The following is a 288358-nucleotide window of genomic DNA, read 5'->3' as shown; positions in this document are numbered from 1 at the left end:
ATAATCCTCAGAAAACTTCACAGCCGCAATGAATGATAAGTGTTTATCATTCTTCAACTACCATATAAAATGCCTCAGATTTATTCAGGCCTCACTAACCTGGACACCAAACGCTGAAATTTCAATCCATTTTGGGATGCGAAATAATCGCTCGTCGATAAAAATAGTTGCAACGCGTAAAGCGAATTCAATGAGGGGGATCTTTAACTTGTTAAGCTCTTCACAAAGGCTTCGACTTGTGATCAGGGCACTAACGGCGTGAGGAAGAGGAGTCTTGCCCAATTTACCCACCCAATCCCGAAAATCTCCCTAACCACCGAACCCTGACCCTACCACTCTCGCAGACTGTAGCAGACCTCTCGACGTGACAATGGACCAGAGAAGGCGGCCCCCCATTGTGACTGAAGTGGTGTAGTGGGTTAAGGGTGTGCTGGTTTTCAGTGAAAAGAGGGGGGTCAGAGAGTGGGGGTTTGGAAGATCCTAACCGTTAAGGGTGATCACCACATTGGTGAAAGAGCTTCGTTGCAGACAATCACTCGTTTCCTATTTATTCACTTAACCTCAAACTATTTAAACTTTAAATTTTCAGTTATTTAGGAGATAAGAATGAGTATATACAATTATTTTAGACACATTTCTCATTTTAGCATTGCCTTGGAGGAATTATAGAATTAAAACTAACGCTCTCCCCCAGTTTTACAGCATACATTAATGCAGTTTCGACAAAAAACATGTTTACATCGCGCAACACCCACAAATATTGGCCCTTTTCCGTCGATATATCAATCTAATTATAAACAGTTCGTATTGTTTCGAAGCTGCATTGTTTAAATTACTTGGGGATATTTCGAGTTTTCGATTTTTCAAGGCCGTTTGACAAAAACTCAAAATATTCGTCCGTAAATTCTATTACAAACACTTATTTGTTTATATCACTACCTACAGCGCTGCAGAGTTTGGAGGAAGGGCAAAAAATGGAGGATCAATCGCTGATATTTATTTTTTAGGGTTACACTTTCCGCCGTGCACCCTTAAGGGTGGGCTGATTGCCATAGGGAGAAGGTCGGTCTAGGAGTGGGGGGTAGGGAGAGTAGCTCTTAATTCCTCGCACCACGCGCCCACTTCCACACGTGGCTTATCTCACCCCATTGAGCCATACAGTCAGGAGGATGGCGGGGATCGACGAACCGTGAACTTCCGAATGTTTTGTCGCCGGCCGCGGCAGGAGTCAAGCCGGGCGATCAACTGCCGGGCATGACCGCCTTCCCTTCCGGGGCAAACACAGAGCAGAGACCGAATGATGTCGGTGAGGAGGGGGGACATATACGGGCAGACATGTATGGTGGATGGCGATCAATCTCATATCCGAGTACCATTCACTGAAGTCGTCCGAGCCATGTCCGATTCAATAAAGAGATTTCCTCCCGATTCGTCGCTGCTTCTTTTTTCATACACCCTATCCTCCTCCCTCCACGGTAACCCATGGGGTTACGACCGCCGCAATCCTCTCGAGTGTGGAACTGTTGACGTTTAGCAAGTGCACTCACAAAACACGCCTCTTGTCCCGTTTGTTGTTTTTTTCTTACTGTCTCTTCATCTCGGATCTCATACTTGAATGAGGTCTCTGCGCTTGCTACACGGCTCAGCGGAGCCTAAACACATCTGATGCAAGCACATGTTGGATGTTGGACCATTTGAGAAAAATAAAGAATAATAAAAACTCTCGTAACGAGAATGAAGTTGGGCAGGAGGATTAGCAAAAGAAGTGTAAGCAATGGATAAGAATAGACTTTCGAATGATTAAACACTGTTCAAACTGATACGCTCTTCCCAATCATAATAGCACCAGAAAAAAGGAAAATTTCTACCGTGGATAATGGAAAAGTTACATCGGCCAACCCTGTATTTTTATAGTTCAGAAGAGTTGATATGTAATTTAACTACAGCGCAGATCAACATAATAAAAAAATTCTGCTGGAACGAGCTGAGAGAGGAATTTCAATAACTCTTTTTAGTGGTTCAAAAGCTGTTTCTATCTAGTTCGCCAATAAGATTACATAATGAAACTCCTCCATGTCCTTGCAAAAAGCAAGAAACTGGCTTCATCATGAATAGATAAGAATCACCGTAGTATGCCCAGGTATTGATTTATAATGAGAGACAGACATATTTACATAAATAACGACGCCTATTTATGAGACTAGTTACCTTATCAAGCGTTTAAAAAGGCATGTGACGATAAATAAATGTTGAAACGAGTCAATTCAGGTTCACTACTTGTAGAATTTAAATTCTAAACTGTTTTGCATTCACACAAACGCAGGTAACACTGTGTGTTCAACAAAGACATCGAATTGTAATACCTAAAACAAGGTTAACCTAAAAAGAAACAATTCGTGATAGCTTCCAGCTTGCGATAGATATTTGAAGCTCTTCCAATATTAAGAAGATAAAAGTCATGGTTAGAAAAAAAAAGATTTTATGGCTATGAAAATAAAAGTTGTAACAGGTTTCATTATATAGGTAGTGGATCGCACAGCAGAGCATTATGCTTTCTCTGTCGTACCCAGGGGTTTTTTACGGGGAGAAAAGCAGTATTCCGTTCAATTTTCTGATCAGCAGGTAAAACTTCAATATCTCATTGATATTACACAGATAACTTGTAAAACCTAATGGGTAATTGGTCTATTTGATTTAAGAGCGCCAAAAAGATACACATTTCACGAAACTCAGATTGACAATTGCACATCTACAAGAAACGTAACAAATATGTAAATTGTCCTCAAATGTATATGGATCTTTCCACCTCAACTCATCAAGCGTTTGTCCCGAAGGGTCTTTTATTTCGATGGAAGTTTCTGAAGGGGTAAATAATCACATCAAAATAATTCTCCGAGGCAGTTTTGCAGAAAAATTGTGCGCAACATTATTATTTTTATTTTTTTTTTCGCATTTTTGCCTAAACGAAGACGTGTCTTGAACCATGTAAATTATTTACCTTCATTGCCCCGAAAACAGCTCATTTTACACCTTTTACATCGTGGGAAATAACTTGTAACTACAACTATCGCATATAACCATGCCCTGTGTAGGGGCAACCCACCCAGGCGGGACTCGAACCCGCGACCTTCGGTTTGGCAGGCGAGTTTACTTTACCCCACATTTATTTAACCACCAAATATTCGTAGAGTCATTGATTATGACTTATTTGAAGTCTACGAATTTGACAAAGACACTGAATTTATCATAGCTCATATTTTTATCAGTATAGTTATATTAAAATGTATAAACAATTGTTCATTTGCTTTTCTCAAATAATTCATCCCAGAATGGGCGCACCTTGTACATCATAATCTAAACACCTCTACCTTACTATTGAAAAAAGAAAATTTAGTGGCGACTCATGCATGGGTATTAAGAAAATATTTACATTTTCTCCAGTCCAGCGTTCCGGCTTCGATAATTTGCTGGTGAAATAGAAGGTATTACAAGACTCAAGACACGCTCTTTTGGTAAAAATGGGGAAAAAATACGTATAAAACGCACAATTATTTTTCGCAAAACTGCCTAGGGGTATTTGGCTTGAGGAGGGTAATGAACCATACAAAAATTTTCATCGACATCTGAGGCCAAGCGGAACAACTGTTCGTTGAATCGAGGTGTAATAAATCGCAAAGCATAGCTAACACTTTTATCCATCTTTATTTGCAAGCAGTTCGTGCATAATTCATAATCATTATGTTTCTATACGATTTCCGTTGTGTGGTTGCCTTTTGATCCCAAACAAATCGAATGATATCCCGCAGGCGCCTTTTGGGACATCCATAAAAATTGGGTGAATTGAAACTAACATTATATACTCAGGATTGCATTTAAAAACACAAACCTTATTCAGGCACAAGCGTATAATCCTCATTGAGCTTTATGACAGGATAGAGACATTGGATCGGAGTTGATACCGAGGACAAAATGCCCCTGATAACGGGAAAAGAATATCAAACTGGGAATTGCGTGGGATACACTTCAGGGAGCTGAGCGTCACGAGAGCCGGGAAAAACCGAAGGATACAACTAACCCCCTTAAGGAGATTGAATACGCCCCAGAGTATGAATAACATTGGATATAAAAGCTCCAAGGTGGCCATCGAATATCGAGGACCATGCCAGAGTCATAGTGTTTCGAAAAATAATTGTGACCCTGGTAAATAGCCTGCTGTTTACTGCGAGGGGAATAGAGTGTAGGGGCTTGTCGTTTCATTCAAATCTTCACTACGCCCATTCGACATTTTTGTCCCACCTCCTCTAAATCCGATTTCCCATAGCCACTAGCCCCTAGAGATCCAAGAATCATTCTTTTGCCTGAAAGAGCGGTGGGGGAACACAAGGTAGAACGGAGGCAGGGTCAGAATGAGGTTCGGGTTTTTTGCGTCTAGGAGGTGCTGTCAACTATCAGAGAGAATTGAAAATAGATTAACCAGTTTTTGCTCATATTCTGCGGCGATGTTGGTATATTTAATTTCGTGTCAACACGTAAAATGTGAGTTGAGTGAATTTTAGCTGTTGTTTTCCAACTTCGGATGATTTTGTATGCATAGTAAGTCATGAACAAGTCTTTAAATTACAGTTATTCTTAGTATGTGTTTGAAGTACGTCTAATTATCGTTATTTTCGAATAATTGAGCGTCCGACTAAACGTTATTTTCGGGAGTCAGCTCCTAGGTAAGCGTAAACGTGTTCTTGAGGCAGAAAAATATTGGGATGAAGAGACAACTATATGTTTCTAGAGCGGCGATTTTCATTCCAAATCAGTTGAAGGCTGGGTTGCTTTTCCATTCGTAAGAAATGGGCGCAGAACTTGTGTGCAGATGTACATAGCGAAGCACATTATTATATACTCGTGTGTGAATGTTGTAATTAAGCTTCAAAAAAAGGCTAAGTACAAGTGTACTGCACCGAAAAATTCATTCAAATCAAAATACATGAACATACATGTCGAGTTTTACTTTTGTTTCCTGTATTTAATTTTTTTGTAATTCATTTACACTACCCCATTCCGCCCCATACCTGGGGCAAATGCAGTAACGGATACAGATAAAACTCAAGGGGGTGGGTCGCAAAAGTTATTTTGAGCTAACTATTTTTTTATAAATGCAAAGTTTAAGATAGTTTTATTTAAACTGATTATACGCATATACGAGACAATGCTATCTTATGATATAAAAGAGATACAATTGTGGTTCTGCAATGTTCGGCAATGCGGTCAGCCCCATAAGAGGGGTGGGCCTTCGCCCACTATATGTATCCACCACTGGGCAAATGACACATTTTTTTATTTTTGGGAGAAAATATAAAATTAAGATTTTTTCCAATACATGATTGTATTTTTCCCTTCAATGCATTTCATAAGGTCTATTAAAAATGTGAGGTGATTTTATTTAACCGTTGTGTGGTTGTTTTTTAATGTTTTGAACTTGATACTCCATTCTGCCCCGGGTTCCTCTATACATGATAGGTCACGAATTAAGAATACTCGATACTTTCACTCTATGAAGTAGTAAGCTTTCAGTTGTTTTTAATACGGTGTAGCATTAAATTTCTGTGGCTTTGTAATTTGGAGTCACTCAACAGCCAACGGATTCGAACTCCTCACCAACCTTAATCCCATGAACAAACTCTAACTTCTTCCATTAATAGTTCCATTAAACCGTCAAATTTCTCATGAGCATTCATTTAGCAATTTAGAAGTTTAATACGGAAGGTTTAAGATGAATAGTGTTATGCCTAGAGAGCACTGAATAAAGCTAAAATAACCAAAATTTAAAATATACAACATATCTTAAACCATGAATGAGAGAAAAATATCTATAGAATGCCTTAATTACGGGCTGATTACAACCGGAAGTAAGAGTATAACTCTTGAAAATGTAGAAACAACGCCGAAACGCGCTTTACCCTTCACTTAGTTCTTAAGGCAAACCTGCAAAGGATGTTTCATTTTCTGATTCTAGATTATAGGTACTACGAGCTGATATGGGATGATCATTACTTAAAACTTTAATTACTAAAAAGCATTAATAATAATAGTGATCGCATAAATGAATAATATCCTTGAACAGCAACTTTAAATGTGAAACGCTTGGCAGAGGATCACAAAAGCAAACGTTCAATTATAAGTCATATCTCAACAATCATTGTTCTGTACTGAAATTAGATTACAAATATACTTATACATGTGCAATAAATACTTAATCATGGCTTAGCCACTGACACACACTAAATTACATGTCTACTACGGAGCCTGTTTGGGACACCCATGATAGATGTTATAATGGTGAGCGATAGATTATCCATTAGGACTATACGTTTCGTTTCGTTTGCTGGTTCGATTGTAATATCAATATGAAATCAAGTGAACTGCTTCTGCATCTACATAGTACCCCGCAAGCAACCTGAAAGGCGTGTGGCAGGGGGTGTTAGGACACCAGCCGTTTAAACATTAAAAGGAAATGCGAAATTATGATTAGCATTTATTGAAGTCCTTTATGGTTCGGGTGATTACCGAATTCCCATATCCATCCATTCAGCTAAATATCTCTCTTGATGTATCGCTTCTGTTGGACCTGGAAATATAGTGGAGCTCTAATATTATGTTATCCGTATCGCTCATAAAGATAACTATCCTCAATTGTTCAATCAATCTAAGCCTAGCGCTCAGCCTCCGAATCTCTAGCGGCTCCCAGCCTAATTCAATGGTGTATGCCAAAGATATGCTTCTTTCAAACAGAAAATCGTAAAAACCAGTGTTTGCCATGTAAGAAAGATAATGAACTTATATAACAGAGAGAGAGACTTGGTTATTCTCCAATCGATGCGATTTTTTTGGCATCGCTAAAGCCATAAAATCAATTTACATTCAGTCAGGAATATTTATTGCAAACACTTAAGTTAGTATTGATCATCCAAAAGTATATTACCATTATCGCTATCCTATCGGCTAGCCTTTTCTCATTTACGTATTTATTCTCTCTTACATATTCAATAACATGTTCAATTTTGTTCGTTTGTGGAGAGCAACTATTTTCTCACACTCTTCTTAGGACTACCTCATGACTTACTATGCCGATCCACATTAAATCCATCATTCATCGGCAGCACCGCACTTCGAATGCTAAGTAAATTACGCAAGCAGCGAATGCGCCGATTCCGTGCCCTATCGGCATTGACTCCTGCGCGTCGGGCCAGCCCTAATGAAAATATATTCACATAGAGAGTCATCAGCTATCCTTGGAGAGATATATGCATTGGGGAAGGGTAAAGGAGTAGATTGAATGAGACAGTGGGGTTTTGCGCCCCTCTGCCGATTGGGCGGCAGTAACATTTCAATTCCTCAGCCGCGCTATGGAGCAATGAGGGGAAGAGTCTGTTTTGGTCGAAAGGGAAGAAGAAAGCTGGTAGTATCTTGGGGAGGGGTTCGGGATGGTTAGGGCGAGAAATAAGGGTCTGGAGCAAGGGCCCTCATGTGAGGAAGTCCCCGCGGACCCCTGTAGGGGATAGGGGGATATGAGATGGTTGCGGCAAGGGGAAAGAGAGAAATAACTATCTGGAGTGGGGGGATGGGGAAGTCAAGTCGAACGATTGAGTCACCGCTTTATCAACAGACCCGCTTTCATTTCAATTGGTCTAACCATGAGTGACGGGTATGTTACATAATACAATGGGGCACTTTTTTTCATGATTTGTTTCTACTTTGATTGTTACCTTCGAAATTTAGGCTTAAGAAGGTGGAGACGAGATCACCGATTGGCGGCTCATCGAAACATTTTAGGGCTAATTTTTTCCCTGCAAGTTTTTTTTGCTAAGTTATAATTCATGTATTGAAGACATATATTTTGAAAAATAAATGAAAAAAACATTTTCAGGCCTTGCAGGTAAATACTTTTAAGGATTTCTTCGGGGTAGAGGTATAGGTTAAACATTTACTTAATGGTTAGATCAAATTATCAAGGGAAAGTTAAACTTGAAGATTCAAATCCCAATGAAAACGCCAACATACTGTTTGTATCCTTCATTTAAGACTGATTAATTTGTTGAATTTGTCTCTGCTATTTATTAAGAATAATTTAGAAATTAATTATTGGCAGCAATGCGTAACAATTGAATGCGATACGCCATGTTGATTTATAGTACCATTCCGTTCTCTGCAGTTCTCGATTACTTTTCGTGTTAATTACAATCAAGAATACCCCTCCATTCCTTTGAAAATTCTATTATTTTGATTTATAAGAGTCCACGATTTAACAATGAAAATCTGAATTGGCTAAATTTATCCACAAGAGCACTGTTTTCAACATCTTTCTTGGATCGGCTCAACGGCTCTCTTTTTTCATGAGCGATAAGGGTTACCTTTACTCAAAGCACAGAGCTATCAGACAAATTGGTACCGTTGGTAATGTCATATATTGCGTCAAGTTTATACTGCTTTCTCAATGAAATAAAAGTGACCATTCTGTCGCAATTTATTCATTTTGGAAATGCTTTGAAAAGCACCGAAAATGACTGCTAAGTTAGCAGACGTACATCAACAAAATAAAACAAATTCACTAGGATACGATACCATTATAGCAACGATACGATTATATGAAAATCCATGAACCACGGAATGATGTCTCAAATTTACAATAAAAATTTTCCGCCAGCTTTTATGCAAAGCACTGTTAATTCATATTTACGGCCATTTCCACACATTGATTATCGTTAGGATTTCATGGGCAACGTAAATTCTAAAAAGTTAATAAAATAAAAACGAACATATCAGATAGATACTCTCGTAAAGGGAGTGGATGTGAAAAACTAGTTTGAAAAGTAAAATTCCTCAGGTGACTGAATTTACGCGCTACCGCAAGCGATGGAAAAATGAACTTTCCATTAACGGAAAACGGGCATTGCGCGAAGTGGGCGGAATCGAATAACTTAAAAGTTTTATCGTTCACTCACTGCCTTCGCACGTTCATGCTTCGTATATTCAGTTTGATTTTTATTTTTTCAAATGGACTTCCGGGAAATTTACAGCCGCAACAGCATCAGCGCAGGTTCCATTTCAGCGTGAATTATTTCGCCCTCGTAAAATGACCTGCCAATTTGCTCCCGGCTCGCTCCGCTCCTGGGATGGAGAATTCAGCGCAAAACTTCGAGTTACGAGACAATCTGTTAAAAAAATGCTGCCGTATATACGTGGTAAAGACGGAAATACAAATGTCGCGCAGTGTATCGCAATTTCATTGGCCAAGAATAAGCTCCTTTCAAACAAGTAGTACCTAAAAATCATAAAATTAGACATCAAAATCATAAAATTCGTACTTATAACATTTAAATGTCATCAGCACGCGTGAAAAATAACGCGAAAGGAATAAAAGGTGAATGAGTCAATTAGGTAATACACCCCGTGGTGACGACGTCGTTATTCAGGCCCAAAGTCACTTTACTCTTGAAGGAATTGCGGTGATAGATATCAAGGTTGTGACATGCTTTGCTAGAGAAAGTATAAATGCTACGATACCGAGTACAGAAATCGGAAGATAGACTCTTGTCTTGCTCTCATTTCATGTAATCAACGTAGAAAGTAGATCTTCCCACCAGTTTGAGTTGAATTATTCTCGGATAACCAGAAATCCATTGGCACCAAGATAAGCGCAGAGTTAGATAGTGAAATACACAAAAAATGAATGGAAACACTTCATATTAACAAGTAAATTGTCTGTTAAATTCCGAAGTTAACATTCTGAATGATAAGTTAGAAACCAAACATCCTTGGGGTCTACAGAATTTTAAATCGAAATTTAATATAACCTATAATTTGTAACAATATTATTCTAGAAAAAACTCGGAATACATTGAAAACACGATTCTACAATCAAATTATGATAAACGTGCCTGGCCTGTTTACACGATGCATTAACGCGTTCGAGTTAATATCTGTTTGCATGAATGATTTTTGTGGACCGGAACGGAACATGTACGAATGCATGAACCAGATTAGAACAGATTATATTCTCTGTGCATGCATTCGCACGAGCTGGGTGGTTACACGGTGCATTTTGGCGTTCATTCTCGCGTTCATGCATTGGGACATTAACCCGTACGTGTAAATGTACCGTGTAAACAGGCCTTAAAAAAGCTTTGCTTTAATTAATTTTTAATTTGATAAATAAAGTCTATTCTCCTTTTGAATACAATCAGGGTGATCTCAATAAATGTTTAAGGTTTGGTATATTCGATACAATTCTAAATTGAAACTGTATATGTAATAATTAATTAGTAGATAAAATACTCTATAAGAGTAAATTTTGGAACATAAAAGCTTATTATTGAGGTTATATGGTATGCTTAAATAAATAACGACAAAAATTAATAAATTTTCATTTAAGTCATGTTTATCTGCAACCATACCAACCATAGTATTAAATGATTTCAGTAACTAAGCATTTTAAATGAATTTATTGAAAGTGCTTTTCGAAAAGATAAATCCAATCGGAAATGAGTTTCCACAGTTACGAGAAAGAAAAAGAGAAAATGTTCCAAATTTTAAATAACACATAGTAACCAATTACGAGTCAGCTCAGTCATGTTTTTTTTTACCGATCTCAAGTCGGATTGTGCGCACCTGGATACTGCCTTAGCGCAGCTTCACGTCTGGTGAGTGATTCCTGAATGAGGAATGTGAAAATTGAGAATGGCGGAAATGAAATTTTTCCTAATACACTGTTTCCCCGTCATTACAGTCAATCCCACGCGGAAGGAACAGGAAAGGGCGTCAGTTGCGAAAAAATAAAACCTTTTTTTTTGCGCGAAGAGCAAAGCGCAGACTTCCTCTGGTCCAAATTAGAACCAAGAGAAAACATTCAACTTCACGCTCTAATCAAATCCACGCTCATTTGCGGCAGGGAGAGAGACTTCAATTTCATTTCATCGTCGAGAATTTCTGTAGGTTATTCTAAAAAAGCGATGCAAGGACCGTCAGTCGCTCCAACACAAGGTAAACTAGTCAAATAATCGTCTCGTTCACTCTCGGTTCAGGAATATTTACTCGATCAGTTGCTTGTACGTCGGTTAAGCCTAAAAATAGCATAAATCAAACACCACGCTTTATCCAATGGATATAAATAATCGGTGTTATAACATTTTTCAAATATAATCGAAACATCTATTTCAAGCTCGCTCAGGCGGTAATCCAGTTAAGGAAGGATGGATAAGGCAGCGTTAAAATGCTTCTCTGATTCTGATAAAGAGAAAATTTTATCTAGTATTATTACAAAAAGCGGTGGGCACTCCATTTCTTTGCAAATGTACTCTTTTGTATATACACAGTTTGAATTTGTTTGAAAACGTAAAATGAGTAATTCAAATGAGTATCTTGAAAATTGCCTGAAGATGCCGAAAAGGTATGAGTACCTCATATTTTTTTTAATATAACAAGGAACTTAAATTTTCATAATGCCATGACATGTAGTCACGAATAGATCTAGATAAGTCTCTCTAATCAGCTTTCAACGGAAAACTAAAAGAGAGGAATAGAAGTGAAACCAAAAAGTTTGTGACCGATAATAAGAGCAAATAGTTCTTGAAAATGACACTTTCCAGTTACTCTGTAGGTAATTTTAAAAACGATACAAGGGTGAAATTTTCTCGGGTTTCGCACCGGCTCAGGTCCTCCATTTCTCCTTCCTACGTTTCGATGGACAACTCGCCCATCGTCATCAGGGATTCAGGAATCCAATGACAATCCATCGAAACGTTGGAAGGAGAAATGGAGGACCTGACCCGGTGCAAAACCCGAGAAAACTTCACTGCAATTGTTCGCCGGGAAAAAACCAAAAATTATATTGCGATACAAGGGCCTTCATTCGCTCAAACAAAAGGCAAACAAGTCAAATAAGCGTCTCGTTCATTCTCAATTCAGGAATATATAATTAGTATTATTATTATTTTTCCTCTTCTATCGTTGACCTTGTTTAATACATTTTCAGTAATTCAGGAATATTTAGAATAAGTATTATTTCTTATTTTTTCTGTAAATTTTTATTCTTATTTTAAGACCGCTGTCATTTCATGGTCTGAGATCTCCTAAAGCCTGTGAAACACTATTTTTGCTCCATTTCTTTCAAAGGCACTTACATATATAAGGGGAGCAGGTGTCCCACTCTGAGGGCAATAAAAAAATTAAGAATCATAGCCTAAACCTTTCGGAGTGACTAGTTGTTAGTTGATACTCATTATTTAATATTATTGCTTGTGATGGAAAACCTTGGTGTTAAAGGCCGTATAGAGCTGTTTTCGGTGGTAAGGAAAAAATAAATGAATACATGCGGCTCTAATTCCCAAAACCTTTGAAGTTACACTTGATAACAGCAGAGTAAGTGCCGAAGCCGGGCGGGATAATGAGCGACAGTTGCGTGGAATATTAAAACTTTTTATTATTTCAATCATGAATAAATTCCACAAACTAAATCCAGAGAAACTGTTTAATCGTAGTGTGAATTAGATTAATGAATCATGCACAGGGGCTTGGGCGCAAAATGCAAAGATCCATCGAAACAGTGGAGTGACACCGCGATACTCCATCAAAATTATTATTACTCGTAGGCATTTATTTGAACACTAAATATCATAGGGTGTCCTTATTTAAAATGAATAGTTTTTACAAAGATCTTAGTCACTCCACTATTATGGATTCATTGTGTAAAGTTATTACTCAGCATTATTTTCCCATGTAGGCCCGAGAATTAGAGATAAGCAAACCCGAAGTACCAAAATCACTCATCTGAATATTTCGAAGACACTTGAAGGAAGCATTAGCCTCTCGTCACCGAGATTACAACCTGAATTGGAGCTAACCCAGTTTTTGGAGTTTCTTATGGTCGTCCCCTCGAGGAGACTACCATTAAAACCTCCAAACCCGAAATGAATATTTGTACAGGCCACTGTTCATATCCTATATGAACCACCCCGTATCAACAAAGCACGTAGGCAATATTTTTTTAAATCTTTCCAAATCTGAGGATATAAATTAATCAATTTTCAAATAAATATAACGAAATAAAAAATAAACTATTACTGTAAACTGTGGTGACTTTGGACCACACTGGTTTTGAATCATTCAGCCATCATTCTGTTCCAGAGCACAAATGTAGCGGTAAACGGCAGTTGCTTCAGCTTTCTGTAATTAAGTTTGAACATCATGGAAACATAGTCACGCCTGCTGGTATGTTCTACTCTTTGGAATGTGATATAATATATTTTGTTTGTTTACGTCCATGCATGAAATCGTGTCAAAAATTCTACTGGTGCTGCGCGTGTGTGCCTCAGATGACGTATATCGCATATTAAATTGAAAGCTGCATGCGTAAAGTTAAATATCCCGAGTTGTATGTTTATATTTTATTATTCATTAACTTTGTGATAGTTAGTTTTTGATAGTTATTCAGTTTCAAGTCTTTAGACCGCTTCATTTGAACACACAGACGACTGAAATTTCAGACCACAGCGAAATAAGTGAAACTGAGGTGACACACGATGATTCTTCCGATAGTAGCTGTCCGTCACTCCAACTTACTTCGGAAAATGATGAAGAGGACAGGGAGGTAGAAACTGCACTTCCTGCCTCTTGCCACCAACGACAACGGAGAACTAAAATCTAGGGTGGGAGATTATGTGGGTTAATTAGTAAGTAAGTTAATAGGGTTAATAGTTTCATATTATTTTTTTATTGCCAAAATGGAAAGATTATTACTCCTGGAGTATGTATTTCACGCTTTTAGATTTTTTAATGACGATATCTATTTTTCGCGATTAAATGAAAAGTGAAAATTTCAAGCGCGCGAAAACGCGACGGCTAAGTATGAATGCTGGGAAAACCCCGTGTGACGTCAGGTCTGAGCCTCATACATGCATTGGTAATCTCAGACGATGTAAAACTAGGTCCTTGTGACGTCAGGTGGAGTCGCATAGCATGAGCGCCAATCTGGCCTTTTTCAAATGCGGTTAAAATTGACCATCGCCATTTGTCTAAACTGACAATGAGATTTCTAAAACCGAATAATTTGTATATTATGAATACACTAATGGTGGGTAACGAATCGCAATCAATGCCATTCGTTTTCTTTGATGAAGGAAACTACCCTATTGTATGATCAAGAGTATATTATACGAGAGATGAAGAGCAGTACATCCAGGAAAAATCACTCTTTTAATGGGAAAGAATTCCTTGTGAGTGCTATGGAAAGGACTAGGAAACACTGGAGGTGGCATACTGTGCAAGATGAAATTTGGTATGTAAAATAATTTGTACCGGGGAAAATATGGGACCCCAAACTAATCTCCCGGAAAACCAACTTGTATACTGTCAATTTGAAACCATAATATGACACATGCTGCCAATTCATTGTACACTTCTAAATTTTCTCTCAAAGTCATGAGTAATTTTTTTCAGTCAATAAATGTCACTAAGTTTGTATTAAGGTGTGAGTTTCTAAGCCCAAATAATCCTAATCATGTTGTGAGAACATAAAAATGGGGTGACATTTTACCAAACTGTATAGCCGGTTCAAATTTAAATCAAACATATTGGTCCAAAGTCACCCCGAGCAATAGGGTGACATTAGACCACACTAAGGGCTTAACTGTCGGTTTCAATTTCAACCAATTTCAGAATTACTATTTATAATTAAGAGAGAAATACTGAAACTTTTCGTTGGTAAAAGTTCTCTAAAAGAAAAAAATATAAACGCAAGCTTTATTAGCGAAAACCTTGAAAAACTGGTCCGAAGTCACCTCATTTTATGGTACACATACGTTTTATGAGAGACAATACACTGAGTTTCAAGCCACGATACTATAGACTCAAACCTGAAGAAACGAATTATTTTTTAAACTAGAGAATAGTCAGTCACAAAAAAGTTACGTAGTGTTACAACTTACAATATAGAAATTTAAAGAAGGTGGCTTGATCTCTGTACTTAAGAAAGAAAGTACAACTAGGCAAGATAGCCTATCATAAAGGGAAGGCATTACCAAACCCCGAATGAGGGGCCCTGATGGCAGGGCCAGCGTACTGTGAACAAAACTTTTTCCCAACAAATGGAGTAGCGCCGCAGTCGGCTAATTTAAATTTAGCATTCTCTTAAGTGTAATATAATCCTGGGCATCATCGATAAGGTGAAACTTTAACATTCAAACTTCGTTTTCAAACATACCCGGCCGTTTTCAAACATTTACTGGCCTCGGTGGCGGCAGGTTAAAGTCCTCACCTGCTAAGGTGAAGGTCGCGGGTTCGAGTCCCGCCGGGGTAGATTACTCCTATCCAGGGCATGGATGTCAGTTATCTTTCTATGTCTATCGTCGTAATGTTCTATTCCACCGATATAAAGGCCAATTAGTACTGTTTTCAGGGTTATGGAAATAAATAAAATAAAATTAATAAAAAAAATAAAATATTCAGTCTGAACACCTCTTCACATCAGTATCACCACAGAGTAAGTATATATACTTACTCTATGGTATCACCCGCAAAGGAAACCGAATGATCATGGTCAAAGTGAAAAACGCAGTTTGAATACCTAATGTGTAATCAATTGGAAAGCGTGACAAGCTGCAACATCAATCTAATTTCGAGGCAAACCAATCAGAATGCATGGCACATGAACATATCTCTTACTACTCATGCATTACGACCACTGTACAATGACATTCGTCCATTGTAGAATAGGCAAAAGGCCTGCCAAAAACTGCGCGCGGAGAGCAGTTTTTAATGGGAGGGATCTGGCAAATTGCTCTCTTCCGTTCAGAGCCCCATGTGTTGCGTACGGGATGGTCTCTCCGACAGAGAACAGTTGAATGGCGAGATGTTTGAGAGTGGGAGTATACGCACAATTGTTTGGGAGGGAGATAAAGGCGAGGGGGTGAGGGTGAAGGAGGCATTGGAAACAGCCTTCGGAAGAGCAGGAAAGGCAAGGTCACGGCGAGATCTCGTGCTGTTTATTTTTTTACTCGAGAGTATTTTTTTCTGCCTCTCTCGAAGTCTCATCCTTTTGCCTTTTCGCAGAGGGAGCGGGAAGAATATCTTTCAAGGAAACCAGCGGGGATGATTGCGGTTCACTCGCACTACCTCCTCCTTCAGAGTCGAATAGCCAGTCCACGGATATTACAATATTCTCTAGTCGGTCAGTTAATGTAGTCACCCACCGTATATTTGAATGCGTTCTCTAAAATCGCTTATCTTTTCGCTGAGGGTACAGGGATCCGAAGCAATAAGCAAATTATTAGGGCTGAAAACCGATGTTTACATTCTTGATGATATTATCCGTATCAATCCGTATTCTTCAATGATATTCCTCTTCATTGCAAATAAAAGTATCGCCCTACATTCATCACAGCGTTGGGAACAAATTTGGAAACCGATTAAAAAGCACCTTTAGTGACCACACGAATCAAGCTCCTACGGCTAAGAATGGTACCTCCACCCTTTTGTACCCTTGCGCCAATATTTTTAGGCGATTGCTATTGTATCCATTTCAATGATAGATAATGACAAAATTAGCGAGAGTATAGTGGTACGCTTGATGAAGAAATACCTTTTCAGAACTCGGGCATTTGTATTAAAAATGATGCGCAATCACGCAATGATAAAAATTTGGCATTCGTATGCTTGTAAAACTAGCCAACATTATGAAAAGATCAGCGTTAATGGTGTGAGTGAATGCATTAAAAGATCGACTAATTTAGGAATGTAAAGAAAATTAAGTCCAGGTATTGAATTCCATCCGAAGCATGAGCTTAACAATTACTGAACGTTTGACTGCTGGCTCAAACCTTTTCCATATCCTACATGTAATTTCCTTAAAATGAAGCAGTGATTACAATGAAATAGAAAATATGTTCTTTTTTCGATGTACTCTTCTTCTGAGATTAGAAAATAGACCAATTCCAGCGAGAAACTGCAGCTTAAGTGGAGCATCTCATTTCGTTTCTATACTTCTGGACTTATTTCGCCACCCTTGCCATAGGTATACGGCAATTTCTGTTTGTGTGGCCCATGGAAAACCTGAAAAACCCGATACTATAACCAGAAATTCAACAATTTTGAGCGTATAATTAAAATAGTACCTATTTTGAAAATATTGGTTTCTCTTTAGGCCACCTATTTTTAACTTTTAGTGCCTAAATATCCTCAGCACATGTAACTTTAAAAAGGAGGACGAAAAAAGGCTGGAGGAGTTCGAGATGTGGGCGCGGATATGAATGGAGAAGATGAAGTGGAAGACGGAGGAACGACGAAGTGCTGGACATGGTGGATGAGGTAAGGCAGCTCCTAGATGAGATGCTGAGGAGACAGTAGGTTTAGATGGAGCAAGTACTGAGTGAGGAAGGGATGTTGAAAACAGAGTTTGAGGGAAGAATGTAGGGTAAACGAGGGAGAGGAAGGAAAAGAATAGGATTTCTAGATAGAATGAAAGGGATTAGGCCTTACTACGAATTGAAGAGGGAAGTCTATGAAGTGAGTAGACAATCCAAGCATACTCTGTTAATACTCCATGCAAATCTACCCCGATAGGTATGAAATACTTCATTAATAATAACGTGTTTAGTCTAGAATACCTACATGTTTTTACGCGTCTGAAGTCCAACGTCTGTTGAGAACCCTCGCAATCACCCAACAACCAGTTCAAAATGGTCAAAGCCTGCCTTCACCCAAAAATCATGGATTGTATCACATGGCTTGGATTTGAAAGTTAAGTCGCAGGCATTCAGAGCGAATGTGTTCATATGAAGATAAAAGTCAGGCGGATGACAAAAATTGACGCCAATCGCATCATATTGTCAACTGGAAATCTTCGGTATGGACCTACACTCACGCCTCATAAACAAGCATGGACCACGCCGTCAACAAAGTGCTATTACCGACGCACATCTATAAGTAAAACTTCTCACAGAACTATCGGATGACACAACTTTGCGGAAAGTTGTAGGTTTCCCAAAGAAATATGTATTTCCGCATCGGACATTTCTTACTCCAATTCCGTACGATGAGGAATGTTCTCTCAAGCAATTTTCACCTCAAAATCTGAGTTAAAAATGCTTTTGAAATGTGCGTTGCCACGTTCATGTGAATGGTTGAGGATGGCGCCACGATGAATCCTCCGGCAATCGCTCGGCAGATAGTGAGAGAAGAAGACTGTTGGCGTGCAAATGGAAGCACTACAGGTCTGTGAATTTCAGTTTTTTTCCGTCATTCCTTGGTGGCATCCGCGTCTCGATGGCCAGACAACAGGGCAAAGAAAAACGAAGACTTCTGTCCAGACTTGTGAGCTTCGTCGGTTTGGGTCGAGGGAAAGGCTGGGATAGGGTTGGAAAACACGGCCACCACTCTCGTCGTAGTAATTGACCGTTGGGCGCCAAGGTCCTTAGCAGGATCTACGACGTCTGGGAAGTGGTGTTCCGCCTTTTCGGCAACTTTCTTCGCAACCATCAACTCATTGATCGGGTGCCGTTAAGAGCATTCCTCCCGGTATCTAAGAAGCGGAAGATCAACTGCAAATAACCCATTTTGAAGTGGTCCATCCACCATTGCTATCTCCACAAAAATACTTGAAAACAATGAATTCACTCATGTAAGCCTCACAGTGAAAATAAATATTAAAGGGGTATCGTGTTTAGAATGAAATAAAAAATATTTAACAATTGCTTTACAGAAAAAAATATTTACTCATACTAACCTACAAAAGAGCAATGATTCTAAATGAACTTAATACATCATAGAATATCGAGTAAGAAAAGATTTGGCATTATAGGGAATACCCTCAGCTTAGGCACTATATAATCATGAATCGGTTTACTTACTTATGATTTGCCAAAAAAAATAATTAACAAGAGACAAAAGAAAACCTGCTCATTTGTGACATTGACTTCATCGTTAGCCGTTGAAGTAAAGGAAATAAATTGTGACAGGAACACTTATACAGTAAATGAAGAGAGCCGAGCGTTAGTGATATTCGGCATCGCGCATCAAAATTCAGCACTATGGGGGCAAAGAATGGTATAATATGGTATTGTTTAGAACAGAAGAATTTTACTATCCTCCGAATTTCAAGTTTAAAGCACCATACTGTTTCAATTTGGAGCAGATCATTCGCAATCGTTTCACACCTTAAATTCTATCAAGCTAGCACGTTAGAAGCACATTCTGCACCACAGCGTTTGCTACAAATGGCATTATCCCCAGTGGTTTGGACTGTACGCTGATGAGCGTTTGAATCATTAAGCCAGTCGGGACATAACGCTAAATGTAATAGATAAATGATATATATAACCAAGGTACAAAATTATGTATGAAAAGCAAGGAGTTCGTAATTCCACGTAATTTACTAAATCTACTATGGTACAGCTGCAGAGCGTATTCATCTGATACAAGCAAGGTAGCAAACGCAAAAAATGAGTACATACACAATTTTCGTTATAAAAACTAAATGGCTGATAGATAGACAAATGAATTTATACTTGGCAGCATAAAGAAATAAGGAGGCAATGTAACCGGCCCCGTCATGGGACTAAATGGCTTAATGAAAATAGTCGTCTGGGAGAACTGGAAAGCCCGTTTTACACGGGGCACGGAATTGCGCAGGTTAGAGCTGTATTAATTTCTAAAATGGCGAGGAATTGCGCGAATGCATGAACGAAATTAGAACAGGGGCTATTTTGCCGTCTCGTATCCACGCATTCTCGCATGTGTTCTAGCAATTCACCGCTTTACACGACGCAATTTTGATTGCGCCTTCGCACGTACGTTAGATTGCGCAATTCCGTGTACTGTGTAAAACGACCTGAAGGGACGAAAGGCAAAGGGGAGCCAAGGATGAGATCTGTGGAGCAGGTGATGAAGGATTTAAGGCAAGAGAATTATGAAAGTGCTAAAAGATTAACCAATCGGAGAATTGAGAGGAGAGCTGTAACAAACTAATCTTTAGCTTGATCACCCATGTTGATGATGAATGAAATATCCTTATGGCTAGACCTCCTCAAGAGACTGAAGTGAGAAGAGTCGGTTTCTCTTGAGAGCTATTGCATAATGGCATTGCTCCTTGAGAAATACGATCCTTGGCCCGGCAAGGCCGAATGAAAAGGGGAAGACAGAAGTAGGCATGGAGAGAGAAATTTGTCAAATTGACACCAATTTGGAGAGAGATGGATCCGACTTGAACCCGGATGAATGGGCGGGTGGGTGGTGATGGGGGGGAGGAGAGGAAGGGCCCTTGCAGGTAGCGGGAGAGGTGGCGAGAGGTCAGGGCGGGCGGCGGCAGGAAGAAGCAAGCAATGACAGCGGTTGCGTGTTCCGAAGAGGCGACTGCCAGTGGAGGAAGAGGAGGCCATAATTAGAGGACGAGGAACCGACGGACGACCTGGGAGAGCCAAGGTTTTCGGACTCATGCGTGATCTCAAATCCAAGGATGAGACATCGCGTTCGCCACGAATACAAGCGCGGTGAATAGGCTCTTCTGCAGGCAGATCTCATGCATTGATAAATCTGCGGCAGCGGTTAGGCGTGGGTGACAAGTATTGTTGTGGCACGATCGCAGGCTTGATACGGGAACAGTCGCCAAAATATTTCGAAAACTTGGATATGAATGAGGAATTAATCATCAGAGAGTTATGACAAGAAAAGGGTAGCCTAATACGGGGAAGAAGAGGTTAGAAATTGCGAAAAATCGAAGATGACATCGATAAGTGTAGTTAAAAGCTCCTTGCAGCACCGTTACATCCTTCATATCATACGGTTGATGAATCTGCTGCAGTGGTAAGGCGTGGGTGACATGCACCGGTATGGCTAACGGTGAAAAGTACCCTTAAATTTACCACCTGTAAAACATTCATTACTGGAACTTAAAAATGATCATAAAGTTTGCATCCAAATACACAGCAAATAGAATTCACAACTAAATAAAGACAACCCTGATGACTTTCTTCGATACTTAGATATAAAAAAGGAATCGTTGGCAACACAAGAAACACAACCCGATGCATTCTATCCTGACTTCTTTACGCTAAATAAAACTATAACTTGCGCATGTTTTCGATATGACGGTTTCTATAATTTTTACAATGTATGATGCAACATGGATGATATAAATGAATTGATCTATGAGAAAATAAAACATTTCATTTAAGTTTTCCACAAAAACTGTCAAGAGAGACGAGTTTTACCTATTGCTTCCAATTTCTTTAAAATAATGACGTGGATTAATAAAAATCTGAATGTCTCGTTACAGTAACTCGTAGCACCCTAATTATAAAAAAAACTTTTACCAACTATTTTGTTTATCGATTTATATACCAAGTAGTAACTCTGTCTATTATTATGAGTCTGTTACTCTGGCAACAGAAATTTTTCCTGAGGAAATTTATTTTCTCCTCACAGTATGAGAAAGATTTCAATATTTTCTTTCACATTGGACAAAGAAAAGACGCTTAAATGAGATAAGCGAGCAAAACAGACATTTCAAGAATATCTGTTGAGGGATTTTTCCAATTACTGCGTGCGATATCCAAGACAGAGACTTCAACGCCCGAATAAAAAAATACAATAAAAAAATCATGAGGATTAGGGTTCTTGTTGTGACTCTGACATAGAAATCAACTACTATTGACCATGCCTCTATCGCTATTATGGTAATTCAATATTTTTAGGAGTAATGCTTGTGGAACTCTATATATCACCATGTATGCATAAAACTATTTAAGTGTAAATGAAATATTTTAAACAGTCACTTGTGGATGAAACACATAAAGTAATACAAAATCATAAGAAAAAGGTCGTAAAAAGACTGTTACTCTCAAAAAGATATTTCTTAAATCAGTGTTATTACGGGGTGTCATGATGTCATGCTAAATACGATGTTATTACTGAGATGATGTGAAAATGACACCCTGAAACCTTTACGGGGAAGAAAGAGCCGACCTGGGCTCTCTCTATGAACTGCACGCTGGGGCTGCGATCTCATCCTTTCACATCCTGTTCCACTCGCGTGAGAAAGTTCCCCGCAGAGATGAGTCACACACACGGCAAGGCGGAAAGTGCACCGTCATTACGGATGCTGGGCTCCCATTCATGGAAATAGAAACGCGAGCGTATACTAGGCGCGCCGCCACACGGTCAATTCCCATTCCGGCATTAAATGGGAATTCATGTGTCTCCAGACTCGAGAGAGGTCCCTTTGGGAGAGCCCTGTAAACCCATCCTCATCCTTCCCGTCAATTGCGAGAAACTTCCAAAATGACAACGAGCGCTCTGTAATTGGCGAAAGGCGCCTGGGGTCGGCAATCGGAATTGGCGTTCGTGGGAGGCCCCGACCGGAAGTGTGGCGAGAGGCGGGCGATTACTCTTTTGCCAAAAAGCAAACACCGCCGATGCAGGGGCCTGAAGAAAAGGGCCCGGCCCACTCCACCACGAGGTGGAACAAACGTCCACGTCACCGCCCACTTCCCGCCCTCAACGCCTCGCGCTTATTTTTTGTTTTTTGTTTAAAGTTTTTTTTTTCAAGTTCAAAATTAACAAAAAAATGTTTTTTTTTCACTCGTGCCGAGAAGTTGAAAGAACGTTCGACAGTGAGAGAAACACCGCCTTTACCTCGGGAATTTGTTTTGACACAGGCCGGATCACGAAAAACCAAGCCACTCCGCGGCACCGCAGGTATAAAAAAAAAGGATGACGCGATGATTACCATGCAACTAGCTGTCTCATTTGCCAGGCGAAGGCGTGTTTTTCCATCTCTTCTTGGCACCGAAATTCACGAAAGGTATGAATGATTCTCTGGATTGAGTGTAGCTTTTGCCAGTATCACTTCCGCTGAAACGCATGAAAGGGGGCTGACAGGGAAAACCCTCCATGACCCAACTTTTACTCAGACCTCTAAAACAATAGAAATCATTGAAAGGCCGAATAATCAGGGGAGGGGAGAAATTAGATTGTTTCGAGGAGCGATTGGATGATGCTAAAGCCAATTTGATGACTGGCAAAAATGAAAACACAAAGATTTACTCACCTTCAAAATTCGTCATATGCCAACTTTTATTCAGACCTCTAAAATGATGGAAACCTGGGCTGGAAAACCAGAAGAATAAAGACATTAGATTTCTCAGAAGAGCAATTAGATGATTCCAAAGCCAATATAATGACTGGCAATGGATGAAAACACTAAGATTATCTCACCTGCAAAATTCATCACAGCACAAATAATCCAGTTAAGTGAAGGAACTCTGTATATTTTTGTAGGGGATGGATATTGAAATGTGATAATTTTTTGGTAATTCTAATTTATTTTTAATAGTTCCGTAGGCATGAATTTGTCTTTTAATTTATCTTCAAAGTCACGAAATTGTTCATCAACGTAGGAGTAAAAATGCCTTCCAGATTAATTAAATTATTCTTACAGTGGAAAAAGATAATGATAATGCAAAAGTAAACATCCTCTGACCGATATGGCGTTTAATCATTGTGACAAGACGTGCGATGCAGAATTTAGCGGAATTTATGCTGACGCAACTGCTGATATGATGAAAAGATTTGAGTTTTCATACGTTCGGAGAAATAAAATAACCATCTATGCCTTTTCGGAAAATTACTTTCCGTTATTGCTTACGAGCGTAGTAGAAACATCTACGGAGCAAATCCAGTTTCGAAGCATGGCTTGGCAGCACATCAAATAACCATCATCCTTTCATGCCATAAACACGACTGTAAACTCCCTATGCCGCAATTTAATGCACTTAGATCATGAGAAACACGAACGACAGCCAATGATTCCATCACCCTGAATCGGTAATGGCGAGGATCAAATATTCATCTAGATTAATTTCGTCCCATCGTAAGACGGAGAGAAAACTTCGGGATGCAGGTTTGATGCAGGAGAGTAATATGGGCGCGTTTTATCGCCCTCCTGCAACGGTAAACCTCTCGGAAAGGCGGGTTCATTTGCCATTCGAGTCTCTCGCACGTAGATACGTGCGCGGATACAAACGTATAGGCCGCGAAGCTAAGAGCGTCATTATGGGGGAGAGGAATAGGATATGACCCGGATCCCGCGGCAGTTCACGGCACCGACGACCGATTGCTTCCCATGATAATCCGATACGGTGGTTTCTCGGACGGACAATGATGAGGCAGAGAGGGTAACTCCCTTAACTCCTGCTCCAAATCCAATTGCTCCCCCCGGACCAACTACCCAGCGATACTCTCGCGTTCCGAGCTGTCTGCCCACGGCTGCTGTCTGCATTGATGGGTCCTCCCATTGGGACAAGCCAAGCCGGTTGGCGCACCGTGGGAAAGGAAGGGAAGACGGGCTATGCGGCGACTCGTCGGGGTGGGGTCGCTGTGTCGGCCTTATATGATCGCAAACGAGCGGAGCCATTTATATATATACGAGAAGTAAGCGAGAAGGGTTAATCAAACGCGTGAACGATGAAATATCTCGCCGTGGTGGCTGATTGGAAAAGTTCAGGGAAACCAGAGATGAACGAGGGGTTTTGCGCACTTCCTCAATCAAAGAAGGGAAAATTGAGCACTCGCAATTTCATTTCGAAAGGGTTTAAAGAGCAAGATTTTTTATTTTGACCTGCCTTCACACTAATGCACTCGCTGAGGCAAAGATAACAAAAAATCCGGAACAACCTTTCTTTTCCAAGTTTTTCACATTTTATGCACATAAAATACTTAGCAAAACACATTCAGTGCACAATTGCAAGTGCAACAAGCATTACACATCAGTGCACAAGTGCAAAAAACATTAAACCTAAATGTATTTGATATTACACGAAATACGAGTCGGCATTCCGGCAGCTTCTTTGCTAATTTTATCGTAAATTAGTCCGTTAAATTTGGGAAAAGTGTGCAGAATTTTTTAATTTAAGAAGTTGAAATAATGGAGACATTTTGTTCCAAAATAAATTTTATACAGAGCTTGTCGTCGAATGGCCTGATCGGATAAATTTCGGGTGAATAGATATGAACTCCTACTTTTATGGAATCAAATATAGTAATAATGAGTAGTGGCAATTTATTTTGCATGGGGTTTACAGGTATGAGTTTCATTATTGATCCCTCTGCGCACTTATCCACTCAGGTAAACAACGGGATCATTTCTGAGTTTTTATGAATAATCTCTCCAATGGATATTATTATATCAATCTACTTGCAATATTGAATGCGCTCCTTTATTATAATGTAAAAGTTTCACATACTCCTAAATTAGAACGTGTCAAAGAGAAATTGCGCTAATTGTAGATATTTTTTCTGTGAACATTTCTATTTGCCTAAATGGAATCACTTTACCATAATTAGCTAATGCCTCTCCTACTGATTATCGACTTTCTCGGCACTTTCTAACCACCCCTGGAAACGACGCGACGTAATGAAAGATTATAAAGTGATCAAAATAGTTTCATATAACTTAAAATTGAAAATAACATCAAATTATTAATTGATTTTGCTGTTATTTCGCTCTTTTACAACTTCGATATTATATACCGTATTTTGTGTTGTGGTAATTTAAAAATAGAAGACATTGCAATTGTTTGCTAATGGTTTCACTGATTACTAAGACGGAGAGGAGAGTTGCATAACAGAAGCCAAATTGAAAAACTAGATTGTAATAAATTACTTATCCAGAAATTTATGGACAAGGCACATGGATATAAAGCCACTCCATAGATGGTTTGTTTGTAAATAAGAGAAAATACGTGCCATATAAGCCCCCAGTCTCTTTTCTCATGTCATTGTGAAATTCCAAAACACAAGCCTTTCCTTTCCGCTCCCCTAAGGATCTAGTTGAGATCGTATGCCGATCTGTCATCTTTCGCCCAAATCCAAGTGGTGCAAAGTGAGAGGGAGTAATCCATCCTTTCATCTTTGGCTTCCAAGGCAACAGCGGAGCAAATGGGAAATTGCATTACCTCCAGGTCTCATATTCCCTCTTCGCCATTCGGAAAGCTATGAGGAACAACGCACGCCTCAATTTCTGTTTCATATATACCTACCTCAAACCTGTCTCTATGCTTAGTTCTGCTAATGTAAGATAAAGTAAATTATCGAGAAGACTTGTCTTAACTATTTAGGTGGCCAAGAGAAGCCGACGGTGAGCATGAAAATGTTTCTTAAAATATTTCCTTGAGAATGAATAGCTATATATTAGATTTAGCTAATGAGTAAAGGCAATCAACTTTAAGTTTTATCCTAAATCAGTTTTTATGTTTTGCTTGCGCCAGATAATCCTTTACCTCTAAAATATTTCATCTCTTTTAAATCCTAATATAATTGTTTCTTGCCTCCTAATTACGGAATTTTGTTAATTTATAAGCTGATTTTCCTTAATTTACTTCTAAAGTTTTTCTACGGTTGTTGTTATTATTGGAAATCTCTCTTCAAATACGTTTGAGGTCTGTCTCCATTCATCCAGGGTTCAAAGGAGAATTCTGCATTTTTCATGTATTCCCTGCACATATTCGTTGGCTAAAAATATATCATATTGACACATTTCTACTGCATCATATTAGGAAACCAACATCATCTATAAAATATCACTCCTATCGTTTTCCAATGTAGATACAATGTGATTCTCTTATGACGATGATTTTAAGATCGATGCATTACACGAAAAATATAAGGAACGTGACGGAGGGGATTCGTGGTGTCTAACGGTCGCGTGTTTGAGGGAAGAATATTAGGTAAGCAGGGAGGGGATAGGAAGAGAATTGAGTTTATAAATAGAAAATGAGAGGTAATACGTCTTAATAAGAAGTGGAGAGGGAAGTTAAATACGAGGAAGGGAGACATACAGGATTGTTTGGAAAAATAATCATTGTCAACTTACTTAACCTGTTGATTAATTAATTACTCTCGGGCTTCCGCTCGGGTTATTATATCGTCGCCATCATTTTGATGAGCGCATTGCTCATCTTCATCGGGGTCTTCTGATGCAGGGATCGAAAATCTAGGCCTACATAAGTATTACTGCCCAGAGGTCCAGCTAACGTGATTGGTGGATGCATATAATGATTGGTTTCCATGGTTGGCTGATATGGAAACCTTGGTGACAGTTTAAATGTTTTCTTTTAGTCAGCCTAATTTCAATCGCTTCTTTCACTACCCTATCCCAACAATTTCGGGCGTGGCAGAGCAGTTTCGTATCTTCCCATTTGATGGCATTGTCAATGGGGTCGGTACCCAGTACATAGGACGGCGTTGAAGGGTTAAAATTGACATTGAAGGATTTAACAACATTAATCATGACACAAGAGGAACAACCTGTTCAAGTCTGTACTACTAGCATGTAAATCTTGCCAGCAGAAGCAAAGTCTTTGCCGACGGAGGGGAAGGGGTAGAGGGGAAGTCTCTAGTAAGTGGTGCGGGCTGTACCTCAGCGGCTCCGCGGTGCAGGGTGGATTGCATTACGACTGACGATAACTTGTAAACGGTTAGAGATAGGTCAAAACAAACAGAAATTCATCCCTAAAGACCATTTCATTCACTTTCTACGCATGGAGAATTTTTTTTCTGCCCCAAAAAACTCAATTGAGGGTTCTCGGTACTTAGGACCCTTGGGGCAAGGGTTGCCATTATTTTAAAGAAACCAAATTTTAACACTTGAATATAAACCTCATTTGGATCATTTTGAGACTAGGAAGACATATCTTTTCTAAATTTTGAAAAATAAGGACCGGCCTAATAGTCATTGTTGATGACGTGCTCTGCGACCGCCGACTTCTCAGGTTGTGCCAGCCAGAGGTGCAGTTGATGCTCCTTCATCCTGGTTTCTATGGTCTTGGACGTATCCCCAATTTACCTACCCATCCCCGCACTCGCACGACACTTCATTACTCTCATACACCGGGATAGAGCCTCTTTATAAACCAGTAGAGCTAACTCAAGCTAAAATTTTGCTTTTCCTTTTCTTCAAATCATCCATCGATAAATAGCCTCGTTGCATTGGGGGTGTTATGTGAATGTCCTTCACTGTTGATTGTTAATTCTACATTGTAAAGGCCGTAAATGTGCTGTTTATGGGGTAATGGAAATAAATAAATAAAAATAAATAAATTGAGGCAAGATTGATGACAAATGATTTGTATTTTTGCGAATTATTTTAATTTTTAGGTAAGCGAGGGCGTAAAAATGACGACATGTCCACTTAGGTGCAGGATTAAGACGACAGGGGCGGGGCTTAGGGATGTGACAAGCGGAGGGTGATAAAAGAAAGACCTTAATTCAGAATGGAGGGGGCACTTGAGTGAAAGCAGCGAGGGGAGAAGTGGATTTGGGGGTGTTATGTGAGTGTGGGGACATCGGAGCTATAGTTAGCGGGGGAGGAACCAGAGAGCTTAGAGATTGGGGCGAGGAACGTGGTGGGGTGGGGCCAACAGGGAATAATAAGACTGCGAGGCTCCAGAGGGAGTTGGGGAGTAATGGGAGGGGAGGGGGCGGTAATCCGCATAAACAAAGCAGGGCGTGAGAGAGGTCACCAACTTCAAATACGGCGGAGTTGGAAGTAAGTGGACTTTGTGATCTTTCCGCCGCTTCCGAGTCTCATCCAAAGAGTAAGTTCTCATATTAAAAAAGGAAATCTCTAGCAAGTATTTTATTGACAAAAAGAACAAAAACTTATTAGCTATTTTTTAATCATCACCATCAACAGTCATCATGCGAAGATAGTTTTGACGCAGCTCTCCACTCGCTTCTCTTAATAGATAATCTTTAAACTTAGTTATAAGTTTACCTATTTACAAAAATGAAGCCATTCGAAAATCTTTATTGGTAACAGGATAAAAAAAGACTGCTATTTTTTAAGAGTTCCACCACCAGAATTAAGACGCTTGCCGTATCGTAGGATCAACTTTTATATTCCTGGAGGACAGTTTCCAGGGCCTGGAACCTACGTGTGACAGTCGACTTCAGTTCTGACGCGGGTGGTCACTGTGAATCATTCCAAAAACTCCTAATTGCCATTCAAAATAAGATGTTGGGAATTTTTTTATGCAGTTTTTGTCCGGCTCCATGACGATGCTCGCCCACATACGGCCTGGAGCACAGCAACGGTTACGCAGGAGTTGGGTTGGATCTGTTCCATAAACCATCACTCGCTCTGATCTTTCTCCTGATTTTCCCTGATTTTTATCTATCCGTGCAATTCAAAATATTTCTGTTCCTCGGTAACCGTTTTTAATACAACGGAGACTGGAAGCGACTCTCACACGCTGGTTCTAGTAACAGGCGGCTGACTTCTTCCACACAAAAATTCAAAAGTTGATCCCACGATACGGCAAGTTTCTCTATTCTAATTGTGACAATTTCAATAGCTGAAATTACAGCATCTGCTGACCATAATTTTTTTAATGAAATAATTCTCATTTTTAATTAGGGAAACGTTCATTCTGGATGCGACTCTTATATACAAGGGCGCTTGGAGGCTTAAGGGCATGGCCAATATTATTGGAGAAAAAAATTGAAATAACGTCATGATTTTATATGATCTGACTATAATCATAATTTATATTTTTACGTTATTAATTACTACAAGCAATTTCATTCCCAATACATTGAATGTTCACTAAAGGGGGTAATGTCAATAAAAGTAGAATTTCAATTAAATCTATTAAGAATTTACTTCATCAACTGTTTCCATTTCTCATAAAAATGCGCAAGTTGGGGTTCCAATGTTGACCTAAGCTTACGGGTCTCGGTTACAGCACAGCCATAATGAGTACTCTTACACACCTATATTTCCTCTTTCGGAGAGGACTGGAGAAAACCCTGCTCCAGTGTTTGCGCGTTGCCACTGAGATCACAAGGTTTCCATGGGGGAAGGGAGGAGGGAGGCCGGAGGACTGATTGGATAGGATGCTATCAGGGACACAGAAAAGCGGAATAAACGGTATTTCGCTGCCGTTTTTCCCTACTTTCATCGCGAGGTTCACCAAGCTTTTCACTTTCGGGCGAGAGGCATAAGGTCAAAAGAGAAGGCGATTCGACTAACTGCTGCGACAGCCGGAATCCTCGTAAATTTAACTTCCCCGAATGCCCGTAATCATAACGGAGAGGTGGGGCATTAGTAGTCTCCACTCTGCTTCGCACGGCTTATATCTCCCACACATATTCATTTATATATTTTCTTTTATAGAAGCGGACCGCGGTGGAGTGACATGTTTAATTTTGCCGACAAACCTTGAACGCCATCTCATCATTTATTTCAGCCCCTCTCCCAAAGACGGGGAAAAAAGGATTAGACGACACAAGCCCAAGAATATTTTTCAAGCGATGCGTTATCGCATTATCTCCATGTAAATGCGGTACATCACCTAATAATCTCCGTCCTCGCTGAACTGTAGTGGTCTTGTAGCCATGAGGGATAAAGGGAGAGAATATTTCAGTGGATAATTAGCACGAGAAAGTCTGCGAGAGGAGGATTTCACAAATTTCGAGCCGTCCGCAACGGCGGTGGCGAAGAACGACTCATTCTGTGGGATACGAGGATGAGAACCGCTGATAAGGAAAACCATATTTTACACTTGCGATTCCATAATCGCATTGGGTATCCAAGGGACGGGGTCTTTGGTTAAGTATTTTGAACACGGACTTCGCCAACGAGTGTCCCGTTTGTAATCTCCGCGTAATCTTCTTAATGTTTCCGCAACGTAAAGCAATAACTCTGAGTCAGACAAACTGCCAAAAAGGATAATGGCGAACGCGGAAGGTAAAATTTGAATCCTCCTCATGACTGCAAAATGCAAAATTAACAACGGTTATTTATGAGAAGAAGATGAAGTTATTTCGTGTGATTGTCACATTTGTGCTTAACGTTTCAGTTGGCGATTGCGTCCTTCAAACAGAGAACTAAAGTACACGTGAAATGCATTGAATAAATGATGAGACAATAATTACAGCAAGATATATTCGTGACAATCAAATATGCAATCGTTATTCGCGCTTTGAAATCGGAACATCAATCGTGATAACTTTTATGGAATGTGAAATCACCTGGGAGGTCTTGAAATGTTTCTAGAAAGACGTTTTGCTATTTAACAGGACGGAATTCACCTTACCCTAAACAATCCACAAGAGTAAAAATGTACTGAAAGTAAAATATTTTGCCCCATAGAAACTTTTTACTTACTCTTCGCTTACCTTAATGTGGCAAACATTTATAAGAGAATATAATAAAATATCATACATATAGGAAAATTTAAAAATAGATGTTAAGGTTGAAATGGCTATCTTCAATTTAATGAAATATTCACGTCTAATTTGTATGAAAAATAATTTAAGACCACTTCTGGTGCAAGGTGATAAATAGAAAGAGAGAGAATTCAGTTTTCAAGCGTTTAATTCTCCATATTCACAAGCGTACTTTCCTTCCAACATCACCGCCTCGAGATAGGTATTATCAGAGTGAAATTCTATTAAAGGTGAATGATAAATCCCTATTTATAATTAATGCTCAAGTCATTGCAAGGAGATTTAATGGAAAGCCTTCGGTACATCTAATATTAAACGCTGCATGCTGTAATCACCGCATTACGCCTATCCCGAGCAAAAATCGATTGGTGCAAAATGTCAAGAGGCTTATGATAGATTCGCTTTCCCCGAGAAGGTTTTCCGAAAATTACCATCAAAATTCACACGGAAAGCAGAAGCGCCACTTAGAAGAATTAATTTTCAACTCCATCACTCAATTAAAATTTTAGTGGATTGACTACTTTGCTTAGCATGCGCTCATGTCATCGGATTCGTCCCGTTTGGTCAACAGAGTCTGAAAATTATTCTGTGCCATTAAAGTATAGAATATAGATAGAAGGTTTGCCTCAGTAATATGGGAATATTTGTTCTCAATATCCTATTTCGGTTTCTTTGATACTAGTTAGACATTTTTATTCTAAGGATTTTCTATTCTTCATGTGGTCTAAGAACTCCTGTTACTTAGCTGGGCATTATTAGGCTCAACGGTCACGTTTCTACCAAATGAGGTAAGCTGTAGCTTATTACGGGAATAAATAAGTATTAATCTATCCAACAAGTCACGCAGTTTTCAAAGTAAAATCCAAAACGTTACCGTAATTTGATTATTTTGCAATAAGAAGGATGATAAAACTCAATTCTTGATGTCAGCATCGGGAAATTATTAGCACTCGCTTTGCAGGGACCACTACTCTTGTGGCTACTGTCTGAATGTAAAAATGAGATGCGGAGCTATCTTGCGATGCCCAACGAGAACGTCACGGTGGAGTCCAAACTCGAATAAGCTAAAGGTGAACCTGAAAAACTAGCGTTCAGGCGAGAGTAAAAGATCTATTAGGGACTGAAAAATAATTTAAAAAACAGTAAAAATACGTCATGAAAATGAAAGAATTTAAAAAAATCATTCATTCAAGAATTCAAAAATACAAATACGTCTCAAATTTGCTAATTGCGCCTTCCATTAATTGAAACACAATCAGAAAATAAAAAATACGTCATGAAAATGAAAGAATTTAAAAAAAACATTAATTCAAGAATTCAAAAATACAAATACGTCTCAAATTTGCTAACTGCGCCTTCCAATCATCGAAACACAATCAAAAAATAAAATATATTCACTAGCCAGCTCTATGCGAGCATATTTATGGGCCCAATCCATAATATGTGCTCAGGGGATACTAAAAAAGTTTCAATAAAGACAATTTTATTCCGGAATTTGATCAGGTAAACAGTAATTATAGCAAAAATATCGTTTAGTATCATCGGAGAAGATTATTTACTTGCTAGCTAATTTGGGAAAGAGAAAGGGTTACTGAGACGTACGCATAGAAAAGAAAATAAATATTTTTACTCATTGACAAATAAAAATGAACACAACAAATTAAGGAAATTGACTCAATAATAAACGGAGCAAACTTTTTTCCAGGAGCATAGTTATGGAAAAAACAAAATAAATCTCACGTAATCATTCAATGAATTATTTTCCGTCCTTTCGTAATGCGAGATAATATTTTTTCTCTCATACCTCATTGGGTGGCTTAGAAAATTGCTTAACAGATTCGGCAAGTCTGCACTTGAAATGACCGCAGGGGCCTTAAATCTTTGAGATGAGGTTGAAATATGAGTGGGAGAAGGTTAAATTTAGTCTGAAAAAAATGCTTCCAATTGAGAGTTCCGATATTAAAAAAAACAATTATTAAACAACATATGGCTATTTTCTTTGTGAGCGTGTGCCGCGCATATATGGTGTAATCTAATCACCCGAAAATATTGCCGCGAAAAAATACGCAGCACATGAGAACGGGCCCGCCATGCAACTAATTCATACCTCTCGGGGGAAAAAATTAAAAGAAATTTAAACGCGCGTTCACCCACTCGGAATCCGGCGTATAGCGATGGAAATGAAGTACGTGACGAATGTATCTTTTTCATCCTGCAAACTCGATAAAAAATTAAATATTGCGTCGTTATCCTGTTAGGGCGCGAATTCATTCGCAGGGAAAAAAAGTGGTCCGAGGGCATTTCAATTTTTTCCACCGGCTTTCCTCGCAGTCTTCGTTGGAAAACGTAAAAAAAGGGGAGAGGTAATTGGAGATATTTTGCGAGCTGAAAAAGTGACAAATCGATGACCGCGCATAACGTACTTAATCACGGTTCATTTGGAATGAAGAGAACGGAGCGTAACACCGAGTTGATTGCAGCGTGGCCATGGAGACGGAGGAGAGTGGAGGGGGAAAGAGGGAGGTGGGAGGATGAGAGTCTGAGGAACGGCTATTACGGAGGGTCGAGGCGAGGTTCACCTACCACCGCGATACTCATTCAGCGTTCTTTGATATCAAGTCGGGGCGATATTAGCAGCTAGTAGTGAGCGAGATGTACTCTAGTACATGCATTTGAGTACCCAGGAGGTGTTCGAATACCAAAGTATTCGCCTAAGTACTTGAGTATAATATCCCGTAAAATATACGAATAAGGTACTCACCAAGACTTTCGAGTAACATTCGTAGAAGTAGCGATATGATGAATAAAACCAAGTACTAAACATATTAAATAAAATTGGTGGACTTTGGAATTCAAGAATTTGTGAGGAGCATCTGAAAGTTTATTTAAATAACCATGAGCATCGAGTGAGTATATATACTTACTCGATGCCATTAGTGACCATTAGTTGAGAAATGTTGATCTCTCGATAGATATTTGGCAACTACAAGGAATGTATTATTGTCTATAGATAGTCCTTGAGCAATATATAGTCTTCTAAATCGATTTCATGGCTGGTTCGTAGTCTCAGATATTTGCCAAATGCAAGGTAGTCACTCTTTGCCTATCGATAGTCCTAAATAGATTTCATGATTTTCTCGTAGTCTAAACTCTGGTTGGTAGATTTTTAACACTTAATGGGCTGTATCATTATATGTCAAGTTTCGCCAAGTTAATTTTTCGTAAGCGAGGTTACATTGTGAGCCCGTGATAGACTTTAAGTGAAATTTAGGAAATAATGCTCAAATGCCAATTGAAATAGCTCTTTCATTTGCATACCAGGTATTCGATATTCAAGCATCCTTCAAAGGTCGAGAGATTTTTGTCCACTCGTATGGGATTCCCCAAGAAATAGATGGCCACTGCAGCACTTATCTGGGAACCCAAATCAAAATGGATACTCGAAAACCTGAACCCGAGTACATCTGTAAGACTCCAACTAACAGCATTGATTTTCTACGACAATATTTAATAACCTTCGACACAATATTTCATCGAAGTCACAATTTACTTCAACCTAATTACCAAGGAAAGCTTGTTGGAAATAGAAAGTTATCCATGACCGAATAAGAGCTTCAATATGGCTATCCTATGCAAGACATAAAACTCAAATCTTCACGTTTAAGTCTTGTAATGAGATAATGCGGAGATAAGGTGGCCAAAGTCCAGAGAATTATCCAGGATAAATATTTTTTTGATTAGTGGCTCATGAAGGTTGAGCAGGAATTGGATCCAATTTCGGCTCCTAAATCGTTTACTAAAAAAAGCCAGTATCTACCAAGAATACACTTTTTTATCTGTTCCAAATGTGATCAAATAACGCAAATAATTCAAAGCAAATGTTATATTATTATCAAACAAGAAGATTAAATCAAAAATTCAAACTCATGAGCTGGGCCTAATTAACAAATAAAAGGTCAACATCCATTTGCTTGAAATCTGAATGTCGTGAGGGTTGATATTTCTGGAAGATACCACCGAAAATAGTGATTTTCTTACAGTAAGAGTGTTTTTGCTTCGCTAAACGGGAATATGTGTGCTTGTGTTTTTGTTGGAAAGGTGGTTGGTTGGACAGAATTCCAGCTCTCTTGACTTAAAAGTCGCAAGGCGAATCATACATGCTAAATAAATAGTTTACTTCATCATGTTTTTTATATTTTCACCAAAAACTTTTCATCATTACTAACACAATTGCTTAAAACACGATGCACTGTTTTAACGATAATTTTCATTTAAATTATTATTTTGTCTCATAGTCACAATTCAATAAATTGTCTATATGCCTCCCTTTTGAAATTCAAAAACGACTGAGCCACTCTTGTCTCTTCAAATGTGGTTACTTTACTTTCGAGAGAAACACAGAAAAAGTAAAGTCCTAGCACATACAATACAAGGAATCATGGGAAAAGAGCCAAGAGTGGTCATTAATTTCGCGGCTTTTATCGTGAAAGGTATATTTTGGGCCTATTTAAAAATGCTTAAGAAGATACGTTGGATTTGGAATCACTGCCCTTTGAGGGATTGCATAAACGCTTGCTCGACAGCTATCTTCCATTGTGGAATGTTAGGAATGCTTGTAATTACTGCGCGAAAAAACGAACGGGAGATGTCATCTTAACAACAAATTTGAGTTGGCTACGGAGTTGGAAATTAAACAGGAGCATCTGATGGTTCAGAACAACACCAAATGGTGAAAAACGAATTTAAGTTGGTCATCTTTTAAAAAATAATTAAAAAGAAAGTAATTTCTCTTGCCCTAAACCAAAAGTGAAAAGGACGAGGTCATTTTCTTCTAACGAGGGAAGTAAAAAACTATGGTGAGTCCTTTGTCTCGATTTCAGGATTACCGCTTTCGAATTCGAATTGACCATGAATTGATTGGATTCACAATAATTCAAATTATGCAAAGTTAAGCTGATGTGAACAGGGCTTTCCATTGTATAAAAGAGGCCGGCAGAAAATCAGCGTATTTTATAGAGCGAAAACTTTGGAAGTAAGGAGTTAGCAGAGTGAATAATGCAAGAATACCCACTTACATATCTTTAAGCCCGTTTTACACGAGGCACGGAATTGCGCAGATTAGAGCTGCATTAATTTCTAAAGTGGCGTTGAATTGCGCGAATGCATGGACGAAATTAAAACAGGGGCTATTTTGCCATCTCGCGTCCACGCATTCTCGCATGTGTTCTAGCAATAGGGTAGTTTCCTTCATCAAAGAAAACGAAAGGCATTGATTGCGATTCGTTACCCACCATTAGTGTATACACAATATACAAATTATTTGGTTTTAGAAATCCCAGTTTAGACGAATGGCAATGGCCAATTTTAACCGCATTTAAAAAAGGCCAGATTGGCGCCCATGCGATGCCACTCCACGTGACGTCACAGGGACCTAGTTTCTATACGAGTAGATAGGAGTTTTACATCGTCTGAGATTACCAATGCATGCATGAGGCACAGAGCTCAGGGAAACATGTCTCAATAATCACCTATTAAAACTGCCTAAGGTCGGAAAGTTTTCTTCGTTTGATATTAATAATAATTCGGTATTAATAATACTTATTTAAGCCAAGCGCTACCTGCTAGCAGGGTACTCTGCTACTTGCTAGCAGCCTGCGCCGTGTCAGCGCTCAAAGCCTTGCCCCAAGGTCACCACACAGGGCGGAAGCGGGAACCAGAATGACGTCACACGCTCTTTTCCCATCATTCATACTTAGCCGTCGCGTTTTCGCGTGCTTGAAATTTTTCACTCTTCATTTTAAATCGCGAAAAATAGATATCGTCATTAAAAAATCTGAAAGCGTGAAATGTGTGCTCCAGGAGTAATAATCTTTCGATTAAGGCAATAAAAAAATAATAGGAAACCACCCTATTCACCGCTTTACACGCCGCAATTTTGACTACGCCTTCGTATACACGTCACATTTTGCAAGTATGTGCCCCGTATAAAACGGCCTTTTTAAAGCCTCAAGGAAATACGCATCGTGGTACTCGCCAACTGCGATCGGATGTAGAAAACGTAGAAGAGATGCGAGAAGGAAATTCGTCGGTACACTCGGTGATCAAAAAAAAGGACGGGACACCGGAGGGAGAACCAGAGGATAAACGGGGGAAGGGGATGTATGGTGTGAGGGAATGGGAGAAATGAAGAGTCGGTCCACGGGGCTATCAAAAACCCGGACTGCGAGACCCATAAGCTAATTAATTCTCAGAACGTCCATTTTTCATCCGAGCAATATCCGGACTCAAATTATTCGCTAATGCACTTAAGGCGAGGGGGGGGGGGGGGGGAGGTGAAGAGGAGGACACGGAGGAAAAAAAACTGGAGATCCGTGCGTTGTCGTGGGCCGATGGTGTTTTGTTGTAATGGGGTAAAAAGGGGGTATCTTGGGGAGGGGGAAGGAGAGAAAAAGCTCGTTTGGGGGGAATCTCTATGAAATGGAAGTGGGGTTTGAGAGTTGTCGCATTGAGGGTGGAGCGACGTTTTTGTCGCCCCGCGACCGCTCTTTGGAAACGTTGTAACGCGTGATGAAAAGTGTTTGGTCGCTGAGAGCGAGTATTGAGTTGACGGATTCAGGAGACTGAGAGTGACACGTCTGAGTGGAGGGAACGAGAGATTAATCCACATTCATCATGCCTTTCATCTCAGGATACTACATTGGCTATATACATTGTAACTTTCATTATTGATTTTATTGTCTGATATGTGATACGATGTGGTGGAAGTTCTTAATGATCATTAAATAAATACACGTTTAACATTGTGTGAAAAGTCGTAAAGAAAGTTAAATTACCTACCTTTTAATAAAAAAACTTTCTCACTTCTCCTCGTCAACTGCAAAAGTATATTTTTTAAATTTCGCTTTGAACATTTGTAAAAGTTTTTTTGCAAAAGAGGTATAAGAACAATTGTGGAAAGATACTACTGTTTTATACATTATAAAAGGATAGTAATGAATAAATGGGTTGTAAAAACCCATCTCCCAAGTCGACCTTGCCGAGCAAACGGGCTAAGATAGAAAAACACAGAAAGAACTGGAAAAAGTTTTTTCGGAGCTTTCCGCACGGTAAACAGGCAAAACCTGATAACTGGCCTTCTCCCATACCCTAACACCGGTGGCTGGCGCTCAGGGCGGAATATAACGCAAAAGTGAATCATGACGTAACCCTTGCGCCAAAAACCCAAATTAAAAAAGGGAAGTTTTTTCTTAATTTTAGAAAAAGCAAGGGGGAAATTATGTTTCCATAGCAAACATTTTTTTTAATAACTCGAAAAGATACTGTAGAGTAGGTGCATGAAAGGCGTATTTTCTGTGAATGCAAAGTACAGTTGAAGAGGAAATAATACATTAACTTCCATGTAACTGAGCTTCATGTGCGCAGCCTTTATATAACAAGGCTACAAAGGAGGAATTTACCTTATTTCCCTGAACAGCGCTTGTGACGCCAATCCATTTTTAAGAAAACTTTTTTGACCCACAGTACGTGCATAATACATTTCAGGATACTGGAGCAGGAGCACTGCTTCTAAAGCGATCTGTCACCACCGAAAGCAATGGTTTAGGCCCGTTTCACATGGATGCGGACGTTTCGCGCTACGCGCGCGGATAAGGTAATTGACGTAAATGGAAGCTTACACATGAGTGCGGACCGTCCGCCCCGCGGATCATCTGCGCCGCAGAGACAGGTTTGTGCTTGCACATGAACGCGGGCGGCTGATGCGGACCGAGCGGATTTGTCATTGGTAATAGAGCGAGCTTGGAGATAACAGTGCGAGTGCGCCTTTTCGCTATGGATAGTCCAATTGACAAGAAATGAGGGCTCAGGGGAGCCCTTCGAGGATACAACGCACCGGGGCCGGGACTCAGTAATTCAACTGATACGCCCGATCACCCGGGGAGGGGTTTGGATGGGAATGATCAAGGAAAGAGGCGCCGCCGCGATAGGAGCCCGTCGACGCCTCTGGGGGAGGGAAAGGGTTGGAAGGGATAGGACGGGGAAAAACACCTTAACGCTATAGAAGCTAGAAGGCCCCACTAGCTAGCGAAACCAGTCGAAGCCATTACTGCGCCGGCGATTTTATAGGTTTATCCTTTGAGGAAGAATAATCCAACGATCAAATCGCTAGATAAATAGTCTAATTGGCACTGTGACAATATTTGAAAAAATTACATTCATCAGCGCGTATTTCAGTAAATATGGTCACTAAAGCGGCTTTTAATCTTCTTCGTGCCACAACAGGGTGCACCCAAAACCTCCTTTGACGGCACTTTTTTCTTCCGTTTTTTTCTTACCTGGTATACAGCAATTGCTTGAATTGCACTTGGCAGTGCGACGTTCTTCTACCTTGGCAAGCTAAACACAGCTGACATTGTGCCGGATGCGGACGCATTTCGTCCGCGCCTGTGTGAACAACGGCGACCGCTCTCAGCGCCCCGCGCGCGTAGCGCGTACCGTCCGCGTCCATGTGAAACGGGCCTTAGAATACTCGGTGTCAGGGTCAGGGAGAAGGGAAGGAGCGTGCGCAGTTATCCTGGAGAACCCCTGCGGTGCGGCGAAAGCACATGTGGTGTGGTCCTATTCCCAGATGGTTGGGGGGGCTCCTGGCTGGTGTGACCGGGAGGGGTGAGCATAGGGAAGTGCCCTATAGCATCATAAAATGGGTATCTATGAGTGGGGTTGAATACACGGGGTGAAGGGTGGGGGGAAAGCGGAGCTATCGAATTAACTTCTCGTTGGCTGCGACAATGATTGAGGAGGCGGGAGCCTTTGAAATTAAATTGCGCGTGACAACAAAGCAAAGGCAGGAGGGGAGATGGCGCTAGTTGAGAGGATGGCACAAGATGGCGTCTTTGTCGCTCACGCTCGATAAAGTGGGGTAGGGGAAGTAATAATGTTAGCCCAGGAGTACTGACGGTATAGTGAGCGGTATAGCTCTATTTCCAGAAGTCAACGTAGTTGGTGAAGGTAAATTACGGATTTCATCCAGAAATATAGGGTCAGGGAAAATATATACTAAAAGTTAGCGGATTACTGGAGGTCCGGCTAGCGCTAATACCCGTGGCACTAATATAATTAAACACAAGGAATAATTGGGTCTTTTATTCATATTATTTTCGGTGATGAATACCGGTAGTCAGGCCCGGAACTAGGGCGGAGCAGAGTGAGCACGTTCCCCGGGCTGCAGAATTCACGGGGCGGCAAAATTTGAAAAGTTTATTTTTAAAAGTTATTTCATTTTTCTACCTATATTATTTGACGATAATTATTAATTTGTAAATTGTTAAACAAAAATATCAATAAAACTTCTTAATAGCAAACACACGATGCGTAGTTTCAACCACTGAATCTAAAAAAATAGCTTACGGATCTATTATATCTAAGTACTGGGGAGGGGAGGGAAGGAGAGAGAGGAACGGCAAACTGATCTTTGTCCCCCCCCCCGATAAAAATTCTAGTTCCGGCCCTGCCGGTAGTAACTTGAAATACCAATTAACAGTGTGATATCAGTCAAACATAAAACCCTAAAAACTTATTGATCCGGAATGAAATCTCCAGGGAAATGATGACCATTTAACTATTGTCCTAAGGACAAGTGTGACATCAGTTACACATTTCTGCTTAAAAAACAGTCGCGAAAATTTCGGTCCAATCAACTTTAAAATACATTCTGACATGATGGAAAACAACGTTCTTACACTAAATTTTAATTATAACAGCCGATATCGAACTTTCAGGCATAAACGCATTCACGGAGAGAAAATCAATTTTAGAAAGGATCATCAAGGGATATTCAGAAGAGGAAGTACTTCGAAACGTTGGGAGACATGGACGCAATTACCTAGGGAAAAACCCGAGAGTAATTTTTGCATTAGACACGCCCAGAAAAATCTAAGCTCTTACAAGATCAATTTTACATGAAAATTTTCACCGTTAAATATTTTGGTTATCCGTGGATACTTTTTCCTTCACAAATAACTTCGGACTACCGAGTTTCGGAAGTAGTATACACGGGTAGAGCTATGCAAAGAATATTCATCAGGGGAGGCATCAGTTTGCGGCCATTAGTCACTACTTAGACCACCAGGACCTCGATGCATGAGCGGTAGGTCAGAAATGAGTTATCACTCATTTCTGACATACATACGTGGAATCACTCGTAAGTAGACCTGAAACCTTCTTGAAAGTCGAAGAAATGATATATTTTTTCCCCGGCTGGCCGATACTGCATGCTCCCAGCCTGATGGATTTGTATATGCGGTCCATAGTAGCTGCAGGTTGATTTAATTCTTTTGCTTCTAATACAGCCATTTCACTGCTGATCAAACAAACTTGCTTGATTGCTTGTTTAATTGATCAAAAAAATAAAAATGATGTTAGCATAGAGCGAGGTTAGTGTGACTTCAGCTAATAGTTCGAGTGGGGCATTCATTCCGATAACATCATTGTCTGATGACCGAGTAGTGTACAACCAGTAATTAAAACTATATCGTTGAAGTGTAACATAAAAAACAAGGACGCAGACCTTTTTCACTACCACTCGTACAAATGGAATACTAAGGAAAGAGTGTCACCAGAGATATAAACAATTTTCAAGAAACACCAAGAAAACAGAAATATTTCTCGCTGAAATATACCTAGGAGCATCAATGTTACGTGCAAATCGTAACATTAGAATAAAATAAAAGTGTATAATAAACTTATGTCTAAAAATTCTCTTCTGAGGTTGTTTCACTTATCTCATTATTCCTTATTTGGCTTTCCATGTTGGTCCATATGTCCTTAGAATCAAAGGCGAAGCTGTCAACTGATTTTTTAGGGCCTAAGCAAAAGGAACTTTATATAAAACCATGCCACGAGTGGAGGAAAATGCAACCTATTCCCATTTAGGTGAAAGTCGAACCCACCAATCCACCACGACTTAAATCCGCCGCCAGCACTCTCAAAGCTAAGCAACTCGTACGGTAAAAATTTCACATTTCTTTTTTCGTCAACATTCCATCGCTATTTTATACTTTATTATCACTCGTATCTACTCTGTCATTTCTTTTTTATAATGTATTAAAACTCGTAATAATTGTATTATAATTTGTATTAATGAATTAGTAGTCATGCAATGGTGGAAATTTCAGTGATTTCATAAAATAACAAGTGGCACCTAGCAAGGCATCAATGCCTGTTTACACGGAAAATTAATTCGTACAAGTTTTTGTTTAAATGCACGAATGCGAGATTGAACGCCACAATGCACCGTGTAACCACCCAACTTGTGCGAGTCCTTTAATAGAACACTGGAACTGTTCTAATTTGATTTATACATTCGTACACGTTCCTTTCCAGTTCGTCGGAAGCGTTCTTGTAATCAGAAATTAACTCCTACGTGTTAATGAGTCATGTAAACAAGCCTTCAGAGTTGTAAGATCGTGGTATCATAGTTGCAGTATAACATTTAATGAATAATGCTCTAATACTCGCGGTTCGTCAAATTATGCGCTTCTCATTATCAATGGGTCCGATGAACTTAAAAGTGTAATTAAGTGTAATTAAGTCCACCAATTATAAGAATTGCAATGAAAGAAATGACTAAAAGTGACCATAAGAGCTCACTCTAATATCTATTATCTTACGCGAATGATTACAATTCAATCAATCAGACCGATCCATGGTTGCAGAGGAAAAAATAAACTGAACTCATTTTATAGGTTTGGGGAGAAATTGACTGCGTGAAAAAATTCTCACTAAAAATAAAATAGGTTTTCTCTGATGGTGACTACCGTAATCAGGCGATCACGAAAATATAAACGATATCTCACTAAGTTTTGCGGGCGAGAAAAAGCGCCGAATCATACGTAAGCCGCGTAGAGATGAATACATGGGGTTTAGGAAATGCCAATCTCATGTAATGTCGACCGGGCACCCTTAAATAATGAACGTAACTAAGGAGTAGGAAGCAGTATAAATAAGCTTTAAATTTGAATAAATGTAACAGTAATCTTAAATATGGTAAAGTAAAACAATACGTAAATAAGGTAACATTAGAGTCAATTCTTATTTTATAAGGAAGGTTACTCTACTCTTAACGCTAGCCAGCCCACTATTTTTCAAAGCGCTTTGAAGGTAAACGTAAGCGAACAGGTTAACATTCGATCTTCAATAAGCTTGAATTTCGATCACTTCGGGATCAAGATCAAAGGTTGGGTATTCCAGAAAAGGCTAAAATCTATTATATGAGTTAAAGTCAGTTCTAACAAGTCTTGTTCAATTATCGAAGTGAATAAATAGAAAGATAATACCATAGAGTATTGAATAAATACTCTCAAAATAAACTTTTCAATGTTTATCATCAATTTAAAAAATTTGAATTTTTAAAACTTTCGATACATTGCACCTTCTCATAGATACTTCACCATTTTCTAAGAATTCGAATCTTCGGCAGCTGCCGTCTAATTTTACTATTGGAGAACCTGCGAACACTTAGTAAGTAGTCGAGTCAAGAGTTCATGAGGCTTCTTTTGATAAAGTTTAAACCGAATTTTAGTTGCTGTTGAGCTTTCACCCTTAAATCAACTGAAACACATCGAACGACAAGCTTTTACAGCATAATTATATAAATATGATGAGAAACACGTTTTCTGTAGAAGATTCGCTAAGCAAGCTAGTTAACTTTAAGTCTGAACCATGCCATCTTATAAACCCAAGTCCCCGAAAAATGGAATGCTCGACTCATTATCCCCATAATTGATATCCCCGCTCCGAAAACTCGAGGATACACTCACGAAGCGGATAAAACCTCTCATCAAGGTTTAATTGAAGATCAGAGGCGAACGCATTTTGACAAAGATTTTACTTTGAAAGAGGATAATTAGTTGATGGAAACATCTCGCCAAAGCGACAAAAAACCGCAGCGAAGTCTTTTGAGTTCGCGGATGAGCAGAGAAACGGGAAAATTTCCAACAAATGCCGGCCGAAACGATTAGAAACGTATTTCGCGCTTTAAACTCATTAGATGGGGGGATAAAACCTTTTCATATTAATTAAACGGCTTACTCCGCGATAAATCCCCCTCCCATGGCATCTCTCTCTCTCTCTCTCTAGCTCCGCACAGGGTGGAGCAGAGGGAAAGGCAGCAAAACACGACAACGCGAACTCACGTAACCGCACACTATCCCGAGTGTTTGAATTCAAGTCGACGCCTCCGCTCCGTGGATCAAGATCAAAAGGCAAAAGCAAGCAAGCCCGATATACCTACACACTCAAAACTCCTCCTCCCTCCCTCCAAAGGTTCGTAAAACCGCGACGCAAGCAGGAGATAAGACGATGGTGAGTAGTTGAGTGGGTAGACGCGTTTATAAGCGCTCTCAATTTAATGGAGACGGCGAGTATTATGACTTCGGATCGAAAAGGGGAGAAGGGGGGAATAGAGGAAGGGGAAGTGCGTAAAGGAGATGGTGAGCGCTATTTAGGGTAGCTTAGATACATAAGACGGGAGGATATGCTCCGTTTCTTATTACACAGCACACTAGGGCGTTCGGAAAGTGATGGGTGAGTAATTGCGAGAGTTGATTCCGTAAGCCATAATTTTACAGCATGCTGGCATAAATTGTCACGGATTCATTGAACCAATAAATTAACTCTAACATACAACACAAAATGGATATGAGTGGGTTGGAAGCCAAGGGGTATAAGTGAATTATTTTTTCTAAACAGAGTTTGGTCCATAAATTAGGTATAAAGATCAATTAGATATTTAGAAGTGCATTTGATTTTCCACTCGATGTCAGCACAGAACTAACAATAAGACTCACTCGAATCCCTTGGCAACCAGTTTTTGAGTATTTCTTCTAACAATTAACTCTACCTCTCTTTGTTGAGAAAAAAGCACTTATGGGGGATGATAAAATCACACATGGGGCATCTCACCCCCTCATATCAGTTAGAGACAAAAGAGAGGATTTCTCATCCAGAAAATTATTGTTTTAACGGGAATGACCGTATTGGGTTATTAGTTATTAAACCAATAAATTTATAGTATTGATGCCGAAAAAGGGTAAGAAAGAACAAATAATTAGTGAGATTTCCGTGGAGTTGTAGACATAACAGGAAAGAAGCGAACTCCGGAGAGGACTCCGAGGTAGCTAAGGAATGACAAATCAATTTCAGCCAGTTTCCAGTTTGTTCTGCAAAATAATGAAAGATGACATCTATTCCACTCAACACTTTTATATAAACGACCGAAAGCCGCGTAGCTAATTTTTCTTCATTTGCCAACTTAACTTTATTGGACTATTTATTCTACCCGGCCTTCCGCTAAGCACTATTCGACTGAGTGCGCGCGAAAGATGCAGGGAAGTCCTGGCACTCCTAAATGAGGAAAATGAGGAACTGATGAAAACACCATTAAACACGCCACTGCTCAATACCATTGAGAGGTCAGAAGTCATGAAAGTTGGCGAAGTCTTCTCGGGTTTTCCTCCGGGTGAGTTGATTGAAGGCCGCCGTTCCTTTAGCTGCCTTTGCCATCGAAACGTCGGCATGCCCGGAAGACGATGCCCGGAAGGCGAAGAGAAATCCTCTCTTTTCTATTTTTTATTAATCGGTACCCATTTTTGTGGCGTGTGCCAGAGTTTATTTATAGGGTCAATAAAATCCATGACAATTCATGCTTGAATTGTGTAAAATATGGGATTCGGACAAGTCCTGACGACGATAGCAGAGGCAGTTATCGAAACTCCGGCATACAATCAACTCACCCGGTGGAAAACCGACCTCAACAGCATTATACGTCGAGAGATAACAAGATTATGCATGCATGCGTAATTGTTCATTTTGTATCGCCAGAACATATTTTAAAACTAAACTCAGATAGCAAATGCATGCTAAATATATGCAACCTCTTTCATTTGAGGTTGGACAAGTTAAAAAAAGTATACGGAGCGGTAAGAAATGCGTCCAACGACGTTAAATGGGGAAAGACTTATAGCACAAGGCCGAGAAAACCCTTCGTTGGAGGTATTACCAGGGATAGAGAGCATAGCCAGAGCGGGAGAGGACGCGGAGATGGGCCGAGGTAATGGAATGGCTTTTAATGGAAAGGCTGGGGAAAGAGGGTGTAGGGAGCGGGTAGGATACGATGTGTTTAGAGAGGAGGACTTAGAGGTAAAGGGTATGCAAAGGATATTTGGAGGGGTATTAAGAAGAGCGGGTGAGGATGCGATGAGGGTGGTTTTAAAGAGAAACTGCGGCAGTTAAAAATTGGGAGGATAAAGAGGACAGGGTCGTGGCGAGAGAATCGCTAAGTGATGTGAGACGGTGGCGAGGATAGGTGTGGGGGAAGGGGCCAGGCGATTATTGGGCGCTCTTAAGCGAAAAACCGTTTAATAGAACTGGTTCATGGGATGAGCGCGAGGCTCTTTATGCTCCGGGAGGAGGACATGGCTCCTGATAAATTCAAACTCCGTTACTCCACGCGATCGATGAATTTTCGGTTGGCATACGACACCAAGAATTTCAACTAAGAAACAATATTTTTTTTCACCACAGTGGATGAATACATGGGCAACATGATGATTTCTTGGTTGTATACCGGCGGCTATGTAATTATATTAATGAAGAAGGTTCAAATGAAACAAAATAATTCAAAGAGAATAAAAATGCAAAGAGAATTTCGCATCAACTGCAGCAGATGGGCGAGGTTTCAGTTGAGATTTTATAGACGCGTTTGTGAGAGCGCTAAATTTAATGAGAAATATCGGTAACTTTTACAGGCGAAATGTAAGAATAACTAAAGCGACCAGGGTTTCAGGACGAAGTGCCATAGTGAAAGTGTCAAAGAGAATTTGGCATTGTTTCGAACATGGAATTGAAATAATAGCAAATTCACAGTGTCTAATAACCCTCGCTTTGGTAATAGCTCAAAGAGCAATTGATGTCTAAAATATGGGGTAAATTCTGTACCAACTGCTCAGTGCAATGCGAGAGGTGTATAAAAGGGGTCCAGCTCTCCAGATAATCGAGGAAAATACAGAAAAAAACACTTAAGTACCGTTCGATAGAACCTTTCCGAATTCCCGCTGGTCATAGCTCAAATCATGCATAAAATTATTCAAAGAAAATAAAAATGCCTGGAGAAGTGGCGACGAGTAGGATACTGAAATGTCGGCAATATTCAAAACTCTTACCCGGTGACTAGCCTGATAGAATTAAATTCAGGGTAAAAATGTTAAAATATAAAAAATTCCCATTTTGAGCAATAGCCAGTTAAAATTAATTTCATAGTATGTGGCTCCAATTTATGCAGTAAGAACTTCGATGGAAAATGAAGTAATTTTACCAGAAAAGTTCCACAAACACGAAAATACACAGACTTAATAATTCGAAACATTTTATCTCTTGACCTAAGAACGTATCGTTACTTAAATAACAATACCAGTCGTACCTAAATCCTATAAATTTTATTTAGATATACAACGCGTTCATTTCAAAGTAATATACTTAGTTCAAATAGGAACATGCTGGCTAAATGGTGGATACCAAGGGATTTTAAATAAATAGGGTTCAATTACACAAGTAACCATTCACCCCTAGCGCGAAAAATACGAAGAATAATACCGATCATTGCCTGGAGGAACCTCTAAGGTAAACTGGATTTTGAATCAAAAATAATTCCCAGAGAAATATATAGGGCTGCCACCGGCCAAATGGGATTAAAGAAAGTCTGCGATTGCGGAGGCAGATAAATTTAACGACTGGTCATCATACCTTGGGAGAGGAAGAAAGGCTTTAACTCTGAAAGATATCCAAGTCTTAATCCATGATACATATAAGGAAAGAGGCATCCTTGACCGTCTCTTTTAACATCGAATCAGCTGCTTGCATGACATACAGTCAAGCTTCCAACATCACGCTGATCCCACGCTGTCTGATTCACTCTCGGAGTTAAGCAGAGACTTCAACTAATGTGGACCTGTGCAATAGCAGAAATTAAATTGTTTCATAACGATGGCACAATCCATATACTTCAATTAAATTAGATAAATACTTAAGGTAAATCACGTCATTGACGATGTCCACGTCAAAATCAAAAGCGCAGTGCCATAAAGGAAGCATTACCAGGGTTTCGCTTATAAAATTGATATTTCCAATTTTCACAAAGTTAAGCCTATTACGCTTGTACCAATTGTAATGGTACAAATAGCAATGAGGGTCCCAAAATCGGGAAATTTAGGACCAAAACACTCACCGAGGCATGTCTGCCAAACCGCAAGAGCCATGAAAGCCGGTGAGAAAAAGTTTCCTGCCCTTCTCTGCTGATGCTATCCACGTTCTGACGTAAGCTTACTCTTTAGCGAGGTGCAAAATTAAAGGAATGAGCAGGCACAAGAGCTAAGAGAGGGGAAACCGAATAGACCTCACCATTGAATCAAACGGATTTGCTTCAGCACGAAAAATTCTTCCTGAATGGAAAACTTCGGCCATGAACGTAGACATCATTGGACCATCAGACTGAGAGACCAAAGCTTACACAGCGAACCATTGGCAATCGGTACGCAGCCCTGCGGAACAAAGTGAAACCAATATGTAAACATCGTTTCAAATGGTGTTCTTACGGCCAAAACCAAGAAGGAGGCCTCAGTATGTACTGTAGAAGTTTGATCTACGTTGCCACTTAGGGAGCATTTTAATCGGTTTTCAAAAATTTCCGCAACCTGGCGACGAGTGTAGAGCCATCAATTTACTCTCAATATTTGCACACGCGAGGAATAGCATTGGAAAGTTATGATGTAAAGTATTCTCACTCTCTCGTCAGTTGTCAGCGTGGGAACCCAGAAAGTGGCAATAATATGAAAGTAAATGAGCATGAACCGGAGTTCATGGATCAGCCTAATAATAGAACAGTTGGAGAATATATGCCAAAATAGTTGACACGCAGGAAAGAGAAGAGCTGTACCAAAGGATACTTTACGCAAGAAAAAGGAAGAGCTTTACCGGCATGCTGCATATAATTGGACATAAATATTTTCAGGTATAAGATAACATCCATATCACCTAGTATAGATGGCGACACTTGGTAAAAGTGTTTGCTTTGCATCATAAGGGGTAATACATATCCAAATACTCCCGCACAGAACATAACGTAATCGACCCATCGACACATTTTCAACGCAACGTGTCACTATCAAGGTATTGACACATTTTGATACATATTACGCGCGGAAGAATAAAATAAATGCAAAGTTAGGTATTTTTTACGTTTTATATTTAATTTACAAGGTATTTTTATTCTTTGGTTTACATACACACCGGCAGCTGGCCCCTTGCCAGGTATAAAACCTGGGCCAAAGAGCCGATTGGATGAGATGGATTCTTTACTGATTGGACCTTCGGTTGAGCGATTGTGTTCGTACCGATTTCTTAAAACTTATATCTTTTATTATTGATATTAAATATTGTTTTTTACCCTTGTAAAAACATTTTTTTATAAAGCCTCTTCATGATTTCTTTAAAACCGAAAAAACTTATTTTTTTTAATCGGTGATTTGGAATATATTGTTAAAATGATATTTGTTTTCAGAGCAGATTTCTTTCTTGTAATTTCTTTTCTTTGCTTTAGCAGGTTATTATAAAGCATAATTGACACTCATTCATCATTTCGACTCGACACGACGAGTTTCGATGGTGAAAAAATTCACGGCCAAATGTTTAATTTGCGTTTCTTTTGCAGGAGAAGGTATCCTTTGAGAATTATGAAGGCTAACGAAGGAAGTATAGGTAGGAAGTGAGCCTGAACGAGAAGGGAACGGGGCAAACGTGCTAATGCCATGAAAGGAGGAGTAGGAGGGGGAGAGGAGAAGACCTTGAGATAATTGATACGTCATCCCGAAACCCTCAGCCATCCCTCCCTTTTGCCCTTTTTACTTAAAACACCCCTTTACTCTTCCCCACCCTTCACCATCAGCCGCTCACGTGGTGGCATCTGGCGGCGGGGAGCAGGAGTCGGCGGGACCTGGGTAATACAATCAAGGCAAATAGCTAGCTGATCGAGGGTTTTTCGGGTGTGGGGTGCGGTGGGTGGTTGGGGGGTGCAGGGATATTTTGGAGCGGGGAGACTTGAAGGGCGCTAAGTGCGGATTAGTTAAGGGGAGATAAGAGAGGAGAGCTGGATGAAATGTATTGGGTAAGAGGGAACTTTCCCAGGTTTTGCTACGGGGGGCAGTCTGCGTAGGAGGAGAGCGTTAAGCTCGACAAGTAATAGCAAGTGATTAGTCCTTTATCTTCGAGCACAAACAATATCAAATTACTAAATCTATAAATAATGATCTATATTTCTTATCTATGTATGATTTTGTTCTTTACCGGCGTATAATAAGGTTGAAATCTTCTCGGGTTTTCTACCGGGTGAGGCCATCCTCCTCACGGCGTCCTCATGCCCCGGGGACGGTGGAAGAGGTAGCTATCAAAACGTCGGCCTACAAGCAAGTCACCCGGTGGAAAACCCGAAAAGATTTCACCTATACTTCTTATCCATTATGATGCACATAAAATGCTTTCACCAAGTCTCGCCCTCAGTTGTCAGTGATATCAGCGTCATCTAATACTTGAGATTATCTGTGTCCAATTTTTTGTAGCTAAGATTTTCTGTAAACAATGAATTAAGATGGCATAAATTATATTAAATGCATTGGGTAAAAGGGAACTTAGGAAGGTTTTGCTATTGGGGCTCATTGCGCAAGCTCGAAAAGTATTAGCAAGAGATAAGTCCTTTATCTTTGGGTGAAAACAATATTAAATTACTGGCTCTATGAATAAGCTAGTAATAATGAAATAGCTAGGCTGAAATAAGGAATAATCTAGCATATTTTAAGAGATTTTTACGTACACCGAGGTCACACAATCGTAAAACATCTACATCTACATCATACCCTACGAGCCACCTCTAGGGTCTTTGGCAGGGCATCAATCACCAGTATTCGGCACGCAAGAGGACCCCCACGCGCACACTTCACGAACATAAATATATTACGCATTATAACGAAAATGCGTACAAATTCATGAAAAAACAAAACCTGCCAACGATTAATAATCCCTGTAGTATATCCCTGTAAGATTAGTACAATGGCAAAATAATCACGTGCAATTTGTCGTTCTTGTGAGTGACAACATTAATTTTATGAATCGAGACACCGTTGCCATCGGTGATAATACGAGGAAAGGAAGACATTTACAATCTCTCAGTATTGCAGTCTATTTCCTTTGCATTCCTCCCGTGTTCACGTATAGGGAGGGTTGCCTAAATCGCACCAATTTAGGAAAAAAACGAATTTACTCAAAAATTAGAGGTGCAACATAAGTCTTTGATGCTGCTAACGATGAGGAGGAATGTCTAATTCTCTCACAAATTTTGGGGGGACTAAAATCCAAGTTTAACACATGTAGGCTGCATTTTTCGGGTTTCAACGCGTCGTGGTGAAACCCGAAAGATGCAGCCTACATTATCAGCGCACCGCGGAAGCCTTCGCACCAAGTTTAACACATGTATAAAATTCAATTTCAAACTTCTGAAAAGGGTGCGATTTGGGCAACCGGTTTCCCAAATCGCACCACTGGAGGCCAAAATTAGGAAATGATGTTTCAACGACAATGAGAGGCAGATAGGCAAGTTATTCAAGGTTATTTTCAGATCCCTTGTCATAGAAAACATGGGCATCAAAACACCCGTAACATAAGGAACGAAAAAAGTTAAACAAGTCGTATCTTTGACATTAATAATAGATGTAGTTTTATTGCTTGATAAAAAATCCGCAACAATTGAAACAAAAATTTCCAGCCTTTTGTAGAAGTGTTTATGCTTTGGAATAGTCTTTTCACGGCAGCTTTTTTAAATATATCTTCCATTGTACAGGTATAGAGAGACGTTGTACGATTTGGGAGCGACCACCATTTTATATTAAATCATTTCCACTGCCTAAACACGTGATCATACCACGCTGTTAATAGTACTAAATGAAACAAAATAGCACGATATACTTAAAAAATATGATATATAGCTAAAAATACGCAAATAAAACATTTTTGTTTGCAATAATTGTGAAAAGACGAAAGAAATAGCAGAAGAGACGTTTCTTTTCTTAACACCTGCGCACCTGAGTTGTTACACTCAGGTGCGCTATTGAAGAGTGGTGTGCTTGGTGATGCAGGAAGTTCCAAATGCAGTCATTAGATCGCATATATATCTATCTATTATATTGGTTTCTAGGATGGTGGTGCGATTTAGGCAACTCTCCCCTATCATAGCACGACGGTAAGTACGCTTCATGTTGTCTGAGATAAAATCTCAGGATTTGCGAAGTAAATTTAACGTATGCTTTGATTAGTATATTTCATCTTCTATATATAAAAAAGAAAGTCGAAAATCGTGTTAGTTAGAACACTTATAACTCAAGAACGGCTGCACCGATTTTAGTGACATTAGGCTCTTTGGATTCGTCTGAGCTCCGGATAACACATAGGACATTAAAAAATAGGACAAAAACTGTTGTTTATCAGAAGGCGCTTGACGCAAGACATTAAACCCGAATGTGTAGGGCACACCGCATGCGGTGCGTCCAAGGACTTTAAATATTCAGATAGATAGTAGGTGACTTCGTATTCGTTTATTACAAAGTTAAAAGATTTGAATTCATGCAGAGTACACGGATTTTACTGATAATCAACAATTGCTTGGAGATTTGTTTACACACACGGTAGTTATGTGTTTGTTGACAAATCAATTCGAGCTAAGCTTACCTCTAATTCAATTATTTTAATACTATTTTAATATTACTTTAATATTTTTAACATGGCTGAACATTTAAATTTTTTTAATATTGTTAAAAAGATCAGTCAATACATTAGTAAAAACGAAAAAAAATCTTATTTTTTTGACCGTCTTAACAATCAACTCCTAAAAACATATCTCTAACAATAAGATAAATTTGAATTTTTTTGTGAACTTTTCCTATTTTTTAATGTCCTATGTTATTCGGAGCTCAGACGAATCCAAAGAGCCTAATGTCACTAAAATCGGTGCAGCCGTTCTTGAGTTATAAGTGTTCTAACTAACACGATTTTCGACTTTCTTTTATATACATAGATGGTGCAACTAAACTATAAGTTCATTGAATTTTAGGCGATACGAAGTTCGCCGGGTCAGCTAGTGTAGGATAAAAAAAAAACAATTTTCTATCCCTTCGGCGTACTATCAAACATTATCTCAGAAAACAAACTTGCTGCTTTAAGTCAACGGAGAACGTATAATTTTGATCAGCATTTCAAAAGATTATCACTGTTTCAAGCAGAAAGTAATTTAGTGCACACTGGCGTGTTAAAAACATGAAAACCTGTCCGTCTTGCGTCATTCAGGTTTAATAGCTATGTCGAAATTTTTTGTTGACAAGGTTTTTGGGCGAGATACTCTTATCTTTCATAAAATGACGTCTGAACTTCGTATAACAGGCTTGTAAGTGCGGTGAAAATATAACTAAGTTATATTTTTTCTGGTTTCCCAGAGAGTTTAACTATAAAAAAATGTGTCTTATCGATTGACGTTGAGCTGCGAGATCCCCGCGCTCCAAGCTGCTAGAAATTTTTCGAAAGACGTCGTGGGCAACAAATGTTAATTACGTGCTCTTAAAAATTTGTTTTTTTGAGGGCTATAATTAAATAAAAATTTCTTAATTCCAGTAGGCTTCCAGAAATACGTAAGTACGATAAAATCTAGTCAGAAGAAATAGGATCAGGGAAGAATTTTTTTCAATGACAATCACTACTGATACGCAAAATGTGTATGAGGAATTAAAATAACGATAATTTGCTCAGATTATGTACACGTGAAACAAAGTACGTATCAGCGTAATTAGTCACGCCAAGTGTCACTTTCGGCGTCGTTTTCTGGAAATGATGACGTAAATGCTATTGAAGATAGGAAAAATGGAACCAGGAACAAGGTTCGGGGTGTCATCGTTTTTCCTTTCAATTTCAGGACTGATAAATCTGGGTTTAAGGGTGACCCATTTGATAAAAAGCAAGTATAATTCGGTCATACACGTGCGCGGTCGGCGAGAAATACGCTGCTTCAAAAAATTAACTGAACTTTGTGTACAAGAAATGTGGATATCACATTTTCCACGAAATATCATCAAAATAAATGCAGCGGAACATTAGGTTATTAATTATTGACAACAACTTGTTACAAAATTTGCCTCAATTATTACGTATCAACGATTGAATTTTTAAATATTTTTCCGCAAAGACAACATTCATGCTAAAATTTTGTAATCGGAAGAGGCCTATAACATTCGATTAATGCGAAAATTCATTCGTCAAAATCTCAAAGATTTACACTTAAGGGATTTATATTCAGCTGATAAAACAGTAACATTCGGCGACAAACCTTTTCTAAGCTCCTTCTTGCCAACTGCGAGGACAATACAGAGATGCTGTAATTTAGCAGCCTAAAGAACTGAATGAACACAATAAAGTAATTGGCAAAGATATGGCTACTTTGTTAAAGTCGTAATCAGGGTATAATATTGGATACAGCTTTTGAAGCCAAGTATTTACTATAGAGAGTACGTGACAGCTGCATTCCGTGTCAGTAATTAAATTTTGTTGGTAATTTACAGAGCATTTTCTTAAAAGCTACTAATAAAACTCACTCTGCGTTAACAAGTAATGTGACAAGCAGGGATGGCAATCGAAACTAAACGGAAGTCAAAACCAGTAAAATGTCATAGTTTCGTACCCGGAGCGAAATGTGGAAACCAAACGAAAAAGAATTAAAACCGAGCCACTAAACTCAGGGTCGAAACGAAATCGGAGTAAAAACTTCTTCCGGTCGAAACTAACCCTCAATCAGTGACGTGCAATTCTTGTTACACTACCAAAGACATGCGGTCTGGGAGACCGCAGTAAAAGAAAAATGCATAAAATGTTGCAAAGTCATTTTTATTACTTAGTTTAATGTTTCTTTGACTTATCAACTATTATTAAACTTATATTTAATATTATGCATTCCCAATACGAACCAGTTTTTTCAGTAAAAATTGTTATTTGAAACAGGATCAAAAAACTCTTATAAAAACACTACAGTTGTTATTATTATCGTACTTTTTTAATTTAGTACTTAATTATTCATGTTATGCAGCTAAAAATGCTTCCTTACGAATTATCAATTATTATTGTTATTTTTGAAAAATCCTTAGAAATGTTTTTAACAACTTTTTGAATTATTTCTACCAGCATTACGTTTATTGGTTTTTCCAATTTAGTGACGTGAGGTCTCTCATAGACTTCTACTAAAATTCAGATGCAAATTTTCATAAATAAATAATTAGAACGTTAAATTTTAAGAGTGCTATGTCCTTATTATACAAAATTATGACGCTCAAGAGAATTATAGATATTTTGTAATGTCATTTTTGAAAATATTCATAATTTCAGAAACGCAGCGGTCTCTCAGACCGCACGTCACCGGTTAAGGGCTAAACTAAACCTAAGGGACGAAACGAAACACAGATTAACTTTAGCACCGGAGGTACCACATGCTTCACCTTCGAACGGTTTAATTTCGACCCACACACCGAGAGCGAAGTATGGTCCAATGAAGTAGATGTACGGCTTACCGCCACTAGATGCATGGGGCACTCATATTTTGACCACAAACAGGAGAACAGTGAACGCAAACTGGCTAATCGCATGTAAGGGTCATGGTACTACCAATACTAGCTAGAACCGGAGTTGCTTATCGTTTTGCGTTGGTTGTTGTAATTAGTTGTTTATTTAATCATAAGTAGAAACCCGCGTCTAGAAATCAGGCTTTTTTCATAAAAAGCCTGAAACGATTTTATAAGCGGTTTATGATGGTAACCAACCGGTATTAGCATTGAGAAATCACGTCGTAGTGTGGGTTCAGGTTTTCGGTGTGGTAATCATAAGTGCGCTGCCGTCGTCATTCCTGGATATCGTTGCTTAGTAGACGTGTAAATACGTGTCTGATTAGGTCGTAATAGTGCGACGAGAACGCAATCGAACAACTGTGGTTTTGAGTTGTTGCAGCGCAAACCTTGTGAGAGTAAATTGTATTTTATTTGCATAAAGTCTGATGTACACTCGTATTTTAAAGAACATAAAAGGCTATTGCTGAAGGAATGGCGATTTAAAAATATTTATGGTCCCAGAACACAAAATCGGAAAGTAAATCCTAAATATGATGATCCAATTAAATTAGTAATCATTATTACATTAAATTAAGCTTTGTAATTAACTTTTATTAGGTTTCATCATTAAATTAAGTAAATATGGTTTACTCAGGTACAAGGAATGGTCTTGTACAGCTTAAATCGTAAATTAGGGTCAAGAGAATAAATCTCACTTTTGATAATAAATATAAATAGTATAAGTCTAACAAAAAGTTAAATTTTTCACATATGAAGCCACTACTAATTTTTACGTCCACAAACCTCACCATGAAAAGATTAGCAAATAACATCACGACGATTCCCATATTCGCAGTAATCGCATTATTTTTCATTAAGATGTAATTAATGTTGCAATATCGGGATTTTTGATATGAGTAGCAATATGAGGTAACTAAGGGAAAATTTAATTTCTACATTTTTCTTATCTCGTGTCGATCTGCGGTTAAGATATATTTAATTTTATGTAAATTATGCAAGTTATGTCATTAAATGTTGACAAAAAATATCATCATCTACTACGCACACAACTTACGGTTGTATTCAAAGTAGGTTTCACTAGTAGTTTCTAATCTTCCATATTATTTCTACTGTATAGATACCTTTTTCTCAACTTATACGCAACCAAACTCTACAAATGAGGTACCAAAATGCACAGAATTTATCAGAGAACGTACGACGGCATATGTTACTTCCTAAATATTGCTTTTGTTTCCTAAAATTGGTTTTTAAATAATAAAAAAAAAACAAAATAAAAAAAACAAAAACCGGTAAATAATCCTGACATTAACGGCACACAAACTGATACATTTGTCCATTGGCAACAATATCTCGCATTCTTTAAATAACTTTTATCAAAATGCGGCTGATTCCACATTCAAGTCTCCTGTTGATACGTAAGTATGAGTCCTCATGTGCGTTTAACAGAGGATAGTGTAATTGCTTCCAGTTTTGTGTTTAATGAGGTCCTCTGACCTCAATTTGTTCATGAACATTCCAATTAAATTTGTACATGAGACCCTGCCTTTTTTTCTACATTTTAAAATTAGAAACGCGCCTATCCCTCTGTGGACCTGCATTGAAAAGAGCGGGGGAAGCCCGCTGGGAGCGGGCCCAGCACGCTCGTCTAAAACAATGTAGATTGAACAAAGCTTCTTCGTCGATTCTGTCAGAGGTGAAATTTATTCGAGGAAAATATAATTTACCGCTCTTTTTCCTCGTGCTAATAAACAACACTCCTTGGGTACCAAGCCGTTGATATGCTCCTGTCGATACAAAATGGTAAATGCAATACAACGACGTCACGACTGGATGCGCAACGCAGTATTCAGTCACAATACGACGAAAATCAGTCGATTTTTGAGTTCAATGCTATAACCTCTGTAGATTCTGTCATGAAATGGGTCGACACTATTCTCTCTTTTCCCCGTCAACTTAACCTCTGGAATCGAAACTTAACTATGAGCAGCGGAGTTTCGATTAATTTAACTTCGTTTCCGGGAGTAAACTTTCGTCCCCGGTCGAAACTAAACTCCGTGGTGATTTTAATTTCGTGCGGGAGCGAAAGAAAACCTAGACCTCTTCTTTTACATTTCCCTTCGAGTCGAAACGAAACATTTTCGTTTCACTTGCCATCTCTGGTGACACGTAAAAAATGTCATTTTACCTTCAAATCCCTTTCCAAAGAACGGAACCACTTCAATATTCATCGTGCCAAAGCCAAGTGCTTATATGAAAACACTAAAAATAACCACCACATTATTTTACTCGACCATAACCATCAGAAAACAACGACTGCATTTCAAGGAGTATTTGTATTGTTAAATTAAAGGCTTCAAGTGGATACACACTGAAAAGCAATCTGTACTGATAAATCTAGAGTGATAAGTTTAAATTCCTGGAACCAAGATATTGAAAAATCAACTTTCCACAATGTAAATGTTCGGCACTTATTTATTCTGGCATTTGAAACCCTGTGAATGACAATTACAGCAGAAACCATGATTAATCAGAAAATTAGGCGTGGTACGTAAACAAAGAAAAATTAATTTTGGAGTTTAATCCCGTTCACACCAACTTGACGAATGTTGACCCAGATCAATGAATGATATATATATACCCACAATTACAGCGCAAACAGCCCATCGATCGTGTAATCGACTGCGGAGGACCTACGATATTAAATATAACTTTGAACATGGGGACTTTGTCACTGATAAATACTTGTTATTGATCCTTGCTATTGATTAATTTCTAGATAAATTTTATTATCTCCATTCATTACCATACTAAGACAAGTCACACCGTTTTAAGTTGTTGTGGACAAGTGAAGATCTTTCCGGGTTTTCATCCACGTGCGCAATAACTTATCTTGGATTATAATGACTTAGCATCATCTTACTAGTGAACTATTCCACCAATCAAAGCTCAGGCCGCGTTGCAATCGATTTCAGAGCTCTTACAATAGTTTATATTGAAATAAATACTTGCAATTTTCCACGATTATAAAATTTATTTCGACCTAGATTTCAATGTTACCACGTTATTCTCAAGGTTCAAATGGTGCATAAAACATTCAATTTATGCATTACTTTAAATGGAGTGGGGGAAAGTAAGGGGAGAAAGGAGGGGGAGGGGATGGGAAAACCTGAATAAGAAAGTGAGGAGAATGGTTCCTATCCAGTTAAATACATGAAAAAATTGATTGCACTACACACCATTTGCACCTTGAATATGGTGTAGTAAGCATTGAAACCAAGGTCGTGATAAATTTTATATTCGTGAAAAATTGTAAATATTTATTTCTACACGAAAAATTCCACGCCATTTTGCATGATTCTTCGTATGCAATATTTATAAAATGGTACACATGGCTGTCGAGATGCAAGACTATTTTCCTCAATTCTGGCCACTTCCAAGAGAGAAATTTCATATTTTTTTCCAAATAATTATCATCCCAAGTCGATTTACGCCACTTAACAGATGTTGTGAGACAGGCGCCGCGGCGCGCCGTTCATATCAAGTGATCTACTCCATAGTCAATCCAAGTTCAGTCAAGTTAAGTTGCTGTGAACAATGATTTATCGGTAACTAAGTTATCCCCGATCTATAAAATTATTAGGAGACTGCAGCTGCCGTAGAGGACGTACTCGAACAAAAGAGAAGGCAGGGAATGACAGGAGTGGGCCTGGGGTGGGGAAGGTGCTTTGCCAAGATCTCGCTGCGTCTCTCTTCCCTTGGCGCTGGAGGCGATATTTTCACTTTCCAGGAATCACTTCATGAGAAATTTTACCGGCAGTCTCCATTATTGCGTCCGCTCCAATCTCCGTCTTTCTCCTTCCATCCACTTCACTAGCGCTCCCTGATCTATTCTATTTCAGAGCCATTGGATCGCGATAGTATTTTTATGGCTAGCATCTAGGACGAGAAGACTACTGACTAAGACGAATATACTTCGACGAACGTATGTACATTGGTAGCTTGGGATACAAAAATAAGTGCCGCAACATTATATATAAGTATTTTTCTACCTATCTTTGTCCATCACGTGGAAATATATTTCCACATTGGGGAGAGCATGAAATGAATCTGATTTTGAAAGTATCGATCTATTTTGATGCAAAATATAAAATTCCCACATTTTACTTAAGTACATTCCAAATTGTTGGTGCCAAACTCTCCTGGTATTATTTTGAAATATTTTTTCTTGTGCATTATACATTGAAATATAGCCACAGTACCAAAACTATCATAGAAAAATCATCTGTGTTGCACTTGGTTCAAGGCTTGTTCAAAATATCTTAGTTTAAATACGCTGTATGTTCCTGAGGTTTAATGAAACATTTGGACCTTGAAGAAAAAAAAAATAAGAAAATAAAACATTTACACTAACATTTAAAACAGCTTCTTTTGTATAAAAATTAGTATTGAAATCTCTAATAAACTCAATATTTATGAGTGGTAATGATGTACTCATTGAGAGCAGCGACGCGTATTACGATCAGAATCATTGAAATGCGATTTTTACTGAGAAAATTTCCTCTGTAATTTTTTCTCATTTAAATGAGAAAAAATTTAAATGTTATACCATCAACTTCATCATTGTTTTAAAATAAATTTGTTTTGTGGTTGAAAACACATTACAGTGCCAGTAGTAGTCAATAGGAAAAAAATGGTCAACACTTGGCCGTGTATTTTGAATTTAAAAGTACTAAGTGTCGTTGAATCTCGGTCAATAAAAGGCAAATGAGAGGAGACGCCAAACCTGTTTTTCATAAATTACATTTCCCACGGATATCTTTGAATCTGTCATTTAATTGGCCGATAAAATGAAACCAAGTTTTATTATTGAAAAGTTTTACGAGCACATGCATCTAAAAATTTCTTAACGGAATACTTGATACAGTAAGAGTAGCCATTCTTAGCCTTATTCAAGATAATGTGAAAGTCATAAAAATTAAAGAAATAATTCGCAAAGCAGGATATAAGGGAGAGTTTTCACCATATTATACTTAAGCATCATTTTTGGTAAGAGCACTCATTTCTATTTTTATTGATACCCCATTTACATTCCCATGAGATGCCATAGTAACGAACTCCTCAATAAGAAAAATGTTATTGAATATGGGTGAGATCTCTTTAAAAAGGTTTTACAATCTTTCCTAAACTTCTACCTCTGATCAGATAAGTACCCATATTGCCATTTTTTATCAAAGCTTTCATAGGAACGCTCCTGGCTCGTATAACGGATAAATGAAATATGTTCTTGTAGCAGAAAAGGTAGCAGCAGCAATAAAACAGGTGGTTTCATTACGATGCATTGAAAAACTATCATTTAATACGTGGTAGGTATGGTATTTGGAGGAGGCGACCGACAGCTGAGGTCATTTGCGCCATGAGGGAAGGGTGTGGAAGGAAGGGTGGAGAGAAAACCGGCGTCGCGACGCGTCGGCGTCAGCCTGCTCTTAACGAAAGGCGCCAAGGGGACCACGGCTTAACGTCCCATCCGACGGACGGAGTGTTGCGCTTGAAATGTCCTCCACACAACATTCAAGCAGGGATCGGGCAGTCTCTGAAAATTCTCTGCCACTGCCGGGATTTGAACCCGAGCCCGCCGGGTGGGAAGCCAACACTCTGGCCACCACACCAACCCGATCCCCCATTTAATACGTCAAGAGAGACAAAAACTATACACCCATACAGAATTCATAAAATGACCAGAGTATATTTTGAGATTATTTTTTAATAATTTGAAGGAGAAGGAATGTAATCTTGATAATTGATATCAGATAATTAATATCATAGCAAGGAGGAATAATACTGAACTGTAAATACTTAGTGCTATTATTGAGCTTCTGCGAATTCTTTAATAGTGAAGGCTAAAAAATATTTGCATTAGAGCCTGAAGATACTATCAGTATCTCTTTTCATGGCAAACAAATATACCTGGAAATTCTCAATTTTTTTTCTCAGAGCGATCTCCAATAAGCGATTATAAAGAAACATAAAGCCATGAAACAACTTTCAAACGTTGGCGACAAATTCCAACGTGCGAAAAAAAAATATTCCCAATAAGGGAATTTCACCTTTTCAGGGAGTAAGTAATATTTAATTACACAGTACACCCTGTCCTTTCAAAATCATTCGAAAGGAAATCGATACCTTGGTCGAAATATTCGTTTCCCTTTGAGTCGAAATGAAACACATTCGTTTGGTATCACTTGCCATACCTGGTTTCTACAACGATGATGTTATCTCATGGAAGATGGCCGGAATGAAATCGTCCGCGTTTAAGCTGGCTTCAGCCTCTCCCACCCACCCCCATAAATACTGGAACCCCTACCACCCACTCTTTCCCCACGACCCCTGTTCCCTGAATCGCTTACACCCCACCCTCTCTCTCTCCACTTGACCAATTTTTTGCGACGTAGGCAATAATGACACTGTCCGCACGGGCCGGACTCCGACGCCGCCGCTTTGCTTCCACTTCTCCTTTCTTTTTTCTCAATTTCTTTCTTCCCTTTTTGCAGTTTGCCTCAGCAGCGAGGATACAGACGGCTTGCCCTCATCTTCCACTTCCCTCTGCGTCCTCTTACGATGAGGTGGAAGCTGAGCGAACGCAGGCTCACTCACAAAGCGATTCAAACCGAGAGGTTTGGCTTGAGATAGTTGAGGGCAGAGCTCACCACAAATTAAAGCTGTGCCCCAACTCGTTAGGCAATAGAAAGCATGGATTTGGGCGGCTTAAGTTTGGGTAGCCAATCCGAAAGGGAGCATGAACTGGGACATCCTAACGCAGGTGTTCCCATATCCTGGGCACAAAACCAATGAAAAACAAGAGAAATTTGGAATGAATTGAAGAAAAGTTTAAAGAAAACCTTATTATTCCACATTGTAAAATTCCTCGTGAAATTATGTATTGACCGAAGTTATTTTGAGTTTTGGATCTCGGGGAAAATATATTCTCATCCTTTAAGTAAATGAGGCAACCTTTTTGTTTCATTATTGGATGAAGTAGAGGCATATTTTATTCGTAGCCTTAGTTCAATAATTAGTTTTCACGTTTATTTCATAGGTAGTATACACCATCGTATAGGTCATTTTATTGCAAAAGTTAAGCGTATATTCCTTTTTCTGTAGCTGATAGTATTTCCCATCAATACTTCGACAGCACAAAAGCTCAACAATCGCCCACCGAATCAAATCCGCTCATCAAATACTATTAGGGCTACTAGATGAGCGGATTTTATTCGGTGGGCCATTATTGAGAGTTTGTGCAGTGGAGGTGTCGCCATGATCCAAAGACGCTTCCAACGCTTTAAATCATGGGAAAAGGATGCACTGGTTGATGTCCAAATCTGGCGACCAAAAAAGGTTCCTAAATTTGCTCCCTTATGCCTCCTATCGAGTTAGGACCCCCTTCCAAAAAGTCATTCTGCCCAAATCCCGGTATTTAGTTGCCTAACTGGCGAATTCGGACACATATTAAGCCACCGGCGTGTGAATTGTACACATTCAGGGCACAGGAGGCCAGTTGCTCTTCCGAGGCCACCTCCCATTTTAGACGATTTCTACTGAGGGCGTCTGACAGATTCAGCCAGTGTACGAACCTGGGACCTTTGGAACTTTCTGGCACCAGCATTCAACCTCTAAACCTAAGCTACCACACTCTCCATAATTTAGGCAGTAGACATCTATTTACTCATGTCCATTAGGGCGGAAAGTTTCCAGTCCATTACATTATGTAACAACTCGATGCCAATTCAACGTTTTGATGGATCATGAGGTTATGCATGACGATGCCTTCGAACACCCATCATACAAGTAGTAGGAACTCCAGGCGTTCAGAGGGAAAAAACTGTAATACTTATCTTGAAAGTATTTAGTTAACACACTCAAGACTTAGTCTAAGGTAAGCTATATCCTCTTCCATCTGAACTAATCAATGAGTTAAATCACTGAGTGAGTAAATGCTGGTTGATGAAAACGCATTTTCCAACCATATTTATTGGGATTTGCCTAAACAGATATTTCATTTATTTTGACGTTCACGGCGAATCGTCGACTTTGTAAGAAGAGTTGGGTTTTACCAGCCAGTGAATCGCCGTCTTTGATAGCGAATGGGCTAGATCGATGCAAATTAATTCATATAACCGAATGATGAAACGATTAATGAAAACTGAAGTTAGACTTCGATGGACAGTTTACGTGCAGCAGTGAAACAGACAACCCATCAGAATGATTTGTCCACACAAAACATCAAATCGAGTCTGCTTGAACGTGAGAGTCTAATTGGAAGCATTCATAAATGTACGCATTGGCGGTCGAAGAAACTCGAATTAATTTATAGCAGTAGAGTCATTTCTTTAAAAGGTCTCAGAGCAAATTTTTACGAATCTCACAAAATATATTCAAATTTTTACAGAAATTCAAGTTCTAATTGAACGAATAATTTTCGGCGAGAACATACGAGGAGTGAATTTGAATGAATGAGCGCAGATAGCGTAAAGCTATATTGATGCATTACAATCATTTTGTGCTATTGAATAAAAAACAAACCTCAACTTGAAAGCCATGATATATATAAGAACAGTAAAAAGTAAGAGATACAAAGTTATTTATGGTTCGTTAACTCCACAAAAATAATTTGACCGTGATGAGATTTACTAATGGCGAATTTCATGCAGATCTGAGAGGACAATCCACCAACTGATGTGAAGAGCAGCCTATTTTAGTCCATTTAAGATCATCATAAAATTTATTATGACGGGGTTTGAGGATATTTTTTGTTAGAATTTCAAACAAGTATGCTTACATTGGAAAGTTTAAAAAAATCTCCGATATTACTAGCTCTATGCAATCTACAGCGCTGGAAATAGGTATGAGAATATTATGGCAGAAGAAAATGATGGTTTCACAGAAAAAAGTATGGAAAATATTATGCAGAAATAAAATTTATACTGCTGGCCGCTCACGCATGCCACATGAACCGAAGAAAAACGGAACGACATCCGGAGAAACGTGAAGCATGGTAGCTGATAGATTTGAAGCTGATAATCCGGATTAATTATGTGTTTAAAATTCTCATTTATCCTTATGCTTGAATGTGGAACATGAAATATTTATGGATATCAACATTATTTTACGGGTAGTAAAAGACAACAGGATATCAATAAAGGCGTTTTAATAGAAAATATGAAGGCTGCTTTTTTTCAGCCTGGAAGTAATATGAATGCAAATAATTCCTAACGCAGTTATATAATATGAAGCATCTCTGGAATAAGTGAACACCTATGTATGAAATAGACATTGTAGTGCGTAATAGGATTCAGAAATCAATGGCGAATTTCGCAGAATCCGCTACGTGTAAGAATCCGCGACGTAACATCCCATTAAAATAAGAGAAGCGCAAGAGCAACGAAATCTGCTCCATCCTCATTCAATTTGTCGGTAATGAGTAGATATATGTTGAATCAATTACAAACTAGCACAACAGCAATTTCAATTTTCCACAATCCTCTCCCCTATTCCCACCATGCTTATTTCCACCGTGATTTTTTGCCGTCATCAAATTTTCCAGTTTTAATTTTCCGAGAAAAGCAAACGGCTATGCGAGCTCCGTAATTGCATTGAGCAGAACCCTTCCAGTAATCTTCCCTTGTCTCTCGAAGAAACAGAAAATAAGCCAGGCGCCTTCACGGTTACCAGCATTACACGACCAATCTATTGTGATAATTATTTCACAATCTTCTACCTGTTTTGAAATGTGTGTATCAACATCCTGCTGAAAATTATAGCCACAACAACGCCATCACTAGTTTTTTTTAATTGAGCAAACTTACAGCTGCTATTGCCGTATCGTAACTAAATATCTACCGCTACTATACATGAATAACCGCACGAAGCATGAATATCAAATGGTTCTTCGTTGCGCATCACTAATTTAAAAGTGGATAACAATCTGTCTTCAAAAGTTTTCATCGAATTCGAATCTACCAGCGCTTAGACTCAGCTTTAAGAGCTATTACAATTGAAAACGAAACAAACTTAGGCTCCCAACAACCACATCAGATGGAGAAATGAAATACTAAATTATTTCATGCATTATATATGTGAATGGCGGCCCAGCAAATTGTTCCGACCAAGGGTTCTGGATAGAATTCTAGGCGAATTTATCGATTTGTCTAAATGTTACAAAATTAACTATAATATCTATACGGAAAATTTCGGGTGGTCGAAGGAGGGCGGTCCTAGCCTTAATTTGTCGATCGCGTTCGCTAAATTCTCGGCATTCAATTAATTCTCTTCCATGCCTGTACTATACACTGCCATAGAAATGGAAATATTATAAGTACCATTTAATAAATAATTAATTATTATTCTTTTGAAAGAATAACTCCTTAATCCATAATTAAGTTTTCATTATCATCATGTCGTTGATATTCCGTTCTGTAGAGGTCATTTTATACGAAGAATCTAAATGTACCTTGAATTCTCGAAGTTATTGGAGCACTCCACCACGTCTGAGAAAATTAGAACAGGAATTATTTTGCTGACTTTAATTTTTGCATATTGTCATTACCGGTCATAAGTTGTCACCATACACTATTCTAACTCTCGTCAGTACAGTACGGTTGTTTAAAATGCACAACAACCAAAAAGCACGTTTTTTTCTCTATGGAAAACTATTACTTCAAGTGTTCTTTACACATTATTATTGAAAGAAAAAGGTCATGGCTGAGCAAGAAGAAAAGAAAAAATTGTTCGGTTGTAGTGCAAATACTTAAATGCGATCCATAACGAGCAATATGATACCGCGGAGAGGTCATTCATTTGGCACAGCAACAGAGACAGTAACAAATTACTTCAGTGGATTGGTGCGATCCAGATCATTTCATCTCCTCAGTTTAACGGCAAAAGTAAGTTACTCTTGCACTCTTTCTCGAACGATCAAACTGACATGATTGCGGGCCAGCGTAAGTCCTTTCATTCTACATCTAGTTTTTCTCCTTTTATTTTCCGGGAAGGCACTTATAAAGCGACTGACTACCTTGCAGTCCATCGCCTGCCTCTGCCTCGGGCTAGTCTACTCTTCGTCCTTCCCTCTAACCAACTCACTCCTCCTTCTTCTCCACTTATTTTCTCCAGGCCCTAAGCACACGGCGGGGCCAGCAAAAATGCTAAATTACCCAGTCAAAGGGTCAGTTCCACTGCAGTTTCGAGCTGATGCACCAGTGCTTGTGGGTTAAATGACCAGTGCTTTTAGGGCACCGTGGTTGTCCAGACGGGCATTTGAGGGAAAAAATACTTACTAATTTCCATCGTTTTTCCCCTTCAAGGCTCTCTGCTCGCTAGGGCTTGGGAGACTGAAGGCCGTAAAAACATTCGTCCGAAGAAGGGTTGCTGATTAGCGTATTACAGATTATTTGGAGCCATATATTCTGCTGCAATTCGTACCTGCGCGCAGGGTTAACCTTTTCGCGTTTACAACTTATCAATTATAAGTGCACGTTCAGCTATTTTTATTCACCTTATAAAAAAGAAAAAGAGTGGTCATCGAGATTATGCAGCAATGGCATTTTTTTGAGAAAATTTAACCCGCAGAATGGACCGTTTCATTGATCAATGTTTGGAATCTCAGTAACTAAATTCGTTACCGTTATTTGTTATAGATAAACCCTGTATGAAGATGTGGAATTTAATTCAGTTGAGAAAGTTAGAAAGACCCAAATGACTTCAAGAGAAACGTAATTATTCCACTGTCTTGGGAAAAAGCCAGACAAAAGAAAATAAAAATCAAGTGGAAGTTGAACTACAAGTATTTCAATTAGAGGAGTTTTCCTTTGATCGCAAAGGAAAACAACAAAATATTTTGAATATATACTGATACAATCATGCCTATATCCATTTCGAAGTAGGTAAGGCCTTTCATGAGAATAATGAGGTTTTGTCAAAAAATAAATATATTAAAGCTATCAATCATATTTTTAGTTTCCCCAGTAGTTTTGCAACATTGACAGATCCATAAGTTTCAATGGCACTGTTAAATTTGTATTCCACAGTATTCATAAATTAAAATGAATAGGGCAATCTCTGTTTAAGAACAACTCTACTCATCAATCAAGTAGCACAATAAATTTATTCATGTACGAAATATATATCTGGATTCATTTTTTCTGATTTCAAGGAAAATATGCGACGTTCAAAGGAGTAAAGAAATAACACAATATTAAAACACGCATTTGCCTTAAAAGCAGATTAGTTTCTCTGAAAAAATGCTGCAGGGAATGCCATAAGCAGTGCGCGTATTTTTGTCCGACAGCTATGCAAGAAAAAAGGCAAGGTAATGACAAAGGCGTTCTTTTCAAAATCACACAAATCATATTGATATTTCGGTGAGTATATAAAGTGCAAGGCAAAGTTATAGACGCAGGATAGACCTTTTATACTACAAATGGTGGGAGGTGAGGAGCGATGATGAGTATATACAAGCATCTATGATAGCATCAGATAACTCGCGTTAGTCGAGTTGGGAAGGTAATAAAGAGAAAAGAAATCAAGGCAATATTTAAACACAAATATTTATATTTTGCTGCAGATAAACGGGAAAATCAACTGTACACTGTGCAGACACAAAAATTTCAAATCTACCATCTGTGTCACATTAGGACACCTGGCACTGAAAAGAACACCACTAGTCTTTGAGGGTGTCGCTTCCATTATCTTGATTTTCCGAAAGTAGCGACCGAAGAATTGTAAATATTGCACACCATTCCAGCTGCCTCGGTTTTTTTTAAAGGCCAGCCAGATTGCTACACAGGTTACTATGTACAACATACTCCAGCTTTTCCAATAGACTAGCGCGCATTCGCGCATCTGACGCAGTATGTACACACATTAAAAATTTACAAAGTGAAGATCATTCATTCCATCTTGAACTCAAATACAAGACCCAATCATTCATACACGCGCAAAAAAAATCTTCCGGAGAAAATGTCACCACATTCAGTGCTTGGGAACAAAACTTATCAAAACAAACAGCCAGTAGCCAATTCATCTAAAAGACAACTGCTACATCGCTAGTTTCAATTCACTCACTGGAACATATTTTTCCACTAACATTTCCTTTTCTCTCCATCATTTGAAAGTTCAACCTTTCATGTCCACGTAAAATATCCATATTCTTAGTCTTTTTAACTATATATCAATACACTGGTATATATTGCTTTGGTAAAATTATTACATGGGTCACACGTTAAAAGGACCTAAACCTCAAGATTTCATATTTATAAAAAGTTAAAAGGAACTTCATAACGTGCAAAAAGCACTTCAAGATTTCTCATAGATACTGGCGTGAATTGGGGTGCTTTATTTTGTCTTCAGGACCACTTAGTGCCCTCACTACCGACACACAAGAGTGTACTGACGTGAATTTACGATACACCTCTTTCTCACTATCAAACTAATTTCGGACATCTAACCTCCTCGAAGCACTTTCAAATGTTGCAATCTGAATGATTGCCTCATCAATTTCATTGTTTTCTCTCAAGTCCACATTCCATTCTTGTCCATTCCAGAATGGGGAAAAATCTTTGAGATCCACGAGTTGTGATTTTGGTTATAGGTACAGAAAAAAATGTTGAGAGGGCAAAGTATTGCTCGATTACTCAAGGAAATCTTCGAGTGAGTAAATGAACCTTTGGTAGTCCATTGGCAGGTTTTCTTCCTCCAGATATACTTTTGACACAACGAGATTAGTCCACTTGACGAGAACTTTCATGATTTCATCACTGTTATGAAGTCCCATGGAAGCCTGTTAGGGAGTAGCGCTGAGAATGGCCGTCAATACAACTATGCTACTCGTAATAGTAGTAGTTTTTTCTGCACATCCCCACACACATAGTACGCCCTTCCTCGCCGTGAAATACTGACTGACAGGTGCATACCTGCCATGCGTAGTTCTTTATTTATGCAGGAAGCACACCGTACTGAATTTCAAGTAGAGTGATCGTTGCTTTTTTTTGGAGTAATTCCATTGACTGAAGTCAAAGGTAAAACATCCTCTGATCCGGCTTCGGACTCTACCCTTCGTTGAAATCTTGGCGTTCCATGTCAACTTGGCGTCAAGGGCAAGAAGACATCCCAGATTCAAGATCGTTCTAGCCCCATTAACAGGCAACTTCCAGATTGGGATTCCACACTTGTATGCGGAGGCAGATTTAGGCATATAGTACATAAGGATGTCTCGACACACGATGGATTAGTTCCATCCCGTGGTCGAACAGACAACTGTGTGACTACAACAGCAGGCTAAATCGTTTGCTCAAACTGAAGACACACGCAATAACTTGTCACCGGTTAAACAATCCCGAAAACCTCGCCGTAGTGACAGCATTGTTACAGGGTTAAGTTATATACGTCCGAACATGGCCCTAGCATATCGGCGAGGCCATTGGAGGTTGGGGCGGGGGCCCGGCTGGGCTGGAGAGGTACGGTGGGGGCGGGTGATCATTGGGGGGCGGCTGGCCCCCGTCCGACTGTGGCCCGCCATGGTCCGGAGGCCCTCCCGCTGAGCCCGGTGGCATGCCGGCCCACGGCTGCAGGTTCTGCAGGGCGTTGAGGGAGGCGTTGGCGACGCAGAGGGCTGCGGCGGCAGCCGCCGCAGCCGCATCCCTGCCGTCGGAGCCCGGGGGCCCTCCTGGAGGTCCTCCCGGAGGTCCACCCATTGGTCCCCCCGGCCCGACGCCTGGTTGGTGCGGCCCGGGATACATGCCCTTTGAGAGAGCTTCGGCCTGCAACGACATCATAAGGCGGTTCGCGGCCTGACGTTCGGCCTCCCTCTCCTCTGCGGTCTGTCTTCTGTGAAAAAAGAAGGAATGTGCGTAAGAAAATGTCTCAAACTCATCCATGTGAAATTAACTCGCCATGCAGATTGAAAAAATGCACAGAAAAATATGGTAGGCTCAATACGAATGTTTAACATCATATCGGATTTTGAACCTGGTAATTTTTTATGAGAATACCTTTATGATATATCCGCGAAAGATGAGTATCTACTACGAAAATGGTGTTTCAAAAATACAAAGATAATCACATAATGCTTCACTGCAACACAAAATATCACGCTAAAAGAAATATCTATATATTTCAGTCAAACCATGGACCTACATCCTTACTCATGCACGTAGTATTAGTAAAGTTATTACACAATATTTTTAACATCCCACGGTAGCACAATAAATGGAATATATAAGACTAATAAAGTTAACGTTGAATGAATGTAGCGATAATTGAGCGGTGCTTTGAGGGCACAAACAATAAGTAATACGGAATCAGAAGCTTAACTGAGGTGGTACCGCAGCAAAAAAGTAGCAGGAAAAAAAACTAAACACCTTCGGAAATGTACTGCAACAGAGAAAAGAGTATTTGGGAAATTTAATGGAGAAATAGAACGTAATTAAATTCAGGAAGGGAGTATTACCTACTATGAGAAAGAAATAAGGGGATATGTTCGAAAGAGAGGCAAGGAAAATGAGGCCCTAGATATGCAACAATGCAATACGAGACTAGAGAGGGAAATTTCATCACTGTTATGAAGTCCCATGGAAGCCTGTTAGGGAGTAGCGCTGAGAATACACTCAAGTAGAATAGGATATGATACAATGACACTGAAGAAATGATGAAATAATAACACTTGTCCGCTGAAAGTAATATACATATAGCTGAGATCTGAAACTCTCAGCACAAGATTTTTATGCTTTAGTTTACTGCAGTAAAAGATTATATAAGCATTAAATTTACGACCATTACTTCAAAGGAAAACTTCTCTTACGGCGTAGAGCACACGGCACTAAAGTTAAAATCATGGTTCATGTAAGCATTACATAAATATTTGCTCCTCTCGGGGTCCACATCGGTATAGAAAATAGTCTAAAGAGGCAACTAATCAGGTTATTTAAATTTAGAATTCTAACTTAATATAAGAAAGGGTAATTTAATAATGCAATATACCATTGTAAAAACAGACGAAAATAAGGCTTTTGAGAAAATAAAATTTAGTAAATAAAGTTGCTATTAGTTATTAACTATGGTGACATACACTAATAAGATAATTTGATTCCAACGCTGGGCTTGGAGAAGTAATAATAAAAACAGCCTCGTAAAGTATAAAACCACCATACTATGAATAAAAGACATGTATATTGCATTGTCGTATAATTTCCACAGAAAATCCACGCGGAAGTACCGAGATACTATTTTTTTTAATTCGTTGCCATGGCTTGGTGATATTCATTAAAACAAAGCAATACGTTCGTGAATTTTATTTCATTTTGGATAGTTTTAAAAATTAACGGAAATTAACGGGAGGGGCGGGCATTATTTCGTGAGGCCAAGTGCCAAAAAAAGGAAACAATATCCCTTTAACGTGGTCGGAGAATGCAATTGGATGAAAAACGCGTGCAATAAAATATTCAATTTGAATTAATTGAATCATTTCTGTTTGCTGTATGTCATTCTCTCTCACACCTTCGTTCTCCGGAAAATTGAAACCGATAAAAGTTTGATTAAAAAAGATGTAAATAGTGACGACTGCAATGAAAAATATTACGGGATCGCAGAAAAATATTTCACTGGAAATTCTAAATCGATAGGGGGGTATTATAGTCTTTTCACAGCGTACCATTCATAGGAATATTTTCAGGGGCCATTAACTCGGAGTAATTAAAGACTTTTATGTTTCATTGATGTGATTTACTACTTCACCATTTAGCTTTCTGATAGCATTAATATTATTCGTTCTCTGCATACTGCTCTAAATATTAATTGCCCATAAAATGTTCCTGTTATAACAAACTCTTTGAGCTGGCTGTAAAATGCCCACAAACGATCGCTGACAGCTTAACAAAATTATGTGCATGGAAAATTTTAATTTCAAACCTAAATTAACCCCAAAATGCAATATCATTAGTGTAGATGGTAGAGTAATTATTGTCTGATGAACTAAATCGATTTTACATGAAAAACCTTTTATTATTCTCATCAAATTAATTGACTGGAATTTTTCTATTTTTCTTAGCTGAAAAAAATTTATATTCACTCTTATGGCCATGCAGGCCAATGGAAGCCGTCAAAGAAAACTAGAGTAATTAAAAACGTTTCTACATCGTATTTCAATCACAGCATGCCAAAGCGAACTTCCTACTGATAACAAATGGTTCGCACCTGAATATGAATTTCTAGCAAAATATCCTACTTACAGTTTTATCTGAAGAAAAACTCAATAAAAAGAACAGTATTACGCCACAAAGCAATTTTAGTCATCTGGAATGAGCAAGGTTCAAAGGAGAACCAGAAATTGTATCTTAAGTTGGAAATCAAAGGAAAGATCATCAGAGATACTGGCGTAGACATGAAACATTAGCATTTCCCCCCAGACTAGGGCAGTGTTTACCGATTGGACGGCTGGCAATCAAATTAAAATGAATGTCGGCGATAAGCAGAGACCGTTTATAGAACAAGATCCAATTCAGTTGAATGTTTATAGACGATTAATTGAAGACCACTATATAACTCCAAATACAAATGATTTTCGATACTTTTTGTTGAATAGGTTATTCGAGGAAGAAAATATTTGCTGCATTTTCCGCCAATGCCCATAAGAAATATGCCTTTTTCACTCTTCAGAACACAACATAAATGCCTTATTGTTTATCCCCTACTATTGAGGAGATACCAGCTAAATTCTTAGGCTTTGAAAGATTGCAGTTCCATCACTTCGTTGTCCTATGAAATTACAGATGAAAGTAAATTTGAATCAAGGAGGCTACATAGACGAGGCCTCATAAGGGCCCAAGCTTAATTTATGTCGCCACTTGGTTCGCATTTTAATCACTTTTCATAAATATCCTCAGCACGGTGACAGGTGCACCTCGTTCCATTTCTCCTCAGTATTTGCAATAGGGTATTCGCAGTCACCAAGGATAACGTTGACAAGTGGTGAAATCTCTGGTTAATATAATTATGAATTTATATTCCGGTTAACTGTCCTAATTACAGCGTCATAACCGTGAAATTCAGACCGATATCCCATGGGCGACACGAGTGGCGAATGATACAACTATTAGAGAAATAATCTTCATATTAACCTGCAAGCCACCTACAAGAGGGGTTTGGCATGGGAGTAACAATCACCAACGTACACCACAACATTAAAATTTACTTCCATTAACATGCACTACGCGTCATTTACCTACGCTGTATATGACACATAATCCATTTCCTACTTATGACAACACATTTAGCGGTCGACTGGAGAATCTTCTACTGTATCAAATAATGGTGGTTTGACTGATGAGAAAGTAACGTTAAAAAAAAAAACGCTCTCCTTTGGCACTGATCGCTCGTGAACGAGGCGACAGTGTTTCACAGCGGGTCCACGCGTGGAGCGCGCAGGCAACGAGAGAGCAGCAAACCGCGCGCGGCCGCGAGCATCACGCGCGGGCTTGAGCGAGCAAGCGGACGCACGCCCGTGCAACGCACGCTCACGCCGAGGCGTCCATTATTCAGGGAATTCAATTAGGCAGGGGTGCCCCGTGCGCGACGAGGTGGGGCGGGATACTGGGGGGGAGGGAGGTCACGTGACTCGATAACTGAGGCGGGTGTGATGGCACAGGAGGGAGACGGCTTCAGAGTAGGGAAGGGGGAGGATTGGATCATGCGAGTGGGGGAAGGGGATGATTACGATGACGTGGTGGGGGCGACGGGTGATTCTACACGATGGCGGTGTGCCTGAGTGATAATCGGGCTCCACATGCAGATACTGCGGAACATACAACAAGGAATAAATACCGCTACCCTACATACAGACAAGCAGGTTATGCCAACCTACAGCATCGTCCTCCCAAATGCGTTGCCAAATTCACACATGTATGATTATGAGACTCAAAGAAAAATTCGGTACTAGAACAAAAAAGTACGATACATACTGTGGAAGTTGCGATGAAAACTGGGTATTTCGACTCCCACAAATTAGTTTAAATTGTGTGCCAAGCTACGATATTTTACTCTCAAGAGCGATAGCAAAATTAATTCATGTACGCATATGATTAGCACACAAATAAAAATCAGTCTTTGAACGAAAAAGTACGAACACTAATCTAAAGAATTTAGTCTTAGCGTAGTACCAAAGTCCATGCATACATGCTTGCATGAGTTCACAACGAAATAGAAGCACGTTGAAACTGCTATAAATAAGCGTAATAATATGAAAGTATTTTTCTCTTGAGGATAACAAAATCCATTAACGCACTTTGTGATTTACCGCCAATGAATAAAGCCAAGTATAGAAACGGAGGAATTCCAAAAGAACGAGATATACCGAGTTGGAGTACCTTACTCTCAGTAACATTATCAAAATAGATTCATGCATAAATCAGCATGTATCTGTCCCTCCTGCCCAATTATAATTCTACCCTAACATAGACGAATTATCATCAGAGGGTTATGCACGACCTTAAATATGACTTTATTCGTTATGAGGACAGTGTGCGATTGCTAAGGAATACTGGGAATTTATCAACAAGTAGAAAGTTCCAGTCGCATTACTATTAAAAATATTCCGACCCTGAAGCAAAGACCTAAAGAGCTGGAGAATTATTTTTAATGCCTACAATGAAGAGTACAAGAATTAACATAATATTTGTCGGATTTATTGGTGGGCTACCGCGATAGGTCAATATGAATTCCGATATTTACGGCGCATATTGAGCATTCAATGACTTGTCGGTTTTGGCAGGGCATTTATATAGATGAATCGTTTCCGATTGTGAATAGGCCACGGTGAATCAGTAAGAGTGGGTTGTTGGAATAAATTTTAGGTAATAATATTTTCATAATTTTCTTCACGCTTAATTTGGATCAGTTATAAAAGAATATATATAGTTCCTAATGATCCAATCGATACCTACTTATCGCAGATGAGACAAAAGTAATAATGCTACCAAATCATTGCCTATTTCCAGGAATGAAAATCTTCTCACTTCTCTATAGTGTTTTTTAGCTCAGCGCAAAACCTGATGGTAAATTTTATCACCTTTAATTCACATAAATATATATATGCATATTTTTTTAAGATATCACAAATAAATTGCTTTGATAAGACGATTGAATCAACTCAAATTTGACTCTAGAAAGAAAACGAAAGTTTGAAAAGAATGTAGGGATTGACTTGAAGAACGGGAACACCATGGCTGAAAATATGTTTGATCTTTCTGCAAAATTGGAAATGGTGAACATATTTCACATAACTTCATTAATACTGACAATAAACTTATAAAAATTGATTCGCAAAGAACAATATTGCATTCAAAATTAAATATTTCTTGCATTTAAATTGTAAATAATAAAATCAATAATGAGCATTGGCTCCTCATATTCTGGACATTCATGGAAATAAAAGAAGAATTTATAAAAATAATTTTGATTGTTCCGCTTTTGGACTTAATCTCAGAGAGATAATTAATAATCATTTCTTCTGAAGTATTTTTATAGTGAGTACAACAGAGTTAGCGATTTTAGATGTCATTCGGTATACCAAGTATGAAATAAACATTCACAGCGCCTCGAGAAATTAAATCACGTACAATTTTTTCTAAATTATTAGCTAAAACATCGAAAACGAATATATAACTATCGACATGAAAACGCCGCTGAAGAGAAACATGATGTTGGTGCATAACTATAATGTAAAGACAATTACGCTGTGATAATGAAATAAAAACATGTGAAGTTGTAAATCGCTTCTCTCTTACAGCAGAGAAACCTTAACGAATATGGCAATGTTGCGAATATATCTGAAAATTTCTCATTAATACTCCCTACTGGAAGCAAAACTGATAAAATGAATTAAACACGCAGATTCAAAATACCCACTATGATGGGGAGCATCTGCCCATGAAAGGGTAATTGGAATAACGAGTGGCTATGTTTTATATGGTGTATGTTGTGTATCTGTGTACTCTGTACTCTGCTGTGTACTCTGTTGTGCTCACTATAAAAAATACTTCAGAAGAAAAGATTAATAATATCCACCAGATATCGCCGGACACTGTGAACGAGTGACTACTTGCGAATCCATAAAATTACTAAGTCATGCATGACTTGAACGCCAGATGAAAGTAAATCGCACTGTTTTCGTGTGGAAGTAATTTGCTCTTTTCGATCAATAAGAGCACACGCTTATAAACTCATACGCTTAGGAATTTGCAACCTTGACATCCTCGACTTTGTAAGCGGGGGGGGAGTATGGGTTTGGAGGTAAAATCAGCTTGCCACATGAAGCCACACCGTGCGCTCACTCACCCCAATACGGACCGAGCAACACACTCACACGCTTCCACACTGCCGTGGATATTGCTAATGCAAGCCGCCACCACAGCGAGCAGGAGTTCCGCCCTGGGGAAGATAGTGCGGTGATCCCCACTCCATCCTTTTGCCACTACCGTCCCCGAGAGTTAATTGGAGATTAAAGGAAATGGAATAGATTGGATTTCGACTCCCGACACCGCGCGGAACGAGTGAAGAGAGGGGTCTCCCAATATCAGTGGACCGCTGAGGACGAGATAACGCTTCGAATGAGATAAGCTCCAAACCGAACACACTCATCCTCCCTCCCCGCCGTCCTCTTCGCCAGCCATAACAGGTGATTCATTTGAGAGAATTTACGGTCGGGATTACGAGAAATTAGTCGGAAAGCAGGCGGGTCGGATATATTCCCCGAGCCCACGGATGCGACGACGGAATGCGCGCGCAAGAATTAATGGACTAACGATGGAACCGTCGGCTTAAGATCTTTGATGGCACAGCAAGGAATTCATCGTTAAGGATGGCATTAAGGGATTTGAAACACCGAGAGCTTATCACATTATTAAAAAAGGACATCACAAGGGATGAGCGCGGTTTTACATTTCTTGTATTTCTTTGGAACGCATGCTCGCAGTGAAATCCACAAACTTGTATCGTTATTTTAATGTGTTCTATGTTGCATGCAAAGATTCACGGCTTTTGAAATAAGATCTGAAAAGCAATTATACAAAGCGGAAAACATGCTATGTATCATGCATGACGAAGTGAAACTGATGTGCTAAATGCTCAAGTACACGAGGCGAGAAAACATTCCCTCATATCGACGGCATGATCTGTTTCCAGACTCCTGTGTAATGAATTAAAAATGTAATGTTATCGCCGAAGCAGCTACCTCAGTAGTGATTAAAGGCTTTAGCAACTCCTGTCAAGAGAGAATTAATTTCTCAGGCGCTTAATATACAGACGGAGTAATTGCGATGAAGAAATCTTACAAGCTCATTAATCGTAAGCACTGGGTTAGATACTAACTCTCGAGTTGAGCTTGAACAGAAATTGCAATTGCTTGAGTCCGGTTCTCATATCAGCAGAACAAAGATAGATAACAAATACCACAGAATGAGAGACAGTTTTTGGAAAAAAGAGAACCGAACAAAAAATATGAATAACAGTGTAATTATTTTCCCATCTTTTTAACAGTACAAAATTATACTGCTCGCAAAATTATCCTCCGTCAGAAGATGGAGATCGAAAAGCAGCTGATTATTTTATAGGCAACAACAATCTTGGGTTCGAAATAGCAGTAATTATTCACCGTGCGTTTTAGGACAGATGAATGGAAATGAAAATTTGTAAATATAGCCAAAAGTTACCTGGTCGAATTCGCCTCATTTCTCGACATGAACGTGTCTCTTCGATATAAGAATATATGAAAACCTGCGCTTCTCATAATACTATTGAGCTAATGATTTTGAAACTCCCCTATTTCATTTAAGACACGGTTTCCGGCATTACTTTGTGGAACTGCATCGTCATAAAATAAAATAAAAATACTTTGTTCTATTCCACACTTTATTTTAAATAGTACGACCCGGGTTTCTGCATATCATGCTATCATCATGGGGATAGCATGGCCTGATGATAGCATGATATGCAGAAACCCGGGTCGTACTATTTAAAATAAAGTGTGGAATAGAACAAAGTGTTTTTAATTTATTTTATGACTCCCCTATTTCTGTGCTTATGCGTCTCATTCATAGCTAAAACAACGAATTCTGAAAATATGATATCATTTACAAAATATCTCCTGAAATACGCATACAGTATTCTCCACCTTGTCAAGGAGCTAAGGAAAAGCAAATACAGCGATTACAAAAACCTACAAACATTTAAAACCGATAAAAAATGAAAGTTTAAGAATGAACAATATTCTAGAACTAGTTATTGTAAATTAATTTTATTCATAATGAATTATATTCAAAGATAGGCGAAAAGAGGACTATAAAATCAGCGATGAATTCCGGAATAAGTCCATCACCAGCCTCGATGGCGGCGGTGTAAAGTCCTTGCCTGCTTCACAAGAGGTCGCGGGTTCGAGCCCCACCTGGGTAGGTTGCCCCTATCCAGGGCATGGATGTTCGTGTACGTTTAGTTTTTAAGGTAAAAAATACGATCTAAAATGCCAATGGTGCTGTTTTCGGTGGTGCAGAAATAAATAAATTATGAAATAAAATATCATCACTCAGGTATTGATTGGACCCGAAACTTAAAATTGAAAATTAAATCTTTACACAAACAAAATGTATCCTCACTTTGAAATGTAACTTACAAATGCGTCATCTTGCAATCTATTTCAGGGACCAGGAGGGTAGGACATAAGGACCACCTCGGGGTGGCCAAGAGGGGGAGGGGGAAGAGGGCATTTAATTACGTCACAGATACGGCGTAATGGGTATATCATGTTTCTCTCGAGAGGGTCTTCCAAATCGCCGAGGAAGCAGGCTGAACCGGTAGTGGCGCATTCCTCGTTTAGGAAGAAATATTGCTTTCAAAGGGCAAACGAAAAGACCGACACTTGAAAGGATGCGTCTAAATGTAACACAAGGAATATTCAATCTGAATAAATGTTTTCCTCATCCTCTAAGCGAATTAAAGGTTATGTTGAACACCGAGATATTCTAAAGACGCCATTAGGCACGGTGGTACAAAAAATGAATCAAATTTTACGTTCTTAGGCCGTTTTTCTCCAAATAAGCTATTTTTAGGGACGAATTAAGAACGTTCAGAGAAATTTTGACTCAAGGTTGCGTCTGTGCTAGATATATAAATTGAGGCCAACGGACTTCGAAATATGTACAGACCAAAATTAAGACTTATCAGCCCAAAACTTCACAGTCTGTTGAATGCTCATTTTCTTGCTCTCAAGACTAGAGGTTTAAACAAACATGGAAACCAAGCATAAGAGATATGCCTTTTTTGCGGCATTACTGAGAGATACTTTATCGGTTTAACACTAATTCAAATGGTTACAAAATTTTTGGGATAACTACTGATATTAGTGAAAGCAGTTATTACACACTATAAGTGAAAGCAGCCATTACACACTAAGAAGAAAAGGAAGGCAAGGAATGCAACACAGCAAAGAGAGTTAAGTAGTTGCTAACATTAGCCATAAATGAAACTATGCCAAGCTTAATACGCCTCCCATAATAACAGCTGGTATAGTCAGCAAAGTCATTGATTTCATTTCCCTTAAGTGCTCTTTCAATTACTTTTACTCCTATTACTGGTTACACCTCATTCATAATTATAAAACCCAGATTTTACGGTGAATGTAAGCCATAATTAAAGGGTAGTAAGTAGAGAATCAAAGTTCACAAATAAATTTCCATTTATGCCCATTTTGATGGCTCATTAGATGCAAAAAACTTGGCTGAAACCTTATCCGTCTAAAGCATTAAAAGTTGCCTCTATCAAACGATTGCCGAGTTTATAAAAGCGAAAGTACTGCGTCGTAAACTAGTTGACCTCGAATGTTAAAACGCTCATGACGAAAGCATCTCGGCCCGTCTCCTTCATCGAGCATATTTCTTGCGTTTTTATGAGTCCGAACACTTTATTTGTAAACACTTCTCTAAAAACTTCCCTACTTAACCTGCCTCCTTTTACCATAAATCCGTTATCAAGCTGCCCGAGTCGCGATACTACAGCAAACGGCCCCTCGAGACCTTAAATAGACCCACGACATAGTCACTGAAGTGCCTGGACGCATGTCGAGAAGGAGTGGGAGAGGTTGACGGAGTAAGAGGGGGGGATATAAGGAACGTAGAATGGGCTTGTGGGGTGAGGGGTTCGATTCTGGGGGTGGGAGGGAATCAGGCACGTCGTCCGAGTGACTATGGCGCCCCCTAGGCCCGGCCGCTCACTCGCCGACGCGACGCCAGGAGATTTCTACGCTCGTCAGTTGAGAGACATCAACTCTCTTAAAGGCCTCGCGCAGATAAGCCAAGCCACACACATAAAGGTTTAAGATAGAGAGAGAGAGAGAGGGGAGAGAAATCGAAGCCTTCGGAAATAAAAGAAACGAAAAATAAAAGATGTCCACCGCATAGCTATCTAACGGCTTTAATAAACTTTTCGATTTCACTCAATGGCTAATCTCGTGGGTTCATTTGCATACAAATGACGGCGATACATGGTGACACTTGCCTTCGATAAACAAATAGAAGGAGATAGGACGGTGATTTTTTTTCCGTCTGCAAAGCGAGGGCCAAAGAGCTGGATGTTGGAGCTGGTTTGTAGCCTGGATACTCGAAAATAAGTATAAAAAAAGAAAGCGGAAAGCGGGAAAGTAAATGGAAGGCCTTTTTCATCGAATGGGCTTTCATGCGAGTGGAAAGAGCTGCCATTTTTGATAAGGAGCATCGAGACCAGTCCAGTCAAAGAGAGAGAAGTAAAACATTTACATGTCGAGTTATGCGTGGATATAAATTATACACACAGGCCAATGTAAGAACCTCTCGTGAGAGTAGTTTTAAAAGGCCGTGACATTAAAATAAAAAGGCACTTATATCGAAGCATAAGCGGTAGCAAATTTACGATTAGCTCAAGCATGAATGCTTTTATCTCATTCCATTTGAATGTTTCCCTTTTTAAAGAAAAAAAATAAAGAGTGAACCAGATTGCGTATTCTTGACTGTCTTTTCGTGAGCCTCGTTTCCCGGGCCGAATTAAGAGACGGAATCCAAGGATGCCAAATGTTTTGATTGACAGATATAACAGTTTCTTGCGTCAGAATGAATGCACACTGAAAGCGTAATTGTGCTATAATAAATGAGGTTCTTGATGTGCATTAGCTAATCTTTTAATGGCCATTTATCGGTAAAGACTACCCACGGCAGACTATTTATAACATGATTAATACTTACAAATTTCTATGCATGTTTAATGGCATATCATTGATTAATTATGATTTCACCAAAACAAACTATCAAAATAACTATTGCCTTTGTAAACATAATTGAGATATGTTCACTAAAAACTCCAATTTGGTGTGCACTACACAGAACACAACAAACATACTGAGCAGTAAGTCATAAAATAGCATCGAGTGATTGAGAAAACTACTTTACTAAGTAAATAAGTTAGTAAGTAAGACGCATCTGCGGCAGTCAGACTGCTTATTACTCGTGTTTAATGATTTTACTGCCGTGTTTTGTATTTAAAGAGGCTATGGATACGGGATAACTTAATTTTAAGTCACAAAACGGCTAGTTTGAAGTATTCTGAAGATAACATGAAGGATTATATTCACTTACTGAGACAACTAAGCAATGAATGATAACTGTGACAATGCGTAACTCATATCACTTTCAGGTAGGAAATTCCATTGCTTTGGACCACTGAGCACACACTCGAAGCTCGTATGAGAAAATCGTTTACAAGGAAATGTACATAAAAGGCAACATTGCTCACTTTTAAGTTCACGGAAACTCTTGACTTTGATTGCACCTCTCCGGCAGTTCTCTTACTGGCTTCGAAACGATAACCAACTCAAGAGCGACAAGGGAATAAATTAAATTGATAAAGGAAAAAAATGTGCGACGGATTATAGCTAACCGAGCGAAGTCTGAAAAAAAGTAAACGCTAAGGACCCAGAAACATCCCAATAAAACATAAATGCTTCGACTGTAGACAAAAAAAAGCATTCTTTTAACGGAGCCCGACAAATGGAAAGAGGAGATATGCACTCCAACATCTAAGTGCCTCGCAGGTAGAATGGAACAAGAGATAAGCCGTTGAGGTGACTTCGAACTGTGAGTTTCAAGGCAATAAAAGGGCGAGGATGGAGGATGGCGTTTCGGTGGGGAGATATCGGAGTCTTTAAAGGGCAGAGGGAAGGGTGCTCAGCGGGCTTTGGCCTGAGGTCAGGGAAGATGAAGATCCGACGAATTTCGTGCATGAAAAAGAGTGCCGTGAACGAAAAGTATAAAGAAATCACCGATGGACCACGTGAGAGGAAAAGGAACGCATTTTAAGTGACGGATATGTGTGAAAACATTCCCTGTCCGAGTTTATGTCATACCTCATGATGATATAGCAAGAATTACGTACAGTCGGTGGCATTAAAACAATTACATGGCTAACACAGCGTATGAATGCTCATGGAGGCGGATTGCTTAAACTTTGCATCAGAGAATACTTACTCTTAAAACTTTTAATTTCTATCACCTAATTTATAATATCACTCCTATTTATTAGTCTTCTTTATAATTACAATGCCGTAATTATAATAAAGAGCGCTATCGCGTTCGCTCTTGCATAAACTCAAGTCGAGAAAAGCACACATATTCATTTTCTAGGTGGTGGTAAAAACCATAGAGGCGGGATTCGAATCCGCGACCTTTCGGCTGTCAGACGAAAACTCTACAACGCATCACTGGGGCCAATGCGTTATGAAAACGTGGAGCGCTAAAAAAAGTTTACAATTAAAATTACGCTCAGATTTAAGGCCAAAATTCACACAGTTTACATTAAACTGTTTCTAACGCAGCCCTTGTCATCATCAACGAGTAAACTTGAGTGTCTTATGTTTAGAAATGCATTTCGGAAGAAGGGGGATTAATTTGTCGTAATAATGCTTGGAAACTCATTAAAACAAAAAAATACCCTACCATACCAAAAAATACCAAATTCTTCCTATATCTCCCCTATCGCCCATATGTCCAAGCCACACGTCTAAGAGATGCCTTTTCGTAGGAACTCCTTGAGTAATACTTCATAGTTTTTTACTAATTATTTTTTGATGTTATGCAAATAAGGTGGTTATAATCACCTCAAAATTGATACTTAAAACTCATGCGCTTTGATTTAATCAGATGCCTACCACCCTGAAGTCCTTTCGAAGTTGTCCCTCCAACCCGAACGGTAAACTCTCGAGACTCCCATTCCACCTGCTTCCTCGTGAGAGGAGAGAATAAGGATATCGATCCGGAGGAAAGCGTGAAACGCCAGTGCTCTTGTAAAACGCGAGGGACGCGAGTTAAAACGGATCGGCGGGAAGGAACGAAGAATGTGAATTGGCTAGAATTCGTTATACCTACTCCACAAATCACGTAGTATTCACCACACCTCCATTCCTCGTGGACTCCAAATTAAGACAGAGCAGGTGTGACAACCCGAATCCAAAATTATTTCCTTATTATAGCTCAGGGCTGAGACTGCATTGACTGATGGCCTATCCTTTAATTACAATAGAAATATATGCAGTTTGCTAATAGCGTGCAAGCAGACGACAGGATGTTGACTGCAGTGAATGTTTCATCCTTTTTCCGGTCCCACTGGTGCATTGATTTTTGATTTCTCAAGAATAATTACTCTTGGGTTCTAGCTACAGCCTCCGGAGGGAAAGGCCAGATATAGTCATTAACACTTGGAGGCGATCAGTGAAGACAGGATAACAAAAAATTGCCTCGATGGAATCAGGGAAAAGGTAAAACAGTTAGTAGGTGAAACACCAACAGTAAACACTAAGAAACTATTAATCAACAAAAAAACAGCCATTGTCTTCATTTCTGATGATGATAAATGGCTATAAAGTATAAGTGTTTTATTTGATTAGAAAAAACTATGCAATTGAATTCAATAATTCCACAATCCAGCTTTTATATGAAGCAGGTTATTAATACAATTCTCACAAAAAACGCAAAGAATCAACAGATAATGATGTATTAAAGTGGACATTCTCAAAGAAATATATCAACAACAGTTAAGATTGAAGCTAATACTCATTCAATACCAAACCAAAATACCCAATAAGGAATCATAATGTTGCGCAAAAATTATGTAAAAAAGTAGAAACTCTATTATAATTTTAATATTAGTTCTTATAGTTGCAAGATACAGCAGAATTGAAATGGAAGTTGGTCAAGGGTTAGAAGTGGCATCCGACAAAGAATCACACCGGAATACATTCATCACCAGAGCAGGGGGTCCATTGGGACCCATATTTCCTTCGGTACTCGAACCGAACTACTCCAGATGGTGAGTCACTCTACTTCAGCCTAGAGATCATCCCCTGCGCGTGCAAATTGAAGGGAGGGTGGGGAGATAGATGCCCAGGAGGAGAGAGGGGGGAGGAGGGAGGGGTGGGTTTCGGCTTTGAACGGCTGGCGAGTGTGCGTGAGGTTGCAGTTGGCTTGAAAGGGGAAATAGAGCGTTGGGGGGGGGGGGGGGGAGCAAATGTGTAGGTTGACCCTCTTTATGGTCTTAAGATTCGAGCGCAGCCATTACCGTAATTGTTCTTGTGGCGTCTGGCGGCGGCGTCGGCACCGCGGCTGCTTGCAACAAGGAGGCGGTGTGGGGGGGGGGAGGGATGCAGAGGGTTAAATGAAGGGAGTGTCTGCGTGGGGTAGGGCGAGACGCGCCTCGGACGGACCGAAGAGAGTTTGGCCTTTTCCACGGAAAGAAGGTTATCTCTCTCTTTCTCTCTTCTCGAGAAAGGTAGGTAGGTTGAAAGCGAACGTAAACGGACGCACGATATCGCCCTCATGATCGTGAGCGATGGAGTTCCTTTTTGTGGGCGATTGACAAACGCGAACACACTCAAGAACGACGCAATCTTTTTGATCACTCGCGATCGAAGTAGGTCGACGATCATTCGCCATCGAGATCTGTGGTCAGTCACTCGCGATCGAAGCCGTTTGTCGATCATTCGATATTTAATTCGGACGATGGTCACTCGCGACCAATGTCGTTCATGCCCTTAAAATCTATAACGCACGATTCAGCATCTAAGATCGAGAGGTTAGATGGAAGAACAGCTGTAGAACCTAAGATTGGATATGTGTGAAGAGCTTTCTGTGGATATACACAATTACTTATACCACTTATTTTTTATCAGAGCGCGACCCGGGTTTCAATGAATTGTCATCATCTTCAGGCGCTAATTATTGAAATTAGGCGCTAATGATTAATTTATAATAGGTTTCATTCATTGAAACCCGGGTCGTGCTCTGATAAAAAATAAGTGGTATAAGTAATTGTATATATCCAGGAAAAGCTTATAATGGAATACCAGAAAGTAAACCAAGATTTAGTGAATTTTGTGTGTAAAGAGCGTCGGTAGCAGCACGCTCTGAAATTTTTTTTTCCATTGAATTGGAATCCTGGCCCGTAGGATGGTCAGCCACGTCGTTCAAGCCACCTCCATAATTCGGTCTTCTAAGCTCAGTGGACATTAACCGACCATATGGAGAAGGAAAGGTGGCTGGAGGTGGAGATGAGAGAGGAGAGACATATGAGACACAGTTGGCTTGGATGGGAGGGTAAAAGGGGTCAGTCACTCACTTTGGGGCTCTTCGGGCCTTTTAATCGAGGTTCTGGCCAGCGAGACGGGGAAGAAGCGCAAGTGGCCATCCAGAAACGGGACTGCCCTAAATGAAAAGTCGACTGTACTTCATACAACGAGGCGGGAACAAGGAGATAAGAGCATTTAACAAGAGGTAAGGGCGGAGTGCGACATTTATCTTCCAGAGGTATAAAAACTCCACGTTCCGAAAGGGGAAAAACAGTCTACGCGACACTAACGCGCATCTACCCTTCCTTTGCCCGAAAGGAAGTCCTAAGTCCAAGAAAATGCCAACTCATGCCGCGCTCAGTGGTCAGTAAAAGTCCACGCCTGCCTAACCGAAGGGTCGCGGGTTCGAGTTCGGCCTGGATAGGATGCGGATACATGTCTTGAAATATCATTAAACTCTAACGGAATAGTGTCGGAACACAAATACTCCAGTGAAAGCAAGTGGGATTCCTGACTATTTGGAAGGAATTATATGAAATTTATAATATTCCAATTTCAACAGTAATAAATCATTAGAAACGTACACCAGGGCATGGATGCTCGGGTGCGTTTAATTGATCAATGTTAGAAAACTCCGATGTCTAGGCCTAATATCGTTGATTTCGGTGGTGTTGCAATATGTAAGTAAACACTACAAAATAAGAAAATTCTAAGTAAGTAGGTCGAATAAAAATGGGTAAAAGTCCTCTTGTGCCGGCAATGGATCCAAGGATATTTTCTCTTCCAAGTCATTGCGCAGACCACTATGTTTTGCAACTCACTTATTTCCCATTGCCATCTAATGAGGTTCATGACACTGAGTGTTAGACTTAGCGGTCCATCCGAGATGTGAACGCCAATGAAGTCAAAACCAGTTGAGAACCTCCGACCTGCGCTAAAGCCACGCACAAAAGCATTGCGATGATTTTAATTCTTCCGCGTGTACGGCGGGGAAATGCACATGAGGAGCCCAACCTCGTGGAATTCAGGTATGAGAAGTGAATGATTTGAACCACTGAAATAGGAATATTATTACGTTCACATAATTTCTTTCAGGTATTCAGGAATTCCACTTACTTTCACTAAATTTTGGGGTCTAAAACAGGTGTGTTATGGGAATTCAAGTCATATATATAGCTTCTGAGATCAATCGTCCTTTTGATATCGGCGCTAAAAACAAGATACATTTAACCTCTTGACAAAATTTTCTAAAAAAATAGCAGCATACTCAGATCGATAAAATGTTAATACTTTTCAAGGTTGAAATTGAAATTGAAAATATTTTTTCAGCCTTTAGAGCATCAAGGTTCAGGGATGAAATTCCAACCACACGCAGAACTGACAAAAATATCTGTACGCCTAAAATAAATACAGGATGAGGGAACGAACAAGCTGTCCGTCAACAATCAGTGGCTGCCCGGAACCAGGAATGGGGAAGAGTAAATTTGGAAAAAGAAATCTGGAATATTCTCCCCCGTATCCGCGACGGAGAGGAGAGAGGAGGAGGGGGAGGAGGGAAGTTTACTATAAACGATATTCCAGAACCAATTAAAAGTTTCCCCGGAAAAAGATTTGCAGCCGACCTCTCCAATTGAACCGCTTCATAAATTAAGTCTTCTCGCAAGAGGCAGGAGCGAAACTCACGGGGCATCTTGCGGGATCTTAATCACCTCCAACCCCTTATTCTCCCATCCCACGCGTAGCACCACTCCCCTCCCTAAACTTCCCCACTGCACCTCCAACGTCCATCGCCCTCGATAACCCAGTCGACCTCAGAAAAAAATACGACTCCGAAAAACATCCCCCACCTCCTCCTAACCCGGCCCATAGCATTAATGAGGCGTTAATTTGTTCGCGGAGGAAGGAAGAGGGGAAACAAATTTTCGCGAGATGAGAAAATTGCTAGTTTTCTTAATGGGCTTAAATTTTTCACGCCCCTCCACTCCTTCCAGGAGGAGGAGCTAGAGCGTTGCCTTCTCCCGCCTTATTTTTTCAAATTAAAACTGACGCTCGGCTCTTCCGGCGTAGATTAAACGCTCTTATCCGAGCGGCGGACCCTCCTTTCGGCCGGTTGGTGGAAAGGGTAAAACGAAACAGCGGTGGACTGAGGGGAAGACTGAATTTTTTTCTGCGCCGCCGTACCAGCGGAAAGGAGAGGAACGGTGCCGTGTCGGAATAAACTAGTCGGAAATTAGCGGAGGGTTTATGAGGGTTTGCTTTTATTTTTACGAGTACCGACAAAATGGGAATGGCAATGGTGGGTCCTGAGTACTTGTCGTCTTTTTGAACGGAGGCTGTTGTGCCAACGGATTGCAACATCGCCAATGAATTTGGTGCCTACTGAGCCGCAAAAGGAAGCCTGTTTCCAAAGACTGTTTTCATCAGTTATATTATCTACATTAGTGGGCTAATCAGGCAATAAAAAAGACAATATAGACCTAAGATTGAAGAAAATATTTTAATACAGTCTAGCAATGAGTTATAGTTATCAACCGCGATGAATTTTAATATTTCGCTATTTTCCCATATTTCGAAATGCTTCGCCAAGAAATTAATGAATGGTTTAGAAAAGCCTGACGTGAGTCAATTCTACAAATCCAATCAAATCCTTATCCTTCAACTTTTTTCTACGACATTACTATATCTATATACGAGAAATTTATTAACAACACAGAAAAAAAGACGAGAAACAAAAATTTACCAAACAAAATTTAACAAAAATACTGAATGATTTTATTTACATTAATAAAGCAATCACACTCCGGTTACGCCATTCAATCGAATATCTCACAATTAGTATATTCCAGCAGACAAGCATGGAGGAAATAAGCACCGTTTATCACGGATATCCACTGATATTATATTCAATAATGTGTTTTGAGCGCGGAAATGGGGATATTTAAGTTAATTATAGTCATTATAGAAATACATATTAAGGCATAAATGGCATTAATTTAGACTTCAAATTCGTTTATAAAACATATTCAGTCATAGCTCCGGCTTCCCATCCACAACGGAGTCATAAAATATGGAGGTATTTCTTATATATTAATACTTTTATGGTATTATCATAGGAATTATTTAATACTATTACAAATACAAGGGATTCATAACTTGGTTTAAGTATACGAAACAAAAACGGGGCCCACATCCGACGCCTCACTATGGCGAGACGAGAATAATATCTGTTTAAAAAACCTGGCAATTTCCTCATGAATTAGCACTGATTTCTTGCCTCAATATTGCGGATAAGGATCTCACGACTCCGCTAGGAAGAAATGAAAGAGCTTTTTGCGTCAAAACGTCAAGAGGGCGTTAAGATCTGTCCGTAGTATACACCTGATTACCTGAGAAATCTCGTTTGAGCTCTTTTTATATCACAAAGCCTTTGGAATTACTTCCTGAGCTCATTAGGGGGAAGAAAAGGGGTCTGAGAAAATGCGAGGGAGAAAAAGCAGCCCTCGTCTGCGAACTTCGGCTTTAAATCCAAAAGAATGAATAAAAAGACAATAATCCGTTTGGATTACCCGACTAAATTTTCTCAGAAAGAAGAAGACTTGAAAGGAGAGCAGGAAAAAAATCTCCCAAAGGAAAACAGCCATCTAGGCGGGGGATGGGGAATGTATATGATATTTAATTAATCGATCGCAGGAGTAATTCATACGCCGCTTTAAATGAATTCTTCCTGAATCATGCCAATTATAGTTTTCTCATTTGTATGTATACAGTATACACCCCAGCTCGAAGCCCCTTTCCACTGCCATAACCTACCGTTCTTCCAAAGGGAAAGAAAACCTGAACGCAGAAGGTCTGGAAAAATAAAATCCTCATCTACCATTCATTCTGCTCCCCACCTTATTGCATAAATAATCTCAGCCAAAAAATTGGACCGGCAGTCCTTGATTTAATGAATCTTTTCATACCGAGTATGATACTTGACAGGAACGGGTATTCATTAGCAAGCAAGGAGAAAAAAAGCGAGGCAGTATTTTCTTTAATTAAAAAGGGGTGAATTGTTGGTAAATCTCCCTTATATTTTACTTTGCGTGCAATAATAAGTGAAATTGTAAGATTTATATTGATGCAAAGTCTAACATGCTAGAAAAACAATATAAAAATTTCTATGATTTAGAGTAGAAATAGGAAATAAAAATTAAGTTTTTAATAGTGACATAATTCCTGTTATGGAATGAAAATCTCAGTGATTATAAAATAGTGCAAAGAAATAAAAAATGACAGCTTTCTGTTCAACTTCTTTCGATGATACAGGTGAAAGTCTCTAAATTATTACGCGTTTGAATAACCACAGTGCTGGCTAGAGCAGAATCGATATAGTAGGAGGGCAATAAGTTTGGTATTTACACGATGTTTAACACGGTACTCACGGTTATTGCCCCCATTTTTCAAGCTTCGCACAAACACTCGCCCACCTACATATGTTTACTCCCTGCGTAGCACATAAATCAACCGCATCCAGCGTCCTCTTCCATCTCTATTCGTCTCCTCCAAGCTTTTTTTTGCCTCAATTTTTTTCATCTCCTTTTCTTCCGAACGACGCATCATCCCTCACAGCCACCAACCTCCTCTCTCCCCCTCACCGTACCCCCTCCCACTTCCCTATGGTTGTGAGGGGAGGGTGAAACGGAGGCACGATACGATATTCGCGAGATATCGCACTTTCATTTCTAACTTTTACCAGAAGAAAATTTTAATTAAATTTTTAGATACAGGTAAATGTTGATAAAGGGACACTTTATAAACCCTAAAAATTTCACTGTGATTTAGTCAGTATAAAATTACAATTATTCGTCAAAAAGTTAATAGTAAATAACCAGTCACATCCATTTTTATACGACACGAAACGGCTCTTAATGTATGGTAAAAAGTGCAAGTAATATCAAAACTATCACTCACTCACCGGATGATACAACCCATGGGTAGGTAAGGGTAGACCTCACCCCGGACTAAACCTTAGGCGTGCAAATATCATACATAAATGGTAGGAAGATTAAGTTCCTTTCCGGGACCAAATTGGTCCAAAGGACATTAGTGGGAAAAAATATTTCTTATATTCCGATTAAGTGCAGCCACTTGAACAATTGACGCATATTTGTTCATACACACTCAAGTAAAAACATGCAAATTCAGAGGTTTTACCTTATAATAATCGCGATAAAATTGAAGTTATTCGAAACACAGTACCAATTAAAGTATACATCTCGGCTACATATCGCGTGCACTTCATTGGGTAGATATTGCAGTCAAATAATTCTCAGTCGTGAAGAAGTAAGCAAATAATGCCATACATTATGATGCGACAGATAAAGCTAAACTTTTCCAGTAATAATGTGGCATTAATGGTGAAATGAGTTTAGACAGGCATTTTTCTTAGAATGTTATTTTGACCCAACTGAACTGGAACTTATTATGTGTTTGATTTCAATGAAAACTTCAACGGGAACAATGAAGAAAACTCTAGATGAATTCACACTTATTAAGCTAGGTTTAGACAACTCATTTGTCAGAGCAACTTCATAGGTTCCACAATCTCAGGGTCGTCGACCGACGATGATGAAGAATTGTTTTATTCAAAATTCATCTCGCGATGCGATTCCGGAATATACAGCCAAGAGCCCATCCATTGAGGCACCTTCTTTTCTCTTTCAGCCAAGGTGCAGGCACCACCACCCCCTAGGGTCCCTCACACGCACACTTTGAGGTGTTGGCAGCCGTGGTTTTCGCACCCCACCTCACGCACCCGTCTTTCCTCACTTCTTTTCGTCACTTCGGCCTTCCTCCACTTTCATTTCAAGCGGGCACTTTTCATTATATATATGGAGGGAAGGAGATGGGGTGACTTTGGGGAGTGTTGGGTGGACGGAGTGATGAAGCGGAAGAGGGGGTATATGGTGGAGGAGGAGGAGGGAAGGAAAGGGGAGGGAGAAAGATGGAAGCGAAGGAGACAGCCTCCTCTTCCATATCCCTCCGCTCAGTTAATCAAAGGAGCTTTGAGGCGATGACGCGGAGAGATGCCTCGGCCAGCGGGTATTAGTTGAAGAGGGTCAAGAGTGATGAGGGGATTTTTGGCGTCGATCCCCGTTCATTCATTTATTTCTTTCCTGATGAAGACGAACGAATTTGATCATTTTTTCTCCCTCCCCATCCAAGTAAATTCCAATCTTCGTGATAACAACTTTCGAACGACTACCAGGCATGTATCAAATGCTACATTTTTCCAAACGCATTTATTTCCAAAACGGCAGGGGAAGGCTCGGTCTGACTGTACAAATCAACGTTAAACAAATGCATGAAAATTATTCAGCTGAGAGGAATACTGAACGGATAGCTACGTCCCAGGCATCTCAGGATTTATAGGAAATGGTCTCTATACTCACTTTACTCGAAAATACTAGTTTTTATTTCTCTAGTATTAAGTTACTTACCTTATTTTTAATAATATTTTATATATATAATTTTATTAAAGCTTATTTTTTTAAGAAATTAGATTATTGTACATGTAGTTCATACTAGAAAATTGAATGAACCCTCTTTTTTATTTGCTACATGCATTTTTTTGTGGTGAGGTAACACATCGTAGCCCTTCTTACCGCAAAATAACGTAACTGAGAATTTTGAATTCACTATGAGTAAATCTCTGGCTTAACCGGGATTCGGACAAAGACCTCCCAATTTCCGGTCAAGCGTGTTAGCAAATACACTATCAAGCGATCTTCCAGCAGCGAATTTCAGGATGGGATTTACCGAACAAGGTGTTGAATTAAGGGTTCAAATCCCGGTTAAGCTAAATGTTTTTAAATGGCGTACTGCGCGGTTTAAATAACTTTGCACCCGCGCGCGACTGCGTACATAATCAATTGTTTCATACGCGCTCTATCTATTAATACGTTCAGTGCAGTTCGTGAAATCCTTCGATGAGGAAATAGCCAAGGCGAAGGGTTAACTATTATAACGTATGATTACAAGCCCATATATATTGATGTGTTTGATGCATCTGCGGGGTTGCGTTTGGAGACATGCAACTTGTGTATGTTGTGCTTCCAAGGTTTTGTTCAGATTTGGTGGAGGGGATCGTTGAAAAACGAGATAGAAGGCTACTCTTCCGGAAAATAATTCCGCAGGCCTAGGCGAAAATAAATAAATTTAGTTGAATGAAGGTTACATGTGTTTAGAGCCAAACTCATTTCATATACTTTCAAGGAAATTAGGTAAAACATAGATGCATGCATTATTCAGATGAAACCAATTTTAAGATACCGGTAAATGTTGACAAGGGGCCACTTCATAAACCTTAAAAAATTTCACCGTCATTAAATAAGTTTTGAATTAAAATTGGTTCGTAAGAAAAAAAGGTCCATCGAGCGGGATTGATGCGATCTCCCATCGTAACTTCGACCTGGATTTAGTGTGACCCGACGCCGGAAAAGCATCAGATCATTCAACCCCTTATATAAATATATATCGGGGAGGGATTTCGATTCGGCTACCGGCGGAGTGGTGGGGAGGCCGAGTGTAAGAGGAATGGAGGTAGCGAAGAGAAGTTCCAATGAAGTCCTCTTAAACCTCCACCCCCGTTTTCCTCCCGCCCCCACCACCTACTTAGGGAGAGGGAGGAGAAGGCGTAGGAGGGGAGTGGGGGGAAGGGCGTGGAGGAGGGCTGGGATTCGGCGACCCAGTCGGAGTTATCGGCCGCGTTGTCATGGTAACGGATGCGCATCGCTGAGCTGACGATGCGTTAGCACTCGCAAGAGCAGGGCCGGCGCGACACAGCGAGGCGAGGAAGCTAAGGGAGCAGGGACCGACTCGCGAAAACAGCGCTCAGCGCGATGCTACGCCGTGGATTGAAGGAAGAAATGGACACGTACCGTAAAAATTGCTCGTAAATAATAGTGAAATGCATTTAACTTCAGACATGAAAAAATGGCGCCATAGATGAAATACAGTGATAAAAGAATATATTTCGAAGAGACTCAAACTGCTTCAGATTCAAACTGAAAACTAAAATTTAAATTACCATTTATACTGCACGGTAGTTTAGAATTTTGTCAAAAATGATAGTATACCCCAACAACGCCCTTACTCCAACAACAATTTGTAATTCATTGGACGAATTTCCAGGGAAGAATAGCATTTACATTGTCAAACATTCTCCAATGAGTGAATTTATTGGAAATATACAATCACTCACTCAGTGATACAATCTGAAGGTTTGTTTGAATAGGTCAGGGTAAGCCTCACCCCTACGCTAACAATAATCCAAAGGCGTTGGTATTTATCACACTCAGGGGCTCCTATCACGTCGACGATTTTTCTTTGGAGGCGTTCAAAGGTTTCACCCGCGAGCACTTAAACCATTGAGTCAGCATTCTCCACGGAATATAGAGCAGGAAAATATGTCAATTTATAAAAAATTGCATTCGTTAAGAAACTAGGCCTTGAAAGTACGAAAGATTTCAAAGTAAAAAATGTCTTTCAGACCAATGAAATGAAAATATGAAAATGTTTGAGTTCCAGACGAATTAGATGAACAAGAGCCATCAATATAAGTACAATAAAAGCAATATCGATGCGAGAAAAGGACAGCTAGACAATGTTCACATATATTGCGATGATTAACACTTAACTTGATCTGCTCCAGAACAGCATCATGAATTTATTTTGAGGGAAACAAAAGAGAAAAAATGATGAAAACAATCATTATTTCGAGTCGTCTGCGGAGGGAACGAGTGTTTAAGAAACAAATATTTCTTATAGCTGGAGGGTAATCCTTTTTAAGTATTCTTCGACAAAAAAAGGCCTACAATATTATTAATGCATTAAAAAAAAAACCTTTCAATTTTCATAAGAATGCACGTAGGTACTCCAATTCAATAGAATTGAAGCACTCTGTGTCAAGCCAATAACTTAGAGTGACACGCAGTTCACGTTGCCTCATTCACACTCGAGGCTATGGGGATAAAACTGAGGGGTTTTATTCATGAGGCGACCGCTATTCCCTATACTTAATTCATTCCAATTCAATCGGAGACATTGATTTATAGATGATTTTGAGCTATACCGCTAGCAGAGTTTTGACGTTAACCCAAAAGCCTGGAGACGCATGAAATGTGACAGTCTCCACCATCATTTCTCCTTCTCCAACTGCCCAATTTTTGACACAACAAGATAGATTTTGACGCCGAGAACACACTCTCCGCCCCTTTAAATCAATCGCATACCGAATTTATTGGCTCTGATTGAGCCCTGCCCTTGAGGAATTCTTTCAATCCAATCCATTGCTTCAGGCGATAGCAGAAAAGAAATCGGAACGTTATTCATTGGATAGACCAATAACTCGAAACTTAAACAAAGGACGGCCTTGCAGCGATATTGTGAAGAAATAGATAGACTTATGAGAAAATAGATACGTTTCTGCGAATTCCCTGGGAATGGAAATACACTGTAAGAAGATTTTATCTACTTTGCGTGTGTCGAAATAGGTATTTGGAGTAGCAAGAAACGGAAGAAACAAAAAGTCACGAAGAATTCACAACTTAACTTCCAAAATCTGTTAAAAATACCAGATTTTGAGTACATTTTAACTACATATTCTCGAATAAAAAACTATGCCACTGGCCAAGCATTATGATGATGAGAATTAATTGCGTTGAGCAATATACAGCGAGCATTTAAAAAACTATAAAATCTGAAAACTAATGGTAAGACAAAAAGTGTACTGAGTCGCTGATAACGACTACCCATTCCTCATTTGTTTGCCGCTCAACGAAATATAGTAAGAAAAATAATAAAACTTTGTAGAAGCAATGGTAATGTTATGGAAATCACAAAGGCATTTCTGTGTGAAATGATTTTCAATTACAAGGATTAAAAGAAATAAATTATAACAGGCTATCACAATTTATTGGCTGATTAAGTTCACCGGCTTATTACATGATTTTATTTATTTATTTATCTGAATTACCACCGAAAACAGCACAATGTGGCCTTTAAATCGGAAGTTCAAACAATCAGCAACAAAATATCACACGTACCCATGTCCTGGAAGGGGAAATCTATCTAGGCGGGACTCGAACTCACGACCTTCGGTATGGTAGGCGAGGACTTATCCCCGCCACCACAGAAGCGGACATTATGATGAAGATATCGGTAAAAAATACGAGCTGCTTTTCCAGTATTCCTTGAAAACGTAGGCACAATTTTATAGAAGTTATAATATCCCAAATTCAAGCTTTCTTTAATCAATGCGATTTAAAAGTTGGCCTTATGACTTAAAGGAGAAAATAATACATGACATCACTTATCTGTAGTTTAAGGCGATCCTCAGAAGGAGGACATAGCGGAGAGAATACGACGGAATGGAGACAAGTACTAAGAAGAGGAGGAATCGGTGCCCAGGCGGTGAAGAGGAGATATTAAAGTTAAAGGATTGAAGGGGGCGTTGGGGGCAGGGGGAGGGAGAAGAGGAAGTTGGCGGAAAAAGGCTCGCCAGAGATCGGGGACTCTCGTCACACGTCCCGAGGGATGAAAGGGGAGGGGGATGAGGAGGGAGAGGGGGGATGGAGGAGAGAGATCGGGGGTTGGACGTAACTTTGTAAAGGAGAGGGTCGCCAGTGGTCCATTAAGTCTGAAGCTAATGGAATTGTGGATCTCAAGAGACCCGGGGCGACGTAGCACTTCCATCGCGGGAGAACGGTGCGGTGGAAGGGGTAATCGGAGGAGGAGGTGGGGGGGAAGGGAGAGGGGGATTTACCCCTTGTGTGAGGGCGTGGGAAAAAAAGTTGCTTTCTGATAGGGGAGGGAGGAGTTGGAGGAGGAGGAGAGTAGGGAAGGGGGGGATAGGAGGGAATCTGGGTGAAGGAGAGAGAAGTTGGAACTGACGCCGGGACCAAGGGGTAGGTGGGTGGGTAAGGCGGGGAAACTGATAGTCCAAGGAGGGGCCAATGGAGGATAAAGGACGTACGATTTATGGTGAGATGCTGGTGGCTAGCGGCGCCAGGAGTCGGAACACCTTTGGGGTACGTGACTTGAATGCGGCGGTTTGGGACGATTCTGTGATTTAATATCGGCAAAAATTGTAACGCTTGAGAACAATGATACCAGAAGACGAGAGCGACAAGGAAAAACTCACGAGTATATAAACCGCAGGTGGAGTTATTAACCGTACCAAATCATTTAGGTTGGGATTAACGCACTGTAATGGTGAAGTATAGGGCGATTGCTGACCGATTTTCATGAATTTGCAGCTGCTGATGACAATTTCACTTAAAAATGACAAATTGTTAGATGCAAGAAGTAGTTAAGTTATTATTTGCTGCGCAGATTAATACACTGAATGTGAGAGTTTACATTTACCCCAGAAGCGCTTCCAACATGTTGAGGCGGACGAATTTGAAACGGGCATGGAAGTTTATTGATTACAGAAATTTATCGACAAAATCTTTTCATATATTCTTGATTGATAAATTAATGCAGTAAACGCCATTTACCACTTCACCAGGTAAAGCATTTCTTTTACAGAATTGTACCAATGTCTAAATCAAACACAGAATTTCAGGGAATGAGGTTATGGACAAATGAGAGAGACTTGTGTATATTATGCTTAGCTTCATATGTGTTGTACATTCTATGTGGTAATTCATTTTAAACTCACTACAGTTTTGAATAAAATTTTACGCACAAAATTCCTTTCGATTATTATCATTTGGTAATTAGAAATTTTGACCTATGTTTTTTTATTTCCGCATTTAATTCACCAAACTACAGGTTTATTGTCTTAGGCATAAGCAAGCTTATTGTCCTCAATGGATATAATTACCTGCGTAAACATATGTATGAAAGAATAAATACTATTACTATTACCGGTGAACTTAACATGTCTTGTTGCATTGTAAAAGCACGTGATTTCAACCTAAATATGACATAAAAAGAAGACAGAAGATGACCGGAATGAATCGTTCGAGCATGAAGAGGAAGTAATCGCGGAAAGAGGAAAGGCAGCCGGAATTTTGCAGGGAAGAGGAGGAGAATAATGCCATGGGAGATAAGGGGGAGAGGACCAGATATGCCGGATTAAGGTAGGAAAAAAAAGAGGAAGAGACCTTTCAATTGATTTCGAAGATGGAGTGGAGAAGATGATGCCTCCAGAGTCTGGGGGGGCGGAGCTTCGAAAGAAAGGGGAAGGGGTGGAGAGTTCCTGAGAGGGAGGAGGGGGGGTTATAGTGGCTGAGGGATGGAAGATGGGAAGGGAAAGGTGGGGGAGGGAGGAGGAGGCGAGGAAAGCGGAGATGGGGGCGGGAGGGGGCGGTTAGGAAAGTGTTATGAATAAGTAAGGCATCGAAGGATATCTCCCGCCAGAGGGGGCGCCAAGGAGGAAAGCGGGGGTGAGTGGAACTCCATTTCAGAATTAAAAAGCTTTAGCAAAGAGTTTCAGGAGTAGTGGAGGAAGAATAGGAAAGGAGGAGAAGAGCAAAAGAGTTTCTTTTTTATCTCTTCTCTATGGGGGGTGGGAAAAGGCGGTGGAGAGTTTTTAAAGGAGTCGCTGGGAGTTGGGAGGGAGTTAAATGCCTCGCTTTGTGGGAGGTGGTTTGGGTGTGGAGGGAGAAATAGGTCTGAGGGGATGGGGGTTGGAGTCAAGGGGGGTTGGAGATGGAAGCAGAGGGCCAGAGGAAGAATTAGAATGGAATTTAAGGATCCGGGAAAACTGTTGGTGGGGGACAGTTGGAGGGGGAAAGGAGGGGAAGGAGGTTTGGAATTCTGAGCCAAGTTATCACTCAGTTAAGTGGCCTTGTCACTCAAATAAATTAGGCATTTCAAGCGAGGATCTTCAAACTAAATTAAATGTGAGAGAGAGGAAGGATAGTGGAGAGAATGAAGTGGAGAGAAAGAGAGGAGAGAGGAGGCGGGGTGGGGGGGAGAGACAATTTGCGAATAAAAAAAAGAAAGGAAGAGGTTAGGGTTGGGTTTCATGAATTGAATTGGTTAGGGTTCTCTCTCTCTCTCCCCTCCCCCCTCTTCTCCCCTACCCCCACCCTCCCTCCCCTAACGATTTTCCCCTCAAAAATCTCCTCTCCTTTTGCAGATGCCTCCCAAACACTTTTAAGTGAAAGATATGACAAATCTGAAAAGGATATTTCGGAGAGTAGAACGAAAAGAGGGAAAGAAAAAATTCGCCGTATTATTTGGTTAAGGCCGGCTGATAAATTGAAACGAACTTAATCGTGTATGCTGAGTGGATTCAGTTTAATGGATTTATACCGAATGGAATTTTGATGAAGGTCAAAACAATCAAAGGTGAACGAAGATAAAAAGAGGAGGCAAGAAGGGCAAGTAAGCTATGGGAAAAGTGATGATTCAAAATGAATTAAAAATTTTTATAAAGCGTCAAAATCTATGCTATCAATTTTTGCAAATATTTTTTTTGAGGCATTTAAAACTTTCTAAGAATAAGAGAGATACATAGAATAGATAAATAGAAATCATAATACAGATGAGGTAATTGTTTATGGATCATCTATATTACAAATAATATGATTATATGATGTCGTGTATGGTTCCTTTGCATAGGTCTATTTTTTCGAAATAACAACTACTATCTTTGACATTCTGTAGAAAAAATTTGGGTCCATGTATTCAAATTACTCTCGTCGATTTATAGGCGGCGACAACATTGCAGTAAAAGTGTGAAAAAATTACATACATTACAGAAGAATTTGAAAAAATGTATAGCAAAAGCCATTATTCATATAAAATGGAGATTAACGTTTAGATAAAGTCTATTTCAACCATCAATAAAAATGAAGGTTACCTGTCTTAACTTTGAAGGAATTAACAAGTATATTCCTAGAATAATGCAACATTAGAAAGTAAATATTAGACGAACGAAAATAAGAACCTGCAATATGGCCTCTGAGATTTCTCTCTTGTCAGCATGTATGTACTTTTTCTTCAACCTATTTATTTTTATTATTGGCTATGACAAATACATCATGATATTTTGATGATGAGAGTGACATTCATCGTAGTCACTGAGAGTTTTCATGGGCTAGTGTATATTTTCTTGAGATAATACGAATCTTAACGCGTTTGGCAGTTCAATTTTTGACGCATTCTTGGTGATTGAAATTACGTGCTTATTAAATTCATTAATAGGAGGACAGAAGTTCCGCACCACCTTGAAGGACAGACGTGGGCCATTTTCGCCAGTACACTATATATGGCCTGATCCTCAGATATTTTCGGCATGCAGCATTAAGAAAGCTTTATCTACATATAATCAGCTATGTATAGGTGTATGTCATTACCTTGTATAGGTGTTAATGGAACGAGATGGATTTTCCATCAGAAGTCTGAGAAATGAATGGCAAATTCGTCGTAACAGGAGAACCTACGCTGTTTCAGGATACGAAATTAACATAAAAAGGATCCAAATGAAAAATAACTGAAGTCGTCGAGAGAACTCTTGACTTCTACGCAGGTGGAGTTCATAAATCAAAATGTACCATACCCGTCCTTTCAGGTCAAACGTCAACTAAAATAATTTGCACACAATTGCGTTTATCTGTTTCAATACTAATATAATTTCAGTAGAGATAAAAAATTCAAAGTTTTTAATGAATTGTTGGGAAGATAGTTAAAATGAAGTCTGATTGCTTTTCATGGATCAAAATGACCCATGAAGTGGACCAATTTTGACGGAAGGCAGTCAGAAATTTCATCAAACTCCGTATCCACAGGTATGCAGATTAATTTTACAAAATGTCGTCCTAAATACTTCGCATTCATTCTTCAAAATTGTGACAATTGTATTAATTTATAATGTTAGCTCCAAATGGTTGATTTTTCTATTTATGTTGCTACAAAATGCACATGTATGTTTTATCTTAAGTGCCATTGCCCCAGGACAATCAATAAATTTATTTCATTCATTCACAAGGATCATCAGAGGCCAGAATACGTAGGTCTTGCACCTACAACCCCCTTCGTCCCATTCCACCCCGCTCTCAAATAGCTTCCCGGACGCCCGCAACTGCTCCGCACCGCCTGAATAATGGAATCCCCGAGTCTCTTCCTCCGGCGAAAGATTTCTTTCCCGGGGAATTTGAAATGGCCTTCGACGAGGCAATTCAGCCGGGCGCATCCTCATTCCCGCACAGCCTCTCTCGTCTCTCGCGCACACTAATTCTCCACCCCGCTCCCCTCTCTTTCACCCCCGCGTCCGTCCCAATTCGCACCCCATTCGAAGGCGTCGCCGCCGATCCACTTCGCCCGTCCATCCCCAAACTCCCTCGTCGACCATCCCAGCATCGCAGGAGCAAACCGTCGATGGGACGTCCAACAGAAGACGCCCATCCTTACCTCACTGCCTCTAAATCGCCCTATTCTGAGAACGGTAGGTGCGTGCCCAGAGTTGCAAGGCTTGAGTTTATAGCGGAGGATTTATTTCCGGGGAATTGGTGATGGACAGGAGTTGCCATTCCGCACTTGAGTAGAGTTCCTTCAGGAGAACCCCGACCCAGCGATGGTGACGATTTATTGTCGACAAAAATCGAGGAGTGAAAGAATAACTACCTCCTTTGGTGACTATTTTTTACAAATACGCTAGATGGGTTGAAGTAGGTATGGCAGATTTTTTTGGGGAGACGGAATGATCAATATTTTGACTTTCCCCAAAGCAAATTCTATGAGGTAGGGGTGGCATTATACGATCATTTCCATGATATATTCTTCCCAATCATCCTATTCAGAGGATGATAGATACGTACCCAGAGTTCCAAGGCTTAAGTTTATAGCGGAGGGTTGATTTCTGGGGAATTGGTGACGTACCGTCAAAGTTGCGATTCCGCATGTCGGTGGAGCTGCTTCCCGACCACCTCGAAGATTATTACTTTCATTGGTGACTTTATTTTTTTCAAATTTGCCAGGGAGGTTTGGGGAGGGAGGGAATGATCAGTATTTGGACTTTCCCCGAAGCGACTACTATGAAGTATTTACGGCATTTTACGACCAGATTCATGACATGATCAACTCAACCATTCTATTCAGAGAACGTGCTCACAGTTGCTAAGCTTAAGTTTATAGCGGAGGATTGATTTCCGGGAATTGGTGATGGGCTGTAGCTGCAATTCCGTACTTCAATTGATTTCCTTCCCGAGAACCCCGAAGTATAGGTAGCGGCGATTGATTTCCGACAGAAATCTAGGAGTGAAAGAGTTGATGACCTCTTTTGGGACTTCAATTCTTTTTCAAATATGTTGGGGTGAGGAGGTAGGTCATTACTGGGTCGTTCACTCAGACTCGAAATTTTAATTCATTCCAGGAGTTCGAAGGATTAAAGGGAAGAAAGAGTTGCAAGGAAAAAACCCTTCCGGCATATCATACAAGTTTAAATCCAATAAAACGTGGAATGAACCGCCCTCTTTTTATAAGTTGTTGACACCGTTAGAGTTAACCGTGTTATTAACTCGTTCAGGAAGAACAGCTCACTGAATAGATGAATTGCTCACATGAGTGTAAGCGACGCGAGTGCGATGCGAGGCGGAGAAGAGCAGCTATGAAGCGATGACCCGCCTGGTAGAAGCGCGTGACGTCATCGAAATATCCGCGAAAGGGCTAAGATCGTCGGTATTTCTTCACGGACAGCTCGAATAGTGGGAGAAGAATGTAAAATCTGGAGTCTCTTCAATTTTAGAAGTCCATCACAATTGACAGTAAAAGAATATTTGTGAACCAGGGGTGGCAAGATGCACGGAAATGTTTCGTTTCGACCCGGAGGGAAACGAAAATACCTGGCCAACTATTTAGTTTCGTTCCCGCAAAAAATTTAAATCTCCAATAAGTTTCGACCCGGGACGAAACTTAATTCCCGGGAACGAAACTAAATTAATCGAAACTCCGCTGCTCATAGTTGAGTTTCGATCCCAGAAGTTGAGGGGAGGGGGTAAAGGGGGAATAGTTTCGACCCATTGCGTTTGACATACTCGTAGAGAGGTTGAAAAATTAAGCTTAAAAAAAATCGAATGGCCAGTTTGCGTTCACCGTTCTCCTGCTAATGGTAAAAATATGAGAGCCCCACGCATCTCATGGCGGTAGGCCGAACCTCTACTTCATTCAACCATACTTCTTACTCGGTGTCTGGGTCGAAACTAAACCATTCCAAGGTGAAGCACGTGGTCACTTCGGTGCGAAACATAATCTGTGTTTAGCTCCGTACCAGAGTTTTAGTTTAGTTTCGATCCGAAGTAGTTTTTACTCCGATTTCATTTCGACCCTGAGTTTAGCTCCCCTAGTTTAATTCTTTTTCGTTTCGTTTCGACATTCCGCCCCCTGGAACGAAACTATTGTAATTTTACCGGCTTGACTTTCGTTTAGTTTCGATTGCCTTTGTGAACATCCCCATTGTTTTGAGGGTGGTGATGAACATGAAACTTAAACAGAGATAACTTTGTTACAGTAAGTGTGACCTTTTATGAACAGTTCCGTGCTTTCTTCCTCTCAATCGTCCTATTCGGAGATCAGTCCTTTCTCAGAGGCAACTACGGTACTGTAAATGTAGCCTTTTATTACTTGCTGCATGTTACGTTCCACTCGATCGTCTTATTCAAAGAGCTCTGGATACGTGGCCAGAGTAGCAAGACTTAAGTTTACAGCGGATTCTTTGGTTTTCCCGGGAATTGGTGATGGACTTGAGTTCCAATGCCACATTTAAATTGAGTTTCTTCCCGAGCATCCCAAACCATCGCATCGGTGGTAACGATTTTATCGCAGACATAAATCTAACAGTGAAGGAGATAATTCATTTTATATTTGAATTTGAATCGTGGTTGTTGAGGGAGGAGAGAGAGAATCACTGGATGAGTTCGAGAGATGTGTGTGTGAAGGAGAATCAAGAAGGTGAAGTTGTCGGGGAGGAACGACGAAGTGCAAGATATGGTGGGTGAGGAAACTTTCAGATGAGATACGGAGTCGTCAGAGGGTTTGGGTAGAGCAAGTTCTAAGCGGAGAGGGGATTTTGAAAACCGTGTTAGATTGAAGGATGTTAGGCAAGTGGGGAAGAGGATGGGATTTAAGAAATGAATGAAATGAAGTAGGCCTTATTGTGAATTGGACACAAAAGTCGAATTTGTGAGGGAAGACAAGCCGGAGTAATTCGCAAAATGCTCCACGTAAGCCAACCTCAACCAGTGGTGTACTCCAATAGTAATGATGCTTTCCAAATATCTTGGGAGGGTGCAAGCTAAAATTATTTTGGGATGATGATTCACATATAAAGTTAGTACAAAAATAATAATATCTCGGAGACAAATGTAATGCAATAGGAGTGGCTTTTTCGGAACTCTTCCGTGTTGCTTCACTTTATCGTACAATTCAGACACCTTTATACACGTGTCCTGAGTTAAAAGAGATGGTTTACAGGGGGAAAGGACAGGAAAATCCTTGAAGTCTAAGGTGGCTTAGAGGAAGGAACCGGGATTTTGCATGTATGATATTCACACGCCAGTGGCTTAGTCTGGGTTGGAGAGTATTCTCTGCGCAAACCAACGTTGGATAACTGGGTGAGAAGAAAAGACTATTACAGACTTAACCTAATACGTAAATTCCAGGGCAGTAAATTTTCCGACGAAAATAGCCATATCTTAGGATCACCAACATAATGTGGTGGATCAGATCGTAAAAATAAAATAAGAGAGATAGGCTGCAGAACAGATAGATATAGAATGTCGTTTTTCCGCGATCGTTAATACGCTATAATTACAGCGTTAGGACATAAAAACAGTTGATTGGTGGTGTACCTTACAAACTTTTATGTTCCTAAATGACCTTACGTACCTTCATACGTAGGTTATAGATTAATACATTAGCTTATATGTCATATGTAACGCACATGTTGCATAGTGGTTGTTCGAGGAATTAAACTTTAATGCCCATGAATAGTGTTGTACATGGTGGATGTTGGTGATGGATGCATTTTGGTGATCGTTCACACCCTGCCAAACACCTCTCTAAGCGACTTAGTGGTAATATGAGCATGTAGATGAGAGAATACGAGAGCGATATGTATTGAGAGAAATTGATGTACGATTACGTAGCAACAATCCAATATTATCTCATTCCATAATGCCTACTCTCATCTTCATTGACGGCTTTCTCCTGTATCCATCTCCCGTGTGAAAAAAGCAGCCTAATGGACTAGTCCAACTCCTCACCGCTCCTCACACCACCCAACCGAATCGCGCCGACCGTTCCCCAACGTTCCGTAAGAGGTCTAAAATCCGCGACGACTGTTTAAATATTAGCGACTTCGCGCGGTTTCTGCCCCATTGACGAGGAGTCAATCGCTTGATTCGTGGTTTTTTAATGGGCCTTTGTATCATTTTACGGCCGCACGGCATCCTGATAGTCGCCTCTTTTTTTTATTATTCGGTCCTCCAATCGGCTTTGCCATAGCGGAAAGGGGGTGAGGGGGGAGGCGATCGTTGCCCTCCCCGAAGTTTGCCGATATGAATAAAAAGGAATATAAACGCCCCGCCCTCACCGATTAAAAGCCGGGACGCGCGCCCGTTTAAAAGCAGTGGAGGACCGCGCGGTCTCGCCAAGAATACCAAATGACGGTCTCTCTATTTTGCAGTCTGACGAGGAGAGCGTTTGATTTCCCGATCGAATCAATGACGCGGGAGTGTGAATGACTGCCGGGGCACGCGAGGTCGTACACCCAAACTCCCTCTCGGAAAATGGTCACTATTAAGCGCGCCGGGGAAAATCTGTGAGCGGACGTGGGGAAAATGATACGAACTCTTTCACAATATCAAGGGCGAAAATATAATGAGTTTCGTGAAAAGAAAAGAATGAGGCCAATTGACGCGACATGATCACATTCATCATATTTCCAAATAACGCCATCAAAATATGCTGGAGTTTGCTATCGCTAATATTTCGAGATGCTCTTCATCAGCAAATCAAACTAATGAAATCAATTGGTCACGTCGGTCCAGGAAAGAATGATGAAAAGCTTATGCATTTTCAAAGCGCGACCAATAGGATAATCTAGAGTAAATTACCTCATTCTATATCTCAATTTACATACGGTTATAAAAACATTAAAATATAATAATCATTTCGTTATGTATCGGCAACAATTTATTTTCGGACATGGTGGTAAAATTAACTCTATACGGCTATTCAAAGTATTACGTGTACAAAAGAGGCCTCGTATCCACACCTGATAAAACTACTCAATGACTTCGAAACTGAATAAACATTGCTGCAATCATGTGATAGATTTTAAAAGGGGCAGGAAAATGAAAGGCTGCTATTAGTCGATGCTAGAGTAGCAGAGCAGTTAAATTCAATTGACAGGCTTGAAGCTATGCGAACGCTGTGCCTACTTCTGCAACCCCACAAAAACGGTGAGTGTGCTTTCGGGGAAAATCATACGACCAGGTTAGCCCATTTGGTCCCATCCAAAGGAAATAAGAGATAAACTATCACTACTCATCTAAATGATTTGGATAACAATAGGGTGTTGGTGTTTGTACCGTAATCTGATTTCGTCCATTCGTTCTTAGAGGAAAACATTGCTTGAAAAAACTATGAGCCGGAAGATATATTTATCCCAAATGATCTCTATAATGCATCGCATGAAATAAAATAAGACTGCGTATCATTGATGAGTCTTAGAGCTCATTGGAGGCCTATAGAGTTCATTGAGTAAAACAGCTTCGGTAAAATAGCTAAATGAAAAAATGATACAGGAGGAACTATCAACAATACTTCATTATTGCATGCATAATTGAACAATATACGAGTCGATTAACGCTAGAATTCTTCAAGCGGGCGTTTAAAATGGAAAGAGGCATTGTGTCAAGAAGCGGTTCAAATAGAGGAAAAGACTGTTTGATAAGTCGTTTAAAGAGAAGGAATAGGCACAAAGCAAGCTCATTTCGCGGTTATAAATGCCTTAGATTGCAATAGCAACCGTTACGGAAATGAGGATAAACTCGCCGAAACATCTTTTTGAATGTTTTGTTTTTTTAATTTTTCTATCGGATAAAAATTGGCATGGATAAATATTTGTGTCACTATTTTCAAGTGAATTTCGAAATTACAAAGGTGATATATGTATAAATGTTATAGGGTTATATGTCAGAGGGATTCTTAACAATCGTCTTGACGACTCTGTTGTCAGCAGTATCCACACAAAGCCGCTTTCTGAGGGATTCTTGACTAGTACCTTGACGACTATATTGTCAGCATATATTTATCCACTAGCCCACTTGTACACGCCGAGTGCTCTTTCACGGCAAAACTCTCGGCCAAAAGCGGAAGAATATAAAGTCCCAAACTGCTCCCGTCTTCACGGTCAAAGCGCACGAATATCAAAGCAACTGTCACCTTTTTTTCATCGCTTCACGGTCTTGAACGGAGTTTGCCCGGCCCCCTCTTTAACTCCACCCACCACCCGATCCGACAATCCATCCCTTTTTGCCACCAACCCTGTGGAAACAGGGTACACGCACACTCACACTGTATCCTCCCTTCGACGAACCCTCTCGATCCCTCCCGTACCCACTTGCCTTCCTCACCCAACTGCCGACATTCCCCCCGCTTCGCGGCACAGAACGCCGCCGGGTTGAATATTTCAAGGCGTTAAACAGCGTAGTCGTGTACGAGCCTTCATTATTCACGAGCGTGCATAATTCAGGATGCCTTTTAAACTGTCGAGTTATCCGCGGTTGGACCCCTCCTCTCTCTCTCTCCCCCTACTTTAACCCTCACCAAACCCCCTCTCCACCCCCCCAGAGTTTTTGTAGATTCTTCCGACCAATTTTCCCTCCCATCACTACGAAAACCAACCCACCCCCTCTTTTCTCTCTCCCTCTAATACACAAGCACTCTTCGATTCAACCCCTCCCCCGAAAAAACCAACCCTCCCTTCAACCCTTAAAAAAAACACTTCCTTCTCATTCTGTTTCTTTAGACCGACTCTTTCGCGTGTACCTTCCTCCATCTAAAAAAACGCACTCTTTAACCTTTCCGAATCTTGTTTAAAAAAAGAAATTCCGACATAGGATACACAGGAACAACAAGCAGGCACTATCAAACCTTTCCCGCGCCGCAGCCATCTCTCGAAAAGCCCCCATCCACTTGCTATTCGCCCCCCCTCCCTCAGTCCAATTCTCCTCACCCATGGACCCCCTTCCCCTCTTCCGCGATGCTCTTATTTAAAGTCACATCAACAGTCGCCCTCTTCGTGGATTCCTACCCTCTTCCTTCAAGTATTCGCTTTCATCTCTCTTCACCTTGAATTAATTTTCAATCAAAATATCGTTAATTTTTATAGCTTAGCATAAAATTAAGAGGTGTAACATCGTGCCTTGTCCAAATCAATTTTATTGATCTCATATCGTTAGTTATTTGAGATTTTTTTGCATACATTTATATATTAATGTATGTTTTACTAGGTTGATGTTTCATATTGTTTGTTTAAAAGAACGTTGCTGTGTGTTGTTGATAAAAAGAAGGGGATTCATGGAATGAAAGTTAGAGAGAGAAGACGAATAGCAAAAAGGGGAATTCCAAATTGAATAATTTCAACGAAATATATATTATTTTGGGTATCCTGACGTCACAATGGGTAAAAACTTGAACAGGTAGATCAATTTAAATATTTAGCCAGCACATTACAGGAAAACGGATACGGCAGTATGAAAATCAGGGAGTGAATTGCGTTAGCAAAGGGGGCGTTCATGAACAGGAAAGAGCTGATGATAGGATCATTATGCAAGAGTTAAAAAAAAAAAAAAGATTTATGAAGAATGAAGAGTATGAGCATGTGCATCGCTTTACGGTGCGGAAACACGGACACCTAGCACGGAGGACGAGTGAATACTGGAGGCGATCGAGATGTGGGTCTGGAAGAGAATGGAGAGGGTGAAATGGACAGGGGAGAGATGGAGCTAGTAGCGAGCGGGGAATAGATGTTGAAAGCAGTGTTGGAGAGCACAATGGTGGGTAAACGAGGGGGAGGAAGGAAGGGAACATAATTCTTAGACAGAATGAAGAGTAGTAAGCCTTATTATGAATTGAAGAGGGAAGTCCATAAAAGGAAGGGAAACTGACAGAATACTTCTTAAATACTCCATGCCAACCTACCTTAGTCGGTAGAATACTCAAATAAATATAATTTTGTAAAGCTAAGCCAAGTTAAGATGTTGTGAACAAGGCACTCAAGTATGATATAAAATTTTTTGTGCATAATTTTCATGGCTAATCGAATTAACTCGCAAAATATTTTCCCAATCGCCTTTTCGCCAGCAATTTCACGTTCCCTCTGCATTTTCCTTTCATCCAATCCATTTCTCTCCGCCGCGGCGCGCCGCTATCTTTTTTCCTCTTACCCCACTCGCCTTGGAGTTGCCGATCACTCGCTACTCCTCCTTGCCCTCTTCCAAGGCTCTTTGAATAATTTTAATTCGGTTCGGAAAGGGGATTGGGGTCGGTTGAATTCAAAGAGAGCAGTAATCTCTGAGAGGAGTGACTGATAAGGATACAGGCGGTCCGGATTTGTTCGGATAGCGTTTCTCGACTTCAACTTTAAATACCACCCTCAACTGAATTCACGCACAAATGGGTTCACTGCCATCCCCACTCATTCACAAAAGTTATAATGTGAAAATATAGTTCTCCTGAGTTTGCAATCAAACATCGAAATTTGATCCTCATTGGGAATCCAACTCAAAGAATTCTCTCAATTCAAACTAAGAATTCAAAGACTTCTCAACAACAATAGCCATGATCCCACTAATACTAAAGATCTCGAGTTTAATAAAACAATTATACTGATTTCAGTCACCCCTGATAAATCAAAAGGATGTGATTATTTAAAATGAATATAATAAATATGGTCCTCAGAATTCCTCCCGAGTTAGAAATTATGAGCTCATGTCCTCTCAACTTCTCATGGGATGGCAAATTCTCAACAATAAAGCGCTCTCAACACCATTTTTCTCCAACTTCGGCAAAACATTTCTCCTTAATAATTTATCCATACGGAAGTAAGCGAAATTAAAAAAAAATTAATAAGCAATAACACGGCGTTTGCCATTATTATCGTCCTCCATCATTTCAATTCACAGAATTTTCGCTCAATTTGACTTATTTAAAACATCTTGTTTTATAACGTTATTTTAAACATAGTAAAAAATATTTAAACGTAATTTTACCATGACCACTCACTATTTTTGTGTCACCAGTGTCTACAGGGCATAGTTAACATCAAGTAATAAGGCAAATTGTATCCTTTGATCACAAAGTTCCACAGCACCTGACCAGAAATTATTGAATTCATTCAGAGTGAGGAATCGACTTATACAGTGGCAATACGACATATTCCTGTGTGGATAAACAGAGATTTGATGAGGGCACCCAATTATTCTTAGAAAAATGAATTTATGTATAGACGATTCCACAAACGCTACCGGTGCTCTAAAACATTCCCGGCGTCTTTAGCAAGAACCGCACTCACCTTTATCCCAGCGTGCAAGGCCTCCTCCTCCTTTAAAAGCGTCCTTCTCACACTTTATCCGGAGAAATCCACTCCACTTCCTCCGTCCCTTTTAGACTCTTCCCCCCTTCTCCCATTTACCCTGGCGCTCAAGACCCTTCCCCCACCACCATTGTCTCCTGAGCTCCTCCGACCATCTCCCCCCTCATCCACGACCCAGCCGTTTAAAAGAGAGGACTCCTGGGATGTGGGCTAAAGGTGACGTGCAAGTTGACCTCACGGTAAAGTGAAGGAGAGTAAGACACTACTTACTTCCTCCTCGAAATAAACTCACATACCTACACGCAAGTGAGCGACGCGCTATCTATTCCCCCCCCCCCCCCCCCCCCGATCTCTTACGCTACTCTGTTTGTCCCTATTCCATAAGGTACAGGGTGGGAGGAAGGGTAAAAAGGGGGGGGGGGCTCTTGCCACCGAAATGGTCCACCTGGAGATCACCTAAGGAGGGGGAAAAGGAGACGGAGAAAGACTTTGGGGACATTTGAGGCTGGGAGTAAGAAAGGGGACACCTTTGTAACGCTAGGGACCCCTCCCCCCCCGCCCCAAAACTGACTTTACCGCGGAGCTCTCTCTCTCTCCCGCTTCTCAGAGAACTCGTTGGTGGAACTCCTTGGAGACAAAGAGGGCGCCACTCAGGTATCCTTAAGAATGGGAGATCTCATAGAAGAGGGGAACGCAGGGAACGTAAAAGAAGGAAAGGGATGGGAGCATAGGGGTTGAGATGGGAAGTGAACGAGGACCACTAGGGAGGATGTGCTAGGAAACGTAATGATACAGCGTCCTCCGATGTACACCGCTTATATTTGCTTGGCGCAAGATTCCGAGGGAAAAGAAATGAATTCAGGGTGGTATTTAGGTTAAACTGCAAAATAAAACGTCAGATGTTGCTTCTTCAATAGTAAAATATAATTAGTATTTCATAACACTGGACTGCTTTTTGAAGGGTTGAATATCCATATCGAATTTCAAAATTAAAAATGGTGAAAAACGACTTCACATAGTATTTCATGGTTGGATAATGGAAAAAAAATAATTTCTTAATTTCTAACTAGGAAAAAGGCTAAAATTGCAAGGCTAATCATTAAAATAGTTAATCTACAACTCAAAAAAGCTAGTACTGCACTTCAAAGAATATAACTTTTAAAAATGGGTCGCAAATCTTGTTTGGAATTATTCGAAAGAAATTGCGTAGCCAGACATAGTTGCATGTTTATTTTAACTTCAACCTAATAATACAATTTAAACTATGAACATTTCCAGGTCTTGGATATAACAACTACATGAATAACACGTGCGAAATACAAGATAACATTTAGAAGACAAGACTTGTGAAATTCAAGGAATGGCAGAGGTAAAGAAAATGAAGAGCGGAGGAAAGTAAATGTAGGAGAGAAAGGGAAAAAGGTGTGTAGAAATTCATGACTGCCTCATGCGAAATGAAACCGTGGAAAAAAGGGTGAAGGAGGGTGGGTGATTTTTATATGGTAAGCAACTCCGCTCAAAGTCCTTACTCTTTTGGCGCGCTCTAGGCCTTGCTTTTAGAGGTTTTTATTCGGGGGAAAGCATTCAGTTTAAGAGACGCTTTACCACCTGAACGGGTTAAACAGAAGGTCCCCACTTGAGTGGCGAGAGAGACTAGGAGTGAAAGAGAGGAGAGAAACGCTCAAGTGTAGGGTAAGGTGGAATGGGAGTCTGAAGGTGGGGGGAGGTGAGGCGGTGGGCTTTACCGGATTGCTGGAGCAAGGGTCGTTCTGAGGTTGAAATATCGGCAACCCGGGCGACTCTATTGTCGCACGGCTGAGGAAATATTTAAGAGGGTAAGATAGGAGTGCGACCATACATAAAAAAGAATGCGGGATAAGGATGACTTTGGAAAAGAATTCTCATCTTCTCCCAAGAGAGCATTCCCGATCAGTTAGTTAACTTGGCTCTTCCTTGATCCTTTCCTTCATGCAGTATTTTATCACAAGATCAGGATTGGAATTCGTATAAATTTTATTCAGAGTAATACGAAGATGTATTAAACAACGGCTCAAAAGATTTGAATTAAGTCCGCGTACAGCGAAAACAAAAGTGTTCGAAAACATCACGGTTTCTCTTGATAAGGTGCACTAACAATGCTTCTGAGGATCTAGTTTTCAAATAAATTTGTTCATAGAATTTACCACCCCATTTTTATGCCAAATAAGAGAGTGATTTTAATACACCGACTTGTCTTACGCCAAAATGACGTATTTTTTACTTTATGTATAAACTTTAATGGATGATAAAGACAATATCTAGAGTCTTTGCCAAAAAGTGGTCAACAATTAAAAATTTAAGTATAAACGAAACAGGTGTTGCGATGCTAATGCGACTAAGAGTACTTTAGGGGTAGATTACAACCATAATTAAATTATCACGTTAAGGAACGATTTAAATCACAATACGGAAATCCCAAGTTCAAATTTATTTATCATTTCAAGTAATCTAAAGGGTTTCAATTGAGCATAATACTTATCCCCCTCCACATGCTTAATTAACTTATTGAGTTTGAAATAAGGCCTATTACTCTTCATTATATCTGAGAATCAACGTTATCATCATTACCCATCCGCATCTACCTTCCCTCTAATACGGTTTTCAGCATCCTCTCTCACCGTTGCCCGAAAGGCTTGACTCCTAATCGCCGGATGATCCAGAAATGAAACTTAAATTGTTGTTGAGAGTCAGACATTTTACCGGCCTGCTAGCCACCCCTATGTCATGACATGTTTTTTGAAACTCTGTACAGATAGCCCTGGGTCGGGGGAAGATGGGGCCACCTGGCCACACCCATCCCAGGTTAAATAAACTAAAGTCAAGTCACCTTATTTCACGCTCCATGCACACCATATGTCTCCTCCACATCTCCAATATTATGGAGAATAAGTTAATGCGACCCGAAATGTAAACATTAATTGCCGAACCGGCAACAGCAAGTAAAAAGTAATCTGACTGGATGGAGACGAGTCGGAAAAACGGATAATTATTGAAAAAAAAGAGCTATTGTAAGCCAATGAATTAATCATCTGAAGACTTCAGTGCCTGTGACGGCAATTATTTTTGGCATTGAAAAAATGGGAGAAATTTGTACATGATTTAATGTACATAGGCGCATAGAGACCAATTTTTTCAGTATTTGGTAGACTTCTTTGGTTTTTAGCCTTCGATACGGTTGACAGCGTTTCACATCCCTTCATTTATCTCAATCCTCTGCTGGACCCAAAATAAATCTAGCGTTTGCGGGAGTGATAATTATGAATGGCATTAGAGTTCGTTTTTTGCGAGAAGGCCCAAAATTAGTCGGCATAAAGCACTTAGTAGCGAAGGAAAGCTATGTGAAACTAAATTTTCGTGTTCATTATTGTTTCCCATGTCTATGCGATCCCTTATTTGTGAAAGAAAAGTTGACACGCAGCTCTTTCCAAAAACCTTTATTTCATGCATTGTATTCTTTGGTTGGAGCTCTTTCTTCGGATTTATCCACCGTGCCTCTTTTACAATGATGGACTTGGATGAGCATAAACATGAACACTGTAAGAATAACTCTTTCCAGCCGGGCAATTTGATCATTGTCCATCGGTCAACGGTCGAGATGCCGGAATGGATGAGTGGTGCGAAAAAATTACGCAGGGGTGGGTTGGTGGTTGGTCGCGGGATAGAAGCGGAAGAGCAAGAAATGGGGTTGGGGGCGAATGGACGCACACCTTGCCAGGAAAGAGTGGCGGGAGAGCTTAGGGTGGGAGGTGAGGGAGGTGAGGGGGTAGTTCTTAAGTGGCGAGAGACGAGGCGCCACTGACTACACGCCGCCTCCTCCCACTACGCTGTCCGCCTCACACGAAGCCGCCGAAAGGAAAGGTGCGGGGGAGAAAAAAATATCGAAAAAAAAAAACCCTCCCCTTCCTTCATTCCTTCGGACACTCCGGTCTCCGTGGCGACAACGCACACGCAAGCCCCTGTCTCTCTCTCTCTCTCTCTCTCTCACACACACACACGTAACGGCTGCCTTTGGTGAGACGCGACACGAACGGTGGAGCCAGTCGAAATAGTCCAGTCAACGAACGTCGGAAATGGCCAAACGGAGGAAGAAAACAAATCGTGTAGTAGTCGCAAATTTTCTACAGCGGAAGAGGCGAGCGATCACGATAAATCCACAAATACCCATGACCCCAGGGGAGGTGGACGAGAGCCAGAGGGCTGGGCGATTCTAAAGTATTTTTTTTATATTTTCGAGGATAACAAGAAAACCGTGACCTCTAATGAAGTGAAGTAATGGTCGTACATTTTCTACGAAAAAGGTCGTCATCACTTTTGTCTGTAGGAGTTGTAGTTTATTACATACAAAGAATACAAAATTGGCAAATAAAATAAATAGTATTAAAACGGCATTAATAAAACTTTTAATGCTCCTTAAACTTGGAAATATAGAGAAATACATTATTCCTTGAAAGAAAACATGAGTGGTCATAAAAGTCGGGGCGAAAATGGGGAAACCCAATTCTATTCTGATGTAGGAAACGGTTTTTCAAATGCTTAAATTTCACACTCTATATTCACTTAGAGATGACTTCATAATGGTTTAAGCCCTGATTTACATCGCGCTAAGATGCGTCTCGGGCTAAGGATAGGGTCGACCTGAAACTTCAATGAACGGAACGGAGGATATATGTTACGACGACCATTCTTATTGTCCTATCAATTTGGCACATCGAAGTGTAGGTTTTGGATCAGTGCACTGCCCTAAGCCTTGGGCGATAAGTATGGGCGCTACTGAAAATAAAATAACTTTTGGGTATTGAAACATAGCAATTATGATATCTAATATCGGTACGACAACTATCTTCTTTTCGACCCTGATAAAATGTTGTGATACTTCACAGGATAAAAAAGTGTCTTCCTAATGAAATATCACGGCATATCCTCCGATATATCCTCATATTTTATCGGGAGACATGAATTCATTGGGTAATATATCGCATTATTTTATCGTGAGACGATTTTTCATCCGGTGATACATCGCGATAGTTCACTGAGCTCGAAAAAATATTTTTATATATAAAAGAAATCATATTTGAACAGCACTCAATCAACTTTTGACGCTATATAAACTTGGAAATACAGAGAAATACAATATTTATAAAAATCATGAGTGATTATAAAACTCGGCGCGAGCGTGAAGAAACCGATTTCAATCCAAATTTTTATATGACTCTGAATAATTATTTACGTATTTATTCAAAGGAAAAAGCATTTTATCTTAAAATTACTTTTATAGCCAAAGTAAAATATTCCTAGCGCGAATCGAAAAGTGTCTCCCAAAATCCCATAAGCTGGCGGTATCTCTCTCAGCAAGTCCAACCCTTTCTCAAAGAACGACTTCGCAGACCTGTCTGGCGAACTCCCTCGTACCGCACGCACACAAACGGGCCAAATTTCTTCACTCCTTCACCGCCCACTCAACCGAGATGTATCGTCTCTTTAAGGGCCGGCATCTTTCCTCTCATCCCAACCCTAAACGCTATGCCATACCTCTTGCCCACCCACCCCTTCCAAAGGGGAGAGGGAAGGGGAAACTGCTAATTAACCACGCGATGGTTTTTCCGTGTCCACCCAGTGCGCGACCCCCCAACCATTCTCCATATCTCTTCCTCTACTCCTCGCGCGCATGTTAAGGCGTTCGCTCACGTAGTTCGGCGGAGACCTCAAAGGACGAAGGAATGGAGGCGGGGGGAGAAGAGTGGAGACAAAAAGACAAATCCAGAGAAGGAGAAAAAAAAGAGTGAAGAGGAGATGGCTTGTAGGGTCCGTTTTGTGGAAGTTAAGGGGCGCGACAAGCGATCGCCGACTGTAGATTTAATCTCCGGCTCGTAGATAATGTTCTCTTCGGCAGGTTGAAGGAGGGACGAGTCGCACGTGGCTGACGCTGAATAAACCGTGACTTGATTGCGTAACTTGAGTCCCTATTAGTAGAGTAGTTTAGAACGGATGGAGTGGTTTAATCTTTCTTCTGCTACCGGCGACTAATACTTCCTTATTAATCCTCCAAGCAAACACCTTTCGAGTCGAAATAAATGGCAGAGGAATTAACGATGAAGCTAGCAGAGAAAAAATGACAAAATATTCTAGGAAAGTAGAGAGATATGCAAATTATCTTACAAATATTTGTGGTCGCGTAGAGTTGAAGTTGACTAATCAACCTAATTCATGACGGGTAAGCAGTTCTGATTAATTTTTTTTCAAACATACTTTTCTGTCGATTCCTTTCTGATTTACGGCGTATTAAGTGTTATTTATGACTACCATTTCGGTCAATTGCAATTTTGACCAGAAAACTTGAAATTTATTCAAAGACAAAAATGAATTAATGCATCAAAACCGATTATGGTCACTTATACACATTGTATAAGTTAGATGTATTCAAAGAAGGCAAAGGGCTTTGGATAGGAATATGGAATCTTTTAATTGACATCTATGATACGAATATGCGATTGGAAGCCGCGTATATCGTACGTAAAATTCGTTGTATATTCTCCAGGTTGACTGGTCTGAGTGTCATGAAAAACCTACTATCTACATGATTGACAACAAGAAACACATGCTTTTGCTTGAAAAGATAGGATGAACTTTAAAAAATGAGTTCACTCCACTGAAATTATAAATTCTAAAACTATTTTAATGGTACCATTTCAGCGGAATGTATGCGACACAGCTCTATTTCTCTTAAATGACCTATCACAAAAGACAAGAAGAAATTGTTGAATTTATAAAATTTCAAAAAAAAAATTAACAAGAAAAACTTGCTGTCTAAGTTAATTAACAAATAATGCGGTAGCGAGTGCACACGTCTACTTATGCACGTTTATTTCGTCTCATTATATTGCGTACAATAAAATTTAAGAAGGGGACTCGTATATGCGCTATTTTATATTAATAATAATTATTATATACGAATAGGCTATAACACTGGCGCAGCGAGGGAGGGTTTTGGGGGATAAACCCCCCCCCCCCAGAGCTAAGAGTAATTTTTAATTTGAATCCATTTTACGTAATTGGATTAATATTACCTATAGAATAGTGCAGGGCTTAATAAAAAATTACTCAGAAAGCCATAAAACTCACCGTTTATCTTAAAAATTCTCAGGGGGAGGGCCCTCGCACCTCCTGCTTACGCTGGTGGGTACTCCATACCCCTCAAACCCCGGTATGAGTTGCGCCTAAAACCTCCCCCAGCCTTAATTCCTAGTTGCATACCTGGGCTATAATACTCCTGCAGCTATGACACTTCCTTCCCCACTAGATGGGAAATCCCTTCGATACTCAAAAGACTCACTCTATTTCTTACGAAGTGTTTCTATGAAGCGATAGAAAGTTCGCGATGTATCTTGCCCACACAGCAGTCTGAGGGCTCACTCACAGAGACGAGAGATCCTGTTTTCCCGCACAGAAGAGGAGAATGACAAGGGTTGAGTAGGAGAAGGGAATTGGAGAGCATGAGTGGAGCCAGTCTGGAAACAGAGGAGGGAAATTATCGGTATTATGGGTTTCCGCGGCCGCACGGACTCAATACGCACTGTCCAGACTTCCGAGAAAGGACAGCGGCGAAGTGTATCATTGTTTTTCAAAAGGTGGAGATTTCGGAGTCGCTGAAAAAATGCAGGAGAACGCAGGCAAGCAAGCCAAGAGTCTTACGGAGACGGAGGCGGAGAGAATAGACTGCTGCGATTTTCAAAGACGCTAGCAGATCTTGGAAAAGAATTACGCTTTCGGGCGGGAAGGACATTCTCGGGAAGTGAGCTTAACAGAAGGTCATTAACATCTCGGAGGGTGGCCAAGGGAGAAATTCGATGGCAGCACGATTATCAGGTGGACGGAGGAAAGGAGTTGTTTTATAGTACGGAAGGAAGAAGAGCCAGGCAATTTAGTAGCTGAGGGTGAGGAGGTTTGCGGGCCTCTCGGAAAGGGTTACTCTTACGGCAACGGGCTATTTAGTGTTCATTCTCATATCCATACGACTTTAAGTCCATCATTGAAAAAGAAGTGCGGTGGATAAATCTGAAGAAATAACATCAACCAAAGAATACAATTACCTAACAGGGGATCAGGTTGGTATGGCGGATATTTTGGGAGTGCTGGCTTCCCACCCTGATGGTATGGCTTCAAATCACATTAGTGGAAGAGATTTTTCGAGGCTGCCCGATCCCTGCTTGAGTGTTATGTGAAGGGCATATCAAGTGCAGAACTTCGTCCGTCGGATGGGACGTTAAGCTGTGGTCCCATTGGTCCCGCCTATCGTGAGGAATAGGCTAATGCCGACGCCGGGTTTCTCTCCTCCCCCCCATTCCTACCATTCCCTCACGACGCATGACCCTGGCTGTCGGCAGCCTCCCCAAGGCCAACCTATCAAGCGATACAATTCACCGAAGAAAAGTTTTGGGGAGAGATGAGTCTCAACTTTTCATTCAAAGATAAGGAATCGTATAGCCATCGAAAACAATAATCAGGTCAAAAATTAGTTTCACATAGCTTTCCTCAACCTGTTTAGCGCTTTAAGTTTCCTCTTTACTAATTTTGGGCTTTCTCCTCGCAAAATAACGAACTCTCCCATCATTCATAATTAACTCTTCTGCAACGCTAGAATTATTTTGGGTCTAGCAGAGGATTGATATAAATGAAGGGATGTGATACACTGCCAACCATATCGAGGGCTATAAGCAAAAGAAGTCTACCAAATACTGAAAAATAAGTTTCTATGCTCCTATGAAAGTTAATTTGTGCGCAAATTTTTTATCATTCAGTCTTCGGGAGACCAATTCGTTGACCAACACTTGCGAATTTTTTTCGACGATTACCCGATCTTTTGACGATTCTTCTTCCAGTCATATTACATTTCACTAGCTGTTGCCTGATCAGTAGTTGCTTTATTGAAGATAAAATTTCAAAACCCAGTTTAATTAAGCAGCTAAACCTATTCCAAACCTCCTGTGGGTGAATACCACAAATTTAGCTCTGCATTTTAGGGCATGTCGGCCAATTTCTTCCACTAGGCCACCTCGCATTTCGAGAATTTATGCCTGGGGAATGTCCGATAGCTTCGCTCGGGTTTTGAACCTCAGACCCTTACGTCAGAAACCAAGCGTTCTAACCACAAAGTTCCCTACTTTTACATCATGGTCTATTACTTTTCCAGTTAAATTCATTTGAAGTTTTAATTGGCCCGGTAGGCATTGCGTGACGTGAAATTTGACAAAAAAAACATTACGTATTACAAATAAAAACGTGAAGGATAATTTTCCACGTCTAAGTTTGGGAAGTCCCAAGGCTTCCCGACCGATGCTGGTATCTTCTTGAAGGGAATCAACCAATCTCATAACATACCAATATTTGGTGGGTGAACATTGGACACCTAAGGTGTAAGTGGTAGCATACCTGAACGGCATTTGGGAGATCCGGGTTCGAATCCAGGCTAAGCAAAATGTTTTTTTTCATGGATAACTTGAAGGATAATTTTCCGCGTTAAGAGTTTGGGTGCATATAATTCACAGCCTACGTCAGGAAAAGCAAGCATAATTTCCATTTCGACCAAATGAAATAGGCTGATCATCAGAGTTGCGATGAAGGTCGAGAAAGGGTCGTCGATGTGGAAGGGGTAAAGCGAATGTCACGGCTCAGTCACGTGATTCCCCCGTACCATTTTCCACTGTGACTCCCCAAAGCCGTTTCATCCTCCCCCCTCACTCCAACTACGCATTGTGTTGGCCGCCGCTGATAAGCTCGTGACACGGACCACTTAGGAGGCGAAGAGATGTTTTCAAGTATGTGTTGGCCCGGAGTAAAAGGGATGAGAGGGAGAGAGGACAGAAAGCTCATGTCGAACGTGTGGAAGGCTTTTGGCCATCAGTTCTATATTAAAAAGATTTATCCATTTACTTTACCTTTTCTCACCAAGAAACCACAAAATACACCAGAAGTATTTGCCTCGTACAATGAAATGACGTGGAATAATGCAGATTTTTAATACAATGATGATTTTAACAAAAGGGTTGAAATTTTACATTCTTTCCCTCTGAGAATTTGAAAACTGTTCAGGTCTCACACAGTTGGTCCACATCAAATAGTTAACAAGTAACTTTAGGCAGGCGAGATGTAGTGCAATGACATCCTGATTTAATGAAAAAGAGAGATGGCAATTTTTCCACATATATATTTTTTAAATAATGTACGACGCGTCTCGACCGTCAGGTCATTCTCAAATACTCATGTGAAATTTTTTAAATCTGGAGCTGTATTTATACAACACGGATGCAGGGAAAAATATCGTTTTCGGTAAAAAATATTGCTACATATTTTCCGGCTATTTAAATAGTGGAGACGAATTTCAAGTGTGATTGGGTACTACAAATGACTCTAGTAGGTAATTAATGCAAACATACAACGATAGGATGGAATTAACAGTATTCACTACACCATCAAAGAGTTGATGTATTTCCAACCTTTTGCTACACCGTTGGTATAAGAGCGAGTGAAATATCTGCTTCACTTAAACCTCAAATGGTAAGGGTAGGCCTCTCCCGATCTCCGGAAAGTTAAAAAATATAATGCTATTTATTTTCCAGCTAAAATATTAAGCCGTTTTTGATTTTAATAGCTCAGTTATATGCCGTTGCATTAAGAGGGTAACTTAAAACCTAGTGAAACAATCCGCATAATTCAATTTAAGAGTTATGCGATAAGTTAATTAGACTTATAATTTGTTGTCTGACTCTGTACAGAAATCGTTCACGATTTATCAACCAAAGCAGTCTCGCAAATGGCACCGATAGGTTTTCTCCATTTTGAGTTATTTTACGCTCATAAGCCTCGAATTTCACGCGCAGATTAATTTAAATATTAAATTACTGACAAGCGGAGCAGTTCAATCAAATCAAATTACTCCCAAAGTGATGATATGATCCTAGCGTTATTACCTCATGATTAAAATCCGTTAATTAGACCACGTTTCGAATTTCATTTTGCTCATTTTCCAAAATGATTTTCAAAAAGACCAGAGCAATTTTTGGTAATTACTTATCAATATTTTCAATTTTTCGTTAATGATCCTGTCAGCGGCTAAAAACTGTAATGAAATACGTCAATTAACAAGCTGAACTTTTCATATATTTTTGACAATCATAAAAATTTTCGCGAAATCAAACAAATATTTTGTGATAATTACCAGGGCTTTTGGGGTATAACATTGTGAGTGGATTCATCAAAAAAATCCAATTGAAGTGAACAACCAAATTTGACATCCTAATTTTAGTAGAAAAAAAAATAAATGAACATTTCAGGAAATGTGATAGGATAAAACATCAAATAAATTGGATGCGAGAGATTCGGTAAAATGAAACGATTTTCGTTAACCTACACGAGCATGGGGATTATGCTCAAGAGTAAAAACAGAAAAAGAGAACCATAACGATGCTTACTAGGAGGAGTCTACATAATTATGCAGTAGAAAATGATTTTCAATAAAGTAACTACCCCTATATTGAAAATGACTAGGTATTTAACGCGTATGAGGCTTACATAAACCGTTTGCAAAGGAAAGAAAATTCATACACTCGAGAATAAAAGCCATAAAACTGGACAAAAATAACGGAAATTATATTTATATATTTCAGCTCGTTCTCGATCCTGCTTATACACAAAGAGAAAAGCCGAGACACGTAAAAATTCCGAAGTCATCATCAACAGAGGAATATATATATACCTGTTGACGATCATATTCACTCGGTGACTGATGAGGAAGTAGGGTCAGAAGAATTAAGCCGAGAAAAGATTCTGCAAAAAATATTTTAAACTGATTATGACAGGGAACGTTAACTTGTATTATTTTCATTACTTTACGTATTCGTGTTCCCCAATATTTCCCAGAAATAAAAGAACCAAGATCATAGCCACAGAAGATTATAGAGGAGAGGGGTAATATTCGGGAAGTACACTAATGAATGCATTGAAACATGAAATACCCTGCATTTCAGCATAAAAAATAATTCAACAAAAATTTTTTCGGATTTAATACTCGGGGCTCTAGGACAGGAAACTAACCGGTGTAATCCTAGGCGATGTGAGGGTGCGGGTTTCGATAAATAACAATAGTCATCAGGCGTAAATATAATATCTTATAATTGTTGCCTTGGTTACTTAACGGGAGAAGAGATGAATTTTAAAACGGACGCCAGAATAAGGGGGAAAAATTGAGAAAATGCATTCTTACTAGAACACATTTACCCAATTTTTCCCCTATTCAGGCGTTCCAAGAAACGGTAAAAAAATTGGTCAGATCATCATACTAGGAACGGTAGGACGGGAAGAGAGTCGGTGGAGCCAAAGGCGATGCGATAGGGAGGGGAGAGGTCAGTTGAAGGGGATGAGTGGGAGGCGTGGGACGGGGGAGACGACGGAGAGACAAATGACTCTCGTACTTCATTACAAGGGATGCGCAGACTCCTTCCCTACACCCCTAGACTGCGCCCTGGACTTAAATTCCCCCTCCTTCCCATTCCCTCATCCCGCAAAAGCAAGCTTCCACTCTCACGCCACCTACACACTTCCGACCTCCTCATCCCCTAGACTTGAACCAGACCTTTCGTAAGAATAGGAACGAATATAGCTTTTTTTTAGGAGAAACGATTAGGGTGGTAGTTTCACTGCTAGAATGAGCTCGTTTTTACTACGCATTCGAATTTGAGAGAGTTTGAGTAATAAATCCATACGCATTATTCCATTTTCGATCCGTCACCTAATTCTCGAGCTATTCGTGAAGTAAAATCGACGGCCATAACCCTTTCGAAATTAAGATGTTGGTGTCACAAACTGATACTGAGTGTGTCGAAGCTTCTCCGATACTTCCCGCGATTTGCTCATGGACCGTGTGCAGTTAGTTGTTGTTTACACTCATCTAGGAGCGATTCCTTCCCGCAACTGAAGATTCTCTCTGTGCGCGTAAATGTGCCAAATCTCTAATGACGTCACCAACTCCACTGTTTGCGCTAAAAAGGGTCTGCATGTTTTTCGTTTTATTATTTTACACTCACGAGTGAATGATTGATAGCGTAATATTTTTTTACGTCGTAACTCACCTATCTCTTCTAAATACAAAATTATTCTAATTAAATACGATCTCTGAGCTACGACACCATCGAAGCTTAGTATTGTAATGTGCATTCATCTAACTCCATTATGCGATTTAAAGATTCTTTTGTATATTCTCATTGTTCAATGGAACATTTGGGTGTTAATTACGACTTGACATTTTATTTACCTATACTTTTACTTTACGCCTTATTTATAAGAGAAATTCATTTCGTCTTCATTCCACGAGAATCATGCCAGAGATAAATAATTGAGTCTGTTCCATTCCGTTGCATAGTTAACGCCGAAAGAAGTATTCCTATTTGCTATTGCCGTTATTGGATGACTAGCGAACAGTTCTCTCCCTCACAATCGAAATCGGTGAGTGGCGGATTCATTCAACATTAACTTCAGGAGTGTTTTTTATAGCTTAAAAGGAAAAGGAAATAAATCAGATGATGGAGAAGCCATAGGAAAGGCGAATATGGATGGGATGAACAGGAGAGTCAGGAAAATGAGAGGTGATCGAACAATGTCGTGCGCACGCGCCACTGTTTGAGATAAACAAATCCGTCGGCGGAGCTAATCCACGCAGAATGACAGATGAGAAAGAAATGGAGATGGAACAAAAAAAGTTTCTTGAGTCTCCAGGAACACCTTGAATGATATCAACACCATTTTCCTCCACGCTTGCTTCAACGATTTCAGCTCTTTACTACCACAACTATCTTTTTAAGGGGTCTCAATACCATAACGGTTTCCCATTTCGTAAATTAAAATGGGCCATGGCGAGTTTGAATGCGTCTGCACAATTAAAGGTAGGGTAGACTGACAACCTCCATTCAGAGACAATATTAATTTTGGCGTTGAGGTTGACGATAAATATATTTAAAAATTAACTTTTTCCATCGATTTACCAACGTGCATTAAATTTAGAACCCGAAAAATGAAGATATCACTTAGTGGCTCATTTTTCGAGATGTTTCACTGATTTTCTTAACGATAAATTTTTACCGACGAAACTCAAAATATGCACTACTGATTTCTAAATTGTACACTTATATATTATACAAATGAGTGCGGCAAAGAGCTCTCACGCGACAATAGAAGAGCAATCGCACAGCTTCTTTCCAGGTTCCACCTGGCAGTTACTGGATTTTTTTTCATTTAGGTTTGTTCGAAGGAATCCACCGCGATTCGGATCGGGGTTCCTTCGATAAGCAGCAAAACGTTACCAACTAAACTGCCTCATTTAGAGATATTGTCGGGTAGTTTGTACTTAGTTATATGAATATTAACATAATAAAGACGGTGTTGCATAGAGTTTCCGTAGAAAACTAGATGACGAATCGATGCTATTACATTTTGACTACTATGCTTTCCGCCGAGGTAGTGTCCCCCCTTAAGAGTAGATCCTCGGTCCACCGCCCGAGTCCCTCACCTGAACAACAATCGATCTTCATCCATGCCTTCACTTTATCACAACTCTCGTCATTTTTCGCTGGATTCCTTGCTCAACGCCACACGGTTATCCTTCACTCAGTGTCCTCTCCTATCTTCCCCTCCTCCACCTTCAAGTTTGTTTTCCACTCTTCCTTGTCCCCATCACCTTTTAATGCCCACAGTTTTAATCACAGTTCCAAGGATGCAAGGGGGAAAATACCGCGACGCCGATGTCAACTTATCTTTATCCATTCTCTCATGATTGATGAATCGAAATGGTAATGCTTCATGGTTCTAGCTAAGCTAGAGAGTCCTCCTCTCGAGGGGTATCTATGAGGACGTCGCCATAGTGAAGTATCGTTGAAGTACAAGGATTCGTCAAGCGAATTGTGGAAAGATTTTCGGATGAAAAGTAAAAGAGAGGTGCTATTTCGAAGTCATCCAGCCACACCTTGAATATGCAGCGGGCATATGGGATCCGGTGCAAAAATACATAATCCTTAAACTTAATAAAACGAATTTTTTGTGTAAATGGCTGGTGTTCTAGTACCCCTCGCCACACACCTATTGGGGCGTACTATGTGGATGTCCTAGAGAGCGTGTGCATCTCAATCAGAGAGATTCCCTCGAAAAAGCGACCTGCATTGGTCGGGAAACGTTGTGGCCGCCCAAAAATTGACGCGGCGACATTGACCAAAAGTTTTTCTTTAACATGAGGAGTAAGTACCCGCGAAAGATTTAACGAAGAATTGCTGTTACTCCTATTCATCATCTCAGAGATCATGAGTGAAAACTTGAGTATCACATGATCCAGCCTCTCAAACAGAAAATTATTTAGGTGGGATTCCGTTAAAGAGCCTCATCAATGAAGTGGAGACCAATTTATGGCAAAGATTATCTTTTAAAGCAAATCGATTTTAAAGATGGCTGTACCACATTTTAGGTCATATAGTGCGAAGTTGTAGAATAATGCTCTTCTGCCAAATCCAAAATTACCGAAGAAATGGGGAGAAAAACGCATCTTTCGAAAAGACGAATCTCGATTGGCACTCACGGGCAAAAGGGCAGGAAGACACTCTCACGGGAGAACACGTTCGAAGGAGAAGGAATAAGGCTCGACCGACGGAGAGGACGAGACTGGTGTTGTCGGCGAACATTTCGTTCGCTGAACGATCGTGTTTTGTCCGGAGCGTGAGAGTGCTACGTGGGAAAGGGAGAGTGCTATTCGTGGAATGGGGCGAATCCAAAATGGGATGGGAAACGAAGGGATAAATGGGAAGGGGAAGGAGGAATAAGGCTTCAGTACTTCTTTTCCTTTCCCTCCCTCCCTCCCTTCAACCACCAGATAGGGAAAAATGCGTAAAGCCTTGCTTCACGATCACTGTTTTTATTCGATCATGCGTTTAGCTCGCTCAGCAGGTCTTCTGGAAAAGTTACTATAATCTATTTATATTTTATTTTCCTCTCGAGCTTTCCATTGCGTTGCCATTCCTTCATTCCGCACTGCGTTTATCGAAAATGGCAGCCGTTTGTTTTTTTGGGAGACTTGGTCGCATAAAGTTTCGTTTTACTTAATTTTTGTTCTTAAACTTTGGTTCCCACACCTCTCCTTCGCGTGAACGTCTCTTATTTATCACGGAAGCACTCTGACTCGACTTCATAGCGGGAAGCAGCTGCTCCTGGGAATTTAAGGGGCCAAAAGAAAGTAAAACCGAGACAAAGGAAACGTAATTTGGCAATCATTATGATGATCAATGATTAGGGAGATGCATTACCTACAGCATACAGAGCAGGCAAATAGCTGGCTGATATCAGCGACGGTCAAAGTATTCAATAATTGAGTCTTTTCAGGGAATTTACTACGTGAATAGGGTTGCAGTAAAAATTGATGTTCTTAGTATTCAGCCATCATGTTTTGTTGCAATAGGGTTTAATTAATCACGTGTTACTAGAGCCACGGAATTTTCGCGAGCAGTAAAATCTCTGAGTCCAGTGAAACGATTTATGTTTAAATGGCTGTGATTCAGACAACATAGAAATGTTATCATACTCTTTAGGCATATCATCTACGTTATATTAAAATCATGGGTACAAATATTATTATTGAAATAAACTGTACTTAAAAATGCTATTTGCGAAATTTCGAAGGCTCCAGTCATTGCAAATCAATGTAAACAGCTGCATTTCAAGGTGTGAGCCTCACCGTTCCGTCGTCTCAACAAAGGCCTCATGATAAATCTTCAAAGGGACCACCAAGTGGTGGATAGCAGTGCGGAAATAAAGATCAGTTTCTTCGCTGGGAAGAGATGCTTCTGGGAAGAGAAGACACCAAGTTCAGACTGAATACAGACGAGAGATGAGCGGCTTAAGCAGTTATGTCAAAACTTTGAAGACTTTCATCCTATAATGTGCTAGAAAGAGCGAACAAAAAAATAAAAAAGAGAAAAATATTATGAAATTACTAAGCAGAATATTTTTCGCTGGGTTCGAAGCTTCAACCCGAGCCGCCTGCTTCCGAGGCAACCACGTAGTGACACGTCGCCACAAACACCGTCATCGGGTTTCGGAACGTGCTTGTATACAAAGTAAAGGTGTAACTACTGAAGATGTATCTACGTTGCGAAACCAGGGTTAATTAAGTTAATTACACTAAGCATATATTGTGAGCCTTGCTATTTGTATCAATTTCATTTTACATAATTGAAAGGAATTATGATGCTTATTAGTTTTATCTATATCGATATATTATCGATATCGATCGCATACGGGGACCAACGTACATATATTCTATTTGTTTCGCTTTGTTACCTCCAACGAGTGTCTTATGAACCCGTACCACCACAACAAATGGTTCGCTTTGGTTGGATTCCATTAGAAAGTGGGAAATCATCCACACAATAATGCTCACATGGCTCCCGCGGGAAAGGCTATGTACTCGATTCTTTATGCGACCTCGTGTGATCGTCTGGATTGAATTCAAGCCTTAAACGGTGTTGATCCATCATTCAGAGACTTTATGGCCATCATTCGCGGAAGTATAGCCGTTACGGATCCATTTCAAACACTATCTCTCTCTTTACATCCCGCATTACACACACCTGAAACTTTCCTTCACTTAAAGCGAACATGATTAGGCTTTTAGAATTCCTTACACTCTTTGCCCGGAGAAAAAAATATTACAATTATTCTAAACGACCTTTCTTAAATTACGATTGAGGCCACTGAAAAGTCGCTACAATCCAGCATCGTAAAATGCATCGAGCGATGCATCGGAAAGAAAAAGTAGTCCCGCGGAGTGGATTAAACTGGCAAACGAAAGAAGATTTAAACTCCACGGATAACGTGCACGTTTTTAAGGGTTAATAAATGTTCACAGTACGCTCTAAATTATGGATTAATGTTCATTTCCACTCTTTCAGGCATAAACATTTAAACTATGTGGACACAAATGGGGAGATCAAAACGTTGATTTGAAAATCATGTAACCATCGAGGTAATTTAATGCCTCGATGCCTAATGATGGTTGATTCTTCAAGACAAACATCAGGAGGTGACTCACTGCTAATATTCAAGAAAAGTGTGGTCGGGTCCGTTGTCAAGACATTTGCTCCGTAATTGTCAGGTAGAGTACAACTGTGCATTAGAAAAAAACAAACTCACCTCAGAATTTAAAAGAGAATAACCAAAAAAATGTTCTGCACCAATCAGATACAGGAGCCGTAGTTTTTGTGGTGATGGTTGGAATTTATACAAATAAAATGCATTAAATGAGGATTTTAATTTTCAAAACCTTGGTTGAGCAATCCATACAAGGCTAATAAATTAGACCCTACATGCAGTGCAAACTTTCACATTTCCCAAATAAGGGAACAAAATTATTTTCCTAAACAAATCTAAATTACGCTATCCTCATCCGTATTTCACTATTGTAAGATGCAATATGCATGAACCTGAAATTGCTGAAATATGAATGAAAAATCTTAGCCAAATGAAGGTGGAAACCTCACGGGTTCTGATTTGTAGGCATGGTTTGGCGTTATGCACCACGCATGTTCTTTACCGGTCATGCCCTACGGGTTTGCGGGAGAGGATATTCGCGCGACTTGACCCCGCAGGTAAAAGAACGCCAGTCGTCTCGAAAATCCTCCTCGTCTCATCCCAGGGAGGATGTACAGAAGACAAGGACCTAAGGTCCAGCATTGGGGAAGGTACTTGTCGGAAGGAGAGGGGTGGAGGTGGACGAGGGAGGCGAGAGGACCAGGAGATCCTATTATCATCGGAGCTAATCATCGCCGCGGAATCTCGTTCGAGGTCAGGATTGATGCGGTGGAAGGTCGATATCAACAATAAAGGTCGACGATCGATAATTGAAAATAGATGACGCACTTTCAAACAGTTATGCTGAGCACGCAAAACAATTTAACCTACACACATAGGCGGTTCTAGGGGGGGCACGAGGACACGTCCCCCCCCCCAGACCCTTAAAAATATGCAGGATTTTTAATACGGTCCCATTATCATTGCGTTCGTTTTGTATTACGGGGTATCCTTGTGTCGCCCAGAACAATATCCTGGATACGGCCTTGCTTTTGCCCCATCCAGAAAGAAATCCTGGTTCCAATCCTGCTTTCAGAAACAGAACCAGGTGAAAGAATCTTACAACTGATGAATCAAAACACATAGGTAATGTGAATATGAGGAATTAAATTTGTTAAATTTTCAACGCATTTCTTCTCCACTAAAAGCTAAATTCTTGGATAAAATTGAGGATAAATGCTTAATATTACTTATTTACACTGGTGATTAAGGTCTTGCCAATTGAAGGTGAGGGAAGACAGAAATACATTAAGCAGTGGTGAAAACTCTTCCCATTATATTGCTGTAGTATGTAGCGCCAAATTTCAAATGCATCTCCTGCAAGATTTTGGTCGGAACTTTTTTAAATTGTTTTTGATTGAAAATTTTTCAAAATCTGAAATAACACATAAAGCAATGTCCGAAAGCGAGAGCAGCCCAACATATGAATACGAAAAGTAGCGTATATTTCAAAATTACTATCATCACCATTTACCCTTGAAGATCCATAAAGATTGCATCCATTAGATCGTAAAACAAAATACGTTTTTAGGCTAATATTAATACGAATATTCCAAAAGCATTTATATGAAACGATATCTCTAATAGTTTCTTAGATACAGTTTGGGACGTGGAATTATACCTATACCCGCTCTTTCATGGTCCATAGGGACATATGTGTCAAATGAAGTAAAAACACTATTTTTGTGAAAATTAAAGCATAAAACGCCGAGTTTTTCGTACTATATCCACACGATAGGTACACTTAAAGGATAAACCGAAAGTCCTGTTATAATTGATCTTCTCATTGATTTTTTTTATAAAGTATTAAGTATGCACTTCGTAAACAGTATTTCAAGTGAAAGTTCTTAAAAATGTGGAAACTACAATATCTAAAGGATATCACAAAAAGAATTTAAAACTAGAAGCCAATAGCCTATTCTTTAATAGAGCCAATTCTTACTATCGTACACCCTCTCATTTAATTTTGAGAGAATTTTAAAAATTTGGGACACATCTGCCCCTTGGACCTCAAAGGGTGAATAACATTTGAAACATTTCATGGATCTTCCATCACTAGCTATATTAATTTCATTGACATTCAGTTTTATTTCAACATTTCTCTTCAGGTCTGAAGTCGAAATTACTAACGTAACGCTTTCAAGGCCTCCAATGGTAATGCAAGATGCACTTCCTAGGGCATTCTTATTTTTGCATATTCGGCATAAAGTGCGCAATATGTTTCGTAGTGAAATCTTGCAAAGGAGAGTTTTACTCAAAGAGAATACAATAGCGAAGAAAATAAAATTACGCAAACTAGCGACTAAAATCCCGAGGTCGCTAAGGAGACAGCGGCATTCATGAGACCAACCTTTCTCCTAACAGTAATTTGTGACTCAACGCTGACTGTTATTATTTTTACTGATCCGGAATAGATATTTCCTCATAATAATTGAAAGTAGCATTTTGACCAGGCCTGCACGAGTGCTTTTGACTGACCCTGGGAAAGAAAAAAAAACTACCCATAGAGTGTGACCAAGAGAAAATAAATACAGGAACGCTTGGAGAGCTATACTTCAAGACATTAGTGACGTTATCCCATTTCAGTTCAATCTATTCCACCTGCCTAAATCGGTTCACACCAGTTTTAGCTTTGTTGCTTCAAGCTTTTCATGGCACTAAAATTTTTCGTAACACCCCAAATTAGGAGTAAGATATCGCAAGAGTTATCGCAAGTAAATTGGCAGATAATTCCAGAGAATATTCCGTAAATGGGAAAGTAAGATCGATAAAGGAGGTGTTATGAGAAAAATAGTATGAAAGTGGTTACGTCACGTTTATATTCCGGATTTACCGGAAGGAAATGCTTGACGTGTGGCATGATAATTTAAACCATGTGTATAATTATCAAAATAGGAGAAAACAGTGCTCATAATCGCTCCAAGTGGCAAAAAGTCGGTTAACACTAGTTTTAACTCGTTTCCATAGATAACGATTCATTAACTAGGAAGAAATATCCCACATTAGTCAACATGTGTTTCTTCCGTTATATTTCATGTTATCTCAAAGACGTTAAGCCTAAGTCCTGATACCTGAATGACTGATTGATGGGAAACATTTGGAACTAACGTAAAATTAGGCGATAACTCATGAAATATAATTTTCTTTACTATGGGGAAAGTCAGCTCAATATTTTTAGAATTTTAATCGACCAGTTATTCAAAGTTCAGGTTCTGGCCGTTCAATTAATCTCTGGGTAAGATATCTAATGACATCAGACACGCCATAATTGTCATCTTCCATTAAGTTGTGAAATATTCAAAGAAATTTGCTCTCTGAATTTCCTCTAACCAAGGGATAATATTGATCATGAGCAGAGGGTTTGAGGACGATCTTTCGTAGTAGAAACATTCCTGCAATGTTTTGACGAGGTAACGGAGGCCACGCCTCATTACTAAGTAACACTTGGTTGGGGCTAGAATCAGCCACCGCTATGCGGCGACTACCGTGAACGGACTCCAGTTTAAGGTAGAGTTTGGGAGAAAATTTGCTTCAGCCTATCACATTCTCTCCTTATAGCCTGGAAGCTGAGGAAACCGCAGTGGAGGCATATTGCATTGCCTTAGAGAGATAGATGTTCTGATCCCGAGTGGTGTCGAAGAACGCAAGTCTGCTGAAACACTAGTGTACCATCTCATTGTCAATACTGCTCCGTCTGAGACGCAGTGGAGGCATATTGCATTGCCTTAGAGAGATAGATGTTCTGATCCCGAGTGGTGTTGTAGAACGCAAGTCTGCTGAAACACTAGGGTACCATCTCATTGTCAGTACTGCTCGGTCAGAGACGGTGTGCGCTTTTAAGTAGCTCGAGGTAAGCAGACTGGAAAATATCCTCAACGCGTCCCTGGTGGCATTTGGATAGTTTGATTGGACCTCATTAGAGTATTGCCTTAGCTCTTAACACTGGTGAAAACTTATCCCAGCAAATAAACTATGTGACTCTTTTATAATCCCGATATTAATGTATGAAAAAATAATCTTTTTTAGGAGCATGGCATTCTAGTGCGTATGCTGCATAGCTGCTGACCGAAAGTTCCCGATTTAAAATACGGAAAAAAAGCTGTCAGACATGCAACTCAAAATTTATCGAAGGAAAGAAACTGACCTGCTGATCTAATGTGAAAAATCCACTCGTCTATGGCTGTCCGAGACGAGCTCTTTCCTAACCTATCCAAACCAACCAGCGGGTTGAATCACAGAATGTAAGTGAGCTCATAGATTTATGCCTGAAGTTGTATCACAGAGCCTAAGTGCTTACCTCTATCTTTCTACATTTAAAGGGAATCAAATATTTATTCGAAATGGAATGTAAAATACATGGAATGTAAAAATACTGCTGTTACTATCGATGGAGCCAACCAATCAGACGTCTTTCCTGTCATGGAAAGGTCGGGGGTGAATTTCTTGTTCAATCTAAGCCGTATGCGCGGAGCCGAAAATCGTTCTTTCCTATCCTAAATCTGGTGATAACACATATACTCCGTCCTTAAAATAACACGCGAAGCTCCATCAACGCTCCAATGAAATAAATCATTTCCATCTGGGTTTCTCTTTTTATTTTGCCATCCTCAACTCTCCCCAATAGGGGACCAAAAAAAGTCCAATGATCGTGCATCAGACCTTCGGCACGTTCAGAAAGGTATGGAGACAAAGATTTCAGGCCTCTGGCGTTTTATTTTTATTTTCCTCAAAGCCACAGCGTCTAGCCGCTCGAGTCAACTGCCCTCTGAACGCTTCATCGCCTTCCGAGCGACAATTGTGACTTGGGCCGACACCGAGAGGCCACCCACCCACCTCCATCCCACCCGAAGAACAAGACTTTGCTATTTAAACTGTCAACTCCCACCTTCCGAAAGAATATCCTCCCCACTCAAGCGAACATCCCAGCTCCAACTCAACTATATCCAACAGCAGACTGGCTCAGAATAGCGTGGCACCCGTGGTTAAACTCATCTACACGCCATCAACTTTTTGCGCATGGATGGCAAGATTTACATGCTTGAAGCTTTAAATTCTTGCATGAAAATTAATACAAAATGAGATTTAAATAGAGTGTTGCAATACTGTTATTATTCTAAAGGAAACCATGTAATTGGGATAACAGGAGTAAAACGTTATTATTCTCCTGATTTCTGTTTGCTAGTTGGCATCTGAACTGGACCAAAGAACGTAAAACAAAGGAAATAAAATTGACTGTAGTAGGTATATATTGCCTTTTATAACAAAATCGTTGTTAGAAAGAAAGAAGAGTAGGAAAAAATCGACGGATGGTTGACTCAAAAAATTTTAATCAGAGGAAAATATATAAAATCATAGGTGAAGATAATAAAATTCCATGTAAAAACTCAAATGCAACACAAATCGATGGAAGTTACCTCCACTTTTCAAATTTCGTTCACATGTGCAAATAATTTTTTTTTACCTCAATGACCATAAACATCCATGATTTTCTTACAAATAAAAGCTGACAAAGCGAGCGTAAGAGATGGTGGTATTCTTTCACCAACGGGAACTATTTAAATTTGATCTTTTTGTCACAACAACCATTCGAAGTCGCCCGCTTCTCCACGCCGAGGATGAACTCTTGAGCGAGTCGGAGTTGTCCCGCACCTCGACAGGTGACATCCACTAAACCGTCCCTTCTCCTTGTCTAACGCCTCCGTCGCTTTTTTTTACTCCCCATGGGCCATCAAAACAGCACGAAGGGACAACGGACGAGCTTCCAGGAGAAATGGTTACATAGCGATGAGACAGAAAGCAACAAGATGAATGTAGTTTCGTCGCGTTATTTTCTCCTGCCACTCGTATCCACTCAAGTTCCGTCCACGCCCTCGGCTTATTAAATGCTTCATCCTGTCTTCATTTCGTGGTCTCTCGATGTTACGCATTCTAGATATCGTATTCGTACTTCAATTTTCCCTCATTTAGACTGCATAAATGAAGGTACATAGCTGTTCATATCTAATCAATTGATTAGGAAACTATGTGCCTAGTGCGTAGAGCGTGGGAGCCTAGTGGGTAGAATATTTGGGTGATGACGGAAGGGTTTCAAACTTGCTTGATGGATGTGGACACACATATACACAAATCCTACCAAGCGAGGTGGCCCAGGGAACGGAAGATTCTGAACTTCACCGACCTACCACTTAGTAAGGAGTTAGTTCTACCATCATACATTCAAACCAATTATCAGCTAGAAAAAGATTCAATTTATAGCTTTACAAAACCGTAATCTCAGAAGCAAGGTGAACAGCTTCATAATCTTTGCAGAAATCATCAATAACTTTTGTTCAAAGGGCGCACGATATAAAAATTGGGAGCTCATTCAGACATGAGTCACTCAATAGAAAATCTGAATCACATACATGACCTTGAACAACTCATAGCATACCACAGTGTTAAAACCATGGTTATGTACAAGGACAAGTATCGAATGATTCAGAGCTACCATAAGGAAAATCCCACATCACCCTGATTGATATTCTGTTCCTTTCCATTGTTGGTTTTTCTAGCTACTTTTCATTATTTTTTTGTAAGACCAAGTAGCCGTCGACTGACCAAGTTTGTCCTTAACAATGTTTGGATTGACAAAGTAAATACGAAGTAAAATTTCAAATGCTCTGTGTAACTTTATATCCTACAGAATACATTCAATTTTTCTATCAGATAATTCCTTGCTTCCATAAAAAACATTGCCCATTGAAGAAAGTGAAAACTGAATATCTATATCAGGAAATTAGCTTGGAGACGGTCGAAAAAGAAAAAAATCCTCGCCGCTGAATAGATCAAACGATGCTTGCGGTAATCAAACAAACATAGAAGAATATGTAAAAAAAATAAGAGCAGTTTATGAAATCTCTACATAAGACTTTAGTGGAGAAAAAATGACAGAAATTATAATGAAAAAGAAAGTTTTGGAAAGTAGTAAGGAGGTTGAAGTTACTCAAGGGTGAACTTAAACGAAATTTCAAGCAAAATAGAGAGAAATTTGCTGAATGATAATCGTCCGGGAATCAAAAAGTAGACGAAAAATAGAGGAGAAATTGAATGCATGTCGGTTTTTGATGAAACCAAATTGAGAGAGATTATAGACACCAGAAAAAAAGGGAGGGATGAAACTGTCTAAGGTTAAGCATATTCGATCTCTTAAGGTAGATTGAAACTAAAAAAATTACATATTAGAGAGAAATCGAGATGTAATTTTCGTACTTTGTTATTCCTTGGAGTTTAATCCAATATGGGAGAGACCTTATATGGTCTGTATTTCGACGGTCTCAACTTCGTGATTATGTTTACTAATTTTCTTGGAGAAGTGAAAATACTTCGGCTTAAAAATAGCTCAGTGCGAGATATACATATTACTTGCCCAGACATACTCCATAAAAAGGATAATCAAACGTCATGAAAGCCAATAGTACTAGCATTAATAATCAACGGCTATCTGTCCTCCAAACTTATCAAAAGGAAAAAGGTACAGTCAGATTCAAAAGTATTGCAATGAATGAAGCGGCGCCACTTTCGCCGCAGTTTGGAAATTGAGTCTCGGTGTTTTCTATTGAGCCAGTAGGAGGGTTTGAACAACATTCCTATTTCTCGCAATATGTTTATTGTAACATCATTAAAGGGAACTCTATGTGGGATATGTGCATTGTTTAATATCACGCAAATTGTGCAGCTCATGCTGGATAATGAATCCACCTCCAGGACTTCAATTTACTTTCGCTCGTAAATTGGTCTATCCGTCGAAGTTTATTTTCTTGCAATAACGCTAAAGTTTTCCGATATTGTTCAATTTTCTCTCCTTCTGGTGCAATAGAAAATACCGCTACTCAATTTCCAAACTGCGGCGGAAGTGGAGCCGATTCATTCGTTGCAATACTTTTGAATCCGACTCTTAATGAATAAGGCCTGAAGAGCCTCAAAACCCCGTACATAATGGGAGCGATTGACTACTTTTTTATCGCCAACTCACGAATATTTTTGGGGAAAGGGAATCAAAGAGAACACGGCAGCGAACGAAGAGTAAGACACTCATAAATTTTACTCTACAATGTATCGGGAATATCAGTGACGCACGGAAAAGAAGAGATATAAAAGCAATAAATATTTTGTATTGCGAGATAAATAGGAGGAAGTTAAGTGTTGTTCTTATTCCATTTCCGGTTTTTAGCCCACCTTTTCTAGCATAGTGAATTTGAGGCCATTAGGAACAGTTCCCCATGACGCAAGTTTTACACACCAAGTAAGTTGAACTTTTATATTTAGTGCCATCACTGCTATTTTCATTATTTGGTCTCTTTGAAGAACCATGTCTGACAGATTGTAAATAATCTTACCTAATTCAATATTGAGTTCAAAATGAAAAAGATTATGAAATAGTAGACAGGATGTCTTCATTCAATATTGTACATCGGCTAGGAATTATTTTGTTGAAACGTGAAAAAAACAATCATTCGACAAAAAATATCTTTTATACAGGAATAATTTACTTTTGATTTAAGTCTTCTTGTTATGTTTTGAGGGCCTCACTTAGCTGTCGCTTTATTCGACCACAATCCACGAAGTTTTCCCCTCTCCTAACCGCAAGGCAATCAGTTTGGAATGCACCAATTATATGGAAGGAATATCTCAGGAAATAAACGAATTTCCGCCGGGCACATTGCCAATCGCACCACAGGAAACTCCAAACAATCTGATGCAACCAAAGAATTTTAAGCATTCAACCACAGGCAAAATAAGTCGTTCCATTCGTACTAAGGTAGATAGAAGAAAGGGCTTTAGATTACGATCGCCGTGAGTCAAAATGCTTAAATAGTGAGGGCATCAAAAATGACTAAGTACAAAATGGAATGAGTATTGGTCGAAATGTTTGTTTTATAAAAAACATTATTAATCCAGCAGTGATAGCAGAAGTGCAAAACTAAAATGCATTGCGTAAAAAGATCTTTTAACAGAAAATAACAATCACGATATATAAACTGCCTGATGAAGAATAAATAAAATATACTGGATAGATATTTCCCAAAAAAATTTAAAACGACTGCGCACATTTCTTTGATCTTAAAACTGAAGAGAAAAGTACAAGTCAAAGATAATCTCAGCAAGTAAATATATCATTTGTTTACGAAAGTGAACTCGAAAGAAACGTCTATCATCGCCCATGGCGCCATGAAAGAGGATCGAATCGATGTGGTGACTACAATGATCACTCACACCAGGTTTGACCGGGTTCAAAATCCCCGCTGTGGAAGAGATTTTTTAGAGCCTGTAGATCCAGTAGATAAATAAGTGGTCAATTAAAAAACAATATAAGAGTACATATATGATCTATGGAAAATATCACAATCCGAAGGCGATGGCCATTTTATTTTCAGCCTAAAATAAGAAGAATAAATGTGCACTTTAAACACTGAGTCTGTCATTTAAATGGAATACATATTTCACGCAAAAGTGGGGTACTACAACGGTACTGATTATGACGTTTACCGGCGACGCATAAGTCAGAGGCCTTGTATCGTCCCCAAGAGGATGAGTACAACCAACGCGCAATGAAACAAAGTGGCAAATCAACAGACATTCGAAGTACCCAAATTGAATCTTTGTGGAGGGCTCCTTAAGTACAACACGCTTCCCGTCTGATGGGACGTTCATCTGTGGTCCATTCATAAAGATAGAGCTAGAGCTAAATCCGGGCGTCTAATCATCCTCCATTTCCTTTCCTTTCCTTCAGCACAAATGCCCCGAGCCGTCGACAACCTCCTCCATATACTGTACCCATGGAGTATACATAGAGGAGGCCCATTTCCATCCCATAGATGGCTGATTACTGTTGCCACTTCGATCGCATTATAATCGTCTTTCAAAAACGTCCTCGACGTAGTGATGAGTGCAATGCAATCAAATTTTTCCCAATATTTTGCAGTCAATGTTTGTAATTGCGAGAAATGGCATCGAAAAGTGATGGCTTTGATAAATCAAAACACCATGTGTATAAATTTTGGTTTACACCCCTAATTTTACCTTATTTCCCCGTGGAACTCGGATCACTAAAACCGTCAGCGACGCGAGTGGCGACTTATGTAAACCCATTTGAATGCGCGGTCGGTGACAACACATTTACAACCGACCCGAGGATCCCCTTTCGTAATATTCGTAACCGTACCATACCACGAAGGCGCTCAAGAGTTATTTATTATTTATTATCGTACGTTAACGTCCTGTAATCCAACCATGTGGCCCCATTTCCTTTCTTCGATCTCAATCACGACTTTCCATCCAATCACCTTCACCTCCCATTCCCCACCCAACGACCTTCATCTGTCAATTTCCAATCAATCCTCCGCGCACTTATGGTTCCGATAACTTCTTCCTCACTTGCGTAATACGCCCAAGCCCTCTTACTTTTCCGGCCGCACCTCTCCATTGCTCACGACACAATCTCCTCCGCCCTCTTTCCACTCCATTGAGCAGCAAGCTCTCAAGAGGCCGGAGGAACCGCGCTCGAGTGGGCCCGTGGTAACAATGTGGTGAGGGCAATATGGCCGACGCGACGGCTGCGAGCCGTTCGTTCCGTGGTGATTTGAACGCCCGATGGGTACGGACGGCGCTGCGGTCGGAGGGAGCGATGTGAAGCGTCCCACTGAATCCACTCCCCTTAATAGCGATTCCGTTCAATCAATTGTTAAAACAAATGCGAAGCGGTATCTTGTTCTACCTCGAGCTTTAAGTGCAATTGGAGAACAAATCGATGTATCCGACTCTACATGTCACTTCAACGGTACCGGAATCGAGAAAATTTCCTCTTCTCATTCGACGCATCACCCCCGCTCGTTTGGTCTTTTTTATCGTTTTTCGTGACGTGTTGAGGGCGTTTTACACGGAACACGTTATTGCGCAGGTTAGCACTGAAATTAATTTATTTTATTAATTTATTTCCACTACTCTAAAAAAAGCCCATTTATGGGAAATACAATGGGAAATTAACAATTAACAATTGAAGGACATTCACACACGCCCATATCCTGGATAAGGGTAACTTACCCAGGCGGGACTCGAACTCGCGACCTTTGGTTTGGCAGTCGAGGACTTAACCCCGCCGCCACTGAATAGTTGAAATTGTGAGAATGCGTGCTCGGATTTAGAGGAGGCGCTATTCTGCCATCTCGCATACATGCATTCTCGCATGCGTACTAGCAATTCACCGCTTTAGACGACGCAGTTTTGACTGCGCCTTCGTACATACGTCAGATTCCGCAATGACATGCCCCGTGTAAAACGGCCTTTACTCGTTTTAAACGTAAGCTATCATCAAGAAATTTCCGTAGCATATGGAGAGGACCTTTGTCAACATTTGTCTGTAGCATATCAAGTATTTAAAAAATTCATCTGAGTAAATACTCATGTAAAATTGCTAATGGAGAAAAAGCATGGCAGCTTAGTAGGTAAAGCGCTTGGCTTCTGACCGAGGGCTCTCCAGTTGAAATCCTGATGCCTTGAAGCCTTCGGGCACCCCCAACAAAATCAACAGAGTCCGAGGTGGCCCAGTGAAAGGAATTGTACCCCCTACCCTGGCTGTGTAAGATTCACACGCCTATAGCTTAATTCGGGGTGAGCTCTATCCTATTCATCCAAACAAATTTCGGATTAAATCAATGAAAGTGTGAATATTTTCAAAATTGAGACCTATTAAATTTTGGCATGGGATTACTCTCAATACCTTGGCAATATCAAGTTGATAGCAATAATTTAAAATATTAAAGATCGATCAATGCTTCCTCATAAAAGCAAGACGTAGGTATTCATGGAATAGAATGAATCAAATTGCATAAATTACAATTGCAAATGCCTATCACTTTTTAGTGGATTAAGAACAGGGGTTGAAAATTAAATAAATCATGAAGTGAAAATGCTTTTTCGTCACCAATGACCGAAAGCATGAGGAGATTAGAAGTCATCCACAAAAGTGACGGCATGCACGATGAACAGCAAGCCTAGAATTGAAGTAGTGGTCTTGACAATGATAAAAAGATATTTATTAACTAAGTCTGTGGCAAGTACTGAAGACGCATCAAAGATTAAAATAATAGTTATCCAAATTACTGTGCCATCGTTGAGCGTTGACTACAAATAATTCCGTCGAATAAAAAATGTACGTAGCTGTTCAGTTATTCCCCCATTACTTGAATTCCTGTTCAAAACCCGCAAACCAATCATATTCAGGCATTCATACCCACTGCTCACCTCTAAAAATTTTCAAACGAAACACTAATGACACCAATTTACGGGGACCAGGAAAACCCACCTAGTTTTTCCCGTCGGATGAGCACGGCGAAGCGGCTAAAACCACCAGCGGTCAGGGATGAAATGGCCCACCGCGTGTTAAGCGGCAGGATAAGGACTTGAGGAGAGGACGCGGTAGAACACGCTTTTTCGACTCCCTGAAGAGGGCAGCCCGCATGTTCAGCTAAAGCACGCGCGGCCGTGCAGGACGCCGGACGTGAATTACGCGCCCTTTTATCAGTGCACCTGCGGACCCGTTTCCATAGGCACGCCCATCCGCGCCAGGGTGCCTCCGGGAGAAGACGGTGGTGACGGCGAAGGAATACTAATTGTGCGAACTCAACTAACGGGAAAACAAAGAGGACGTTCCCATGTAGAAAAGAGCGGCTTACTTTCAAGAGATAGCGAATAGGGAACAGGGGCTGCTTCAAATTACGTCTTATCCGTCTCACGTCCAATTGTCCCCTACTCGTATACCGCTTCAGCACGACACAAAAGCAGCGACCCTCTTATTACTCTCTCTCCCTTCCAACCCCACCACTGACTCCCCTATACTTTGCGTGCCTTCCTGCGACATCGAGGATTCCCAACGCATTACTCTGGAGAGGCCTTAATCGCGTTCTTTCGATACGGAATGCGGGGTGATAGAAAATACATGCAATACCTACCTGCGCTGAGGTGGAAATACGTGCCTCGCCTGACTAATTTTTTTTGAGATCGTTCCGACACTAACAAGGCTCAAACGTTATCAGCAATAGGGGGTGGGAGGAGGATATTTGATTATTGAAGGAAGTGACGCAACCTATGGATTATCTTGTAGAGTTTTGTGCCTAATGAGGGTTTTCAAAGAAAAGAAGTGGAAAATTTCTCCCCCCCCCCCCTATCCTTTCTCAGCGCTGCATTTGCGTCATAAGAAAGAAAGCAAGGTGATACTGTCACCCTGAGAAATGATAGCCACCGTAAACGCTAAAACGGTCGTACAAGCCTAACGAAATTGCTAATGAAAATTGGTAGCATATCAAAATGCTTGAGAATGTGTGGCGTCATTCGTAGACTAGCACGTGTCAGAATTAAGGTCTTTTCCGCAGCAAAATTTTCACTTTAGACAACCATGATCAAATCGTCTCAAAAGAGTTACCAACACTTCCTAGTAGATGACGAATGGATGATTTTTGAAAGCGAATTCCCGAAATCAACTCCCAACATGAAGGCAATGAAGTAAAATGAACGATACGTGAGTAATGAATTTCACGAAGATAATGTGGTATGCTTGGGAATAAAGTTCAGAAAAAATACAATAAAAAATGAAATGAATTAGATCCGGCGAAAAATTTATGAAATCTATAGAAAATACACAAACCTAATAGTGGACTTCAACAATGGAACAATCAAAATTTTCAGAAAAAAATTAAAAATGGGGTAAAATAGAACTACGAGCGTTTGAAATATTTACGTATTTTTTCCACAAAAATATTTTATTTCAAGAATCTTCTCTTCAAGATTTGTCTCATGGTACTCTTCACGAATGAAAAAAATATGTACCATAGAGTCACTCTGTGTAATCAAAAAGAAAGATGATACCCGAATAAGTTTATTTTACCACCAAGACATCCATTTCTCCTCCGACCGATTGCTTCGCTTAGGAGAAATCCAATTTCTAGCTCCTTCCGGGGTGAGAGAGAGAGAATGACATTCGAAGATCAAAATTTACTGGAACTAATACATTTCCTTTTAAACACCACAAAATGCATCACACCCTTTCATTTAGCTTAGGTATTCCCATATTCATATTCCCATAACCACAGCGTATTTAGAGGTCTTAAATCTTTTGTATCATCTCATAGGAAATAATGAATAATTAAAAAATGTATCATCAACACCCTCAAGACGATGACTAAACGAATTGAAAAATTAAAATAATCCATGCGATAAAAATGCTTGATTACCAAATACATCTTTATAAAATTATGAGGAGCCAGCATATTTAAAGCACGCCAAAGAGGTAGTAAGAAGTATGATGACACGAAATATTATCATTGGTACAATGTCCTTTACAGAGATTGTATAACCATTCTGATGATATTCAAATTAAGTAGCCGTTTTTATGTCATTCATAGTAGGTAATAAATCAAATTCTAATCCGACTCTCGAGATACACACTTAAGTGAGCTAAGATACCTTACGTGACGTCAACCAACGAAACAGGATATTTTATTGATCGGTAAGGCGTGTTGTGACTTGTTACTCAAAACCGCTGAGATATAAAACATAGATAACGGGAAGCCTGAACGGCCACATCAGGAGTCCTGATGGTTGTGTAGATGACAATCGTTGATGGACTTAAAAAGAAAATAAAAAGCTGAAATCCAAATTAGTTTTTTTTACCTATAAGACTTTCATTTCTCCTAAGACCAATTGCATCGCTTCAGTGAAATCCAATTCCTAGCTCTTTCCGAAGTTAGAGAGAAGACCAAAATTTACACGAACTAATACATTTTCATTTAAACACCACATGATGCACCATTATTCCCTTTTCATTTAGATTATTCCTATAACCCTACCATAAGTACCGTAGTTGTGGAGGGGAAGAACGGTGATGGAAGGTCCCAAATGAGATATATCGAGAAGGTAGTGAAGGAGGTAAAGCAGAGGATTAATGTAAGAGTTTAAAGATTAAGTGATATGAAAATCAAGTAAAGAAATTCGCCAAACCCGTATTTGGATTGCTGACAGTTGACATAGATGATTAAAGATACCTTGTATCACAATTTACAAAATAAAAATTTTATGCAGGCATCTTGATCTATTTGCGTAAGAAGGAGAAAGCAAGTACAGTTATCAGTTTAATCCTAAGGAAATTGAATACTATCAAGTAAGAGAGGAAAGAAAGGTTTGATTATTTCCCGGCGAATGGTGACTGTGAATATCTCTCGGGCTGCACATCGCGTTAGGCACTCCATTTCCGCCGACGTTTCGATGAAATACTTTTTCATTGAAACGTCGGCGTAAATGGAGTGTCTAACCCGGTGGGTAGCCCGAGAGACATTCATAAACAAGACAAGAAAGAGTTATAGAATATGTAAGAGCTGCCAACCCACCTCCACTTGGTCCTCCTGTTCTGGAACCACGTCTTGACCTGCGCGTCCGTCATCTTGAGCGCTTTGGCGAGCGACGCCCTCTCGGCCGAGGCGAGGTATTTCTGTTTGTGGAATCGCTTCTCGAGCTCAGCGATCTGCAGCCGCGTGAACGACGTCCTCGGCTTCTTCCTCTTGGGCGGCGTGCGGTTCTGGTACGGGTGACCAATGCGACGCGTCATCGGGAACGTGGCTGCTGGAACGAGAACGGACAACATACGTAAGAATAACATCTACCTATCTATATATATAAAAGAAAGTCGAAAATCGTGTTAGTTAGAACACTTATAACTCGAGAACGGCTGCACCGATTTCAATGAGATTTGGTTCTTTGGATTCGTTTCAGGCGGGGTTAACATATAGGCCATAAAAAAAGGATAATTTCACAAAAAAAATTCATCTCTTTCCTATGGGCATGCTTTTAGGAGTTATAGTAACACAACAATTGATAAGTCGGTCAAAACTACAAATTAAATAATTTGTTTTGTTTTTACCACTTTAATAACTGAATTTAGTAACAATATAACATTTTAATTACTAAATATATTCAAAATATTAATTAAATTGAAATTACATTTTTCAAATTTAATTCGAGCTGATTGTAAGCCCAGCCGTGGCCCAGCTCGAGTTGACACTTCACTACCGTGTTTGTAAACAAATCTCCAAGCAATTGTTGACAAACGGTAATGTCCGTGTTCCTGTCGAGGAATCGAGTAGTTTTAACTCATTCAGTTTCAGCGGAAGGTGAGCTCATCAACAAAGAGTTCCAGAATATGATTGATCACCAAAAGAATCAAAGATGGTTGATTTAGCGAGCAAGAACAAAGATGTGAATGACTAAAACTAGGTAAATACAAATAGTTCGTACTCTGCATGGATTCGAATCTTTTAACTTTGTAATAAACGAAGACGAAGTCGCCAACTATCTATCTGAATATTTTAAGTCCTTTGGACGCACCTGGCTTACCACGGCACGATTAAAAGCTAAAGGTAGGCTCTGTGTTCATGATCTTTCGAAGCCTAAACCAACCGTAACTATCCAACGGAACGTGTTTGATCATTAAAAAAATTAGTGATGAATGTGATTCACGCAACTTTACTCAAAGGAAAATTCAAAGGTTAGGAAGTCCTCATTCCGTAGATTCCATGATCTCAACTCATATGCCCTTTTGAGCTTAAACGTATTCAATTTACAATTCGTGTTGCATTCGTGATAACGATTAAAAAATCGCATGGTCATTCTTTCAGTTTTTGTGATGTTTGTGCTCATGTGCTAATGAAAACCCATGATTTTCTCATGGTCAATTTATCGTGCTATGTTCACGAGTCGATAAACCATCCTCTGTATTTCTTCCTTCGCTTCAAGTGCGTAGCTAGGATAGGGGGTTTTGGTCGCAGCTAATACCACGGGTCTGTAGGGTATAGAAAACTCGCTAAGGTAAGCGGGAAGTGTGGGGGCACTTCCCCCAGACATTTTTTGAGATAAATGGTTCAAAATAGTGGGTTTTGTGGCTGTGTGAATAGTTAAATATGTTTCGTTTGTTAGTCATCCGTCCCCCAAATATTAATAACAAAATCTTTCATAAAAAAAATTCTCTAAGCTCTTGGGGGGGGGGGGGGTTTATCCCCCAAAACCTCCCCTCGCTGCGTCACTGCTTTGCTTCGCTATATTTATTTAGCTTCATCCGCTTCATCTTGCGCCTGATAACAAAACAAAAACTGTTGTTTCTCAGAAGGTGCTTGACGCAAGACATTAAACCGGAATGTGTAGGGCTCACCGTGGTGCGTTTACGCATGCAGTGCATTTTTTCCAAACAGAGATACTAAAACTGGCGCGCCTTAAGTCATTTAATGCGAATGCTGCTTCATAGGGGCTTTTCTTGCACGATCTTGAGCATCAGTCAAGCGTCGGTCTGGGGTCGTGTCAACCTGCCCCCTGAATGGGCCAAGTGTATGCAACAGACTTGGACCTAAAAACATTTTTTTACAGCTAATAACGCAAATAGCCAACAACTGAATGCGTATAATTTTTATTTCATGAACTGCTTTATTAAACCACAATGCCCAAAATTTCTTAAGCTAAAACGTAAGAAAATTTGTTGAAAAAAATCCGCGTAAACGTGCTCCGATTCACCCTATGTAGATTCAATAAAGAAAATGTCTTTCTGACAAGCAATTTTGGTACTCATTTACGTAGTTTTATTGAATTTGTATCCTTATTTTATTATAATAAATTAAACATGATTAAAACCGATACAGCCGCTCTTGATTTATAAATGGTGTAAGTAAACTGTAAGTTCATTGATTGTTAGGCGGTACGAAGTTCGCCGGGTCAGCTAGTTACGTATAAAATCGTTTCAGGCTTGATTTTGTGGAATATTGTCATATCCATGATGAAAACATAAATGGTAATTTCCACACTGTTTAATTTAACACATAACGACCGACCATGGTTTCGACACTTTGTGCCATTATCAAGGTAATGATAATCACACAAAGTGTCGAAACCATGGCCGGTCGTTAAGTTTTACAATACATAGCGTGGAAATTACCATTTGTGTTTTTATTATGGATCTACATATTACGCTGCAAGCCACCTACAGAGGTGTTTGGCAGGGGATAAACCATCAGAAACCTGCACCAGAGTAATAACTACGGTAGAATATAAATAATAAACAGAATAACGACGTACTGCATGCAACGAATCAATCAGCACGCAGTCACGCGTAGGTACTGAAGCAAAATCATTTACACTTGGCTCAAGTTCGCTATGAAAAAAATGTTTTAGTCATCATTCCAGCTACCCCCAAGGAAATTTTATGTTTTACTTCATGCTCGAAGTTAATCCATTAAAACTGTTCGTTTGAGATGAATGAAGATGGTATGGATGAGGAGAGAGGAAATATGGAAACTGTTTGACTGGTATGGTGCCCACGAACAGACTGGTTGACAGCAAATAACCAGGGAAAAGTTTATCTTTAGGTTTCCTCAGCGGTTTTGAGAAGGGATTTGACGCATAAGTTGCAATAGAAAATGTGTCTGTTGATGCAATGGTGATGCTGATGGATTTGCGAAATGCTCAATAAAACCCGACCAATAGCAATCGAATACTTCCAACAATTTTTATTTAGCATTTCATTATATCAAAAATACCTACTCTGAAAATAATTTAAAATATGGATCCTATAGCAGTTAAGTAAAATCTTTAGTACAAAGTACATTCATGGAAAAAAGGTACAATGGTTGGATGATGATGATTGGAAAATGATGGCTTCTGGCGATACTTTATTGAATTTTCTAATTTTTCTTTAAAAAAAGGTACCTACAATATGATAAAAACACAGGAGGCTATTTCATTATTTGCTGAGAAACTACAGATTTATCGGTAAATATTCTTCTTTTACAATAACTGAATTCTTGGAACGACGGTTTTGCAATTATATTAAAATTATTAAAAATTATCAAATGAAAAAATACCATAGACTTCAATATATTTGGCATGGCATCGAGGTGTGAATTTTCCGCGGAAAAATGAAACGAGAGAAAGAAACGAAAATGCAACGTAGGAACTGAACTGTTGAACCAAAACCTAGAGTAAAGTCATCGCCAGCTTATCGCGATTCATCTTCTGGTAGCGTATCATTGAGAATGGCGTGGAAATGGCGCGCGCCAAGATGGCGTCAGAGAGGATCGGATAAATGGCCACGATCCCGCAGGTGCTGCCCCGCCAGTGAACGTGCAGCGAGGGGGAGGGAGAGGGAAGGCGGGCCAATGGGAACGGGCGCTCTCCGAAGGGTCTTTCTTGCCTCTCCAAGACCAACCTCCTCCCCAAAACGAAACCCAAGGCATTAGACCGTCTGCTTTCAAAAACTCCTCCTCCTTCGGTGATCACCCACCTATGCAACAATACGCGGTGTAGTTGCGAGGAAGCACCCGTGCGGAGATTTCTTCGGTCCTATCATGAACGTATACAGCTGGGTCATGCATAAGGAGAGGGGGCGCCACCCCCAAGCGAAATTAGTAAAGAAATTTATTGAAATAAACATGTTCCGTTTTCCACGATTATATAAATTATTATGACATAGGTTTCAATGTTACTGCATTACCAAGAATATGATTGAATAAATTTGAAATTTAGATCGTACTAGTTTTTATAACAGCGGATAATTGCAAATGTTCATTTCAGAATGGAAAAATTCCACTCCATTATGCTTGAGTCTTCGGATTTTATTGGTAACAATTAAGCTGGATTTTTGTTCCAGGACTGAAGGGTGCAGAAATATTAGGAAAAACAAGATTCAGAGCACGTCTCTTCCTGGAAAAGATAAAAATACTCGAAAATTTAAATGAATTTTTTTTAAAGAATGCAGTATTAAATCAGATAGTCAAACATATTCTTACACTGATTTCTTGCAAAAAAAATGCGATGCAAAAAAAATTGTGTTCGCACAAAAAGTAGCAAACGTAGCACGTTTAAAATAAGCATTATTCAGCTGTTTTTTTAATTTACTCTTAACGCTTCAAATGGTATTTTTTATTCGAGAAGGCTCTAGCATGAATATTAATTTTCAACAGGTTTAGAGAGGTACAAAGTCAGCTCAGTCTGAGTCGATGTGGCATGACTCATAAATTGGAATTTCCATGAAATTAATAACATATACCTATCTCAAATGAAATTAAAAACTTTTGTTGTAGTTACATTCCAGCAATTTATTTTTAGATACGACTAGTTTCGACGCAGCAGCCTCAGGTATTAGCAGAGAGGAGACCCTCCTCGGAATTAGTCATCGGTACGGCGTCATCCTCAGGACGCCGCTGCGTCAAAACTTGTCGTGCATAAAAATAAATTGGTGCTATATACAACAAAGTTTTTCATTTCATTAATTATAAAATACTCTTCAACAAAGTTGAGGCTGAGACTATAGAGATAGCATACACCGACTTGATTTCTCGGATCGACCTTCTCAAAGCCTCAACGAGTCGTTACCCGATGGATGGATCCAGCGTTTTTTATCCGAGCGGAAAGGAGGAGACGGGAGGTTGCAACGAGATGCAGGGAAGCATGTGCGCCCGCTGGCCCATGAAAAGGGTTCATCCACGTGGAGGTGAAGCTGAGGGAAGTGAAGCGGGGAGACGGGGGCAGATGTGATCCCGAGATGCTGTGCCTCCGAAAGACGTCATTGGATGATATTTCGGTTGGCCCACGGACAACTTGGCTCTTTTTCCACACTACCCTAAAAAAAATAAAGACCGAGTCACGAACCGGCAATTTTGGGAATATTCCTGAACAGCTGCGATCAGCATGAAGTTTCATTTTAGGAAGATTTCCGCTCCAGTGACATCTTAGTCGACCGTTTCATTCCAAAAACTCTTTCACTTCTGGTCACGCCAGCGTGAGGAATCATAATTGTTTTACAAAGAATGAGGTGAGCACAAGTTCATGTGATAAGTTATTCAATCACTTGTATTAGTAAGAGAATTACAGTTCTGATCTGAATGAAGCACACATTAAATTCTTCGCACATTTAGCATAAATACATGTCTGCACTGATTATAAAACTAATTTTTGGATATATAAAATTATAGCAAAGTACCTCAATCTGAGGAATACTGGTTTACGGATTTGTCAGGAAGAGAGTGAAAAATAAATGTTGCGTGGAAAATAAATGATTAAAATGAAAACTATGATATAGGAGAAAGAGATGTGTGAGTTAAAAAAATGTATATTTTATACTGATTTCACGGATTAACCTTAGCGAATGAGTTTAAAATTTTCCCTTACTGAAATCTGCTTCCATTGCTAGCGACTTCATAAAAATTATGCATAAAATTAACCTTCCAGGACAGTGGTATAAAAATGAAAGTGCATAAATAAGAAAAAAAACACACCAGAAAAGGAAAGTTAGATACTTCATAAATCCATAAAATGATTCCCTGTAGTTGGCCATAATTTTAATTCAATCAGATTAATGCTGGCGTGAAAAGTGTGCACAGATAATGGGCTCGTTTAGGTTTTCAAGATGAAGTCTTGCGATAAAAAATATCAATGATAGTACAGTTACGTGAACGGAAAGTGGAATTTGAAAAGATGTCTTCCTTCAAGCTTTACGGAGCGGACCAAAAAGATCCACTGGGGCAGAAAATTACAGAAAAACGGTGACGTTCTAGTGAACGAACGACAGATTCTAATTCTTCGAAGAGCCTCCTAACCGCCAGCCAATCAGAATCATTTTGTTTCCAACCGTCATGCCTCGTCGAGCGATGAAGCGTACAAATCGGCCATCTTATCCGTCACTTCGAAAGTCATCGTCCATGAAAATTCATCCTCGTTGGGACTTCCTTTGTATTCCTATTAAATGCAATGCTAGGTAGCACTTCAATATCCTCCCATATTTTCAACCATCCTTCTCATCGAATTGGTAATGCAATCTGCTCTATCTCCCCCAGAGCGGAATCTCCAACGAGATATCATTTTGTGGTTAGCCATACGCAAAGAAAAGGAAATCCAGAGAATGAGCTATTCCACGGAGGGAACAGCTGCAAAAAAAGTCAATAATAAATCTTTCGTCACGCACAATTGCATACTTACGATATTGAACGACAACTTTTGAACATAATAAGGACCATTCTATCCTTATTCTGTTTAAAAAAAAATGCTTGACGAAATATGACAAGACTTCGGGAACATTCTTGGCATAGCCAATAACTATTAAATGAAATAGTTAAATAGAAAGTAAATACTGTGATTTAAAAAAGATGACGCTATCATAATTAATAACCGTCAATTCTTTTCTGTCTGATAAGTAAACATTCTAGATGTTTTACTTTAATTTTAAACTCATGAAATAACTGGCGAAAATATATCAAACCATAGTAAGAAGAACAAATGAGGTATTTTTACAAATTCTAAGCAAGGAAAAAATATTTCACATGAATGGAAACAACCGAGGATTTACATTATACCTGGCCAATGAGCAGCGCACTATAATACCTGGAGGAAAAAATGGAAATTCAAGAGCACTAATTGTAACTTAGTGACGCTATTTTTATTATCAATGTTCAAGCATTTATTGCGAAAGTTGTGTAAGCTAATTGTTTAAAGTTCTTGAATATATCCGTATTACACTAACTTGATGACTTATACGTCTGCATGAGGATTTATACAACGTAAAGCCAGATATTATTTGGTTCAAGACTTGCGGCATCGAAAACGAGCAGTAATAACGTTCGAAAATAATAATGCACGATAAACATGGCAATTCTGAGGACCTGCGAAGGTTATTTTTTGATAATAGATTAAACAAGGAATAAAATTAAACATTTCCCGAGATTCAGTGACAATCGAATGCAGGAAGCAATATTTTGCAGATAAATTAAAGTGATGCGAAAGATCTTTTGAGGAAAAAAGAATAATTACAATTATTAAGTATCACCTAAATCATATGACAAATATCCCTTCCCTTATCTATTATGATCTGTTGTAGTTATCATATTTTACACCTGGCAGCAAATCGGTAGAAAAGAGAACATGTCAAATGATTTCTGACTTTCAAGATATTTGAAAAAAAAAACGTTAAGAGTGCAATTAAAAATTGCTTAGTTGAAATATAACGCAAAAAGTAACCAATAACAAGGAATTGTATTCCCTGTATAATATTTATTTGCTACAATTATTCCGGATCCACAGCTATCACCTTCAAGCCATTTCAGTCCGCAGACGGTAACAATGGAACAAGAGTGTTTCTTCCTTCATATTAGGTGGTAATTCGAAGCATGCATTAATACCAGCTATTATCCGCGTACACAAATATAGAAGGACTTCTTTGTACCCGTAAAATTATATTGGAATGAGTGTTTATTGCAACCTTGTTTCTGTTGAGTTTATATAGAGTGATTACAATTTTATTGCATTCTAAAGAATGTTTTACACCGACCAGATCCTATATCATCCATTCACCATTGTAAGAGCCAAATTTATTCAATACATTTTAATAAAAAAAACGAGTTCTATCACTGATTATCCCGGCCTCGTTGGCGGTCCTTGCCTTCCATACCGAAGACTGCGGGCTCGAGCCCCGCCAGGGAAGGTTGACCCGGTCCAGACCATGGGTGTTTTGCATTCGTAAACTGCGTAAGTTTGAATTTCACGATGAACTTAATTTCATAAGGCGCACTGCGCCATTTTTAGAAGTGTGAGATATATACAAATAAAATGAATACTGTAACGCTTGACATTTAACTACTGTTATTTACTGTTGCTGATGAAAATGATAGAATTAAAGGCGAAGATAAGGAAGGGAGGAAGTTGCTTGTAGGAATGAAGCAATAAAAAAACTGTAATTTGAAGAAAATAAAGATGTATTTTAGAGAAAAATCGTCTGACGTTACACTACCTATTAATGAAGGAGAGAAAAATATATACGATTCCATATAGCTTTGCAACTTCCTCGTTCAGCTGACTCTCGACCCTCCAACGAAGAGCCAAGATGCCCCTTTGGAATCACTTCATTTCTTCCGGCCGCTCACGCAAGTGCTGCCGCGGTGGGAAAGCAACGAAGGAGGGAGAAAGGAAGGAAGAGTAGAGGACAAGGGAAGAGGGAGAGAAGGGAGGGACGGCACGCATGGGCTTTTTAGATTGAGATATCATTCATAAGACACCTGGGATTTAGCAAATCCAATTCCGTACTTTTCATAAGAGGGACGCCGTATATAAAACTCGTCCTGGGAGGAGGGGGAGTGGGCGGGTTGGGGGGGAGGAGAAGGTGGAGGGGAGGTATGTGGGAGGAGAGACGACAGTTCCTGAGGGGTGAGAGTTCCGTTGGTATCGAGGCAAGGGGTGGTGTGAGGTACGCATATGCCCACGAATGCGTGGGGTGAGAGGGAGACTTGGGAGAGGGCTGTGTGTGGCCCGAAGCTTACGATGACACGGCCCGCTTTTTCATGCAGAATGCAGGAAGGGAGAGGATGGGTGTATAATGGAAGAGGGGGTGACTTCCAGTGCTGCCCCCAAGAAGGGGTGGCGTATGAAGGAAGATTGAGGCTGAAGGGGACTCGCGTGTGGGGTGGGTGGATGGTGAGGAATTAATAAACGATACTCCTCCTCGATACTTTCGATACGCGATATTTTGAACCGCAAGTACCGGTCTCACAATCATTAAACAAGGAATCGTCAATTATTTTAATTTTCAGAAAAGGGGTGCCACCAGAAAGCTAGACTAATATCTGGTAAATATGTAAGGATTATAAAGAATAAGATATTTGTGAAGAGTGTGTATAGATTTATTTAGCATAAATAAGTTAAAAAACGACGTAATATATAAATTTTGTGTTCCACAGAGCTTTGCTAATTAGAACACGAGGCACAAAGGTATATGTTTTTGTGGTAGGTTTTCAAAAAAACTGATTCAGTAGTAGGGCTACTCAAAAGTGGTGGTTGAACTTAAACTGATCCAAGTGACCGAGAATTAAGAAGATAATATGATGATGAATCAGAAATCGCAAAAATAAAGTATTTTAGATGATATTTAAGAAAGGATTTTTGTCTACAATAATGCACCTATTTTCCCACCAATTAAGGCGTGGGAAATTAGCAACTGAATGGAATGTTCATACTTGAAATTCCATTAGAAGCAAACCAGTTTCAAATGTTCTGAGTTCATAAAAGATTAAAATTTTTAAAAATATCAAAGACTCGTAATAAATACTTGCATTTCAATAAAAAAATTCGCAGCGAGCTATGTTACCGTGGTCCTATTCCCATCTCGTATAGATTGGGCCCATGAACGTAAGATTTTCCTACATGCAATTTCAAACGGTGCCGCGTTAAATAAGAGAATATCATGTGATGCAACACGATTTCCTGGAAGTCGCAAGTTTCACATCGCGGCTTTTCAAATATCCGGGTATTTCCCAGCGCTAATATGATGGTGACCCGGAAGGAGGAGGTGAGGGAGTGGGGTGAGAAGGCTCGTTGCCTAGGAGCGACCAAACTTCCGTCTCTTTAATACATCTTCATTGGAGCGGAATATGAGGACGAGCACAAAATGGGGGCTACGCGATAAATTGAGGACGGAATTTTTTAAAAGCCCCACGGCCCTCCTCCGTGGAATATTCATAAAAATAAAGTGACGGGGAATTGATGCGTGCAAAATGGATGATCTTAATGAAAACTCTCGGCGACTTAGGGAGAGTCTCCTTGTCTTTCGAGGAGACAAAAACGGGGAGCACCGTCTAATGCAGTTTAACTTTGGGGACGGGAAGCTTTCATCACGGGATTGAAAAAGAGCAACTGGTTTTTCCACGAGGGAACATAACAACATTAGCTACCACTTCATGCAATAGGATTTGAACACACCAAAAGAAAAATACATAAATGTCATCAATCCCAAGCTCGGACTACGCTCAGATCGTAACCATTTAAATATAGAAGATATTTAAAAATATAAGACGGGTAATCGATGATAGCATCATACGTAATAATTCAGTTTATTACCGAAGTTGGTTTTCAGAAAAGACACATTCATGAATGCTAGAATTATCGCTAACCAAATCATTTGGATACGACCTGTAGATAGTATGAAATGAAGATGAATTTTAATATAAAAGAGAAAGGGCGTGAATGACGAAGCATTGGAGATAAATGAGAGACAGATATGACAATTTAAAAAAAATAGACCACCTTTTTCAGCGAACGAATAAAATACGCAAAAGACCTCTCAAGGAAGAGTAAAAAAGTAGACTAATTATGTATAAATATACATCGCCTACAAAGAAAATGTCTCGGAATCAAAATTCAAATCCAGGACTATCATAATAAAAAATCGAAAATGCGTATATCAGAGCTAAAATGAGGCCATTTTATGTGTAAAGAAAATTTTGTCATGCCAAATTAATGCGAGCGGTGTTAACGTTTGTCGTGCCAAATGAAATAATTTTCCATAGAATACAGGTTCTATTGAATACGCAACAACAATAATATAGGAAAAAGAATAGACTATCGCCGGGAAAAGGTAGACGATTTGTATTTTTTATACTTAAAACGACTTATATTTCTCCTGGCATCCACCTACTAACAGAGAAACACATTTTCTCTTCCTTTGAAAGAAATACGGGAGTTTGAAGTGAGCTGTCTACAGAATAGGCTAAAAGTAACGGCACCAACATGTTATCATCACGCTGTCCATCAAAATATCGTTTCATGAAGCAGTAGCTTAAAGCAAGGAAGAGAACTTATATTCAAAGGTTTTCTACCTCGGTTATATTCTTCACAGAATGTCGAGAAGACGACTGGCGGGAGAGAATATTTTGAACGCGATGACAGGGACAGGTTGCCGTTGACGCGATGAGCAAGAAAGAGCAAACGAGAAATGGAAAGAAGTTGACGTGAAAAAATAGCTGCCTTAGCATTCTGGTGTGAGATTGAAGCTCTCAAGTTTCGAATTCAACATAAAACCTCTAACCGCAGATTAGGGATCACATTTCAGCATGAATTATTCAAATAAAAATGGGAAAGAAAATAATTTTCCGCGTTTTAACCTGGAAGCATTTGAATGCAGTAATTACGTTGGTAATCATACGACCTATTCATAGTATTGAATGAAGATTTAATTTAAATAAAAGAGAAAATGTGTAGCTTAAGGAGATATGTGAGGCATAGAGATGACAGATTTAAATAATAGACATCGCCTGCGTTACCGAACAAATAAAAGGCATGAAAAATCTTTATCAGAAAATGGTAGACTAATTACAAACAGATACTCCTGGCACACGAAAAAAATGTTCAGGAATCGGAGTACAAATCAATAGCTATTATAATCATTGCCAGAAACGATATTAGTGCAAAAGCAAGGCCAATAAATATAAAAATATATCATAAGTAAATTTTTATCATGCCAAATTTATGTGTGCGGTGTCAACGGTTATAGTGCCAAATAACTAATTTTCCATAAAATATAGGTGCTTTGAATACGTAATAACAATAATATAGAAAAAGAATGGACTATTCTCGATATGGCAAAATTGGATTTATCTTTAGCGAAACTATTTGACAATCATCTTAATTGATTTAATACATTTATGAATCAAAGTGCTACTTCGAGTTACTATCAGGATCGTTAATAACCTGGATGTCTAGCAGCAAAATTTTTAAAATATTCGAGTATCGTAGCACAGTTGCACTTTCCTCCGGTCCACAGGATGTCATTACTTCAATCAGTGGCGTAACCAGGAACATACTTTGGGGGGGGGGGGTCCTGGTGCGGTGACCGCGCCCCCTCCCCAAGCAACGGTGGTCCGAAAAAATAGTTGAAAAATGTCAAGCTTGGAAATACATTTTACAGCATTTTGACACTTAAAATTTAACTTGAATCAGATGCTGTTATTATATGTCAAAACTAGACAATAGTTTTAAATATTTTCTTTTAATTTCTATGAGCCTTTGGGGGGGATCTATCCCCACATCCCTCCCATATTCACGCCACTGCCTTCAATGACCGCACCACTCCTCACCCCAACTACTTATCTCCCACCGACCCTTCAGTACTCACACAAGGCTCTCATCCATACTTGCACCCTTCCCGTCTTGACACCACTCCATTCACTTGCTCCTCGCATCTACTTAAGCGAGCTATTTATCTCGCTCGGGGAGACTTCCACTTACCTGAGTAATTAGCTACCTATTCCTGACGGTACTCCTACTAGTCGGGGGAAGATTCTTCCCGGCACGCGACGAACAAGAGGAATTATGAACGCGGCAAATGGAGCCGGGGAACTGGTAAGATGAGGAAGGGATGGCTGAGAACCTGCACCTCTAAATGCTTCGATCAGCTGCATGATAATGGATTGCAGTAGTAATGGACGGCGTACGAACGAAATTATGCAAACGTAGCGTTCGAGCAATTAATAACAGCATTAATGTCGTTTTAATTTCAGGCTTAATGGTGCCTCACTCGCAGTCATTAATCCTGTTGAGACCCCATTCCCAGCCATAAGCAGTCACGACTGCCAATTTAGCCGCTTAACTTTATTTGCCACGCCCCACTACCTCATGAATCCACATATTTTCTCAGTGGCTCGAAACAGAGGTATTTCTCACGTCTTCATATTTTTATTTTTAGCTATTTCATAAAATAAATTTATCATAAAAATAGATTGTAAACCCCTGCATTGGGTATTTATGTGCGGCAATTCAATTCAGTCCCATCTCATTTTACTGCCACAGACCCTATGTTTAATATTTTTTGTAAAATGTTACACTGACGTACACTGCGACACATTAAAGCATTAAGTATCTCTATCCATATTCGAAAAGAGAAGGCAAATCTTTTAGATAGAGCTTTATACCCTTAAGATGCTACAGCAAGTCCTGGAAATAAGTATACATACACGCCTGAGGGATATTGCAGACAGCCTTTGGCTATGCGCTAGTTAAGAAAGAATGAACCCGGGACGTAAGTGATAAAATTTCAAAACATAGGGCTCTTCGCACCCAATGATAAATACTGCTGTTGATTGATTATATGTGATCCATGGCCAATAATGCATAACACACTCATATAAAAAGTGTCCTTTGAAGTGGAATGGAAAATATTCCAGCAGAGGTTTCCGCGAGTAAATGTCCCAGTGCATAGGAAGAGCAATCCAAACATTCATTTATAACACTTTCATTGAACTTATAAACCTAATATCAGTGAGATGAAGTTATTCGTCCGCAAAATTCGTAGGCCTACTGGTAAAGGCAGGGAAGTGACTCATATTTTTAAAATGTTTTTTTTTCTTCTGGGGATTAGAGCAAGTGATTTTTTGTAAGTTCCGGATATGGCTCATGTACTATCTACTTCACTTTTAACCCGAAAGACACCACAATAGGCGTGTGGCGGTAGGTGTTATGGCACCTCCAGATAACCTGCGCTAGAGTACCATAAACCAACAGGCACATGGCGAGAGACTGAGTACCTGAAATCAGCCTGGTATTTACTTAAGTCCTGTTTTGCTCGAAGGAAAAATAATTTGTAGACCCATCCGTTCGTAAAAAGATATCCAACTTACTTTACTGTCTTTGTCGGACATGAAATCATAATGCAGTTCTAATATAAATCTCTCGGTGTCGAAATTAACTATCGTGCGCAAATCTAAAAACTATGCGGCAGGCCTTAAGTTCCCCGCCTCGCTTTAGTTCGCTTCATCTGAATCCTTACGTACCCATTCGACTGACTATTGTGAGATGCAGCCAGCGCTTCATCCCTCTCCTATCCCGTCCACCCTCACTTGCAAGTGGAGACAGGGGTGCGGAATGTAGGGAAAGAAGTGGAGGGCCCACCCCATTACATACCTCTCAAAAACCTAGTCCCTCTCTCCCTCCCCTAAGTCCTCTTAAAACACATCTTCAAATATGCATAAGCAATAATGCGGAACTGTTGGTGTCGGAGGAGCGAGACGCGTTGTTGAAGGGAGGTTAAGTAAAAAGAGAAAAAAAGCTGGCGAGGGTTCGACGCGAAGGAGAGGGAAGAATTGAAGGATGTTTGGGCGTGGGGAAAGGGCGAGATAGGAAAATGGTTGGGTGGGGATGAGGAGAAATTGAGGAAAGCGGACAGCGTGTGAGCGAGGGAGGCGAAGGAGAGAGTGGGAAAGTGAAGAAGGGAGAGAGCGATGAAAGCGAAAAAACTCAATGGAAGTGTACGATGTGAAAACACGAAAGGGAATGGAGCGAAAAGAGGTCGAAGAGAAAAAATTTTGAAATAAAGCAAAAAAATTATGACCCACCAGCATGAACTTTGGGGGGACGATAATCTGGAAATCTACATCTATCGCATATTTGTCTCAGTGAATCCATTTTATGTTCTACCTCGGCTAAACGAGAGGTTGGTGATGTAACACCATTAAAGGATACACTAGGTTGGAGCGAAAAGAGAACAAAGTGAAAATGTTTGAATTAATCAGAAAATTATGACTCACCAGAATGAACTATAGGGAAATGATAAACCTGAAATCTACATTTACCGCATATTTTTCTCTGTGAATCTATCGCACTTTCTTCCTTAACTACACACGAGGTTTCTTGACGTAAAAACATTAAATGGTGCACTAGGTTTGATCGGAAAGAGAACGTAATGCAATATTTTTAAATAAATCAGGATAATGTTGCCCACCAACAATTAAATCCCCTGATAACGCTAACCCTCAAACCCACATTTATCACAATTGTTTTTGAGCTAATAATGCTTGTTCTTTCACTGCCCACTGATAGGTTTCTTGCCGCTCTAGACACGAATCTATCAGGTAGGGATAGCTAACATCATATCACGATAAATTTAGAGTGACGGTAAGAATTATTTGATTTTTTCCACTGTATAAAAATGGAGACTTGAAAATTAAAGGCTGTTGAATAATGATGCAGATGAGAGGAAAAACGTTTTCCTTTTTCTTCAACCATGTCACGTCGGAATAAGCCCCCGCCACCGTTAAATAAAATTCTAGATATTTTTCGCAGTTACAAAGTTTCATCTCTGAGACATACTTTAGCCAAAATGAATTATTTGGCTTCCTCTCTAAAAATAGAACTTTACAAATCAATTTACAGGCTTGTTCTCTTACATTCCATCTGTGAATAACATTTTCCTGCAAGTCATAATCAAGCTAATTGACTCTGAGAGGATTATTTAAAACATAATTCCCACCCGAGCAATCCCAAATTCCCTCACCAGATTACATGCTCCAAGGGAATTGATCGCCTCCTTTGAAAATGGCGTCTACAGCTGGAACGGAGCTTGGGATGCTTAGCGCAGCCCCACCTCTGCCCTCACAACCATCCACCGCACACGGTCACAAAAAGAAAGATGCAAAGGGTGCAAAAGATATAAAACGAACAGAGAAAGAGATGGAAGGAAGGACAGCCATCTCTTGATCCCACGCTTTCCCCCACTCTTTTCAACCCCACCAACCCCACCCCCGATATGCATTTTGCATCCCGCATGCGCAGTGCGTATAAAACGAGAAGGGGAGAGAGCGGGACCAACCCATCCCACCCCAATGCGCTCAATGTACGGGGGGAGGGGGAGAAGTTACGCCACAAAAAGCGCAAAAAGAACGGAAGAAAAGTGGAGGACAAAGAAGACGCGGTGGTGGAGGAGAAGTGGTCCTTTTTAAAAGGATGAGGAGGAGGAAGGAATTCGCCCGTGGGATTGCCGCTGCGTCCTTGTTTCTCCAATTCATTCTGGGAAACAAACGACTGAGGGAAAGCGCCTCCCATCCCCTTTTTAACCGTGCACGGAGCATAAAATTGTCCGGTTTGAGTGGGTTTTGCGTTCGGGTTGTGTGAATTGCGGTGGTGGATGGGGTGCGTCGTTGGGTGAGGGGGGGGGGGGCAATGAGATGGTCCACACAGGGCCCCATCCTCCTCCCACCCACTCTCCCTCGTTTCCAGCAAATAAACGGATTTCAACGAGGGTCGCCCAGAGTTGCCGCTAATTTTACGGCCGGCCGTTCGAAACTACGCGAGTTGGGGAGGGGGACGTAATGCGGTCGGAGGCGATCCCAGAAATCAGTTCATTACCCCGCATATTATGATTGCTCGAACGACCGCGCCACATTGTGTTGGCTCAATAAAGAGATGCCTTGCGTGGATCGTGGGGGAGCATTGTATACCCAACGCTGCTTGACCGCCGATCACCTCTAAACATTTTTTGATACTCTCTTCGAAAAGTGACACTTAACAATTCTCGCCACCCAATGTTCACGAAATTATATCCTCGTGCACGCTCAGAAAATATATTCCTTCAAACTCGCATTGCAATTTATAACCAGGAAATTAATGACGATCTTTAAGCCTATAGCCCTACGAGTATTAGTATACAATGGATAAAAATGTGGCAATTTCCGAGCATTATAGTAAAACGCAAAAGTTGTCGACCACATACCATGAGTTGATTACGTCATCAGAATTAAATTAACTCGTTCTTATAGTTCTTCCATGAAAGGAATGGCTCATAAGTGTGTAAAACAAGGAACCACGCGAGATCGATACGCAAGACGGATTAGAAGCTGAAACGCGGCAACTCGCTCGACAAGATTGCATGGCGCCACCAAATTATCAGCTAATACGGTTAAAGTCGTCGATTTTTCTTTGCGAATGGCTCGAGAAGTAGGCCTCAAGAAACAGAAAAATATGGATCTCTTAAAATTTCCATTTCTATAGAACTCGACAATAAACAATCCTTGGTGAAGGAGCCTATTGTGAGAATGTTTAAATTTACACGTATGTGCATCCTTCCCGATTATAAAAACGCGCACAGTCACGTCTATCGCAGGGGAGTCAAACAGAAGGTTCCATCGAAGAGTTGAAGCGGATAACTCGCTTTGCTAGCAGATGTATTTTTTAGGACACGGAGAGATGAGTAAAGAAAAGCAGAGGAGAAGAGGGGAGAACATGGGGTAAAGAGGAATGAGGAAACTAGTCTTTGGAAGAGGATTTCCCTCAAGGCTCCTTTATCGCTCAACTACCCTCAAAAACCTCCAGCCAACTCCCCGGAATTGAGTGCACTCGCTGCTTCCAGAGTAGCGGTCTCCGAGGCGTATTTAAATTCGATTGGATATCAAGTGGATGATGCTTTCTCGGTAGTGGTTTCTGCGTTACCCCCTAACTCACCCTCATGAATGCATTCGCTCCCTTGCACATTCTTCGGCCGTGGAACGGTGGTGTGGTCTTGCCTTCCGACGGGAGCACTTGATTAATGAAGTGGTTTCCGCATTTACGCGGGAGATTGTGTTTTTCGGGCGAATTAAAATTTATTCAGAGGAGGGATGGGCTTATATTCCATAATGCGTTGCTGGCGACACAAAGGCTCTTAATTTACGACATATTTGGGTGCTTTAATAATTGCTGCATATGTTGCACGAGGTCAGCAGCTGCTAAGGGTATTGTTTGGTGACTCAAAGAAATACGATGGAGTTCGAGAAATTTGTCTCCGGTCGTTAAATTTGAATGGAATAAACGAAAAATAATTATACACGCACATGATCTTCACGCTCGTTATTCTCTCTTTTTCTCTATTAATGGCGAATACACACTAAAGAAAACTAGCCCTTCATCAGGAGTCTTATTTTATTGCGAACGGCAAGTGACGGGATACTTAAGGAAGTAAGATCTTGCAGACATCATTTAGTGCATACATACTAATTTCAAATACTTTAAATACTCCAATATTGTGAGTATAATTACGTTAGAAAAACGTGGCAGCTTCATTCCTCCAAAGTAGGGTCAAACAATTTTACCTTCGGTGATTCACTGCAGGATCTAAACGTATCTAGTAATCTATAATTTCACGGTATCATATTTTGCGGCATTAGATTAACACCATACCAAGACAGTATTGTATATTCTTACAAATCATTTGAGTGCAAGCGAAGAAATGTGAACTATTTTATTTTCTTAAACTGTTTTTGAGAGTTTAATTATTACGGTTCCCATTGTAACATAAAAATACCAAAATATTATTTCACGACAGAAACCTTACTAAAAATAAGGACAAATGCGTAGATAATCTGTATTATTTTGATGTGTTAATTTGTTTAAATTATTTTTTTAAGTTTCTACTATGGAAATTAAATGTCAACTTGAATTCGAAGCACGGGGCACGAATGTTATAGAGCAAATACAATGTCAAACATGTTTTCCCCCTGGGAGCCGTTATCTCTCAGAAGTGGAACGCTTAACTAAAAAAAATAATTTTTATTAAAAAATGATACATGCAAGCAAACCCCTCATATTCCATCATTTCTGAACATCAAAAATTGAATCATGGAATCGAGCACTTGATGGAAAAGTAATTAAAACACCCTCTCGCGAGTCATCCGCGTTTCTAATCAAAATCTCGGGGTGAAATTCGCATTAAAACGATTGAAAACTAGAAAAGGGGAATTAATTCCATCCTCTTCATTTGACTCTTTTCGCTTTATCAATAATTTCACGGTTTATTCCGTCTGAAGACCGTCATAACGAATGCCGAGTTGAGTTCCGTTCGCTTCGGATGATGCTCGTTAAAAAAAAAGGGACGGTGATCCAATTCAGCTCGAGGAAAGTAATAAAGGCAGTTGATTCTTTTCAGATTAATTGAAGTCAACAAGGATTTTTAGGTTCGCGTCTGCGAAATCGGTATGCGAAACTACGGTAGTCACATGACGGGTGGAATTCCGCCCGGAGCGAAACGTAACAGGCCCCACGTTTCCCGTCTTGATATCTCTTTTTAATTCATTGCCGGGACGTTAATAAAGAAATCTAATTAAACGGGGAACACTAAAAAGCTTGGATTAACAGAGCAGACGAGCGTGGAACACTACTTTCATTCACACTCGAGTGTGAGCCGCGGTTGAATAAATCATGAGGGGCTCTTAAAATATTCACAGCTTGGAAGAGAACGCCTTTTAGGAAATAAATTTAATTCCATAAAGTACGGTTTTAACTCCATTAGCCGTGTTTTTGCCGAGGTATTCTTTTTTCCTTCTTTGCTTTAGGCTAATTAAAATAAATAACCGAATGCCCCATGCGGAGAGGTTGGCACGCTATTAAATTCAGGGCAAAATACCTTTTTATCCAAGGACGTGAGCATTTCTCCGCTCGAAACTCGGGAATTCCTCTACGCGTTTTAATTAATTAGGTTCATTTATTGAGATAGCAGAATTAATTCCTATTGTGATGTCTTGAAAGCATTTGAAACTCAAGCAGCAGCTTCATTGCAAGTAGCAGCGGTGTAATTGAAACTCACCGGAAATTTTTCGCATGGAATTCAGTCTACACGCACAACAAGATGGAATAATTTCAACGAATATCAAAACCAATAACCCCAATGCTCAATGGCGTAACAAAAATGGTGAAGTTCAAATCTAGAGCTGTCGAAATAATTCAACCAGCTAAGAGAAAGTTGAAGAAAAAACTGATGAGGAACAATGCATGAAAATATAGCATAGAAGATTTGTCTACTTTCTTTCGCTATGAGTTCAGTTCCAATATGAAGTATTAAATGGAGAGAGCATGAGCCAAAACAAAACTTTAAAACAATATTAATAACCTTCAGGAAAGCAAATAATTCAGTCGGGCTTGATCACTCGTTCAGGTTTCACTAGTAATAAATAAAATTTAGAAAGGTATTGATGTAGATACTAATTCTGAAAACAAATATCGGTCGTAATCTTAATTCGTACAACTAGGATAAACAAGAACATTACATAGTTGAAATGCATAAACGGAGTGGCATGCGTTACCAGCGGAAAGGGATAGTTTTGCAATGAGTGATCGATGCTTGTAGGAGTGAGTAAAGCAATAGTGTCGATATGAGCGCCAACGAAATCCCTAAAACATATTAGAGTATTCGAAATATAGAACAGGAAAATTACCTTTTTTATTCCTCCCGCTCTTATTTCTCTTGAAATCCATCAATCGAAAACATTTTCCATCTCGGAATATTATTTTACATTATGACATTGTAACGTAAAATAATGAATATATAAGGACTGACAAGACCTTAATTTCAATTGACGTTGCTCTTTTTTAAGCCACCTAGCTGAAATAATCTCGCTGAGCAATAACTCCCGTAAAGGTAGCATCTTAAGTCCAACTGCAATAATAGGTTATGTTATCTCTTTATCAAAACGTTATTGCATACAACAGGCCAAAATGGTAAATCATGAATTTATGAGCAATATAACCTGCCAAAATTACGCAGAAGAAAAAATAATTTATCATTTAACTGAACGGAATGATTTGATGATATTTGCCTCATTCGAAATTGGTTCTTTGTGTGCAACTACTATTATGTGACTCGACCAAGGTAAGCTACTGGCTAGGTCGTGGTTATTCCCTTGAAAGAATTTAGGGGCAAATTGCTGATTTATGATCACACAGATGTGCAAAGCCGAGTCCTCCTTCAAAGTAGGGCGACAAAGCAACAGAGAAAAGCAGGGGGGAAGCAAAGATGGCTCGGGGAGACGAGTAGGTACTCAGGCACAGAATGTCGCCTCAAAAAGGAAAGACTCACACGAAGTCTTCCCAGGAAAAAGCTGCTATGGGAAGAGGGGGATTCGGAAGGAGGAGACTGGAGTGGGATATGAAGATGGATCGAGGACGGAGAGAGGTTTACTGTTGGAGGCGGTATCAGGACGAAGGCGGGATGGATGCCCTAGCGTGGCACGTTTAATTTACAAGATTGCAATTCAGCGCGGCGAGGAAAAGAGAGGGGAGGGGGGGATTGGGAGGGAAAGGGAGTATGGGGGAGGGGGCGGCTGAGAGGAGGGGGGGATGGGTGAAATGAATATTGGAGGGGGGAACGGTGAAGCAGAATAGTAGGGAAGGGGGTTGAATGGTAAGAGGGGAGGGGTGTACCAGTGAACTAGCGGTGAGATATTCTGTGCGAAGGGATCTTATGTTACATCGTGTACAACATAAACATATAAGCACCCTTCTATACTCCACGCTAGAGGGGTATGGTCCCGAAAATAACTCGGACCACAGGCGTCACAGCGTGAATACCTATTCACAGTCGTTATTTATGCATAACATCCACCATTTTGTAGAAAAACTTCGGGTATTGATTCGGCAAATATTGCTTAAACTGTAAATGCCTATTCGTAGATTCCCATAATCGAAGAAGGGGCAGACTCCTCGAATTGCTACAAAAGCGAATGAGACCTTGGTAGCTTCACTGGCTAAAGCACTCGACCGGAAATCTGGAGATCAGGGTTCGAATCCCGGTCAAGGTGAATTATTATTTCTATGTGGATTTATCGCAGAAGAAGGGGACGTTGAGCGCAATGTTAGATGAGAGAAAGGGGGCGGGGTTGTGCGAGTGTTTCGTAGAAGCATAAATGTTGCTCTTTATGGCACCCCATGTTGGGGTCACGTTGCTCTCTGGATGATTGCATCCCTACGCTCCTCTCGATAGCTGCACGAAAATGTGGAAATCTGGACAAATAGTGGGATATTACAGAGGGATGAATCAAAATCCTCCTTCAAATAGAATAACTTTTTAGTCACAAATTACTTTTCAATGCGATGTATGGCGTTTTATTAACCACATTTCAAAACTCATTGTCAGTGGACAGGAACACGTGAAATTTGAAGACTCGTGGTTAATGAAGGCACTGAAGGAAGGGGATATTTAAATTTAAACGGAATTAAAAATATGATAATGAGATTCAGGGTAATAAATAAAAACAATGTGCAATGACAAGCGTCATCTGTCAAGTCATTAAAAAAAGCGATTCCATTCCAGCCGGTAAAAACGTTTGAAACGTTTCGTATTTTCCAAAGTGCACATTTCTACTTCCCATAGACGATGTAAGTATTTGCATTGCTGATTTGCATATCGGAGTATAGTTCAAAGAATTATTTGCCAAATGTTTGGCCAACTTTTCGATATATTTTTAATATCTTCCTAAGGCCTACGAATGAACATGATTACATTAAATTGATATATGAAGTGATGACAGATTATTGCAATATGCTTTCTAATAATCAAATAAAAAATATAAATAATTCATTTGTGCATAAATTTAAAAGAAGAGACAAGAATTTGGGCATACCATACTTTTGTAATGATTTGCGTACTGATTGTAACCAAACCAGTACATATCATAGATGCCATCAATTTGGATTTATCATTTATATCCCTGAGGAAGATATAAAAAAAAAATTACCGAAACGTTGACCAAAAATTTTGCTCACCATTCTTAAGACCTGGTTACACGATACATTAACACGTACGGGTTAATATTTATATGTATGAACGCGAGAATGAACGCCAACATGCGCCGTGTAACCACCCAACTTGTGCGAATGCATGCACAGAAAATAGATCCTGTTCTAATTTGGTTCATGAATTCGTACATGTTCCGTTCCGGTCCACCAAAATCGTTCACACAATCGTACATTAACTTGTACGTGTTAATGTACCGTGTAACCAGGCCTTATTACCTTTACTCCGAGACGCTAACCAGCATTAAATAATTAAAGTCAAGAGAAAAAAAGTATTTGTATTCATAGATACACAAAACTCGTCTCTTCCTGCGGTGAAAAAGATCGGCGTCGGTCCTAACATGGCTGTCTACTTGCCCTGCTTTGCGTTTCTCTTCGCCCACCTCCACCTATCCCTTTCCCCACTGCGTGCGACGATCACTCCCGCCCTCCCTCCAGGATATCATCCCATAAACAGCGTAGGCTCGGATCATTGCGGAGAGGAGAGGGAACGAGGTGTTACCCATGGTTGACGTCGGGAGTATATCAAAAATGATGTCCCGGGAATGGAGAGGCCATAAATGAGGTGGCTTTCGGATAAAGGACGATGAAGGGATGGCTGTGGGATGGAATCTTCGAAAGAGGGAATTCAAACGTTATGGGGGAAACGTTGGCTGAGTTTTCAAGCCACTTCGGGAGAGGAGATAAGTGATACGCACATAGAGTTTCACAATATTGAGAAGAGGAGGATGGATTACAGGAGGGCGTCATACGAGTCAAGTATTAGATAAACTCTTTTATCTGACAGTCGAAGTTCGATGCTTGAGGAACTCTATAAGTTTGAGGGACTCACATCACAGTAAGTTCAAGAACGCACTCTTTGAATGAATAATTTAATGTTTACTCGTAGTTCACTCGCTAATTGAAATCGAAGTTGAAAAATATAATTTTTGTATTTGATAACTTACTATGTTTACTTCTCCCTAACTCTGATTAACACTGTTTGAAATTGGGATCCAAGTATTGAACCTGGAGAGGATCAAAAATAAATATTCCATCAACCACTCACATTAAATTTATGCACGCAAAAATATTTGACTGTTGCAAATTGTTGGACTAATCATAAATATTTTAAATATCCAGCCAAAAAAAAGAAAGAAAATGATAGCTTGAGGAGCATTTCCAAACTTGAGGTAAAGCCACTGTATGGATGCTTTCTTTCATATACTTTAAATAAATGTATACAGCTTGGCCTAGTGTCGTATCTCTCGATGCCAGTAAGGACAGGGGTGAAAGTTTAGACGTAGTTTTTATTACTAGTGGATGAATCGGAGAAGTTGAAAAAGCGATCGAATTTTAGTGAGTTTGAAACTTATCATTCCGACGATGGGATGAGCCTTGGTCATAACTGATTTGTCGATTTAGAAAATTATAAAAAGCGAAATTTCGATCCCTTCGCAAACCACCACAAATATTTTTTCCTTCTTATAGTTATGCCATTAGTTGCATCCCCGATCTCCAACAATTACTTATTCCAGCCTTTCTCTCCATTTCACTGAACGAAGTAGAAGTCATCCCTTTTTTCATTGTTACAGCTTTCTTGTACTAAGTTCTCCCTCGGCCTCTTATGTTTTTTTCCACAATTTCTGTTTTCATTTCGAAACCAACCACTCGGAATGACCTGATAGTTATAACTACGATCAGTGTCAAAGTGATCCCCTTACCTAACCTTAAAGAGCCGAAGGAAATGATAAAGAAGGAGATAGAAAGTCAAAAGGTTACGAGGTACGGACAAGGGTATGGGGCAACTTTTAGGCGACGGGTTCACCCGTTTACGTGAAGAGCACGGGAAGATAAGCAAAAACGAGGAATGGGGTCCCGGCGGGGTCTTTGGGCTCACCGTACGGCAATGAACAGGTGGGGTGGTGGGAAGGGAAAGAGGATGTAGAACTGAAGCAGGAATATGTGTGAGTGAAGCGGGAGCGGTGGATATTCAGTAGGCCCTTGGATACGGAATGAGACGTAGCGGAGCATGAATCAGAAGAGTCGAGGAGAAGGGAGTGGGGGAAGGGGGAGTATTTCGTGGGCGACCCTACGTTCGTGTGCGTGAGTGAGATACGGTTTTTGGGACGAGTTTAACATATAAGGGTATGGCGAAGGCGGTGTGGGAATGTGGTGCAGGCGGGGGATGAAAAAAAATATGGAAGATGCATAAAAGGTACGAGGTCTTCTCCGTGGTTCCGGGCGAAGATGGAAGAGGATGGAGAACGATAAAGTCGAAGGTTTCAAGGCTTTAAAGGTCGGTACCGACTGCGTCTGGGGCAGAAGAGTGTGGCAGGAGAGGGAGGAAACGAAGGGATATACCTATAAACAGATGAGGGGTTCACGTGCGCCGTGGGTTTTTTTGTGAGCGAGGGCAGCATCGCATCATCCGTATACAATCTCTCTCTCTCTGGGCCCGAAACCAGGGCGCGGCACATCATCCGGATAAACCGCTCTTTTCCATGCCGAGGACGCACGCATGAGTTTTTCCCCCTTCTACGGAGAGAGAGAAAAGTGAGCGCTCCTTTTATATGTAGTGCCTCGGCCAGAGCATAAAGCTCACGCGCGATTTCGGAGCATCCGAATATATTAGGCAGAGCGCACGTCTTTGGCGGGAGTGACAGGAGTTTATCGGATGCAGCAACTGGGATCGCTCGCATCTACGGTGAATGAAAGGCTTAGCTATTACTGCTGGGTATATTAAAAAATTACCTCAACGAATGAAATATATGTTCTACACTGAATAATATATTTCAACAGTTTTGGCAGGGTTCCATACGAAGGGTTTATTAAAAAAATACCTGATTTCTCTTTTGATTTTTCTTCCCCATTTTTTCTTTTTTCTACAAGTTCAACTGTTTGCTTAACCGCTTGTTTAATAACACGAATCTTCCTTGTGCCGAACAATCAGGGATGAAGTGCGAATATACATGATTGTTGGGAATGCTTTTTATGGTTGTACTTGGTGGTAGCCAACATCCTCGAATTAGTTTTCCTTCGCCATTAATAATTTGTCTACCTTTATCATTAAAAACTTTTGATGTAGATGTCACTTTAATCTACACGTAATCAGCTGATTATTGCTCTTGTTTTTTGCATACAACATATTTAAAGAAAACAATTTCTTTTTCCTACTTTTTGTGGTTGAGCATAGGAACTATATATAGTCGTGGTAGTATTCCAATCAACTTTTAATGCTATTGACAGCAAGAAAACTTGTCATTTGAGACAGGACTTAAGATACGGATGAAATGAAGGAGAAATAGTATATATTTTGATAGTTTATGGTAGGTTAATTGCCGATATTTATTTTGCGCACGACGGAATACCCGTCAAATTTTACCATAACATGGTTCTCCTGAGCGAAGGTAAAGCTCAATAATATACTTCCAATCCTGCCTTGATTTTGTGTCGAAGAATCGCTAAGAACAAAAATAACAACGAAAATTATTCTCGCGCATCACGCGGTAGCACTTCTTAAAAGCTATTCGCCAAAGGGCGCCCATACACGAGTCCCATTAACGTCAACTGTGGACTATAAATTGCACCTGGCCTCTCGCCTCGAATTTTGCACATGATTCAGGGGAACGACTTTTACCCCTTGGGTCGTTGGGTTCAACTTTCGGGTCGGATATTCGAGAAAAACGATTTTTTGGAAAGGTTTATTTTTCATAGCTTTTATATTGAGAGTATAAGGGACTGAAAATACGCTTTCGAGGAGAGTGGACGAAAATAAAGTACGAAAAAGAGAAGGAAGGGATGGTATGCGTCAGTAAAATACAGCAGGGCTCCTGCTAAATAAATGAAACTCTGCCGATTTGGGAATAGGTTGCCATACCAGCGATACATTTTTTAATGAATAATGTCATTCCATAAAAAACTTCTCCAAATTATTCCTAAGGACTTCGGGTATATTCAGTGTCTTAACCTTCGTTACTAGAAAAAATTAAAGAGCATACTATAAATCAGAAAAAAATCTGGTCTTGGCTTATTGAATTTATCTACCGGAATGGGCCCTTCATTATACATATTTCTATCAACCAAAAGCTATAAATGAAACATACCAAAATACAAGCTAAATTGAAATCAATCATAATAGCACATTTTTTTAACCTCAGAAAAGATTCAAGTCACTAGGAAGAGACTACTTGATTCCGGAACTGAACATTATAAATACATGGAAATCAACTCGTTCGATGAATTAATTATTTAGTTAATCTGTATTATTATAGAAATAGCAAATTAATGAATTACAAATTATTTTTAAACATCGAGGGTATTTAGCAGGCTTAAAGAAACAAAAAAATAATGCGATGAAATAATTTTTCGACTCGCTTGGTCTCCATGGAAAATTTATCTAAAAACCCCAAGGCGACCTAAGTATTACATTATACGTCCACTCAGCGATGAATCGCGAACGCTCCACTCTTAAGCGCGGATTGAGGTGCCTGCAGAAAGTGTTCCCCGAAAACAACGTAAAATGGAGCAAGCGTCAACTTTAATCTTTGAGATTAAGCTCGCAAAAGGTCCCAAAAGAGATGCAGGGAACAAATAAGGGCATGCGGATAGGCGATAGAGCACAAGTGCGCTGCTGCGGCGGAGGGAACTGCCTCCAGTGGCAGTTAGGTGAAGTTTAACGAAGTCTGACGAACGACGGGCGTTCTGCTCTCAAGAGGGGGGGGGGGGGGTTAAGGTAGGCGCGATGGTGGCGCCTCTACCTACACCTCCCGTCACCTCAAACTCCTCCGACACCCTTCCTCTTCTTCTTCTAAAGGCTTTTCTCTCCGCAACCTCTACGGGCGAGTTTGGCGTGCTAAAGGTCGATCCGCAAGAGGATGAGGTTGAGGGTGTGACGGGATAGCTTCCGGGGATATGGAGGAGATTCGAGTTCAATGGGAGTGGTTAAGGATGAAGGGAATTTTACTCCAAGGGACGGCGGATGGAGGAGGCAGGGGGTAGGAATATATATTTTTTTTACGAAATGGAAGAGTTCCCAAACCACCTTTCTGATTCCATCAATTTCGACGCCACTCCGAACGAAAAAAAGATAGTGTTTTTTTCCGAAGTCTTGCGAGTTCCTTCCGGAAGATATAGACTTCTTTGGAAGTATATGTGGATAGATTGCTTAGCGTCTCCTCTCCCTCGGAATGGTTTTTTTTCTCTCCACAACGAGCGGGATGTTTCCCTCAGTATAGTTCCGAGCTCCCGTAAAAGTTGGATGACAAACAAGTCGGAGGAAAAGCATAAGAGGCAAGGAAATCGGATTATGTGGCCGTTCACTTTGAGGAAGGGTTGGAGAATTAAGTTCCCCGTGATGGCTAGCTCAAAGAGGCGAGATCCGACTTTTGCGAAATCATTCTCTTTTAATCAGAGTGGTAATAAATCCTCACAGGGAAGAGTTTAACATTTGATGAAGTTCTTGAATACCCTCGTAGTTTTTACTTCGTTTACATACACATACGTTTCTCCATCACCATTTGAGATGTGGTTATCCTGAGATAAGTCGCGCCAAAAGTCCAAAAAATATGTATTCAACCGGTTGAACAAGGTAGTATCCTAAAACTCATTACTACACCGAATGAATATGACGATGGTACAAATTATTTCCACTGTCGGCAATAATTTTTTGATGATTATGTAATCAAAGTAGTTGTCAAGCATAATAATTCTGAGGAATGTTATTATTTATAATATTTTTAAAATTTTTCTATCTTTTAGATTTACCACGGTTATGCTCAAAAGGTTCTCTACGTCTGTGTTATGAAAATATACATGATCGATCACGAACATTATATGTATGAGGCCCGGAAGGTAATTCAAATACAACAGAAAAACATCATGCAAGTGAACGTGAAAAACATTGTGTATCTACTGACGGGTATAAAATATATCAGCTTGAATGAATTATAATCAGCATTGATCTACATTTCTGAGTTTAGTTAAATGCAGCTCAGTAATCACTTTTCCAATTGGCAAACCATTTCATATTCACCCACGTCTTTGCATCCATATCTCTCAACAACTGTCTCCTAAAATTATCCAATGTCTTTTATTAATAAAATATACGCCTGGAAAAGGAGAAGGCAAAAAGGAATTTATAAACTGCTAGGCAATTTATTAATCAACCAAACTATTTTTATTTATATTATCTTCCATTGTAGAAGTCTCAGAATCGCTTCATGAAATGGCTTACTTAGATGATCATTGCCGAAAATCAAAAAGATACGGTCCACATGTTCTGGAGTCGAATGAATATTACTCAAATATTGATCATACCGTCATAAGTTGAGAATTAGCGGCTAACCAATCATAATCCTCTCTTATGAAATTTGTTCTCCAAATTTTGAGAGTGAAGTGAGGGAATGAGTAATTAATTACAACTCTTTAACACTTCATCAAATAATGGTAAAAGTACATAACGGTTCTCTATAATTTATTACCCGTCAGGATTACTTTCAAAATTAAGGGAGAAAGCAATTTTAAATTACTCTTCACAAGTCAATAAGCAACTTGTAATTAAAAACCATTTAAACGGAAAGTAAATGAAATGGTAGTATAAAAACGTTAAACTGAGTAAATTAGCTTTGATTTTATAAAATGGAGCACAATGAAAAATATTTCGTGAAATCAGTTGGTATAAAAGGTCTCGAGACGGCTCACTGAAAATACTAGTAAGGAGTAAATGAGACTGACTCAAGTGTTCCGCTACTCAATTAGTAACCACCACACAATGTTCTTGTCGATAAAATGGTAGTGGAATGGAACATTGTCGAGCAATAATCGCGCATTACGACAGTGTTTCACGCGATGAAAAAATATTCTCCCCGTGGTAAGGAGGCTAACGAGGTTAACATCACGAGATTTTAATGCGCGCACCTGCAATATTCCTTGACTCAAAAAACAAATCTATTCCTCGTCATTTCCTCTCTCTTAACTCCCTTGCCTATTCATCACCGCATCAGCATATCGTCCGCGGCTGTAATGGCCACTCCCCCTATCTGCTAACTCCCTTCTTTCTTCCCGACCGCTTTCTTCTTAGCCCGTCCCTCCTCCACGCACCTTACCGCCAAACTCCCCACCCCTCTTCTTTCTACCTGACCCCCCCACTCTTCCCCAGAGAAGGTTGTAAACACGAAATAGTCTCCAACAAAGAACACGAGTGCTTCATTTCCAGGCACTCTTTTATCCGACTGTCTCCCGCTATCTCCGTTTCCATTCCTCCCACAGCCATTTGCCTCACCAGCTTTTGCTGCTATGCCTTCTCTTCCCTCATTGCCTCTACCGCCATACAAAAACCAACAAACCTAAACTGAATAACTCTGTGAAGTTATTTCTTTAAAAATGACAATTGAAATGCATGGTTGGTTAAGAAAAATGGCATCCCAGCTGTACGGAAATCGTCTAATCTAAAGCAAATTTGAGCACTTTGAAATTGTCCAATTAGCCTGCTGAGGTGCTTTTTGAAGAGAACGATAGGTACTGCAATCCAACCATGTAGTGGGATATGAAACTTAAATAAACACTATTTAGTGTGTTTCAATCTACGATAGGGAAGGACATGAGAGGTGAATGTTATGGCTACAAGTAGGTACTTGAATCAAATTTCCGTCGCTATTGAATTGAACGCAATTTATTATATTCTACCATAGAGAAATCATTCAAGGGGGGGGGGGGGGTGCAAAAGATATTTTGAGCTACCTATATGTTTATCGCAATGAAAAATAACCAAGTTATATGCAAAGTTTTAGAAATTTTTATTCAAACTGATTATACAAATATACAAGACAATGCCATCTTATGATATAAAAAGTTACAATTGTGGTTCTGCAATGAAGGCGGCCCCGCAATGGGGGCGCGCCCCCTCTGTGCCCCCCATATGTATCCGCCACTGTAAACATATAAAAATACCCAAATGACCTTACTTTAAATAAGAGGTAATATCAGATATGATAAGCAATAATTCTCTCGTAAAACTCAGCGTTTCATTTATAAATAAATCAGTTTTTTTATGTTTTCTGATGAGAAAAATTAAGTAGGCACCTATTAGAATTTTAAGCGCTATACTAAATTTATCGAGTGCTGTATAAATATGAATATTGGGCGAGGATGAGGCGACTTGAGCGGAAGATAAAATTAGCAGCCATAAAAGTATTCTCTGGTTGAAATGCTTCACCATTTATACCATCGCCTCAATGTCTATTCAATAAAAATGAAAATCACCACGCGTCCAAGGGATAGAGCCGGTTTAGCGAATGAAAGGCAGCGATTGGCCAGAATTGATCGACACCATCTTGACAGCCTTTTAATTTTCACACTATAGTGAGGATCTTTTAATTAAAGCCCTCTCAGAAGCAACTGGATCCAGTCATAATGGCTTTAATTCTTCCGAAAGAGCAATAAAACAACTACGTGATTGGTTCGGATTTAAAACTATATTTGGTCGACGAACTTTCCCCTGTATCAGAGTTAGCCAGAACAGGCAGCTGGTTCACACGGCAGCCATTACTCACTTCGATATACGGAAGAGGAATTCGAAGATAGAAATTCCATATACCGACTGTGTGCACTAACGCCAATAAATTACATCATTCTCTCAAATAAGGTATTGTTCTCAAGGAACCAAAAGAGAGACACCTTACAACAAATTCGCCACGCTTAAGCTGAGGGCTTTATTGAAATAAAATCACTCGTTCATACAATCATTTCTCTTTGGAAAACTATGGTCCCTCTTTGTATCGCCAAGGTCATAGTTGTTGTAAAAGTTCCACAGAAGTAATTGAACTTATTTTGATGGTTTCCTGCCACGAAAATGGATATTTTTACCTACTAAATGCCAGTCATTATAGTAACATAACCCCAAGAATACTTCTAAATAGAAAAAGTAGTTGGTATATTACCGTGCAGGCATAGCTCAAAGCCTGTCTTAAACTTTGATGATATTACTAATTGTCCATCGGACTTCTGTTCAATTTACCACAAAACTTTTCATGAGCATTAATAGTTAAAAACAAAGCTTTTTCCGCATATTTCTGTACACATAAGTACACATTACTTAGTAATACTCATATAACAGAGTAGCCTCAAATTGAACTTTAACAATCAGACCGAATTCGGTACAATTAGGACCTCTCCAAAGGCAGAGGGTACTATGCTCGAAGAAAAAATCAACTACGGACTAGACTCGTATACTACGGACTTCGCTTCACGTAATGCACGTTATGTACGATACATACGCACACCATACATCGCTTAATTTAAGGATATTTACCAACATAAGCCAAAGTATGTACACATTACTTTACCATGCTCATACCACTCAGAAGCTTCAAGGCGAACTCTTATCAATCAGACCCTAATAGGCGTAATCGGGTCCTCACCAATGGTAACAGGGAGGCAACAAGAAAAAATTCCGCGGCTACGGACTTTGCTTCACATAATGCACCCTACAAACGCACACACTTGACATGACTCAAATTGACAAGGGGATGAGTGGAAATGGTACGGTCGCCCACCGGAAGACCTTGAAGTTGGAAAATTACAGATTCGATGCCCTCCAGGCTTGTGCTCACTTTTGAGCGACAACAGTTTTCCCAAGCGGTTAGCTCTCAACCAGCCATTGTGTCCCCACCCCCAATGTCCATTTCCGCCCGCCGCGACCCCAAGACAACTGCTCCGTCACCGTAGAGCGAACTCAATTTCTCGAATCGCCCCGAAGACCACCCGACAAACGACGCTGGGGGCCCAACAAATAAAAGCTCCTCGGAAGTTTAATTCACGTTCAAAACGGCTCTTAAATGCTGTACTGCGACTGAGAAACTCAAAACAAACACTTATCAGCAAAGAATTACTTCCCCAGTGAATGTCCAATTAAGTTAAAATGAAAAATAACTTCTTCAAAATGAGAAATCAACTACTTGTTACACGCAGTAGGCTCACCGAACAATAAAAGAACGCACCATTCCCACCTGACCCGTTATTTGACGTTATTTGTCCGTTTTTAAAACTTGGATATCTCCATGAAATTTTCCGGGTAAATAGACTACTCTCCAACAAACATTTTTCTCTATCTCATTTGTTTGTATTTGTGTATTGGTGTATTTTATAGAAGGCAAGATTCTTACACTTGAGATACAGATAAATGCTGACAAGTCATCATTATGAGAACTACAAAGGTATTAAACGAGAAATAACCCAAGAAAAAAGAACAACATGCAGCCGGTCGAGTTGGAACGTTGCATCCTCTTAAGTAGTGGACTAGCTGACCATAATTTCAAATATACAGCTAAAACCCGCATTAAGAGAAATTTTTGCAAAGAAGGAGAAAGAAATAACTTTTTTGAGGCGAGAAGGCTAGTTTTAACTAGAGAATGATAGCCAGCGCTGAGAATCGATAAACTGTTTTCAAATGCATGACAGTTCACATGTACGATTGGTCAAAAGCATTTTAAATCGAGAAGGCCTTACGAGAACATTAGAAGTCAATGTCACAATTCCACAGCATCGCCATTAAAATGCGTTTTGACTGGTGAATAGGTTTTGGTGGTTGATTGCAAAAATGGGTGAAAACACCGATACGACTTCCATTCCTTAAATCCTGTATTAGTCCTTGATCAGAAATTCTTCAGTCCATTATCAGTAGTTAGTGATAAATATAGAAAGAACCCATTAAACTCAGCGCAAGCATATCGTTAATAACGCCACTCTAACAAAATCCAGTTTTGTACAGAATTTTATGACTTCATCGTCTTGGGTAGCCAGTTAGGAACACCTAAACACAAGCACCGGTCATAAGATTGTACACAAGCACGTGGAACATATCATCCAAATAATTTGCCGAGGTTTTGAACACCGCCTTTCATGTGTCCGCGGGACATTAATTGTCTCTTCATAGTCTAAGACATTTATCATAAGCCCAACACGTATTTCATTCGGCACAATTATGAAGAAAATGAAATAAAGGAAACAGTATTTAGTAAAGTGGACACTTTGACTTACATATGCTTTCTGAGGTACAATTATCATCAAGCATCTTTTTCTACGTTACCCACGCAGGAAACTGCTCAAGAAAGTTTTTTGATAACCAAAACCTTACTCTTATTTGATTATGGAGAAAGTAATTACTGCAAAGGAAATTTCACAAGGCACAACAGCGTAGCATCATTCGAAATGCTACGGAAAACGTAGGTATTCTCTTGTCTTTCCACGTTACCTCAGAATAAAATGTTGCCACCTTGTCAACAGTGTTATTTAACTTTTCATGAGGCTTAGGAAGCGTGTATAGGTTCTACTCCAACGACGCGACAATCGAAATTTAAAAAATCCATTTCACTGACATTTGTTCTCAATTAAGTACTAAGCATGTATTGAATGCAATGACCGGTTGGACTTATCACGATCCAATGCTAGAAATAAGTGGAGAAGAATAAATTCTGGCAGAATAAGAAGCTCAAAAACTAAATCCCGGCAAAAACTTTGTATCCATGTAAATAAGCAAAGTAACGCTGCACGTGCCAGAAATTTCGATCGAGCTGACAATGCGGCTAATCAAAAACCCTTGACCCATTTATGATTATACACGAGCACGTGGAACATATGATCCTATAAATTGCAAAGGTTTTGAGCACACTCTCGCGCGTGTCCCGGTACCGGTCTCTTCTTTATCTGAGAAAATTTTTTCTTATACTCTTATCCACGTGTATTCTGAGCCAGACCTCACAATGAACCGTTGAAAGTCAAGACAAGCGAATTCACTCTACCTGGTAAAAACCATGAAAAACGCCTTTGATTGAAATATTTTCACCTTGGCTCACTCACTCAATCCGTGACTCGACCCTAAGGATGGTTTGAGTAAATAATTTCCTAAGATCCAATATAGAGTTTTCACACAAGGCTGATAATTTTTTTCCAATCCAAACCAGACTTACGGCTACAACAAAATTGTTAAGCACTTCCAACGGATCAGAGGCAACTTAATTAAGCATTAGCATAAATCAAATGAGAAAATTGAGTAGGGCATCAGCACTTTACGTTAGTGAAGTACATGATCCTAACCGATCGATCGAGTTAGTAACGAGGAAGTCCCAAGAAGAGAGGGAGAGAAGAGAAGCCTCATGAAAACCTTAACAAGAAGACGGAACAACCTTATAGGCCACATCTTGAGACATGATGGCCTGATGAAGACAATCGTCGAAGGACAAGTGGAAGGCAAGAATGGAAAAGGAAGACCTCGAACAAAATATATGGAACAAGTAAAGAGAGATGTGAAAGAGAAGAAATACGTAGGTGTGAAAAGATTAGCTGATAGGAGAACTGAGTGGAGAGCTGCGTCAAACCAATCCTAGGATTTTTGACCAGTGATGATGATCCTAACAAAACAGGATACCAAAGGGCATTGGTTGTAGTTGGGAATGTGGTTCACATAAATGTAAGGGAAAGCATTGGAACCAGTCCATCCGCCAATGAAAAACTAGTAAACATTAACAGTAACACGCGAAGAATCATAAGTAATCATATTTTAGGACACAGTTTCTTCCCCTTAGTTTCGAATGCAATCCATGGGCAGCAAAAGCTTTGTATCACATATGAATTGCGCTAGCTCTTAACATACTTTTGCAAGCGATAGAGTTTAGCGAGGTCCAGCAGGGTTAAAAGTGGACTCAAAATGTATCGAGCAAAATAGACAGATATTTTGCTTCAAAACATTTACTTTTCTTGTTTCATCTAATTAAAATATATATTAAAATATATATAGAGTAAACAATGCGCTAGAAAAATGAATTTACGATTGTAAAGATCATGCTCATAAAAAGGTAGGAATTTTCCAAATTAAGTTTTCGGTCCACAATCAATTACGAAACGACAAAAAAATACGAAAATGAACTGCGAACTGGTGAATAATAAAAATAATTTAGTTTACCCACGTATATTCCTAAAGTGGTAAGGATATAAAAATACCTTTGCGGATAGAACATAAAAAAATAAGTTAGCACAAGAAATATAGACTTAAATAAGCGTCAAAAACTAAAACTCCCTCAGGCGTATAAGGCGACTTTATGCAGAAGATAATGTTAAAACATTCCTAGCTGTACTTTATCAACAAAAATTTAATATTATATGAACTACACGTGTATACTAAATCACACCTCGTAAATACACTATGAGTGTAAAAAAAGAGAATTTAGACTTCTATGTAAAATTTACAACAAACATCTTTGATTGAAATATTCTCAAATTTAGCATGACAACAGTGAGAAAAAAGACCTATTAAGTTAAACGGTAGATTTCGAATTCAATTATATCAAGGTAGGTACTCACTATTCAATCCACGAACAAGTCTTACAATTAGTACAAGTCAATTGTTAAACGTAGCACGAGGTAGATACTCCACCCAAAGAATTCCAAGCGGAATAAATTCGTGAGAAAAATTAGCTTTTTTTTTTACATAAAAGAGGTCTTTTTCAAAGGATATCAGACAATGTGCCGAATAACGCATTGTTTTAAAAAGACCTGCCACATGATGCTTCGATAATGATACGGGACTCGTATATGCATATTATCTTGGGAAAAATAATGCATTAAACTTGAAAGTACCACTCAGTATTTGTCACCAGAATGCCCATTTGTTGAAGGCGTCGCACGAATTATTCACCGCGATATCCCGAATATAATATGAAGTACATGGAATTTTTCTCAAAAAAGGCCGCTGATACGGCGTTAAAAAACCGGCTTTTGAATATTTTAAGACAGAATGAGCAGTAAAACATTTGGAGCAACAAGAAGTCAGTTAGTGTTTCCCTTTAAGCTCCCTACTTGAATGTCCTACAACCACATCACAGATGACAGACAATAAGGTCATACATAATGAAATTTCGGGATCTCTTGATTCATGCGGGGGAAGGAATATAAACCGGTTGACAAAAACCTGATATCACCGTAGAGCAATCGCTCATGTCCACAACCCCGCAAATGACTTTTAATGAGTACTTATCGTGACATTCACCGCGACGCGGGAGGACATCTGCTTGTAACTAACACTTTCTGATTACAGCGAACTCCATACCGCGTTCTCCTTAACGTCTTATGCTCTCAGATAACATAAGAATAAATTGGAGCCTGATAAGAGCCCGTATATTGACGTCATAATACGGGAAGGAGCTGACAAATATTTATACTCCTTGAATGGCTATGAGGAATGGTCGTCTGCTAAGTTTCCCAGTACACTCACATCTCCAACAACTATTGAATAATGGCAGCCTTTAATTCATTGATACACAAAAAAGATGTGACTAAGGTCGCTTCTAGAGGAGGTAATGGACTAAAAAGCAAGGTAGCTAGATGCCAATCAAAGACGGTTCCTGTAATTCTTACTCGTATGCCAGTTTGGAAGATTGAATGCGACTACTAAAAATGCAATAATTCGTCCTTTGTGATGGACGTGGAGAAAAAAACCTCGAGAACTCTAAACATAATGATAAAAATAAAGCATTGAAAAACATTGAAACTAATCACTCACTTAGTGATTCAACCCAGAGGTTGGTTTGGATATAAAGAGAACGAAGAAAATATTCGACATACAAAATATAAAATTTACAAAATAAGATCGCAAAAAATATAATATAGGAGTATAAAACATAGCTTTAGCAAGTTTAATTTAATGACAAATCGCTGTATTTTTCAGGTGAAGGCTCTGCATTTCTTATATAGAGGACTTCACTGCTTCCATCCCTTCTTACACTAATACCATCTTACAATAATATAATCTTTCAGACCAAAGACGGCGTTGATGAAAATTGTCAGTTATACCTCAATGCCCGCTTTTTTTTTTAGGTAAACGCAACACACGCATTTAGAGGACGCATAACTCCCGCTTAGCTGATCTCAATTAGTATTTATAAGCATTTATTGAGCTACCATGTTGAAATAAGATGTAAAGAGACTTAGTCAACATTTTCATGTATCTCGAAAACGAAAAATTACGAAGATCAACTAAGATATGGTATTACACACAAATTTTACTAATAAAAGATTACTACAAGTGTCTCGATAGTTAAGCAATCATTATTAGGCATCTACTAACTAGGTCGATAGGTAAAATTTACCTCAGAAATTTCTCAGACGAGAGGAAGTCCTCGCGGGAGTGATCGTAGCAGAAGCACAGATATGTATCATTTGGCATTCTCAATATGCTGCATAGGGCCAGACTATGACTAGTGGTAAATAACCTTCCCCGCATGAAATATATCTTAAATATGTACGTGATAGGTTTATCTGATGTCCGAACACTTCCACGGAAGGAAATAATTTTATAAAATATACCAATAAAGTGAATATCAGAAGTCAATAGACAGAGCAGAATCAAGGAAGCGATGAATAATGTAGCAAGTAATTTAAGGTGCGGTGCTACAATATCGTTACTTTCATTCATTTAAAGCTGGCTTAACGAGGAAAACTAATTAAATGGGAGCTAACTAAATGAAACGACAGAACTCATGATGGATGGGAAAGAAGAAAATTAACTGGTTGATAAAAACCAGCTACCTACAAGGAAATTACTTTTGCTAATGACTTTGATGAAAAACAGTACTATCCTGTGGTAATGGAGATATTATGCTAACAAAAATATACATTATTTTTTTACGCAGAGAAAAATATTTATTGCGCTCTTGGATTACGATATAATAAATTAGAGCATAATACATTTCGTTGCTGATTAGTTGCTGATTGATTGATCAAGATGATCGCCGACATGATTGACGTTACCATACGGCTAACGAGATAAGAACCTTGCGTTTCGAAAGAGTCTTCATATATGTTTCACAATAACTAACCCAAAAAGGGTTATTAGTGCTTATATTGTCAAGCTAGGAATGGGAGGCAAAGTTGCAAAACTAAAATCATATTTTTAAAATGTAAACAAAAGGAAAAAATGTGATTAGTATACACGTTAATTCAGGGAAATGGTTTGGGTCATAACATGAATCGTTTCGCATATAATTTCCAAATAAAATTAAACGAAAATTTTAAACGTGTGAAACCTTTCAACGTTACAAATGAGTGCAATAAGAAGTGTTTACCTTGGTGAAATAGCATGTTTTACCTTTTAAACTGATTCGATGTTTGCCTGCTTAAAATGCTTATTTTTCTTGTATGAGGACCAATGCGAGATAAATTAGTGATGATGAAAACCTTGCTAAAATCACGTTGCACAATACATCATTGAATAAGTCGATGCGACCATGATAGACGAAGACAAAGAGGCATACGGTAAGTACGACAATGCGAGATTAAGCTAGCCTATCCCGTCGACGATAATGACGCAAACTAATTGCAGATGAAATCAGAGTTAGCTTTTCCCAAATGATGGCAACCACCTAAAGCTGGGGCAGCGATATTGCCATCACAAAAAATCTAAACGAAAACGTAAACGGTGGCTGAGATTGTCCATGCACACAAAAAGATTCGTCACTCACAATTGGTGTGAAAACAGACAAAATGTAAATTAGTTGAGTAGATGGAGAAAAGTAGCAAGGGGTTCCGAATGAGATGAGGACTATTTCACAGTTTGACGTCAGAGAAGACTGGGACTTTCGCTGGGGGACAACTTGCGCTGGTTTGGGATGCGCTTGGTTACTGATTTTTGACATCATTGCTAATTGATCGATCGGCAACGGTGTCGATGAAGGTGGCCGAAAAATCCAATGCAAACGCGATATTCATTGACGTTCGACGGTTATTGAAAGTCTGATGTGCTCAATGGAGTCGTTATCCCAATCCCTAAATCGTTATTAAGCAAAGGAATTCACTGGATGGAAGGGAGAGATAAGTTTATAGGAAAAAAATCGTCCCCGTTGAGCCATTCATTCTCAAAGAATTGACTGCTTCGGGTTTAAAATGGTGGATGTATTAGATATCCACGATTACATAATTTAACTGTGTAATTCACATACATAATTCAGACTCCCACAACACGAATCACTAAGTATACTGCGGCATACCATTCAATCATGAATTCTTTCAAAGGTTTAAAATTAAAATGCGGAATTGGCCGCTCATTCTTCTCGAGTCTATGATGTCATTTAAGTTCTGGTGCATTCCTTCTTTATGGAAGAACATTCAACCGAGGAAAGGAATCGCTCACAACAGTGCAAGCAACAAGCGCAACGCAATGGCATGGCTAAGAAGTGGAGACCCGACCTGCATGAGCTCATGACGTTATCAACTAATCGGCAAAAGGATTTTGTCCCTCAGCTTTTCTTCACTAAAGCTCAAGGAGTGGGCGACGGATAGAAGTTAAGGGAAAATTAGGTCTCTCAATTTTCGAATTTTATCACATCGACATGGCAAAAAATGGTGAACTAGTCCGCTGCCGTCAAAGCCCAAGGAAAGTTCTTGATGGTTTTTTCAATCGCTCCGACCGTGGTTAGATTTTTACCTATCCTCTAGTGATTGACAGCCATTAAAATCAGTAAAATGGTATAATCTATCGAAATAAACAGCCACGATCGCATCACCGATGACTCAAGAAAATGAAGACTTATTTCACAGAGTACAGAGGATTTAACATTAACGGATGAGTGCAATGAAATGGTGATGAGGCAGCAAAGGTAAGGTTTGCCTTGGGGCGGCAAAGCCCCAAACGGTCCTCCTCACGGCTGAAGGCCCGACCGGGAGAAGGCAAGGTGCCGGCGAGGAAGGAGCTCTCCCGCCAACCCGTCACGGGCGTGGGAAGAGGGCGCGTGAAGAACCGCACTGCAGGCTTAATTTTTAACTGGAGGAGAGTCACTTAAATGGGAGTTGACGGCGCTCCCTTATCTTCATCCAGAATTTCAAGGTGCATTTGTTTTGATCGAGAGCAACAACCATATTTAATAGCGATCGGAGCTAAGTGATGGCATCGATTCAATGCGAGGAATCGATGATTGAGGTATTATGAAAAAAGAGGAAAATTAAGGATACTGTGAAATAAAATGTATTTAACTTAGAAATGACACTATCGCTCATGAGTAGTCTCAATGTCTAAATTTTGAAATATGGATGGAATATACCAGGGTATCAAAGCTTGCAACAGTATTTCCGACTGAATAAGGCTATGACAAACTTTGAGAAGAAGATAACTGTTTTAAAAATTCAAAAATTAATACAAAGACTCGGATCATTGTGAAAAAAACATAAATCTGAACATTTTCGCAATATTATACTCAACACCAAGCATGTTTTCGGTTTCCATGTCCGTAATAGGCATACAACCGCAGCTAAGACTAAAATATTCCACATCTACATACTACTCCGCAAGCCTCCTAAAATGTGTGAGGAAGGGGGTGTTAGGACACCAGCCGTTTACAAATAAAAAGGAAGTGCTCTGAGGAAATTACGGCTGGCATTTATTGAAATCCCTTATTATTCGGGGAAAAAAGAATTCCCATATCTATCCGTTCGGCAAAACATCGCTCTAAATTTATCGCTTCTGTCGGACCTGGAAATATAGTGCGGCTCTAATATTATGTTCTCCGTGTCGCTCTTAAAGATATCATTCTCAATTGTTCGAGCAATCTAAGCCTAGCGCGCAGCCTCCGAGTCTCCAATGGCTCCCAGCCTAATTCGCTTAACATCTGGGTAACACTGTACGCCCGTGGCGGTTTTTGACGAACCGCCCAGCCTTCCTTTGTATTTTGTTCAGTTCGCGGATTAAGTCTTTCTGCTCCGTATCCCATACGCTCGCTGCAATTGGTCCGTTATCCATTTCCTATCCTTACATGACTCTCTATGAAAGACGAAAGACATCAGGTGCTCCAAGTCATCACTCTGATTTGAACCCAAGAAACTCAGTCAGTAAATACATTACCAAGTTACACGATAAAGTTACAAAGATACTAAGTTAAGTGAATATATGACCAAAAACCTCTACCTCCTAAGCTACCACATTCCCAGCAACAATACAAAACAGGTAATTTCTTTAGCATGTATGCGCGTATATAAGGAGACGACCGAGGGGGCCCGCCTGCAAAATAAAGAACTGTAGTATGAAGAACCTATACGCCAGTGGGTGGCCGCGGCTGCGATTCTCCGTCATAGATATTATGATTCGCATATATTTATCTTAAGATAAAATAACATGGGGTGTCCTCGTTTAAAATTAGTTAAGCTAATCTTACACTACTCTCACACCTTATCCTACGATTTTCAATCCGTCATCATATGTTTTATGCAAAGTAAGAAATACGCAGAAGGTGGAAAGAGGCAAACCGTTCTGAATAAGATGGATGAAATGTACCGACATTCGCGATAGCCACTAGTTACCGAGGTTAAATTTTGCCCTGAGTCCAAACCTATGTTTACAACTGCTAAGAGTGGTTCCCTGAGGGGCGAAATTAAGAGAGGGTGTCCGGGCCTCTCCACCCCGGCATGAGGTAGGCTAAAAATTTGTTGGTCTCAAAAACGGAGGGGTAGAGTCCTACACTGCCAAACCGAGTGATGCAAGTTCGAATCCCGCCCGCGAAACCCCATCAAGAACATGGAAGTTTGTTATTATGCCATTTTTTTTGTGAAATTTTTTAATGCTACCGTCGTAGAAAACCAGTTTGATTTTTAAGGGGAAAATAAATAAAGTAAAAAATAAATAAATAAAAATGAACGCCACCGGTTGAATATTTATGAAATTAACTAATTATATCAGGTTTAAGAGTGTAAAACCTTTCCTTTATGTGAAATGAAAGTATATACTATGCTATGTAACCCGCGTCATGCATGTTCAAATATATTTGTGAACCTAACAAATATTTTTTTTTTCATTTTCCAGTATACTTCTTATTACAAACAATATAATTTTCACGATTTTACCTGAAGCAAAGGAAAATACAGAAAAAACTCCGAGTGGAAAAAATGTTCACCACCACTGCTTAACAGGGAGGAAGTGATGACGCCGGCAGACAGCGCCACCGTCGTCGCGACAGACGAGAACACGTGCGTCAAAAGCGAGCGCCGTCGCCGTGGTTCGTCGGCGGAAGGAGCGCCTCAGCACAAGGGTATGCCGGGTGGGGCGAAGAGCATTTCCTTGTCTTCGAAAGAAGCGACCTCAACCCCCTCCCCAATCTCCCAGGCACTTAATCCGCCTCCTCCTCCCCCTGTCCAAGCCATGGAACACGGATGGGAGGTCACCTCATACAAGTGTCCGAAAAATTCACCTCATAACAGGTGCATGCCACTCTTTTGAGTCCCCCTCCTTGCATTTTCACGCTCACTTTACCGTATTGCACGTCAAGGTAACTTGAAATATAATACTGAAGCAAGATAAAATGTTGCATTTCATTTGGATTTGTACAGGAAACGGGGAAAATCGTAAAAATGCCACTAGGAAGTCTTAAACATTTATCGTTGGCATTAAGAATTACGAGACATTTCTACAGCTCAGCAAAATCATTTTAAAATATTAGAGAGACGTTTCGAAAACAATTATAGATGAAAATACGAAATCACTTATTATGCAAAGAAAATGAGCAGGTTCAACGAAAATGTGCCTGAATCTGTACATTTTATTACGCTATGCACAGAACCTTGTATCGAATAACGAATATAAATTTCAAAGAGATATTCTTTTCATGGCATATTGAGATTAAAAGTAATTTTTTTTGATAATATAACAAAATTTTTAACCACAAAAAATTCTACTAAAACCTGCTCCAACATTAGGCTAAGATTTCTAGACATTTTCGTAATAGATGGTTCTGATATCGTTAAGAAACTCACCACACGGATGGAAAATAGGGTTCAAAATAAAAAAATTAATGTTTATCCATTGCTATGGCAACCCGAGAGGCATGAAAGTATTGATAAAGCCACTGTACAAATCAAAGCAGTGCAGAACGTTGAGAGGCCGATCTGAAAGGGAACAGAGGGAATTCGGCGGACGCTTATAAAGAAGACAGGAATATTTTGTCACCACTCCACTGAAGTGTGCGACCTCCCGATCGAGGAAATCCCCGATGAAACGTGATGAGAATCCGGAGGAATCGAAGCGAGTGACTTAACAAACAGTCGTGCTCTCGCCGAGAGGTTATCACTAAAATGGATGGGATCCTTAACTCTTCGAGTGATTGGCGATTGGGCTGTGGGTCGGCGTGCGTCTCCCGAGGTGGTCCTCGTCTGGGCTTGAGGGCGCATGGGGAGGGCGGACGCACGAGGGACAATCTGTCCGAGAATGTCGCTCAAGGGACAGAGCGTGAAAGGATAAAAAAATACCATCAGATTGTGTTATGAGAATGCCGTAATCTAGAAAAATTTCCGGTCGCAGAATTCCAAAGATAGGGTTCGTTTACCTGGAAGGGGTGGGCTTGGGCCAGTGAAATAGTGGTAGAAAATAAAAGAAGAATTAACTACGTATGTACCTAAGTACAGAATGGCAGTGAATATCTCAAATAGCTTTTATTTCCGAGTCCAAAAGAATTAGAGCAGTAAAAATTACCGATAGTTCCTGGTCCTCGATTTTTTACAGACACTGCAAGTCATTGGCTACAACTTACAATAATGATCTCTATACATTTTTAAAGTGCTATGCTTCTTTCTTTTAACCCTCATCTGAATTTTTGGGTGATATATTAGAAATGAAAAGAACTTATGTTTCAAAACTATCGCAACATAAACATTGATGATGACTAAAATAACCTCTTCTACGAACTTGTGATGATTATCTCGTCAAACATGTTTCTGTAGGCACAGTTTCAAGGAAAATTTATCGCGCTGTTTTAATTTTAAAAACTCCATGAAAAATTTCTATGCATTACCTGCTAGATCAACAAAAGCTGGTCAACATATTCAAATACAAGTAATACTTGTACGCTCCCAATTATATGGTAGTGGATGCCCGGAGTCACAGCGAGTGAAAATTGCTGCTAAGGGTATGCCACTGTGCCAATTAAAAATGTTTTCACAAAGTGGTGCCAAGAGTTATTTCCTCAAATTTATTAACCATTGACATCAAATTGAGAAAACATTTTAAGAGTCCATTTATTTTTCTTTCTCCCGAACAACCGTCTCGTGCTTGGAAAAAGGATTTAAGAGGGCAAATGAGGATGTAAGTATGCCGTAGGTGGGACAGAGTCGGGAGCCGAGGACTCGACCGCCTAGTCGACAGTCGGTATCTTCAAAAGGAATCGGAAGGCTGTACACGAGAGAAGGGGTTAGGGGGGATCTCATGTGGGCATTTAGCGAAGAGAGTGCTTCCGAAAGGGGTGAAGAAAGTCTTGGGGGGGAGGAATGAATGGGACGGAGGATTCCAGGCATACCGGGAAACAAATGGAAAGTCAATGTCACGAGGAGCAGTTAAGAGCATGCCACGGGTCGGTGTGATTTAATCTGGGAGTGGGGAAGCCGAAGAGTTTATATTCCGGCCTGCGGTGGCGTGTTAGGGTCGTTTTATAAGTCCCTGAATGAAATGGACCCAATGCAAACGAAAATGTGCCCGTTGATAAGATGATGTTTGGTGTTTCATATTATTCAGGGCATTCATCTCCTTCGTAAGTCGACATTTTTACTTGAGTTGGACCGCCTTCATCTGAGTGAGAGAACCTATAGATGCTCTATGCGAAGCTCACATCAGTAAACATAGAGATGTGTCTTTGATTCAAACTAAACTGTCATCAGAGCTATATTGACGTCAAGATCAAGAAAAAAAACGGACGCGACCGGTATCTCAGAAAAAGTCCCGCAGCTCAGGTGGACAGAATTTGGAGGGCGTTACATGCCCAAAAAATAAAAAAAATGTAAAAATTAAATGAGCAAAAATCATCACTTCAAAAAAATGACTCATCTACAGACAAAATTCTATGGAGGGGTGATAGACAGCTAATTTAGTGAACGGGGAAGTAGAGTAGACGGTGGTAACTAACTACCGAAAATATTGCCATCCAATTTAACTTCAAAGAGAACAATATGCTTGAAAAATAATGGCTTAAAACCTTCCAAAAGTAATATACGAATGACTGAATCACATACTCCCATTCACCACGTCAACTATTAAGAAATACTGTCACACCCCATCACTAGTTAGCGTCATAAGAATGTGAAGCTGTTCATTCAAACCCTCGTCTATCGTATGTTCCATCTTCATAGCAGAAAGTATTTTGATGATTAAAGAAATATTTTATGCCCGTCCAAACAATTTCAATTATAAAAATTTCCTTCGCAAATTCAAAAACTAAATATCACTATTAAAATCAAAATGGCTAGAACTAATTTCCTAAGAACTTTAAGGCATGGAACGAATTGAGTTCCTTAAATTCATGCGCAAGTTTAATACGGTCGAGTTTTAGAAATACCAATAAATTTCATTTTATTCAAACTGTACGCGTTAAATAATTTATCTAAATTCACCTGCTCAGTGAATTTGGTTAACAAAAACATGTATCCATATAGCTCGAGTTTTTTATTGATTTACTTCAAAACATGCCAATTTCAACACGTGTATGTTATTTTTGAACTCCAAAATAAGTCAAGAACAAACTAAGAATGGTAAAAGTCAGCAATATGCATGTGTTTATTCTCCTTAGCCAAGACAGGTGAAATGGTGCGAAATACGTATGAGCGTATCCTGCTGACGCATTTCACGAGTAATTAATTAGTTCACTCGCAGCTGTTAATGGAATCCCCTTGTACATCACTCATAAAACAATCATATCGCAAGGAAACGTGAAGCTCACCGCTCACCCGCACTATCTGCGGTAAGGAAGGACACTCAATAAGGCATACTCCATGCTTATATCGGCAGAAAACACCAACTGGTCCAATATTTCTAATGCGTTATCATCATAACTCTGGATACAATACGTATTTTATGCAAGTGTGAAGACCGAGGCGAACCAATACAATAAAAACACATTATCAAACAATTGCCTCTGACTCTAGACACAACCCCTAGTATGATGTATATCATTGGATTCCTAAATCCTTCAAGACGATGAGCGAGTTGCACATCGAAACGTCAGAAGGATATAGAGAGGATCTTACCCGGCATGAGACCCGAGAAATCTTCACTGCCATTGTTCGCCGGGAAAGACAGATATTACATCATTTATTTATTTGGCACAATATTACGAGGAGGATTGGTAGATACATCAAAAGTAACCATTTCTTGGAAGTGTACATTGCGTCTGGCCCATTTCACGGGATAAGGACCGAAAAAAACAGTGGAAAGGTAAGAAAACCCCATTTAATTAAGTCTTGTGTAAACACATATACCTTTGCAAGCTCCAACAGAGTACGCCGGGTGAGTTAACAAGATTCTGCGGACCGCAGCTCCTAGCGTTGCTGAATACCGAAGCGACTCGTGTAATTGACAAGTAATAGGCGCGTATCGTGGGGAAAGTGGGGACAAGACAATGGCGATATCTCACGGGCAGTAGAGTTCCCCCCACGTGTAGTGTCGGCACATTAATAGGGCGTGGCGTCTGTTCAGCGATGGAGGCTCATCGTGGATGCTGCGACGCCGAGGCAAATGCGGTTTTGGAGACGCGCTTAGAAGCAGAGGGCATCTCAGCGGGACAGCCAGCAGAGAAGGTTGGAAGGAATGTGTCGCGTTAACACATGTGTCGCGAAAATGATAAGGAATAAAAGAAGAGTTTTCGTGAAATTCCCCACAGCTGCGACTCAAAAACAGCTAACCAGACCTAACTAATGTTTGATTAATTTTTCATAACCTTTATTCCCTACGGTAGTGATCTTTCATTTTTAAATTTTCGCGATTTCATTATTGCTCGCCGATGTGAAATGATATTTTGCTGCGGACTATGAAAAACAAACTATGGGCAATATTGCGTCTAAAGGCTGACTAATTGCAATGACTTTGAAAACAAAAAACAATTTTGTTTGCACTACGAGACAGAAGAATATCTAACTCATCGAAACAAGAGATAGAATAAAAAAATTAAATTAATATTCAAATGTAATAGGAAGAATGACGCAAAAAGTCATCGTTAACAACCAAATATAAATTGTTTCCACCAATTACAAAAAAATGATGTAATTCTTTCTCATGCCACCTGGCCATAAATGAATACAAGGTTTATCGGGAACGTATTTAAATTCTTAAGTGCTGGGTTTCAAGCAGAGAGATATGCGTTACGAACGAGTCTTCAAGCCTAAAGGTTTTTTTGTGTCTCAAGAGATAGGGTATACATGTCATTTTAAACCTAAATGCGAAAGATATTCACTTAAAAGGATAGGAAAGCAAGTTTATGCTCGCTTATCGTAAGTGATTCCAATTTTAAATCTGGCATTATTTGTACACTGATTTCGGATTTGCATGGCTAAATAAGCTAGTTCAGATAAATTAATATACAGTATAACGCAAAATTTTATAACGAGGAAACTGCCACAGTTCTGCCAACATTTTCATATTGTGTTCCTCGCTGAAAAAATGTGCGGTAAAACTAGGAGGAACAAACTGTATTCCGTTGTAGAGCCAAGAAAAATTGAGGGCCGAGAATTAAAATGATGGCAAATACAAACTTGGATAGAAACTTCAAACCCAGCCAACATTCATAATACAATCAAGATTCACAATACACTCCCAAAAATTGTTCACGCATAAAAGCTATGAATAGATTTCTCGTGCACACAATTTGAATCCATAGTCCTCAAGTCTTAGGATTGCCTTACAACTCACGACCCGTTGGACCGCAGATTTCCAAAGATAACAATGCTTCCCAATAATGGTTTCCAAGATTACAATATATAACTATATTGCTATGAAAATCGTAAGCATAAGAGCATATTTAGAAAAGAGTTAAGGGCATAAACATCCTTTTAGAAACCAAACGAATTCTAAAACTAATCCATTTATTATGAAACTCACTACCGACCACTGACTGACTGATTTATACAAGTTTTCGGGATAAACCAGACGAGATACGACAAAAATCCATAAATCTACCCTTCAAACATCGTCTGAAACCCTAGGAAAAATTGTCGAAACATAAATTTTTTAATCTGTTACAGTGTTGCCAACTGCCTGTATGCCTCTACCTTTTGGGAGCATTTGGAGGTCAAAAATGCGATGGTTATGAGGATTTTGAACACCGCGATGAAGCTTGTATATGTTACCACTGTCATCGTGGTAGCCATTGGTTCAAACCTAGTAGCAGTAAGAAAACCTGGAAGTTAAGACTGTTTGGTATTCCTAGGATTCAATTGAAGTAGATTAGATATCACCGAAAAAACTATCATTTAGGAAAACACGGCAAACAAAAGTAGTATGAACTAGCAGAGTGACCAAAAAAGGTCTCCGGCCTTTCCCAAGGGTCGGGAGTGGGGAGGGCCCTCCCAGCCAGCAAAAATAAGTCTATAGAACCCCTTTCCATAGGAATATCTCCACTCCATAATATGCGCTTTCTGGATAAGGTATTAGTGAGTACGAAGTAACTTCAGCTACCCTTATTCACCTCATGTCACGTGATGCGGAATCTTGCGCATATTCTCGGTTCCCGTTCGCGTACATGATACATTTTTGCTGGCAATGGAAGTGGGGAGTTGGTCGTAAAAGCATTTTCCGATGCGTCAATCTTACCAAACGCCCGGGGTTGACTCACTCAGTGCCCGTCCAACCATCACCCGCGCCTTTTTACCTCTTCCGAGCGTATTTGTGTACGTATTTCGAATCGACGGCGACACGTTCGCCACTCCACCAGGGTGACGGCGACGGCTCCAGCATCCCCTGCCATTTGCGCCGATGCCCCCAAAAGCACAAGTGTCAACCCGTCTCTGAGCGCAAACACTCACGTCTCCCGAAGTCCATTCTCCCTCGTGTCCCGTCATCCCTTGCCCTTTTTAGGTAATCTAGTAAGTTCCCACCTTCTTGAAATCGTCAAAAGCCCTTACAAGCCGTGTCACGGGAAGTCCACGCGATGCGTAGTTTCCATCAGACAATAGCAAGGACTGGACAGCTGTCAGGCTGGGAAAAGATTGTTCGCAAGCACTTATAAGGAAGTCTGATCAGAAAACAAGCATTCCCCTGCAGTTACATCATACGGCGAAGATACTATATTGAAATTTGCTGGTTTTTCTCGAAAATATACAATCACCGAGGAATTACATCTTGTTCTAGCAGGGTGCAGCATAATTGAAAGCTCTTCAGATTTCCATCACGATTTCATTGATACATTCCACCTCATCACGTCATTTTAATACTCAATTTCTGAAATATTATGAACCGTAAGACTTATCATTACTAAGCCACTGTATTAAAATGGTGCTGAGTGTGATAATTCTTTATAAGAACACAATAAAATTTATGAAGTTCTTTTGGGCTTCATATTAGCAATTGAGCTTATTAATTCTGCCGCGTCAGTTTGCCAAGTCTGCATACGTCTCCAACTTTTACACTAATTGCTGTTGTTTACGTACCCTAGTTACCTCTTTTTCTTGATTAAATTCAAGAAGGGCTTCCAGGTAGGCTTAAGACAAATTTCGGCATCACGGTTGACGTTATTGCTCTAAAATTTATTCTCCATAACCTCTATGGAGAGTATATCCCAATAACTGCATATATTTCGGAATAATTGGTTCATTTAAATGTTAAAAACATGGTTAATAGTGTGGCTTTGTTCCACTTCCTCCGATTTTGCTGAATGGAAAAATCTTATGCACCTCTGACGTTTGTTCAGTGTCTTCTCGAAAGTACGGGAAGAAATAATTATTAACAGTAAAATAACCTAATTCTATTTGGAGAAAATGATCTCTCGCGATTCTCATTTTTCAAGGCGTTATTTTTTACGCAGGCACAATGCCATAAGGCATGTAGAAGATAAATCAAGATTGAAATAAATTTTTACTTACTATTAGACAAGCCATAATAATGGCTACTTTTCGTCTATGAGAGCTTGCATTTCTCTCTCAGTAAATACAAGGTGCTAAGAAATTACTTAAGCAGGTGAATTAAAAGTGCATCATTCAGCACCACAAAATGATGTTTTTGGGGTGTCTTCTCACTCAGCGCGCATTGAAGTTTCCCGACGATTGCCCTCGGCAGACAGTGAAATATGGCCGAACGTTTCCAACGACACATGATTTTTTTAATGGTGAATGAAGACGTTGGAGTCAAGGCTACGCAATTGCCGAGATTGTTTTGAACCCATGGTAGGATGAATGGATTTCGTTACCAACAACATTTGAGGACTACACAGCAATCGAAATCCGCGCCATAAAAAGTCGGCGGCAAACGAAAGGGTAAAGAAAGGAAACAAATTGGCCAATTAAGTAAGTCCAATTTCATGAAGAGTGAATAGAAATCCTTGAGGGAAAAAGGCCAGAGGTAGATGCTCTGAAGCGTACCAGAATTTTCTCAAGGAGCTATACATTACTTAAAGATATACTGACTGGTGAATAAGATGCAACTTTCCACCATAACATAATTATGAGATATACCTGTTTTACTGCACAGAAATAAGAGAGAATAACGAAAAAATTTCCTCTAATTGGATACATATTTCAAGTAATTCAAGAAAGTATTTCAAGTATTCCAGAATCTCATTGAACTTTGCACCAAACAGATTTTGATTTTAATGTCTGCAATATCTATAAATAACCTGATGATTGAAAAATAGATTAAAGGGTATCATACATCTATGAAATTCATTTACACACGCACTCAAAAGTGTACATGTTAATCTAAAATTTATTTCGTTAATAAGAAGAAATGTAATGATTAAACGTACATTGTTATCAATTTTGAAGATTATTTTTTCTAATATTGTTAAGTTTTCTCCAGTGCAACCATAGAAAAATCAAGCTGTAATTACAACTTTTTCAATGAATTAACATTACTTTGCATATTTTTCAGACTGTTTTAAATGCATTTAACTGTATGTTGCTTCATATAAAAATTGATTGAATGATGGCTTTGTGTTTTTTAAGACAACTTTAACATGAAGTAAATTTGAAGCGGTTCCGCCACATCAACCTAAGAACCTAAGCATTTAGTGAAACAGTTAAAGTCACTGCAGCGGCTTCCTTCAAGGGTTACACATTCGAAGGATGACTAAGAGGAAGACGTAGCATTTAGAACCATCGAAGATAGCCTCCCTCCCAAAAAAAAATGAAAACAAACTCAACAACAGGAGGAAAGGGTAAAAAATTAAGCACAGGGGGGGGGGGAAGAGAGACGTCTCTCCTTTAGGAGGAATACACTAATTGCTGTTTATCTCCAAAGTGCTCCGTAATTTACATCACTTGGGTCTGAAAGGGCAAGGGCGGAGCGGAGTGCGGGCGATAAGCCTGGAGGGACCTTACCTACACTTTAGTGCGTGTTCGGCGGTGGAGTGGGCATGTTTCTAATGTTTTGTTGGCTGCTTCGTCTCGATATTTCTTTCTCTCCCCGCCAGCCAGCCATCTCGGATTGTCTTCGGGAAGCTTTTTGTGGCCGCAGGAAGCTATGGCAACCATCATCGTCTCGCCACGATTTGAGAGGACTCTCCCTCTTCCGAAGAGATTCCGAGCCTATATTGCAGCAATCGACGTCCCTGAACACGATCGGGAGAGCCGCGGCAATAACGACCGGCGGTTACCGCGTGAGCACAGGTGTGAGACGCGTTTAAAAAGACCTTAAAGATTCGATCGAGTTACTACTTACTACATCTCCACTTCCATTAACTCGATTTGTCCGTACTTGCGCACTTGTCTTTGTTCGCGCTGTTTGTGTTCGTTTAGATTAGCCTAGGAAGTTCCCGTCCTGGCGATAGCTCGAAGTTTTTTTTAATTCGAATTTATCGCTACCAAACAAAAACTGCTCCCAATCGACACAATCTACGAATTCAAATGAAAACACCTTCACTTCAATTAAATCGATTTGTCCTCGCTTGTGCTTCTGTGTTTTCTCAGGTTATTTGCGCTCGTTACGCTTAGTCCAAGAGGTTTCCGCCTCGATCATAGCAAGATGTTATTTTAAAATAAATGGCACAGCGTTCACAACTCACAATTAAACACAAACTGAGAATCCGATTCAGGACAGATTTTTCTGTACCTACTTACGCAATGGTGTCTGCTCAAGCACTATGCATGTAATTCAGTTATCCTCGGAAATCTCAGTCTTAATGATACCAATTAGAAAAATAAACGGCACTGTATTCCCCGCTACCAAACGAATACTGTCCCTAAAACCAGCAATCGTAAAAAAATCATTCATGTTTCTATTCCGGTCTTAGGCGTTATTCGCCCAAGCCGAATAAGATTAGAGGTTTTTATCTAAATGTGCTAGAATTAATTAAACCATAAGCTACGGTGGAACATACTCGATGGATGAGCTATTTCCTACAGGCCTTAGTGCTACAAATAGGGCAAAGCTTCGCTTTTCGGAAAGGGAAATATCTGTACATTGAATTATTACAAAAAAATGAAAATAAAGGTAGTAAAGATTATATCATAATCATATAATACCGTGCCTTATTGGGCTCTAATATTTAGCTGTTAGCTAACTAGGCTAGAGATTAGAAATTATTTTATTAGTAAAAATGAGCATAATGAAAATACAGCGAATGATGAATGTAGGTACCTATTTCAAAATATGCAAAAAAGTACCCGATAGTCGTACTCTAAGATCGTGCTATGTATAGTAGCTAAAGTTTGTTTTGATATTCCGGGGGAATCACTCTGGTAAAATTGAATGGTTTACTTTATAAACATATCCACACTTATAGTTACGAAATTAGAGACTTTAGGAAGAATAAGGTAGGTAATTACAAGATGCAAAAACTGCTTTGAAAAAATACTATATTCTCAAAGAGTTCAATGTAGAGCTTATAACTTTACAAGCTTTAAGTTACTATTTATTTACAGCTTAATATCGTTACACTCGGTACAGTTATACTCAACACAAAAATACCCCATTCCCATGACCATTCAAAACATTTCTATATGAAACAAAAAAAAATATATGGGTGGGGTTGGTGAAACTGGTGGTGCAACTGGGTTCTTTTCCTACGCAATACTTACTGAAAACAGAGTCTACAACGAGAAATACGATACAAAGGATTTTTATTATTCAGTGCATTATGATTCATAAAGAGTAATTTTGGCTACAGTAAATTTGAGATAATCGTGGTGTATCATGCGTTGAAAACAGGAAATTTTGGTTAAAAACCAACCGTTTTAAGCAAATCACTTTCATTGTAACTAACGCTATCAATTTCTGCGGCTCACATATCCCTAAAACTAATATTTAGGTACTTGCTGAAAGGAAAAATCAGTATTTATCCCCACTCAATATCCACTTAAACAGAAAATGTGAGGAACCGAGAAATGTAAATGACAGTGATCATTTGGGGTTGCGTATGAAAGGTTATTGAGGCTAAACCTATTGTCTCCCATCCCTTAAAAGGCATGTGAATGAAAAACATATTTTTCTGCGACTAAAAAAAGCACAATGATATTTTTCTGATAATTACCTCTTTGCTGAATGTAAACGGTTGTTATGCCTTTAAATTATAGCCAGATTATAACAGCTGTCAACTCAGGGTGAAAAGTTTAGCCCTCCCTTTCATGGCCAAGGAGTATCTTCTTGAGTTGCTCGTAGAAAACAGGATTGCGATTTTAAAAGTGACTTATTGTTCATGAAATTGTCCTTGCCCCTTGAGTTATCAAGTTTGAATATAAAATAGCACTTCCCGTCAAAATAGAAAGATTTGCAAATATTATGCATCGAACGCACTGACATTATCGTAAAGAGGAAACCAGCAAAAAGCACGCACCTGGCCTTCGATAAAAAAACTGCGAGATTAATTTCCTACTCGTTCACTATCCCTGAAAGACTCGGCTATAAGGAAGATAACTGGACATTGCCTATTTTCAATTTTATTTTACCTTTTACAGAAAATTCATCGTAAATCAAATAGCTGTATTGACAATAAGGAGAGAATAAAATTTAAAATGAAGTAAAAGTTTCAAAACAGCTTATTACCTCTACTTAGCCGGCCATATTTTATTTTCATAGTGTTGAATTCTTCTTCTGGCAGAATACTTCTCAAGTATTTAGCCAGAACTAGAAAGAAAGACTAGATAATCAGCTTGAATAAACTCTACTTGGTACTAGAGAGCCTTGACCAAGAGGTACGAGAAAATAAATGCATTGACTAAACATGATACAGTATATGGCCATAATACTAGTGAATGTGATGGAGCTCACTTATCATACGTCGAAAAAAGTTCATTCACGGAGGCCGAGCATTGGCTCGAGTGGCAACCGGTAGATACTTGTGATCCTAGACGCCAATCGCACTTCCCGCTGAGGCCGACCATCTCTGAGATGACTTCGGCTCGTGCATGAAAGGTGAGTAATATATCTACTAGATTACGTATATTGCTTTACCGTATGGGTTTCAATTCAGTAAATTCAATGCTGTTTGATGTATTAATGCCAACTTTATACGGTGAATTATAAGGGAATATATATCCACACATACAAGATGTGCGTACAACGCAGTCTTAATAGTTTTCCCAGCACAAAATAACTTTAAATAATATATTTTTCAAATAAAAGAACTTTAAATAGAAAAATACAATAGAAAAAATTAATACCAAACGTATAACCTTCCGAAAGTACATCTGTAAATAGTGAATTCATTATACAGTCCATAGAACTTATCGCACTGACCAGTAATGTCATGCGTTACGTGAATATTTTTGCAACTGCTTGCCAAACATGCATGGATAAACCATGGTTAAAAATATCTATGCATTCACATCAAGGTGCAAGAAAAAAAAGCATGAAAAGGAAAAAATTGATGATAGGCCACGGGTGAATCAATTACTCTGGCAATACCTGATGAGAATCCATGAGAAGTCTCGACATAACAGAGAGATAGCTCTTTGCATGGAATTCAATTAAAACCAAACCTTATCTGGCTATGTCGCAGGTTATTGTGCACAGCCTACAACTGGTAACTTAACTGCCAATAAAATGTCAAACTACTTAAGAGGAAGTTACTCTCAGGAGTTGGTATCTTTTTATGATAAATTAAAGCCGAAGTCGTTGGAAGACTGGAAGGAAAGGCATTGTGAGCGCGTATACAGCTGAAACCATTAAATCTCGAACTGTATCTTCAAAATGAAGACTGCATATTAAAATTTTTAATATTGATACTTCGAAAGAGAATTTGAATTAATGACTTCACAGGTCGAATGATAGACTTATCATACGTTGCTTAACGAACAGAAGGCACTTTCGTTCGCATTAGTCGAAAAATGTAAAACAAAGTACGTGCCCATAGCATACCTACATTTAATCGAACAATCTTCAACGTTTTCAAAATGATCCCTCCGCAAATAAAAATAACAGCAGTAAAAAGTCAAGACTCCCTAATAAATTCAGTAGAAAACTAAAAGGCCATTAAACAACCTTTTAATATTTAAATAAACCAGAAATTATTTTACAGTAGGTAGAAATGGTGTAATATCACTGTTATCGGATCACGGAGATCGACCATATGAACGAATATCACCGAAAGTGCCCACAGTATATGAACTCACGAAAAAGCGCTTAAATTGCCCCTCTCAATCGAACAAACCAGATTTTTTTTTAAAGGTTCTCATAAAACGGCCATTTTCACTGAAGAAGGCGTCGATCGACCACGCAGATCCCGAACTTCTTTGTCGTGGGGTTACGCGAGGCGAGCGAGGAGGCCGTACTGCGCATGCCCCTGTCCCATGACACTAATCTACGGTCAAATCTGGAAGGCGGATCGGATTTTTTGCGTGTTTTTCCCCCCCGAGGCTTTTATCCGCTCGAACGTGGACGAAAATTGACACGGAGCTTACATCTAGTCATATACATTCTAGAGATTGAACCTGCGAGTCTTAAAAAGGAGAGGGTCGCGAAAAATATTCAGTAAAATGAAAAACATTCAGTTAAGAGGTGTAAAAACAATCGAGAAAGCTCAACATTTCTGGCGTAACTAGTTCGTTTAAAGATATAATTTATAGGTATCCACATATTACCGAAAAATATTGGTCGTGTAACTTTGGGGATACAACATAAGAAAAATACACTCGTAATCATTAACTTATATATTCGGAAAGGTATAATTACGTGACGCAACGTCTGGAGAATCGATGACTAAAATATGGCATTACTGGATTTTAAAAGGTTCATCCAAGCTTGAAAAATAAAATTACATTAATCAAAATGTCCGACATTAAGTTTTGCACCTATTGTTTTCGGTGCATTAGTAACGTAATCACCTAGCCAGCGAGTTAACTTTTATCCTTTGGCACGCGTTAAAAAAATACAATACCTAAAAGTAGTTAATAATCATTCGGGCTAAGATAAGAAGATGAGCTGGCAAAATTATTTGAAGTACTGTATTATTAATTGGTACAAATCGGTTTTCATTGAATGATAACCAGTATATTTTTCAATGCATAATTACTTAATAGGAATGGACTAATGCAAGACCAAATTCTGCTCAACACCCACTTAACTTGAATATTCATTTATCTTGGAATTTATACGACTTCATGGGCCACGGCCCTGGCCCCAAGCAGGTTTCTTGAAGAATGGCATATCTTTATCGCTGGAAATACCAAATGCTATCTGAATTAATGTATATATAATGAATAGAAAAGCTACAATCTTGAAAGATCAACAACAGCCAGAGATTGCCCCACGGAAATCATCAACCGACATCAGTAACATATGACAAACTGGAGAGCAAATATTTATCAATACTTACTTAAAACTGATACATATAGTATGTCCAATATAACCATTGCAACATCAAACCACAACAAAACCACATTATGCTATTCAGAGTTCTTATTTATAAAAATATCATACTTACCATTCTGAGTGTAGTTCCCATAAGTTTTATAATAACTAATATGCCCTATCACCACGAAAAAAACCATCATTTGCCTTATTAACACGGAAAGGTACTTCATGTGACGGTATGTACAACTCCGAGAAATAATTTGTATGAATATTATACATGTTATGAAACACAAACACTTATAGAAATCCAAGTAAACTTAGCTTTTCTCGAGTAATGACTTCAGAAAACCAAATGATTATCAGGTCACTTCCATATTGTTTCCCAGTGAGGACTCGGTAAACCTTGGATAATTCTAGGTAAGGCAACAGTTCAATACGATCTAATGTTTTTTTGGGTTCAGGGGATCGCATTTTGCATGAAGAGGTTCAGGAAAAATTAAAGTATATACTACCAGCACTGGAACGGTGCAATTTTTTCCAATGGTCATCAAGCATTTGAATTTTTAAGTGAATGGAAAGAACGTAAACCAATCAGGTTTTAGAAACTGAGGTTAAACTTCCAATTCTTTTATGATAACAATATTTGTCCAAAAAGAATGTACTTAATCTCCATACAACCTTTATACTGCGAATAAAGATAAAAAAATTAAGGGTAAATTGTTGCGTACTGGATTAAAAAAGCATCAGATTATTCAGATCATCATTTCAAGCAACGAAATGGCAAACCGTACACGTTGAAATTTATCACTGCTTTACGCATCAAGAATACTGGAGAAGAATGGCATCAGGTTTGAGGGTGTGATGTTTAGCGCCCGAAAGACATGTTATCCGATAGCTCACGCTTGAGCCGAAATTTTCCTTCTCCCTGATTCACCTTTGTATAGCCGACGCAGAAGATAAAACGCGCATATAATAATAATAATTTCTTATCCCTGACACAACACTCGAACGTATGCTTGCTCGATCTCCACATTACGTGACCGGAATTATCTTTTCGTCCTTAAATTTTCCTCCAGGGAAAAAAAATCCTTTCGCTACATTGCGTGCAGTAGGTAAATTCTTGATACTGTGGGAAACATTAGACAAGAGTTGGTTGTCGGAAGTTTCCGCCAGCTGAAGCACTTCCGGTTTTATTGCATGCTAATGGAGCAAAGTAAGATATTTCATTTCTGACAGTTTTAAACATTAAGTGAATATACGTCTTCGATGGACAGCCTTCTACAAGCCGAAAAATAACAAATGTGTGGTAGCATCCATGTCCATACAGTATTTCTTTCTCGTATGAGATAACTCAGGGATAAATGCACGTAAAAGTGATCACAGAGGGTTGCCACCTACGGTATTAACAGTAGGTACATTGCTATTCACCAGCTGCATGGGAAAATACCGAAATAAGTTTTTCGTCGCACATAAAACTAGCAATGCCTGAGTGACTAAAATGAGGTAAATCAAAGAGAGAACAAACAGATTCGTTTGATATATTTTCACATGAAACGGTAGCGTGCACGCAAAGGTTGGGCTTTCCATATTCGTTTACCGATTAAATAAATCGAACATCAATATCCAAAACATCTGAAATGGAGGGGGGACTCAATATAAGCATCATACATTTTTTTATTTAAAAAATTAAACTGAGTAACACAAAACGCTCGAAACAATTAGCTATGCCCTGTCCCTGGCGCTTCGCTCCATATGATGTTTACATGCCGCTGGCTGCAAACGTACGCTGCATCGTGAAGCAATAAGTAAATCTTCTTGCGGAAATATTTACCGCATGAATCTGCTACAGCAGCGTTTCAGATGAGAATTTCGTGCTTACCTGAACAACCAACAAAGTAGGTATATTTATTGCGCTATTCACCAACGAGGCGATAAGATGACGGTCGTAACATGAAAGAGACATCATATGCACTGAAACAGATATGTTGCTTGACAGTTGTTTTCAACTTTCACGGGGCTCTGTATATAGGGGATTTCATTTCCTTCCTTACAGGCCAATTAGCACCGAGTGTTCCGAGAAAAGTACCGCGCCAGGGGGGAGTGGATGGGCGTTGGAGGAGGAAAAACCTAAAGGAAGGCAGTAAAACAATAAAATCGCCCCAGAAAATGCTCCCGTGACGGCTTCGACGTCAATAGCGACCGAGTGGCGACGATATCTGGACTCGCTCACGAGGCCAACGATCAACGGACACAGGGAGGGAGACCAACGCCTACGCCCAACTGCTTTCCTGCCCACCGCAACTCTCCATCTTCGATTGACGCGGGAAGGAATCGTTCGGATACACAGTGCCGTGAAACGACTAGCATACACTCACCACGGATTGTTTGATTTTTATTGCGTTCCCATAGGATGGCAAACCCTACAGCATTACGGCTACCTCGAAAGTTTCACCTACAGCCACGTTCACGACAACTCAACCAAGCGTAACTGGGCTTATTATCATCCTGAGTTAAAAATGACTTATACGCATTAAAAAAAATGACCTCTCAGATTGTGTATGAATCGCAAAGAGAACTTTCAACCATTCCTACGACTGTCGACTGTAATTATTACGATCCTTGCTTCTGGCTTCTTGCATGAACTTATTCGGTATTTTCTAGGCAAAAGACAATTCCAAGTTTAGTTACGTCACTTAAAAGTTGTTCTGAACCAGTAGAAGCTCTTCTCAAGTGTTAAGCTCCATAGTAACGCCAGCTTAAGTTGCTGTGAACGAGGCTTACTTACTCTGCAATCATAATCGGGTGGTTATTTTAAAATCGGTCGCGTATATGATGGAGAAATTCAAATAATTGTAATTTTTAATGCAGTGATTTCACCTGGATCTACAGAGAATGAGGGCTCAGGGGAGCCCTTCGAGGATACAACCACTGGGGCCAGGAACCAAGTCCGTGAATTATAAGTACGCCCGATCACCCGGGAACGAGGAGGAGAGGAAGGAAAATGGAGAGTGGCGCCGCCGCGATAGGAGCCCGTCGACGCCTCTGGGGTAGGATAGTTTCGGAAGGGATGGGACGGGGTAAAACACCTCAACGCTATAGAAGCGAAGAGGGCCCAACTAAATAGCGTAACCAGGCAAAGCCATTATTATTCTAGCGATTTTGGAGGATTATTCTGTGAAGAAGAAAAATCCTTCGATCAAATCGCTACCTGGATCTACACTAGTCACTTAGAGTAGAGGATTTCTGGTCTACTGCGAAGATCTATGCATCAATAATTATCATGGTCAATTCAAGGAGGCCATTCCCCATGAACTACCATGGTGGATATTCATAGCAGTCGAAATCAGACTTACAATTAGTACGTAAATACTTTTAAGCCAATGTACACATGCAAAAATAACTCAATTTTTATGTATAATAATTAAAACAAGTAACTATGGGGAATGCCAGGCACATCAGTAAAACGGATTGCGTAATTGTAGAGGTGTGATTGTATAGATGTACAAATTTAGGTACCCTAAATACTTATCGCTATCTCGTAGGCACTGCCCAATATAATATAGAAGAAAAATGCTATGGAATGAACAGTAAATATATCAATATGTCCGATGATAGGAATCCTAGTGCCAATTAAAGTTATATGGAATAAATCTCAGAAATCGGATTTCCGATTGTCTAACGCATTCATCAATGGTGACGAGTATAAGTATCCACCCTATGCATGCTATAATTAGAATACGTAATTATGTGTTACCAGCTGAGTAATGGTTATCGCAGTGAAGCAATAAAACATATCCTTAGAAAGTAACTATACCCAAGCAAGCCACGCGGGTAGGCACGGCTTTTAACAGACTTGGCAGCATCGGAAGCCAAACGGCACCCGAGGAGTTCGGTCGCCGATGACAAATTTGAATTTAATCTGAATAACAGCGAGGTCACGAGAGAGTGTACACCCTCTGAACATGATGCGAGGGAGGAAGTGGCGGAATTGTTGAGCGATAGGGAGACGAGGGGGGGCAGGTGGGCGATATTGAAGTAGGGAGGGGGAAGTGTGATAAGGAAATGGAGGCGGGGGTGAGGGGAGAAAAGACGCCGTCGAAGCATTATGTTCCGTGGGGGGTAAGATCCGTCCAGGGAATGATGAACACAAGGGGGGGCAAGGGAAGCACATATAGGGGTTTAATTATTACTTAGAATGGATTGGGGATAGGAAAAAAAACATGGAAGGAGATATAGGAGAACTCTGTGAAAACCCCGAATGAGAAGGAAAAAGCTCTGCCGAGGTAAGATTAAAGTAAATATTTGTTAAATTATAATAGTAGAGTAATATATGTTTAGTTGCATATTAACAGTAATTTTTATGAAAGTTAATATTTCAAAATAAATTATGATATTCCTACTGTTATTAAAAGCTTTGCTTGAACACATCGCAGAAGACTGTGGTCGAGCAAAGTTTTAGGCTGCCAAAGAAAATAACTCACACTCTGTAATCACGAGATCAATGTTTTGTGGAGCAGCGCATAAAGAGCGTTTTTGATAATTTTAAATAAAATACGCCAGAAAAAATCTTAAGAAGTAGCGACATTCACAAAAATGGAAGTATAAATTGCATTAGAGTGTGAGGTAAGTTCTTTGGCTCCTAAAAACTTGCTCAACCACAGTCTTCTGCGATGTGTCTGTGCCGATTACGATCTAATGAGGAACTTGCATGGGTCGTAGATTGCTCTAAAAACTATTTTGAATAAGTCAAATGGATACATTAGCTCGCAAAAATACCTTCAGTTTCTCCATTCAACATCAAAAGAAATAAAAAAATTGCATTTAAAATCGAGAAAACTTTCTCTGAGCCGACCAGTGCGCGAAGACACCCGAGCGTTGCCGAGGCCAGGCGTGACGTCATAGGTGCCTAAACAACCGTAGGGAGTAGGGAAATACGCTGATCGCATGCTGTAAAATTTGTTTTGAGGGAGTATTTAGCCGCTCATCGTCACTTTATTTTGTTCTGTTATTCTTGGGCAAGTTTTCCTATTGCTATTGTGCCTAGATTATTACTTGGGATATTAATAATGCGGCATCGGGATGATGAAGTACAAGCGTTTCACTTCGTATGTTTTAGTGATCAGAAAAATGGATGATAACGTTGCCACTCGTTCGAATAGTACACCTGAAATTCATCTACATCTACATAATACCCCGCAAGCCGCCTAAAAGGCGTGTGGCATGGGGTGTTAGGACACCAGCCTTTTTTTAGGATACCAAAAATTGATGCCACGACCCTCATGGAATTTGTTAAGACAAATCATTGCTATACGTCGGCGGCAAATCGAGTTGTAAAAGAAACTTGTAATACTGGAGGATAACGATCGTAAGCTGTGCTGTTGATATTAGAGTAAGCTGTGCTGTTGAATTTGGCAACACCGAATTAACGGAGAAGGTAGTCCTATCGAATTCACAGCAAAACAGTCTGCACACAATCCATATGTGAGATCGCGAATCGGTTCCGCTAACAACACACACACAAGCTATAACCTATTTCAATAATATAGGTAAATCCATAAACAATATACTAGCATATACCATAAAAATATAGTGGGAAATAGGCAAATACTCTCATCAAAAACTGGATGTCACTGTCACACTCTTATATTCATAATGTACAACTTACAATAACAGAACTCGTTATGATGAAAACAACTATTTATTCACTGATTTAAACCCTTAAATTAGCCCACACAAGTGACACAGGTGACTTTTCTCACTACTATTCGTTGAAATAATGGAATAACAAACTTCACTCACAGTTTTTATTTCAATAGCGTGATCGTGAAATGTCATATCTACGGTGAACAACGGAGATTAGCACGCCACTGACAATTTTTACACTACTGTTAGACATTTATCGATAGCGTAATAGCACTTTTTACAATTCAATCACGATGGAACACTGATAACTCTTGGCCGATATTTTTTCAACCCTGTCAAACTTTGTGCATTACAACCACTGACACTGTGATTATTAGTAGTAGCTTAACGGGAGATGTCACGTTGAAAATAACACTATTTTGGCACAAAAATGTTCCTTGATGTCTCCAATCAGCGAGCAAATGTTGCATTGACTGGAATTCACCCCATAATACGAGCACATACAGTCCTAAACGACGAATTCTCCGGTACCTACTAATAAACGGATGAAGTTATTGTATATAAAAGCTAAGCGGACATTAGTAAACATCAAAATCGTTCTAATTACATACTTAAATGAATGATATGCCGTCGATAACATCAACTTACAATTAACGTATCCCCCTTCCAATGGCCGTGGCTCAGACTCCTACAACGATGTTATTTAGGTATTATAAAATTTTTGGTTTAACTGCTCCAGTTTTATATTTTATGACCTTACTCAGATATTAATATTATAAATAATGCAAAATATGAGGGCTTCCAAGCCTCTATCGTCGGATATTTATCTTTAAATATAAAATAATCAACACGTCTAACAAACGAAGCTCTCACAACTGCTGGCAACTATTACAATCAATCACAACAATAGCTTCGCGTGATGTTTAGGCACCTTTGACGTCATCGAGGCTTCGTCGGCAGTGGCTTGGGGGGTGAGGGAGTTTTTCCCGCGCTTTAAAATTCGTTATATTTATCATTAAATATCTCGCGAAGGAAAACTCAGATTTACATGCGGTTTTCTTTGTTGTATTCAGAAAATAATTTTCTGTCCACCTGTGAAATAAAAAAAATTCATGCAAGTTCCCCATTAATGTTTTCTCCAGAAATTTTGCTAAAATACGTATCTGCTGTCAAAAGAACTACATATTATTCAGATTCAATTTCATATTTACAGAATTTTTATAAAAAATAGACACTTAACGTTCAATTTTCAGGTTACTATATGACTCGCGGTCAAGCTTGTCGGAATATCAACTATCTGGTGAAAATTGGGCATTTATTCTCAATATATATAAAGCTTTTTACGTGGTTCATACCTCTCTTGACAACGAAAATAGTAGACTTAGAGACATGGCGGAACATCAAATAATTATTACCAATTATTATGCTTATAACTATTTGATAAGTTCCAAAACATTCTACGATTCTTGTTTTGACCGATAATTATACAATTGAATTCCCTAATTTTTTTCATTAAAAAACGGGAACATGAGAATTGAACTGCGTGCAAATGAAAAAAATACGGGTTCTACGTTGAGGTTTTATCCAACCAATTTCCTCTTAAAATTATTTTACCTTGCACGGGAACACGTCAAAAGACCTGTCAAAAGCGTAAAAACACATTTCAATGCATAAACAAGTAATATAAAAAGCCTTTCGACTCAAGTGTCATCCAAGCGGCAATAGATTATTCAAGGCAGATAAATTATATCAGCCAAACACACATGTGGAACGGCGTATATAAAGCGGTTTTGATAATGTTAAATAAAATATGCCAGAAAAAAATCTTCAGAATAAGTGTCATTCACAAATGATGGAAGTATCAATTGTTTTACTCCTTGAATACCAACAATGAAATACATGCCTGGGGTGTATGACGTGAATCTCAATAAGTAACTAAATTGCCCCCCCCCCACCATATATACGATCATGTCAGTTTTAAAAATTACGCATAATAAATGAATTTATCGCTCTCAGTCAAAATTATTCGGGTTCCATAGCGTTTCGGGCTCTTGCTTTCGTTAAATTTGCTGAATTTTTAAAACGAACATCACTTCCAAAGCGTCAATTTGGCTCTGAAAAAAGATTACGTCTTGCACCACAGCTCACGCATTTAAAAAAAAAACTAAATTAGGCTTCGCATGAGTTTACATTTTTCATAAGCCCAAAATTAAACGCCTGGAATATGGAAAAATGTTGACAGCTGACATAAAATACTTTTACAATATTTACGCTCGTGCAGAAATTTTCAATCGTAATTTGAGAGGAATATGATTTTTTAAAAGGCGAAAAAGACTACATGCATTTCATAAGGCAGCAAAAGTTTGAGAAAAATTCAGGAATTTTCTGCTGGAACAGAATTCATGTAAAATTTATATAAATTATTTTTATAAATATAAACAGCATGGATAGTACAGCGACGGCTAAACAATATAACAACGACTGCCCCAATAAATAAGTCGGATATACCTCATACTTTGAATACAAGGTTAAAATTGGCCTAACTTGACGTATGTTGTGCTTCATTATGATTACCGGCGTTGAAAACTCATGCCTGGCTTATTACAAGTGAATTTTCAATTAAAAATAATGTTTTAAATATATTTATGCTGAAGCAAAGATTCGATCTAAAAGATAATAAAATATATCGACGATTTTGTTTTAAAACTGGGATGAGAAACGTGATTCCTCAATCCATTAGTAATAGTTAGTGCAAGTGTAGAAATTAAATTCTTACGGGACCTCTACATTTCTCGAAAAAGTATACCATCATTTGAGTCTGCGCTAGGTTCATGATATGAACATTTATGATACTTAAAGAAAAATTGGACGAAAAACTGACAATTCGTAACACAAATCACGCAGCACTCTCATAAAAAACTCGAGGGGAATCCTGAGATAAATATTGCTAATACCGACAAAATAAAAGTTCTTATCCTTTAAAATTCATTTAAAATTCCATTAACAAGAAATTTTATTCGATAATAAACAGCGTAAAATAATTTTTGCTGATATAACTGTCGAAAACAATTTGAAGAAACAAGACCTAGATAGTCCTCATACTACAGACACATTTACTTGAAATAACTAATTTTACCAAGCTTCAGTTATGATAAACCGAACCAATAAGAATCATTTATGAATACCTAAAAGGAAAAGAAAGATAGCTGAAATGCAGAAAATATGTCTCGATAAGTAGAAGGCAGTTTAAAAGATAAACCAGCATTACGATATGAAGCACTGTGTTAAAGTCATTATCAGTCTGAACGCTGTGAAAGATGGTGGAGTGAGTAAGTGAAAAAAAACACGGGAATTATACCTCACTTCCATAGGCATCATGTTTAATATTTGAAATTCACATTGCGCAAACTTTGATGAGACCACTATGAATTTACTTCATTCTCATGTGGGTAAAATTAATTTTTATCAGTAGGAGTAAAACACAAAATCTTGGTACAAACAGATCTGCAGTGATTAATTTATAAACGAAAAATTTTCCATTTTTATGGGTTTTAATTTGTACTAATTTTTACCTTTAAACCAGATCAATATTGTTACTCAAAGATAAGGCGAGTGGGAACTGAAACTAGGAATAAGAGAAAAATTAAACGCCCATTCGTACCCAAAAATTACTCTTACGCCAACAAAATAATGGTTTTAATTTGTCACCATTTTACCCATTATTCTTTAATCAGTTGATCAAAGTTTCTAACACTATTGTATGGATATGTCTGTATATTTCATCAATAATTCTTCGCCATAATCGAATACTTTGGTCCTTTACGACACTAGATATTTCCATTTATTGCTATGAAGAAACGCGTATATCATAGTAATAGGAATAAATTATCAAATGAATAATTAAAATACTCTAGACACAAGCAATTTTAAACCATTAAAAGCGCCCATCCTATATACAAATATATGGCCTTATCGATCGAAGACAATCGATAAACGTAACATTATCGATTTCTTTCACAGCCATAAAACCATGGTGTGCATCAGACAAATAAGACTTCTGACTTTAGCAAAGTCAGTTAAACTTAATCGATTTCATTAATTCAGGTTTTTTATCTTTAAAAATATGCTCACTGCTTGTAATACAAAGCACATGAAATCAAAGTCAATATAGTAATTGTTATGAATTGCCATGAAATAGTTATGAAATTAAAAATAGTAGTTGTTATGACTTTTTTGGAAACTAGACTACCTGGACAATCTACTATGTAGTAGTTAATGTTTACTAACAGATATTAAGTGACGAAAACATAATTAGCCACCCTGAATTACAATAAGTTAATTTTACCCTCTGAAATTGTGTGAGTTGAAAATTCGTCTCAGATAATGAGAGATAACATATGCAAGGAGGTGATGACAATATTGTATTTGGGACCAGTCGAAAATAATCACATCGTTCTTGGTCTTGTAATGAGATTATCTGCTTAGTGTTATAAATGTATGATTCGATTGCTATTATTGTAAATACCAGGCAGAATTGCTGAAAGCCCTAAAAATACATTTCATTCAGTAGTATTACGACTTAATAGTATGCGTGGAAACTTTCAATTCTCACATATGAATTGCATCATAGTGGCTTATATTCACCATTCGTCACATTCAACTGGCGAGCAAAAACAATTTCCTCTTTTACATACAATGAATATCCAGGCAAAATATTTTAGTTATTTATGACATTTTCACCTAGTTTAACAAGACTGCATGAATGTTCATAAAAATAATGGAATTGTAAGCACAGTATTACTGTAAGTTAAAAAAATATCAATGCTAAATTTTCCAAATCCAGGTAACCAATAGCATTGATATGAATGCTTTGCAAGGATGTATTCATTGAAAGGTGTACAGATTTTAAAAATAGGATGTTTGAAACAAAATCCCCTTATTTGACATGTTTCAAGGCATTTATTACCTACCTCATATAGCATGAGTATGCGGTAAAAAAAAACATTTTCGAATTTCATGTAATTACCGGTTGATGAGGATTCGTGGAGATCTGCATCAAATTACAATCAAATAGTTAGACTTTATTAATGATTAATTAGATGCCATTGTCAGTATTACAGTGTTTTAGTGCGCTGATTATAACATTTACAATGTGCTTTTCCCATTAAAAAAAGATGTACAAAATATTAAGAACCATATCTCATTAACATTGATTATTTAATGTGAACTTTAAATAAAATATTGGTTGATACGATAAATCCTTGGATAATTTTGCTGGACAAGAAACGCTTGCCTATAGACATTAGGGCGTGGATGCACATCATTTTGCCCACCTTACATGGTTCTCGGATTAGTTAGGTAATACTTAAATAAATGATCAAACGAATTCCCGAAAGAGGAAGACTCGGATTTAAGCAGACATATTTCATCTCACTCCATCAAAACACGTGTTGCATGAAGATATTAAAAAGTGATTGCGAAATATGAATGATGCCTGAGCCTACAATGTGAGATACATCAACGAATGGTAGGAACAATTATATAAACACGGGCTCATGCATTCACAGCTCCAGTGTTTATTAATGCAATTAAGTAATGTGGAAATGTGTCACACAACAAGTCATGCAAATACATAAATAATAATAAATAAAGCCATGAGATGATTTACACACCCTCATATTCATGCACTTATAAAGCGCTAATTGGGTGATTGCTGTAAATAACTTGTTAAAATCGATTACTTGATGCAAATACGTTTTGAAAAATCTGAAAAATGAAACATACGATCATCTTCGAAGAACAAGTTGATAGATAAGGCCAATGATATCTCCTTTTCCGTCCTTAAAATAGAAAACTGAGACTGTCACGTTTTCTGTCCTAGCACATGAGGATGACATCTTGTTCACCAATTTATTTACTCCAGCAAATATGTAATGCGTTCCCTATCTATACAAATTATTCCCACCTTTTTATTCACATATTCAACGCTTTAAATCGCAGATATAGCAATAATGCACGACCCTTAACAAAAATGAATGTGATTTTCAAATGACAGCCTCAGCTATTAAAAAAATAATGAATTTCACGTGAAAAGCTGTTTTCTAAAAGATGTTAAAAATACATTAATCTATTCCTTCAAATAAGGCATCGAACAATTCTTTTTTTTCTTCAATACTTTTAAAGGTGTGATAGCACCAATATTTGATCTTGGGACTTGAAAACGAGCGTGTGATTTAGGTGCTGATGAAAGGATTTTTTAAAAATGTCCTCAACTCACCAGAGAGCCTCTCCTTGACCACGTGCGAGGCGAACGCTGCACTCCTTTGCAGCGGGTCGAGGGACGCTAGCCACGGGAAGGGCGAGGCGAGGGCGGGCATCCCCGGTGGCCTGTGGGCCGGCACCCTGATCACCGTCCCGCCCCCCGCCGAACCGTAAGGCGACAGACTCGGCGGCAGGGTCCCTGCCAACAGCGACGGCACCACCACGTTGGAGCATAGCGCCGCAGCGGCCGCCGCAGCCGCCGACCTCTGCTCCATCTGCTGCTGGGGATGCGGGGGCCTAGGAGGACCGCTCCCGGGCCGAAACGGGTACCCATCGCCGTGGGCCTGCTGCAGGAGCAGGTGGTGATGGTGGTGAGGGGGCGGGAGGAGGTGGTGGGGATGGTGGTGGATCAGGTCCGGGGGCGGCGATGGACCGGCCGGAGACTCCACCGTCGTGTCGCCCTCCTTCCTGGGGACCGGGGTCCGTCGTCTCCGTTTCCCGTGGCCGGCTTTCCCGTTGCCAAGCAGTCGGGAGATGCTGAACGGTAGAGCGTTCTCTTCCTCCTCGTCTTCGCCGGTCGCGCCGGCATCGTCTTCCTCGGCTTCGTCCTCCGCGTCGTCCGGGGACTCGTCGTCCGCGCCGTCCTCGAGACCGCTGCTTCCGCCGCTGCGGCACATGGCCGCACTCCGCGCTCCCTCCTCGCCCTCGCTGTCCGAGTCGACGTTGATCTCCTCGTCGGGGTCGTCCTCGCGGTGCCCAGCGGGAGACGAACCCGCGCTGCCCGGGCCGCAGTCGGGCGGGGCCTTCCAAGGCATGGCCTCGGAGAGCGTCGTGAACACTGCGGTGACCACCGTTTTAAAAACTCGAAAGGAACAAGTATTTTATAATGGGATTCCCCTTTACTTTCCCGCTCTACACGGGAGGTAAGGAGGGTTATGTCAGTTAAGTTATGGGCGCAATTGTATCGTTGAGGCAAAAATGCTGATCACGCTTCAAAAATGAAATATTCATATAAGTGTCTTCTTGCCTCTTCTTCCGTCGAAAGTTCTATCTCTCCTTCACGCTTTTTAACTTTGATCTTCACAACACACATCAGTCATAGTAAGACTCTTGATAGATACACAAACAACTGTTATTACTGTTTTTTTTAAAAGCGGCAGCTGTCTTCCTAATTCTTCAAACTTGTTCTCAATTCTTCGCGCTATTCCGCTTCATTCTTTTACAACACGCATGAAAGTCAGCCAAATTGAAGTCTATGAATTTTAGTTCCAGTGCTAATTAGAATTACTCTCGACGTAAACAAATGTCACGCTCAGGTTGTGTGCTCTTCGGTTCCGGTCCGTGGGTATCATTCACGACGAAACCAGCGTGGATGAACTCTTCAACAGGCACCCCAAACTTGTGAGTGGTACAAAAGTTCCCATCTTGGACACACGCTTCAATGGGAGGGCAGCAACAACAACAAATCGAAAACACTGAGAATTTCCGTGTGAGACGTTACAGTGGTCGTCGACTGGGGTTTCGACGCGGCGAATCTGGCAAGGACCTGTCGCTATGACCACCCCACACAAACTGAAGAGGCGATGGAGGGGGCAGGGCCTGGCGAACGCCCCACGCTGGGGGCGGGGTCTTATTCTCAATCCTCACCCCTCTACCACTCCACACTCGGCCACCGCTTCTCTCACGCAGCAGACTCGTTTTACTCCCCTCCCAACGATGAAACATTTCTCCCCTTTACAAAGAAAGCCTCCCTACCTCGAATTCACATCTAGAATCCGCGGAGTTTTATACCCCTTCCACTCCAACAAATGCAACGCGGAAAAGCATAGCTAAAATGAATAAGGCTAGGGGTACAAGTGAGGGAAACGAAGATTCTGTTTCCATGGTACAGGTACACGAGAAACATGTCATACTGGTCTGCACCTCCTTTCACGAAATGCATTCCCAAATGCGTCACATAATGCACCCAGTGCGGGAGAAAGAGTGGTGCGGTAAACGATCAAGGGTGCGGTAGGAGTGGGGTCGTTCGCGGAGAAAATGTGGTAGTCAAAGCTAATAGCAAAAACAAAAACAGAAAATCAGGAAAGGAATCGTTCGTGTGGGCGTGGCAACCAGCATTTACGCCACGCCCACCGAGAGGCCGCCCGTCCAATGACGTCGTCTCATCACGCCCCCCTTCCGCAATCCGATTGGACGGCCGGACGGCGGGATGTGAGGAGGGGGGAAGGAAATCTTGGCGCCGACCCCACACCCCCGCCCCCTTCGCCTTAAACCTTTGAAAACCGCGCCATTCTCCCCCTATACACTTTTCCCTCCTACCTCCGAGGCAGTCTCTCCGCCCGCCTCCCTACCTACACGCCGCCGTGGGGGGAGTTCGAAAAAAAAAGGATGGAAGGAAATTGAAGAGCACTTAACTTTGAACCCTCCCCACAATCCCCCACTCCCTCCCCCCGAGGCCTTATTAAGGGCTCCTCCCACCCTTCCCCCACCCTCGCGTCGCTCCTAATGCGCCACATCCCCCGCCCCTACCCACCCGCAAAAGTCTCTTACAACCGCCCTCCTCTCCTATTTAGACACTCCCTTCGATTCGTCGTTCCCACACCATCCTCCCTCTCACTATCCTTTCCCAACTCCCTTCTCGGTCCCCGACAGACCTCGCAAAAGCTCGGAATTAATTAGCCACCAAATCCTGCATTCCACTTCTCCTAAGAGCTTCTACCTCTCCTCCATGCTGTCAATGCCGCCTGCTCTCTACTCTAGTCTCGCCGTCTTCAAGAGAGAGACTAAGATTTACCGTTAAGAAGGCGAAGAAATCTATTCTTTCGCTTATTGTCCATTATAAAACGATATAACCTCATTACTTTCATCTATGAAGGTTTAAAATACTAGTTCTCATAGGGTAATTTTACCCTATTTATCTTTCATTTACGTATCGCATGTGGGTGTGATGGTGAGTCGGGGATCCTTGGTTTATTTTGACATTACTCATTTATCCTAGAAATAAGCAGTAGATTTACTAGCAGCAGGTTTACGGGTAGGAAGGTGAAAAAGTCTTTCCATTGACAAGAAATATCTATGGCTTATTTTCCATCATTAAACAGCATCACCTTTTTTCTTTCATCAATGAATGTTGAACATGCAAGTTTTTGTGGGGAAGTTTTACCTGATTTATGAGTAATTTAAGTATAACATTTGGGTGTAATGGTGAATCGGGGATCCTTGATTTATCTTCCGGCAGAAAACTATATTATGCATCTAAGGCTTCGAACATACCTATTTCTTCCGAACAAGAAGCAATGAATGGCTCAGTCCCAAATTATTGGAACTAATGAAGAAACTATAATCTTCCACTGAACATTTTTTGACAATACTCAGCATTTAAAGGCCGTTTTACACGGTACACAGAATAGCGCAATCTGACGTACGTGCGAAGGTGCAATCAAAATTGCGTCGTGTAAAACGGTGAATTGCTAGAACACATGCGAGAATGCGTGGATGCGAGACGGCAAAATAGCCCCTGTTCTAATTTCGTTCATGCATTCGCGCAATTCCACGCCATTTTAGAAATTAATGCGGCTCTAACCTGCGCAATTCCGTACCCCGTGTAAAACGGCCTTAAGAGTTGACTAGGTGAAACTCGTCCGCACTTGGTAAACGAACAAATCCCTTTAATTCTAAGTCAGTGACTGTATGTGTGCACCTTGGTTTCAAAATATTTTGCCATATATGGGTAAGAGGGCAAGGAAAACAGGAAAGTTGCCCACCTAAATTAGGAAAGTATTCGGAATGTGGATCGTAATTAAAAAGAACAGGTTTGGATTTAACTGAATTTTCTGTAGGTCTTTGAATGTTTATCAGTAAAAATAAATCTTAAGTTAAGTAATGAGTTGAACATAAGCGCCAGAGGTAGGCACAAAGTTTAAGATAAAGAGACATCGATCACTTATTTAAAAACTATTTTTATTAACTTATAAATTTATTTAAAAACTACCCTTCTGCAGTGAGCACCGTGATTCATCAAAATATAAGGCATCTAATTCACCAAAAGTGCATATTTATATCAACATAAAAGTATTATCTTTTCATGAAAAAGGCTTCAAAGTACATGTTCAAGTTCAGATTTTTATGGCCTCATTACTTCATTTGTTAAGAAAAATATTCATAATAAAAAATGACGAATTCCGACTATCTAATCATGATGGCTGAACATATACCCACTACAAAATTTTTAGTGCCATTTCGTTTTATCTTGACACCACATCTTCGTTTAATCTTATCATTATTTTCAGAACTCCTAAGCGCACATGTGAACCTCGACATGTTTCAAAACAATGATCCCTACATTCACGTACGAATTCTATATCCGGTAATAATACCACGGCTTCCTTTTCCATCATATGATTTTGGAATTTTATGAAGATAACGAGCGATCGGGATTATTCCGTATTCTCGAACGATTCAAGAATACCCTGAGGTCACCCACTAATGCTTGAAACTGAATTTTTTCCTGAAGTTTCATGTTTCGAAGCTCGAAGAGAAAAATTTCACCAAGTTTTGACCATAAAATCAAGTATACGCTACTTTTCAAGATGGATTTTTTAGCGGCTAAAAAGTACATAACGAATGCGTGTCTTCATTGTTCGAGTACGAAAGTCAAAGCGAATCCTGAGTAATTTTCGCAATTTAGAACGCCGGCGAGATACTGCGTAGAGGTATATATTTAATTGCTGGCTTATCCTTTATTTTCTTCTAGAGATATTTAGCGCATTTTCGTAATTCCGTTCTTTCGAAGATTTTCGAAGAATTCCTCAGCAAATGGGCGGGGAACATGCATACTTTTCCCTTTTATGTCATGATAGCCACTGTCTTCCCCTTCCCAGCGTCGCTACCATCTTCCCGTCACCAGTTAGTGCGGGCCTCCCACCTCCTGACGCACTGGGAGCCACGGTAATTGAAGAGGGAAGCGCCGGGCGACGACAGCAGAGGAAGAACGCGGAGCCACGCAGGGAGGACGGCAGACCGGCGACCGCCAGTGTTCCTCGAGGCATGGGCCAACAACCGCTGGGAAAATAAACGGAAGGATGAACATCTCGTGCAACGTTCAAATAATTCATAGTCATCTATACACTAAAAAGCCCACTTCCGACCACTCACTAATTCACTCATATAAATGTTTGGGGTGAACGAGACGGAATAAGACAAAAAGTCTTATGACGACCCCCTCTAAAACTGTCTGTAACCCTAGAAAACATTGTGAAAACTCTAAATTTCCTATTATTTATTTATCTGTCTATTCATTTAAAATTGATAATGGGGATTAGTTCAAAAATGACCACCAAAATCCAATGGCAGTGCGACGGTCATTGGAAGAACGATATAAACAAATAATCATAGCAACATATTTGTTAATGCAAACAAAAGGGACAAAATTGGAAATGAAGATATAGGAATTGAAACGAAAAGATGATAAAGATAAGGTAGGAAATTTACAATATAATTTTTCAAAAGTCAATTTCTTCATGGCTCCATTCCATGTGAACAAAAATTTGTTTGCATCAAAGTGTTTTCAAACGAGAACAGGAGGGAGATAAGGTAGGAAATTACTTATTATTTTTGATAAATTACATTGTGTATAAAATTTCGGTGTTATTAAAATCGAAAGTGTGGTTGTTATTAATTCCATAGTTAACAAGTGCACACAATGCCATTTTTAAAAGATTATTCGTGCTGTTGACTGTATTACTGTCTTGTTGCCGATACACGATTGTACTAGAAAGATTTCTGAACAAACTTTCCTAAAATGATAGACAGGTTAAAATGATTTTATTATCAATCTTTATGATGGCCATAACGTTTTATTTTTGTTTACGTTATTTTTCCTGTCCATATCCTTTTTAATGTGCAATGTTTTCCGTGATCTGGGGCATCAAAGGCAGTGAATAATAGAATATGGATGGCAAGTGCATTTATGGGTATTTCTTATTCAATTATTGTCTTACGAAATTCACGTTTCATGAAGTGACTAATTTATTTAGCGGTAAGCATCTTCGAAATCATGACATTTTATAATACCTTGTTCATCAACAGCTGTCATCTGCTACGCACCAGTTGATTTTATAATGCATTATATTCGATATTAATGCTGTAAGGAGCTGTTTGTGTATCTCGACTGATTAAAAACTTTAAAGAGTGAAGTGGTATCATTCGCGATCATGATAAATTACCTTTCGATAAAATTCGTCATACTAGGCCTAATTCATGCTAAGTTTCTCCATTTTGCGCATTAGCGCTAGATTACGATATTCAGTTCCTAAGTCATTCTATTCAGTGCATCCTCTTTTAAGCTTACGAAGGGAAACTGCAGTCACACCTTATTCATATTTCAAGAATTTGGTTAAATAATGTGAAAAATAATTCATAAACGTGTTTCTAATAATTATCATGGCAACCGATTAGCCAGGTCGATATTATTACGCGTGGGTTGCCTGTGCTCAATAAGTACCCTATGTAGGCACATTACTTCTCCCCTTTTTTTGTATCTATTTTGAGGTAATCTACATTGACTTCCAAATTTTGTTTTTTTCTGGGTGGAGAATATTCATATGCTCACGCTACGTCGACTTTATTATGCGTATGATCTAAGTTATTTTATCAAAGTGATGGATGCCATTTACTTAGTATTTATCGAAATAAATTTATCAAACTTGTTCGGTAAAAGTAACAGAAATATTCAATGTTCCTAATGAATCCAAATTGCGATGAGTTCGATCAGAAACTAGTATTTCTAGCTATACTTTTTGCACTGTTTACTCGCTTTATACAATGCTTTATCAATTAAAATGCAATTAACTGTAGTTAATTTTATTTCGTAAATTCGTTATGTTATGATATTAAGAATAAATTGAGTGTTACAGTAAAATATGCTCTCAACCTTTTTTTCGTATTTGAATTGAATAATTTAGAGAGACTGGCAGACTATTATATTTTTAGTCCCTCATAAAAACGTTGCTCGTCCATAAAAATTTATTTTCATACCTACGTACCATGCGCTCGTTCTATTTGAAAGTGGAAATATCGCTAATATCTAATCTAGCTAATTTAAAAGTAAACGATCCTTAAGTAACAAACGACGGACAAAAAATAAGACCTTCCATAGTGACGATAACAGGCCGCCAGCCTCTTGCGGAGGGTCTGCGAGCAATTGCGAGTCCTACATATGTGTAACAGCAGCCAGATTTGGAGGAAGCATACCTCCTATTAGAACCAGTTTTTCTTTCTTTGGAGACGGATTACTTGCTTAAAATCTATGCTATGAGCTTGAAACTCTCAGTGCGTGTAGAGTCGACCCTTTTCAACAACGCATGCATCTCAAAGAGGATTTTACCTCAATATTTTCTCAATGGCATTTATTTTTGAAAAATAGGCACATGTTGACGAAGGTTCGCATTACGCACTCAGAAAATTTCAAGATAAAAGCGTTTTTAAAGGAGTTATACTTAAAAAAAAGGACCCAAATGTCACCGATCTAGAGAGGAGATACATCCTCTAAATACGATAATTGCAATATACTTGTACGCCAATCTTTTTGAATTCTGATAGAATTAAATAATTAAACAGATAATAATTTCCGTTTTCTGTCCTTACACTAATTTTTCCATATTTTTCCAATGATTAATGCATCGATGTTCATGTATATCCTACAAAAAGGAGCAAGGAAGTATGAAACTTAATGCTACAGTCCAATCATTATTGAGATAACATAGTACTCGTCCATTGCACCTTCGTTTTGCAGCGAGAGAAGAGGAAAATCTGAGGAATTCATGCCTTTGACTGCGCTTTCGGGTCAGTCTCAACGACCTAAAGAGCTAAACCGATTTGCATTTCTTCATTTGCCTAAGAAAGAATGGAAAAAAGCCCGAAAAAAAAATTAGGAATTATATGAGTACTACAGGTATCCAGGTGAAAGTGTATCCAGCAAAAACATTCGCGCCGAAGGAACTTGCTGTTGTTTAATGTTGCGCCACCATTTCCGAAAAATTAACCACTTCCCATTTGATCTCCTGTCATCGTTATATTGACCGTATGCACCCTCAGCATTGTAATAACTTCATTCGATTTTTTGTCAACTCGCTCGGCAAGCGACGCCTGAGGGTATTCGGAACAAAAAAGTCACCACAGAAAACGCCACGTGGCAGGCACGTTCTCGAGGTGATTACTATACAAAGTTATCCCTGAAGAATCCCAACATCCCCACCAAAATTCCGTAGTCACTTAACGATGTCCGTAATTTTTAGAATTAGCTATAATATCACTACCGGAAATAGAGCCCCAAGCAAAAGTAAAATGTGAGCCTTGAGGGTACCTGATCATCAACGTCTTTATCAAGAAGAAAACGCCTCGATAATATAGTTTAGCTGATCAAAATTTTGAATTCGTTGCGTGTCCATCCACGAGGTAACGTCATCTGTGAACTTGACGCGGAAAATTTGGAAGGGAGCAGAATGAAAATAATAGTTCCCACTCCTTCGAAATACTACCGGTTCAGGGGTGAAATACAGACACGTAAGCCCTACGGAAAATAAACATAAGGTCCCATTAATAGGCGAACTGTGCGGTGGAGATATGAGGGGTTGGAAGCCAGGATGACCGCGAAGAAAAAAGGTTGACATTCATGAAAAAAACGGTCAAGAAGAATCAAACACGCAAGGAGTCATGATGTACCTCAATCAAATAGAGCAATTTGGATGAGTCCAACCGCCTTATTTTCATCCAGATGTTTATGCTTCATACCTATAATCATCACAAAATGCCAAGAAAAATACCATAAGCATTAATACCAGGATCAAATAACATTTGCTCTTGCTGCAATGTAATACTCACCTTCGGCTTTACAGCCCTGTCTCCGTATATGCAGTTACCATGTAGATTACGCAAAATTGACAGAGGGTAAAATATCTAGCAAATATGAATACCTACTGAAGGTGAAACTATATTTTGATTATTTTTTCGATGATTCCTGACTTAACCTTCAGCAAGTAAATAGGTAAATGGCTGAGAAGTATAAGCCTTGTGGGTGCTTACATTTTATTCCAATAGTATACAGTGCTAATTATTTTTTGTACTAATATTTTTAAGTTGAGGGGCAGAAATGAGAATAATTAAAAATACTTGTGTCAACCATATTAATATCTATAAAGTTATTTTTCTCTTTCCCTAAATTAAATAGTTATTCGTTTCTAGTTCAATGTACACTCATTTACACTAAACGGGAAGTGAGAAGAAGTAAAAGACTATTCTTATAGTAAGGGAAGCTAGTGGTTTCTATTGCAGTTTCATCAAGGAGAAAAAAAGTATTATCATGCGGTTAAAAAATGATGAATGCGAGCCAATTTTCTACAACATAAAACTTCAGATAACTTCATGACGCAAATAACAGATAGGTCCTCTCCGAATCAGCCTATTATGTATATGTAATGGAAGAGAATTGAAAAATAAATGCCGATATTTTTTATGATAACTTATTCTATATTTTTTTCTGTAATAAATAATTGCAAGACTTCGATAATTGTCTCATTCATTCGTTCAGTATTTTTTTTTTAATTTTACTAATGTTTACTCTGGTAAAGGCAATTCATTATCTTTTGGGTCAAAACACCAGAGTAGGCAATTACCTTTACTTCAAACTCTGTTCATCAAATGCGCTCTTCTTTTGACGCAATATGAATTATTATCTTTTATATAACGATATAAAACACGATAAGGTAGTCTAATGTCATGAAATTGACGTAAGTTCTTGAATTGAAATTTGATGGGTAGCCCGGACATGCTTTTCATTTGAAACATTGCAAGGAGTAGGTACATTGGATAGTTCCCTAACATATCTCCATTTAGTAATATTACTCACGTTATATGTGTACCGTATGTGTAGAGTTTCACTTCGCGGCAGTGTTTTCATTAATCCCCGTTTATAGTCCTTGGCATAAGGCGGGTGGGACATTGCGTTCACCGGTAAGGGAAAGGCAAGAATCACCTCAAAGGACCACTAATTTTGTCGAGAGCTGGGGATTCATTGCCGGTACAAGCTGACCAATTACCTTCTATGTTGAACTACTATCCACGTACCACCCATTACTTAGCCTGGGACGTGGATAATGGTCCATCATATTCCACTGATGGGGATCAATATATTATCTACGTCCAGCCAATTTCAGGCAGCAACACTCGAATCCAAATGATAGAAACCAGGAACCGAATTTGATTGCGGTGATTGAGAGGTAATAGTTATGGATACTTATCGTGCTAAAAATTTCAGTACAGCGTTTAATGTATAGCATAAAAGTTCATAAAAAACTGCTCCAATGGACATCGCATTTACGCGGGGAACATTGAATAAAAGTGAGACACGGAATTCACGGAGACTAAAAATTAACAAAAACGTGTAACAAATTACATTTGCAGAGAAATTTCATTGATTTAAATGCGTAAAAAAATTGAGATAAAAGTATCGTATACTACGATGTCAGTATTTTCAGTCACAATTGATCTGTAACACTAAGCTTGCATCTGCTCAAATAAAATAAGTTACAAATTTCAGCTCGAGTGATATCAGATATATTTTCGTTGAGAATTTGAGATTATGACTTTGATACTGTTACGTAGAGGAAGGTGTAAATTAGCTCCGTATGAGATGAAAGTTGCTGAGTGCATTAAAGTGGAATAGGTGTAGTTATGGTTGCTTACAGTGGTGTCATGGAGCCGGAAAGCGCCGAAACGCCGTTCCGGCTCTGGTTAACAAAATACATAATAGTCAAATAACACTTTTATCAAATTTCTAGCTTCAAAATTTTTAATTTATATATCCATAACAAAAACAATACGTATTGCTTACAATAATGCATTTTTTCAGTTTTAAAATCAATTATGACGAACATGAAACTATAGCACAGAATCGATCAATTGAACATGTCCGCACTACATACTTGCCAACCTTTAACACCATCTTACATGCATATCATTAAAAGCACTCAGCTAGGTTTGAAACTGAGACCTTTTCTGTTCGCACAAGAGCCGTGCTAGATATACCAGCATATATTACAAAGTAAACAATTCTTGAAGCTGGTTATATGTCATTGCCTTGCAACCGGCTGATCCTCATATCAAACCAATTAAAACATAAAGAAAAATGTTTCGGAATCGAGAAAGATAATGCCCTCTTAGAGTGACCAATAACAAGTTTCCTCTCGGGCTCCAAGTTTAAGATAACATTTTCGGCAGCATACTAAAGGTGGCGTATCTAAACTACGTTGAAACTCGATTCCACTCACCATTAGCATTGCTATTGTAATTTTAAGGAGAGCTGTAATCGGTGTGAATAGCTTATCACGGAGCATAAAAAAGCGCTACGTCTGCTTACTCTAATCGTTGAGCCTCAGAAATACTCCCCCGAGCACATAAAAAGAAACAAATTACCTGTTTTTGGTGCAACCATATTGCTAAATAATCGCACCACCCGTTTTCGATACTCTATCCCCGGCTGAGTTGGTTTTCTTAACTTATCGAGCACACACAACTATTATTCTCCTTGTTCTTCTGATCCTTCCAATCTCCTCTTCCTCTATATTTGACGTTTGTTACTGAAATATCTCTGTACCTGATGACGATTGCGAGTCTGTCAAAACACATGTTGCAGGGTTTTGAATTTGAAACAAGTGGACAGTGCGATATCTTTGTGTATATTTGTTAATTATTCTTCCTTAAGCAAAGAATTTAGGAAAATGAAAATGCTTTTTTTATAGATGATTCAAACTATTTTTATGGATAAGCATAAAGTAAGATAAGCCATGAGGATAAAATAATCTAATCAGACATGCAATAAAGAAAATTTAAACGGTAGATACATCGCGTTTCACAGATAATCTCAATTAAAAAATTATCTCTTCCCTGATTTTTTGAGCATGCAAGAAATTGGAAACTTAATCTGAATCTAAACATATGCGAAAGCCACCTTAATAGGTGTGTGATGGTTCATTCCGATTTCTTGGTCCATCATTCTCATTATTCAAGCAATTGGTATTGCGTCATACCTTCATACAGCACAATGATACCCTAAAAATCTCTCACTGAAGTCATCACGTAGATAAGTCCCAAAATGATTTTGACATTAAAGTCGTTACCATGGCCTGTTATAAATTTTTAGTATGGAGCGCGCAAAGTGAATTTATTCATTTCCACGCCTCCGAAAGCAGCACTATTCGGCATTAAAATCGGGGTTTTTGATAAATGTTAGCAATCAAATGTGCACAAATATCCATGCCCTGGATAATGATAAATTACCCTGGTGGGACTCAAAGCCGCGACCTTTGGCTTGGCAGGCGAGGTCTTAACCCCGCCACCACCGAAGCCGGCATATTTTTTGCTTCCGTACCTAATTCACAGAGCGAAAAGCCTACGAATGAAACTTTAATCACAGACAATTTATTTCCGCAATATTAACGAAAATGAAATTTGCCACCTGAAAAATATCACTTCCCGTACTGATTCGATAGGTTATACATATACCAAGAGGTATTTTCGGCGAAATTTTTAAAATATTAATTTCAAAGTTCCTATAGCGCGGAGAAGACACCGAAGGAGAATACTTTTATAACTTAAAATAGTTTATTATTTAAATAATATCTAACGACTTTAGTTCGGAGTGTGCGGCCACATTAAGAACTCTAGCATATGTGTACTTGAAGACCGAGACCTGGAAGAAAATGGAAGAGCTATGTCGATGGGCGTAATTTCACCAATTAGGGTCCCTCGTCAACCACGTTATCTACTTCCAGTGGCAACAAACTCCTTATGGTAGTTCGTGCCTTCCTCGTAGCGAAGGAGTGAACATTTTTTTTAAGCCCACTCAGAAAAATGAAGCGATAGAACGCGTCGGACGACCCTGGCTGTTGACACATCCGTCGGGCAGCCGCGCGCCTGGCTAATAGGAGAGGCCATTACGACCGACTCACGCGACCTAGCGTTCCTCGTCCACTCAAAAGACTGCAGCCATTTCGAGGAAGGTGGCAAAGGAACGTTAAAGGGAAACGCGGCCGCGCAGATAAGGACAAAGGGAAGGATATTAGGCGCACGAGCACAGATAGACGCGGTGACAGAAACAGCACATTAGGGCGAGAGGTGGTGGTGGTGACGGGCGAATCGAACGGTCGCCTTCCACTCAATAGATTACGTTTTTTTTTGACCGATCACTTTGAAAGTCAACTGACTGCCTCGGGTTCGTCGAGGACTCCAAGCTCAGAGAACACATAAAATAGAGCGATTGAAGACATGAATGCATAAACCAGAATACAACTCAGGGGAACTGCATAGTGAAGGCCCAATTCCATCCCATGGAAGGTTAATTTCTACTGCCACTTTGGTTGAATTTCAATTGGTTTTAAAAAATGTCCCCTGCGAGGTGATGATTGCAATGCGATCTACTTTTTTCCCAACATTTTGCAGTAAAACGTTTGAAATTGCAGAGGAATAACATTGAGCTTTTATGAATTTGATACACTGCATAGTGATGCATAAAAATTTCGGTTAAAACCGCTAGTTATACCTTATTTAGCTGAGAAATTCGGATCACTTGGTCCGTCAGCGACGCAAGTGGCTACTTTTATAAACCTATTTAGTGCGCACCGTTTGACATCACATTTATAGGTCGACTAGAGAATCTTTTTCTGCATTATGGTTGTAATAACCAAAGATGACGGCGACGATCCTCAATTTTGACCCGGATTCTGTATCCGGTTAAAGGCTCAGCTGCCGATTAGTAACTAATCCACCTCTTCAGCGTGGTTGACTGCGCTTTAAAGGCACTCAGGGGAAAAATGAAGAAGAAGATGAAGACAAGCTACTAGTGCGCTACTGAGTGCAAGCAAAGAGAATTTTAGAGAAAAATTGGAAACAAATAATGGCACTAGCACTCATAGAGCAGGAGTTTTCAACAATGTATGCTGAACTTATTCGGATCTTATAGTTGAAGATAGCAATGCTTTCTGGTAAAAGGGAGGAGGGGATTCATATGTTTGTGGAAATCTCATTTTCGCAAAAAATGGTCATTACCTGGTTCCTGCACTCAGGCATGACCACCTGATACTCATAGTATCTAGGTGGTCATGACTCAGGTCTTAAACTATCGGCCACTGCAAATTCGACGAAGACTGAAACGGTAAAGTCAGAGGTCTCGTGATGTGCCTCATTGCCCGACTAAGACGATGATCATTGTTTTCGTACTCTACATTTCGATTTGAATGTTTCATTCCATTAATCTCTATCGTAACAGGCTCAACTTTGTAGAGGTTCATTCTAATAAATAAAAGCGAACAAACTATGTATAAATAGTACCTGATGATGACGCCGCTGCGTCGAAACTAGTAGTACCACAAAAGTAAATTGGTGGATTTATACATAGTTTGTTCGCTTTTATTTATTTAATTCCATTAAATGTAGCTCTCACGAAGAAGGAGAAGAATCGTGATTTCAATTTTATCTATCCATATGCATTTAATTTGCAAACATATTCCATTCCTCATAAAGATGCTTCGATTGGGGGTTTCAAAGTAGGCTTCAGCTGTTGGTACTACACGGCCATGACCACGAAATGACCGCGCCGAAAGCTCGTAGTATATACCAACCTTTACCGGTGAGTCAAAACACACCAACCAGCCAGTTTACATAAGGAAATTTAAACAATAGCTCATGTGTTCCATTGGCTGTGTTAAATGTTGTTTGTATAAAAAAGGCAACTTATAACTATCGGTTGAAAAATAATTTACAACTTTGAGCGCCCATTTATTTACCTTAGCTGAGGTATCTAAGAAGTAACATCAATTCAACTTCGACTTTTTTCATAAGTCAGGACGCAGATTTAGTCACAGTCTTATTTCCTAAAAATGTAGTTCTGTAGAAATAGTATATGTTATGGCAAAAGAAGAGAGGGGCGTTCATTTGACAGAGTTACAACATGTTTGTATGAATCCTTAACTGCAATTATCAAACCTACTGCGTTTTCGACCGCTAGACAGCCATTATCAAGGTGACAGGAGTTACTTATCTACTTCCCTCTCTGCGCTTAACCCACACCTTATCATTTCCTGATAACCTTCATCGTTCGCACACATTGCATTCCCTCTCCTTATCTTTTCCTAGTGTTCCCTTTCTTTGTTTCCCTTTCCATGCATTTAACACCATAGCCTTAATTCACAAGTCACTTGAAAACCTAGGTAGAAATGATGTCCACTTTTGGACAAAAATTTTATTTTCCTCATTGAAATTAAGACATTTCCTATAATATTATTAGCATTGCAGAATATGCTTGGTCCGTTAAAAAATGTGTAGACTGCTTTAATAGTACCGACCCAGCTGTTCCTGATAAATCTGCTTGGCGTCGACTTATTTGTAAACATCAGTAGATCACAAGGCAGTTTTGTTTTTGCGCACATCATTATGTGTTGCTTAGTAACGCAGTTGTCTGTGAAGCGCGTTTTTGTTGCTTGGCGGATTAAAGGATGAATGACTTCAACGAGCAAAAAGTTGCTGCGAAATTTTGTGCTAAACTCGGAAAATCTGCGAGTGAAACTTTTGATCTGCTCAAGGTTGCTTAAAGTGACTATGGTGTGAAGCCTGTGACATGTTTTAAGTGGCACACGCGATTTCAAGTCGTCAGTCAATTGGAAATGATGAGCGTTCTGGACGTCCTTCCACGTCAACGGACGACTCACATGTCAACCAAGTCAATACCCTGGTTCAAAAAATCTACGTCTGACTCTGATGGTACTTACTGAAGAGAGTGGGACATCCATAAGGACACGTATCGAAATTTTGAAAAATTAAAGATAAACCGCGTTGCTGCGAAATTTGTTCCACGTCTGATGACGGAAGACCAGAAGACCACTCATCGCGTTCGGGTTTGTCAGGAGTCGCTTGAACGTTCAAGAGATGATGAAACCTTCTTGTCAAGAATCATAACAGATGATGAATCTTGGGTGTGATTTCTTCTTGTTGTCACAAAGGAAGAAAAACTTAAAAAGGAAGAAGATTTGAGTCTATTCCTGAGACCAAGACAAATGCGACGGCATAGCTGAAGAGTACCACAAAAGAAGCGTTCCAGGACTGTTTCCAAAAGTGGAAAACTATGTAAGTGTGTCCATCGCGGAGGGTTGTACTTTGAAGGGGAAATATGAGTGTAACTCGTAAATAAAGTATATATTGTTTAATTACTATTAATAATGAAAGACACTTTGTTTCTTCCACAAGTTTGTACAATATTTTCTATATAATTACCGGTTTTGGCTATTACACCATTATCAAATTAAGAAAATATATGGTGGGGGCAGGTTTATATATACTATGGTTGTTAATGTGGGGGGTGAGGGGGAAGGTTTGGTTTCAAGCTGGGATTGGTAATTCTTGGAGGAGAACGGGGGGGACACAGTTTGTCAAGTGGGTTGTGGGGGTGGGGGATTAGGGATGGTGATGAGTAATAAGGAGAATGGGTTGGGAAAGGTCATGTCAGGTTTCCATTGGTAGCTATCTCCCGAATTTCTAAGGCATCCATCCTCCTTCCTTTACTGTTAAAATTCTGGGTCGTAACTACTTCGGTGTCCCATTTCCAAGAGGTGCCGGGCGAAAGCTGACGTATCATCCTTGTTCTTCCAACACGCCCTGTGTTCCTTCATCCTTGTCTTGAAGCCTCGTCCCGTTTGGACGATGTAGCATGAGTCACAGTTATTGCACTTTAATTTATAAATGCTAAATTTCTCCATCCATACCATACGCACAATTACCCGCAAGGGAAAGTTTATAGTATTTTTTTTATTAAAACTTCAAAATCCTTGACGTGGAATGTGCCTGTTGAGTGGCGTGCCCAAAAAAAATGTGCCTCAGTCCTCTTAGGGAAGAGAATACCTTGGTAGACTAATAACGGCACACCAAAATAAATAATATTGACATCATGATCAGGAAATATTACTTACATTATATAAAGGCTGGGCTAGATGAAGATTATGACTGCTATGAAGATTATGTCGGACTAGAAGCTGAGGATGATCCCCGGCCTACTATCATGCAGAGCAAACCAAATCCAGTACCAAGATTCTCTCCTTTCTGTTCTGCCATCTTCTGATACTATCAAAATTCAGGATTTGAATCTCAAATAAGAGCAAATCAGCCTCATTACTTTAAAAATGGAAATAGTGGCTATAAAAATCGCAATTGTTCAATCCAATCTCGAATAGAAACTGTCTTTTGATTCCCCCCTGCTGGTGAAAGGGAATATTGGAATATTAGAGTAGGTTATCTGAACATAACCACGGCAAATCCGTAAATGAGATTAACATTTGTATTCGCCAAAACAAATTGTTTCATGAAAATTGCACGCCAATATTTACTGTTAGAAGTAGTCATCTCAGATATAAGGAAATTAGTTAACTTATATGCTAGGAAACTGATAAGGTGAAAGTTATTTTATAGCTGAACACGAAAAAAAAACTTATAACTACGAGAAGGACCTCTCTTGCAATAATTACGCACTGCGCTAAACAACAGCAAGATTTGCAAGATCCTAATAACTAATAAAGCAGTAAACGCCAAAATGAAAAAACACAGTTTTCGGTTAATGCCAAACGTTTGCAAAAAATGGATATTGGTATCAGCCATTACTATTGCCATATGACTTAAAATATTATGAGAGTAACTCATTATTCAAATAACCGAAAATGCGATGAAAAGATCCAATTCAGTCCCAGTGCCTAGGCCAATTGTGGAGTAGAGGCCAAGTGTGAAGGTTCAGGGGGATAGGGAACTGTCAGTCGTCAATATACGGCTATTTTACGATGCAAGTACCAAACATCTGTCGTAAAAGAAAACGGCGTTGACCCCAGGACCATTTGTTCTGACACGTTCCGCACCATCAGTCTCCACATATGGCCTGAAGACTAAGTTTATTTTACCCGTAACACTTTTAACGGTAAATATAACGCCGGCTGCAAATTATCCTAATTGGAAAAGTAATGATTGTTCCCCAATCAAAGATTCTTTTTACGACGGAGTTAAGGTGTGCCCACAATATGGTGCGAGTTCTTACATGGTTAGCGATAGGATGAAATAAAAAACTTTTCCAAGCGCTAATCGACTTGTTGGAGGTGAGGCAGAAAAAGAGATTGGTCGAGAGCATAGCGTGAGCTGAAAACAAAAGCAGCACATGACGTGCAGGATAAGGGCAGGGTAAGATGACCAAATGCAGGCTTAATTTCAGTCGTCTGCGCACTAGAGCCGTAAGCATTTATGAACTGTTTATTTCCTCAATAAAACATTTCAAATGAATATCTTTACCCGTCATTATCAACTAAATCTCACTTTAAAACTTAAAATGACAATTTCATGATTTTGTTCTCTACGTCATGTAGGTACATAAAATTAATTAATTTTCCTTGAATTCGAGTGTACTCGTTGAATAAATGGTTGTGAGTCTTCAGCTTGGAATACAAACAAGTAATTGAATTCAACGAATAAAATATAAACTCAAATTATTCAATCACACTAAAACAAAGAAGAGCTTACTACAGTGCTTTTACCAGCAGGGAAGAGAAGCAAAATTGTTATTACCAAAGTACCAACCAGCTTTTGCAGCACTAATTGTTGCGGTGATACGTTGGATGGAAAATGAAACCGCGTACCAATAGCTAAAATTTTAGAGTAAGAGTAGATAATTTATTTAGTTCGGATCAGGAATGATTACTTACAGCTGTAAAAAAATACGTTGTGGAAATGCTGATAATTGTAATCATCAAACATTTCCCGGCCTTTTTTCCCTCTTCATTACACGTGGCGAACAACTAGCCTCGACGTATTCAAGTCACGTTGTCTTCGAGCTTATCTTACGTAATTCCTGAGAAAAAATATCAAGAATAATATTTCCACCACATGTATGGATGACACTCTCGTTAAGGACTCAGCGGTTCTTTTTGTCAAGGATGGATATAACTAACACGTTTTGAATATAGGGGCTCTGTTTGAAGTCGATTGACAGAGAAGAATGAATGAATTGGTTATGGTCAAAAAAGTTTTCACAAAAGTGAAATTAAAAAAACTAGTGAGCTCATTTACCAAAAGTAGCGAAAAGTCATCAGGATTTTTTTAAAGAAAGTATTGCTTACCACAAATGGTACAGAGACAAAAGTTGCACAAAGCAGCGAGTATAATCAAATTTCAGCATTATTATCCATTACATTTGCTTCTTTATATATTTCCGCCAAGTTCCCAACTTAGGGCGGGTTTCATTATTCCTGGTCTGCGTTAACGAGAGCATGTTACAGCCGTATCATACTTTGAGAAGACATAAAAGTTTTAATGAAAATGAGTAGTTCTGAATAAAGGGCAGATTAACTGACGGCCTTAAATGGAAGGATTCGTTAACTTAGGCTTTGATTATCCGTAAAATTTTAAGTTAAGCAGCGGACGTGACTTGGTGGAAATCCTTTATCGTAGGAGTTGAAGGAATAAAAATATTTTCCACATGGTGATCTATTTTGTCCGACCATAGTTTCGTTGAAGCGTAACATTTTCAAGTTCATTAAAATTTTAAGCTGTGACGACACCATGATCTGACCAAATAAATCACCAAGCGGAAAAAGCTTTTATTTATTCGACTCCCGTAAAATTGTAACCCGCAAAATTCGGCCCTTAACAGTTACAATGTGATTTATACCAGAGTCACAAAAAAATAAAATCCGACTGATAAATATATTATCTCTCAGCGATTAAAACATTTACTTTCCTGCATGGGTGCATCAACCTATGGAGACGACTGTCTTAGTTAAATGCAGCTTAAACGGCCTATGCAGCAGGATCCACAAATGTTACGGCGCAGCGCTCAATAAAATTTATCGACCTTCGGTTGTCACTTCAAATTCCAATCTCAACTCGGAAAAAATGTCGTCAAAGTTTTCACATGAAAAGCATTGAGTTAAGGGAGAGGACGAGATGAAAAGAAAAAAAAACAGGGTCGACGGAAAAAAATAGCGGAGAGGCAGAGCGAGAAACAGCCCTTGTTCTCATCGTTCCAACGAGAAAGAGAAAAAAAAATAAATAAGCCAGTTGGCTGCAGTCATCCTCTTTGATTCCGTCCTTCATGAAGCGACCATATAGGCACCTACTACCTGCCCACCTATATATAATGTGCCTTCGGGAAATTCCCTTTTTCGATTTCCGGTCGGTCCCGTGGCTTTTCCCTGCGCCAAACAATTGCAGGCAACTGTCAGAGAGTCCCTCTGATTCCGACGCAAAGTCTCCTCCTCCCCCGCTGCAAATTGGGGTCCCACGCCATCACACATTGGAGACCTTTTCGGATGGGTGAATATCTGTGAGCGGGGGTGGAGTGCCTCTCTCTGTGTGACTGCGAAACAGAGAGAGAGAGAGAGAGAGAGAGAGAGAGAGAGAGAGAGAGAGAGGGAGAGAGAGAGCGTGTTTGTGTGCGGGGGAGCAATCGGCCGACCGCTGCAATCATCTGTCCCACACCCTTTCCTCCTCCGCCCCCGATGCCGCCAGGCGACGGTCGCCTTTGGTGGGCGGAGGAAAGATAGCAAAAATCATCCACATAATATCGTGGTTTCCTATTTCTTTTTTATTGCCTAAATCGAAAGATTATTACTCCTGGAGTACGTATTTCACGCTTTTAGATTTTTAAATGACGATATCTATTTTTCTATGAGAAAAGAAAATTTTCAAGCGCGCGAAAACGCGACGGCTAAGTATGAATGATGGGAAAAGTCCGTGTGAAGTCATTCTGATTACGCCAGCCGCTGTGTGAGGCCACCTTTATGCGAGGTTATGAGCGCCGCCACGATGCAGGCTGCTAGCAGGTAGCTGAGTACCCTGATAGCAGGTAGCGCTTGGCTTAAATAAGGATGCCGTATCAATACCCTATCAAATAAAGCAAACTTTCCGACCATAGGCAATTTTGATAAGTGATTATTAAGAGATGTTTCCTTTAGCTCTGTGCAACATTCATGCGTCGGTAATCTCAGACGATGTAAAAATCCTGACTACTCGTATAGAATCTAGGTCCCTGTGACGTCACGTGGAGTGGCATCGCATGGGCACTAACCTGGCCTTTTTCAAATGAGGTTAAAATTGACCATTGACATTCGTCTAAATTGGGATTTCTAAAATCAAATAATTGGTATATTATGAGTACACTAATGGTGAGTAACGAATTTTAACCGAAGCCTATCGTTTCCTTTGATGAAGGAAACTACCCTATTCTATATAAATATCTTATATTTGATTAAGGTACCTGGAATTACGATACAACGATTCCAACTACATACATACTGCCTCTTCAAGTCACTCTTCTGTGATATTTTTCCCGTCTGTGGCGCAGTGCGCACACATTGGACTGCTAGTCGCATGATATGCTTAGCAGTCCACTCCATATTGGCCTGTATTGTTTACAAATTTCCACAAAGGGCAAAAACGCTTCGGCAGCTTAAGAGGCTGAAGAATTCGACCCAAAATCGGGACATCCGGTTCCAAATCCCTGCCAAGGTGAATTATAAATTTTCGCACTATTCTTTAAGACTTTGCCACGTATTTTCCTGCGTAAAGTAATTTCAATCGTTGTGTGAGGCAAGGCTGTCCTCTATCGCCACTGCTCTTTAACGTGTACGCTGAAGAGATGGTAAGGGAAGCGTGGGATGAGTTAGAAGCTGGGATAAAAGTGGGAGGAATGATGTTCAAATCAGTGAGATTCGCGGATGACCAAGCGTTGATCAGCCAGTCAGCGAGGGGGCTTCAGGCTCTAGTGGATGCGCTATACGAACGTTGCGAGGAGTATGGGATGAGGATTAATCACAAGAAAACTAAGGTTATGCGGTTTTGTAAAGCATCACGAGCGAGGAATGTGAGACTCAAGATAAAGGTGGGTGGTGAAAAACTTGAGCAGGTTGAGCAATTCAACTATTTAGGCAGTACGTTAGAGGAAAACGGATACAGTAGTAAGGACATCAGGAAGAGAATAGCATTAGCGAAGGAGGCGTTCATGAACAGGAATGAGCTTCTGAGAGGATCGTTGTGTAAGAGTTTAAAGAAAAGGCTGGTGAAGAGTTTGATTTGGAGTGTAGCTCTCTACGGTGCGGAAACGTGGACACTGAGGAAAGAAGACGAGAGAAGATTGGAGGCATTCGAGATGTGGGTATGGAGAAGAATGGAGAGGGTGAAATGGACGGAGAGGAAAAGGAACGACGAAGTGCTGGATATGGTTGGCAAGGAGAGGCAGCTTTTAGATGAGATACGCAGGAGACAGAAGGTATGGATGGAGTTAGTGCTTAGTGGTGAGGGGATGCTGAAAATGGTTTTGGAGGGTAGAGTGTTAGGTAAACGAGGGAGGGGAAGGAAAAGAATAGGTTTTTTTAGATAGATTGAAAGAGAGTAGGCCTTACAGTGAATTAAAGAAGGCAGTGCTGGAAGGAAAGGGAGGCTCCCAGATCGCTTCTCGAATACTCCATGGAAACCTACCTTAATCGGTAGAATACTATAATAATAATATTATTTTTTATTATAATATTCTTGGAATATAGGTGATATATAATGCTAAAAAAGTTGTTAGCCAACGTTTCGTTTTATTTTAAAACCTTTATTAGGGCTTAGTTTTGCACATAAATTAATATTATTTTTGTTCAAAATTGTCCAGGAAATGCAAAATAAAAAATTGAGAAAAGAAATGGAATAAAATATGAATAAATGACGTTAATAAAATTGTTTATTGTAATAGAAGAAAAGTAATGTTACCTGAAATGAAAAAATGGACAAATCATTGAAGAATTATAAAATAACTTACTCCATTTTATCATTTAGCATTTAAGTTTCTGCTATTACAAACACCACACTTCCCACACAACACAAACAGTTGCACAATATAATAATATTATTGTTATACAGCTAGTTGTGGTAAAAACGGTTTGCCGGTACAGCGGGAACGCGCCTTCAGCGCGATAAATAAAGTGAGTCGAAGAATACCAGGCATTCACAGGTAAATGTTGGAAGATCTATGACGAGAAATTATAAGGACGAAGTATCAGTTGAAATGCTTACGAGATTATTATAGCATTCAATTATTTTTCTGAATTGCATTTTTCACAAAAGTTCCATTTTAAGTGCCGTAGATTTTTCCGCGACCATTAGCTCACAGGGTGGAACGAAATCAGTAATGGCTAAGGCATAAATAACAGGTGGTTGGCCCCTAGTACAAGGTTAAAGGCAAGCGGATGTCCAACTGCACTTGGAAAAGTAAGTTAGGAGATAAATTTCCTTTTCGTGATTCTCTCAGTAACTTCTCGCGGCTGATATTTAAGCCACCGTGTGCGTCCTATGGGTTGCGGATGGTGGTTCAACCTCTAGATATAGAGGTTAGCAGCGATATAAGCGAGTTTACTTGTCAACTAAGCAGCCGTGGAAAAAAGTGGCGGCATTCCGAGGTGGTATGGGTCCATCCCTGGGTAGGATAGGCCATCTAAACGATACATTAAACCTGTGAAGATGCCGTGACTTGGCGATGGGAGGCCATCAACAATTATGCCTCACATCACCCGGGGAGAAGATGGCAGCAATTCTTCTTCATATGAGTAAAGGTGGAGACCACGGTGGACGGTACAGCGACACTCATTTCACTTCAGGCGTAGTAACATTTATTTTAACGGCTGCAGTACTACGATATGGAAGGTAAGGGGAAATCACCACATTATTATCCTGAGGAGTCGCAGCTACTCCAACTTTAAATTAAAAGAGGTTAGCGGATGGGAGAGAGAAATGGACCAAACCAATCTTAGGATTGTTGACTAATGACGATGACTCAGTAACTTACTCGCGCGACTGTTATTACGAGCCACGTCTCATCACGGAGAATCGCGAGGGTAAATAAAAGGACGGACCGGAGTATCATTTGGGCCACAAAATCGCGCGATAGAAAGAAGCTCCTAAACTTGAATGTGACAATTTTTGTGGCTCACGACAAAGTGCCTAACTCACTAAGACCTCGACGCAACAATAAAAGTCCTTCTCCATAGAGTATAGGAATATCTAAATATTTAAAGATATTTCACAAAATTTCTAGACTATACACCGTTCTTGTTGCTAGATCGGCGAACTAATCCCGACCCCAGCGCCACCCGGTGACATGCTAGACCAAAAAAATGCGAACAGCAAAAGCAAAAAAGAAATACTTATAGATTTTTCGCCAGCAGCAAAACGCATACAGCAAACTTGGCACCATTAAGTGTTCTATTAACGAGAAAGCCGAAAACAAAAAATCATCATTGTATTGGAAACTCAGGAATTATTATTTTTTAAATAATTGCATGGATGAAGATACCTCTTCGTAGAGAGCTAATATGGCAGTCTATGAGGTTGCCTAATCCCTGATTATATGCTTTGTCGAGAGAACCTCAAGTTCAGTTCTCCGTCTGCAGGATGGGACTTAAAGCCTCCTCTAGACGCTTCTAATTAAGAGCAGGGTAAGGCCAGGTTTCTCTCCAGCCTTACATCGCTATCCTTCATTATTGGGCGAATAACCTCAGCTCTCGGTCGGATCCTCTAAATACCATAACTACACTATCGATTCACGAATGCGCTCCAAGTATCTTAATTTTCGGAGGAAACTTCGAATGAAAGCGCGCTTCATTTGAAAGCATAATAATCCTCCAGCATAGTTGAGAATGCCACCGAGCGGCAGCCCATAGCTAAAGCCTAACACATTTCTGACTGTTTATTGGCATATTAAATATCTCACTCGTTTCCTATTTTTGTCAAGAACTTTACCCTTCGCTTACCAATGGAAGATCTTCCGACATTGTCAGACAGCGAATGCTTCGTATTCTCGTGTGATTCCTATTTACCTTAGTACAAATGATTTTTTTATCTGCCATTCCCATTGCTAAGTCAAAGAAGATTTAACTTTCAAAATTAGCCTGAAAGGAAGAATAATCACAAGTTTTGTGTCCTTGTGAGGGTAACAAGTCACCATTATACCCCGAGAAGATATAAGTTATATATCGTGCAACTACTTAGCATTTCGCGCTGTAAGTAAATCAAAAGTAAAAGAAGCTTGTGAATGCTCGATCAAGAAATTATAATACTTGACGTATTGTCCCCCACTTCCTCCGCCCCCACCGAAATATCCGTAGGCGGGACTTCCTAAGAAAGGGTCGATTCGCACGGTTTTATTTTGGAATTGGAGACAGGCCAGGGAGTGCATTGTGAGAGGTGTCATGCCATCCGGGTGATAAGCAGGCGTGCCAGGGATTTCAAATGTGCGCACTGCTCGTTGCCGCTATCTGTTCCGCACGATTCGTCATCCCGAAAGGGTGGGAAATGTGTTCTGACAGGAGAATGATGCAGAGTAGGGAGGTGAAAATTCGTGTACGGATTTACTGGTCAAACTGATCGCAAATTAGCACATACGTTGTGCAAGATAATTGTGGAGATATGCATCCAATGGCGAATCTATAAGAATCTTAAATAGTTAACAAGTGATGTATTTAAAACACTGGATTAAAGACCTACCTAACCCAGCCAAGTACTTCAAAAATTGCGAAAATATGAATGACACATGATTGCGAAAATATGAATGACACATGTTTTACTGGAATCAAGTTAGGCAACCTCAATTTAAAAGGTTACCCTTAACCATTGCCAGTGCCCAAGACAAGGGTATATTTCATGTTTTATTTCATTTTATACAAGCACACTGTCCACGGGAGTGGTTGTAGGGAGGGCAGAGGGTAACCACACACCCTGCTGTCATAAATGCTCCAAGAAAATAGAATGCAACGGCATTAACGTGGTCCACAGCATAGTATTTTATTTCTACCGTTAGATAAGGACTAAATATTCATGAGACTCATGCACGCATTTCATTTTTTCTTTTTAATCTTACAAGAGAATTCCTCCTGAACCCCAGCATCGAACTGATGCATAGCATTTCTTCAAGGTTCCAAGGGAGGTATGGAAAAAAAAACAGCGACCCCTATACGGCTCAGCCGAGAAATGGATCAATCTCCTTTGAATCATTTTAAAGTCCCATAAGTAGTTATCGGAAATTTGAAACGCTTTAAACCGAACATAATTTTACCTTCAACATTTGACATAAATAAATGTTTCTCACAGCGCCGATAATTTAAAGAATCTCCGTATAAGGTATCTACTAACCTAATATACTCAAAATGATAAAGTTATCCCTCCAGTTGGCAATTAATACGACAAGTATTACATTGAAAGTTGTTCCCAACGGCCGGATGGAGTATTTGCAAAAGTACATTTGCTGCCTTGCACGTGACATTCGACTCTTTGCAAATCTTGACTCACCAGAAAGTCTCCTGAACGCTTCCGTGTCTTTTTATATGACCCAAAGGGAACAATATCAGGACGTGGATATTAAATGAGTCTGGATTAAAACATATAAAATGTATCGATGGTAGTGAACAGATTCAAGTATAAATATGGCACAGCCATCATTGTAATCGTGCAGTTATTATTTCACACACGTCCTCAAGCAATTATGTGGATTTTAAAGTTACAACAGGCTATAATACCAGTTAAGTATCCTTTGACTTCACCATAACACCTAAAATAATAATATGAGCAACAAGAATTAACATTTTTCAGAAAGTGATATTATTAGCTGGCCAAGTGCGGCAATATAACCTGGGGTATAAACAAATCTGGGGCTATATATGTATGCACATTTTGAAGTACATGGAGTGGGTTGATAAGTCATCTGCAACTCATAACGTGGATGAATGAATTAGTCTTGGATTCATTACCGTTGGTGACTTTTTACAAACGGATAAAGGCGCTGCTCACAGCTTTCAAGGGAATAAGTCAAGCAAGATAGAAACCAACACCACCACAAAGGACAAATCGTTCCTCCAGAACGTTGAATAAGAGCAATTACGGAGTCCGCTCACGCGCCACAAACGAAACCATCGGTTATTGTTCTTTCTTGAGTCGTGCTTTCCATCCCTCGCCATTCAAAAACCATTAAATTGACACGCATTCCCCTCTTAACGGATTCGACACGCTAAGGCAAGTCAAGGACGGCCGAGTCCAGTCCAAAGCTGAGAAGTAGAAATAAAAAGGAGAAAGACAGGACCGTTTGCGCCCATGAGAATCACACACGCCCACAAACATAAGCGCAATCGCTTGAACGCGAGTCGGGGGAAATAAAACGATTCTCCCTTTCTTACAGTCCCTATTTCATCACGACTGAAGAGAGATGGAATACGTGACACTAGCATTCGAAACGGAGAAAAATGCCCGCTCGCTTTACTACGATTATCACCAAAAAGCGTCGGGAAATTCGAATGAAGGAAAAAAACCGGACTGGGAAGAGGTAAAGGGAGATGGAGCACCTATTACGACGGGACACAATGGTATCCCTTCCCGCGTCACCTTCTCCCTTAAAAAAAATCAGTCTCCCGACTTAACTCGTGCCTTACCTCTCAGGCCGTCCAAGACCCCGCCTTCGCCAACTCACCCTCCCTCCCTCGACGGAGTTTTGATCTTCGTTCACGTAATGACCCTGCCCTCAACATCTCCCATTCAGAGCGATTCACCGATCCGGATCATAATTTTCTCCCTTTCGGTAGGGAGAGAGGATAGCCAGCGTCTCCACCCCCACCTCTCCCACGCATCTCCGGCTAGCCTAGAGTTGTGAAAGACTAAAGGAATACATGAGGCTAACATAAAAGCGGCGTTCTACAGCTGTGGTTTGACCATATGCAAACTGCCACCTATCAGAGGGTTGTGAAAAGGTTGAGGTGTAGGGAATGTAAGAGTCTGCCACATATAAAGACGGGCCGTGGTCAGAAAAAAGTTTCGGAGAGGGTGGGGGTTGAAGCGGTTTACATTTTTGGGGTGAGTTCATTTCGAGAGAGGAACACTTACAAACATATCTCCCAGACTTTTTTGTGGGGATTTTGACCGCCCAAATCGCTACGGTCTTGTGTTGGGGTATAGTAAGTGGTGATTGGAGAACTGTCTGCTATCCTTGTTAATGCAGCCTTACATCCTAAGTATACGAGATCAAATAAATGGATAGGGTGACAAACCAGATGTGACGAAGAACAGGGAAGAAAGGGAACTGCGGAGTATTATTCGCCGGAGAAGGACCAGTTGAAGATGCCATGTAATAAGAGGCAGCAAATACGTCAGAAATATAATGATGGGAAACTTGATGGAAAAAGTAAATCGTAAGAGACCAAGAGCACTCGGAGCAGATTAAAGAGACACAAGGAAGCAGAATTTCAGGAAGGATCTGACTTTGGAAAGGAAGAAGTCGAGGGCTACAATATATCAAACTCAGGACTGTAGTACTACGAGTGAAAAAATAAAGAATAATGATAAATTTTAAATGTGTCAAAGTACTAGCAGATGAAAATTCTGAAAATCTGAATCCAATATTTCTTATACATTAATACATGAGAAGCGAACACTTTCCCAACCGTATGTACCAGGAAGAGATTTGGTAAACATTTATTCTCACAGGAAACACTTTGTTAAAAATTAACCCCATACTAAACCCAGTGCTGTCTTGCAATTTTGCTAGTGATTTTGTCCGCTAGGAAAGTTCATAGAGTTTACCGAGAGTTTATTTTAAATTTTATTAAAATGTGCTAAAATCTAAGGAATTAAAGGTAAAAAATTAATTTCTGCGATGTTTAGAAGCACGAGATTTTAAACAGGCTTTTTCCCTATAAATGAGGTCCAATATTGCATCTTATCTCCGAGTAAATGTTTATCGAAGGCATCTGAATTGTCCACTTCTAGAATAAAATGTAAGACATGGATGGCTTCAATACACCTTATAGGCACGTTACACACTATATGGGTAGAACCAATTTTTAAACCATCGTAGGAGGTAAGAGATGTATACACAGAGATACATACATGTAGTACATAGTGGTAAGTTTCACACAGAGCTAAAGTAGGGCAAAAAAGTTTACATTCGCCCTCCCTCTAAAATCCCATATAATAATTTGTACTTCACAATAAATATAAAAACCAAGCCTGTCAACAGAGGATAGCTTCCCATCCTATTATTTCACGGAGATTACAATTAGATCAACTTTACAACACTCGAAAGTATTGCTGCCAAATTCGTGACGTTAATCGTTTGATGTGCATTGACTTTAGCTCAGAAATTTCCTATGCTATGTTTCAAACCAAGAAAACGTAATCGACCTAGTTTGATGGTTGTTTTTCTCTGAAAATTGCAAATATGGCTTTCCAAACAATTTCCGCTCATCAACAGCTCTCATTCCTTCGAGCGCGACCCTTTTGAAACAATCTTCTCCCACAAGAACGGATTTCCGTCATATTTACCCCATCTTATCGTGTGTGATCTTCCTCATATCGTCCAATGCGTTCATACTCATCAGTCCATACGCGGCAAAACGGTTGTTTCGAGTCTCCGTTTCTCCGTGAAGTGCACCTTATATCCCGTACCTTCCCCTCATGGATGAAACGTTTGATAGCCTAGAATTCCACAATATGTTAACCCCATGAATGCCTCAACTGTCCCTCATTTCTCCAAATGGTTCTTAACCACCGATCGTCGAGGCGCAAATGATCTCAGTCGCTGGTCCCAGCAACAATAAACGTCCATATAGAGAGAGAGGAGAAGAGGGGAAAAAGACTAAGGAGCAAAATACTGTAAAACGCGATCCCGATCCAGCCCTTATCATCCCATATGGAACCACCACATGCGCCTCCACCCCATTCCAGCTCGACCACGAACCATATTTTCGACCCCCAGCCCGCCCGTATTCCACGTTCTTCGATAGTGGGAGGAGGAAAAAATTACACAGGGACGAACAGAGCCATGGTCTCGATCTCCACTTTCTTTCGAAAGGGATCGTTTAAGGTGGAAACACGGTCTTTAGGGGGGAGGGAGGGTGGGAGAAGATTGTTCCACATGAAAGGGGTCTGTATGGCGCTAAAGGGCACGGGTCCAATAAGAAAGAGAGAGAGAGAGACGGAGCGATTTCGTGTGCCGCGATTAAGACGAATGAATGACACGACTTCCTGCCATCATCTCCCCCGCACGATTGGGGCACCCACGCCTTAAGCGGAGAGTTTTCCGGGCGATCGGCTGAAGTGCGGGGAGTCTTGAGGGAGGGAACAGGACCCACAAGCGATTATCCGAGGACTGAGCCTTGCTCGCGCCGATCCCGAAGATGAAAAGAACTGGGCGCCGTGGGATGTGAGGTCTAGTGAGGACGACCAATAAGCACGATTTCGTGCGGGATGAATGCTCCGCTAATTTAAAAAAACTCTTTATTACTTCAATTAATGACGTCACTTGCATAAAATTGAACGCTTTTATTTAGTAATTTCACAGCAAAATCGGACTTTGGTGCATGCCTTTTTCACTCAGTGCTTCAACTCGGAACTTGTTTTGAATAGGTGAGGGTAGAGGTCATCACCCCATACTAAGCCAAAAGGGGTGATGCCTGGTTTATTTTCGGGCGAACAATGACAGTGAATAAATCTCGGGTTTCACACCGGTTAATGTCCTCCATATCTCCTTTCAACGTTTTGATGTGCAACTCGCCCATCGCTTTCAGGGATCCTTTGCGAATTGTACATAAACTCGAGGCACGAACGGAATGGTATTGGATTCCTGAATCATTGAGGACGATGGGTAAGTTGCACATCGAAACGTTCAAAGGAGACATGGAGTAACCCGGTGTGAAACCTAAAATATCTTCACTGCCTACGCTAAGGGGCGTGCTATACAACATATTCAAGGTTACGGGGCCGTTTCTTTTCCTTAGGCCACCTTCGAGGATTTTTTTGGGGCGTTAAAGGCTTCAACCGGGATTTCATTCCTAAATATCCGCAGAAATAATTAAATATGCTTTCAAACAAGTGATTACTTCTTACAGAAATCCAATTTCCTGAAATATGAGGTGCTCAATAACTACAAACGTGCAAGAATTTAATTTAGAGGTTTGTTGAGATGTTTCAAAGCATCACGCTTTTCCAAATATAATATCATTCCATTTGACAATAAAAAATATTAGTAGGTACATAGAATTTGGGATATTTAATGTAGCTTACTTATTAAAATAAGTTTATTGTAGCTAAGTTAGAAGGAACTCGAACACGATACCGTGGACCAAAAAAATAGTCCATTCAAACCACATAAGAGATAGTTTAGATCCAATGGTGTTATGGAGCCGGAATGCCGTTCCGGCAGTGGTTAACAAAAGATATAATAGGTAGTCACATGACACTTTTGTCAATTTTGTTGCCTCAAAATTTCTAATATTTACATGTATAACCAAAACAAAAAGATTAGAAATAAAATAATAATGACTTATAATAAAAAAAATCACACATATTAATATTTCTCTTGCAAAGAAAGTTAAGGAAAGTACGTTCCGGAACTGCTTATTTGCCATGACGTCACTGTTTAGATATTAAAATTTGTTTTCACGACCACGACCGTCAACTAAGTAGTTCACAGAGAGTCGATTATTTATTCCTCCCGTATAGCTGTATTATCAAAATAAAATACGAATGGTATTCAGCGTTAGCCAGCAGAGTGATGAAAATCAAAACCTTTTCATCTGACAAATAAGCGCATGCCATAGCTTTTTCTTACACTCATCCTAATTGAATGGACTGAAGGATGTTGGCATTCATGAGCGGACAACCTAGTCCATCCTATTGCACACTTGAGTGCTAGAAATGTTTTCAAAAGAACAGTAGAAGCCTTATGTGAAAACTTTGTCGCAATCTGCATTTTACGATACCATAAACCTTCAGATAAAATTGACCCGTATTCTCGACGACTTCGTTCCATTAACTTATGCGTAGGCTGTTCGCGTTTGCAGATAGTAATAGTGGCATTTCAGCGTTGGAATTATATCTGTGACGAACTGAGCTGTGGCTTCCATTTCAACTTGTTCGCATACGCTCAAGACGTGAGCAGAGAATTAAATCCAAGTATGAGGGTTGCTGGAGGTTTAATCAGTTTTACGAGCCGCGTCGCATTCTCATCCAAATAAAAACCTAGCGTAGAAGTTCTACTAAGGTTAACACTTCTCGTTAACATGCAAGGAGGAAATGTGAAGTTCTGTTTGCTTTTAGCATTCGATTATAGCTCTGAAAAATATTTCAAGCACAAAGAGCACCTGCACTTCTCATCGCCTATCTTTGCTTTGATGTCAGCAAGAGAGTAGTTGTACAGTCTACACAAATTGGATTATTTAACATGTATTAGATTTACTCTTACAAGATAAAAACTTAAAAGGAATAGAATTGCATGGGTATAAAACCATTTAAATGGTGAAGTAAAAAAGGCAAGGAATTTCACTGCCGGCGATCCTTGGCAAGACGTTCTTTCAATTCTTCTTTTAGTTATAAATGAAGGGTAACAACGAATTGATGATTTTGTAAAGAGTAAATAATGTTTTGCATTGGTGAATAGTGTTTATTTACGAATTATTTAAATTCTAATGTATTTCCTCATTTTAAAACGTTTTTTTATTTGCGATCTGTTTTTAATATCTTCTCAAATTTCCTAAATTGAACCCCAGTCAGTTCCTAAACAAAACTAATCGCACTTATCCGCATTTATTTTCGTAAATGAATATGTTATGTACTTGCGACAAGAAAATAATCATCTGGAATAAACATAGGAAAATAAAGAATTCCTGTTTCAACATAACGCAGAGTTACCTTAATCAACACATTTTTGATCATCTATTAGGTAAAAATTAAGGGAGAATATTTTCTTTTTAGTGCTTTAGATCAATACATCTCTCTAAAAAGGTCAGAAAATGTACCTTAAATTAAGTATTTCCCGTAAAATAGCTCATGATAGTTTCCAAAATTTTAATAATTTAGCTCATGAAAATGAAACAATTGACAAAACAGCATTCATTAAATACGGGATAAAAAAGCGCGGCTGGTATAATTGCATAGAGAGAGAGAGAGAGAGAGAGAGACCACAAACAGAGCGAGGACATTGCGTCAAAAGTTACGACGTCAGCCATTTTCCTGACCGATCCCTAAATTCCACCCACGAGGGCTACTCCAAGTAATTAACTGCCTCATAACCCAGAAATTTCAGTCAAAAATTAATTCGCGCTTCACCATCTTTTCCTCTCCCCCATACTCCGGTTAGCAATGAACGAGATTAATATCGCGAATAAATTACCGCGCTGCGTTTGCCTTCATCATAGACGATCGGCCTGGCGCCGGCGCCACCGCAAATGAGACCGTTCATTAATACTTCTGCCATCGCATTTTCCGTTCGAAGCGAAATTAAACGCTTTTACTGCGCGTCGAATTACAGATGCGCGGTTATGTCCGGTTTGGAACCCGAGGTAAGCGGCAGCAGTATTTATCAGTATTCCTTTGGTATGAATACGTGTTCCCCACTATTCCACCCTTAATCCTAAAGTATTCCATCTGATTCCTCGTCCAGGACGTAGTATTTATTCGTCTTTCTCCCGTTTTTCACGGAATACGATAAACACTGTTCTGGAGTAGTGGGGAATATTATCGTATCCCTAGAATATTGCATCGTATTTTGCTCAATCTCGACACTGTCACAGTTGAATGGGTTCAATGGACAATGTAATAAAAATGTTTACTTAAAACGTTTACTCCCGTCACCACAAAAGTTTATACCTGGATATACATTGGTTTCTGCCATTGTAACATTCATTCAGTTCACTCATATCAGATTAACAATGCAGTTACAAATGTATTATGGGTTATCGAAGAAAAGTTCGGGTCAGAGATGAATTTTTCCATTGTTATTGCATCGTTTTGTTTCCACTCCGTTTGTGAGAACAGCCAATTCACTTACGAACGTCACGCAAAAGAAATGGTATTTTACATGAACAGGTTTAGAGATGCCAAGTGCCCATAATTTTTATCTGAGAAAACTTAGTCCTTCTTTTCCATTCCACTTCCAAACCATTCTTTAACATCGTATAGGTTATTCAATCACCCAATGAACTATTTCAAGTCAATCCGCTGAAAATAAATGGATTCAATGAATCCTAATAATTTATGAAGTTATATCCAAATCGGATGTTTCAATTACGCTACCATAAGGTGAGTGCTTCATGATTATATGTCCTCGTGATATCTGAACGTGTTGCAAGAGATACATTGCGAGCTACTATCTGAGATTGAGGAAGGTACTCGCTGAAAAATTGACTAGTGTATCTGAAATAATGAATTTTGCTAACAGTAATTGTATCATGAGACGCAAAAGTTGCTAAATTTGTTGACTCTGGAGAGGGTGGCCTAGAATCCAGGCTCTCACTTGTTCTACCATATGAAACTTTCTTTGACAATTGTTTTACGGACGCGATGGATTTACCGTTCCAACTACTGTTTGGAAAATTTTAATTTTCTGAGAGATGATATTTTTTCTTTAGACAATAAATACTAATTAATACGCAAGGAATAATCCTGAACAGTACTCCTGAGTCTTAGTGGGAATACTCTTTGAAATACAAGGAATACGGAATTCTGATAAATACTGTTGGAGTACTGTTGCCGTTTACCTCGGGAAGCAATTGGCGATGAGCAGCCCGCGGCTGGGATGCACGAATTATCGGTATTTTGGTCGCTAAGTGGTAATGTTTTAATTTTGAGCTGAGGAGGGATATGGTTTGAGATGAATACAATGTCTCGGTGGAGAGGCGAACGATGCTGCATGAGCAAATATCAAACAAAAAGTCACCACTCACGCTTTCCTTTTTGCTTCCCATAACGCACTAATTTTTTTTGTTGACTATTTAAGTTTTTCTGTGCACAGTTGCTTATGTTCATAGGTAGATTGCGAAATTAAACGCTTTAACCTCGCGTTGCATACACTCTACCAAGATATTCTGCAAAGAAATCTTCGAGGAGCACACAGCCATTTCGATTAAATCAACAAATGTAGCATACATTTTTTATATATAAAAATTAAAGAAATAAACTTTACCGGGATGCAAAGCAAAGAACTGAATATTTATCACAAGAAAATTGGTGTATGGAATCAATGAAATCTGTATAGCCGTATAAAAAGGTGTATCAATAGACTCTTTCAGCGCTTGGGGCATTTTTAAGCTTGCTGGCTTAGGCGGGTCAATAAAATTGCGATGGTGACCCATCAGGTGCAAAATAACCTCTGGATTGCGAATTCACTACGCTTAACTTCATCGTTAAAAGCCGGCAATTTGCATTGGAACACCTTTTTTGATTTGGAACCACGGAGTGGCGAGCTTATGTTCAAGATTTCCCCGACCAACTTTAAAATTTATCATTTTTACCCATGTACATGAATGCTCCCAAGTAATCGCCGCAGTACACAATAGAGCAGCAGTTACTCTTGCCTTGACAGAGCTAAAATAGGCAAACATGCCAATGATTCCTATTTCTCCAGGAAATTCGAAGTGGACTTTCCAAAGTCTGAATGAGAACCCTTCTTCGTCCGACAACTTCTCAAGTATAGGAATGAACTCTGGTTTCTTTTGAGCAGTAACGTAAATATTTCTCAATTTCTCAACTGAATTTAGTAATTGAAGTCACTTCCAGATACCCCTCCATCCATAACTCAATCTTACGTTTTAATGTATGTTTCATACACTAAGAGGTATTGGTGAAAATATGACATTTATGAAACTCATAGTAGATAACATTGTTAACCGAACAAAACGTAACCCATCATTATTATTAAGGGCCCATCAATTTTCCCCGGTTCGACGAATAGACGTTGTTTAGGTCCAGTAATAAAACTTTCAAGTTCATCTTCAATATTTTGGGATACAAAAATTGAGAAATAAAGTCACACATATAACGGAAAAAGGCTAACCGTGTATAATTTAATAATTTTAGTTTCTCTCTGCACATACATCATCTGCGTGGACGCTGTAAATGCCAACAATATGAAAGACCTCTAAAGGTAAATGTAGGTCTACCTAACTCTCAAATAAGTGTTAAAAAGGTAATAAAACTCAAATGGAATTGTTGAGTGATTTCCAGTTTTTTTAGCATCAACAGCAACGTGGTCCACGAATCAGCCATTACCTGGCGAAAGCTGTGGAAAAATCGATGAAAATTAAATGCTAAACGGTGTAACTGGAAATACACTGCAACCATTGGTAAAAATGCAAAAATTAACTGTTTAAGTCCGTCGACTCCTTATAATTAAGTGAGATCCTTCACCTATTCAATGAGGTCATTGTTGCAGTATACCCAATACCTTAGCGGATCGTAGAATATGCAAGGAAAAATGCCATTTCAAAATAATCAATTGTATTCCTACCTAATGTTTAAGATGAATAATTTATAACAAAAATCAAATGAGAAAAAGTTCCCCGTAGAACGGTAGACCAACAAAAATAGCAGCTATTGAGTAAGTATATATCAAAGTGGATGAATTGCAATGCGATTGGTTTCGTGAGGATTTGACGCCAACATTTTTGACCGCAATGCGCTGACACGATGCTGATATTGCACGTTTGAACTCCACACGTATATGGGGTGAGGATGGAACATTGGAACGTTATGCCGGGAAAATTCCCTCCCCGCAGGTGTTGCGAGGGCGCGAAGGCTGTCTTCGATTAATCATCACTGATCAACATTCCTAACATTGGTTTCACGCACCTCTCCATTCAATCAGCTAATCGTTTCACACCTACGCATATCTTATCTTTCATATCCTTCTTAAGCTGTTTAACATATTTCATTCGAGGTCTTCCTTTTCCGTTCTGGCCATCCACTTGTCCCTCGACGATTATCTTCATCAGTCCATCATATCTCAGGATGTGGCCCATCACTTTGCTCCGTTCCAGAGGCCTAAAGTCAATTCCAATACCATCGATTCCAGAAAGATAAATATTTTGAAAATAGACTTTTAGCTTGGGTCATAAAGGTCGCCACACATCTAAGCCATTGTGTACCGTGCATTATCAAGTTAGCAATTTATGTCTGAAACAGCTTAAGTGTTTATTAGTTTATAAAAGCTGAGGATATTACCATAATACTATATCGCTATTTTTAATAAATATACTTTTTGGGCCACTTCATTGTCCTTGCTATTTCATTCCATTCAATTCTTAGATTTTAATGACAGCAATGATACAGACAAATTAATATCCCACCTGTTAAAATGAATTACAATCGATGGAATCGTCATTGAGAATCGGGAATCGATTTGAGAGAATTGAATTACGAATCGAAAAAAGTGGAATCATCTAATCCCTAATTCTGTTTCCTTACTTCCACTGTCTTCGTTTGCGACTGCGAATTGCGCGTCGCGATTCACGCGCGACAAGCAGGTGGCAGGGGGGAGGATGCTCGTACCTTGCTCTCTTGAAAGCGGCAAATCGAATAATGCAACAATGAGGGCGGAATGGGGCTGACGAGCAAGTTGATGGGGGAGTGCGGTTAGGATGTAAACGAGCCTCTCATTTGGGCCGATGGAGTTTAGCGGCCATGCGTCAAGCGGATGGTAATGAGGTGCCCGGATCAGAAGCGGCACAATGGCCCCAACACCCAGCCAATGATTAGATCCGCGAGGGCGAAGGGATTGCTTCGGAAAGACGAGCAAGGATGGCATCAACGAGATGGGCCGGTACTTTGCTCCTTGATTACATTTCTGAGGGACGAGTATTGCCCCTCGGATAAACAGCCCGAGAGCCCATCATTCGTTTAACACAGGTTGGAATATCACTCTCTCTCACTCTCTCTTGGTCCGAGCCGCCTCAATGCGAACTGTTCACCGTGGAACTTCGATTTAACCATCAAAAAGGGCGATGACGTTACAATTGACCCTTTCTTTGTAATACCGACATAAATCTACGACTACGAAATCTACTCATTTAGATACTACATATACATTCATTCAAAGGGAAGGGAGTATTATCATTTAAAGCAATGATTCATCCTACTTCACGATGTGTTTCCCAGCAAGAATATCACTATTCCAGTTTTATGCATGGGTAACCAAAGAAGGGCATTGGAAAGACAGACCACTTTAGGTATCACTAGAAAAAAATGGTACTTAGCAATTTAATTCGATTGGATTTAATGCTATGAAAATCGTTAAGGGGTCAAATTGTGACATTCAAATAAAAAATAGAGAATAACACTTTATTTGGAATTAAATTGCATGTTCTTCCTATTCATCTCTTTACATGGTATCCTAAGTCTTAAATAGGTATTGGCATGCGAAAGAATTAATTCAATTTCAGTGTTGAAATTTCGAGGTAGCTTTTTTTCACAAGGCACTCTTATACTCACAGAGGTTAGGACATAATGCAGAGCAGATTGACTCTTCCCCCACCCTCTTCATACGAATAGACTTCGTCAAAATACAACGTAACAATTTAAAAATATTTTTTCTTATACAGACCGGTTCATTTTACAAAATAAAGTCTCAAAGAATCTGTCCGAGTACCTAAGACGCTGTATATATAATTCTTTTCTATGCTAACCTTTGTAAATATAGGATGGAGATCATCGATAGGGCTAACTAAGATCGCTCGCCATCTGATTGTAAGTCCAAGCAATTTATGTTCTAGTCAAGAGCATAATTTATTGAATTTAATTCATATGTAGAAAGATAAATTATGATAGAGTAATATTTATAGAAAATCTATTTCATATATAGCTCTTGCACACTACTTCTACTTCATTCACAAAAATGATTCAATAATTTTGGCTAAGCTCCATGATTCTTTAGAATTAAATTATAATCATCATCGAGAATGCTGGTGATAAATCCACTTCCATCATTATTGAAATGGAATAATTTATCTTGGAGCAAAGCAATCGGAATTACTCATTGTAATCGACGTTTGACAACTCGGGGAGTCACATATACAGTAAGGGAGAATCGCAGATGCAATTCGAAACGGTAACGATTAAACGAATACAGGTACAATAAACGCTTCGATGCATCTAAATGTGAGAATCCAGAGTCCAAACATTACACCAGGGTGCGACGAAATGAAAGCAGCCTAATTGTAGTTCTGCAAGTATTATAAATTTGCCATAGGTATAGCAGTATACCCATGGCAAATTTATATATTTTTCATGCATCACAGGAGACAAAGGAGAGAATATTCATACCAAACTCTAGTATGCTAAACTGCATCCACGGTGCGACAGGTAAAATTAACGTGAACCCATGACACCCGTGGCGACATTTATTCTAGATAGATAATTATTATTTCTGATCCATTGTCTAAAAAGTCCCTCATCTAATAGCGAACCAAAATATCCAATAAATATAGTGTTTTCCTATACCGATGAAAATGGAACAATCAACTGTAACACAAATAAAAGGCATACTGAGGTCATTAACACACCAAACAGAGAGTTCAGAAATACAGAAAAAACATTGAAAATCTGTCGAAATATCCTCAGGCATGCAAAAAGTAATGAATAGTAAGGAAAATACTCTTTGATGTTGCAGAAAAACAAAGGGGAATTATACTTTTACATGAAAAATTACCTATTTGGTTTAAAGTATTTTTTAAGTTAACCTTAGTGTTTTATTTAAGTAAAATTATTTTAAAGCTCATTCCAGGGATATCTGCAGAGACAAGGAGTCACGATCAAGTGATATATATTCCCATAGGGAGAGCAGTAGCCTGTCTGACAAAGCGTCCCACGCTCAAGTCCAGTTGAGCCTTTCGGACACCCAAAGCAATATTCTTCGCTGTAAGAGGTGACTCAAAGAAAGATCCATATCCCCCCAATTGAATATCCGAGAGTCACTCTGCTAAGAGGTCGCTCAGGGTGACCTTTACCTCACCTCCAAACGAGGGCACAAGCATTGAGTTAGCGCTCGAGTAAATACTCTACAGTACATCTTGCCAATACATACAAGACGCAAGTAATCTACACCGTACTCTTTGTATCTGATGCTTGTTACTGAAGCCAATGCACCAACATAGCATACTAAGAACTGGCGTGTTACCATTTAGACGCATCAAACTTATGCAATTTTGAAACTATTCAATCCTAAAAAATATAATAATAAACAATATTCTGCCAAAATCTAGCATACTATACTGAACTGCATCCATGATGAGACATATAAAGTTAACGTGAACCCATGACATCTTTGCCGACACAGGTAAACATTTATTTAGAGATATAATCATTATTTCTGTTTGATATTTTATTTATATTTTAGACACAATTTCATTGACAATACATGGAATTCATAAAGAAAATAATACGATAAGGTGTCAAACAAGCAGAAGAAGTAAATCCAACTCGTGTTTAAACAAATATAGGTAATAACGAATAAATGAAAAGCTGAGATGAAAATATTCCCTGCCCTGAATGTATCAAATTCTGAAAAAAACACTTATGGATGGGTTGACAAGAAACTGGTTTTATATTCCCTCCTACACTACATATATTCATGCACCCGATGATTTTATAGGGTGATACGGTGTGCAGGATACAAATTTTTAGATTTTGGGCTTCGCTTGAGTGGCTGCGTAGGGAGGGCTAGGCAGAAATATGGAGACCATTGCCATCCTAATACAGCCACGCCGAGAGGATGGGGAATTCTCGTTGAGCAGCTATCTACGGCCATGGAAAGGGCAGAGGGAGAAGTAGGACAGATAGCGAGAGAGAGAGAGGGGGGAGCGAGGTTCGTTGTTTTGAAATTGATAAGTTCGCATAGGTGCGGACTCCTCAATTATCCCGTAACTTGGCAGGTCGGGGGGACGGAGCAATTATTCATCATTTCACGAACACCAGAGAGAGCGCGCGGATACGAGCCAACGAACCTTGCCTATACCTCCTCGACAAACTCATACACACACATACACCATACCCCCGATACCTACACCTCCTCCCCCTTCCTCCTCTCACCCCCCCCCCGGACATCCTGCACCCCCGAAATCCACACCCCTTTGCCTCCCACACACGCTTTGATTAATCGCCATACCGCTCCTTCGGGCGAGGGGTGGCGGGAATCATGGGACGAGTGGTGCAGAGGTGTATTGGGGGGATGTGGGTGGATGACGGAGAGGATAGGTATGTATCGAGGTGGGGGTGGAAGACGAAGAGGAGCGGGATGGGGAAGAAGAAAATTATTATTTCGTGTCCTTCTGGTTTTGATAGATTTCAGTTCCGCTACTAGAAATCAAAATACCTAAAAAAATTAATCTAAGTGCGAGGAGGATGAGTGTAGAAAGAGTGAAAATTGGAATGGGTTTAGAAGGGATGAAATAGATTAAGAATTGGGAGCATGAAAAAATTATCCCCACCGGTAAAATGGTGAATGTTTACGGATTTCAAGGGGGAAGTGTAACATTAGATATATTCAAAGTCAAGGCACAGGGGTGAGACGAGAATGGTGAGATTCTAACCAGCAGGTATAATGGACTAGACTTGAAAAAGACCGATGAGACAGGGGTATATTTATACGTACAGGTTTTCACAGATTAGTCGATCTTGCCGGAAATAAATAAAAAAGAGTATACGCCTCTCTGAGCGACGGAATCAGCGATGATTTTAGGTAGGCTCCATAACATCATCTGGTTAAACGGGCCATTCTACTCCGCAGGAAAGACGACGAGAAACATCCAAAAGTATCTACATCCCCGCGGTCTCAGAGAGGCGTTAGTATAAACTGATAATGAGATAAGAATAAGGTAATAAAGACGTTAATTGTGGAGACAAGAAAAGAATTATGAACATCAAATGGATCGATCCGGTTAGCAATGCGGAAACCTTAGGTAGAGTAGGAGTCTTCCACAAACCTTGAGATGAAAACCACCACACCATGAGAGAGATAACGGTAGAGCAGCGTCAAACCAATGTTTTGATTCATCATCATTATTCAACAATCTTAAGATTGGTTTGACGCAGCTCTTCATTTCTCCCTCCTATTCGCTGAACTTTTTATACCTAGCGACGTATTTCTTCTCTTTTACGTCCTGTCTAATCTGTCCTAAGTAACTCATTCGCGGCTGTTCCTTGCCTTTCTTTCCTTCCATCTTTCCTTCTCCGATAGTCTTCATCAGGCCGTCGTGCCTCAAAATGTAGCCGACTAAGTTGTCCCGTATTCTGCTTAAGGTTTTTAGGAGGCTTCTCTTTTCTCCCACTCTTCTCAGCACTTCCTCGTTACTTACACGGTCAATCCATTTTATCTTCATCATTCCTCGGTAGCACCACATTTCGAATGCTTCCATTCTTGACGTCTCCGCTGCTGTCAACGTCCAAGCCTCGATTCCATAGAGAAACATACTCCATATGTAGCATCTGATGAATTGTTTCCTTACTTCTATGCTTGTATTCCCAGCTGTAAGAAGATTCTTTTGTTCTTATGTTTTGATTCTTGACTTTAAATGACTGATGGATTTCGAAGATAATCCGGGAAAAGTAAAATAATCAAATGGAAATTGGAACAAGGATATGAGGAATCACAAACACAAGCCACTATTTTCTGAGAGCATAATTACCTTCATTTAGTCTGACTTCAGGATCTGGATTCCGGCGTTTTTTCCAGGCTTTTCAATGTCGCCACATGTCCTACCCTTGGCTACAGATTAAAGGAACCCTATCCTCTCAAGCACAGAGACGAATCATAACCCTCAGCGACTTATCTTCCTCATCTAGTAAAGTTCTCCTGGACCGTACCAATCGCAGTATCGTCCGCATTTGTTTCGGCCCAACAAAACGTTGATGGATCAAACTGGAACGCCTCCTTGAGTTCACTCTCCTTAAATACGAGCTCACTGCCAGCCAGATTTTTGCTAGGTCCTGATTCTGCGCAAGTATTTTTATTCCTTGGCATAAATGCCTCAGTCCTTCCTACTCGTGGCCCATTGGACCATTAAAATCACAATGATACAAGACTATAGCGTCGAAAACAGAGTCAAATCTTAGGAGGAGGAATATCAAGCAACGTGCCGCACTTACGAGTGTGGAGACATAGAATACCCGTTGGTGGGTATTATTTCGGGGTAGAAAAAAAGTACACCATTGGCCAGTCCGCCCCACTGCATCCATTAAGGGTCAAAAGACAAGGAATTGCCACAGCATATCATCATATTACGACAAGGGAATTGGTATCATAACCTAACGCCTCTTCTTAAAAAATTCTCGGATTATTCCAGATCATTAGACTTACAAGTTGATACCTTTTCAACTGATGCCATGGATTTTCAAATGCGTTCTTTAATTTCATCCCTGCCATAAATTAATATCTCTTTGCACTTTTAGTCCTTTAATATGCACATATACTTGTTTTAATACCATATTACATTTCCTCAAGAATCAAGTTACATTCAAACTTTTAACCCTTATCTGTGGAACGAAAATTATTTTTTAAATCAAAATATTCCCTTCAAACTGAAGGAATTTAAGACCATTTGGGAAAAAGATATGTAAATAAAAAAACTGATGGGAAAGTAAAAATATGAGTGATAAAAGTATTGGTTGAATTAATTGAAAATATAAGAAAAAAATGTAAGAAATTAGCATGGATAATCATTTTCTTTATAATTTTCACATTTCCATCACGGCATCGTTATCATAGAATAGTATTCACGCACGGACTTATGTAAAGGAGCAACCAGGCTTGATCAGGAATAATTAGTTCCCTTCGCTAACAACGGAGCGTTCAACTTCCAGCGGAAGGTAATCAGAAGTTCGACCCCAATTGCGACTTAACTTTATGCAAGTAAGCGATCCGGTAAATCACGCGGAAACCCTATCTTTTAAATTAGATTCGCAGTCGCAGAAAGCATATTCCCTGAAATCCCAGAAGTGAGAACGTAGCGTTTTCCGCGTTTTCATTTCGAAAGGAAGTTTAGACCCAAAGTCTAATCAAGAGTTCCATCCCCGTTGATTTTGCTAAAAGCATCGGAAATTAAAAGTTTGGCGAGCTAATTTATCTCGCGGACTAATCAGTTATGCCGTAAACGTGGCGGGTCTGCGGCCGAAGACGAGGGGCCCCTATTTCGATTTCCCTCACCAATCCGTGCTTTAAGTAAGGGGAGCCTTCCCTCGACTCCAACGAAAGGAATTCCCGTGCTTTGTGCGGTTCCCGCGGTTTTGAATGGGCCTCCGTCAGCACGGGAAGCGATCGCATTTTTATCCTCTTGCTGACTGCTCCGCTTGTTCATCTCGCGCAAATATTAAACCCGCTCTCCCCGCTGGGAATACGCCACCCGGACGGAATGAGAGAATATTTCCCACCGATTTCATTTCACGAAATCTCCGCCGTCTTCCCGGAGATCCATCCTCTTCATGCTTCGCGGTAGGGGAGAACCGCCGCCGCTTACTTTATTAGCACTCCGCGGGCGCTTTTGACGGATAGAGGAAGGAGTTTCTCGTACTCTATCACTGGAGACGATCTGTATAATATCACTATCACGCTCGCATAAGGCCAGCACTACTCGCAACTAAACAGTGAAGTTAGGAATGATTGGGCTGATCAACGAATTTTTCGCCACAGACTCAGAAAGGGTCTGACATTCAGATGTTCAAAATGATCCTTTAATTCATTGAAGTAATAACTCCGTCTCAGAAAGGGACGTGGAAGTTAGTGAGGTCATTTACTGCAACCGTAATAACCTTCAGTGCATTGCACAACTCCGCTACCCTTCGTTACCCATGAGACGAATTGGAAAGGTAAGTTTTATTTTAATTTTCTGATCACAACAAGAAAGTTTATTTTGAGTGAAAATATTAGTATTTTTTATTTGCAACAGAGTGGAATTGATCGTATAAAGTTGAATTTATACCTTAAAAATGTCTTAAAGATTTTTGGTTACTAATTGCGAGTTCAGGTCTGGCGATGAAAAGAGGAAGTGAGGTTCATTTCACATGCAAAACGTTCATTTCACATATTTTTATCGAGCAATTAAGAAGTGAATATGAATGTAATTAAATTAAAATAGAACTTTTTTACATAAGCATCTTGACTAGCTAAGTACACTATTCCAAGAAGATGAGTTCTTCTTGCCCTAAAATGAGCTTCAAAATTAAGGTAAATGCTAAAAAAATGACAAGGGAAATGGGTACACTTGATTTTTCTGCAAACCTTTACGGAACATTCATCAATAGAATAATTTTATGTTCATGAAATATATAATATGAAAAGTTTTTCAATAGAATTATTATATGCCCGTAGGAACGTTTAGCTACCTTTCTTTATTTTCAATTTGAAAAAGTATTTAAAAGTATCTTCTGTCAACTACCAATCCAATTGGTTCCGTTTCTCCAAGAACTTCCACGCTAAATCATTAACGCTACAACATTTTTTATCAATAAGATTTATTATGGATAAGCAAGAATTTTTTCCTCGAGATCGTTTGACGTACGTAAGATTATCCTTTTCCTTACAAAAGGTGTTACCATGGAACCGCAACCTCACCACCTTTTCATTTAGTCCTCAAGCCTCTCCTTAACCGTGCGAAGCATATATTCGCTTCCATCTTCACCCTTTCTCTCTCTCCCTCTCTCTCACCTAGCCATCACAGGCATTCCGATTTTTCTTCGGGACTGGGATCATCAATCATGCCTGAGTTAAGGATTGCCCTTTCCGCTCCATCTCCAACCAAATCGACCCTTTCCCTAAATCCGCCCTCCATCCCCTTCTCCCTCCCTGTTCCCTGTTTCGCCCACAATTCCCGAACAGTGCGGAGGACGCCACCGACAAAAGAGGCGCGCTGCTTTCCGCGCCCCTTGCGGTGTCACCCGCGAAGCTTCTCTTCATCACTTTCGCCCTCCATGCATTCCTTCCATTCTAGGTCTCCACCATTGGAGTACCTGTCAGTAATACTAGCAGAGCCCTTGTGAAAGTTCTTGCCCTCTAGATGTGCAGAATAAAGAAAATGAAATACGTGGTAGGTCCAAGAGAAATAAAAACGTTGCATGTAAGTCGGTTAGATGTAGGTCCTCATAAGCAATTTTGATCATCACCGTATATACTGATAACATATTTCACGAATTGCAATATCGTTTACAGTAAATACCTCAAAAAATAAACAAGGGAATTGCGGGATTTTTTTTCCGGATTCTGTCACTCACCGCGCATTTAAATGGGATTACATAAATTGCCACTCCCGTCGCCGACGGGAAAAGCGATCCGTATTTCATGGAGAAAAAAAGCTATAATAAGGGCTGTTAACCGAAATTTAGATTCCTGATGATATGATCCACAAAAGCCATAAATTTTCAATGCTAGTCCTTGCAATTGCAAATACGATATCACTTGCATTCACTGCTGCTCTGTGGACATTTTTGAAACCGATTAAAAGCCACCGGCTGCGGCAAACTCCCACATGATGGATTTGGGTCTCCTCTTTGTAGTCCCCTTGCACCAAAATTTTAGTGGCGGAACAAGCTCCAATTTTGTGTGACGCAATTTTAGAGAGCTCCTTTCTCCGTGATAATACTCATCGGGGAATAGCTGGAGTGAATGAAATTCAATGAAGGCTCATGAAAACTATCACAGTTAACAAGGAAAGTCGTAAGCATCATCCCAGCGATGCCACCCAGTGGCCTAGCGAGGGGGAAGAACTGGGGGGAGGGGGCGAGACCCCCCCGAAATATAAAAAAATAGTTTCTTTCCTTCATAAAACAAAATATTGAAAAATCATGAATTTACAAACGATTCATTTGACAAATAAAGTTTTATCGATCATGAAAAGTGTTAAAATTAGTTTAAAACCCTCTAATTAGTACCCTGTTTCTCAAAGATTTTCCACCCTGGATTTGGACCCCCCCACCCCGAACGAAATTCCTGGCTACCCCACTGGTGCTAAACATCTGTGAAACGCTCAAAAATATTATGGGGACTATTTTATCTTCGCTGCATTGCAATGATATGAAACGTTTTCACATGAAATCACGCCTATATAAGCCAACATGAAAGCAGATTTTTCGGGAATATTTAAAGAATATCTCACTAGGGCATTGCATGGAAAAAGAGAAGTCGCGGAACTGACATTGTTAGATGCCAATGCAATTTAAGTAATAGAGAAACAGAGATGCTAATTAGACGTTAATTTAAGTAATAAGATATAGAGATGTTCCATTGCACGAATACTTCATTTTGTCCAGTATTTTACCTAGTTTATCTAAATCCGCTCCTCGATGTGATTTTGAGCGTCCCAAAAACCTCTTTTTATACTGTTCTTCTAGGAAAACAACCGATCATTCATCAAATCTAATGAAAGGTAGCGTTTTCTCCAATATCTTCGATTTTGATAAGTAAATATCTGATTTATTATCCTGCTCCTTATTACGGAGATGAAGTCTTAACAATAATTCCTAATGAAGTTAGCAGCTAAATCAAGTGTTCAGTAAGAGAAAAAAAATGAGAGAATAAAGTACTGAAACGTCGCCCTTTGCATTTGATTCCAGAAGGCAAACAAAGGGACTTTTGATTCGAGTGCCATGCACGTCGTTTGCAAGCGAACAAGAAACAGCAAGACGGGTTTCACAACTAATTATATGTGTGCGCCAAAGGTCGAAATTGGGTATAGCAGTGTTCTAAACTTGTGCTGAAGAAAGACAAGAGGACAATAACGTTATGAATAATAACCTTGAGTGTCGTTCCTTTCGCGATGTCAGCTATTCAAATGAAACTGCTCCGCGACTTAGGTGCTTCAGAGGGTTTATCTGAACCGGTGATATTCAGCTGAAATGGTCTCTGACTTAGCGTCCTCGGCTATCCACTGCGGGGTGGAAAGCTGTGGCATCTTCATTATTCAACCGCTGCCAAGCCAACGTCCTCGGGAGCAATTTCGCGGCTTTTCGGCAAGTCACAATGCGCGGGGGTCGGATTTTGGAATTTGGGAGGGGATGGGGAAGTGGGGGAAGCGGCAGGGGGTGCGGGCGGAGGTGCTGAGGTTACTGGCGATAGCTTGTGATATTAAAGGAATGAATAAATTGCTTTGGTTTTGAAGAGGGGTGGGGAGAACTACGACCGGGGTTGATTGAATTGAGAATTGGACGTGGAGAGTATTTATATAACTGGTAGCGGTAGGCTTGCTTCAGTGCATTTTTGGCGCATTTACCACAACGGCTGAAGGAAAAGGTATACTATTTTTTACAGCTTGCTTTCCATCTTTAATTCCACGCGGCAGCAAGCAATAGTTCGGGATGCTACCAAGGGCGTTCGCAGGATCAAAAATAGGGGGAAGCCACGGTCGATCAAGTTTTAACATTTTAGCATGGAAAAGGCGAATGAAACCAACATTTTAAGAAAACTATAATAGCGCATTATTAGTTTTTTAAAATATTTGCTCGAAAAAAATATTTTAGTTACTTGTCTTCTCCTATTATCATTTTTCGTGGGTTTAAAGAAAATGTGTGGAAAACTTTCGTTTCAATCCAGTCCTGATTTTCCTAAAAACTTATGCGATTTTTGCTTTTGCAGCTGCCCACTTCTACCCCCTGCTGGGTACGCCCATGGATGTTACCCGTATTTTATATACGAGGTATCTAAATCTATGAAATTCATTACATTTCAAATCCATTTCGAGATGAAATAATCTATCCAATCCATTATTTTAGCGTTATTTATCGCGAGTGCAAAAACTACGAAATATTGAGAAGCAGTGGGGTAACTAGGATTGTGCTTTGGGGGGATGAAATATTAGTGGGAGATGAAAGTTAGTGACCCCCCAGGCAACGGAGGTTTCGGGAAATTAAAAAAAATGACATGCCTGAAAATTCATTTTACATCATTTTGACGCTAAAAATTTAACTTTAAGTAGATGCAGTTATTCATATGTCCAAAATAGACAATGGTTTTGAATATTTTTTTTATTTCTCCGCGGCTTTGGGGATCTGTCACCTCATCCCCCCATAGTTACACCACTGTTGATGAGAAATGGATCGATGGCCATTTACGCACTGTGGACAATTATGAAAACCAATAAAAAATCCTCCAAATAGACTCATCGATGTAGCCACCCTGATATTTCACTCAGACTGACTGAGGTTCTGCATTTTAAATGGAAAATCTCCACCGTTTGATCGAATCCAAATCGTTGCCGTCCCACCACTAAGGACGCACAGCTCCCGCTTGATTTGGTTACTTGGTGACGGAATACCCCTTTAAAATTAATGCTGTCATCATGAAGTTTGCAGTGAATTAAAAGTAGACCGTTGTCGACACTTGGATGAATCTCAAAATTGAATCGTTACCTCATTATTATTTTATAAGGTGTACATTTTTATACTTGAGAAACAGTAAATGTTGAGCAGGATATACTCTAAGACTTAGCATTTTCACGGCGCAAGATGCGGATGAATTCTTCCCATGATTCCCACCAGGCAGCGAAGTGTTCAGTCAGAGCCGGCGTTTCAATGGATCGTGCCATCGTCCTCAGAGCGTTGAGTGCTGGATCAAAATTTGTCCGGGCTCATGCATCTTGCCAAGGGCGTACCCAGGATCAGAACTAGAGGGCAAGCCGTGGTGGTTCAAGTTGTAACACAGAAAAGGACATTAAACCAAAATTTCAAGAAAATATAACATCGCTATATTAGTGTGTTTAAAATTATTTGCTCGGAAAAATATTTTTTATTTTAATTACATGTTTTATACCAATATACGTTGTCATGAATTTAATTACAATTTGTTAAAAAATTTCGTTTGAACAAAATTTTCTTTTGCATCTGAATGTTATATAAATCTGCTGCCCCCTCCTTCCCCCCCGCTGGGTACGCCCATGTATCTTCCGGTATTCAGACGTCGGCTCTGACCTTGCGGCTCACCTGGTGAGAACCCCGGGTAGAATTTTATCCAGGATCTCTGCTTACCCTAAAAATTTTAACATGGTCGCATGGGTTTTAAGCGAGTTATCTATCACATAAAACTATCGGTCGAAAGGGAGGCATTCGTCCTCTTGAACGCCGATGCACCTAATACCACTTTTGGTACTGTGGAGGCCATTTGGGCTCGAATTTGCGGATCGAATTACACGGGGGAACAATTTTTTAACTCATTTTCTGTCGACTTTGATTTTTGAGTTGGTTTAGTGTAAAATAAGCATGCTGATTTCAAAACTGTAATTAGTTTTATTCTCCCACGTCAAGTTTTTTCTCTACTCCTTGTGTGATTGTGACCACTCTCAGCTTGCATAAATTCAATTATTTAATTCATGGGCAGTATATAAGTTAATTTATATTTTAATTCCTTTATATGCAAATTTTGAGACAGTTAAGTCGGCCACAACATGAGGCATAATGGCCTTATGAAAACATTCTTAGATGGACAGGTGGAAGGGAAGAAGGGCAAGGAACGGTCCCGAATGAGTTACATAGGTCAGGTTATAAAGGATGTTAAAGAGAAGAAATACGTCTCCATGAAAAGCCTGGCGGATAGTAGAGAGGAATGGAGAGCTGCGTCAAACCAATCCTAGGATTGTTGACTAGATTGACTTGATTGTTGACAATCCTAGGTAACAAATTGGTTGTTCCTCAGTATTATCTTACATTCTGCCGTCCTCTGTTTTCCGCAGGTACCCTTTTCTTCCAGCAATCTTCCTCTCTCGTCCCATTCCAGGCATCAAGGCCCTCATCATCATCGCCGCTCCTTCTTCATCCCTTTCCCTTACTAGGCACCTCCAATTGCTCAACCAACTCCCCAGCCCCTCCCTACACATTAACCCCTTCTTCCAATCTCTTCCATAAACATCCCCCACCACCAGCCGGAGGACTCCCCACGAAGGAGAGTAGCAGCTTATTAAGCGAGAACAGTTCCGCGGGCTTAATCATGATGCACGACCGAGGCGATTGAATTAGCAAAATAAATGATTAGCAGACTTTAATTAGCGCTGATTACTACTCCAGTTAGAGGGGAATCACCTCCTGAAGAGGGAATGCGATGAATCGAGGAGCTAAGATGACGACGAAAGACGCGAAAGGACCCGAAGAGGAATCCAGAGAAGTATGAGGTGGACACAGAGGTTAATACGCAACAATATCTTGGTATTACTTCCTAAATATTTGAAGGGCATCAATTCTGGAATTTATCTTATTCTAACTGCCGTAAACAGCAATTAGCGGCCTTTATAACTGAACTTACAGCACCAACGATACACAACACAAGCACCTACTCCCAGCATAGGGGCCATATCCCCTGGCGGCACTCGGACACGTGATCTTTGGTTTGGCAGTCCATTTTCATCAGACCGTTAAGCCACTATTTCATTATTGAATGGGGAATATATCAATAAATAACGATGGAATTACAGCTAAATATTTATTTTGCCTCCACTTGTTTTAATGCAAAAGGTATTCTGGCGAACGATCCTACCAGCTTCTCTAGGAAGTATTACGCCATTTTGATCTAATCAAAGCATCGCTGAACAATCTATTCACGATTTAAAAGTTGAAAAATCTATATAAAATTTATTATTAATTAAGTTATTTTTGATAGTCTAATCGAGTTCCCCGTTGATTTTTGAAGGTATTTCCTCTATTTGAACGGCTTGCCAGCCCAACAATGTTTCAGAAATAATACGTGAAATCTATCCCAGATAGATAAATATTCAAATAGCATTCACGGAAGCCAATATGTTAATCAAGGTCATGAGAAAGTTCTCGCCATCTACAGGGTCTGAAGATCTAAAGCTAACTTCACTTAAGGGATTGGAAAAATGTATGTTCCGTAAGGATAGACGATGGATAGAAGTAATTAGAACATAGATACTTAAATTTGAGAACATTTCTTGCTGCTCATTCTACCCTACTGTGAGCTCATTCCAATTCCATGAAGGATACATTTACAGTCACAATGACTGATTGTTGTACTCAGTTCGTAAAACGAAAAACTACTTGGGACATATTAAACATTTTAAGTTTCAGGTCACTATTCGGGCTGGGCAGACCCGCTCCAAAGAACATCGTTCCAATCCCGGCAGGGAAAGTATTCCTTCATGGTGACTGGTTCCTGCCATAATTACTATTCAGGATCGAGTAGGCAGAGCTCTATCCTTTGGTTGGCCACCAGATATTTGATTAGTGACTTTACCAAATCATTTCATCCAAAAGCCAGCCAATCCCACTATTATAACGGTTATTAACTTCAACTTTAACAGAGGAACACATAAAAATGTGGTGGTAACCGTTAATATTGAAATAAAAAATAGTGCGTAGAATTATTTTGTAAAGCATGTTATAACTGTTAACATGGTAAGAATTTAAAGTTGGCGAAATGTCACCGACTAATCAAGTGCCTCTAAAACCACACATTCCGGAAAAAAGGCAGAGATACCAACATTCTTTCACCGAAGCTTCATCTAAAAAAACTGTAAAGCAGGTTCAGGAGATCGCGTGAAATGTTAGGAGCTCATTTTGAGTCCCAGAAGAATTAATTCATCAAGAGGTGAAATAATTTCATACATACTGCAGGCAATACGTAAGGAAAAGGCAAGTGCTATAAATGTAGCTCCCACGAAATTCTGCTAATTAAACTTTAACGTTCTCATGAATTCATCAACACCAAATATTTTCCAACTATAAACCTCTGACCCCCCTAGATAAACACATTTCATGTTGGCTTACGATCGCAAACCCCGCTAAAGTCGTATGAAAACTTAATTTCAGCATCAACACGCGGTAACTTTCACCAAACCTGGTTCAGTATCCCCAGCTCTTCCATCTTTTGAAGGCTTATTATTTTATATTCCAACAATATATTCAGCGTCAAAATTTTATGCGTTAAACTAGAGCTACAATTACACATAAAAATTGTATGCAATTGATTCATCATGAACTTCTGCTATTATAAACATACAAAATATTTACTGCTCCCATAGATAACATAGAGGATATGACTATGAGAAAATACTCAATGAAGTTTGATTTTCAGGGCTTGGTGAAAGAATATATTGATTTATCAATGAATTGAACACCGCCTAAAGAATAAATAGACTTTGTTTAGGAGGATAAATTATTCTTTTCTTCATATGCTAGCCTATCTCTTCTTTGGACGGTTACCAAATACTAGGTTAGCGAGCTTGACTTTACCAAATCATTTCATCCAAGAGCCAACCAATCCACGAAGCCACATCCCAAATTGGCTAATTAACTAAATTAATTAAATTGGCAATAGATTCTTTGAGGCATCGCAACTGCGATTAGTTTGATAATCACTTGCATAACTTATGTTCTAATACAGTGAAAATCCATAAGATTAAAAATTATCGCTTCTGAAAAATGAGTTCTTATTGCTTTTATCTCGTAATCACTCATGCTCCTAGCTTTTCATCAGTTCTATGTAATACCTAATCAAAGCTCTAAATCCGAAATTTGCACTGCAGTTACACATATCTCCTCCGATTCTATATTGAGGAAAAAATGAGTTCAAATCCTAAAATACTCGGGACTCTCAATGCGACTGTCAAACCCTTCGATAACTTGGAAATTATCCTCTCCCGCAATATCACACCACTATCTCCCTTATCGCGCTCATTGCACCCACAATCGTGCTAGAGCAAAATAAAACGTGGAGGTAAACAGGACAGCCGAAAAGATAGTCGAGAGGCGAAGAGTGCCACCAAAACTTTCCCCACACATCGTCGCATACTTTTCCATCCTCACGCACCCCATCCTCATAATTTTACTCTATAATTATCCTCACTCTCCTCATTACGCTTGGTAATCTCCTTCCTTCCTCCCCAGAAATAAAATATCGGAAATTTCAAGAAATACAACTTAAATAATTGCGAAAATTCTACAGAAGAAAAATCATTTGCAGCCCACGGTAAACGAAAACAGAAAAATCGAATCACACCTGGACCACAACTACCACCCTATTATTACCCTCTGCAGACTTATGCTGGTTTTTGAGGACATGCTTTCTGGTCTGCATTTATAAAATGGCGTACTCTAAAACCTCCAAGTTCGAATCCCGGGTAAGGCAAATGATTTTTCCACTGTGAAATTTCAGCATTTCATGCGTATTTGCGGGTGACTCTGTGAAGGTAATAAACTGTATAGTCCGCGGATATTTCCTTTAATAAACTACTATAATAAACTATTATTAATAGATAATAGACTTAAAAACATACTACTTCACTTAGTACAAGAAAATGAAAACGTCAATTAGGTACCTGATGCAATCAAACATAATTTTAGACATTGTTTTTTATGATTAATTGAAATAAAAAACTGAAATTTGGTTATTAATAACAAATTAATATCACTAATCAACTGTATATCTGTCTCGATGTTTGTTATTATGGGTTCAGGGTATGATTTCTTCTATTTTATTTACTTGGATCCGGATAATTTTAATTTTCACTAAATAGGATCACATTAATACAATATGGATCTTATGTCTTACTCATTTAGTATCACACAGTGACAACTTTCTTACTTCGGTATGTGGTATTAACTCGTTTCCTTCTTCAGCAGAAATCAAATTCTGTTAAAATTTCTACCACATAGGAGCTACTTTTCCTTATATCCACTAACTGATATAGGCTCTATGACTGTAAACGTCGGCTAGGTACCATATGTAATCAACCATTAATTCAGTTGTTTTTTTTTAAGATTAATTTAAAATTTAAAACTTAAATTTGGTTATTAATAAAAAAATAATATCACTAACCAACAGTGTATCTGTCTCGATATTTTTTTATATTTTTTTTATAAGGTACCTATGCTTTTTTCTATTTTATGCATTTGAATCTCGAAATTTTTAATTTTTCTCACACTTACAGTTTGGAGCTAATGCACAGATTAACTTTATGTCCAACTGCGACAAATTAATTATTTCTGTACGTAGTGTAACATGTTTAGTCTTTTGGCATTTCTACCGCATAGCTATTTTTCCTTGGGAGATTAAAGTTTCTTCTATTCTTCCCAGCCGATAAAACGGCGTTTCCCAAAAATGGCTCACCCCTCTCCTTTTAACTTCTCTCTCATCTCTCTCCGGCTCTGCCACAGAGTGAAAGAGCACGAAGAGAATATTTTCCCCCACTCACGAACACACCCACCCGAATCCTTATAGCCTTAAACCCTCCCCAAACTCTCCATTCCGAATCCAGCTCACACACAAAAGCCGTTTTCCAACCCTCCCAACCTCACCATATCTCTTTTCCCACGGGATTACTTGTAACAATACCAGAAAATTACTCGGGGATTAGCCGGGGGAAATCCTCGTCTCTCCCCCCCCTTTAAATAATTTCCTTCGTTTTGGGACGACGCAGAATAAATGGCAACATTGGGTCAGGAGGTGGAGGAGGGGAGGAGTGGGGGGGATATGTAATGGGAGGATAGAAAGAGTTTTGTGCGAGTGTTTGTACGTGTGCGTTGTGGTGTGGTTTGAGCAAAAGGGAGGGGGGGGGGGGGCGTGAGAGGGGAATGGGAACAAGGTAGCTCATCAGTGGAAAGGGGAGTGTGTTGTTCTTGATGGGTTTGCTTCTGGGATGGGGAGGAGTATCAGTGGATAGAGGTGGTGGGGATGAGGAGAATGGATGAGATCACAAAGGAAGCGAGGGAAAGTTTTGGTTTCGCGAGATGGAAGGGGACAGGTGAAATTCTTCGCCAAGGATGAGCTTTGATGGCCGGATCTTTCTCCAAGAGCACGATGGCATTTTCCACGCTAACTCACCGACGAAAGGGAGAAGTTGTGGCAGCAAACGCTGCTTGTCAAGTCAACGACTTTATTTCCTTGATACATCAAAGAAAGGCAAGTGACGCATAGGTAAAGATAAAAATAATGGTTTAGGTCCAATCTATCAAGTCACCGAAGAAAGGGAGAACTTATGGCAACATACGGTGCTTGTCGAGTAAATGACTTTATTTTGCTGATACATCAAAGAAAGACAGGTGACTGACGAGCTCTGGGCAAGACACGATTAAGGCATGAGTAAAGATAAAATGGTTTATATACCACCTATTCCCACCGATTTTTTTCCGTTAGTATAGTTATTAATCATAATATTCTTTAATTGTTAAAATTTAAAATATAAATTTTTAACATAGATTAAATGGTATGTCCGCTTTATTTTTAGTGAGGTTTTATGTAGCTTTATTTTTAGTGAGCAACGCATAATTTAGTTCATCCTCACGCCGCGCCGCGCCTTAGGACGGCTGTCACCAGTCACGGTTATTGCATGAGCTCATTGCAGTTAAAAATAAATCTTTCCATGACATTTGTACCGCTCCGTCGATTAAACGTAGTGAGATCTATGCCAGCAAATTCGAATCATTTAAGCATTATGACAAAAGTGACAGCTAATATTTGTCTTGTTATTCACAAGGAATTGAGTTTTGTAAGTAATTTTGCATATAATTTTTACCCGATTCTTATGTTGATTACAATAGTTTTATGCCAAATAGTAATTATTGTAGCACGATGATACTTACTGTCGAGCAAGACCTACTCCTAAGTAGTCTACAAAATGAGGAACTCCGTCAGGTAGACTAGGGTTAGTGGAAAAGTAAGAATTATAAGTTGACTACAAATAACATACAAAGGGTATGAACCGCTTGCGAATAATTATCGCTTTCATCCAATGGGGGAAATATTATGTTTTTTTACAAATAATTGCAACAAAACATAGTAAAATTAGAAAAAATAAAAAAATAGACATTTTGTGCAACAATTTTTTGAAAGCATTTTATGATAAACCGAAAATATCTGATGATTTACCGAGTCTATTAAAATCCCTCATTATTCTAAAAATTGTTATTTGGTACATATAATCTGTTCCTACTAGTGACATATTAGAAAGGTAGTGAGATTTGGAGTGAACTCTTAGAATTCTTAGATTAATTGAACATAATAGATAACAAAATTTCATGTGGTTATTTAGCAATGAGTTTTTAGAGGAATAATTAAGGGTTACATTCCTTCAAGACGTCCAAACTTCCATTTTCAAGGAATAAAATATTTTAGTGCCAACACGCCTGCGCCACCTTAAGAGACAGTTTCTATGCGCCTTCGTGATATAATGGGGGGACGGGCGGGTAGTTTAGGTTCATGTGAAATGCCTTAATCGGGGGTGGAGACACGACAAAGGTAGCAGTGGTTAGATTGGATTGGCTCGCCGGCGCGGAGATGGTCATGGGAACGTTGTGTGTGTCGTAATAATAATAATTCGCCTCCGCCCAATGCAGTAACGCCACGCGATGGCCAAGGGGATTATCACGGGGGGGCGACTCCATAAGACTCGTGACCCGGAAAAGCGATTACCTAATTAAGGGCGGACAATCGTCGAACGAAGCGATCTTTCGAGGGGAGAGCGACTCCGGAATGAGAATTTGGGGAACGGTGGATAGAAAGGGGGGGGGGGGCGCAGCGAGTCGTCAAGTGAGGGAAAATGCTGGCGATTTGGGAATTGCGGCGCGGATGGAGGTCGCCTTCCTCGAGTTAATGGTCCACCATAGCCGGGGCGTAATTGGCCGTGGGGATTTTGGAAGATCCTGAACTGAAAATAAGGTGCTACATGGGAGTGTTCTTCGATTTTACTGCCATACCATAAGGTTATCTGAAGTAGGCTAAAAAAATTCCTCTGGTAATATTTTTCCAACGGATAACGCAGATAATCATTCTCTAATTTTGACATAAAAAATCATATTAACCTATATTAATCAGTTTTAGGACATTTAGGTTTTTAGAAGAGAAGCATTCATTATTAATTCATATAAGTAACTGACAATGTAAGGATTGATCATAGTAAGATAATTTGGGTATTTAGGAGCGGACGGAGTTTGACTACCTCTAGTAAATGGCTCACTATATCAGAAGTGTAGTTGACCATGGGGATAAGGAAAATCTCGAACCGAGAATGAGACTCTGTGAACTTCTCTTCAGTTTTCCACAAGATTAACAGCATTAGATACCATTAGACATTCAGGTTATATTTCCTTTCGCAACAAGTAAGAAATTTTCACCTACCATGGCGATATAAATTAGATTTTAGCATATACCTACATTCGTATGTTCCATTAAAGGAAAACGAGGGAACTTCGAAATTTCAGTGACAGAGAAGGCTGCTTTCTTCGAATTACTGGCTCAACACAGCCAGAGAATAGCTGACCATGGGTGAGAGAAAGATTTGGACTCAAAACCAGGTTAAATTTTCCCTTGATTTCACGAAAACGTTGACTGAAGTCAACTTCATAAAATATGAGAGTTACATATTCTATTTCTATTACGTAAATAACCCTTTTTCAAAAAAGGCCATTCATTTTGGAATATTCGAATACACAATTAGAGTGGTATAATTTAGAGTTCGTGAGCAGTAGGTTGATTCGTCCATTTTAAGGAAAACGATGGTGCTTTGGGAATCGCGGTGAAGTTGGAGGCCGGCTTTTTCGAGATAGGATTGCCTTAAGCGGAGTGTAATTGACTTTGGGAGCAGGATAGATTTAGAACAGAAAATAGGGTGCTATTGGGAAGTTTTTCCTTAATTTCACCATTAAGTTTACTGATTCGATATCAAAAGACCTTCACGTTGTAAACCAGCATTCCACTATAATGACAAGCAAACAACAATTTACTACTTTTTGGGGATATTTTAATGGACTTGGATTCTGCAATTGAAATAGCGGTTACATAATGCAATCTTAGGAAACATCAGAAAAGACTGATAAGGAAAACGACGGTAAATGGACGATTGTGGAATATTAGCGTAGGTGGAATAGGAATTATTCGAGATAAAGATTATGGTAGGCATTCTTTCCAAGACCCCAAGACCAAAGGGAATCTTGACTTACAAGAGGAATAGTTTTGGATCTCTTGCAGTGTCTCTACCAAAGATGTTTTTAGTGATATAGGCTTCAAAACTAATTCTGATTACATATCGAGTGTGCATGCGGAAAATAATTACTGTCGCCGAAGAGAAAAATGTGACCGTTATGCTACGTGGACTATTCGAGAACATACAAATCACAGCGTGCAATAAAATTGTATGAACCGTTATTAAATTAGGAAATTATTACAAGTAGATTTATTTATAATTACATCAGAGCTTAAAGTAAGCAATACGATCTAACGATAACTTATCCATTGAATACTGTGCAAAGAGGGAAGAAAAAATAATACTTTGCTCTTTCATTTGTGCACCAGTATTAAAATAATGATTGCGTCGTCCATTCGATTTAAGACGTGCTTTAGTTATTTGGCCACCATAGCCAAAATATACCTGACCATGGGCGTAAGGAAAAATTTGGAATGAAATTCAGGGGAGGGCACTCCAAAATTCACTCAATACACATTAACTCATTCACTTGAAAACAAAAATCTCTCAGGGATCAGTCTGAATGACAACAATTCGATCCCACAGTTTATACACACATTTAACGAATAAAAAAAATTACGACTTTTGTCAAAGAGAAAGATAAAATAGGAAAATAGATCGGTGACCACATCAGCCGCTACAAAGATGAAATAATTGGAAAGAAAACAAAGTCTAATGCCCCTGAGGGAAATTTTAAGCATCCTGAGAGAGGGGACGCGAAGTGGTAATTGTGACGGCGGGCACTAAGGCAACATCCGAGCGCCAAGAATTTGATGCAAGGGACGGAACAGAGGGGGTAGAGAGACGATGGTAAGAAAAAAAGGGGGAACGCATCGGGGATGGTGGGGAGTGTGAGCAGAAGGGGGAGTGGTTGCGGGGGGGGAGGGGTACAGTCAATTGGGGTGGGTATGGGGGAGAAAGAAAGGAGAGGGGGGAGATTGGGGGATAGCAGAGGAATAAGTGCTCCACCCGAGAATAACACTCGCGAGCTCCGACCCTTATTGTTTCAAACGGTCAGTCTGTAACGAAATTAAGTGAACTCGGGTCGCTATTTGTATTCCGGCGCTCTCTCTGAAGGCGGTAGGTAGCATGGCTCGTACATTGCGGATGAGCTCGGGTGCACAAGGCTTTGTGTTGTATGTATGCATGAGGGCGGAGTGGTCGGTAGCAGAGAGTGGGATACAGGCGCAGGAAGGCTGCTATCGGAGTAGGACTGGGGGGGATGGGAGGATACCAGAGGCCAGGTGGGATGGGTAGGTCATTGGATGGTGAGAGGGGGAAAGAAGGCCTGTAGAGATCCGGCTAAGGTTAGGGAAGATAGGAAAAGTAAGACAAATGGCTTTATTTGGGCGATTTTGAACCCATATTGACACCCGTCTCGCTTAGCTCATCCCAAGATGCATTAGAAGGTTACAAGGCAATTTTACGAGAGGAATTTTCTTTTGAAAATTCCGGTGGATGCAGTCAGCATAGGAGGGAATGAGGGTTAAAGGGAAATGGATGACAGTGAGGGTGAATTAGGATAAATGAGAAAAATGTTTGAGAAGGAAAACAGATGACTGAGATTGAAAAAAATAGTTGAGTAACTGAGAAATGTAAAGGCAAGAAATGAAGTTATAAGTTTTAAAATGGTAAAAAAAGAGTTAAGTTAGGTAATAATATATTAAGTTAGAAAATAATCGTTCGCTTAAAAAAGCAGAATAGCACCTCTGAGCAAGATACTGAAGTGATAATTCGTCATGATAAAAAATGCAGCATTTATCTTCCAATTAAAGAAGATACATTTTGGTCGTTAACAAATTATCAAACCAGAAAAATACGTTGAAATACAATTCCGTCATCCGAATGTGTTGTCACCACTTTTTACATTATTGAGTGCGATATCTCTTACGACTTAAACTGAAACTTTGGAGTGACCATGAGAAAGCAACAGCGCGTGTTTCCATAAAAAAATTACACTAGCAAAAATGATCCGATCCGCAATTTTCTTTCGGCCCAATATTTGACCCCGCGGCAACGGTGAACGAAAATTGTTTGGCCTCTGGGCGCCTTGGTTACGTCCGTCGCGTCGCCCGCTTACAAGTCCAGCAGTTATCCTCGGGGCGACACGACGTCGCGGGAAACGACTCTCATCCAATTGGGTTGTCTCATCCAGGATGAGGAGATGCTCAAAGCGGTCAAATTGGAGGAAATGGAGGACGAGATCGTAAAAAAAAGAAGCAAGCCAAAGGGAGAGAGGTAAACGAAGGGAATCGGTGAGCCAATTGCAGCGGGGAGTAGAGAGAGGGGGTGGGGTTAAGGAATGGGTGGGAGTATGGGTGGAGTGGGATACGGAAGGGTGGAGTGGAAAGGGTGGAACTTTGTGACGTAGTCTTTGGGAAGTTTTAGGGTTTAAGAGGAGGAAAATAGAGTGAAGTCTGGATAAAACGGGCGTGGAGGTTCACGAATGACAGGTAGTGTATGGGTTAGGGAGCGGGAGAGAAAGCCTGGAGGCGAAATAAGATCCAATAAAAGGGAAAAAGGTTTATTTTTAATTTATAATGCCAAAATGGCCATCGAAGACAAAGGAATGGAGGAATTAAATCCTAAGAGAGAGAAGGAAACAGGCATTAAACAGAGATAGAATGAAATGAAATCACAGGTAAGGAAAGAACAAAAGGATGAAGGTGGAATTGAAAGGAAGGCTATTGAATGGGAAAGTTATTTCTTAAAAATGCTCCAAGTAGTTATCCGTCAATATTTCAAGGAGAATATTCAAATGCTTCTTCCCTGAAGCCATAAGCCTGAGCACATTCGTCACGGAATTCCGGGCAATTTAACTTTTGCGGTTGGAATATGTTCCTGCAAAGGAATAGGTCAAGGTGTCTAAAAGAATAAAATACTTGAAAGTAACAGCCATAAAATGGAACAAAATCGCGAGGTTCTTCTCAATAAAGGTTATGCCCGATTGAAAATAGAAAGTGGCACAATATAATATCAGCCAAACAGAGTTATTCAGGCAACAAGCAATTATATAACACATTATTTTTCACCAAAAAAAGGTCACATTATACCTATTTTGCCGACAGGAAAATTCATAAAAGGAAAGATAAAAAGGGAAAAAATTATGAAAGCTTTCATTAAGTTCATATATTTATCCACAACATTTTTATCGCTATAGGAGAGGTAGGCATTTAACTAAAAAATTAAGGAAATGCGGTGTATTGGAAAAATCTTATAACAAGCATCTTCAAGCCATATATCTTACGATTTTTTCTAAGCTAAACTTTTTAGTACTAAAACTTTAAAGTATTACAATCACGATTCCATTTTAATTACCACATTCAGTTTCAGCTAAAGAAATACGTAAATTAAAATAAACTTTATGGGACTGGTTCATATAAAATCAATGTGTATGGAGCTTATTCATGCAAAAATATTAAAATGAGCCAATCGCTAGGAAAGCAAAACAATGGTGCTACCATCCAACGTAAGTTATTTAAGACCGCGCGTTTTGTTAGATTTCCGTTTCATGGATGAGGAGAAGACAAACGAGTGAAAGGCCAGGGGTGGAAATGAATGTGAGGATGCGAGCGTAATGAAGGAGAGGTGGTTAGATGACAAAGATTTGGCTGGGAAGTTAAAGCGATACGAAAAAGAGTGCAAGGGAGTGCGGTCCAAGCCGGTGGGGAAGAAAACTACGAGAAAAGGTCCAAGAGTAGCCGTTTTATCCTCCTCCCATTTCTTTATTTTTTTAACAATCCCAGCGGCGATTTTTACCGTGCAGCGGCGTGTTTCAAGTGAGCCGAAGGGGAGAGAAAGAGGGCGAAGGAGATCAAATTGAAGGGAAGGGGGAGAGGGGAGGGTACATTCTGGAAGGAGGGGGTGTTAAAGGGCGGGGGAGAAGTGGAGGGAGGTTTGAGGAGGCGGAAGGAAGGCCAGTGAGGGGATGTGATTCGGTGAGATTTGGAATCTCGTAAAGAAACAATTACGGAGAGGATAGGGACGGCGAAGTGGATACTTCTTGGAGAGGAGGGTGAAAGGGGGCGGCCGTTTACTTTTAACTGTGAGGACAGTTAAACGCGCCGAAATAAAATCCGTCCAACAGAGGATTTGATGCAATTGCACTGTTTTATTTAAGGGATTACGCATTCGCGAACAAGAGAGCACCTAATTTCTCCGTTCCGGACGAGAAAACTCAAGTCAAAAGACTCGTTCCGAGAAAGCGAAGTAATCGCTATAAAAGGAAAGATATCCCTACCAGACTGCGCTTTTGCCGAAAATAATAACAAAGACATTTGAAAATGAATACAAAATGAAAGCACGGTACTGGGATACTCTTTGTAATAAAATATTATCTCTGATGATGCGAAATAAAACGATTTTCTTCGCAATCGTTTCTATATCCTTCGTAAAAATAATTACTTGAAGAATATAGTGAAGAAGTGTAGGTTTATTAATTGAAATTTGGAAAAAACTTCGTTTTATACACCGACTCTGGATCTGTGCGCGTGATAGCATACAAAGTCACTTGTTCTTTGGAGTACTTTGTGAAACCTAAGTTGTTTAAGGTAAAATGTTCAGTGTACATATCGCCTTGATAAAGGCGGATTAAATTCTACAAAATAAGCTTTTGAAAAGTAAAAAAATCGCTGAATACACAGAGCCTAACAGCTAGTAATGTGTATTGGTACAAGTTGAAATTACAGTGCTTTGACTGTCACTAATTTAAATGCTTTCTTTCATTAATACGCTGAGAACGTGATTTAAGGAGGGAAAAGTTGAGCTCAGGCTAGGCATACAAAATTCTATACACCTACTTTTGTGCAGAAACAATTGATACACTACCAAGAAAAATGGCAAAGAAGCAAAGAATATAAGATATCTTTCATCTTTCATCTCATGAATGTTACCGTCGAACAAAAACTTCATTTTTTAGAATTCAATCCGCAGATGGGCGCTTTAAAATATTTTCTCTTATGCGCTATATGGCCCGTTAACAATACCGAGGAACAAAAAGGAAGAGACAGCCATGTCTCATGGAAAACAACAAAGTGGGCGATGCCTGAGCGAGATGATTAACCTGAACCTTAAGTAACGCAATGACATAGTAGTTAAGTTATCCCGTTGTTGATTGCTAAAAATCTATCCCATTTTTATATTCGTTGTAGGAATAGTACTTTCAGAAAGAGGTATTTGACTGGTGAGCCGGAATAACGGATGGAAACACAAAATTAGAAATGGCATCGTTCACTCTGGCCGGAAATCACAATTCGTTATTATCATTATTATTTGTAATCATTATTCGGCAGATGGAAGACAAAAAAAAATTACTCGGAAAAATTCTCCTTACTTGGTTATTATCTCCATACAATTTTGTGAGTTTAAAAATAAAAAAACGCGAAATTTGCCGCCCACTTTTCATGAGTTGTGGATGTCATTAGTTCCAGGCCATTAACTCATTTAGGGAGAACCGTTCATTAATTAAAGAATTCGGTTACGAAGTGGTGCACTACAACGAACCAAGAGAGGCTGATACGAGGACGGGAGGAGTAGCTATGAAGCGATTACCCGCTCAGCAGGAGCGCCCGTGACATCATCAACATAACTACGAAAGGATCAAGCCATTCGTTTACTCGTCACAAACAACTCGACAAGTAGACAGCAGATGGAATACGGGAAAAATGTTCTTCTCTGTATTTTCCTATCTCCATCACAACTGAAAATTACGAAAAATAATGGTGAAAGACTCCAGATATTTTGCACTACGCATTGTATTTGGAAACACGGAGGGAATGAGATAACTATGGCAGAAGAGTCGAGAGAGGAAATAGTAAAAAGAGAGACGAAGAGAAGAGAGGAAAGACGGAGAAAAAGGGAAGAAATAAGCGAATAAATGGACAAGAGGCCGCAGTGAAACGATTGCGCTGCCACCGCTTCCACCCCATTTGACCCCAGCCATTTTCCTCCTGCCCTCGCCATTTGACCAGCACTCTTTCCACTAAACCTCCCGTTTATACCTCCACTCACTCCCCCGCTACAACTCCTCCTTTTGTTTCCTCCCCTTCTCCCCCCTCCACTCCTCCCAACCAAACCTCTCTCCATTTTATACACATCTCCCAAATGCTCCTCAGCTCACGTCCGAATAAAAACCCCCCACTACTCCTCCCCCCCCCCCCCCCCGTGGTCATGCTCAAAAACCTTTCCGAGCAGGACCTCGCGGACTGCGCGTTACACACTGGGAAACGTGCTAGGATAGAGAGAGAGAGGGTGGGAGGAAGCAAGGGGAATGAGAGAATAGAGAGAGAGAGAATTGGAGGAGCAGGTATTTTCCGGGCGTGGGGTTGGCGGGAGAGAGATACCTTCATTTGTTCTTTTCCGGGGATGAAACATTGATGGCGGGTTGCCGTGGGGGATACGAAACAGCGTTTAAGGTTTGGGCTGCGGGGGCAGAGGGTGATGTGTAGGGGGAAGGGTCAAGGGTTTTTAGTAGGAGAGAGAGAGAGGGCACGGGAAGAGATGGGGGGAATGTTATTGGAGGGAGGAGGGGTTGCCGCAGGTTGTAGGCGTATGGTGGGGGGAGGGGATGAAGAGTGGGAGGAGTGTCCATTTCACGCTGGGGAAGTGAGGATGGTCCAAACTACAAAAAGGGGGGTTTTGTGTGTGGTGGAGAAAGGAGCGAAAGTTGACGCGAGTGGTTTGGGTGGGAAGAATAGGATAGGTGGACTGAAAGAGGAAAAAAAAGGGGATCAAGGTTAGATACCCTGTGGAACCTGTGAGACCATACCATACCATACTCCAAACAAAAAGGTTCTTCAACGTGTATTCTTGGAGTATTTTTCCATCGTATGTATCTGTGTATAAAACATTCTTCACATATACATGCACCAAGAATAAAGTTTGCAATGAAAAAATACTTGACCTAACTGGGATTTGGATATAAATTATATGGCATACATAATTTTTCTTCCGTGCGCGGGACTGTGAACAAAGTCGCTTGTGTCATGCAGTGCTTTGATTCATCGCATGAATTAAAACAAGAATCAACCTTATTTATCCATACTTTACTTCATCTTGAGTAATATAACTGAATATGAATGGATGAATAAGGATGCAATAATTTAATTTCAAATCTCTTCAATTAGACACTGGCAAAAGTTTTCGATAAAATTATGAATCCCGCAAAAATTATCAATAATATTTCAAGACATACTGGCGCCAGGATATAACCAATGTGGATGAATAAGTTCAAAATTTATTAATGCATATAGAGTTTGAGATTTCTAGAATTTTCCCTGATTTCCAGACTAAAATATTTTGTTATCCCTGTCGATATCAAGCAATAGCTAGGTCAACATTTCATGGATGCTATTCAATAAACCAAAGAAACTGTTCAGTATCTGTAAAAAGTATACAATAACTTCAAATGGATAGATGTTCATGCAGAATTAATAAAAAACTGCGTTTACAAAAGAAATCATTTCTTTCTTTGGGAACATGTTACATAATAGAACATAAAGACATATAATCACAGCAGATCTGAGGGAAACTTATCTCTGCGCCACTTTTATAGACCATTTTTCGATTTTCCCTGAGTTTCTCTTCATTTCCTGAATTGTGGCAATCCTGATAGCCCAGCATTATCGTCCAGAAAAAAAACAAATCTCGCTGGGTCATTGCCTATTGTATACTGTAAATTTCCCACAGTACCATCACTAAAAGTCTACCAACAATAGAACAATGGGCATTTATTGATTTAGAAACATACCATTATGAAGGGTGAAAAATGCATCTCAGACCTGGATTTACATTTTCGGAGAAATTTTGCGTCTAAATCTATGAATTCAATAAGGACTGAAAACTAAATAACAGATCTCAATGAGCAAAATTGTGACGTACTTCAGCGAATATGAATTTTTTAGCCAATAAAGCAGGAATTTCGCTGCGATAAATGGCGATCAAAAACGTTTCCAATACTTTCCGCTTACTATGGATGAGTTTTTATCTACAAGCCTACTCTTAACCTCCTAACTCTTTACCTGCACAAGCCGACTAGCGTTAGCGCAACTGAAACTTTCACATAACACGGACGCAAAGATTAGATCATAAATTCACTCCCTGGAGCTCCCACTGTGGAGAGATGGAATCGTTGCTTGGTTCCAAGAGTAGGGCAGACACACGGACTGGAGTAATAAAAGGGCTCCGATGCACGCAGAAAAGGATATGGGCGAATAGACGTGCTGGCTCAGATGAGACACTATTAGACACAAAACATGAGCGGATGATCATGAGTGGAATGGAAACAGGCAGCGCCTCTGTTTGAGTAGAAATTTGCTTCGAGTACAATTTGATCCTCGGGAGTCAAGCTTTCTCACTATGTCTACGGTAATAAGCACGATGGACTCTATACACGATGCACGCAGCGACTCGAATGATGATGGAATGGGGAATATTTGAACTTGGGCTATATTAATATCCAAGTTCCCGGAATAAGTAGACGGCGTCTGGGGAAAAACCTATCCTATCGTGCGTATAAAATTGATCTAAGTAGTAATTCGAAGCAAAGAAAAACCTCATGAATCATTTAATAGAGTATTTATCTATTTACAGTTAACGATAAATTAATTATGCACCTAATTCATAGAGACCAGCGTAGAAATGCTAGCTATGTCACCGTGAACCACTTTCCTGAGGATATTTCGTGAGGAGGTAATAATCGGCCAAGGGTGCCCATAGAAAAAAAAAATAGTTTGTGCATTGATGATGCTCATGACATTTCAAAGAGGAAAAAAAACTCGCAGTAGAAAAAATCTTTTTCTGTTACCACGATACAAATGATAATTTCCCCTAATAATATTTTAATGTGACTTTATAGCACGCAAGAGAGGAATTCAACGATTGGTGAAGATTAAAATATGGATTTCAGTTTCACAGTAGGTTCAAGTGAAAGCATAATTTCTTTACCACCTATGTTATGTTTTTATATGAGCCTACACTATATTCACACGTGCTTTTTTATCACGGCCAATGCTCCTTTTTCCTACTCATTTGTAGTTTTCCATTTTTTCCTCTACCTCAAATAACAAGTATTTTTCCTGAAAAATGAATTTTGGGAATTCCTCATCCTTTTAAGTTGCTTCACCACTTTGCTCTACCATTTTCTCATCTCTTTCCTTCATTACTCTTACACCATATCATGAAGATACGGAGTATGTACTCCGTGGCATAGGTTTAAGTGCTCCCCTTTTCGGAAACAAATCTCAATGAGTTTGGCGATCCTCGGGCAAACAAACGTTTGCGATTTGGTATTCACCGCCGTTCTTGCCCTCTGCTCCTAAAATCAAGGACCAATCTCTTCTTCTCCGCACAACCCGTTAGAGGTCTCCCCAATAGTATACCCTTCGAGAAAACATCGCACGCTCCCCCAAACACACTCATCCCCCCACGAGCCTGCTTTCCCTCTCCCCCTCTAGCTAAACGTCCCGACACACAACCTCGTTTCTTTATGTCTGCGATGCCTCGAAAAACAATTAACGCACTCGTGCTCGAACTTTCAATAACACGTACCAGGCACATGCATCCATCACTCCAGGCAATGCTCTTCCTGAGACCCGTTCACCAGTTCTGCCTACAGTCTGTCGTCCTTTCCATTATTCAAAGTCTTCACAATGCGCGATGGAAGTCCATATCGCATCGATGTGTTTAGGAACCGAATTCTAAAGAGCGCTATGTCTGAACTTGATTGGTTAATATTATTTTCATGTAACATCCCTGCAGAATATTGAGTTACATTTCCTACGATAGGTATAAATATTGAAACTGATTTATTGATATTGTATACATCATTTAAAAATTTTATTTCAAATAAGTTATCAAAAAATGCTTTCGAGAATTAATAGTTTTCAATAATAAATACCTAATTTTTTGAGAACAATTCCGATCTCTCCTTTAAACTCTCCATACCATTTCCAGGATAAAGTCAATGCAAAAACAACAAGTGGTAAGAGAAACGGCCGCACAACCTCAAATAAAATAAGTTAACCATCTCAAGTATGCGTATTCACTGGGATAAAATCCAACAAATATAGCTCTCAAGTTAGTCCTGATGCCTAAAATTACACAAAACGTTAAGTTTTACAAAGGAAATTTTGAACTGATGTCTACATTACAACAATATCAAGAATTATTAATATCATGAAGTATTGTAACTCAATATATTTACTCAATTTAATAATATAAATCATGCAAGTCCAGAAAAAGCACTCTTGAGAACTCGGTTCCTAAACACCATAATTATCAATGGGAAAAGGTGAGAGAGATCTCTACAATCACAATTTACTAGATTCCAACTATTTGCAGGGATGCAACATGCTAAAGTGCTATGGGAGCGAGTATGAGCACAACAATGTTAACAAAAGCCCCTCTATCAGGAATTGGCCTGCCGTTCGCGATAAATGCTTGAATTCTATTATTTAAATACTGAGTATTAGCTTCACCGTATCGAGGTATTGAATATGACACTCAAATAGGATTTATAGAATCGACTTATAGCGTCACACATGAATAACCACAAATATTAAAAAATATATCTCAAAACATACAGAAAAAAAATCGTGAAAGAGTTATTTACTGCTATCGCTGAAGGATTGCGATAAGAAAGTTTCCCGTTTGAAAGTACTTTGTACGGCAGGGATTACTACAAAAACTAAAGAAATTCTTTTTAAAAGAAATGATCAAAAGTTGACGTGACCAATTTAGATTTTTTGGGTATTTATCATGAGTCATCAAATTTTTAATTAAACTGGACTGGATATTTAAAAGTTCGATCATGAAGACAACAACGCTGGCGTTTCAACTACGAGGGTATTCAAAAGAAATTTTCGTTAGTTTACGAGATGATTGTGCAACAACAGAAAAAAATGTTATAACAAATATACTACCGCATTCTATAACAATTAATCGGTGGAAACGTGAAGTTATCTTGTTTTTGTACCACTAGGTGTCACTGCACTGCAGTAAACTTCAATTCCTCCAGCACCTCACAAAACAGGGACTTTGCGGCACTTCCCGTATCTTTTTTCCACCCCCCTTCACTGACCACCCCCGAAATCTCCCTGCCCCAATCTCGTCTGGGAATAAAAACGCCACCCGGCGAAAGCTACGACCCCGGGCCCGGCTTTTATTCATGCGTTTAATTCCACTCGAGCCGACGCGCTGCCGGAGTAAAACGAGGAAAACTGCTGACGTGCGGCTGTCTCGGAGGCGGAGTTCTAGTGCGATACCACGAGAGGAATGACGGGGACTCCCTTTCCTGCTCTCCCACGGAAGACCCACGACCTGGGTTATAACACCCACCCTCCCCCCTTTTCAGAATATCCTTCGGAACAACTCCCCGTAAAGCCAGCGACACTCAAAGGTACCGATTAGACTCGCATGCTCTCACATTACATTCACGAAAAGTTCTCTATTTCTATAGAGACACCGACGACGATATTAATGTACAGGCGAATTCATATGTATTGCATCGAATCGAGCGGTGCCTCTTTTCACCGCAGTTCGGAAGACGGAGTTTCGGTAATTTCTATAGTACTAGTATGAGGGAAAGTTGAACAACACTCCCATCTCCTGCAATATTAATATTACTACATCATTAAAGGAAAATTTTTAAGGGATATGTGCAATGTGAGTATCATATGAAATGCAATACTTCTGAATTCGGGTGTACCAACCTACACATAATGGCATCCTAGACACAAAATAGATTACTGAGACCGCGTATTTTACAATAGATAATTCTCAAGCTGACCTCCGGATGTGCTGAATCATCGAAGCACATTGATGCGCGGTCCGGATGCGGACCGCGAATTTATTAATGTCGCCACTCGCGTCGCTGACGGGCAAAGGAATATCCGGATTTCTCGGAGAAACACGCTATATTAAGGGTCGTTTACCAAAATTATATTTATGATCATATGATCAATCAAATTCATAACTTTTCAAATGCCATTCCTCGCAATTTCAAATACTATTTTTCAAAATGTTGGGAAACAGCGAATCGCTCTGCACACAATGCCGCCCGGCGGACATTTTTGAAACCGATTAAAAAGTAACCGAAGTGGCAACAGAAATCTACCTCGAATGGGATAGAATGGGGCATCCGCATTGTATTCCCCTTGATTGAGACCATTATTCAAGGCTGAAGTCTATAGTGGCAGGTCTTCAAATCTTCGGCTGATATTTAATTTATTAAATTCGACTGAATTTGTTATGCAGAGATTGCAGTTTCGAGTATCAGTTCCCAATTCACCTTAGTAGCGGATAATCGATACGAGAATTAAAAAAATGAAAACGGAAGCATTATTTAAAAAATCTACAGATACGAAAAATATTTACAAAAAGTAGTAATGAGGAGAATTGAGAATCGGTACATGGATTAGACAAACAAAGGATTCAGAATTTATATTATGTCAACATAGAAATTCACAATGATCATTAAAAATTATTAAATTATGGCTCGTACGATATTTTTCACCTGTATTCGAATTTTTAAGTGAACTAGAACACACTTTTGAAAGTTGGATCAGGAGGAAGACAAGGCTTTAGTTTCAATTACGTGGGTAATCAAACCGAAGATGGATGAAAATATGGATATTGTTGGTGAATAATGGTACATGAGAAGGGAGAAACAGGCTATAATACTATGAAAAAAAAACACTGAGAGTTGGAGAGGAAATCAACAAAGGAATTCGAAAACATGTAAATTCCAATCGGTAATGTTACTTTTGATTAAATTGATTCAGACACCTAAATAAATCTAGTGATGAGATCAATACCATTTTTCTTGAGCAGTAACGACTGGACTTCGCTAAAATTCGAAAACTTATGAAATAGTAATCGATGTTTAAGAAACTGATACCTGAAGAAATACAATAAAGTAATTCCAGCATAAATTTAAAAAAACTTATTTACGTTAGAATTTATCATTTGCGTTTTTCAGAAAATCTGATAGAAAACCCATTTCGACACATCCATACTCAATATTGTCCAAATTAAATTCATTACAAGTTAACAGTGTGGTACTATCGCTGTTTACATTTCTGTTCGATGTCCCCTGATATTCCAAATTATAGTAAGTTATACAACTTGGGATTCACCTCAGGCACATTCATGCCCATTGCCATTTCTTAGCCCTTGATGAAGAACCAACTCAAAGTGAACCAACACTGACTAGACAACATGACACATTACAGCCATGAAAGGGCGTTCCGTTTTAGGAATAAGGATACCCTCACATTAATATTTCACCATCCGCATAGATAACACGAAACCTTTGAATACTATCTTCCATCTGACCGCCATTTATTAATATTATCAAGTGGCTTAACTATGGGGGGGGATGAGGGGATGTATCCCCCCCAAAGCCTTAGAGAAATCAAAACATTATTTAGAAATCTTGTCTGGATTTGATATATAAAAACTTCCTCTGCTTAAAGTTAAATTTTAAGTGCCGAAATGATGTAAAATGAATTTTCAGGAATGTTATTTTTCTAAAATTTTCCTGAGAGGATAGCCCCATCTAAGCCCCACTTCCCCCTCCCCGAAGCAGATTCCTAGTTACGCTACTGTTGCTATCTATTCTTCGTTATTATCTGATGAACGCCGACTTAAGATGTCGACAAAATGAAAACAAAATGAAAATAATGGCACAAGTCGTTATTTGATTTCTATTCTTACATACGCATCATATCATGTCATTCATGGCTTTGATGAATGTATATATGTAGAAAAACTAAATACGCCGACGAGAATTGTGAGTAGAGAGCAATTTTATTCACCCATTATCCTATGTTTCAATTTTTCAGCTATTCGAATGGGGATAGGAATGGGCATAATTTGAAACCCTAGTAGGAAGAGGGAAGGCGCTTGCCAGGAAGAAGTTCCCATTTAAAAGTAATCAATATGATTGAACTGCCCAGCGGCCATATTTTTCCAAACCCGGAAATAAAAATGAATTCGAAAAATGGCGTTTCCATGGCAACAAATAAGGTCACTTACAGCGTTAAAAATTACTGGAATGCACTCACTTTAAATTTTTACGCAATAAACTCATTAATAAGCAATCATATTTCGCAGATGATTAAAAAAAACATTGAGAAAATATTTTTCTAGCGTTTTCCAATTTCATCCGATAAAAATGTAAAAATTTAAAACATATTATATGACTGGAGAAACAAGAAGTAATTACCTTGGGCTTTTAAAAATGAAAACTTTTTGTTTCCATTCACAATGGCGAATTCAATAGCTTACGAACAACTACCACGAAATATGTACAAGCTATGTTCATGAGAAGCATAGAGAAGATTCATATTTCTAGGAAAAGTTTGTAAGAAAATTTAGACATAAAATTCTTCTGAAGTGGAAAATTGCAATGCTATCATGCGTTATAATCTCACACCTATATGAACTCTTGACTTCACTGTATCTTTTCTTTATTCCCATTATTCGGCAAAATTAAGAATCGTTTCGAAGAAAAAAATTAAGAATATGAGAGGTCAAAATGTGTTACGGACCAACAAGAATGATACTTTTTTCATGATAATGTTATTTATTACAAAGCACATGTGTTATAACTTTTGGCCCAGCAACAGATCAATTTATATTGGTTTCCATGAGAACAAAATTCATTCTACATTTCATAAAAATAAATCAACGAGTAAACTACAGAATTTGCCCTGATTCAGTCAAGACATTACATTTCTTCTATTTAAAGCTATTAAAGTATTGGCTTATTTAGAATCACTATCCACAAACGGTAAACTTTGTGAAATTTTTATTTTAACGATAGATGATCCTCCAATATAATGATGCCCTACCCCACAAGATACAAAAAAACAGCTTACTGACAAAAATATACGGAGTAGAAATGAAATTATATGAATGGAAAGGTTGGAACGTATGACTTGGCAGAGATGGCACGTGAAACGAAACGAAAATGTTTTACTTCGGCCCGGAGTGACACGAAAATACGAGGAGTAGGTTTGGCTTCGTTCCCGCACGAAATTAAAATCACCAAGAAGTTTAGTTTCGATCCAGGACGAAACTTTACTCCCGGGAACGAAACTAAATTAATCGACTCTCCGCTTCTCATAGGTATGTTTCGATCTCAGAAGTTGAGTGGAGGGGGATAAGAGGGATTAGTTTCGATCCATTATGTTTGACATACGTGTAGAGAGGTTAAATCATTGACCTTAAAAATCAAATGGCCAGTTTGCGTTAACCGTTCTCCTGCTA

At 39.6% G+C, this 288358-nt stretch overlaps 1 protein-coding gene across 2 annotated transcripts; it reads right to left on the bottom strand.

The window, feature by feature from the left end:
- Positions 1 to 68621: 68621 nt before the first annotated feature.
- LOC124153610 (T-cell leukemia homeobox protein 3) lies at positions 68622 to 215862 on the bottom strand. 2 transcript variants are annotated; one of them, XM_046526892.1, is made up of 3 exons: positions 214303 to 215862; positions 144901 to 145132; positions 68622 to 70895 (listed from the first exon to the last, which is right to left on the bottom strand). In XM_046526892.1, the coding sequence occupies exons 1-3, from the start codon at positions 215099 to 215101 to the stop codon at positions 70469 to 70471; spliced, it is 1458 nt and encodes a 485-aa protein (XP_046382848.1). In that variant the 5' UTR covers positions 215102 to 215862; the 3' UTR covers positions 68622 to 70468. The 2 variants fall into 2 exon arrangements, with proteins under 2 accessions (XP_046382848.1, XP_046382849.1); XM_046526893.1 differs by having other exon boundaries at positions 144901 to 145129.
- Between the last annotated feature and the right edge of the window lie 72496 nt (positions 215863 to 288358).

The sequence above is a fragment of the Ischnura elegans genome, chromosome 2, assembly GCF_921293095.1.
Source record: "Ischnura elegans chromosome 2, ioIscEleg1.1, whole genome shotgun sequence".
Classification (NCBI taxonomy): domain Eukaryota; kingdom Metazoa; phylum Arthropoda; class Insecta; order Odonata; family Coenagrionidae; genus Ischnura; species Ischnura elegans.
Note: the sequence above shows the minus strand (reverse complement) of the source record. Positions and strands in the feature narration are given on the sequence as shown.

What these genes read in the sequence shown, in the direction of transcription:
- LOC124153610 (XM_046526892.1), bottom strand. Translation starts at nt 215,101, where the DNA reads ATGCCTTGGAAGGCCCCGCCCGACTGCGGCCCGGGCAGCGCGGGTTCG. An exon ending in GGTCAAGGAGAGGCTCTCTG is followed by an intron (nt 145,133 to 214,302) that starts GTGAGTTGAGGA and finishes TTCTCGTTCCAG; the next exon opens with CAGCCACGTTCCCGATGACG. An exon ending in AACAGGAGGACCAAGTGGAG is followed by an intron (nt 70,896 to 144,900) that starts GTGGGTTGGCAG and finishes CTTTTTTCACAG; the next exon opens with AAGACAGACCGCAGAGGAGA.